The sequence below is a fragment of the Chaetodon trifascialis genome, chromosome 2, assembly GCF_039877785.1.
Source record: "Chaetodon trifascialis isolate fChaTrf1 chromosome 2, fChaTrf1.hap1, whole genome shotgun sequence".
Lineage (NCBI taxonomy): Eukaryota > Metazoa > Chordata > Actinopteri > Chaetodontiformes > Chaetodontidae > Chaetodon > Chaetodon trifascialis.
The window spans coordinates 18,449,628-18,673,743 of record NC_092057.1 but is presented as its reverse complement, the minus strand read 5'-3'; the positions used below and the strand labels follow the sequence as shown (position 1 = coordinate 18,673,743).

The following is a 224,116-nucleotide window of genomic DNA, read 5'->3' as shown; positions in this document are numbered from 1 at the left end:
CATCGATACAGCTCTGATACTCCTCAGCTGCACTTTTAGAGGCCACTTCACTAAGTGAAGATAGGTTTGTCAGTATATATACTCAGCTGGTAGACAGGTGGCCATTTACTGAGTGCAGCAGGCCCTTGATTAGCTGATACTTTGGGAAATCAACGACTTTGTCATATTACACATCCTCAGCTTGTATCACCACTTCAAAAGTCAACATATCGAGGTGTTTACAGAGATGTGTGGTGGTATAAGATACTATATGCATATCTCAAAATCAGATCAAAGTACAGTACAGTTGTAGTTTTGAAGTCCTAACACATTATACCTATCTTGTATAAATTTAGGAATTAGTTATAAAAAGAATGATTTGAATTAAAATGCTGTTTTTCCTTAAATCCCCACAGCATAACCTAAGTTTTATAAAATGAAAACATTTAAACAATACTTGTTCACCCAAAAAGTTTATCATTTCTATTCTGACAGTGCAGGCGAATTGTAAACTGAGTCTGTATGGATTCATTATGATCATTACCATCTGCATTCAGCGTTAGGACAAAATGTGACTGCACATGACCCCAGTTGGCTTGCAGCACAATGTGGTTTAGAAATGAGACCACAGACAGCTTGATGGTATGGTGACAAATTTATTATGAGTCAATATTTTTAAGAGCCGCTCTTCTAACCCAGATGCGCAGATCTGCTCTCATGCTATTTCACACAGTGTAATAAATACTTCTAGTTACGTAAAGAATGACTGCCTTCTGAAGTCTGTCTTGGCGTTGGCTCTAAATTGAATGCAGAAAAACTTTCCACTCTATTTTTTTCGGTCGTTGCCCTTTAATTTTAGGTCACACGATACCCGAGCACGGATTGGTCAAAAATCATATTTTACACGCCCTCTTTTGTTTCTATGTAGTATGTGATTGGTTTTCCGTAACGTCACTCCGTCTCTTCATCCATCCAATGAACGTTTGCTCGTGGCGTTTTTTTTAACCCTACAGGGGCCGCATTGCTGCGAAGTTTACAGCAGCTTCATTTGAATACAGACGGCGGAGTTTTGAAGTTAGCACGTTGTAGCGGCGTCCAAGAAGTTTGTGTTACCCTTCAGCTCGTCTTCATGGTAACATGAACCGCTGAGTGCGTGCTCTGGACACGGTAAACACTCTGTGACCCGCGTGGAAACACAGAGCTCCGCTTTCCGTCTGCTGTCGGTTCATTGGTTCACCGGGTTTTTGTGGTGCTGGTCGATGTGAAGAAGGTGGTTGTTGACTCACTGTCGCCAGTGTTGCTCCCCACGTTGCATGTGGAGCACATGCTCTTTGTTATTTTAGTTTATATACAGCATTGCGTTCGGCAGCTTCCGTCACTTTTGTACGCACCATGGAAGTCTGAACCACGCAGAGTTTAGGTTTCAGCGTGGAAACTGCTCCTCTATTCGGCGTATAAACGAGCGCTTTTGAGGGTAAACGTCATCAAATAATCACGTTGACTTCAAAGAAACATGCCGATTAGGCGCTTTGGGGGTCACAGGTCTCTGGTCTCGCACTCTCCAAAGCTGTCGTATGGTTACAGGAAAATGAATATTTCAAGAAGTGGCTACCGTGTTTTCTCTGCAAACTCCACCAGCGCCAGCACCGAGCTGGCCAAGAAGATCACAGAGTAAGTGTGCTTCAATTACACAATGCCGGCATGATTAATGCTGTTTAATGTGTCTGATGAGGAGTACTGGCTGTGTTGGGGAGTCATGCCCATGCATTGTTTTGAATTTAATGCAGCTCAGTTAAGCTACACACACACACACACACACACACACACACACACACACACACACACACACACACACACACACTGTACACATTGTGGATCTAGGGTAACTCATGACACCACATGTTGTCCTCCAGATACGATGTGATGTTACATGGATCCCATAATCTAAGTTGAAGGAAACACAATTCATAAAAATAATTTCCATCATGCAAAGTCTTAACTACTGAAACAACAACAGTGTCTGTAGTAAAAGAAGAATAAACTTGTATTTCAGCATCACAGGAAAACTTATTCCCATCTGGGAGGTTGTGTGTCTAATAGAGTTTGGTTACCTTCAGCTTGTTGTTACAAAGTTTAGCATCAGTGAGTCCCTTGGTGTTCAAACTGCAGGTTCAGCGGCTTCTTCCAACCTGATAGTATACCAAATTTGCCTAATTGTCAGCGTGAAAATGATCCAATGTTGGCACAATATACTTGGAAAATGTTGGAAATTTAAGTTAATAAGCCTTCGAGGAGTTGATTGATTGATTAAAACCTTGTTCTAGCGCTCATTATAAGGTCGCTTTGATTAAGTCAAAAGCTTTTCTTCCCTTAATCATCATTTCTCTTAAAAGTCTAATGGCAGATTAACAGCACACTTTGCACATAGAAGGTACAGCGTAGATGAAAGATTAGTTGTATTAGATTATGACTGGGAGATTCAGAGGACCTGTCAGTGAGAATAGTTGCGATCAAAGGAACATAATGTGCAGACACAGCTCTGTCAAGAGTACACAGGGAAGCCAGGTATTATTTAATATACAGTGAGCCTTAGGGCATTTAAATGGGTTTCGGAAGCAGAAAAATACATGAAACCAGGTAAGATGCATTAAAATCAATAGGAAGGATCTGTTTGCGACCCTCAGGATGGATAACACTGATGACTCGGATCCCTGCTAACACCAGTACCTTCCCTTGTTGTTGGCCCTCTGGTATCAGGAAGCCGCCATGTTTTTCCCAGGCCTGCAGACTTGTCAGACAGCCAAGCAAAAGTTGCATTGCTCACACAGTGAAAAACCGCTTTGCTTTGTCAGTTTTCACTGTTTGGCAACATTTCAGCACATTTTCAGGGAGATTATGTTGCCATTCTGGAGCCACGTAGGGTTTTCTTGTGGAGCAAAGGTCAAATAAGCACAAAGAAAATGTTAATAAGTACAGTACTAAATGTTTACTTTGAGGTGCCTGTGCTGACTGGGCTGTGTTTAAGAACCCTGGACCTGCAGTCATCTTTTTATAGCCATGTGATTCTTCACTGAATGTGACTAATAGAAAGCAGTTTAGGATGCTGCAAGCTGGGTTTTCCCCTTTGTAGAAAAAAGGATATATGATTAGAAATAACACTCGAGCACATGCCGGGCACGTGTGCTCTAAAGCTGTTTGCTTTTTTTATCTGTTGGCTTGAGCTACGGCAGTCAGTTGATGCCATTATACGAAATATTGAAACGAGGTTGAGGGTTGTAAACAGGGCGAGGCTGCAGAGGCTGCTGGATTGATCCCTGCTGACTGTAATGACGGAACCACCCGTTGTCACTGAGCCAAGTCTTCACTCATCTGCGGTGTGATGCAAAGAGCCATCAAGTTCATTTATCACAGGCAATGTCAGATTTCAAATTAACTGCATAATTTTGTGCCCAAGGCGCTGCTGTACTCACAATGCCTGGGCTTGTTTGATTGTAATGTGATGAAACTGGAGCTTTGTCTGTATTTGTTCCAAGTGCTTTTTGCGGATGTTCTGACATTTTTGCTCTTTAAAGCTTGCAGCAGATTTACAGTCTTGTCATAATTACACGACTGAACATAAGTCTTAAAATCATATGCTTTCATTATGGCTGCCACATTTTTCCCCAAATCTCTCCTACAAGCAAATTATCTTCACAGTCACTTGAGATCACTGCTTTTTCTAACTCTGTGTTCCCAGGCGTTTGGGTGTGGATTTGGGCAAGTCGGTGGTTTATCAAGAGTCAAATCGTGGTAAGGCTGATGAATGTCCTCAAGTGTCTCATGAACCCATTACTCATCTCACATCACATCTCACATCATCTCACGCGACTTTGCGCTTTGACCCACAACGATCCGGCTTTTCTTTTTGTTTTGTTTTCAGAGACGAGAGTTGACGTGAAAGAGTCGGTCCGCGGACAAGACATCTTCATCATTCAGACCATTCCCAGGTGAGACAGGAGGAAGCTCTTGATGCTTTAATGTTATGAAGAATCATATCACGCTGTAATGTGATGAACCCCCATAAGTGTCCTTCAACTCTGCAACTGTCTGAGCTTTTCAGCCTCTTTTGCCTTTTTGTTTTTTTACAACCCATAGATTTAATGTTTGGTTCACTCTCATCAGCCTGGTTTCCAGAAGCAGCAGGCGGCGTTTGTCACCCATCAGACACACGGTCTGTGTCTGATGGGTAACAGCTTAGCCACAACAACTTTACATGGTAACTAAATGACAGGCCTGTGTCTTCCACCAGTCACGTACGAGGATTATTCTGTTACCAAACTCTGCATCCCTTCATCGTTTCACAAAGCAAAAGAACAAATTTGCTTTATATGACAAGTGACTTTAAGAGACTGACTGTTTTATCCAGGTTGTTAGTATCTTCTTACGAGCACATTCACATGACTAAGAGCCTGTGACCCAATAACATTAGCACAATTTATGTCTTTCCATTCTCCTTTCATTACTCTACAATTAACTGAAACAAGTCAAAACATGTCTACTTTTTGTGTACCATGACTCGTAAGTTCGTGTCTTTACTGGGAGGTTTGAGACCAAGTGAAGTTTAGCTTTGCAGCAGGTGACGCAGGCCAGGCAACATGAACTGCAGCCGTTTGACTTGAACCAGCTGAGTTTTCTGTTTTGCCTTGTTAATCAGTTATTTGCTCCGATGAAGAGACACGCTCTGAAAGATAAGCAGAGTTCACAGGAGGAGATGTCACATTTTTGCAGCTTCCTGTATTGAGTGTGTGCACATCCAGCCGGCCACTGTCTGGCCTGTCTGGGATCTCTGGTTTCAACAAGCTGTCAAGGCCAAAATGGCTACATACAGTATCCTGTTACACAAACAGCTCGTCAGCTATCTAAAGCAGCGAAACTCTCTCAGTCAAAAGACCAACCATCATGGCAGTGTATCAAGATCTCACCACAGTAACAAAGTTTGGCTTTCTAGCCAGTGGGAACAGTGATTTCCTGTCATCAAACCCTGTCTTACTTTAAAGTGTTTTTCCTGAACAGAGCTTCATATTTAGGTCATGTGTGGTTATGCAGTTAGCTTTGCATCTCTTGTGTTGCAGCTTGATCAGTTATGTAACAACAGGCAGTAACTTTTGAAGTTATTTTGGGCTCGGGCCTCAAACGAAAAGCCGGTTAAGGTGGAGCCCAATTACAGGCCATGTGAAAACAACGGGAATAAAGAGGCACTTTGTTTACAATCGTTTATGAGATGATGATGCTGTGAACAAACATTATGCTGCTGACTCATCGATCCCACCAACATGTCCTCCTGCGCATCGTCTTGTAGAGGACCGTAGGCTCAGACTAGCTGTGCAGTCCTTTTGCAGGCTGTGATGTCTGATATAATCTCTTTAATTGAATGTGTTGTTTCTCAGAGATGTCAACACGGCCATCATGGAGCTGCTGGTTATGGCTTACGCCCTGAAGACGTCCTGTGCCAAGAACATCATCGGAGTCATTCCCTACTTTCCTTACAGCAAGCAGTGCAAGATGAGGAAGAGAGGATCCATCGTCTGCAAGCTGCTAGCTTCCATGTTAGCTAAAGCTGGTATGGACTGCGTGCTGTAATTTCCTTTGTCATTAATGATTTGTTATTTATACTCACTGAGTGAAAGCACAGGTTAAAGTCAGAAAAAGACACTAATATAACAAGTGTCCTGACAGCTGAGCGGACCAAGTTTGGCCGGATCTCTTCCAGTCTGGGTCTCTTGGTGTCAGTCAGCAGACTCTTATGGGGTCATCTGCCACCTACCACCTGTTACTATAATGCTAATCATAATAATCTGTTAGTCACAATGATGATGATGATGATGATGATAATACTAGCACAGCTCAAAGTGTTCAACATAAGCATAGATGAACATAAAAAACAGGACTTGTTTGATAATAATAGTAAAAATCAGGATGAAAGTAGACTGTAGAGAATGCACAACATCAAATGGAAAGTAAACCCACTGTCTAATAGTAATAAAGTTAAAATCGATTACATAGAATGCTTAAAATCAAGTAAAATCCAGCTTTTTAAAAGAAGCGCAGCAGTGTGTAAGTGTGAGGCAAAGCGCAGACGTTTCAGATCTGTATCAGGAAGTCAGAGCTAGTGAAGAGATAAGTTTTTAGCTTTCTTTTGAAAATATTCAGCGAGCTGCTTCCCTCATATCTGTAGGTAGCGTGTTACAGAGCTTAGGGGCTCATTGGACAAAGGCTGCATCCCTGATTTTCTTTCGACTGTTGCTGGAAAACTCCAGTCAACCAGCAGCAGATGATCACAGTGTTCTTGAAGGCAAAAAATAAAGGAGGGAGTTAGCGACGTAGCTTGGTCTGAGACAACGAAGGTCTTTGAACACAAGGAGGAGGACCTTAAAATCAACCCTGAATGTTCCAGGAAGCCAGTGCAGAGCAGCTAAAACTGGACTGATGTGCTCTCTCCTCTTGGTTCTGCTTAATAGCTGAGCTGCAGAGTTTTCAATGAGCTGAAGTGGTTTTTCCGAGGCCCATAAATAATGCATTACAGTAATTAAATCGGCTTGAAGTAAAGCCGTGAATCAGTTTTTTAGCATCTTTTTGGTTTAAAAATGGTTGTAATTTAGCTGTGTTGTAAGTTTTAGTCACCTTGTTGATGTGGGACAGCACCAAGACTTGAAACCTGAGATTTGTTCTTATTGCAAATTACAGTGTGCAAGTCTGGTAGCATGAATTATTTGATTGCATAATTGGGCACCACATGTTTTGTTTCATGTTTTCATACTCTTAATGTACTGCTTTTATACTGAATACCAGGTGAAAACACAGAATTTTGTGCTCCAAACACTGCAGAAATTTGTTGAGCAGCCATGCCAACTCATGTCTTTGGTGTTGCAGGGCTAACCCACATCATCACCATGGACCTCCACCAGAAAGAAATCCAGGGCTTCTTCAGCTTCCCTGTCGACAACCTGAGAGCGTCCCCCTTCCTCATCCAGTACATCCAGGAGGAGGTGAGTCTACATTGGGCTGTGCCACAGTTACACAACAATGATGGCGTTCGACTGTACATACAGATGAGTGGTGGAACTGAAGTATAGTTCAATAAATTTATTCCTATAAAAGATCAAAGGTCAGTTTCATATTCCAGCATTCAAAGTAGTATTTCTCTTTCCTCAGATCCCTGATTACAGGAATGCCATCATTGTTGCAAAGTCCCCCTCAGCTGCCAAGAGGTAACAGCGGCGCCTCCGACACTTCCAGCTCTGTTTCCCATGAGCGCATCACCTCCGCTGTCATAGCTCCACTCTTAAGCGTTCTCCTCTTCTTGTGCTTTTGTCTTTTCACATCATCGCTTTATGTGGTTGTAGGTATATTCAAGCTTACATGCAAAGCTTCTTTCTTTCTTTGTTGCTTGTGCTATGTTAATTTATGTTGACTCTTGTGTGTCTGCATGTCGTCTGTCTCAGAGCTCAGTCCTACGCTGAGAGGATGCGACTTGGGCTGGCAGTGATGCACGGGGAGGCCCATCACTCGGAGCTGGACATGGCTGACGGTCGACACTCTCCCCCTTTGTCCCGCACCAGCACAGGACACACCGGCCTGGAGCTGCCATGTAAGACACACAAGGCGGCAACATGCCTGCTCACAAGTTTCTATGTCCTGTTTTTCTGTGACCTCTGACAGGCATTGACAGATATTGGTTAGATGAGATGTACAACAAACTGTGATATGTAAGAAGTGGAAGAAGACTGTAACAACAAAAGGGGACAATACAACAAACTTATTTCACCAAGCACAAGCACCCAATTGAGTAAGAGGAGAGCTCAACAGCTTTTGTGAGTTCTGAACCAAGCAGACAAACTGCGCTGGCTCATTATTATTATTATTATATCTGTATTATTTTAGAACCATATCACCCCTGCTGTTAACTTATGACTACAAGAAGACTAAAAACAGGATAATAGTTGAAAATTTCATTGCAGACAAGTGTCAAGCAAGCCATGAAGACAGCTGAGGACTGGAATAGATCTGCAGGAATGTTATGAATTGTTAATGGATTTGAAGTGATGGAGGTTTCCTCTGCAGGAAGGAAACTTTCCTTTGAAATAACCTGCATGATGTCAAGTTCTTGAAACCGTAACTGCTAGCCAATTCATCTCTTTTTGTTGGGTGATGTGGAGAGCTCAGTTTCCAACAGGGACATCGGAGTGCTTGAGACTCGAGCTGTGCGGTCACCAGACTGCGAGAAGAATGAATGCCGTCTTCTCCTCATGTGACTGTAGCCACATAGAAACCATAAACCAAAGTTTTGTTCCCTAAATTGTTAAACATTAGAACTCATCAGCGTCTTGGTATCTTTTTCTGTACTTACTGCTTTGTTCTTTCTAAGAGTATAATACCTCTGTGCTGGACCAGCAGCAGGGCTGACCCTCGCTCGCTTTCAGCCTGCTCTTAAAGCTGCCTAAAATGGTCAGCTTAAGACAAGAGTAATGACCACGCTGACCCTGCAGAGACGCACACACCAGGTCTTCTCAGCATGTTTCAGGTCAGCCCTGGCGCAGGCGTTGTTGTAGCCAGCTGTGAAATACTGCAGGCAGTGACTGACATTGCCTCCTTTTCTCTTCTTCCTCAGCCAGATTTATTTCCTTCTTCATCTCATCTTGTCCCATCTGCTCTCTTTTCAGCTGAATTTACCGTCCTCCTCTTTTTCCTCCTCAGCTTAGAAAGTCGGAAATGTACTTTATGTCAGCTCTCTCTCTCCCCCCCCCCCCGCCTTTACACATGCATTGATTATGTGAAAAGTCAATTCATGGTACAGAAAGGCGTCTTCAGACCCAGCACAGCTGCACTGGGATTTAGATCCTACCCAGAAAAATGATGGAAGAATTGGTGTTTGATGTGATCAAGTGTTTTCTGTTTGCTGTGTGTCTTCATTCGTGCATTAATATTTTCTGTGCCATCCTATCTTTTGCCAACGCAGGCAGCAGACCTCATGTCCCATTCCCTGGGATAGAGCTCCCAAGTATGATCATAATGCTCGTGCTACCTGTCCATTGTTTATGCTTGACTGCATGGAATGACAGAGCTACTGAGGGCTTCCACTTCATTTCACATCTGGAAGTTTAGCAACTGAAGTGACATTTATCCTATCATAAGTGTTAATTATACGCTACAAACTCCCTGAGACACTTGCCTCATGTTAATCAGCAGTGATGGATCAGACAGTGGAAACTTGCATCATTATCTGGCCTCATCTTCACTTTGTTGATCGCTGTGTATGAAACCAGTTGGTGCAGCAGAAGAGGTTGTTTCCCCACACCTCGTACCACCTGAATACTGGATGCAAGCCTATCAGTATGTCACTGCACCACAACTTCAGGTCTGTGTATGTCTCCTCCCAATGCAGCAAAACAGTTATTTTTGGCTTCTGCCTGGAGATAAATCAAAGCTCCTTGAATATTGATGATTCTTATTGACATTTCACACACTGAGCCCAGCTTACCACGGAGATTATGACTGCGTCCACTCGACCAGCAGAGCAGAAAAACAAAGAAATTCAAATTAATGAGGAAATCATTGTAAAGGTCTGACCCAGCTTTGTCCACCTTACATATGAGCATACGGGCACAGCAGACCTGACCAGTCGTTTTTATGACCCGCAGCGTCTGTCTGCAGGTTGATTTTGGCAAAGGAAAATACTGTACATTGTTTTAGGGGGAGCTGCACTGTCCTGATACGCTGAAGCACACTTAGATACCATGAAAATTGTTTTCCCAGATGTGTCGGTGATATCTGTTGGAAGCCCTCAGTCTCACGTCCTCTTATTTGAAATGAATTTGGTTCCTGTGAAAGAGAGAATTGTTTCTGGAGTGAGAAACGGTGACGTGACCCACATGACTTACGTTATCTCAGTCACTACAGATATGAAATGCTGAGGTTGTTAAATATTAAGATTTAAAGGGTGAAAAGAAGAGCGTACCGACCCAGCAGAGACAAGAAACTGTAATTGAATAGCATTACTTACAAGAAGTCTTACTCATTAGCCCTCCTACTAGCTTTAGGTTATAAAATTGCAGATTTTAACGATGAACTAGAGATTGTAGTTCATTAATTACTTAACGTGAACATAATCATGCCGTGATAACAGTCTTGCCTGACTTTCTTGATGTTTTTTCAAAATTCTGCTTGTTGCATCTTTTTGCCTGATTTTTTTTTTTTTTTTTTTGAGAAAACTGTGTTTAGTGTGTAGTTTCTTGGCATCCTTTCTGACCCAGAAATCCTTGACCATTCAAACGTTTTGCACAGAGGCCTTGCTGGATGGTCTTGTGATGGATTTGGGGACTGACCTCTGAACGTGCCTTGCTGTTGTTTGGAAGAAGGTTACTGGTATGGTCAGGGCCTCAGTGTGGGGGGACAGATGTGGTGGGTTCTAGACCTGGATCGATTATTACTTGAAATCCCTTGAAGTACTTTAGACATTTTCATGTGCACGTGGGAGTTCAGAGACTTTAATTTGGGAAAAGCTCCAAGATGAGTTTTAAGTTGCAATCTATTAGAAATAGTGTTTGATTGGGTTACAAATAATGATCGATCCTGGTCTGCGGTTTTTACAAGAGGCTCAGTTCTACACCCACTTGTCCATCTACCACTAAACCAGAAGTCGTCACATGCAGTCACACCATGTAAACCCAACTTCAGTTCAGTCCCTTTTCATTTAGCAGCAGTACAAATGTGTCCCACATTTAGCCTTCAGTAGCCAGCACTTATCTGACTGGTGCTGTGGTAGCTGGAAGCTTGTTGGGGTAGAGCTGTCTTGCATGATGTATTTAACCAAATCCCTTCTCACCAAATCCCCCTTCACTTTACCTCACCTCAAGAATCCGTTCCTGATTGGGGTTGCAGGATAGACCTTGATTATTTTCCGAAAGTAATGTTCCCTCATCTGTGTCTCGTAGTGATGATGGCAAAGGAGAAGCCACCTATCACTGTTGTTGGAGATGTCGGAGGCAGAATCGCCATCATTGTTGTAAGACCTCAAGCTTCTATGTGTTTTTTACTATTAATTAGCTTTTACTTTTCAAGTAATCCTGTGTTGTTTTCAGACATCAAGCATTGAGTTCACTGAGCTGGGGGGTTGCTTCTATGCAAATGTATGTGACAAATTCTTTTCCATGTAGCTTGTGTCAGTTCGTTGGGGGTGTTTGTGTGATTGAGTAAATTCATCGTTGATGTTTCTCAGACGGGCGAGATTACCTCAAAATTTCACAGCAAGGCCAAGTTTCTCTGCTGATTTTTGTGTTTTTCTCAGCACAAATAATTTTGCCGTTCTGCCATGTGACGCCTAACCCTGTGGCCACTTTCTCAGGATGACATCATAGATGATGTGGAGGACTTTGTTGCAGCAGCAGAAATCCTGAAGGAGAGGGGAGCGTACAAGATCTACATCATGGCCACACATGGCCTGCTGTCTGCAGACGCACCGAGACTAATAGAGGAGTCTGCTATTGATGAGGTGAAGTCATGTGGGGATGACAGAATGTCCCGAGGAGGTTTAGTAAGACATTAAAAAAAAAAAAAAAATCAAAACAACAAACAACACGTTTTAAGATGTTGGTAAGATACAGTGTGAGGAATGGCTTTAATTACTGGCGAATCCTGGCGTGACAGTGAGGTTTTGACATTACATAAATAATTACACTTACATAGCTGTGGTTTTTATTTACATACAATTATGTGCTCAGATCATTTCCATGTGGCGTTTGTCATGTGTCAGCCTCACCTAGCTCCACCAATCACATGCTCATATTAGGCGTGACAGATTTGTAATGTTGCAGATGGTCAAATTCAGAAGTTTGTCAGTTAATTTGCCAGGTTTAGCTTGAGAAGAAGTTATGTTGCTACCTGACAGCCTTGGCTCAGGGCAGCAGAGTGCCTGTAGTCTGTAGGCTGAAACACATTCACTAAAGCTGCTTTGTCGAACCTCCAGGTGGTGGTGACCAACACTGTGCCTCATGAGGTGCAGAAGCTGCAGTGTCCAAAAATCAAAACTGTGGACGTCAGTATGATCCTGGCTGAGGCCATCCGGCGCACCCACAACGGAGAGTCCATGGCCTATCTGTTCCGCAACATCGCTGTGGATGACTGAGGCAACACACGCTTACATTCCTGCACGCACAAAGCAAACATTACCGAGCACACACACAACGATGACCAAAAATCAAGTTTACTGCAGCCTCTGCTTTAACCTGTTGGTCCTGTTTGTTTTGCTGTTAATGCTGACAGAAATTGGCTTTAATTACTGTATGTTACATATGATGCAACCCAAACTGCTGTATTCCTCTGATGTTACATATGGGACTGTACAAACAATGAAAACTGTTTCCCTGAACTAGTATGTGCTTCCTACAATCTGAAAACACTAAAAAGCACAACAAAATGTATCATGTGCAGCATGTCTGTACGCTGCAGAATTTGACAAATAAAAAATCTATTTGGGTGAGTGAAGTTCTGTAATCTTCTTTGAACCTCGTAAAAGTGACAAAGGCTTGGATGTGCTTGAACAACGGGATGGATGTAGCACAGTGTCACAGCTGGCATGAGGAAGTACACATATGTTTTGCATTTTAAGTGTGATTTCTGGAACTGTGCTGTCCAGTGGCTTCACCTGAACCTGCTTTTTCAGTTGCAGTTTCAGTCATAGCTGAGGCTGCTTGCCTCATGAAGCATGGAAAAGTATGAAATGTCAAACTGCAGTGTTCAGTTACTTTGTGCCAAGTAGCTCTGCATTACATGAGGTGTCATTTTCTAGTTGCAGTATATCATGCAGTTCAGCACTTATCAGGCCATACAGTTCAGTGTAGGAGAAGGATTTGGCGTAATGCAGGCAGGCTGCAGGGATTTAATTGTTACAATGTGTTCCTTGATTTCTTTATTTCTTTCAATATGTGTGATATATCTAATACAGAAGGCAAGCTGAAGATAAAATGATAAAACGGTGGATAAAATGTCAAGTTTTGTGACTAGTTATGGTTTCTGCCACTCTAAGTATACAGTTAAGAATCACTGATGATTAGCCTTGAAATGACATTTTGGATTTAAATTCAATTGTGAACTTATTAGTCAGTCATAAATATATGCATATGACACATTCTACAGTTTTTTTTTAACTTTTCTACAGAGGAAGGGAAAAGAAGCATCAAACCAGCATTGTAGTGATTTGACTAGACTGAAATACAACACAAACTCCTGACATTTCATTGCTCTCTATTTAACAACGTTGCTGTGTTCTGCCCAGGACCCTGAACTTGTTCTAAACGCCTCAGAGTCACTTTAATCTGCTGAGGAGCTTTGACCAAGTCCAGGGGCGAAGACATCTGACAAATGAATGGTCTCCCTCCCTACACTAAAATCTGACCATCGCATGCTAATAGAAGTAATACTGAAGTAAAGGTAGTGTACGTAAAACAACTATCTGGAAATCAAATACCTCCAAATAAATAAATATATATCTACATCTCCGATGTAAATCAAAGTAGAACTCTGTGTTACGAGATGACAAATCCACACACCTGCTTGACTGTGAAGCTGCAAGGCCTCCTCCCCTTCGCAAATGAACAAGAGCGGAGTGCGGAACAATGTTTAAATGTGGACTGAAAGAGGAACTGCCAGCAAACGTTTACCCAGCCACTTCCTCAAATTAAAACAGGAAACTTGGTTCAGTCTAATCTGATGGAGTGGAGTGTGTGTGTGGGGTAAGGTGGGGGTTGGGGGGGGGGTGTTAGTGGCTTGGACCTGAGCACTTCAACTGTCTCTGCTCGACAGGTTGCAGTTAGGGGAACCGTGCACAGTTATTTCAGGAACAGCACAATGATCTCGTTTTCTATTTCGCGCTGCTGTTCAGCTCATTTTGCTTGACTTTGACTGCCGTCCCCTCAGGTGTGGAGCCACTTAGCAGAGTTTACGCTGCCCTGTTAACTGGGATGTCGCTCTCATCTTCACTTAGTCATTTCCCAGAGATGTGAAAAGAGTTGTTTCAGTTGTTTATTGTTTGCTGAGATCTTTTTTTTAGGTTTCATGAAAACCAGCTCTGATAGATGGTCGATGACCTCATTGCGTACTTGCTGCCCACACCAATGATGGTCAAAAACCTGATCACACATCATTTCTTTGCTTATCAGAGCCTGCTGACACTGAAAGTGGAGCGAGTCATTGTGGAGAAACGTTGATAATATTTAACAAACTATGATGAGATATTCTCTGAGCCTGCCAGCTGTCTGTTGTGTGTGCTAAAAAAAAACTGGTTTTACACATTTTATGCCTCTGTAAATGGGAAACATTGTGACTTTTTCTTTGGGCTATGTTACCCCACCTTTAAGAGGATAGAAACACAATGCACTGAACTTTTTGTGGGGACACTTGGATATTAAAGTGACAAACCAAAGCATTTAAAATCTGTATGTAATTTCAAAGTTGTAGGTTGAAGCCACACTTGGTAGTTTCAGTGAGTGTAATGAGTGTTTTTCATCAACAGATGGCGACATAGATCTTAAAATACTGCAGGATAGCAACAGAAACTAGAACAACAACACTTGACACTTGTTGGTTTATTTTGTCACACTTTGGATAAAATGGAGCAGTAGCTGTAAAGAAGAAAGTGAACACGCTGGGACCCCACCCAAAATGATCTGTGCACACCGTTCTATAACACATACATTGCATCTTTACGCTTCTGTATTTCATAGTTTTATTGTCCTATATCTGCCTGGAACAAGAGTATCAGTGACCTGAAAAAAAATCTGTTTGCCTTGACGTGTATTAAACTGGCAGATCTGAGTGCTGCGCTCTCGAAACGTTATGTTAGACAGTGATATTAATTAGAACTTTCAGCTTCAAAAATATGTGAAATTAATCAAATCATAGTCAAAATGACAGCAGTCATATAACACAGTGCTTTAATACTGTAAGTATAAAATGCTTTTGCAACATCTTCCATGTATTTTATCTACGTAGTGTTTGTTCATGTATTTCTATATACTGTCATTCATGGCTGCACTGACATGGTTTCCTTCAGCGAATTATTTAAATGTTCATGTGATGAATGAGTGATTCATTATTTGCTTTTAATAAGTTTCCTCCTTTACATAATTACTTCCATAAAAATGATTCTCATCCAGCTAGAGTAACAGTTTCACACAACAAATTTGTTTTGTGCTTCTTTTATTCGACATTTAGATCCACATTCCACTTACATTTGTCAAACAGCAACATGATAACATTTGTGAGAATATGCCATGATAAAAAAAAGTCTTACTTATAAAAAAAACTAAAACATAATGTTGAACGATAATTTGACAATAAAAAGTGCATTTATAGTTTACATTTGCATTTCACTGCTTCTTTTAAAACAAGAATAACGTCATGCTCAATGGCAAAATTCGAACTGAATACAAAAAACTGTAAACATTATGTGCTACAGATGAATTATTCAATTAAAACGACTTACAGAAGACATACAACTTTTGCACATACTACAGCATATATACACACTTTCTCTCAGTTGGCAACAGTCTTAATATCTTGATGCAAAGCTATACATTGATCTAAACACCAGCAGCGTGTCACCAAAGAAGCAGCAACATTACATCAAGTAAACAACCGAGTGATTAATGCATCTTTCTTCTGTCCACCAGCAGCCTGCTGAGGTTCAGTCTCAATACTTTTCACCTTTTTGTGAACTCTGAAGTCTTTGTGGGTCCAGAATCAGCTCTTCACTTTACACCAAACGGGTGGTCTTTCCTCTTTCTGTGTGTCCGGCAGCACTGAGTTGCACAACACACCCTCCACGCTCTCACCTCTTGTCGCCTCATGAAACAAAAAAACAACACTCTTCCGCTCATTATGACAGAATACAGCTGTTGGTCTTGTTCATGGGCGGCCGGATGCTGGTGTCTTTCGGAAAGGTCTCCCTGCGTCTGCGCAGTGCTGGGCTGAGCCGGCTGGGAAGGTTCGCCTGCTGCAGGAGCTCCTTGAACACCTCCACCACGTTGGCGTTCTCCTTCGCCGAAGCTTCCAGGTAGCTGTTGTTCCAGTCCATCTCTACAGTTGACAGCACGTCCTCGTTGGACACCTGTCGCTCCTGCTCCCGGTCCACCTTGTTCCCCACCACCACGATTGGAGTATACTTGTCCTCCTTGATCTCCAGGATCTCATCTCGGAGGCTCTTGACCGCCTCCAGTGATTCTGGGTCATCCACGGCGTACACCAGTGCGAAGGCGTCGCTGTTTTGGATGGAGAGCTTTCGCATGGCCGGGAAGGAGTAGCTGCCACTGGTGTCCAGGATCTCTACTGTGATCTTGACCCCACCGATGTCATACTCCTTGCTGTGCAGCTCCTCCACTGTACGGCGGTGTTTGGGCTCAAATGTGTCCTGGAGGAAGCGTTGGATCAGGGCGGTCTTGCCCACTCCTGCTGCCCCCAGAAACACTAGACGCACCTGGGTCTTCTCCTTCACCTCCAGAGACATGCTGTTCTTTTTATTTCAATGCCAAAATGAGAAGAAAATCTCCCTAAAACTGTCTCACTTACTGTAAAGCTGACTGTCACTGACTTCTTCAGCTTCTTTCCTCGCTTTTTTTTAACACCTCCCAGTTTTATTTAAGCTGGCAGCGGCTCTCTGTCAAAGATGCTCAGAGTTGCTCATTGGATGCTGCTCTGTGTCTGATCCCACACACACTGCCTTTTATGCCTGTTTTGGTGAGACAGCTTCCATGCCCTCCTGCAGTAGCAGCCAATCAGCTGAAGGCAGCCTGTTGAAGTGTAAAATCCAGGCAACCAGTGATGGCAGAGCATGTAAATCAGTGTATGGGGAGAAAGGAGGTGATCTCAGAAAGTGAATAAACATCAAGCAGAGCGTGGAGAATGTGTGAGCAGGGACATGATTAGAATGTCAGGCGGTCACAGGGTACCTTAGAGGAAACACATAATTTCCCTGTCATTGTTTTGACAATATAAGGAAGCGAGGACGTAGTGACAGATATCAGGAAATCTCTTTGAACAACCAGTTCTCTTTAGATTCTCTGGCAGCAAACAGTTGAGTACAAAGAGTGGTGTTAGTGGTGTTTTCTGTTGTAACAGCAAACAGTCAAATCCATCCTTTTTTGTCAATATGTTTGGCATGTTCTTTAACCTGATATTAGACTGCAGTTAAGGATGTGATGGTGACAGGAATGCTAACTAGCATATCAGGTGATGCAATTTACATTTATTTCCTGGATCCCATTTTCTTTTGTGCCATAAATGAGAACATTGAATGATGGAAATTTACATAATACTCTCGTCACAGATGGAATTATATTCCATTAAATAAACAGTGAGCTTGTTGGTTGATTATAATCATGTTTGGATTATTTTGAAGGTCAGTTTCCTGTTTTGAATAACAAAACAAACCGGCGACAATGTTTGTTTTGATCTCTGCCACAAACCTTTGGGCAATGCAGTGGGAAAGATTTGGTGCTGCGTGGGCTGCTACCTTTGATTATATCTGTTTTGAAAAACACATTACAGATTTCTATAATCCTGTTCACATTTATATATTCAATGTGCACAACATGAGACAATTCCAACAGAACTACAATGGACTATATTTTGAAAGGACAAAGAAAGGCCCATTTATTTACATAAAGCACCTTTCAAAGGCAATTCCAAAGTACCTTACATAAAACATACAAAAGTATAAAAACATTATATATAAGAAACACAATGTAATAATAAAATGAGAAAAAGACTACCTAATAGATTTATAGTAATAGAGGATAAAAGGCAGTGGCAAACACTGAGTTGGTGCAGACCTTAAGTTTTGTTCCACATATGTCGCCCATAAACGTGATCTGAGAGGTTTGGATGCTGAACATAGTGCCTGATCAGAAAAGTGTTTGACCCCTAAACCGTTCATCACTAAACCAATAGTCGGGATTTTGAAATGAATTCTCTGACACACATGTAGCTGGTGTGAAGATCTAAGACCTCCAGTAATTTATTTACAGTTAACTTTTGGCAACCAAAAGCCTTCAGTGCATGCAGCAGCATAGATGTCAACACTGTGACAATCAGCAAGATATTACCTTTGACTCTTTTGCCTCAATCTTGCCAGGGGCACAACTCTATACAGTCACACCAGTGTTTCTCCACCATCAATTTGTTATTTGTCAAGCAATGAAGGGAAAGGCACAAAAGATCAAAGGTCTGAGACCATGTGATGTGTTTCCTGTGGTGTTCATTCTGAATACATTAAAAATGCTCATCTGTCCTTAAGCTTATGACATTTTCCTTATGCAAATTTTAGAGACAGCTTATAGATCAGTTCAGTCAGGCAACGCCTGACTGCGTGAATCACCTTCAGCTGTCCTTGGTGTCCAATTAGATGTGATGCATTGCCTGTAACTGTCTGAGAATGAATCCTGCCTGCCTTTAGTTTGCCAGAGTTTGTTCTAGAGGAGTGAGCCTGGCTCGTGATCCTCCTAAATTTCCCCAGAGACTACCATCATCTCACCAACTGCTACTCTCCTTGCCCTGTTAGGTTAGGCAACAGGGTGGAACTACAAAAACCTGCAGGGAACACTGTAACCCCTGTCCCACCGACACACACTTTGAATATGTACCCATATGCTGTCTCCCCAGGGGAGTATGGTACCTGAGACAATGGAGCAGTGCTATGCATTGTGGGAATTTTAGCTGCAGACTCTCACTGTCCTGACACACAGTGGGAGGATTGCTAATGGCTGCATTCACTGCTGTGAAATTTGAATCAGAGTTTCTGAACTGTTTGGATTGTCCTGACTGCCAAGACTGATATTGGTAAAGAAGCACATCGTCACAGCTCAAGGCTTTTAGGGAGGGGTGGGAATCATTTGGCTTCCTGGGACATAAGTGGCTTGTTTATCTGGCTGATGTTGACAATTCAGAAATACATTTAAAAAAAAATACTTTAGCACTCACTTTTTTCTGCAATGAAAGAAGACAAGCAGCAGATCAGTAGTCCTTCCAGGTAGCCCTGAACACAACGCATACATAGCTGTGTTGATGTTACATCAATGCATCATGGCAACTGTCAAGAAAAGTAAAGAAGATGTTTTCTCTAGTGCTTTCCAAGAGACATGGACAAACAGTTATTTTTTGCTTGTGGGAACGCAGCCGCGGTGATGAAAAAGCCAAGCATCGTTACAGCTGCAAACATGCTAAACTGGACGAGCTGCAAGGACAAATGCACTTGAATAAAGTTAACGCTCTTCGGTGGTGTTCAGAGAGCAGCTTTCAGAAGTATACACTCTGACAGAGGCGGTGTTATGCAGGCAAGTTTTATCGTGAGTAGGATAATAGGTAAGGAGCTGAAACCTCGTTCAGATGGGGAATTTGTGGAGGAGTGCTGCAGAGGTGAAGGGAAAACCTGTGGGTGAACTCAGTGACAGGTTTTTGCCTCTTTTGAAAGGTAGCACTCAACTTTTATTCCCAGCAGTCAGAATTGAGAGAGAACTACAAGTGGCAAGTTCAATAAATAATGATAAAAATACCACAAAAACTGGACCATTGTGGATGTTACCAGCCTGTTTTTGTCAGAATGTAATCAACCTGTGGTTCACTGAGAGACGTTATCAGTGAGTTTCCTCAATGTTGCATCAATTTTGAGAATGGCTGTTTGTCAGCTGTTGGTGTGTGTTGTGCATCCTGTTGTGTTTGCATCAGTTGATTCATGAGAATCTTAGCTTTCTAATGTTGTATGATATGAGTATAATTATGAACGTAGTGTTTCTGTCTATAGATGGGGGGGGGGGGGTGAACAGCAATGAATTATCCAGTGGCCTGAGGGTGGCCATTGGCACGTTAAGGGGTTCTAGTTTTACAGTTATTTAAAGCAGGCAAGCAAACTTAAATGGATGTATCACTGTGTCTTTCACTGAATATGCCTGTAAAAGGACTACGTGATTTAAACTGAGTGGGAAAAGTGTTCAGCTTTGCTACATTGAATTGCTTTGAGCCATTGGCTGACAGAACTTACTATGGCTGATAGGTTACCTTGTTATCAATGAATAAAATTACATCTATTCCTTTTAGCTTACTGAGGAATCCAGAATCTATGAATATGCAAATATTCATAGATTCTACATAGATTGTCCTACAGCACTGAAAAGTCCATTCTCACTGTAAATGCACCTTTTCGTCTTGTTGAGAGGTTTTAAGGAAATGTGTGACTAACTGAAGGCAAGACAATGACAGTACTTCAATAAAACTCTTTGAATGCAATGAATATTACAGATATATTGTTATGAAGGAGCTGAAGCCGAGGGCCTTTTACACTGAAGACATTTTGACATGTCACGGCAGGAAAAACCCAGGTGTAAATGATAAAAGTGAATGATGGCTGAATTCCATTCAGCTGCTTCAGTTTCTGAGTGGTGTGGTACGCTGTAACATGGCTCAGTGGCATTGTGCATGCTGGCTTTTTCTTGTATTTCTATTTACGGTCATGCTGCCTTGTGGTGATGATAATGACCAGATGGCACTGTTTGTTTGACTGAAACAAATGTTCAGCTCTTACTTGTGTTAAGAAAAGACACTGTTCTACACCATCGCACATTATAAGACTGTCATGGCCGTTCATTTTAATGCACTCCTTAACACGTACAGATCTTTATTCGTTGGCTTTGTTTATTTCTGGTTAAAGCTTGCATGACTCTTATTTTGTCCTCCCTTTATTTAGCTGCATGCTATAGTTAGTTCATCTGTTCAGTTTTTAATGCCTATTCAGCAGGTTGCTCTGTATGCATGACCTGTGTTGTAACACTATTGTACTTAATCTCTGTATTGTCTTCCTCTCTGTATCACTATATTGACATGGATGATTGCAGTGAATAATGTCCAGTGAGAAACGTGCTGTCTTTACTTAGAGACTGTTTTTACAGAGTAGTTCAGAGGACTGATAGAGAGCTTCATCACATGGTGCAGCAACAATCACTTGAAACTCAATATCAGCAGAAACCACAATGTTTCAAATATGGATGTTGCTGCAAAGACGCAACAAACTGTAAAACGTGGATGCTTCACACACATCTTCATCCCGGCAACACAGAAAATCTGTACAATCAGCACAGTTACAAGGTGGACAACAAAATTAGTGTCACCAATTCAGCATCTGACCGAATGTGAAATATGGTCACAATCTGCCCTTCTGTTCCTGAGTTATGTGATGGCCTGAAAAACGTACTGGCAAACCATTACGCTGTCACAGATGACCTTTGATCTTTCGGATATCAAATGTCATCACTTCATCATTTGGATGCAATTTTGTCATAATTAAAAATTTTGTGTGAGGTCACAGGGACCTTTGACCACCAAAATCTAATCAGTTCATCCTTGAGTCCAAGACAATGTTAAGTTTGAAGAAATTCCCTGCAGGCGTTCCTGAGACGTCATGTTCATGAGAATGCTACAGAGGCAGAACTCAGAAATCTCTGTCAAGAAATGATTTTTTTTTCATACAGAAATCCCAGATCCATCTTTCGAACGGAGAAAGTCGAATGTTATTAGGTTTCTGTGAGTCTTTATTTGAAATAGATTTCCTTCTGGCTATGAGCCCCTTGTGTTTTATGGAAGAGGAATGGCCTTTGCACTGTATATTGATGGAAAGGGGCCTGTGTCTTGGCCCCTAGGCCTGAATGTGTGGATCTACACTCCTGTGCGCTGCACTGTCATCCTGTCAAGATGATGCTACAAGATGATGCTGCTGAAATCTGACAGGTACCAAATATAAATGTTCCCCTACATGTGAATTAACCTTCACTGATACTGAAATATTCCTGCTTTCTTACAAGAAGTGGCAGAGAAGAGCTGTTGATGGTTTTAATTTGAGTACAAAGGGAAGATTGTAATATAATGAGACGTAAACCCGACAAACTTTGTCTGATTGGTTTGGTTTGGCTGGCTTATGATCTAAGTTTGATGTCAAACATGCACAAGTGGATCCACTATGTATATAATTAGTTACAGTGAGAAGATATAACCATAATGTTCTCATGATAAAGAGTACGAGACACTGGACTTGAACATAAAAAGCACATTCATTTACAGTGACCTCGCCACTGTCGCCAAGTGCTTGCTCATGGGGGAATTGTTGGTTTCTTTGTAGATAAAAGAGCTTGGTCTGTACCAGCTCTATATGGAAAGTGTCCTGAGACAACTTCTGTTGTGATTTGGCGCTATACAAATAAAATTGAATTGAATTGAATTGAATTGATAAAAGTGTTGACAGTGTTCTCAAATATACATACATATATGAAGTCACATGCTGTATATACCACAGCATGTGATGTTCAGTGGGGTTATGGGTTAAAACATGCAGAGTCAGAGGCCATTTGTTCCAATGAAAGACTGCCTTAAGAAAAAAAAAAAAAAAGTATTTTCCAGCAAATGTTACTCACCCAGGAGTAAAAAGTGCATTTTGTGGGAACTGTTTTCAGCTGTGAAATATAGAAACTGACAGCCTTTTCCTTAAACTGCAGATAAACATTTCAGACAGTCCACATGTTAGACAGCCCACACGGTCTAACACCAGAGAGAGTTCAGTCCTGCACTCACTGACTTCATGAATTGTCCTTTGTTCTCTGGCTGTTAATGTAGCGCAGGCGCCAGCTACCAGCTGGTGTGGAGTATAGCTCGATGCTTATGCTGTCTGGTAGTCATTGTGCAATATTACAGTGCAAGTTATGTATATATAACAACCCCAGGCATTTCTTTTTAGGATTGAGATTGAGAAACTAACACATGGTTGGGTTTCATGTTTTCGTGGGTTTTGTTGACAACTGATGGACAACAAAAATATGAAATTTCACTGTAGAGAAATATTGTAGTTCATGTCACAAAGATCTATCACCTGCCTGACAATAGTATTTGACTAATGTCAGGACTAATATCAGTTGTTTAGTGCAGTTGTGTTGAAGTGTAACTGATATTCTTCCCTCAGTGGCTCATTATCTGCCTGCTAACTGAAATGTTCCACAAGCTAAACTGCTGAGAGAACATTTCACCTCAGGTCAGACACCACCGATGCTTCCCCATCTGCTTATTCCCTCCTCGTGTGAGTGAATCAAATCAATTCAAGATGTGCAAAAGACCGGAGAAGACAAGTCTTTCTATCCTTGTTCATCCCGCCTCCTGCAGGTCACACAGATGCTATTTCCTCTGTGCTCCATTTTTGCCGGTTTCTTAACAGCATTGTTATTTGGGGTAGTGAAGCTCAATATCACCTGATCTTTCAGAGCACTCTTCCTTGAACGGGTTGTTTCCTGAGGCCACATCTTTCAACCTCAGTTGCTCTGTTGGACATTCAAACGTTGCATTCTGAAATTGTTTTCTCTCCAGCGCACACCTGTCATGGTCTGGTCAAGGTTTTGTGGCATTCATTCTCAACAATCCTTGCTTCAGTGAGCATTTGCGAGATGGAAAAATTCCATGTATGCAATACGATAATATAACAATCTAAAAATTCAATGGCAAATTCTCAAACCAAAACCATCTTAAGAAATGACGTTCAAACTAATTTTCTGTGCATTTTCAACATCACTCACAGGGATCTTTCGGACCACAGGGATCCTTCATCTGCTTTCAAAAATCTGCACAAGTCATGCAGAGATATTCATGGCGCCATAATTAACTGGCTCTTGTGGATTAGCATCTCAGCAGAAGGGTTAAGGAGGCTGACAACAAATCACTGAAGGGTTTTATTAGACAAACATTCCTCTGTCCTGCAAACATGTCAGCCGCCTCTCTGCATTACACATCTCTCTTGGGTGTAATAACCAACGTGCAGCACCATCACACAGTAATTGCATTCTCTCAATCAACAACGAAATCCCCAAATAAATGTGCCTGAATTATGCATTCTGGTGCTGGGTGTGAGCTGTACATGCAAAAAATGACTCACAGGCATTATGTTAATGTTTCTTTTTCACAAGGTACAACTTCAGAATATGGATCACCAGTGAAACGTGCTCAGGTGATAAATAGATGTATGTTATTGTGGAAGATGGGGGTCCGGACAAAAAATGGAAACACTGGGGGCATCGCTGAAAGAAGCTGTTGAATTATTCAAAGCATCCATAACCCTCCCATAACTGATGGTGCTGGAATGTTTCTGTTGAAGTGAGAATCGTGGAAAGCTATTGAACGCTTTGAGTGACACTATCTTGGAAGCATTGAGTATTAATATCTTAATTAAATTTAAAAAAAAAAAAAAAACTCAAGTGGGTGAGGGCTGATTAAGGCATTGCTGATGAGGAACATCTATTTAGTGAGTAAATCATTTAAAACTTCACAGGGCAAATGAGGTTTCACAGGAGTTAAAATGGATCACAGCAATGCATCCATAATTAAGCAATTTACATCCCAAGGGTGAAAATAGGATCATTTTGCATTTGCGGTGAAATACACCTTTAATCATGTTTTTACAAATAAGATTAAGTTTCTTGTCCTTATTTATCCTGAAAGTTGATCATCATTTTTTAGTCACTGTAACGTTTGGGTGAACAGTCAACTGTGCAACTGCTGTCAGCTCCTGTTACTGTGAAATGAAGCTGTATTTCACTAAAACGACACAGTCATTATCTGTCAAACGACATTAGCATGTCTCAGTTAAAAACAGAGATGCCTGAAAAAGTGGGCCGTAATCAAATATTTAATGAAATGATATGTCTAATCGTCATTTAAAATATGTGGACACACTGGAAAGGAGAGTCAACAGGAATTAAGCAAGTGTAAAGCACTCGAGCAGACAGCTCAACCTCATGACTCACTTCCAAAAGCGTGGATTGATGTATCCTGCTCTATAATCAGTCTGCTGGTAGAAGTGTGACTCAGTGTCAAGATGTTTCTATAAACACGATGAGCTGAGACCCGCCAATGTCAGGGCACGTTTGCTTCGTGAATGTATGCCTGCTGGAAAGAAAAGGTGAAAGCAGGCAAAGAATAGCACAGCTACACTGTAGTTTCACACTTTAGTGTAGGCCAGGAGCAGTGAAAGAGATGAAGCTGAAGAAAACAGATGAAGGACCGAATGTGATGCAATGTTTTTTTGTGTTCAAATTTATTATTATTTTATCTTTTTTTAAAGATATTTCTTTCTATAGTGATTTGTAGTGCTGTCAAAAATATCGCGTTATTAACGCATTAACGCAAATAAATTTTAACAGCGTCATTATCGCGAGATTAACCTTCTTTGTGATCTAGTGAACTTGTAGTTTTTTATAAGCTGCGGCCACTGCTAGTAACATAAGAAAAACTACAGGATCCAATTGTAAACCAGAAACAAACCAATCGGCACGCCCCACACACGTGTTTGTTCTTGTCTGCTTGCTAGCTGTGAAAGAGTAGGCTACCGGTTTGTGTGGATGTCAAGCGCGAAATGCCGAAATGGATGCGAACGAGATTCTGAATGGAAAGTTTAGTTTCAAAAAGTTGCCAGATGGGTCGACACACAGCTAATGCGAATTCTCCGCCGCCTCCTTGTCAAAACCAGGCGACAATGGATGGCTTTCGACAGAGGCATATGGATGCTATTATGTTCAAAGGAAACTTAAGAAAGGAAAGTTTAAGCCATGGTAAATTCAAGGGACATTTATATTAGATAAATCGCGATTAAATATTTTAATCGATTGACAGCACTAGTGATTTGGTAACACCTTACACCTTACAACACAGTAGTAAGGTGTAAGGTGCTGTCACAGGTGGTGATAGCAAGTGTGGTTTCATACTACAGGTCCTAGAATTGTGGGGGACACAAAACAAACTGTTGTCTTATTAATAAAGGAAAGGACAATCAGGAAATAATACTAATAATAAGCTTTGTTTTCATGTGTGAACAACAGTGATCTGATTTTATGCTGCGCACTATAAGAGGCTGCAAACAGCAGTGAAACTCAGAGGAGTTGGTTCTATGTCATACGTGATCCGCCCTCCACTCTGCTATTGGTTTATGTTGCTCATCTCCCTTTTTCACTAAGCCACCTCAATATAAGTCTGTACCTTGAACTGTCAAGTCTTGGGGTTTTTCCCATTTCCACCAGTGTCCTTCCTCTGCTCTGCCTGGTGCTGAGGATGGATGCAGTGGACCACGGGAAAGATGACCGGCACGTGTGTGAAGGAGTTCATGTATTCCTGCTGCCTCTTCAACGACTTACTGTGCACACTTCTGCTACTGCTAGTGTCACTCAGACTGCATCACTATAGCCACTGGTTGGCTAGCTTGGCCTACAAGATAACTTGCTAGCTTCCTTTTCTTGCTCCTCCGAAAAGGAGCCATGTCAGCAGTTCCCTGCAGACTTGGACAAGCTTCTTCGTGTTTCCCCAAGAAATCGGGAAGCATAGGAGCCATTCTCTGTGTTTTATTATTAACACTGAATGTGTCGCATGTCATGTATATAGTATATACATACAGACAGACGGAGTCACCGAGAGCTCTTGCTTAACAGTTGGATTGAACTCCATCAATCTTTCACATCAAAGTCTGAAAGTCAGTCTCAACCACTGAACTGTCAGTGGTTGAGTTGCATTGTGTGCATGGTCAGCAGCAGGTTTTGATAAACAAGAATGTGTGGAATAAGAAATAACATCTCTGATTCTGCTGCATCATTATGTTTTTTAACTGAGTCCAGTAATGTTAAGGAGTGCAATGCTGTGTATGCGTATTTCTGTCTCGCCGTACACAGGATTTTAGCCTTGAATCCTTACAGTTTTATGCGTGGAATCCACATAAACTTCAGAATCTCTGACCTAAATACTTTTTATGATATTGGTTGAGGAGCTTTTGGACCACAGTGGGTTCAGCTTTTTACCACTTTCTGTGTGAGAGTTTACATACATGTGTCCACGTGTGAGTCAGCGGCAGTCAGATGGCTTGTCAGTCTGCATTTGGCTCAACAGTGTGACAGTTGGGTGATCAGTCATGCCACATCCTGTCCGATTCATCACTGCGGCGTTTCCAAGGATCCGAGGTTCCGCATGATGAAAATGAAAATGCGGAGGAAAGAGATGTTTTTAAAACTTCTAAATATAATTCAAGTCATTCTTGCTGCATAAATGTACTGTACACATCTGTGAGTGTATGTGTGTGTGCTTGTATGCATTTGTAGTCTTGTGTGTTGTATAGTTCCATCTACAGGTATAAACTTAGTCACAGCTCCTTTATATCTGATGATTAACCTTAAATATGACTCTTAATCTGAAAGTCTGTCATGCTTTCGTGGATTCAACAGAGTGCAGACAACTAGTGCCAAATCCACCCATCTGGCTCATGTGACACTGATACGTGGAGAGACCAAGATTAAGACAGAGAAGAAGAATCCTATTTCCAACTCTAAGTGATACAGAAGTTTTTTACCCTGTGCCAAGTTGGCTGAGGCTCACAATGAGTTCAGCGGGAGAAATGATGGATATAGTGTCATCGATTAAATTAAAATTAGATTTTGGCATACATGTTTGGATTAGTCAGGGGGGATGAAACACAGGAAAGGACAGAAATGTTCAGTCACTCCCATCGGCCATCATGACTCTGACTGCGGATGGAGCAGCTAATTGGATTAATAAAGGGCATGCTGATTAGTAATTCGCTCCCATGAGGGTAAGCAAGAGGAAGTTTAATTTAATTGGACGGAGGGAACAAGTTAGCAGTTGTCTTTCAAATTTTAAAACTCATCGGATAACAGAGGGAAGCAGGAAGATGTAAAAATGGATATGAGCCGAGAGGCGTTGTTTGGGTAAAACTGAATGAAGGAGTGGAGGAGATTTTCTGACCTGATCCAAAGCTCCAGCTAAAAATCTGACTTCAGTGTGAACCCGACATGCATCCAGAAGTCAGTCACTCACCTCCCACCACAGTTAACCTCTCTGACCCTAGTGGCCCTCAAGAGACACGGCAGTATCACCAGGCTTCTTCATCCGCTGCCTTGTGGCTGTACTGTTGACCTCAGACTGATGAAACTGTGTGTCCTTGTTTGGCAGTTTGATCCATCTGTGGCACAGAGCTGGAATAATCCCTCCTCATTAAAACCGAGTAGAGTATAATTACTCACATCCAGAGAATTATATCTCAAAGCTTCATATATTTTAGCAAAAACAAAGGGCCGTCCACATGAAATGCTGAGAAGGGTCCTCTTGTAGGTGTGAGTGTGTGGGGAGTGACGCTGATAGTCACTGATTAGGAACACATTGTGTAACTTGCCCCAAATCATTGCCCTACATATTATGCCTCCTACTCTTTTTCAGATTTCACACCTGGCTAAACTGAAGCACATGCAAACCATGTTGCTTTAAATGTATAGCAGTAACTGTTGAAATAATAATATCATGACTGTTTTATACTATTTCTCACTATACATTCAGTTCCTCCTGTAAATGATATTTAACATGTGCACTGAAAGGGAGGCATGTTGAATATGGAAGAGAGGAGCTGGTGGCTTGTTTGCCACTGGCATACAGCCAACGAGCCACTCACCATAGCATCTTGGTGGCATATATTAGAGAAAGAAATGTACTCCCAGATTCGAGGTGTAGCTATACAGACGAGTATAGTATAACAGCTATAAACCTTGCACTGCGTAGACCAGTGCTAAGCTACAGCCCTGAAGTCTGCAAATGAGACCAATAATTTATAGTCTTTTAGGGCTTTTCCATTGGCAATTTTGGCTGTGCTGATTTGTGTTACCAATTTAAACACATCGAGTTGTGCCTGGACCATCTCTGTAGTCGGGTCAAAGGACACCCAGCCACCTCCAAGTGAGTTGCAGTGATATGAGATTAGATTTGTTATTATTCAAGGACAATTGTTTAAATAGCCTCTGCTGCTATTGCCAGACATATATGGGATGCAGACAAAACTCAAAACTCTGAAAGAAGGGAACAGTAACCTCACTCCTTTGCAGTAAACTCTCTTTAAGTGGACCCAATTTTACACCTGCTGATCACTCGCTCTGAAAACTGGGTCAGCCCAGCCACTAAACCCAACAGCCGTGAGAACAAGAAAAGTACCAAATCTCTTAAATAAATATATTTGTGGAACTCAATAACTGCTTACTGTACAAAAAGAATCATCTGCTTCGGTGTTTTTTTACATACGCTACACTATGTTAAAGGCAAGGATACATCATTCAGATCATAGTGTGGCTCTACAGATGATCACACCACGTGGAGTTATCAGCATTATTGGTCAATGCAGAAGGCTCTTTCTGGATTTCAGAGATTATAACTTATGTACTATTAATAATGCTTGATCACCTGGATTATCTGTGGTAATCACGTCAAGCCATTTACTAATTAAGAGTTATTGTTTACTATATATAATACTATAATTTGAAGAGACAATATATGATTAGGCATTAGAAATATAATTTGTTCATTAGTCAGTATTTTGTTTATATATGTAAATATTTATATATAGCCTAATCATATATTGTCTCTTCAAATTATTAAAATAGTTGACTTCCGCCACTATCTGCTTCTCCATCATATATTATTGTGTGCGTGCGTGTGTGTGTGTGTTTGTGTGTGTGTGTGTTTACAGTCTAAACTACATCAGAATATTCTATTACTGTTAATCTCATATGAATATTAAAATACGCCGAACGATTTGTCCTGTATCATAGCTACATGTATGACGTTTGCAGCAAAAAAAACTCGTGAAAATCAGTTAAGTGTTCTTCATATCTCTATGGTTTGGTCCTACAGGACCGGTCCATCCCTCAGGTCGAGTCCACCTGTGGCCTGGCGCACTGCAGCGTTTGTCTCTTACAGTTGTTTTGAGGTTGTGTGTGTTTTGATATTTGCAGCATTTTTCTTTTGCATTTGTTTTGTGTGTTTGTAAGTTTTTTGTTTCTGCTTCGTTTCTGTGATTGCAGCATTTTTCTCTTGCAGCGTTTTTCTGTTGCATTTGTTTTATGTCTTTGTGTGTTTTTGGCTTTGCATCATTCCTGTGTTTGCAGCGTTTTGCCGTTTTCGGCGCGTTTGCCCTTGTCGGCCACCGTAGTATCTGGATGTGTAGTGGCATTTAATTGACTATAGGCTACATTAAGGAACAGCATAAAAAGAAAGGGCAATATTCATCTGTGCCCTTTCAAAAAAAAATTTTGAATTGAAGAATATTGAAAAAGTAAATCTGATAATATTTTACCCAATGACTGATTGGTGGGAAATCTCCTTCTCATAAACCAACCCTGCATAAACTACAATGAAATGCTTGAATATCTGTGAATGAAAACGAACCCCCCTGGAAACGCCATGGAAACCAATCACTACGTAGTGGAGCTCATTATTTGCCTCGGTGAAGAGATGGGGAAGGTGGTGTGGGGAATAAGAGGTAGGAGAAAATAATGGGGGGGGGGGTGTGTGACAAACATTCACTTTGCTGCTCACAACGGGGAAATGACCAGGCACAGATGTGGAGGGTTTTTTTTTTACCGGGAGAAATGATTCATCCTGTATGTAGTGTACACATACACAAGCCACTTTATCACAGTGTGTTGAGGCATCCTGTATGGAGAGTGGGGTCCAGCTGTGGCAGGAGAGACAGCCTTATCATTTCTGAAAAGAGAATTATTCATGGGGTCGAGGCTGGATTAGTGATTCAGGAACCTGCAGCGCAGTGTACTCTGCGTTGTGCTTGGCAAAAACATTGCACTCAACACTCACTCGAAATCCTCTGCTTTCCCTTATCACTACGCATACACTGCTTCGTATTGCATGATGAAAATGATCATAGAATTCTACTGGATGCATATATAAGCAATTTTTATTACTCTAGGCACTTTCACATTTTGGGATTTTAGGCCTTCCCAGACTTAAACTGACAATTGCGAGAGAAATGTGGAACTCAAAAATGGCAGCTTTTGATCATACTGTAGGACAAGTCCACTGATGGTCCAACATCACACTGTGTCTACACACTGACAGTGTCAGATATTTAGGACCCATAATGCGACAGTCTGTCTGCTGCCACCACCCACAAAACACACTGGCAAGCTGCATAAAGCTGCCGCTAAAAAAAAAAAAAAAAGAAAAATGCTCACGCTGCTGGCAAAATCAGCATTGTTTTTGATGCATGGAAATGGCAGCACTATGGCCATCCATCCATTAATGGCACCACCTGACATGCCTCAAATTTGTATCAAACATTCTGATGCAGGTTGCAACCAACGCACATGTGGCACCGTGTGGTGTGTATGCACTTGAAAAACTGTTGCACCTTCAGGTGTTAGTGTAGTGGCTAAAAATCCATTAATGTAGCTTTAAAATGAGTTTGCAAAGAGTGTTAAAAGAGAGAACCGCTGTTATCATTGAGAGAAACTTGAAACTAACTGGACTGGTCATTTCTTGCAGCTGCTATCCTCATTGACATAAAAGTGACATTGATGAAATTTTTCCCACAGTATCACTATTTCCTACATAAATTACATTTACTATTATTTACCCTTGAAATGAAACTCCTCATTTCCAGGGCAAAGCTGTGGAAGGCTATAGAAATTAAATGAATGTAGAAGGTTTCGTTAGTTCCCTCCTCGCACCACAATGACCTCAATTTCCAACAAAGACCTCCGTCTCCATTCCACACTGAGGCGGAAAAAGGCAATTCCGGAGCCAGCATCACACCAAGAGGAGTGGACCATTCATCTTAAGACGAGTGAGAGCCATCCATATCCAGTGAGCTGTTCTCGAATGCTTCTTTTTACCTTTGGGGCCAATTGAAGGGCTTGGACTTGCACAGTAATATGCTGGGGCTTTTACCCAATCACTGAGGCACTGTGGGGAAGCTTTTCATCACACAGTTCAGGTGGCAGACTCCAGATTGCATGGTGCAATTCAACTCTGGGTTTGCTGCTTTGCTGTGTTGCTCCAAGGTCTGTAGACGACTGACTAACAACACACTTCAGCAGAGTGCGATAACCTTAGAGATGGAGCATAGAGGGCAGGAAAGAGCTGTCAACTGCTTCCTTCCTGCGCCTTCATATCTTTTGAAAGTGTTCAGGGTATTATGCATGAGATGGATGGAGCCTCAATGGGTCCAATGAGAGAGAGGAAGCAGGAACAAAGGGTCTGCAAAGTGAGGAAAGGCTGAAGGTGAAAGGAGAGGAAGAGGTGGAGGCAGGGTGGAGGAAGGAGCAGTGATCAGGATTAAGGTGGACGAGGGGTGCGCTGGTCTGCGTGATAACACTGTGTGTGTTATGTGTGTGTGTGTGTGTGTGTGTGTGTGTGTGTGTGTGTGTGTGTGTGTGTGTGTGTGTGTGTGTGTGTTTATCAGGAGCAGATTTCTTCAGATATTTAGCAACATGCTGCTCAGCCGATGAGGGTTTTCAGTATCACTGAGGATCCGTAATCTTCCAGTGAGGTGTCCTTGTTGTCAAGGGCAACATCATGCTCTGCCATCAAGTCTGAGGGGAAGCTCAGTGTGGTAAAATTGTTGAAACAGGCCCAGTATTTAAGGGATTTACCTCCATCTGGTGTGATTCAATACATCGTTGTCTTATCTGCTGCAACATTTTGAGTGCTGCTGTGCATGTAAACACACACGATGGAGCATCCAGGCTTTCTCTCTGAGCTTCACAGGTTTTCGCTGCACCTAAAATCCCTGAGCCTGGATTAAGAGTGTTCAGAGGAGCCTTTTTTTCCTTTTTTTGTAATAGGTGTTACTTATAGATGCATGACACTGTTGTCAGAATTGTTACCAAAGCACATGTCCAAAGATCATTTCAATGTAATACACCATAAAACAATGTTTACTTCATTTCTCACCTTCATTTTATGTGACTATAAAACATATTATATGAAGGATGTCATTTGTTTGCAATGTCCCATTGAAAGTATTCACTTTGAAGCAGTACTGATTCGTTGCTTGTTAAAAGTAAGATAAGTTTAAAAGGTCAAAAACCCAAAGTAAAAAAATGCTCTTTTTTATTTTCCTGTTTCAGAATCCGTTGATTGATGAAAGGCTTCCTCTTCCTAGTGTAACGTCTTCTGTATAAAACACTACATTTCAATTTCTCATGACATGAACATAAAGAATACACTGTCTTTCCAGATGATTTAGCACCACAATGCAGTCAGGACCCCAGACTGCGCAGCCCATTTGTTTTCTTTAGCGATTGTGTTTCCCATGAAAGTTCAAAATATACATTTATTTTATATTATAATGAAAAAAATAACTCGACATAACAGACAGAAAATTTAAACAAAGATGATCTCCCATTTCTTCTGTAATTTATCAGCCACAGGGCAAAGTGAATTATTTTTTCTTACAGTATTTAAAGGTTGTATCTGAGTATGAGCACAAAAGTACATGCAGTCAGCATCGAGTTCTTATTAGCATTTATTACTAAGATTAGACCAGCGCTCCTTCGCCTCTCCATGCATGAACTGATATGACTGTAACACACTTCAGCAAAGTAAGTGACAGCAAGCTTGATCTGATTAGTTTGTACTGAGTCTTCTGAAAATATCACATCTGAATAAACCATAACGATCTCCTCTCCAGGCTCTATAGCTACCTTTCTCAAACCTCGACAGGACTGTATGTATCAAGAAACCCTGTGTGACATCCATTCCTCTCTGAGGGCTTAATAGTTGGCCAGGATTAACCAGCATTAGGCAACACAGCAGCCAAAAACACAAAGAAGAACAAAACAAAAGAAATACAACTTGATTGACCCAGCGGTCCAAAATTCCCATCCTCTCATTTCACTAATGAAACGTTACAGAGTGAATGCACTGAGGATAATGGGCAGCGCTCTCCCTGAGCCTCAGAACCCACAGCCAGCAATGTTAACTTCACTCCCTTGTGCTTCATACATCAAAGCACTTCGTTAAAATAGTTTTAACAGACTCTCACTAACATAGTTGGCCTCTATCTGTTGCCAAACGATGACTCACTTAGTTTGCCTGGGCATAGATTTTAAATGCATTTCAAAGCTCCCGTGGGGCATCTATTACAGATGGAAATTGTACATTTTTGAGACATGACCTCAAAATATTCTGAGAAATTGAGACTATGAGGGCAGTTGTGTCAGTTCCAACCTGTTTTCCAAGGAATGTTCTGAACTACTGGGAGCAGAACAAAAGTTTTTCTTGGAGAAATGTAAGTCCGATGTTCACTTTCAGCTCTGGTTTTGCTCTCTGCCAACGAGTAAAGCCAAAACCATGAGGTGAAAGATGCTCCAGAGCGCTGACGGCAGAGGCCCCTCTTATATTATACATAGATATTTAATCCATTTTCCATTGAAAAATATTGATTATAGCAGTGTGAAGTTGTCAAAATGCAGAATGAATTCTGAATATTCACTTTTTTGTGTGTGATAATAAAAAGTACATCTATTTTCATTTACAAATAACACTAAAGTAGAAATCTTTGGTATAATTTAGAAAGAAGCCCAGAATATATTCCAGATCCCATCAAACATGCACACACAACTTAAATGCAGTTAGTGGTCTAATGGAATATTATATAGTTCAGTTGTGCATCATTGCAGTCAGGAAGATGTATTGAACATTTTTGACACATGCTGCCCGTCTTCTTTTGCCTGTGAGTGTCTCCGGGCAGCCTGCAGCTGTAAAAGAGAGATGGAGAGAGACTTCAGTTCAGACCTCAGATAGCTGACAGTGTTACACAACCAAATGTGACTTGTTAGCACATGGATGCCCAGCAGGCTGTTTCCTCCTGCTGCCTCTGACAGCTTACCTGTCAGCAACGCTGTGCCATGTAAAGGGACTAATAAAAGATGAAACCACCACTCACATTATGCTCATACACATACTGTACAATATGTGTGCACACACATTAGCTCTGTCTGTCTGTCTGTCTCTCTCTCTCTCTCTCTCTATCTATCTCTCTCTCTCTCTCTCTCTCAGCCTGATTTCTTCGAGAAAAAGAACATGGTCAGAGGGCATATACATTCTGGAAGATACAGTAAGAGCTTTTCATTAAGTGACTGATTAGCATGAATTTGTCTAACACTGATCATCTGTTCTCAGCCTACTGACCCCATTCTGTCACTGTCAGCAATGCTGAGTGGGTCTTGATGAGCTGGAAAGGTGGAAATTGAACAATAAAAAAGTGACCAAGTCCATAGATAACTGATAACTGAGTTGATGTTTCACTTTTCAACACTTCTAGGTAAGAAATGTGATTTAAGAATATCCATCCATCCATCCATCCATCCATCCATCCATCCATCCATCCATCCATCCATCCATCCATCCATCCATCCATCCATCCATCCATCCATCCATCCATTTTCTATGACGCTTATCCCTTTTGGGGTCGCGGGGGTGGCCGGAGCCTATCTCAGCTGTCAACGGACAAGCAACGCCCGGTCGCCAGCCGATCGCAGGGCACAAACACTCAACCATTCACACTCACACTCACACCTAGGGGCAATTTAGAGTCACCAATCAATCTAATGAGCATGTTTTTGGTCTGTGGGAGGAAGCACGCATGCACGGGAAGAACACGCAATCGAACTGGCGACCTTCTTGCTGTGAGGCACGCGCACTACCTGCTGCGCCACCGTGCAGCCCGATTTAAGAATATTTTGAATGAAAATAATTACTTTAGCTTTGAAACTCAAGCACAATAGTTGGTGCCACGTCATCAGGAAGTTGGTGTTTCCTGTCATCATTTTCATGGCCCAGTTTGAAAAGCAAACTTCAGACTGAAGAGCTTTCTCTTTTTTGTATAGCTGCCTACACTCAACAATTCTACATGAAGAAATCCATCACGGAAGAGATGCAACTCTTTCACTGACAGATGCCTCAGCAGAGCAGAATACAGTGCAGTCAGTGCTGTGAGGGATGCAAATCCCTTTAATCACAGACACATCAGTTGCCTGTCTCGCTGTACTCACTTCCATTGAAACAAAAAAAAAAACAAAAACATTCATTCTGTTTCTGGGGTTCACTTGTGGGGACATAACATAGACTTACATTCATTTCCTGGAGCCTTACCCTAACCATAACCATAACCATAACCATAACCACTATTTGCCTGTTCCTAACCCTGTACCTAAGCTAACCTTACCTAACCCGTAACTCTATCCTGAGTCTTCACCCTAAAATTTAATGATTTACATTAAGGGGACCTGCATTTTGTCCCCATAAGGCAGGTGAGTCCCCACAATGTGACTGTGTAAACACATTTTTGTCCCCACAACGTGATAAATACCTGGTCACACAGACAGACAGACAGACAGACAGACAGACAGACAGACAGACAGACACACACACACACACACACACACACACACACACACACACACACACACACACACACACACACACACACACACACACACACACACACACACAGGAGCTACAATATGTGTACTGTCACATCTGTCTTTGTGTGATTAATTAGTCTTTCTTTGTCAGGGCTTTAGCCTCACTACATTCAGCCAAACAAACAAAATCAGCACATTAACACTCCCATATGCTGTGATTGACGTTGCTATCCAACAGAGGCATTTTAATTAAACAAAGTGGACTTTCCCAATAGGGATGAAGGGAATTCCAATTTGTGGAAACAGCTTTTCAGGAAAGGCCGACTATAACGCAGCACATCGTGACAATTAGGAGAAACACTCAGTGTACCTGGTTAGTGATTAAATCTCTCACCTCTTTGCTCCACACAGTCATTAGAGCTCCATAGATCAGTGGTGAACTCTCACTACACCACAGACCTCCATTCAAACAAGACGCTCCTGCCGACTGACACACACACGTGTGACTTCATGCACAGCTGTTATATTGATCTGTCACATAATGAGACAAGAAGAAGCGTGACGAGAGGAGGTGGGAGAGTTCCTTGATCACGCTGATTAAAATGAGCTATTCCCTGCTCTCAGTGTGCTCGCTTATTATTATCTTTCAGTCATAATGAGCTTGGTTAAATACATGTGACAAGCATGTAGAGGCGGCTCCGTGTACGCAGGAGTCCTGCTGAGTCTGGGTCGCAAGCACAAAAAGGGCTAAGGGGCTAAATGAAGGACAGCAAGACAGACAGAGGAAAAGTAAACCCTCTGAATCATGCAGTGAGCATGAAAATCAAGCCTGCGAGCCACAAGATGATGCACTTTTGGAGGAAGTTGTCATCTGCAGTATTTTTACTTCCACTGAACTGTATGAGCGGAGCTGACGCCTCATGCATAAAAAAACAAGGGACGCGCCTGTTGGAATATCTGAAATTCTGTAGTTTCAACAGAATTATTTATCAAAGCTCAGCCATGAGTCATCTGGGTTGTCCTATCCTACTAGACAATCTGGTAAAAGTACATTATTACACATGATTAAAAAAACACACAAAACTAAAATACATTTCACCTTTACGTTGCGCATTTCTTTCATGTGCATTTTTTAGGGCCACTGAAGTAAAAGGGTTTCAGCCTCAGGGGACAATGAATGTGTTTAGAAGATTTTATGGATCCATCCAGTAGTTGTTGAGATATTTGAGTCTGAACAGCAGCAGATGTCTTATGAAATGTAACACATCCACCAGCATTTGAACCTACTGCAGCATTCAAAACAATTAGAAAAAAGTGAGAGTCAGAGGCTTGAGTTGATCCAATAACACCAACCGCAAACATTCTTTGAGGTCGCTGGTTGTGTCATGGTGTGGAAGGAGTGTAAGTAACAAGTAAACACACTGTAAAAATGGAAATAGGACAAATTATCACGCTTGGCATGAAGTGATGTGAAGCTGAGTCATTTTGTCTGTTTCCTAAATAAAAAGGAGGAGGAGATGACTGACAGTGAGAGGACTTTGATATTCTCCTCTCTAATGTCAAATCAGAGAAATGGGTCACTGACTGACTCACGGAGGATTCAGACAGGTGGTGGTAAACTCGACAGCTGCAGTCTGTGATGTTCACCTTATTGTGATGCATGGATGGTGGCAGTATGTGTGCTTGGGTGTGTTTGTATAGTTGATGATGATGAATGATGATGAATCCCAAAAAAAAGTTCATTTGTAGAATCCTTATATCTGCGCGTAGGTTTGGCCATCATTGCAGTCAACAGCAGTGCAACTGCTGCGTGTCTCCAGCTATACAAATATCCACTGTAATAACACTATGCACTAGTTATGTCTCCATTAGATACTCCACTATATGACAACATATACCAGCAATCACACACAATTAACACCATAACAGCATGACATGGAGTCAGTGAACTCCAGTGCCTTTATAATTGGCTGTGAAAAATAAGACTAATTACATGTGGAAAGTGGAGTCTGATAAGGACATAAATGTTTCAGGGTCAGAGCTTCAGAACTGTGGGTATAATATTAACGACATGATCTACTAGAGCGTGGAAATATGCTCATAATCTAACACTAACTGTTGTCACTGAAAATACATACATAAGCAAATAAATACATAGGCATGAGCCACAATCTTTTTCAGTGGAGGAGGTAGTAAGATGTAAGATTTATAGCATGACTGATGTACCGCAACTGCATTAGCTTTAGCTAGGTACCGTTATTAAACTGGTAACTCAATGTATTTTCTCCCCACAGTAGTATTTAGATACAGAAATTAGCTTGTAATATTCCCACCATGTGTAAGTTTCAACCGTTGAATACAAACTCCCCCAGTGCAGTGCTGGGTTTCCGAGCAGCCTGTGTCAGTCAGACTTCCTCTCGCCGATGAACTAATGCTATAGCTAGAGTTACAGCTAATGCCATAGGAAAAAAAGATGAATGTTGATCTCATATCAACAGGCGTTCTTGTACCAGTGCAGAGTAATTGTGATTGTGTGCATGTGTGGATACATGGGCAAAGAGAGGAAGAGAGACAGCTAAATGCCTGACTGTCTGTGTGGCTGACAGGTGGGATGTTAAGGGCAGGTGTGAGAGACCAAGCAGACAGGCATGAGGAGTCCCAGGTGGACTTTCACACACAAGAAATTATTTATTTTCAAAAAAAAAAAAAAAAAACTTGGCCCAGTCTTTCTCTGGGAGGCAGACACTGTCTCTACATTTAAGAGTAGGCTTAAAACTTTCCTTTTTGATAAAGCTTATAGTTAGGGCTGGCTCAGGCTGGTCCTGGACCAGCCCCTAGTTATGCTGCTATAGGATTAGACTGTCGGGGGACATCCAAAGATACACCGAGCTCCTCTGTCCTTCTGTCCCTCTCCATCTGCACGCTTTCATGTCCTACCACAGCGTGTTACTAACTTAGCTCCTTCCCCGGAGTCTCTGTGCTTTGTCGTCTTGCAGGTTCCCATGGACAGTGGCTGAATCTGGATTGTGGATTGCAGCTGCGTCTCCTGCCATGACCCTGCCTGACATCCACTGCAACTGCTACTACTGTTATTACATCCACTGTCACTGTCACTGTGACTGCATGTCTGTCTCTCTGTCTCAAATAAAAAAAATAAAATTGAATTGAATTGAATTGAATTGAATAAAAGAGGTCAACTAAAGAGAACTTTACTCAGGCTATTATAACTTAAACACAAGTTGAACAGAATGTAACTGAAACTAAACATTCTAAATTCCCCCTGATACTGCAGACACTTGGTACAGTCCAATTGGCCACTTCCTGTATTTAGCAGCTCTGCTCCAGCAGCCACATCTTTTGCTCAGGCCTGGCCAGATGTCCCTCCAGCAGCTCGACACTGGTAACTCAAAAGACAAACAATTAGAGCTCAAGGCAGACAAACTGCAGTGTGACTGTACAGAAGATACAAATAGAGACTAGTGTACTCTTAACTTAAAATAAATAAATATATTATTATGTTGTATGAAAACAAAAGTTATGTGTCATCCTTTATGTGTTTGCTGTCTGCATGTGCAATGTGGATGTCATGAGGTCAAAAGGCTAACTAAAAGAAAGGTTAAATATAAAGAAAACTAAGGTGAGTGTAGGCGGCATTCATGCAAGCTGTGTGGCAGCAGTTGCAGCCATCACAGCAGGACAACAGAGACAGTGTTGCTCTTTTTCATGACCACAGTGGAATGACCTTAATGGCCTCTAAGAGGTTCTCACGACTCCAGCCCACTCAACATTGCATTAGGAACACAAACGCTCAGATGTGTGGCACACACACACACACACACACACACACACACACACACACACACACACACACACACACACACACACACACACACACTCACATGAACCTAGCTTCACACACAAAACATTGGAACTACCACTTTTATACAACTTGTACACCCCATGTTGCAACGTTACTTATTAATTTAGTCAGCGTACTGATCTGTTGTAGTAGAACATCCAGGGGATTGTGTGTGCATCCTTGGCTCTGGTGAAAATCGCCATTCTCACGACAGTGAAGAACACTTGAAGTACCATTTCAGAGTTAGCTGGATTGATAGAGTATATTATGCAGCAGATGAGAAGCAATGTGTTTGAGACTCACTGCAAAATAACATGGAAGCAGAAAATGGAGGCTGCTTTCAAACTCATTGGCTGAACGCAGAATGCAAATGCATATAGACAGACACAGTATCTGGCTCCTGTGTGCATGGCATGCATTCATACTCTTCAGTGAACATGATTATCATGCGTTGTGCAGGTCGCCACAGCTGCATAATGCATGTAAAACACACTTTCACAGTTGCTCAGATGCACACGTGCAGGTGGCTGGAATGATTACTACTTCAGTTACAGCAGTGATGAGTTTTGATAATGTAATTCCCAACAGATGACTGAGAGCTCCTTCAGCTAAAAGCCACATGTGACATGTTTTACAGACGAAGGTGTGAAGAAATCGTCTTCTCTGAAGAGTCCACGTGATTCAAAGCCGCACGCAGTGGAGACCTCATGAGAGGGGCGCGAGTGCCGTGGGGGAAGGACATCCACTCAGATAAGGAACACAGCACGACCGCATATTAATGCTAATATCCTTTATTAGCATACATCTCGCACGGTTTCTCCACCAAGATGTGAACTGCTGATTTCACAGAAGCGGAGACACTGGGACAAACAAACTCATCACAGGTCTCTTGTACATTGGAACAGTCGTCTGCATGGCTCTTTATTTAGAATTACAAGGTCATACAATTTCATCTACAAGCACCTGACTGACAGTATCAGGCTTGCAAGACACATCTACTGAACACAGAATTTCATTATGTTTCTCCAAACTGACCTGGAACAGCGGTCTTATATCTTTATTCACCTCATTTCTTCCATGTTTTTGTGCAGAATATACAAAACTGTTGTTCGCTCTCTCTCTCTCTCTCTCTCTCTCCCTCATGTCTGCACCTTCGTTGACTATCTGTTAGTTGTCACTCGCTATGGAAACCTCTTGTCTTGAAACTGTGAAAGTGAACCTTAATTGCCTTTTTTCTCTGAGTCAGACAAGGCTTTTAGCACAGAATGTACAGCACTGGCAGTTATTATTTCAGTCATGGTAAACTGGACATAATAGGCTCTGTAGCATAATAGGGTTACAGTGAATCAAAACTGAGGTATAGGATTAAATGGATGGCACGTCAGCTTAAATTGTTGGGGACTATTTGAGACTGTATATGCTCTGATGGCACTGGTGAAGGCAGTAGGCGAATTGAGGGGGGGTGAGAGGTGATGCCACCCCCTTCTCTCCATCCCCTGGTAGCAGAGAGTGTGTGCAGGGGCCGTTGAATCTTATTCTAGCCTGCCTGACTCATTGATCCTTTACCTCACTGATGTTTGTATTGATCAATCCCACCCTCCTGTCAATTTCTTCTTGGATCTGCGATATTTTCAGAACTGTTTATGAGATGTTATATTACAGCCTGTATGCTCTACAGGATAGAGCCACTTTCATGATCCAAATGGCAGGTACACATGACACACTGCTGCCTGTAGTTTCTACAATATTCCTGTATTATTTGATCATTCAGTAGCGTCTGTACTGTTGAAACTACATCCCTAGACCACCTCTGTAACAGATAACAGACATAGTTTTCACACTCGGGTTAGAGGTTATGGTCGGGGACAGCCTCCCTGTTGCTAGTGCCACCAGCAGGTTGACTTTTTTTTCATGAATACTGTAATTCATGGTTTCCAGATGATGTATCCTCAGGACTATGGTGATCTGCTGACTTTTCATATAGCGCCATCAGCAGGTCATAATTTCAAACTATTCAATACTTTGGTTTATGACATTGCCATCAGCCTCAGCTGCACTTTGTGGCTAGTGCTAAATGTTGGCATGTTAGCACATTATACTAAGATGATGAACATGGTAAACATTATACCTGCCACACGTCAGCATGTCACACTTGTCTTTATAAGCACGTTAGCATGCTGACATTTCGCTCAGTACACCCTCAGAGAGCTACTAGCATTGCTGTGGGCTCTTAGTTTTGCGTGCTTCATCCAGACTTGTTGGTTTTTTGCTTGTTTGTTTATTTGGGAGTTTTTGTAAGCTGTCATCCTGCCAGTTTGGCAGTCAGGGAGATGAGGGCTTCAAAGTAAATCTAATTCTCTGTCACTTCGTCTAAGCATGATTGACTTCTCTGCTTTTCCTTGCCCAAGGTGATCCTCTCTACTGCCACGACAGTTAACATAACATAAAGAAATATGAAAATCAATAGAGGCAGCAGTTTAGCACCACTCCATTTGGTTCTGGTGTACAAGCAAAAACATCAGTTCACAAACAGATGACTGCATATACCTTGTATATGAATCCACCACCTTTGCAGCCATAGCATCATCAAATGGATCTGAGTTGGCAGCAAGCCTAAACAAAGACCTGGAAAAGAACTTCCATCTGCTCAGGGAGCAGATAGTGCTATCCACTGACAAATGTGCTGGAGAATGTCTTGTCCAACAAGCTTGATCCTAGAGGTAGAGCCAATGTCTACAAACCCCAGGTGAAGAGCTGAATGTACTCCTGCCTTGTGCTCCTGGATGGCACATTCTGTTCATGCGATTCAGGAGCTGATAGCAGATTCTCACGTGTAACTTTAATGTGTGAGCTCAGCAGCAACAACACACAACACTCTCTCCAGCTATTGTCATGACAACAATGCCAATAGGAAAATAAGCCACATTCATCTGAGCACAGGATCACTGTGAATGATCTCCAGCTACACTATATGCTGTTCGGTCCGGACTTTGAGAGCCTTGAAGGATTATGCCATCACCGAGCTGAGCCATCCCAGAACAGTTGCTGCTATTTTCAAGATGCATATCCCCAACTGTGCATCAGACCTGAAAGCACCGTTACCCTCAGCTCATGTCCCAGTACGAAGCAGCCAGAGGTCACCACCTAGCCATGCCTTGTTACTTCACCTCACACCAAATGTCTTGACAGGCGCTTCCTCTTCTCTGCCTTAACGGCATGGAACAGCTTCCCCCATGCTGTCGTCACACACATCAGATCAAGTAGTGTTTATACCAGTGTTTATGCAAGAAGAGATTGAATAAACACCTCCTAAGCATGAGACGGCAATCCTCAAACTCAAGGACTTCAAATACACTCAAATCTGCTTTACATATATTCCAGAGTAGCTACAGATCAGTGATAGGCTCTCTGCATGGTATTTATAAAGCTTAAACCTGCAAAAGCATTTATTTCTAAATAAAACAGTGGGATCTTTCCTCTTTCTATAAGATTTCCTTGGACTTGTGTCCAAGTGCGATGCATGTTTTTCCTCTGCCAGGGGTGCACAGAACAGTACATTATGTACGAGTGTTCCCACTCTTCTTAAGAGAGGATGTATACATCCAACCATTAACTCAATCAAATGGCACCAAGGTTATGAAATCATTAACAGGAACTGTAGCAGTTTGGAAAAATACAACACATTCACGTTTGCAGTGGTAAAGGAGATAAGATCACACTGCTTCCCATTACTTTCTTTGTATTTCTTTTTACCAGTAATAAAAAAGTCATTAGAGTAATATACAAAACTGGACTGTTTTTTGGAACACTCACCCATCCTCTTCCTCTATCAGTCTGTGTGTCCTTAAACATCAATCAAACACAAATTTCAAATGTCAAACAAACAGAAAACCTCTTGTGACCGTGGGTTCAAAAGAAAAAATGAAAACCGTGACGACTTTGGGTTTTGACAGCAGCACGTCCTCATCGGCTGTGTGTGTGTGTGTGTGTGTGTGTGTGTGTGTGTGTGTGTCTGCTTACGTGTGTGTGCATCCATGTGTGTGAGATGATGACCTATAGTTCTGAGGTCTCAGTCCATTTGGACAGCTCTGCAGGGACTTCGCTGATTGTCTCAGAAATTTCTCTTTGAAGGGAGGTCAGAATAACCTCGATGGGTCTCTTTAGACCTCTTCAGCCTCATTTACCCGACTGACGCACAGCCTCCAGCTGGGCAGTTACTTTAGGTTTGTTGTGTTTGTGTTGTTTTGAAGGGTTACAGTGACATTGGGCTTTTTTTCTGTGCCTAAGTACGTATTTATGCAGCCGTGGCTCTTAACTATAACTGCATTTTGACCTAATGTTTAATTCAGAGCAATGAATCTGCATCTAATCTAAAGTCAGACGAAGGCTTTGTTTATTGATATGGAGACATGAAGAATAATGAAACATGTGCATCTTGAAATACTATTACACTCTCGTATGATCTTGTGTATCTGTGCTTGGACACAATGCTTCTTTTCTGGGAGCTTCATTAAGAATATATTATTTTCAGAAATATTTACAGTGGTGCAAAAGTTCTTTCAGTATAAAATATTCCGACAGTGAAATGCATTTCCTTTCCTTGTCAAGGTCAACTTTCCAATCTTATTTTATTCTTTCAGTTTTCTTTCACAGGTAGGTAAACAGGTAAGTATATTGTCTTTTTCTGAGAAACGTAAAATCAAATGTGACAGGTAGGTATTTATGAAAATGGTCTCTTAATCCATAAACATAAACTTGAATGTACTGGAAATAAACTAAAATATTGTGTAAAAAGCATCATCTCAAAGCCCCAAACCTAACCAGAACAAAGAGATCAAAGAAATTAACTTTTTCCTTCGGTTCTGCTGCTGCTAATCTCACACTGTGGGTCCCTTGTTGCCAGTGCAGTATTGTTGACATTGTGTCTCTGCCCTATTGGCTTAGAGGCAAAAAGGTCTGAGGAATAACAAAACAGCATTGAGAATAACTTTGAAAATCACTTTTACATTATTTATGTGCATGATTTTTTTTGACTTTTGTAACCTTTGTTGAACTTTGGAGGAGTTCAAGTTCAAGGTTTTGTTTGTCAAATGCACAACATTTTACACGCCTGGCAGTCATTGCTGATTCTTCAGTCTCTCCCAATACGTGTCTTCGTAAATCTGTAACTGATATTGGCTATAATGTGCGCATTTGTTTTGTACATAGTGTTTGTCCAAAAACCAGACCAAATGTGTGGACACAACAGACATTTTCACACAATGCTACACATATTGCCAAAACCACAAGAGAAGCAGATTAATATGTAAATTCTGTTGTGAATTCTTACCCAAAGAGACCACAGCTTGCTTGAGTGTGTCTGTGTCTTGCTCTCTCTGTATATGGGTGTCGAGCTGTGACTCATGAACTGCCACAGGATGTGAATGTGATCCAAAAGCATCACTCTGCTCAATGACCTATTTCATTACATGTGGAGCTTTTGAAAAAAAAAACAAAAAAAAAACATGGGGTGGATCTTGTGTCATGATAAATTTGAGCAATTCACTGGCCAGATGATATTATGCAAGGATATCCAGTGACAGATTTGGTGCATAAAACGACTGCCACAAATCAATACTTGTGTGCATGTTTGCAGGTGTGCGTTTGCATTCTGTCTGTGTTTGTGTGTGTTTTTTCTTTGTGTGTGTGTGTGTGTGTGTGGTATCTGTGCAAAAATGTGTGGTGTGTATTGTATTGCGTAAACATTTATCCAAAAACATGATGTATGAATGAAATCAGACTGTTTGCCGATCATGAAAAGACTTCACAGATGAAGTGTGTGTGTGTGTGCATTTGCACTTTAACGAGTGTCTGTCTGCTTGTATGCTTGTGCTGTGCGTGTGTGTGTGTTCGCCTCGTGTCTGTGTTTGCAAAAAATATTTTGGCTGACCAGCTGTCTTCGCTCTCTTGCATCAGATGGTTTTCTGTTGACTTCTCCAGAAAACTAAGTTAGTCTCTATTTCACAGGCAGTGAGGAAGGTGTGATGTGTATAATCACCTGCAGTATCACTGTTTACATCAATGTCTGTAGTGTGACTGTAGAGTATTGTAGAAATGAGGAAGGAATTCAGTTGAATGTACTGAAAGAAATTACATTTATTAGTTCGTTCAAGCATATTTCTTTTGGTGTTTCATCAGATTCATGTGCCACATATGAAATATATTCACAAGTTGATCGCTTAGAAGAAAGATCAGGGGTCAAAAGTCAATCCTTGGATCAACTCCACTTGGATGTTTAGACCGATTGGAATTAATTTCAATCCTATGTATTGAAAATGTAAATCAATAATTCTACATTCTTCTTCTTAAATGGCTCTGATGTCATTTGTCACTCAAAGTAATACTATGCAGAAATAGCAGTCTCCTTTATGTGTCTTACTACAGGCTCTTTTAAAGACAGAAAGAATGGCTCTGTTAGAAAAAATGACATTTTACCAGTTTTTACCTTTGAATAAATACAGTTCAATGATGAATTAAAGTAATTTTATCACAGATGTTAAGACTGTGAAATGAAATAGCATCTGTGAAAGATCAGCCCAGATGGCATTTGATTTCTGTCATGTCACATCTTTATTATCTTACATTAATTGGGTGGTTTTCATTTGCAGAAATTAAATGATGAGATGAGAACACACCATAAGAGCTAATTACAGTAAGATCTTCATTGTGCACAAAATATGGCAGTACAAGAGATAATCATGTGGGAAACTGAGATGAAATGGAAGAAAATCCCAGTCCCTGCTTGACCTTTATGAATTTGTTTCCCATATGAGCTTTTGAACTTTTACGGTCAGAGTGAGTTATCTATGGAGAGTGAAAATAAAGTTTGATTACAGTTGCTCTTAAGAAATTTCATCTCTCCTGCAAATTAGAGAATAATTTCAGAATGGCCTTAAAATTGGCTCAGCCATCATGGGAGGATGATCCTCTTTGAAGAGTAAGCCACCTCCATTAAAGGGTCATTACTCTTCAAAAGACACCCTCCAATTGTCCTTAATTATTTTACCATAATTGGAAACCACATAGACCCAGTCACCAAACAACTTCACCTCTCCGTCCTCTCACGCCCTCGGCCACTTCAAAGTCATCTCTTATACTTGGAAATCACAAGTATACATCACTCAGATCTAATGGACATGGAACTCTCCTTATTAATAGAAAAGAGGCAGGTATGCTCTCCTAGCTTTCAAGAAATTATTAGAATAAGTGGAGATGCGGAGCATGATTTGCCTGCATGGTGGTCAGGGTTGCCAGGTGTTACATAAATCCAGGCTTACATAACTACACAGACACACAAACAGTGGCAGGAAACTGAAGCGGTGCGACATATTGTAAAACTGTCAGGGTCTTATAGTTACGAGACCAGTTTTGCCTCTACTGCATAGATCCATCTACTCGTGCAAAGAATGGATGATGGGTGGCGAGATGTAGACTGAAGGGAAACGCCGTGAAACAATATGACAAAATCTCCCCATTCTTCATGGAGCTTGAAAGTGAGATAAATGGGAAGTTACATGGAGAAAAGACAGATGACTGTTTGACATGAGCTAATCAACATCGCATTCATGGAACACCTGGGGGGGACTGCAGATCTCCAGAGATGAGGTGTTATGTAACAAGTACTGTAGATGAAGCTGTATTGATCCATCTTCTGTATGATTCAAAAGGACTTGATTTAAGTCTGGCCCTGCCTGTTATCTTACAGTCCACCGCCTTAAACTTGGTACTGCTATCAATATATGGTAAGACATTCTCCATCAGTTAGCTTTGTTTTATATGTTTAGATGCAATTACACAGAAAGATAGATGACATATTGATTCCGTATTACTGAGAATGGTTCAATACAATATGCGCATTTCTTAGATGGGATTCCGGAAATACCGATACCCGCTCCACATGAGGGTAAAGTTGAGGACACACAATCAATTTTGAGACTAATAATTGGTTTACACATGCTAATGAAATGTGGTAGGCAAAGCAATATCTAGACAGTCATGTGATATTGCTACTTTATTGGGACATTGATGGAAAAGTATGGAACCGTTTTCCTTCGATGATGTTAGCCTTAGTGGAACAGAGAATTACTGAGCCCATGCAGTCAGATGCTAGAGCAATGTCCTGTCACAGCTGTCAATTTTGTAGTGTGACTGTGAGTTCTTTCAGGAACACTAGCAAATGTAACCGCTATCTGCTGGTTTTATGATCGTGTTCCTCCATTTATAATGTATTGTTGTGGTCATTAATAGAACCATTAGTTGTACATCCGTGGTTCTAACAATCTCTATTGCATTATTGAAAACACTTGCCTCATAAATTGCTGTGAAATGCATTTTCAAATCACTCCAAATCAGTTGTTACGGCCAGTGCCTCAAAACAGCATATCGTTGTGCTTGTGCATCTGAGGAAACAAGGGAGTGGCAAGGCAGCTTTCTTTCCACCAAGACATGTCACCAACTAGACATCTTCTCTGGAGTCTTTGGGCTTTGTGATCTCGCAGGTTGCCATGTAATAGTTGAACCTGGATTGTGGATTATAGCTACATGTCCTGTCATGGCCCTGCCTGACATTCACTGCAACTGCTGCTACTACTAGTCATACTTCTGTCTACTCCCGTTATTATTAGAATGAGCTTAATGAGGCTATGCACTTTGTGCGTAATACAAAGTGCTGTATTATTCAATTCAATTAATTCAATTTTATTTGTATAGCGCCAAATCACAACAGAAGTTGTCTCAGGACACTTTCCATATAGAGCTGGTACAGACCAAGCTCTTTTATCTACAAAGAAACCAACAATTCCCCCATGAGCAAGCACTTGGCGACAGTGGCGAGGAAAAACTTCCTTTTAACAGGCAGAAACCTCGAGCAGAACCAGACTCTGGGTGGGCGGCCATCTGCCTCAACCGGTTGGGTGAGAGAGGAAGAGCAAGAGAGGGAGAGTGAGACAGACAGACAGACAGACAGACAGACAGACAGACAGAAAAGCAGTCAGAGAGAGAGAGAGAGAGAGAGAGAGACAGAGACAGAGAGACAGACATGCAGTCACAGTAACAGTGACAGTGGATGTAATAACAGTAGTAGCAGTTGCAGTGGATGTCAGGCAGGGCCAAGGCAGGAGATGCAGCTGAAATCCACAATCCAGATTCAGCCACTGTCCATGGGAACCTGCAAGACGACAAAGCACAGAGACTCCGGGGAAGGAGCTAAGTTAGTAACACGCCGTGGTAGGACATGAGAGCGTGCGGATGGAGAGGGACAGAAGGACGGAGGAGCTCGGTGTATCTTTGGATGTCCCCCGACAGTCTAATCCTATAGCAGCATAACTAGGGGCTGGTCCAGGACAAGCCTGAGCCAGCCCTAACTATAAGCTTTATCAAAAAGGAAAGTTTTAAGCCTACTCTTAAATGTAGAGACAGTATCTGCCTCCCGGACAAAGACTGGAAGATGGTTCCACAGGAGAGGAGCTTGATAGCTAAATGCTCTGACTCCTGTTCTGCTTTTTGAGACTTTAGGAACCATAAGTAGACCTGCATTCTGGGAACGCAGTGTTCGAGTAGGGCAATAAGGTACTATGAGCTCTTTAAGATAAGAAGGTGCCTGGCCATTTATGGCTTTGTAAGTAAGGAGGAGAATTTTAAACTCTATTCTAAACTTTACAGGGAGCCAGTGCAAAGTGGCGAGTATTGGAGAAATATGATCTCGCTTCCTGGTTTTTGTCAGAACACGTGCTGCAGCGTTCTGGAGCAACTGGAGAATATTCAGCAGCGAATTTGGGCAGCCTGATAGTAAAGAATTGCAATAATCCAGCCTGGAAGTTACAAATGCATGGACTAGTTTTTCTGCGTCATCTTGAGACAAAATATGCCTGATTTTTGCGATATTACGTAGGTGAAAAAAGGCAGTCCTTGAAATTTGTTTTACATGGGAGTGAAAGGACATGTCTTGGTCAAAGATAACTCCCAGATTCTTTACAGTGGTGCTGGAGGCCAGCGCAATGCCATCCATAACTGCTATGTCATCAGAAAGTGACTTTCTAAGATGTTTAGGGCCTACTACTATAACTTCAGTTTTGTCCGAGTTTAGCATCAGAAAATTGCAGGTCATCCAGGTCTTTATGTCATGAAGACATGCTTGTAGTCTAGTTAACTGACTGGTTTCTTCCGGTTTCATTGATAAATATAGCTGAGTATCATCTGCATAGCAATGAAAATTTATTGAGTGCTTCCTGATAATCTTACCTAAAGGAAGCATATATAAGGTGAATAGAATTGGTCCAAGCACAGAACCCTGCGGAACTCCATAGCTGACTTTAGTGAGCACAGAGGAGTCGTCATTAACGCGTACAAACTGAGAGCGATCTGACAAGTAGGATTTAAACCAGCTTAGCGCAGTTCCCTTAATGCCAATGAAATGTTCCAGTGTCTGCAATAGGATGCCATGGTCAATGGTGTCAAATGCAGCACTAAGATCCAGTAAGACGAGTACAGAGACAAATCCTTTATCAGATGCAATTAGAAGGTCATTTGTAACTTCAACCAGTGCTGTCTCTGTGCTATGATGCACTCTAAATCCTGACTGGAAATCCTCGAATAAACTATTCTTGTTTAGAAAGTCGCACAGCTGATTGGCAACTGCTTTCTCAAGAGTTTTTGAGAGAAAGGGAAGGTTGGATATCGGTCTATAGTTGGCTAAAACCCCTGGATCAAGAGTAGGCTTTTTCAGTAGCGGTTTTATCACAGCTACTTTAAAGGACTGTGGTACGTAGCCTGTTGATGAAGAGAGATTGATCATGTCTAAAACTGAAGAGTCAATTAGAGGTAATACTTCTTTAAACAGCTTAGTCGGGATAGGATCTAACATACAGGTAGATGATTTTGATGATGACATTATTGAAATTAGTTGGTGAAGGTCAACAGGAGTAAAACAGTCTAAAACTGCGACAGACTGAGTAACAGTTTCTACGATTTCTGCGTTTGAAGACAAAACAGTACCTGTTAACGGCAGGAGTCGATGAATTCTGTCTCTAATAGTTAGAATTTTATCATTTAAGAAGCTCATGAAGTCATTACTGTTCAGAGCTAAAGGAATACATGGTTCAACAGAATTATGGCTCTCTGTCAGCCTGGCTACAGTGCTGAAGAGAAACCTGGGATTGTTCTTATTTTCCTCTATTAGTGCAGAGTAATAGGCTGCCCTGGCACTGCGGAGGGCTTTCCTGTATATTTTAAGACTGTCTTGCCAGGCGGACCGAAATTCTTCCAAATTAGTAGAACGCCATTTCCTTTCTATTTTCCGTGAAGTTTGCTTTAATTTGCGGGTTTGAGGAGTATACCATGGAGCTAACCTCCTATGTTTAATTTTCTTCTTTTTTAGGGGAGCAACAGAGTCAAGTGTCATACGCAACGATCCTGTAGCACTATCAACCAGGAAGTCAATCTGGGAGGGACTAACGTTAGCATAAGACTCCTCTGTTGTATTGAGACATGGCATTGAATTAAATACTGATGGGATCATATCCTTAAATTTAGCTACAGCACTATCAGACAGGAGTCTGGTATAAGAATTTTTGCCTACTGGCTGGTAGTCTGGTAATATGAATTCGAAAGTTATTAAATGATGGTCTGATAAAAGAGGATTCTGTGAGGAGACTATTAAGTCTTCGATTTCAATGCCATATGTCAGAACAAGGTCGAGGGTGTGGTTAAAACAGTGAGTCGGTTCATGTACATTCTGGCGGAAGCCAACTGAGTCTAATACTGAGATAAACGCAGTGCTAAGGCTGTCATTATCAACGTCGACATGTACATTAAAGTCACCTACAATAATTACTTTATCTGCTTCAAGAACTAAACTTGATAGAAACTCCGAGAACTCAGCTATAAATTCGGAGTAAGGACCAGGAGAGCGGTATACTACAACAAATAAAAGTGGCTGCACTGTTTTCCATTTCTCATGAGAAAGAGTGAGAACAAGGCTTTCAAATGAGTTATAGTCGAGTTTAGGTTTAGGGTTGATCAAAAGGCTTGAGTCAAAAAAATTGCACAAATGCACAAATACTGTTCCCACAAATACTGTTCCCAATATGTACATATATCACATACATAAATATATCACATATGTATATTCTATATATACTGGTTGTCTATCATTAGAGCTGTTACTGTGATGGCATTTCTCTCTCTCTCTCTCTCTCTCTCTCTCTCTCTCTCTCTCTCTCTCTCTCTCTCTCTCTCTCTCTCTCTCTCTTTCTTTCTTGTTGACCGGAGGTGTTGGCTCACCTGTGTTGTGCCATGCACTTATGAAGCAGATGTTTTGTGTCTCCAGTGTACAAGTCTGTGCATTCCTCACTGCACTGGACTGCGTACACTACATTGCTCCTGTGCCTGAGTGTTTTGTCCTTGGGGTGGACACACTTCTGCCTCAGAGTGTCACTGGACTTGAAGTGAACAAGGATGTGGTGTTGAGTGTTGTTGAATGTTTCAGATACTCCTGCAATGAATGACAGTATTATTCCATTTATCATCCTTTTCTTTTTTTTTTCATGGTCTTGATGAATGCCCAATATAGGTAACCAGGTGTGTTAAGTGCTGCCCTGATGTTTTTCTGCTCCCTCTCCTTGCCTTGTCCATGTCCTGTCCTTGTGGCCACATTCTGATAACCTCCAGCTTACTCTCCAGTTGTGTTATGTTGAGACATCCACGTCTTAAGATCAGATTTAAGGTGAGCACACAGAAACCCTTCAGCAAATGAAAACAGCCTCAAGTGTCAAACTCTGCACATACTTTACTCTGCACAGTGAAGCTCAAACATCCAACTGAATTTACAATATGCAAAACACATTGTTGAGCAGAGGCGTAGGAAAAGTAAGTACAAATAAGTATGTAAGTAAAGTACAAATTAAAGTGCAAGTCTATTTAATGTGGAATCACACCTTAGGCATATTACTACCATAACACTACTGGAAACCAGGAAAAACGAACTATTTATTGTCTTTTCTTTTCTTATTAAGCCAATTAAATGTGAAAGACAAGCTAGACAAGTTGTCATGTTTCAAAGTAAGGGGAAGAAAATAGGGTCACATCAGCCCATACAGTAAGACCACACACTGCAGGATGAATGACAAACAGGCTTGACTTACGACCCACTGTGACACAGGAATAGCACTCCCCACTTTTAAATTACTCTGCTCACCATTTCTAAAATACCCTCACAGAAAATGTCACATCACATCAGGTTACAGTGATAGTTGAGACAGTTTTTATGCTTTGAGACTTGGATGTCATTTTACAAAATGAGCTTTGACTCAACATCGGGAAGACGGCTGTAATATTTTGTTCATTCAGTGCACTTGTGCCTGAGTAACAAAAGCGCTGCCATCTGACTCCAGTTTTAGATATGAAGCACAGCAGGAAGTGAACTCTGATGCAGTCTATGAACATGCAATTAACAACTTCTAAATCCTTGCAGCAGACCTATGTGCATAGCAAGAAAGCACAGGTGTAGCTAATGACATTAAATATGCCTCCGTTCCGCTTCCAGTGGTTTTGCTCATCAGCCTGCATGCAGAGCTCTGAGCTGTGCCCAAATCCACACTGCGTGCTACTTCAAAGCAGATTCTGTCTGTAGCATGTTCACGTGGTACATGTGCACAGATGCTTTCACGTATCTTGGCTGATTATACCTGTTTACACACTCATCTTGACTGACATCTCTTTTAGGACCCATTACACCTGGTAGTAATAAGCGTTCATGTTGTCTCCATTCTACAGCAGGGAAAAATGGTTTGAGTTGCATCACTTTTTACATTGACTAGTAGAATTTAACTTGCATTAAATTCACATTGGGGCATCACCCTACGTAAAGGGAAAACTGGAGCGCTGGTCAGTCATACTAACTCTTTTTTTGTACGGGTGTATTTACTAGTTTCTGCTTCTACTTGTAGCTTTTTCTGGGCAGCAGAATCATGTGACCTTTCAATTTGTTGGGTTGGATTTGTAGTCTCGCTGTATGCATTTACATCCGGCCGCGATGGCGATCACAGAGCAAGCTAGACTACCATCTGATGTGGACCAACCAATCCAATCATCTCCTCATCACAATGCGTTCTGCGTGTCTGGAGGGGATAACTCGACACAGATCACAAGTTAATGCTCCCCTAACTGCTCTCTTAGATTTGGTGATGAACTGAAAACACCTGTGTGGCTGTGCAGGACCTGTCCAGTAAGTACTTCCATATCACAATGCACAAAAGAAAAGGAGGAGCTACAAAACATGCAAAACATTGCAGGAGGTTATAAGACAAAAGTTCACAGTAACTGACAATGCCTGATGCTGCTCATATTGAATAATTTTCTGTTGGCACAAAAGAGGACATTTTAGATTTTTTTGCATACAAACTGCAAAAACAGGATACTACGACAATGTGATGGTAGATGCAGTAACTTGGACACAGACCGCGTATTGCCAGACCTAAATCATAAATCATTGTTATTGATTACACCTGTGCTTTTCCAGTTATGACAAGTCAAAGTGTCCACTCTGCAGAATACCTATTAAACTGAATGTTACAAGCACGGATTACCAACAAAACCATGCCGTCTGACCCAAGACCCTCAGCAGCCCCCACAGCATACGTCAGTTGGCTTGTGGTAATTTCATTCATTGCAAATTTCTTGGGAATGTGCACCACTAAAGCACAATATCAACAAAAAAGGAAGCAGCTTAATAACAGATATTGATCTCATATCATTTAGATTGTAATCTTGTAATCTACTGCAATAGCATAAATCAATGCTAATCACACATGAGAAGATATTAAGTGTCACGTACATGCTAGACAACCAGTTCAATTTTGCATGACAGCAAGAAAAAAAAAACAACAAGACGGGTGGCATGTGGCTTCAAAGCCACCACCACTAGCTGTTACATCAGATAAAATCCAATATTAATTCCAACTGAGTAAGTTGTTAATTAGACCAAATGACAAATAGAAAAAAAGACACTTAAAAAAAATAAAATCACTGTTTGTTTGTATTTCACTTATTAACACAGCACTACAAATATCACATAACACACTAACAAGTATCCTGAGTTTGAATAACATTTGCTGCATTGGGCTGGTTCTACTTTGTTACCTGCGTTGGATGGATTTGTGTTTGACTAAACTATTGAAAACAGAAGATCAATGAAGCCACACAGCTAATTTCTTCACTGGGACCCTCTAGTAGATTAATCTGGATGAAGTCTTTTAAGTATTCAAAGATAAGTCATTTTAGTCTCGTTGTCGTACACCAACATAGTCACATACAATCTTAATTCTTCTGCATATTGCAAATCTGCTTAGTTGCATCACTTGTGCAAAGCCTCATTTTAATGAGAGCTAGATTTAAGAGGTGATGTTTATAATTGTGTGCGGTCTCCCAGGGCAACGAAGACTAGGAGTGCATGCAGTTGCACAAAATACTCCCTTTACGACACACACACACACAACTAAACAAACATGCCTTGCTGCTATCTGCGAGCTGCACAAATGCAGCAGCTCGGCATAGAATGTCCTTGTGAGAACAAAGCCTGAGAGGTTGCATGTACGGTGCAGAGGAACACAGAAGCTTTATGATGTCTGTTATCTGCAGCGTCTTGGCTCATTCGTGCGCTGTTGGGACATTCTCGTCCTTTTAGGTTAGCTTTCACTCAGTGGTCCCCTTTACCATACAGCCACACAGACTACTGGCAGGAACATGGACATGTGTACTGTCACATAAGGGTGCTAGGCCCTGGGCATTGAATGACTTAGGTGCCATATGCCATCTTCATTTGTACCGTAATAATTTTGGAGGGATCCAAAATGATGCAGAAGGTGAGAAAAAGTGAACACTGTCTTAGACAAAGATCAAATGAGGACACATTCCAACAACTTTCAAACTTCTAGGTGCATTCAAGCAGTCTGCATCCCAGCATTAGCTGGAATATTTGGTATCGTGCATTTAGAAACTCATCACACTGTCTGTTGTGAGGCTTTCTGCAGACAGACAGGTTTATCTTTCTTTCACACAGCAGTCTTTGTTGCTGGCCTCCAGCTGCTGTGAATAACTGAGGCATCAGCACTGGCTAATATCTTAAGAGCGTGTATTGATGTTTATTCTCATTTATACCTTTCAACACTTCTACTTATGCTGCTATATCCTGCCTTGAAGACACCGTATCCTCTCAGCGTAGACGTGAAAGCAGTCGAGGCACGGCTCAGTCCTCCCGCTGGGTTATTCATGTATTGATCTCCATAAAGCACCAGCTGTTATATAAAGCAGCTTCTCAGGATTCTGGATCACCACTAAATGTACACAACATGAATACGTTTGGTTTAACTGTGGTTTGGTTAAAGTTTAAATGGAGGAAATTCATCTGTAGTGGTAATGTAGTGTTTCTTTATAGTGTGGCATTGCTGCTTTTACTTCAGTAAGTGACCTGACTTTGCTGTTGTACTGAATTTAATGAAAACATACAGTACTGCAAGCTGTGGACAAATATAAGTCTTAGGATTTTAAAGTATGCATTTTTGTGCATAAGACAGAAAGAAAACACACAGGAGTCTATAGAAACTGTGCCACCACTGTCACCAACAACAGTGATCCTTGTGTACATCAGTTCTTGGATCAGTTAATCTCAGGCTGGTTCCCATTTACCGTAATGTTAGGTAACAAGCCATAAGTACTTCATATAAAGCTCCCCTGTATGTTGACAGAAAGTGGCTTTTATCTCCTCTTTCCATCCCTCCATCCATCTGTCTTCTCTCCTTCTCTGCTTCATCTACACACCCTGTCTTGCTTTTTGTCAGTGTCTTATCTTGTCTGCATTGATCTGTCCACCTCCCCCCTCCCTCTGCTCTTGTGAATGATATAACCATCTGTGGCCGCTCACCTGACCAATGGCCACAAGGCCGGCAGAGCGATAATGTAAACCTGTCTGAGAGGAGATAACGCAGCCCACCAGGACGATTAGCCAGACACACCAAAAATTAAAACTGAATTATTCAAATCAGAGGGACTTGCGTTTTGTCCCCACAAGGAAGGTGAGTCCCCACAGCGTGAGTAATACATGTAGACACACACAAGCACCCCCCCCCCCCCCCCCACACACACACACACACACGCACGCACGCACGCACGCACGCACGCACGCACACACACACACACAGCTGAAGCCAGGGGCACGCAGTGAGACGCCTCTCTGTTACCATGGGAACTCAACCTGTGGCCCCTGTATACACTCTCTCACACACACACACACACATCTCGGTGAACACCACCCCCTCCACTGTGTACTTTGCGCAGATGAGGTGCTTGCAGGAGAAGCAAACTTCAAACATTGAGAGGTGATGTAACAAGGCAGCAGGGCCACTTGCAGGAACAAGGCTAATGTTTCCTGAGGTAACATGGGTCACTTTCAAAGACCTCAAAGATCTTATTGCCCCAGTTATGCGCAGGAAACAAGAATTCCAAACATACAACATTTTGGAATTGAGAAATACAGGCTATATTAGTGAATTTTAGGACAAATTAGTCTTTCTGCATGACTTACTGAAACATATTGAACTCTTTTGGCACCGGCTTTCATCATGCAGCAAGTTATCACAGTGAAAAGGTTCTTTGAGTTCACTCATTAGTAACCCTGCAGCCTCGAATCAATACGAAGAGCAGTGTGGAATCATCGTTTGTGCGGATGACGACTGTTCAGTGTGCAGCTTGTTCCCTCTGGTGGCATGGAGTGCATGTTACAAGTACAGAGAGAGAGAGAGAGAGAGAGAGAGAGAGACGCTGAAGCAGTTTGTTGTTTTAGTGAGAACTGAAAACTAACACAGAAGGAGAAGAAGAAAAATATTCTATTACTGGAATATTGCAGCTATGATCTGAAGCCCAGCTGACATGGCAGCCTCATGTCAAGGTCCATGCAGTAGCATGGTCTTCATCGGCACATGGAGTTTGTGCATCTTTTGTTTTTCTGAGCACTTCAAGGACCTCTTGTCCATATAGCTTTGATTAAAGACAACAAAGTAGGAAAAAAACAAAACAAAACCTGATCATCTGCAGTCCCATGAAAACTGAGTAAACACCAGCTGCATGAAGACCATGTGAAATCACCAAATCACAAAGAGAAGTGCAGCTTCATTTTGACTTCCTAAATGACAGCAATGCTGCTATGATCTATGATCAAGCAGTAACATTTGGATTTGGAAAATATCGGTTGAAGTCAATCCCTGATTTATAGGAGGTTTGTTTGCTCACTTATTCCCTCTAAGATGCATCACTTCTTGCATCGTACCTATAATTCAGTTGTCTTATTTCAAGTTCTAAAGACTGATGTTGTAGCACGCTGCCTTCTGTGGGATGCACAGTCATTTACGTTACATTTTCATTTATTCATTTGGCAGATTTGTGACTGTGATCCATTTAAAGTTCCTCTGTTGTGCACCCAACAGGAAAGAGACATAACTACTAGTAAAACAAATCAAAAATAACATTAGTGTCATAATCAAACATGCTAATTTAAACCACATCCCTCTGATTATTCTGCTCTGAATTAAACGGCTAATTAACGATACAGCCAGTTTGAATACTTAAGTCAAGCATTCACCTCATGGTCTCATTAGTCCGTCCTAATACAAAATGATGCTTTTAAGAGATAATTCTTCCACAAGACACGTTAAAGACAACAACAAAAATATTCACCTTCTCAGCATATTTGGTTTGTATGTATGTGTGTGTGTGTGTGTGTGTGTGTGTGTGTGTGTGTGTGTGTGTGTGTGTGTGTGTGTGTGTGTGTGTGTGTGTGTTTGTGTGTGTGTGTGTGTGTGTGTGTGTGTGTGTGTGTGTGTGTGTGTGTGTGTCTGTCTCATGCCTGCCTCTGGATGCATCCATGTGCACTGGAATGGTCAAGGTGACCTTGTATTTGTTTAGCTCAGCTGCAGTCACGTCTTGCTGAAAGCTCGAGCTGCCCCTGCCTGGCACCCATTTAGTGACAGCATTAACAGGGAGTCATTCTGACTTGAAAAGGCTCTCAAATGTCTGTGAAGAAGGTGCACTGAGGCATTAAAAAGGCAGAGTTTTAGCCTCGGAGCTGGTTTTTGTTCTCCAGCTTTGAGCTATACCTGCAAAGACTTTAGTGGGCTGAGACGGGGGGCACATACAGTAATTATGACTTTGATTAATTTTGATTTTGGTCTTTTGCACATCGAACAATGAAATAAAAAATAAATTCAACAGCACTCTGGATAACCCACAGGCCTCAGTGCTGGCAGGTTTCAGTGGAACTACTTTATACAGGAAAATAGGTCCTACCTTTTTTTGTTATGTTCATCTCCAGTGTACTGGAGCTAATCGGAAATGTCAAAAAAAAACAAAAAAAAAACAAAGCTGTAGGTATGACCACACACCATTGGGTTAGTGAACATTTTTGTTTTTTTTATTTTAAGTAAACCAACCCTTTAAATGCACCCATGCTGCCCTTCATACAGTCCACTTGCCCCAGAAACAGTTTTCCATCAGCCACATGTCTTACACAGCTTGTCCATCAGAGGGCAGCATCCACCCACCCACCTGTCGACACATTTTCATCTCACTCTGTTGGTTGTTGTTGAGCATTGAACTAGTAGCCTAAAGGACTCTTTGGACATTTGCAGTTAAATGAGAGTGTTTTCCTGTGTGTGTGTGTGTGTGTGTGTGTGTGTGTGTGTGTGTGTGTGTGTGTGTGTGTGTGTGTGTGTGTGTGTGTGTGTGTGTGTGTGTGTTTCTATGTGTGTATTTGTTGGTTTCTGAAAGAGCATGTATATGCTCTATTCCTCATCCATGATTCCTACCGAAACAAAACAACAAAGTAATTTAATACAGTTTAATAATTATCAGACACTTGATCGTTCAGCCAGAGTTAAAAAGAAACAGACACAGGTTAAACCTTTGGAACTTGCACAGTGACTCACTCTATTTGAAGAGCTGGAATTTGAGGGAACAAAAAACCCAAAAAATCCCAGAAATCTCATTTCCTCATTCTTTCTGTGTTAATCACTGGTCCAGCCTGATATGTTATCACACTTAATGACGTGCCTTGGTTTTACTTCAGCAAATCCATTATTTCAACGTGACAGCAACTAAGATTAAAATACACAAGTATGTCCTCATAGGTCCCTGCGATCCAGCTCCGTTCCAGACCTGGTGTGTAGGTCCCTGTGTTCCAGCTCTACCTCTGCCCCGAAAGTTCTGAACCAAAGTGCTCGCAATGGATCTACCAGTTCGGGTGCTTGTTAAGGAACAGTTGTAGGGCTCATGTGAACCTTTCCTCTCCAGGTAGCTACGGATAGTCAGCCAACCGTCTTTGTCCACTTGTTTCGTAGTGTTGTGTGGAGCCTCGGCTGAAAGGTTGCGGGAGCCGTGAAACCAGTGCACATTTCCGTCTGGGTAGACATGTTTGAAGGTGCAGATGTGACTGTTGCTGGTCAAAACACCCTCAACGATCCCACAACACTCTGAGGGGGAAGACCATGAAGAGGTTCGACGTTAACTTCAATAATGAACATCATGTACATCATGATCTTATTTACCATGTGAGGCCATCAAAACCCCCCAAAATACCTTAATTTCCACTGTCAAATCTGTACCAATCCCAATGGAGCAATAGTGTAAAGTAACTATGTACATTTACTCAAATACTGTTCTACTCACTACATCTTTAGCATCTGCCAAATGCTAATTGTAATTGTAATTGTTTGATTTATCAGGAGTGATACTCCAATGGACCAGACTGGTCTGGAGAAAGTAGTGGGTGGACTGGTCCGACCAGTCCACCCACTACTTTCTCCAAAAGAGCTGCAGACCAAAATGAGTTCAGGAGCAGCTTATGCAGACCTAGCGGCCCATTGTCTAATAAGCCATCAGGTCTGAGTCATGAATAAACCACACAATAATCCACCAAAGTGAGTATATCGTTTTAAAAAGGGCTTGAGGATTTCTCATTTTGTAATATGCCATTAGTGAGCAGTTGTCAATAATAAAGTAATAATTAACAAACAATTAACTTTGGTTCAGATGCTCTGCCGTTGTTTTCCAGAAGGATAATCGTCCTGAAGATCTAAAATTGTCAGGAGGAGGATAAACTTTTTACAACCTGACATCTCAAAGGTTGTTCTCACAAAATGATTTTTATTGATGTGTAAAACATCAATAAGTCACTTATTAACCAACAATAAAGCCTGTAGTCATAATTCATAACAAAAAAGTTTGAGCTGTGGCAAATGATTCTCACACTCTATGACTCTATGTCAGTGCATTACAAATAATAATCCAGCATTGCATGTATGTGAAAAACTAGCACGGTGGTCATTCTGTGTAACGGGAGCTTTCAGTTTTGAAATTAAAGCACATTTTACTGTGAATAATTCTCAGATACGCGTCATGTCCGGCTGAGTAACACTGAATGTAAACAGAATGTGTTTTTCAGTAGAAAACACCACAGAGCACCTGAAAGCAAAGAATCTGTATACTTATGCCGCCTCTATAATTGAAGAAAAGCTAACTAAAGAGGAGTAGACCTCTCTAGTCTTTTTCTATTCTGCACATTCATTTCACAGCTGTCACGAGGCTTACATGTGGACTCTGACCTTGTAACTCCACTGTTGTAGATTTATGCCCCACTCCCCGGTTGGATTGTAGTTTGCACATGTAGGAATTTGAGGTCCCGCTCTCCGGTGGCGTCACGTTTTGAAAGATGAGCGACAACTGTCCATGGTTATACTCACAATCGAAAGCACTTGGAGTGTGCCTGTGGTATAGGCTAATTTTTCCTTCGCTGTCCACAGAACATAAAGTTTTTTCGTTTAGAAGCCACTGCATACGTTTGATTGACAGCCCATTTCGAGATGAGGACACGCTGCAGTTTAGGATAACCTGTTTTCCATACTCTGCAATAATCTGGGGACTCACATTTAGTCTCACCATCTCTGTTGACAAAGAGACAGATATATACTGAGGTTTAATGGCCGGTTCCTTTATTATTTAAAGACAGCATTATTATCGACACAGTCACACAGTTACACCTTACATTCCTATACATATACATTAATACTGCTACAGATAATGCTGAAGAATTGTTTTTACAACATATTTGTGACAAACCTTAAATTTCTGCTGAACAAATGAGCTCAAAATCGTTGCACATACCTTGTGTTGTAAGGGAGCAAAGTGCAGTTAGAAGCATGAAGAGAGACACATGCAATGCTGTGTGCGCCATCGTCACCTCTTTTGCATTTCACTGGAACATGGAGAACAATTAAATTGAAACAAATCTCAGTATATACACACTCCAAGTTTTTGAGCAGGCAGGTTGAAACTTTGATGTCAGCAGGCTGCTTTACTCCCGTATTTTCTTATCTTAAGTTTTATGTCCAAGTGGAACTAACCTCAGTAGGATACTGCTCCTCAGCTCTTCAGCAGCGCTTGAATTCACTGATTCCCTCCGGTGCTGTTGTGTGTATGCGCTATACCGTCCTTCACACTCGTCCCTAAGTGCAAACGTTAATGATTAAAGAATTATAAAGAACTGGAGGAAGACCGTAGGCTTATCACAGTGGTGGGTGTGAGCTTGAAGAGGAAGAATACGTGCGTGCGGGAGAAAGTGAAAGGAACAGCAGACAGACAGAGGGCGACGGCCTATTCATAAGCTGTAAAAGCTGCCACAAGTAGAGACTTGTATGACTGCCTTTTGATGTGTTCTTCATTTCACTGCCTTCAACTTTCATGTAGATTTTTCCCATGGGGTCATTATGAATATTTGATATTGTTCAAAATCCTTGGCAACAGCCACAGGGGAAACCCATCATGTATTATGCTCTAAAGAGTCCATTTATTGTACGCTCATTAGTCATTTCGTCAGAAGCCATCATGGAAGAGAAATGTCAGTAACAGTCACAAGCTGGTCAAAACCGATTTGTTTCTCAAGATACACATGTGGCCGGTACGTGACCTAAAGGCTGACTTTTATTGATTTAGAGTTCTTCTTCATTGATTCTCTGGACAAAGTGCAGCTGTTTAGGTGAGTGATATCAGTACATGACAGCAGAGTTCAATTTTGGAAAATAGGAAGAATGCGCAGTGTGTCCCAGGTGATGGGAAAGATGCCGAAAAGTCTTTCTAAATACAGCTTTAACATCCACTAACCGGTCACCTACTTACACGTTTATCAATGGATAGTGCTTTTATCATTTCTTATTTTATTATTGTCTGCAAATACCAGGAAGAAATTGAGGGCAACAGTGAATTTATCCTATTAAATTACTGACAGTTGCTGACTGTATGGCGCAGAGCTGCAACATTGTCCTAAAACTGCTGAAAACATACAAGAGCTATGCCATTGTATTTGATGACTGATTCCTTCAGTGCATGACCAAACTCTCTGGATGGCAACTCTTTTTTTTTCTTTTCTTTTTTATTATAAATTGATGCCAGCTTCATCCTTTATAAACGACTCCTATGCATCCACACAACACATTTTCCAGTCATAATAAGCACTGATTTCAAGGGCACTTGTTCGGATGCTTACAGTGTGAGTGTGAATTAGACAGCTGCTTGTCCACAGTGTGACAGAGGCAAAGTAACTGGTAGTCATTTACTTAATTGAGCACTGGGAGACAGGGAGCAGAGCACTGCCTGCCAAAGAAACCTCAGACACTTAAGACAGGAGAAATTTGAGCACCCTTCATCTGTGAAAGTGAGAATCAATGTTGTGTATCAAGGAGTCATTTAAGCATAGATCTGTTTACCTGGTTCTTCTTCTGGTTAAACCTCACTTTAGTCTGCTCCAATCACACAATGATGGAAAGACTTTTCTTGGATTGCACATGGCTATGGTAATTTACAACAAGAACTAAGTGTGAGGGAAGATTGCACGGGACCCCTGCACAGGGTTAATTGCAAAAACTGCTCAGTATGTACAACACATGCAAATGGGATGCACCACCATGCAGAGATCCTATACATACAGCCCAAGGGCGCTGGATGTGAATACAAAACTAGAGTTTCCATGTGTAATTTTCTTTTCCTCTTGTTGTCCCTACTCAGACAGACAACAGTCCTGGATGAAAAAGACAGCATCCTCATTTATTTCAGTGAAGCCACTGCACCGGCACAGCAGGGCTACTGAGACCCGTCAGCATAGCACATCTGTACCTCCAACTGAACTGTTGGCCCTCACGTTGACTTGTCAGTAATGAAGGTGACAGGTCTTGACAGGGAAGAAGAATAAAAAAAGATAATATCTCTGGATTGGATGGCAAACATTTTTTTTAAACTGTCCATTGTGAGTCCAAATATGGTATAGAAATGCACCGCCAATCTCTGAACACTATTGTCTGATGACCATTTAGTATGGAATCAGATTTGTGTCAAAATAATCAAACAAAACTTCTTCAGTATCAAACAAAAATAAAAGTTTGAGAGAGAATAAAACTCACTGAGGCAAAAAAAAAAATGTCATCACAAAAGAAAACTTGTAACTTGCAAAAAAAATATTTGTGCTATTGAGTAAACTATTGGTCTTTTACTTTTCGTCATATCCTCTGTTTCTTTCTCACTGCTCAGACTTTTGCTCTCACCGTCAGCTTTGCAGTCTCGCTGCCAGCTCTCTCGTTTGCGCTCCCTGACTTTTTGTTTGCGATTCTGACACAAACCTCTCACGTGGACGGGCTTTTTCAGGGGTGCGTCGCCATTGGCTAGTGAATTTTTGAGTGACAGCTCAGTGCCCGGAAGTTGTAAGAAAGAAAGAAAGGGTTTGTTTTTTTTTTTTTGGTTTTTTTTTTTGGTCACAGGAGAAAGTAATCGATCGACGATTCCTCCAACTGCGCATGCGCTTGCCCCAGACGCAAACATGCAGGGCAACGCTGCCAGCCCCGGAGAGACTTCACAGGTAGCGTCAATAATAACGTGCTTAGCTATTATTGATTTCATAAAATCGAACCATTTTATACAATATACATATCTTGGACTTACATACTTATTGCTTTAGCTTACAAGCTAAAGATAGGCTTTACTCGGTGTTGCAGCCCTGCAGACCTCAAATCTGCCTTGAACTGTCAGTGGATCTCTATCGCTGTTTGAACCCTTCCCCTCAGGGAGAAGACAGCGGTTATTTAACACCAGAGACCGAATTACTAAATCTGTTGAGCACTTTGGCAAAGCTCCAGTTTCTTTACTGTAATGTGAGTTACACTCTGTCCATGGGCTGCTGCTTTGTGTTGTATGTTTTCTTAAAGTGATGTCACCGCTCCTGTAATCTGAATTCTGTGGTATTACCCTTTGTCCTGGCTGTTGACCACACCTTTTATTTATTTTTTTTTTTTTTTCCACTTGCTAATGTTGAGGTCAAGGCCATAGACACTATTTCCGTATTTCATCTTGATTTCATCAGTCTGGCATTCATTGTACTCAACACCACTTTGTTTTATTCTCCTCAAGAAAATGAACGTCATGAGTTCCCTCTTGACCACCCTTGGCCTGATTATGGCTTATGGCTTCCAGTAACTGATTTCCCTAAATTTGCTTTGCTGACTTTACTGCTACCGACCACATCCCTATGCCACTGTGCTTGTGCTGTATGTAAACTGCTTGTAATTTGGAGTTTAATTGCTCTTTTATAGTTTCTATCATTCTGTATTAAGCTGAACTTATTGCTGACCTTGTTCTATTGCAACACCTAAATTTCCCCTCAGTAAAGGCTTATCTCTCAGCTGTACCATTGTAAGGTTTAACAAATACACATATCTTCCACTCTGTTCATTAAGAGTATTTGAACAGCAGGCCCGGGGACAAAGGTGACCTGTTGATGTTCTGCTCTCACCTGTGCCTGTGCTTATTGTATGTACCCTGACCTATATCAACCTGTGCTCCTAGGCTGGAATGCTACCCGCCCCAGGTGCGTATCAATGTAAGTGCTCTGTCTTGAGTCCGGGACAGGCGGGTTGAATTAAAACAAGTCGTAATTCAAAACACTGCACTTCAACAAGCAAAACAGGAAGGCTGGCGGCCAAGGCAATATTAGTCTAGCAAAGAGCGTGAGGGAATAGTGGCCAATATATGTACCGAAGAGCTGATAAGAGGATTGGGAACAGGTGCGCAGGTGGGTGTTGGAGTGAGATGATGACGGAAGGCAGGAGAGAGTGAGGATTAGTGCTGTATGGTGAGGGAATGGCAGCATCTGTAATCGCTTTTTTTCATAGACGACATTTGACATGTCACAGTAGGAAAAGGACAGGTGTAAATAACATAATGCCTCAATTTCAGGGTTGTAATATGGTCCAGTCTGGCTCACTGTTACATGTCATGACTTACTGGGACACTTGAATTCCACTGTGCCATCACTGATGTTAACACCTGTGTTTTTCCAACTATGGCCGGTCAGAGTTAGATGGCTGGCTGACTAACAAAAGAAGAGTGATATTAAGAACTGGCTAAAGTCATGACACTCAGTTTGTTTGTAGTAATGTGATTAACCACATATAGTTGGGAGTTTTGGCAAGATCAGTAACGGTATTAAAAATAATGTTATTACAAATCACCTGATGACGATAATACATGCACAATTTCAAAGGATCATCTCTTGTTTTGGTGATTATCTTCCAGATAACGTTGCACTCAGTGGAAGGCAGTGATTGCTGAGATCTGGACACCGACAATGTTGTTTCAGTAGAGTCCTACAAGGAAAGAGACACGAGGAGTCAAATGAACAGTCAGGTTGTAAACAAGCCAACAGTTCATCCCGATTATCTGAACCACGTTATTTGACAGAAACAGAGACGTTATTCTCTCTTTGCACTGGAAAACTGTGTCACTACAGTGAGCAGGTTTACAGCATGTTAAAGTTTAACTACAGTGTGATAACAGTTTGACTAATAACTGTCATGTTTGTTTTCAGTTTCTCTCTCACCTACGTTTGGTTAACCAAACAGCTTTATGTTGCAAGTCTGTGATTTCTGAATAATTCTAAATCATTCTAATTTGATACTGACTGTATGGAAATAATATGAATGAATTAATACGCTTCCATTAAATACATCCTAATTGACTGATTGTTTAACCTAGACAGTGTTTAGCAGGTCAGATTCTACATATGGAAAATAAAATTTGTAATAATAATGAGGAATAGATAATATTTACTTGGGTTTAAATCAAAAACATTTTTCAGAGAAATTCTTATTTTTCCTATAATCAGAACAAAGTGGTGAAGTTAAGCAAATTTTCAGGAAATGATTCTGAAATTACAGACCCATTAAAAGAAACATTTAGGACATGTATGATACTCTAATCTGACTTCTTTTGAGTTTTACATTCCCAGATCTCAGGGCACAACGTTACTATTACCAATATACCCTTTTTTTATATTAATCAGAGTTGCAATTTACCAGAATTATAAATAAAGGCCCCTATCAATCTCTGCTGAGATCATATTATGCTTTAGTGGTGCATAATCCCTCAGCAGTGATTAAACATACTAATGACACCAACCTGGGGCTTTGGGGCCAAGTGGAGATCTGCAGCCCTGGAACAGGTTCATGTTTTGCCCTGTCTGTAATCCTTCTTTGGCTATGTGTGCACGCAAACACACACGCATGCAATACACACACACAAAAATATTATACTTCAATTCACTGTCTCATATTACTGAGAAAAACATGGTGTCAGACTTTCAGGCCTTTCCTGTCCTGCATTACAGCAGCACTGCGGCTTAGTTACACGAGTTGAGTATTATCCCGTGCTGCTTAATTGCTGTGGGGACCAGATTACCCATAATGCTGAGTTTTATCTGTGGCTTTAACATGATTTGCAGTAAGTCTGGTAAACCACTGAAGTAGTTTAGAATCTGTTAAATAAAGTTTAACTATAACCCTCCACTCAAAAGAGTTTGATTGTTCGATAGGTTTGATTTGCAGTAAGGCAAAAAAAAAAAAAAATCTTTCTGATTGGTGAAATTGAAGGATTGGATACATGATTTAGAGACTGAGAAACTGCCATAGAAACTTCTTCCACAGAGCCTGGACAATGTCAAAGTGTCACCAAGCTCAAGACAAAGAATGATTTATGTGGCCTTTCCTGGATGTCACTTTAGATCACTTGTGGCTTCAAAAGTGAATGTTTCAATGGTTAGAAATATTGCCGAATGTTGTAGTTGCAACCAATACAAAATCATTTCAACAGGCTTAATGTTCGACAGGAATTATGGAGCTCAGTGATGATTTTTATAGACTAGAATACCAGAGGTTGTGGGGTTGACAGAAATGGAAACTTGTTTAAGATTACTGCATCACATGAGCTGTTGATCTTCCATTGCATCAGAGTCTTGAAGATGCTGCTACAAGTAGCACTCATAATTCCTGTGTAGCTAATTCCTGCTGAAGACTTTAGCTGTTAAAACCCCCCAGAGTCCCACTAAAGCTCAGCCTCAACCAGATTTAAAGAATCTAAGCCGTGCTGGCACTTAACTCTGAAAGTTCAATACGACTCTAAGTTACAACATCCTGCTGCAAGTTTCCATTTCAAATGCAACTTGCTGCATTAGTGGTAACTGAACTGAAGTCTTCGTGTTTTATGTTGGAACAGAAATATTTCTTTTTAAATCAGTCTGAAAAGTTATGCAAAAATTGCCCAGTTTAAAATGCTCATAAACTACACACAGACAGCTATGGCTAACAACTCAGTTTTACATCCTGAGAAATATAGTTGTCAATTGATGCATATAGCAAAAGAATCTTGTATTTGATACAGGTTACTTATTGGTATTACTTACATAAAAATATCATACCTGCACAATAGTAACTTGCTTGAAACCTCCAAAGAGTGAGCACATGAAGTAGCTTCCTGAGCTTTTTCCAGGTGAAACAGGTGAATCACCCGAGCAAACAAAGAGGAATGCATTAACAATAAACAGACACGTTGTGAGAAACGAAACTTTGCCTCAAGTGACCATACTGTAATTTGAGAGCCAGAGAGCCGATAATGTTTTGTATGTCTTAACAGTCACTTTCACTTTCACAAGAGCTAAGGCGAGATTTAACTTACTCCCCCTTTTTAGATATTCATAGATTTCTTATCTGGGTCAGCTGTACAGTATTGACTCTGTACAAATGGCTCTTGCTTACTAATGAGCAGTGTCAGACCAGTCGCAGGACTAAAACTATTTTGTTTTCTAATATGAGAAACTGAGATTTATGAGCACTTTATGAAGCAATACCATCTCGTCATGACCTCAGCAGCTCTTTAGGCATTCCAATTCTTTCAATAGATAAAAGCAGTTGTAACGTGTGTAGAGAGAGAAAAGTGTCCGGAGCGGGTTTGTTGAATACACTCTCAACAAAGTATTAATTCACATTCACATCGCAAATGTTCTATGACTGGAGGGCAGTCCCAGAGATACCAAGACATTTTCTCAACCTTTCAATAATAATGGTGTTATCAACTGTCAAAAATGTTTCTAAGATCAGAACCAACAGTGAGCATTCACCTGTATCAGCCTTCATCAAAGTATGAGTGGCTTCTCTTACCAGGGCAGTCTCACTGCTCTGCTGATGTTTGTAGAGACTGGAAGCAAACAACATTCTTATTCCTGTCACACTGACTTTGCATATGCTGTGAAACTTTCCTGCTTACTTTATGCAAGTTGAATTTTGAACTGGGCGGCATGTGTTCGGGACTTTCCCTCTACACAACTCAGTTGTGTTTACCTGTGTCATGAGCATGCAGTGACATGCATCATTATGTGCTCAAGCTAAACCAGGAAATTCTCCTCTGGTTTTCACCATGAACATGACATGACCATTCACTGTGGTGCATACTTTCATTTGTTATGTTCTAGTCCAAGTTACAGTATGGGCATGCTATGCTTGAACCAATCACAACCTTATTTGGCTTCCTGTGAGATTTTCTTCAGGTAATGATAGACATATCAGAACAAGACAAAAACTTCAAATACAGTTAGAAAGGTGCATCTTTGAGGTCAGAGTAGAGAAGAAACATCCATTTGTAGATAATTATCACACGCTCTAAATTCTTATGAAAAAATATCAACTTCAGATTTGTTTTTCCTGCCATTTTCACAGTTAAATCTCTGCAAATCACAGCGCCTCATTTCTTCTTTGCTTGCTATTTGGTAGTAAAAGAGACATCACATTAAAAGAACTAGTGAATGAGCTCAGAAACAGGGTGTTTATCAAATGCAAAAACCAATGCATTTAAAATGCACCAATGCAGTCTTTCTCTTCAGCTCGATCATTTCAACACCATTTGCCAGTCAGTGTACATATGTGTTTTTTCAGAGATTTCTGAAATACCTTAAAGCAGTTACATTTGTGCTGTTATTTTTTCCAAGTACTTAGGCATAGTTTTTAAAAGTTAGTAGTTGATCACCACATGAACTGTACTGCATGTTGTACACAATTGCGTCGAAAGCTGGTTCACTATTAACAATTGGTGAACACATTGTGCTACAGTTTCTGAAAATGTGCATGAAGATTTACAGTACCAGCAGGGAAACACCTGTCAACAGGGGCGGACTGGGACAAGAAATCGGCCCTGGCATTTTGGACCAGACTGACCCACCACATTTGACAACACACACCTTTTCGGTCCTTTCGGTCTCTTGAATGTGTATGCCAACTGTGCAACTCTTTAAAACCACGTACCTTAAGCCATGCAATGGGTTAACAGGAATCAGTGAGAGTGGACACATTAAATACTTCCAAAAAGTCTAATTTATTAACACTACAAAAAAGTATACTCCACCACTCCATCGCAGTAATGGATCTTTAAGCAGAATTCATCCTATTGGGTGTACCTATGTGTTTCAGGGGGGAAGAAAAGAGAAAGAGAAAGAATAGAGATGAGAAATGATGGATCAGATGCTGACTCTTCCAAGAGTAGTACTCAACAAATTGTGAAGTGACCCAGTCCAAAAGGATGAAAGTAGCTGAACTCCTGAATGAACTTTGAATTCTGTGTATGTATATTTGAGAGAGAAAGAGAGAGAGAGATTTAATTATTGGTCAATGTCTCATAAATACCTGTGTATACAGGTATTACAAACTAACTGGAATACAAACTAACCTGGCCATAGAACATTAGCCAAAAATATGTTATTGATGTTTTATCATTGTCAGATTTACCAAGGCGTTGGGTTGCTTTACTCATTACAAGTGTTCTGAAAGCAGTCCAGCTTACCGCAGGTTTTACTGCTATCCCTGTTCAATGTCGCCGCCACCACCACTGTCATCGGCCACAGGAGCTGATGAAGGCCCTGCCGTGGCAGAGCTTCTTCTTGTCTCGCAATTTCTCTACACTTCCTTTTCCTTTTCTGTCCATTTTCAAAGATCCTAACAGATTACATTACCGACGCAAAAGGGGAAGTGTTTCATGATATGATTGGGCGAGATGAGACCCGTCACGTGTCAGTGAAGAAAATAACCTATGGGCCGCAGATCAGCATGTGTCGAGGGCCGGTCGGTGGTTATGAACAAACTCCCGGCAGGACCAAAGCGAAAGGGGATGGTGTTTAACGATGTGATTGGGCCAGCCCAATGTCAATCGGGCTGCTGGTCAACTGTCTGGTATTATGGGCCGGTCAGACCAATCTTTAAAATGAAAAAAAAAAAGTGGCCGAGTGTCGGCCCAAATAGCACGTCGGCCCACCGGGAAAATGCCCGGTATGCCAGATGGTCAGTCTGTCCCTGCCCGTCAGATATTTAGACATTTATGGGTCCAAACTGATTTTCTCAGAGGTTAAGCTGCAGCATACTTTAGTACAAATGTCCTGACAATATTACAATATCAACTGGCTGTTACTGAAACAAGCTCAAGCATGAAACACTTAAACATATGATCAGATACTCAAAGAAGAGACCATTATCCTCTGTGAACACTGACAGGCCAAACGACAGACATGCGCACACATCCAGCATGCACAGGTCAGTGGTGTCTGTTTAACCATGAGCCTGAACTCCAGACTGCTCTCTGCCAACAGCCTTGCACAGACCAACACATGATATGTCCCTCTCCACCTGTCCCTCTCTCTGTGTGCGTCCTCTGCTTGAGCCTTTAAACTTCGAGGACATCCCCATCACACACAACATGAATCACATTTATGAGCAGATCTGGAAGCTTCGCCGCACTCATAAACAGCACCCGACCCAGTCTCCACCCATAAAGACTGCTATCACACTGTTAATGTCTATTGGAATATTTGTTGGGGACACCAGGATGAGGGTACGCAGGAATGGGATCAACCGCTCTGATGGGTTCAAGGGAAGTTGTGCGCAGTTGACTGAACAGAAATCAGGACCCCGTTGAGTCTGGCTGAGAGGCTGCGCTCAGTCTGCTGTAATGTAATGAGATGCAAGAGGAAAAAATCACTTTAATGCCTGTCCTCTGAAATGAGTTTTCAGTTAAGTTCAGTACAATAGAACTCCCACATCCAACATCTGGTAATGTAGTGGGAAGAATGTCAAAGATGTTTAGCGGCTGTCAGCATTTTGAGCTGGCACAGGCCCTGACAAACCCCGCCGGGTCCTGTTGTGTCTCGCATCCCAAAAACTCAACAGTTCAAAAGCAAATTCAAAATTAAACAAATACGAGAGGGTGTCTTTTTGCTTTGTTTCACTCCAGGTTTTGCAGTTTTGCAGTCTTTGCAGAAATGTCAAATATCTGAACACAATCAGGATCAATTAGGAATTAAAGACTAACATTTTAGTCTTATGCACATGTAGTGATGACCAAACTCTATAATAGAGGACAGACCATTTAAGTTCATATAACCCTATTTTATACTTACTCTGATAGAGCTCTCACGTCAGAGAGCCATCTGGCAGATAAACTTGATCTTTTCTTTTCCTTTTTTTGGGGGGGGGGGGGGGTATTTTTAAATGTATTTTGTGTGCAAACTGTATCTGCGTGATAGAAAGATGAAATGATATCATGAATGATTCATTATGCTGTTGCTTTTATTCCTGGCAGTCATAAATGACCTTTTCAATGAAAGGAAGCAAAAACTTAAAAGTGCAGACAAGTGACAGACCAGAAAGAACATGCAGACAGGAAAGGTTAATAGCAAATTGTTGATAAGCTCCACAGCCTTTTTCCCCCTTTTGACACACCACTTTAACGTGCAGTTCATCAACATTATATCATGTCTCAGAGGGAAGATCCACAAAGCCAATCTGATTAGTGAAAAATTTCTTGGCATATCTTGAGCCAAAATGCAGATATTTGGTTCAATCTCTGGGATCACATCATCCTAAAGGTCATTCCTTTTAACATGTCTGAAAGGTCTCAACTTGGCCTGTCATTATGCTGGAGTACATGAAGCTACACTGCACTCTAACAGAAATTACCCTCATGTGGTTAGAAAGCTACAGCTACTACATTAACATTGAGACATTAGGGAGCATTGTGCTTTGCCATCTGTGGCCTGATGATACATCAGTCTCACCATAATCTACAGGCTGTTACAGGCTTCCAAAGGATCCAATTGAATAATCTTGATTGTAGTGCAGCTGCCTGCTGCAGCTGGCTGGAGCAGAAATTTGAGGGATTTGAGACTGATGAGAAAGCCATTATGTCGGTAATGAGATATCTTATGTTTTTGTTTTGTTACTGACATGAAAGACGAGCGATACCTCCAGTACAGCAGAGGGATTTTATCATTTCATTTACAAATAAACCAAACCCATTTCCAGACAAGAGCACTGATAGTGGACAAGACTGTCTGTTTGTTCAACAGCATGGTTAAAGAGGCACTGAAGCTACTGAAGTACTGCTTCATCTGTGACAAAAGTTATATGTTTTGTGGCTCCAGAGGAGGCTGTCCCAAATCTGATACATTAACTTGATGCCGCTTGAGGCCTTTTTAATGACAACAAACTTGAAGGTACTAGTTTAACAAATAAAGAATCAGTGGATGTTGATTAAGAAGTGAGCTGCTTATCACGTGCACATCTGCAACTTCGCAGCGTTGTTTCTATCAATACAGCCTGTAATAGAAAGTAGCAAAGTACATTTACTCAGTTTTGAACTGCTTGTACTTTCTTGGGTGTTTCCATTTTCTGCTTCTTTATACCTCTTCTCCACTACAATTCAGGGAAATTCACAACCAATCACCTTTATCAGCTAGAAAGTGAAGTGATTAACACACAATCTGTCAGGACAAGAACAGACCAACTGCAGACCCACAGAGCAGACCGGAGACAGGCGGGTGATGAGGTTAACAGTTCGAGGTCGGTACACGGGAAACAATGGGGTAATGCAGCAGTACACAGTCACTAGGCAGATCAGGAGTCACAAAACCAGGCTAGAGTTCAAAACCAGATAAACCGTAAGGAAGGCAAAGGTACAAAAGACGCTGGGCAAAAAGGCAACAAGAGACAAAACAGATCGAAACACGAGGAGATCAAAAACACGAGGAACGCTGGAAAGCTAAAGACACAAGGAGGCAGACAATCTGACAAAGACCCCGTTTACACTTAGGGAAAACGTATATGTTTTCATGCGGTTTGGCCTCTCGTTTACACGCAAACAGAGTTTTTTGTTTTTTTTGTTTTTCCCACGGAAAACGATCATTTTTAAAAACTCCGGACAAAGTGGAGATTTCTGAAAACGGCGGTTATTTGACGGCATGTAAACTGGCTTAAATGGCGTTTTAGGTTCCGAAACGTCACAACATGCAACTGAATACTTAACGTCATGTGAGCGACGATGTTGTGTGCACGATGTTATTTTTGAAAACGGAGGGGCCAAAATATCCGTTTTCCAAAATACCCTGCTACGTTTAAACGTAGGGAAACTGGGAAGGGCAGGTGTATATACACACGAGGGGTGGAACAATTAGACACAAGTGTAGACAATGAACAATCACACACCTGGGGAAGTCAAGACACCTAACAAGACAGTACAAAACAGGAAACTGAAGTGACACAGACTAGGACCTGACACAATCATAATGATAATATACATTATTGTGCATATTTTCTTTCACTTGTGATACTTTAAATATATTTTGATGCTATTACTTTTGTACTTTTACTTATGTACAAAATCTGGCTACTTCTTCCGCGTGTGATGGAAACTAAGCAAACTGCATTTTGTTGTAATGACAAAAACTTGTCAAGTTGGCAAATTGTTCTGCATTATTGATATAGGCCAATTAGTAATAAGATGCATCATTATCAGTGACATACAGTAATGGGCCTCCAACTTCCGAAACCTGAGTGCAAGACCAAAATCACATGCACTTGTATTTGATGAAAATGGCACCGTGACTGCATTAGCACCACTTTGCACTGGCACATGCTCACAGCCTTTAAAGCATAAAATATGTGACACTAAGGCATACTCTCGCCATCAAAATGACAATCGATCTCCTAAACTGAATGTATGATTGTCTAGTTCCTGAATCTGTGCATTAAATTATAACAACTAAGCCAAAAAGTGAAAGGTAAAAAATGAGGTCACTGCATTTTCAATTTGTTACCCACCCACCCTCCTAAAGTCTGCAGAATACTGTGCATGTGTGAAGGATCAGTCAGACATAACGGCCCTGAAAAACATTTCATTCACAGCCTGTAAAAAACTGAAATGAATGGCTGTGTGACATCCTCCTCCATCACCTATCTATGAACTCTTTCTTATACATAACTCTGTTTTTACACATTAGGTTTAATAAGATGTTTACGTGCTGTGCTGTTAATTAGCATTGTCACTGTTTTTGCATGTGATTCATGGATTCATCAGTTTTAGGCTGTTGCACTTGACCAGCTCAACATCATTGTGTCCATGCATAGTCAGATTTATCCAAGCCATAATTCTCTCTAATCTCTGAAGGAGCAACCATCTCATGGATCCTGGTTATCTTTTGTTTGGACTGTAAATGAGTAAAAATACAATGTTTGGATTCATTTCCCATGCCTCCCGTAAGCCCGTTGGTGTTGTCAGCAGCTTTGAGGCAGGACAAATTTCTGTTTGAGGGAGAGTTTATCACTCTGAAACCAGCTCTGAGGAGATCAGAGGCATGTTTCTGCAGAATCAGGAAGCTAATCTGGCTCACAGCACACAGGGTAGCTGGCCTACCTTCTTAGCAAATGGAGCCATGCTCAAACTTGACGCCAATGTTTGCTAACGCAGAGGATTAGCCCTTTCTGTTTGCCTGCACTTTGAAGTTGCTGATGTGTTATTGCTGCATTACTGAGCATAAACATATCCCTTTTTTTCTTCATTTTTTTTTAGTTTATCTCCCAGACGAGATTCTTCTAAAGGTGTTTTATGATAGAATGATTAAATGTGATTCAACCTGCCTCAGAGAAAAAGATGACCCTCTGTGTGATTAACAACACTCAGAGAACCACTTCACACTGAAGTGAGTGCTTTCACTGCCAGAGATTTAAAGTGGGTATATTTTTCTCAATTAGAAAAAGGAAATAATTATGGTAATAACAGCGTGGAGGCCCACAGTTGATCTCAAAACTTTTCACTCACTCCTGAGCTGTCTATGTCGGATGATGAAATTATATTTTATTCAATAATAAGACTGTACATACATCCACATGCTACTGCTTACAATGTCGCTCCCTTGATGAAACTTTTGTGCTTCACCTTGAATTGGACAAGTTGAGTGTGCATCCCAGTTGCAACATAATCACAAAGAAAGGATAAACCAGGAAGAGGAGGAACCACATAGAAACAAGAGTCTACAGCCACACCAGTGAGGCTGTGAGGCTGTAAAATCTGTATTTGATCTGAAGCAGTCAGTGGTGGATGAAGTGCTCAGATCGTAAGACCACACTGTAGAATTACGAGTAAAAGTCATACATTCAAAATTAGTCCAAAGGTATTAGCGTCACAAGATACTTAGAAGTACAAGGTCATAAATTGGAATCTGCAGTCACCATCTACAACTCCACTAAATGTAGTGGAGCAAAAAGTACTGGAATTGTAATATTTGCCTCTGAAATATATGGTAATAGCAGTATAAAGTAGCAGAAAATGGAAATACTCAAGTTAAGTACAAGTGGCTCAAAAATGTGCAGTATTTGAGTTAATGTACATAGTTTAATTCCACCCCTGCTAACAGTCATAGTGGGGCGAGTAAGAAGAAGAAGAAGAAGAAGAAGAAACTGGTGTTCGCTTCTTAGCCAGCTACCTTCCTCCTTGACCCCCCTATTGACCAGCCATTAATCTTCTATTCGTTTATACTAGAAACTTTCTCTGAAGTACTAAAAAGTGTTTTGGCCCACACATTTAACAGTGCTCATTTTCAACCTTTCAGGGCTGCTCACACCACTGAAACTATACTTAGTAAATGGGTTAATGATCCTCTGCTGACATGCAAAATTGTGAACTCATACCTGTCTGATCTCCTTATTTTATATCCTGTGCTCTAAGCTCTCAGAATATGAGTTCCTGTCTGTGCCCTGAGGTAAAAAGTCAGCAGGGCCTTTTCCTCTGGAATAACCATCCTGCTGACACGAGACAATCTGACTTTGCTGAGGCCTTTAAACTTCAAACTGACAAATGTTCTGTTTGCCGCTTATTCTTTGCTCACTTCATGCTCACTCCTGTTACTGTTATCCACCCAGGGGGTTGGTCTCAGTCTCAAAGAGTCTATTAAACCTAGTGGTCGTAGTCCATGTTTGTTCTACCAACTAAAATACTGTAAACTTTCTGAAAACTGCATCTCTCTAACAGTCTGTTTGTTTGTGTCCCACAAGCACATGAGCATCCGAGCTGTGTGCTTATCTCTTTCTTTCTGTCTCTCTCCCTGTCTCTGTTCTGGACCATTGGCCAACACAGCTTTTCCCTGTCTTTCTGTCCTGGGGAAGGGATCCCTCCTCTGTTGCTCCTCTTGAGGCTTCTTCCATTTTTTACCCTTAAGAGATCTTTTCTGGGGAAGTTTTTCCATATCTGAACTGAGGGTACAAGGATGGGGGTGCTATATGCTGTACAGACGGTATAGCCCCTTGAGGCAAATTTGTGATATTGCGCTATATAGATGAAATTGGCTTGACTTGACTCCACTTATCAAACACTCTGCAGCCTTATATGTGTTCTCACCTCCCCTATGGCTGCTCAGCTTAGGCCCATCCATCTCTGAATTGACTATGTTTAGACATATAGGACTGGCCTTGCTGCCGATGGTATTCATGGACACTGTGTATTAGCCTTCTAGGCTTTCCTGGGGACTCATCCACTGTGATTTAGTGAAGCTGAGAACCACAAATTTCAGTCAGGCAATTGAGGAGAAATGTAAGTGATTTATGCTTTTGTTTACAGGGTGCTGTAGGGACCTTAATCTGGCAGTGATGAGAGAGAGAGGGTACGTCTACAGTAAACATATGTGCGTGTGGGACAGTGCTTGCCAGCCTGTATGCATGTGTGTCTGATTTCTGATAAATAATGAAGTGCATAAGGAAAAGGAGAAACAATTGGAGGGGGAAAGCGCCGCGTATGGTGCAACGGCTACAGTGGGAAAATAGAGAATTCACATGGGAGAAGATCTTCCCAGGTGCATTCAAGATGTATTTCTATTTCTAAGGAGAGCTGAGAGAACTGTGAGAACTGTGCTCTGTGCCGTAAGACAGAAAGGTGTTGCCGTAAGCAGAGGAAAGTTAGGGATCAAACCCCAAAAGGAAAATACAGTATTTTTACTCTCCTCCAGGATGTGCATCTCCATTGTAAATGAACCAGTTATAATAAGAGTTCTTGACAATATTCATCCATCAACATAACTTTGATAAGCTCGGCATTCATCACAGAAAGCACCCCATAAAGATATGAGTCTAAATATCATCCAAAAAAGGATTGCTTCAAACAGAGTGCCGGTCAGATCATTAGCCTCCAATGATGTCCCCTTTAAAATCATTACCCTTCATAAATGATAGCCCTGTCCATTAGTGATAGTGCATAAAATGAGCTGTTTGACTGCTGATGAAAATGGCCTCTATCAATGCTCCTCTATGACCCTGTGACTGAGGATCATTCCCCTAGTGGGAGAAGGCACTAAGGAAGTGTCATCCATTATCTTTGCCTCTTAGGTCACCAACAAGAAAAAACACCAGGACAAACATCAATAATATATTGCAGCGACAAGTCTTACGGATTTAAAGTGTTAATGGTGTCCTTGTTGGAGATGAGAATGGCTTCCACCTGAGAGTGGGTGGTCGAAGGGATGGGGGAGTGGAGAGTACATATGAAGGATGCAACCAGGTGACAGAGAAAAAACCTCTCTGCATTAGAAAGGAAATGCTCCCTTGCAACCCCTTCAAAATATAAATGGGGTGGGGTGAGGTTGGGGATGGTAGATCACACACACAACTTTCACACGGAAAAGCAGAGTCTGATTTCAACACAAAACCAATGATTAGTCAACCATGATCTTTTCCTAAATCTAATTAAGTAGTTTTGGAGCTTAAACATAATTGAAACTGTGACCGTCATCTGAAACATTCAGATGACGAACTCAGCAAGCTTTATTTTGAAAGTGTAATGACATTGTATATATATTTTGTATATTTATGATCACTAACTTGACCACAGAAAGAGATCTTGTTATTTTCACACCTCGCCATGCAAAACATGATACAGACAGGATGGACTAGCATTGGTGTGATACAGGGTTGGAAAGAGGTGTGGGATTCCCGGTCATAACATTTACATCATAGAAGGAAGCCTGCAACATGCAATGCAGAATGTTTTACCCACTTGACAATTGCTAGAAGTACATGCACTCTTTATGTGACCACTCATGTCAAACATCACAGCATGTCTGAAAATTAATCGAATAGTTATGCTTCTCACTGACTTTTACACGTTCATCTGACAGCAGCAGCAATCTCGATGATAAAAGTCAACAAGAGTCTGAGAAGCGAGATCGCCGAAGGCTAGATGGTCAAATCAGTCACCTTAAATTGCGAAGGCAAAACAAGGGATGGCTGCAGGGTTGTCTTCGTAAATGCCATGTATTACGTAATATGTAGTACATTACTGACCCTTATCGGGGGAAGCAGAAGAAATAGTTGGCGGTTGTACAGTTGATGTGTTCTTCGCGTATGAGTCAACACAGAAACACAGCTGACAGATCTTTAAGTCCTGGATAAAGGAAATTTTCCTCCGTTTGTTCTTTGCTTTCATACAGCTTTAAAGTGGCTATAATCAATGTTGTTATATTAACAATACGTAAAAGACGTCCCATGTAGCGCTGAAGCCCAGAGAATTATCACCTGTGTGTTTCCCCTCAGCTATAATTAGCATTATAGCACCGTCTAACTGTACACTCCACAAAAAAAAAAGACAAAATCACATTAGGCCTATAAAAACTCATCACGTATCAGTAATTGACCACCTGATACTCCTCCTCCATCAAACATGCGCATTCCCTGAATTTGTTTGTCTTTCTGTGGAGCACTGCAGTATGTTCTATTGTCTGAATGAGGAACAATCATGTTGACATTTAACAGGGGGGAGAGGAGGGAAGCTCATAACAAAGCGAGGTGAGCGAGGTGTCACATTCCAAGTTCACACTGCTGGTTCCTGTTTTCCTACAGCACCAATATGTTAGCCATTGTAGTCTTGCTAGAGAGAACTTCTAGCAGCTTCTTTCATTAAAATTTCTCTTGTTGATTACCCTTTGGAGAGTGTTGGACCAAGTTTGGACCACATACTACTTTAAAATTACACTTGTATAAAGCTGGAAAGTGTGCCATGCTGAGGCAGTCAATTTAGGACAAGTCGGCTATATTACTTCAGTGTCAAGAGAGTGGCACTATTGCCATTTTGGCCAAAACAAATTCATGAAAAATGCTATTCTAATCCCCTTGGAAAGTTCTCTCACAGTGCTTCAGGGCTTGATAATTGTTTGCCAACAAAAGTTATGAGCAAAGCTTATCTTCTACTCTTGAAAGATTTTAGCCCATAGCCCATAACAACACTGATTAGTTTTTATTAGACGGGGGAAGATTAAGTTGTTGTACAATTGTCATTACTGTTGTTTTGCAGTAATTAAGTCCAGTAATTTTAAGTCTTTTCTTCTTCCTAATCCTTTCCTGCATTTTGTATATGCTGAGCAGTCAGTCAGCAGTCATGCTACCACTGTCTGTGGTTATATCAGCATGCACTTCAAAACATAACAGCATCACAATCAAATCCTCTTCTTAAGGTTTATCTACTGTTCCAACACCAGCTAGTTATAAAAGAAATTTTGCTCTCACCTCTTGCCTTTGTCTCTGATGGCTGTTGAATGATTTGCAATGCATTTATCTCGTCTGGACTGTTTGTCTTGCAGTCTCTGTTCCATCACTTACATCTGCAACATAACATCAATGAAGTGCGCTGCTGACTCCCTTCCTTCTGTAAAGCTATTGTCTCTGTGATATTCTGGCTTCCTGTGTTAAGCATAATAAGATCACTTGTGTCAAATGTGGCGTTCCCCCTTCCTTCCTCTATGTCCAGTAAATGTCTGTAGCCGTCTGTTTTCCTCACAATAAACAAACCAAAAACTACACACTTAAACACAGAATTCAAAGTTCAAAATGTCACTATATTAACAGTTGTTGAATAATCCAATAAATGATACTAATGATTCACATTTTTCTGTGTGTCTGTGTATTGAACAGGGTATATTGATGATTTGATGGACATGATCATGGGGAAGATCTTTGTCGACCCATCATAGTACAGAGCTGAGATTCTGAAGATAAACATCCTGCTGGACGTGTCTTCACAATATTAGCATCCAGACAAGGAGGTCATCACCAGCTACGAGTCAAGATTCAGTCGGGGAGGCTCTATAAAGGTTCTATAATGTCAACATCTGTATTCACATTTTTCTAATATGGATTCAGTGATTCCTTCACTTGTACTGTATTTCCATGTACAAATATTCATGACTGCGGTCAATAAATATTTATTGTATATCTATAAAATGTTTCATGTGAATAAATGTGTAATATACAGTATTTACTAAGGAAAAACTTGGCTATATGTTCAAGAAAAGATATGACTGACTTTATTTAGTTTATTATGGCGTATGAACAATGAAGCTGGTTAAGATGAAACTCACTGCTCTGTCCCCCATAGCTGTAAAGGACCGTAGTCAACCCTGTAGGTGTTGCATGCACATTTAGACAAACAGGTTCTAAACCTGGATGCTCGATCATGCCTGGAAGCCTTTCATCCAGTTGCTGCAGCCGTCTTGTAACCTGTTATGCATAACATAAGGTGAGTATCTGCAGTGGCATGTTATCTGCAATCATACACTGCGATCATACTGTAAGTGCAGGTAAAGATACTGTGACCTGTGGCACCTCCTGGCAGCGTATGTTCTCAGGCTCTGACTGCATTGTTGCACAATTTCCACATGTGCACTGATACAATCAAAAAAAAAAAAAAAAAAAGACAATTCATGCATGTATAAAGCTAAAGAAATAAGAAACGTTGCATACCAGCATTTTCAGCCAATAACAGCACCCCTTTTTTTTTTTTTACATTTGAATGTGTGTGCTCTAGCTAGCTGGAGTTCCTCATCCTCAGCTGAATGGTCAGTAGTGCTGCTCAGCAGTGTCGTCTGTGTGCTCTGCCCCTGCATGTGTAAATGAGACGGAGCGCTGAAACTAACAGCGCAGTTAGACTGGTCAATGTCTCAGCAACCCAGTGACTACTAGAAACCCCCTCCTCTTTATGTAAACAACCAGGACCTTCAGACTCTCTGCTTTCATATGTTACCAGGCTTGTGTGGTTTGTGTGCTAAAGTGGACATACGCTATTTCCGTGTTTTAGTCACATGCCCCTATGATTTATTGCTTTCCGTATGAATTATGTTTCGTTTGGGTGCAAATGTTTGGTAGAGGCTTTTAGCTGAGTTTCTCCCCGTCATTCTGGTAAGCTACAAGTTAGGATTGGTGCTTCCTAGCGTGAGCATTGACCGTCTGAACTGCGGGCCTCTCACGCTGCCTCCTGTACAGGCGGTGCTCATACTGAAGAGAAAAAAATGAAAGATGTTTTTAGACTAACCTTTCAGAAGCGTCTTGCTGAATTCTCTGAGGTTCTGTAGGAGCCTCCCCTCCTTCAGGATCCGATTCAGGTTCGAACACGTAAGGTTCAACTACTGACGAACTCCGTCTGTTTACTGCCGCCCTGTCCGCTACTGTCCGCTACTGTCCGCTACCCTGTCCGTTCACATTAACTCATCCCAAATCTGGCTTGATTGTTAATGCTCTGGTCGAAAATTATGAGGACAGTGCATTTTTTGAGGGGTAACATTATATGTTTCATAGCTGTTTAGTGCTAACTAATTAGCATTGGCCCACTTCTAATCCCAGTAACGATAGCACTAAACTAGCTTCATCGGCATGTAAATATCTTTATCTTGCAAGCTAAAGCAATAAGTATGTGAGTTCAAGAAATGTATATTATATAAAATGGTTCGATTTTATGAAATAAATAATGGCTATGCACATTACATTGCCGTTACCTGTGCAGGGCTCTCAAGTTTTGAACTGAGTTCAGAGTGAGATTTGGCGGCGGCAGTGAGGGGTGGGGACGGGGGTCTGATCTGATAAATGGCACATAAATTGGTACAAATAAAAATATTTATTCAATTCAGCATTTCTTAGTGCAAGTGTGTGTGTGTGTGTGTGTGTGTGTGTGTGTGTGTGCGTGTGTGTGTGTGCGTGTGTGTGTGTGTGTGTGTGTTTGTGTGTGTGTGTGTGTGTGTAACCCCCGCCCTTCCCCATCCTGCTCCGTGCGTAAAAAAACAAAGCGGCTCCCGCTCCGGCTCCCAGGCAGGAGACTGCTCCGATCGTTCACTTCAAAGAGCGGCTCTATGAGCCGTTTCGTCCGCGACCGACACATCACCACTTCCTTTACCTGTTCCACTGTTTTATAAAATAGTGGCGCAACTTGGTGGGCGTTATCCTTGTAATTTCTTTGTGTGAAAAATACAAGATATGGCGTGTGAGCATATTTCAGTAGAAGTTTTATTCCACCAACACCATTAAAGACGTGCTTAGGAAATGTGTTCCAGATGTTGAGCTCCTTTAACACACTCTATACCGCCAACTTTGTCATTCTTTGAATGGTCTGTCCTGGTTTAAAGGCTTCAGTCAAATGAAAATATGATAGTGTGAATATATATTTTAACCCTTGATGCTTACTTGTTAAACCTTAAGCTTTTAATTGTTCTTATTTATTGAACCAAGAAAAGGGAAAAAGGAAATGATTTTATGGTATTTATTCAAGAAATATTTAAGATATTTCACCCGTTTAGTGGTCCTTAGAGTTCCACTCCACAAAATATATACATATGTACTTACCTGCCCTTTACTTTAAGGTTACTGGAAAATAAAATGCCAGACAAACCTGTTAGACCTGTTGGTTTGTAAAAGTCAGACACATTTTCAACACAAAAAAAATGTGGCAAATATCAGCTCGTTCACTTCTCGGTGTTATGATCTACTAATCAGCAATTATAAATTAACAGCAAGACCCAAGAGGCAGACAATGAGCACGGAAACAAAGGCAGCCATCGGAACACAAACGGTTTATATACAAGAACAAAAACAAAACAAAAAAAATATTGATATTGACCCTGTGCCGCATTCACGTGTTTGCATTTTACTGCTAGCTGTACTTTCATCTACAGCAATGCATCATATTCTATAAGATCATATGTTTGTACAGTCACTGTCCTGTGAGAAATATGCTTTTCAAAAATGTCATCTTAGCCCTGTTTTCAGCTTTGCAACAGTACTAGTAGGATGGAGGATTTCTAAACAGTTTATTTAGATGAAGGAAAGAAAAAACACCAAATTTTTTGAGATTTCACTGAACAGAAAGGGTAATGTATGCTGGCTGGCAGGCTCAGCAGTGCTTAGCAGAGATTTTGCGGACTGGCACATCCAGGAGTAGGCAGGCAGGCAGCTGGGGACTTGCTTCATTACTGATGATCACACTGGATTGTTTAAGGACATGGTCATTTTTGTGCTGGTTTATGGTGGTGGTTATGGTTTGAGCTGTGAGTTAGGTGGCTGGTATTGGTTTCTTGACTCCAGCTGTATTGAACAAAGTGTTTGGGTTCTTGTTCCCTCTGCTGAATGTTTTAAAAGGGATGACATTGTTGTAAGTGACATTTTAAATGACTTTGTTACTGGGGAAAGGTAATCCATGACTGTAACAGGCCACTTTTGTAAAGCGTTACCCTGAATGCTGCTCATCAATCAGTCTGAGATTAAAAACCTGTTTAGAATGTTGTCAGTGGGGCAGTCCTTCTGTTTACTTTTGAAGAAAAGAATTCAATTTAGAATGTAGACATGAAGAAAAAAAAAAAACCTGATCAAAGCAAAGACCAAAGCCAAATAAAATGGCTTTGGTCTTTGGTCATCAGGCCTATATATAGGGCAGCAGCTATTAGATCAGGTAGATCATTTCTAATCTTTCAACGCATGGTAAACCTGTGATCGAAAGGAGAGAAAAAATCTGAGATAAAGCGACTGACACAGAGATCTGTTCATTGGAGGAAACCTTCAGCTGCGCACAATAGCATTTTTTTTTTTGGGACTGATTCTACCAGCCAAAGAAAATGAGTTTCACTAAGACAGCAAGAGATACCGAGAGGGTGCCTGTGAAGAACATCCTGAGGAAGCATCACGATCATCTTAAAGATGGTTGCAAACTCAGTGAACAGCTGGGCGCAGAACCAAAGGCAAAAAGGTTCATCAGGACAGCTAATGGTATCGAAAGAGTGCCTGTCGCACACGAGTCTCCGAAGGACATCTTAAAGGAGTGCCATGATCTGCGCGAAGATGTTCGTGAACTCAGCGAACAGTTGGGCACAGAGATGGCCAAGTCTTTCAGCGAGCAGAGTGCAAGAGTGGTTCTAACTGAACAGCTGGATAGGACCACAAACCAGTGGCAAAGACAGAAAACCCTGAAAGAAATGTACATCAACAGGGGGAAAGAAACAAAGAGGGAACTGGAGAGGCTGGTAAAATACAGCAATCCAGAAACTCTTGACATCGCTAAGATTGCCACTCAGGCGAGAAATACCGCCAAGAGAAAGAAGAAGAGGGATCTTCAAGTCGATTACGAGGAGCTTCAGGTGGCTCACATCATTAGTGAGGAAAAGTTTGCTGCTGAGCTTCAGGCGGAGAGGGAGAAGAACAAGACACTCCAAGAAGAACTGGAGAGAATGGTTTCACACCAAGAGGTCAGCCCAACTTATGACACTGACGTCATCAGTGTCAGACAGCAGGTTGAGACCCTTCAGTGTGAGCTCGGGAGGCAAGTCGAAGAAAAGAATCTCCTCCTGAAAAATTACCAAGAGCTCCAGGAGGCACATGCAGCGATCCAGCAGAAGCTCACGACTGAGCTCCAGCAGGAACGGGAGAAGAACAAGCTTCTCCAAGGAGAACTGGAGAAGATCACTGTTTCACACCGTGAGGTCAGCCAAAGGTACGAAGCTGATGTCATGACTGCGAGACAGAAAGTCGACACCATTCAGCGTGAGCTCGAGAATGAACTCCAGCACAAGACACGCCTTCAAAAACACAGTAAGGAGCTGCAAGAGGCAAGTGCCCTCAGCCAGGAGAAGTTGACAAGTGCTCTCCAAGAGGAGAGAGTGAATAACAAGCTTCTCCAAGAGGAACTGGAAAGGACCAGAGATTCCTACCAGGAGATCAGCCAAAGATATGAGACTGATCTGATCACTGCACGACAGCAGGCTGACAAACTTCAGTGTGAGCTTGAAAAAGAAATCAAGTCTTACACGGACATGGTGTCAGAAGGCTTGGGCATGATCAACACCTTGAGGGCTGAGCAGGACACCCTTCGTCAAAAGATGGCGGAGGAGATGAGTACCTTGCAGCAAAATTTCGGGAGAGAACTGGAGGAGCTGAAAACTCAGCTCAACGATCAGATCTCACTCAACCTTCAGCTTTCCACCGAGCTTGAGGCTGAGAGAGAGGACGGTCGACCTTCCCGAACGAAGGCCAGGAATGAAGAAACAGGTGAGGATGAGCCATTGAAGATGGAAGGGCTCCTCCTATTCCCTCCTCTGGATACAGCTATCATCACACCCCTGAAAGAGGTTCAAGTTGCCCTTGAGTCCACGGAGGAGGCAGAATCTACTGATGAGAAGCCCCCAGAGAAAACACACACTGCTTCTATGTGGAGACGCATGTGCAAATTTTTGGGAATCAAGAAACGTAGAGGACATAAAATCAGAAAAGAAGGGCTCAGAAACATCGGGACAGAAGTCAACTAAGCTCCCAGAGACAACATGCACTACTTCTATGTGGAGACGCACAAGCCAATTTTTGGGAATCAAGAAACGTAGAGGACTTCAAATCAGAAAAGAAGGGCTCAGAAACATCGGGACAGAAATCAAATAAGCTCCCAGAGACAACATGCACTACTTCTATGTGGAGACGCACAAGCCAATTTTTGGGAATCAAGAAATGTAGAGGACTTCAAATCAGAAAAGAAGCACTCAGAAACATCGGGACAGAAATAAAATACATAAAATAAATTTGAAAAAAAAAAAAAAAAATCTAATTCCTGCATCTATTGTTGTATTTTGCACTTTTAGTTGTCGAATAGTCACTCTTTTAAGAACTGGCTGTAAAATGTAAGACCGTGTCTCTCTTATGGTGAGGGCACACATTATGACTGCTGAGCCGATTACACACATGACTTGGGCCTGACGACTGATCAGACCAAGGTGGACTGTTCCAGTTTGGGTCAGACGGTGTTCAAAATCACACAGCATGTGATTTGTAGTGATTCTAGTCTTCAGATCCAGTCACTGCCATTTGTTCTATTCAGCATTTTTAAAAACGTGTTTTAAATTTATGACTGTCGTTAGTTTTTCAGGGGTTGAATAATAACAACCACACTGGAAAAATGAGAGCAAAAATTTTTTCAGAGTTACCATTATTTTCCTTCAAAAGAGTTTTTTTTTTATTATTATTATTAATTTTGGAGTATAATTATTTCCAGTGGCCACTGGAGTAGGAGGAAAAAAATAGAGAAAATCCCACTGGAGTAATATCAAGAACACGCCCACTAATGTTTCGTTTCTACCGTCATCTTTTATTCCCGCAGTGGAAGGTCGAGGTGAAGTGGTGGACGGCGGTAAACCAGGTAAATCAGCAAAGTAGCTTACTAAAATCGGTTTTATTTAAGATAAAATATCAGCAGAATTTTTGTTGGCTTGCTTGAAAGGTGATGCTTGTGAGTAACATTGCAGCTGGCGAGTTTGTGGGTGTCACACACTGCATAACTGCCAATGTCGCTGCTAACGTTAGCTTCAGTACAGATTATAATGTTAGATGTGAATTTAAACCGAGCCTCACTCACGTTAGCTTAATTTACCACATGTGTTTTTACTGAGCTTACTGTTTACTGACCATTTTATCGAAGAAGGTTTTAGTTGTGCCCTCGGTTAGTAAGTGTGTTTAAATTTAATTTTTTATGGGCCAGTCTTGTATGTGTGGACTGTTTTCTCTGCTGTTTGTTTAGCAAGCACGTGTGTTTTACTCTGAGTTGAGTCATGACGTTTTACCGGACTTGTTCTTCGGTTAGTAAGTGGGGTTTTTTGTGTGGACAGTTAGCAAGCACGTGTATCTTACTGTGAGTTGAGGCATTTACACCGACCGTTTTAAATGCTCTTCGGTCAATTAGCTACGGTAACCTACATGTGGACCGCTAGCAAGCACGTGTATTTTACTCTGAATTGAGGCATTTACACCGACCGTTTTAATTGCTCTTCGGTTAGCTAACCTACATATGGACCGTTAGCAAGCACGTGTATTTCACTCTGAATTGAGGCATGTAACTTTAACCTAACGTTACGGGTTTACCTGCTCCTCGGTTAGCAAGTGTGTGTGTGTGTGTGTGTGTGTGTGTGTGTGTGTGTGTGTGTGTGTGTGTGTGTGTGTGTGTGTGTGTGTAAGACACAAATGGAGACACTGGCTGTGAGGTACACTCATCCGTTACACAAATAAGTTGTGGATTTCCCCGCGTAGCATTGAGTGGAATGGAATTATGCGAGGTTTACGTGGTGAACTCAAATGAAACTGGTTCCGCCACCATTTATTCAATAGCAGCTCAGAGATGGGGTGTTGTGGTGTGGTGAGGTGTGTGCTGGCGCAGCAGCACTAAAGGCCCCTACACATGATCAGCGGTAAAAACGCTTTGCGCCGGCTGTCCCATTGTTTTCCTATGGAGAGAGCGCTCCATAGCGGCACCGCTAGGATCTGCCGCTTACCAATGAGATAACAGCTCTGTGTGACATATCCAAAAGCGACACATACAAACAGAGGAGGGAGAGAAATTGAGGAAAAACTTATTCTGTGTGTTTCTGAGTTCCCTGAACTATACAATACAGCTTAAAAAACATATCACGATCTCGGCAGGAAGAGTCTTGCATGGCGAAATGTCAGTAGTCAGATCGGGCTACCAGATTTGTGAATAGGCAGCGTTTATGAACTACTGTTAAGTGGTCTGCGTTTGTACTTGTAAACCTGCCCCTGTGTAGAACATTTGCCATTTCCTTTTTCATAAATGTGAAAGGGCAGCTGGTTTTGAAGCAACCATCCAGCCAAATACTTTATGGTGATTGAAATGCATACTTCAGATAAATGCTGTGGTTTTCACCAAATGGTCGCAAGAGGAATCCCAAGGGTGACAAAGCATTCATCCCACACAAAAATATACTCATATCAAAAGTTTCTCTAATCTTTGCTTTTTTAAAATCTATAATTATATAACCAACAAATACATAGACATTGCTGTAGTTTAAGGAGCAAAAACCATTTGATTTACCTATTTCAAGTAGGACTAGGCGACATGGCTGAAAACTCTATTGCGATATAAGTGTTTTATATTGGTCGATATCGATAATTATTGATATTTTTTATGACCTATTTAAAATAAAGATCAGGAGAAAAATACATTCAATTTAAACATTTTTACTTTAAATTTAACCTTCCTCTGATTATAATCCCCTCAGCTATCAAGGCAGAAAGGAAATGTCAACACAACCATGGAAAACACTCAAATAATAAATGTAAATAAAAGTGTAAAAATGTAAACAGAGAGAAAACTGAGAACTTTTTTTCTGCAGGTTTAGTGCAGAAAGTTCACAAGCTGATTCACCCTCTGGTGAATAAAATGTTTTAAAATATGTGCAGTGTTTTAGAAACATAGCAGAAACTGAGGTAGACATGACATCTGTAACATACAAACAAACATGATAGACAGTACAGTAACACTGACTGAACTATAAAACCAGCCTAGACATATGAAAAACTTTAGTCACTCTTCTTACTCTAAACATACATGAACTATTCAATTATATTTTTATTGCAAGTGTGTTTAAGAAAAAAAAAAAGCACGCATAAGAGATGTTTATAACCTGGCTTCTCCTCAGTGCTCAGTGAAGCATGTCTTTAGCTATATGATATGCCGCTGCCTCCGTTACGTCTTCGTGCCTTTTAGATGATTTGTCATCAGGCACTGAAGCAGATACCTCTGCATGGTGGTCTGCTGCTTGTGCGGTGGTGCTGCGGTTGGCGGACGTTGGCGAATACGGCTGCACTTCAAAGACTGAGCGCGGCTAAGGTGGTTAAATAAGTTTGTGGTGTTACCGGTCTTGGTGGGGACGAAAGTCTTGCATACAGTAAGTTACAGACCACATTGGTCTGACTACGGTCTGACTTATAAAATCCAAAATACTGGTGAGCTGACTTTCCCTGTTCTATCGACGATTTCTTTGCTTGCTGCAGGACTCACTTTCTATTTCTCATCTCACTCTTCGCGGAGCAACAAACACGTGACAACGACACGGCGCAACCGAAAAGATAATGTTACATGATTGGCGTGTTAGCGTGTCTCTCTCACTGATCAGCGGTTACTCCCTACGTTGCTCGGTTACCTGAGAGCGAGTGCCTTTGTTCATGCAACCAACCTCGTTTCGCAACTTCAGGTTTCTTCCGACGAAGAAAAAAAAAGTTATCGAATGCTTTATTGAACGCATTTTATATTGATATTGATGGCGTGTCTATCGCGAGACATATCACTATTGTTCTATCGGCCCAGCCCTAATTTCAAGTAAGGTTTACTAAAGTAACACCAAAAAGACAGTGTGGTGTGCTGCTGCAACTTAAAACCAGTCACTCTGCTACAGTTAGATGAAATACTGCAGGGCACTTCCTGTGTGCAAACTCATGAATCCGAGGATAAAATGTAAAATCATTCAGACAAAGAGAAAATCAGAGACCTTGCAGACTGGCAAAATAAAATGCCATTTACAATGCAGAGCAACAGCAGAGTGGTCAAACAGGCTGAGGGCAGGATAGCAAAGAGAACAACATATTCAACACCACAGCTAGTCACAGTTTCCTCATTCAACCCAAATATTAACATACCCTTTGAGGCAAAAGCATATGTGTAGCCTACATTTCCAGCACCGGCTGAATTTAGAAGAGATGTGTCATGAACTAGTTGCACCATGGAGTCATTCCAGCTGCGGGCTGGCACATGAAGAGCGGGGAAGGCTGTTCAAATTCATGTAATTTTGGATTGAAACCCTATTTCACTTACCCTAGGCATGCTAATCCTTAACCACAGAGGGGTCTTCATTCAAGTTATTTGCACAGCAGTGAGCGCCTGTTGCTCAGGATTCTCCTTTAGAGAACAGCCGGTCTTTGGGGGAGGCCTGTCTGTAACCGTGAGATATGAATCAAACGCTAAGAAAGAGAGTTTTTACTTATTTATATTTCTCTGAGAAGCATAAGTGAGAGACTCTCCAGACCACCTTTCTTTCTCCAGTGAAAAAACTAAGCTGAACTGAATTATTAATTATTAAATCACAAACTGGAGTTTGTTGGCCCATTTTAACACCACTTGAACAAACTTAGAGAATCAATTGGTGCATTGAGAGGCACATTAGCGCGCTTTACTGTATAGATTGAGAACATAGACCACATATCGGCTCAAATCAATAATGAGCCCACATGAGCTGTCATGTATCAGATAAGTAATTAAAACCAGGGTTTATTATATATACTACTGCCACCAGGGGGCAACTGAGATGTTTTGGCTTCCCTTTTGGGGAGTTGTCATGTTGTCCTTTTTTATATACAGTCAATGTTTGAGACATATAGATTGAGATGAAGCCACACTGACCATAATTTTAATTTCCTCTCAGTACCGAAAGAATTTGAGATTTTCCATTAAGCCTGCAACCACACCAGCAAACTGCAGCGGTTTACTCGGCCCGAGAATGTTAGAGGTTTTAATGGGCTTCTGTCAATAACATTTTGCCATGTTGTTACATGTGCTAATGAAGAGTGTTACACTGATGCAGAACAACAGCTGCTCTAAAATGTTAAGGAACAGCAAGTGTAGATCAACATTTTGTCGGTATGTTTTAGTTTGGCAGGCACAAAAATGATTTGATCCCAAACAGATTTGTTTCTCCTTCATTTTTTTTTGTCATTAATTTCTTCTGTCTGCCATTTTTTTGAAAGAACTTTGCATGGGAAGCATCTGAGTGTTGCAACAGGCTTGTGTTGTCTTCTTTACATCTCAGTGTTGTATTTATTTAGTTGTGTATTTTTTTCTGGGATGAGAAGTGGATTGAAATTAATTTGTGTGGCGGCTAATAATTAATTTGTGTGCCAGGTCTGTGATCTGTTTTGATTTTGTGTGTTTTGAAGTGTGAAGGAAGATGTGTGACATACTTACAATAATGCGAAAAACAAGGCAGGGGAAAATAGACCTGAATGCCTGAATATTTTCATTAAGAAGTGGACAAAGTAACAACTATAACAATAAAACTGCAGGATGTCTTGAGATTGCTGTATTTGCAGGCTAAAAGGTTTGGGTGTACACTGACAATAATTGTCACACATTAGATAATACTCTCCACAGAGGCCAATTAACTGCAGATTCAAATATTTAAGCATGCTATAGCACAGGTATTATTATCTTAATATAGTGCTTTGTGAGAAATATAATTGTTTGAACATGGTAGGTGGCTGCAGAAAATGTGAGCAGTTACCATATGTGGCTGTGGTCATTACACACACTGAATGACATGACTTTATGGATGGAGAGAGGACAGAAGGAGTTTTACTGCCACCCTTGTTCAGCATTCCTCTCTCCTCTCTCCTCCAGGTCCTCAGACTTTGGGCTGCTTTCCCCAGTTGCCCACAGGAGGCCTCCTGGCAACAATGAAGGGATTCCTATGCTAGTGGAATTTTCTGTCATCAGTTCTGTTCGCCATGCTTCAGTCCCTGCCTGTCTCTCCCCACATCCCTTTATCCATCCATCCATCCATCCATCCTTCAGCCCACCCTTTCACATCCATCTCTCCCTTCCCCAGATTGGCAAATTGATTGTGTTGTGCTCATGGAAAAAGGCAGCCTCTGGGGACATATGCTGAAGCGTCAGCCTGCCAGGCCTTCTGTTTTAATAAAAAGCTAAAGTCTAAGCTATTAAACCCACACCCACACCCACACACACAAACACACACACACACACACACACACACACACACACACACACACACACACACACACACACACACACACACACACACACACACACACACACACACACACTGTAGCTATCTCATGGACAGATCTGGCTCCATAATTACTTATGCCGTGCAGAGTCCCACTGGCGTTTAACAACTGGATTTATCACCTTGTTTGTGTGCTGGATGGGAGATTTGTGGCGGAATGTCAATCCCTCCTTACGTTGGAAGTAGGTGTTTATGTGTGTCCATACATGGGAGTTCAATTGTGTGTTAATGGTAGGCTGTTGTTTTCAATGTCACATCCTCCTGCCTTGCTAACGAGGAGATGCTCTAACACGGCGAGGTCAGAGGAACTGGGGAACTGGAGAAAATCCTAATGTCTTACAAGCTGTCTCAGAGGGAATCAATTGCATGTATCGATCGCTGCTGAGGATGAAGGGCGATGGGTCAAGATAATGTATGTTATGTGCACAGTATAATGTATGTGGTGTGTGTGCAGCATGGGTTTGTGCATGTGTGTGTTCACTTCAGCCTTGGCTATCCAACAGTATCGTAACTATTGACTAAATCCATAAACGTGTCACGCTTTAGTGTTTTCTGATTCTTTCCGATAAAATGACCTTGTTTCGTCTGCTGTATCATTTTTAAAACTCTAACAAGCAGTGGTATCCGCAGAGGGAAGTCTGCAGTTATGGTCAACAGTAAGTACAGTTCAACTTTGTTATGAAGTATGTGCAGGAGTACAGTGTGTCCTCACAGGAAATTGCTGCTCAGGGCAGTAGCTCTGAGCATGGCAGTCTGATTGAATGCAATAGTTTGAACGCCACACGGTGCAGAATTAAACCAGCTGTACAGTATTTGATGAGAATTAATTGTTTCCGGAATATATTTTTCGTTTGAGTCATACTTAGAGAATGCACACTGACATTAAACTGGGCTTCCAGCTGCAGCACATATTTCCCTGCTCATTGTGGCTGTTTGGCTCACTACACACTCACTGCAGATGCAGACCTGTAGATGTTCCCTGCCGAGGTAAGTTGCTCAGCTGGAGTGTGTTTGTGTTTTGTGTGTGCACATACCCACTCTCCACTCACCTGTGTGCCTCATTGCTCAGCCTTGATTGGAAGCCCGACAGACGAGCTGTTTATTTTAGGAGTTGATTTTTCTCCCTTCACCATTTTTGCATCCCTCCCCGGTCTGTCATGCTGCAGCATCTGGCCAATCAATAATGTAATTCTTACCCAGTGGCTGCTGCATGCTGGAGTAATTACCTCCTCCATTATCTGACCACATCTCTCATTATACTGTAAGCAGCCTTCATTAGGGCCACAGGCTGAAAGGCATAGGGGGGCAAAGAACACACACACACACACACACACATGCACCAAAGACTGATAAGCATGAATGAGCATGCTTCATATAGTTTTATACTTGAGTACTCTGGACGACAAACAAACAGCCTTGTCACCTTCCTGCTCTCCCCATCTTCACTACCCCGCCTCTCTTCCTCTCTTTGCCCAGTCACTCAGATGGCCATTAGCCAGTATTGGTCCCAGGGGCTAGTCTCTCACATATTGCACATCTATGGGAGCATTTCCATTCAGCAAGATGGCTCACCTCCTCGCCTCACTGTGATAGCCATGCAGCCCGGGGGAAATAAAGACAGTTGCAGCCAAATCAAATCCACAGCACAGTGGGGGAGACAGTGGCACAGATCAGCATGTTACTGGCCTGTTTAGGCTCCTTCTGTGATGCTTCTTGAGCCAGGCAGGGAGGTACTTTAATGGTTTAATATTGTTGACTCCGCCAAGGCTGCAGGCTTGATTTCCACTGTGGGTAACTGCCAGAGATGGAGCTGGAAGATACTTTGAAAAAATCATCAACCAAACATAATGCATATTTACACATTGTATTTGCAACACACCTGCTTACAAGGAGAAGGCTTACAAGGCTAAATAACCCACTCAAACACCATCTCATTCTCCTCTCTTTGAGTCTCCACTACAAAGCCCCTTTTTAGCAGTAGTACACTTGTTAGTCCTTTCAGCAAAGGCAGCAGTCACGGTGCATTAGCATGGGCCACAGAGATAAAGGCCAGTGCGTGACAGAAGCTGGCAGGTCACTGTATTCAGTGACCTTTGTAGATACAGACTGATATAGCTTTGTTTCCTGTTTGTAGCAGAGTACTGGACCAGCATTAAGTGCTGCTTCGCAATAGTTGAGAGGTGCTGGGATTATACGGCATTAGACATTTTGAAAATGTTTGTAAGTTCGCATGAGAAAGAGATATCAGTCTATAAGCCTTTGAAAATACACCACTCAGCTGTATGTGTGTCAATATTCCCTTGTTTCCGCCCTCTCTCTTTTGGCTTGTTAAGCGAGACGTGGTCTGACCTGTGAGAAAGAAATCACTATTGTGTTGTTCATCATCAGCTGTCGCTCTGTCTCTCTTCCTCGGCCCTCAGCCTCTTGTTATACGACTGGCTATCAGGCTGATGGCAGTTTGCTAATGGTGTCAGTGGACTTCAATTAGCTATCCGCCACGCTCGATCGCGCCGTCCTTTCCGCTGGAGTGGGGCCTTAAATCGTCTGAAATACCAGAGCCATTAAGTGTGAATGGTTAATGGGAGTTTAAACAGAGAGGGAGAGAGGAGCAGGCAGACAGGGGCACTGCAACATCATGCAAGTGGACAGTTTGGCCTTTGTTTTCCAATCTTCCCCTCTGCTAACTGGCTGAAGGTGATAAACATGTCTGTAGAGGTGGGTGGTGACTTTTTCTGGCAGCATACTGCATCTTATTTTCAGTTCATCTGGAACGTAAGCACATTTTATTCAAGTTCACTTTAGAAAGAAAGACAGACAGACAGACAGACAGAAAGATGAAATATGCAGTAGACAGGTATTTACAAATTTAAGTCATTCTGATGTGCACAATTTTGATGTAGTGTATATTTCATGCAACTTTTGGTAATGGCTTTTATTATAGTGCAAGCCCAAGATTGTAGCCAAGATTTAGCTTATACAGTATCTGTCCTGTTTAAAATATAGATTATGACAGGTAATAGCTGGGCATTTGAATACTTAGTCAAGTCAGACAGTTAAGAAAGAGAGAAAAATGCCCTTGTTCACAGTTGAGGTTTATTGATTTCATGCAGAATTCAATTTGGCCTCAAAAAGATAAATGGAAAGATGTCAAAACGTTTTCAGTCCTGCCTCCAGTGATGCCATGCTGCACATTCAAAGGCTAAATTTTTCCTTTATGTTTAACTTTTTTTTTTTTCAGCATCTGTAATTGTAGACATTCCTCACTTCTCATGTTGAGTTTAGTTTCAGAACTAATCATTCACACATTTTTTAGTTGACTTTCTTAGTAATGACAGTTCAATTGATCAGCATGTCAGACATTGACTCCAGGATTTTTTAGAGTATTTCAGACAGAATAATGTGTCAGTATGAAGATTTTTTTTATTTCTTTGTGCCAATATAACAGTGCCAATTCAGGCCTAGTCCTCCCCCATGCTGTAAGAGAAACTTCTACCAGCCAAAGCAAAGAGGAGAACTGTGAGCCAAGAGACATGCAAAAGCTTTATAAGGCAGCATGTGGTATTTTCCACACTTTTGAATGTTCACACAAAAAGGCAAAGCCTATTGTGTGAGTGGGGATAGCTACAGTGTGTGGATATTGAGTATTACTGGACCAGAACTAGGAGCAGAAGGGGAAACTTTGCGTGACGACACCCCCTCTGGGCCCAGACAGAGTGGGCAATTCTCTTCTTAAGCATGTGAGACTTATAAAAGCTGAGAGGAGAGCATTTCTTTTCATCTCATCAAACGGCCCAGAGGCACAAAACATCTACCCACGTGTGCTCAAGTACAATCTTTCTTGGCCAGGAGAGAAATTTAGGCAGTGACAGTGTGCCAGATCAAGTATTGGCATATCTAGGTTGTCTAGACACAGCAGGTGTCTCGAAATAGAATCCATTTATTTCTGTCTGCCAGCTCCTCAAATGTTACAGCTGCACAGCTAACCGACACTGACTGCCAGACAAAGCTGAATGGTGCTGTCTCCTACAACAAAGCCTACCTTGTAAAAATAGAACGTTCTCCTGTAATGTTTACAGTCTGGTTCTTAATATGTTGCATAATCAAATAAAAATACTTTGATTCAAACCCTCCTCAAAATATATATTTGATTGCTTGTCCATAACAAAATAAGATTAGTAGAACTGATGGAGGCAACGACTTTCCTCATTGACTCGAGGACACTGATTGTATGTCCGTCGAGTTTGGAGATTACAGCCGAGCATCAAGAAACTCAAACTTCCATTCATCTCAGAGAAAATCTAAAAAGCTGTTTCAACTTGTCAGTGTAACCTTTTGATGGGTGGCCCCACAGTGATCGATCACTGCTGACAGGGGTCCTCCCTCAGAAGCGAGCTTCAGGGTGGTGCTTCAACTGCAAACCAGAGATGAAGTGACTGAATGCATTGTGTCAAATGTGGTATTCATACGGTACCTATGGTGCATTGATTATGTTGTCTAGAAAGACGGAAAATGTATAAGGAATTTTAAATTGCATACGCTTACAAGCTACCCCATGTTGCACCCTTAAAATGTACTGTCAAAAACACATCCATCTTCTGTTTTGAAACTTTTATTAACAAAAATCCCTCAATTCAGTACAAGCATATTTTAAATACAACAACTTTTCTCTCTTCATTGGAGGCAAGTATACAAGTAAGTAATATTTTTAAGCATTCAGCAAGATAATAATTGAAATAATATGTTTTCAGGGCGCTACACCTACTGACACTGACACATATGCACAAAGTATTCAATGATTAAAGTCAATGAAATTGATAAAGTGACAATGAATGTCTTTTGAAGGAGAATGAAGACAATATAGAATGAATACCTTACATGGTGATTATACAACAGTAGCTTAGCAACCATAACTAGGCACTGCAAACTGCCAAAACAGAATGTATGAGACTATAATGAGAAAAATCTAATGTTGACATTAATGTTAGCATTCCTAGCTAACTAGTCATCTACAGTAGCAACTTAGCGTTTCCAAGGCCATAAGTTAGCATATCACAAGCTGACTATTATTGGGTTACATGTTTTGTTACAAAAAGCTGCATTCAGAACAGATCGATGCACTGCATTGAGACAGCCATGGCTGCTATTAACATTATCGATGTTAAAGGTAATGTTAGTGATTCTGCTGTGTATCGTATTTAAAATAAAATTTGATCACTTCCTCATCTTCAAGTCATTTTCTCATGTCAAGTATTAAATTGTTTAAATGATACTAACTTGTGTCATCTGTCCAAGTAGCATATTATGTACGTTTATTGGAAAGATCTGAATGACATGTTAGAAAGAAATTGTCTAATCTTACATTTTTTAATGATACTGCTCTAACGATAATCCTACAGCTCGCTAGCGAACATTTAATACAAGAACAATGTTGTCATCAGATGGATTTTTAAGATGTAGGCTTTGATTGAGCTGGAGACATTAAAAAGTCAGGCAAAGGTGTGATTTTAACCAGCTAACACAAATAAGTTAGCTACAGGTAATAAACTCTGGGACAGGTGTCATTTTACAGAGCAAGATCAATGGATGGTGATTAATCAGAATCAGAAAAAGCTTTATTGCCAAGTATGATTTTACACATGAGGAATTTGCTTTGGTGAGGTTGGTGCATGACACATCTATTAAAAAAGTAAAAATATAACAATATAAATATATATACACAAGTCTGTTTTTTTTTCTTTTTTTTCCCCAGAAGCACAGTCAGTTTGCAGTCTGCCCTTGTCCTTGGCGGTGGCAGCAACGTACCAGATGGTGATGGAGGAGGTGAGGATGGACTCAATGATGGCTTTGTAGAAGTGCACCATCATTGTCTTTGGCACATTGAATTTCTTCAGCTGCCATAGGAAGTACATCCTCTGCTGTCTTTCTTGATGAGGGAGCTGATGTTCGACTCCCGCTTGAGGTCCAGGGAGATGATAGTTCCCAGGAAGCGGAAAGACTCCACAGTGTCAATAGTGGAGTCACGAAGGGTGATGGGGGCAGGTGAGGCTGAGTTCTTCCTGTAGTCCACAACCATCCCCACTGTCTTTAGAGCGTTGATCTCTAGGTTGTTCTGGTTGCACCAGGTCACCAGATGGTCAACCTCCCACCTGTAGGCGGACTTGTCGCCATCAGAGATGAGTCTGATGAGGGTGGTGTCGTCCGCAAACTTCAGGAGCTTGACAGACTGGTGACTGGAGGTGCAGCTGTTCGTGTACAGGGATCCGGTGCTGATGGACTTTGCGTTGGAGACGTGTTTCCCCAGCTTCACACACTGTTTCCTGTCAGACAAGAAGTCTGTAATCCACCTGCAGGTGGAGTCAGGCACGCTCAGCTGGGAGAGCTTCTCCTGAAGCAGGGTTGGGATGATGGTGTTAAAGGCAGAGTTGAAATCCACAAACAGGATCCTGGCGTAGGTTTCTGCGGAATCCAGGTGCTGGAGGATGAAGTGGAGGGCCAAGTTGACTGCATCGTCTACAGACCTGTTGGCTCTATGGGCAAACTGCAGGGGGTCCAGGAGAGGGTCTGTGATGTCTTTGAGGTGTGAGAGCACAAGGCGCTCAAAGGACTTGATGACCACAGAGGTCAGGGCGACGGGTCTGAAGTCGTTAAGTCCTGTGGTCCTTGGCTTCTTTACTTTTGTATGAAGTCAAGGACCCATTGTTTCAAAAATTACCCTGAATTTCACGTTATTTCTTTAACTGTTTGAAGAATGTTTAGTGTTAGCTTGACAGGACATAGCCACAAACTTACAGGGTGCCCTGATAAACTAAAAGAAGCTAAGCAACTTTACAACAGCCTAATGTAGCGCTGACATAGTATATATACGCACACACACACACACACACACACACACAGAGGTGCACTGTCCAAGGTGAATCCATCAACCTCTCAGTTTTTATGAGGAAAATGAGGGGTGTGAATCTGTCATTTCAAGACTTGACTTATCAGCTTTGGTTGCTGTCCATCCATCAGTTATTCATCCTCTCTATCACTGCTATGGCTCCTTTCCAGAAGAATACACACACACACACACACACACACACACACACACACACACACACACACACACACACACACACACACACACACACACACACACACACACACACACACTGGCCTGATGGGAGACATATTAGTTGAGAAAGTTTTTCCCAGATATCCTCCAGTATCTTCATCACAGTCTAATTTGCTGTTTGACTGTATGTGTGATGCTCATAAAAAGTTATCAAACCAGTTTCTCACTTGTCCTCACAGGCCCTGTGTATTTCCATGCCGCCTCACAGAGTTCCTTGACTCTGACTTTGAGCATCATAAATACTAAGATGTGCTGCTAAAACGAAATGGACTTGGCTTCAGTTCACAGCTTTCCTACTTTCTGATCCTCTCCCCTCATCACAAATAACTCATGAACTCATCATCACAAATAAACCGAAATCCTGCCAACCGACTGATGCCTTCGGCCCAATAAAGACCGAACGTGAAATGATACTTGAATGCCATTTGCATTTCATCACAATGGCTTTAAGGTGATGATTTCATCCCTCTCCACTGAGTCACTTAAAAAGTCAAAGGGTATAATAATGAAACACCCACACCAGATGTCTTAATAATAAACTGTGTCTTGGCCTTGGTAAGATGATATCAACTAATGAATAAGACTTTGTTAATTCAGTCTGAGATCGCCCGCTGCTCACAGACCTGTGATCAAGGACTCTTGCAGCTTGTTGTAGGTGGCCATCTCCAAGATCAAGCACTGGGCTGACCTTGCATGGAATCAGATATTATCTGTAGGTGGCCAGGAGCATCATTTCCTTTTCATTTTTAACAAGGACATCAAAAAAAACTTGTCTGTTCCATATTCTGATGCTGTCCTGAGGCAAAAACACAAGAAGCATTGCATTTGAATTGAATTTTGATGCTGCTGGCCCGTCATCTTTCCTGTTAGTTTTGCAGGTGTCGCAGAACAGAAGCTGGGTGGCTGTGTTTCTGTTCTGTCAATTAAAATGGACGTAAGTATCCTGTTGTTGTGGAGAGGATAGTTACTGCTGCAGACTGTGGGTGTCATCATCAATCACAGTTCATCTTGCTAAATATTGGCATTGATGCCTGACTTGAACAGGATAAACGATGCTGGCAGAGGCGTGAAATGAAGAACGAGGATGGATTGGCTAAGTCTGTCAGTGTGGCCAGCAGGGCCACAGTTAGTCGAGCTGCCTTTCTATCTAATATCTAGTCTTTTTTCTGTCTCTGCTACATTCTCTCTGTCTGAATCAATGGTCTAAAGATAGAGGGTGTCTTTGTAAGGCCTCCTTGAGGCACATTTGTGATATTAGGCTGTACAAATAAAGTTGACTTGACCTGATCCAAAGTTGCAGTTGCTAGTTTGGGATTTATTTTATAATCTCACTTTTAAAGTTTTAAATTTTGTTTTGGTCGTTGTTTTTTTTTTTTTTTTTTAAATGACTTTAATTTTACGTAGTAAGCTAGCAGCATGGTTCTAGGGATGGCTTTTCCAAACTAATGTTCACACCCAACAATAATGTATACGTCATAACAGCAAGGTGACAACTTCAACCTCTGGAATAATTACAGCACAAGGTTTAGTTTTGCTTCAGTCTGCAGCAATGTTATTTCTAGTTTAACTTTAGGATAATCAAATCTTGATTCTGTCTTGCTGTGTATAAACACAGTCGAGTCTTTCTGCACTCCAGTGCACACCTGCAGGTAACACCTGAACTCATTTGCTCATGGCATTACAAAGTGATTGCGGCCCTCGTTCACATCTACTATCTAGATTGATGAGTCTTGTTTCAGCTGGCAAAGAATGAGAATGAAATTGAAAACATTTATACAGTGTCGTATAAACAATGGAGTGAAAAACAATGCGTCTGCACCGGAACATCTCTTTCTCTGAGACACAAACACACACACACACACACACACACACACACACACTGAGTTGTTCAGTTTTACTGAAGAATTGCTGTTGCTGCTTATGGGCGCCCCTGAATTGCCAGCTTGTGTGTGAGATGACGCCAGCAGCTGAGGCCTCCCCACTAGTGATTCATTGCTTTAATCACTCTGGCTCTCCAACCTCTTACCAACCATGACAGGGTTTGACACATCACTGCCTTCTCACAGCACTCGCACCATTTGTTCTATTTAGGACACTGTCTTCACCCTTGTAGACAATTACATATTGGGGGTCCTGCGTTGCGTAGAGCTGATAAAATACAGCGCAGTCGGTGCAGGTTGAATTGCTGTGAAGATTGGTACGTGGTCATCCCCAATTCACCTGAGAGAAAGGCGGGTTTCTTGTACTCCCCCAACATCATAGACGCTAACTGAAACTGAACCTTTACATTTCTGTATGTTGCAATTATCAATTTTATTTTGTGGCAATGCTGCAGTTTCAGTCTGGTTAGGTTTTGGCACCAAAATCACTTGTTGAGGCTTAGGAAAAGATTGCGTTTGACCCACGGTCTGTCAATCCTCTGTGGCAGTTTTGTTTTTAGTGGGGGTTATTTAAGGAGGAAACCCCGGGTGAACACGGGAAGAACATGCAAACTCCACACAGAAAGGCCCCCCTTTTTTCCTCGAGCAGCAGGCACCGAAGGCATGGTGGAGGACACGCCACCAGCGCCCACAGCGGGATTCAAACTGGGGACCTTTTAGCTGTGAGGCGACAGTGTTACCACTTGTTCCACCGTGCTACCCTCTTTCACTCTGCCTCCACCTCACTCTGTTTAATTCACAGTGGTAATAACATTATCCATAGCGCAACAGCAACTTTTATAAACCACTATTGATTTTTAATTGCCCCCTCCTGTCTTTTTATTGCAACATAAGGTGGAAATTGGATACGATCAATGACTCCCCTTTCTCCATTTGAGACCTCAGTAGCTGTACAGACACCAGTGGAAAGAGAAGTACTATGGCAGGCCAGTAATGTTTGCTGTGAGGGAACTGTGGTGGTGATGTTTTCTCATTTCTGTGAGGTTTTGAGTTGTATGTCGAATCAAGGACGGTGTATAGCTGCTGTGTCACTATTTGGTGAAACCTGTAAGACATTAAAGGGAGAGAAACCTCACAGATGGCAATGATTCACTGTCAGAGGACATGAGAACTCCAGCATGTACTGTATGTGGCAAGTGGGCTGGTGATTGGCTGACAAAGTGGGTCCTGGGACTCAACTCTCACACAGAGATAAGAGGTTCATCTGAAGTCGGCTCCAAACGAGTGTGACTTCTCAGTCACTCCCACTCCTTCGGCTTCTGGCTTGCTTTCTTCGCTTCATTTGTTGCCTGAACGAATTTCCATGACTTAAGGCCTCTTCTGCACTGTCTTTCCCAACAAAAGCAGTGCAGCAAATTGCACACAGATGTCACGGTGGCTCATAGCGAGTCGGTGTGGAACTGCTGATGTGTCGCCCCAGAGGAGATGAGAGCAGCTAGAAGGGCAAGCAGTGCAGAGGCGTCAGGGTTTACACACTGCTTTTTTCATTATGCCTATTATGTTTATATATGACAGACAGGAAACCAGTGTAAATATTTTAAGATTGGAGTAATGCAGACTCTCTGTCTGGTTTTTGTCATTTGCTGCTGCTTTCTGTGAGAGCTGTAAGTGACCAATAGCTTTCTTCAACACACCTGACAAAAGATTGTTACAGTTGTCCAGCCTGCTGCAGATAAAAGCGTGTATTCATTTTTCTGTGTGTCGCTGGAAAAGAACGGTCTGACTCTAACAATACTCCTTAAATGATAGATCGACACTTTAGACACATGTCTAATGTGATTTTCAAACATTAGGTCTGAGTCAATGATAACACCTAGGTTTTTGACCTGTTCCTTGGTGTTTAGTGTCAACAGATTTGTAGTCACCTGAGTTGACATATATAGCTGGTATCATCTGCATAACTATGGAAATGAATGTTACGATTTCTAATAATATTGCCAAGTGGTAACATAGACTGAAATGAACTGGGCCTAAGATTGAGCCCTGCAGGACACCACATGTCTTTTTCATTAGAGGACTGATCACCCATGGCCACAGAACTGTCAACCAGAGAGACCATATCTATAAGAAATATGCTTATAATGTCGCTATAACAGCTTTGTCTTCTCCTTGTGGAAGGCTTTCCTCAAGATTTGGAATGTGGCTGCTCCCATTCAGCCACAAGTGCATTAATGAGATCAACCACTGAAGTTGGGCTATAAGGCCCAGCAGGGAGTTAGTGTTCCAGTTCATCCTAAAGGTGTTTGATGAGGTTGAGGTCGGGGCCGTGTGCAGGACAGTCAAATTCTTTCACAACAACATGGGAAACTCTATGAACATGTGTGTGAACGCACATGTATAACATCTGATTTTAACTTTTTATGAGCAGCAGTTTCTTCTGCCAGGAGAGAATGTGTGTGTGTTGAGGCTGTAGCCCGCTCATGGTGTTTTGTGTGAGACAGTGAGCCACAGGGAGAATTTCTGTTTGGATCACATTGCAGAGATCTGCTCCGGGAAGATACTTTCGGGAGCTTGTCAACTCTGTATATTGCATCCTTGGCCTGCTGTCACAGAACGGGACTGTAGGTCTGTCAGTCACATTGTCAGTATTTCAGTGTTTGGGTCCACAGTGGCCCCCGCAGGCCTTTCCCCTTTGGCATTTCTTAGTAATGCCACACTCAGATCACTTCTCCTTTCAGTCTGAGGGCTGCTCGCTGTCAAAACAGTCTGGTTGACAAAAGTGCTTGTCTAAAGGAACTACAGCGTGTGTGTGTGTGTGTGTGTGTGTGTGTGTGTGTGTGTGTGTGTGTGTGTGTGTGTGTGTGTGTGTGTGTGTGTGTGTGTGTGTGTGTGTGTGTGTGTGTGTGTGTGTGTCTGACATAGCATACATTTGAGGACTAATTTCAGATTAAAGATGAGTTCATTGGAGCGGCTTGGAGACAAAAGCCATGTCCCCAACTGGAAAACAGGTGGTGAGTAGTTTAAGTTAGAGTTAGGGTAAATCTCAGAGAAATTAATGTAACTCTATCTAATATACCCAAAAATGAACAAAATCAGTGTGTGTGTGTGTGTGTGTGTGTGTGTGTGTGTGTGAGTGCCTGTATGAACGTCAAATCCCATCACAATAAACTATTGCAATATTGTTGCTTCATGCTTCGCCATTATTTCTAAATATCTGTGCCACGTGCACACAACCAGAGGCTTGGTGTCGGTGTCAGACACACCAGAAGCTGCTCGTCCACCTGTGCTGCTCATGGCTGCAGGATCTGCAGTGAATATCCAATCTAATCATTTCAAACAAAATTTTGGGATAAGCAGCATTGCTGTGTAAGTAAAACGTGGGTTGATGCATGCCATGTGAACACCACATAAACATGTCGCTTCACCAGAGTATTTTTACATCTGTGGCCATTGTTTGAGACTTCTGAGCATCTAAGATCAACCCTAAACCAAATAAGTAGATTTACACTAATGTGAATTCCACCTTAAATGAACATTGTAGTAGACGCAGCTGTAGTGTATGAGCATTGGTCACATCAAGTTAAACCTTGCTTATTTCTTATTTCTTATTTCTTAGGTCAGTGTTTTACTAAATATTTTAAGCACTGACACACTTTGGATATACTTTTTGTTCCAGCTGCTGGAGACAAAAGTACACAGTTTATTCATTTAATTGCTCTCTCTGCACACTCACACTGCTGGTCAATGTATCATAAATGCAGAGATGCAGAGAAAAATACTAATACTCTGTACTTAAAGATGAAAGTAGACTCCAAAACTGCTCACTAGAACAAGCCGTAATGCACGTTATCACCTCGTCAGGTTACCACAGTCTCTATGAGTTAGCAAACAAACTTCGTCCACCAACTCATTTTAAATGTCACAACAAAGACAGATGAAAGAAGTAAAGCAGAAAACTCACTATTATATGTTTCCTTTAAATGTTTGCATTTATTGTGTCATAACTAAAGGAAAATGTGTGTTAAAAAGACAAAAGAAAGCTTTTGTGCTATACCAGGTTTTCCTTGTGACATGACTTTTCCATGCCACATTAACAACAAATCACAATACAGACAATAAACGTGACGAGGTGTATCACATTAAAGTGTCTGTGCCACTTTAAATACAGGCAGTCAATGAAAAACTAACCACATGTGCGGTCAGTGGCAGCGTCCCTCCAGCTGGATGGCCCATGGGAAATTGTTTTAATGTGAAAGGATGTCTGTCATGACTGCAACTCAACATCAACTCATTTACAGTTTCATTAAACCAATGACAGTGCTTTGCCTCTAGTATTTAAGCTGTTCTCTGCTGGGCAATACTGAAAGCAGTACACCTCCTCAACTTGTTTCCTGTGTTGTGACTTGAGATTAATTAATGTCACAATAGCCAACATATGTTCATAAACCTCATGAACCATAAACGCATTTTGTAGTATTGCGTTAGAAAAGGTTGATGGAAAAAAGTTTAGACACTCGTCTGAGTTTTTTTTGTTTTTTTTTTTGCCTTTTTTGCTAAAGATGTTAATGCACTTAACATCAGCTGGAAAAACATTTAACTCACATGATCAGCGGTGTCTGCTCTGAGACAAGACAACATTTCCACAGATTAAAACGTCATCGTTCCACACGGATCTGATGCGTCCTCACATCAATACATGCAACGTTATATCAAAAATAAGTCATTGATGATCATAGCAAATATCCTCTGCAATCTGAAGTGCAATGAAATCAAAGTCCAACACACAATTTAATGTTGAAATAATACCTTGTTTCCAATATTACAGTTTGTTTACAGCAAATAATTTCACTGCACTTGGTCTATTTTCAGAGAGATTATTGTGCTGCTTTTCCCAAATCACACACAGACTCACTGTGTAGCTGTCAGTCAGACACTGCAGAGATGCTGAGGGTCGGGCTCTGCAAGGAGACAGCAGGGGTGTGTGTGCGTGCGTGCGTGCGTGCGTGCGTGCGTGCGTGCGTGCGTGCGTGCGTGCGTGTGCGCGCGCGCGCACATTACTCACAACCACACATTCCTCATTGCAGGGACACATACTTGTATCTTTGTGAGGACCCTCATTGACAGAATGCATCAAATAGCCCCATACTGACCCCAACCCTAACCCTTAAAACCAAATCTGAACCTTCAAACGGCATTTTGAAGTTATGAGGACTGGCCAAAATGGCCTCTTTCCAAGAGAGAGAGAGAGAGCTGCATTTCCATCATTTTGTCGACATTACATATAGGCTTGCATTCATTCACCCTTACATTTTATAATTTATGTTATGTAAAGGTGAGTCCCCACAATGTGACTGCGTAAACAGATTCGTGTGTGTGTGTGTGTGTGTGTGTGTGTGTGTGTGTGTGTGTGTGTGTGTGTGTGTGTGTGTGTGTGTGTGTGTGTGAAAGAGAGAGAGAGAGTCAAACCACACAGGAGAAGGAAGTCAATCTCAAATGTAATGAAAATGCAAATTGTCTTCCTCGTGTCAACCTGAACTGTCAATCAGCATCACAATACTCCATCGCCTTTCAACCTCTCACAAAACGGCTCACAATCAACCTGGACGTGACTGGGACAAATCACTCCACCAGGCCATTTCCCTCATTCATTACAGATAAATCAATCTCCCTTATTGTTATGTTCTCTCCTCATGTCTGTTCTCTATTCGTCCATCGATTTCTGTCATTCTACCATTGGTCTGCACTGTTTTGTCTTCATCTCTCCTTTCAACGCTTTGACTCCATCCCATCCAGAGGGACTTTTTGTAATCGGTATAAAAAAACTTGGTTGAATGAAAAACGATAAAGCAAACAGGTAGCCGGAGGGGAAAGGCATGACTCATGATTAGTAATTAAGCCCGGGCTCTGTTTTCAATTACAGTTCAGAGGTAATGGATTGTTTTTTGTTTGATTCTCTCTGACTAACTCGACTCCCAATTAGCCCGTCTTTGTTTTGGAGTTCAGGGAGGGCGGGATGGAAGGAGCGAGTCTCAGACAACAACTGAGTGGATCTGAATTAACAAAGAGGGGCTTAGTTCAATGCCTGTTCTAATTTCCCCTTCTTTTAAGGTCAGTCCTGTGGCAGAAATGTAACCTGTGATAGCACGGGCGTCTATCCCGCTGAAAGGTAAAGGATTTGTGTTGTAGGCAGACCAGAAGAAAGGCTTTGAGCAAGGGAAGCCTGGAGAACAAAATGTAGCCTGATGTGTATTTAGAAACATCTGGAAAATGTTCAATTCATGGTCTTTAAACCTGCAATAGCTGATTTTCTTCTTTGACTTGAGTGGAAACAAGCTGCAAATACCACTCATGTATTATCACCTTTAAATATAATCTGATCTGACAAAGCAAACTTGCCTGTTTACTCATTCAGTCATGTTTGCAATCACCTGATGATTTTAAGTCCAATATGCAGCCTCCTTTAAGCTCTGTTTTTGGTCTTTTCCTGAGTCAAATATCTGTGTCTGCTAAGTGTCTGCACTGTGTCCAGCAGCTAGTTGCTGACTTTACTGTGCCCTGTGTGCTGGGCAGGTAGTGTACAGCTGGGGTTTAGGAGCCTTTTCACGCAAAAGAGCAGCCTGCTGCAGCTGAAAAGGATGAGAGTGAACTAACAGTATAGCTGAAGGAGTAAAACTGAGCTAAGACAAGAAATTCCCTGCAAAAGCGCATTCCAAAGATCAGATGAAAATGTTTTAGTTCATTGTAAATAAGTATTCCAGCTGCCTCATGTCACCGCACTGAGTCAGCGTCTTGGACGCATTCTTCCCGCCACAGCTCAGCAGGGAAACACAAAGAGGGTATTTCATACTGAAAAGAAACTGTGGAAGATATCCACTCAATTTGGCTCACTAATTCAAATTTTTACTCAGAACAAGGACTTCACCTTGTCAGCCAAGGTGTCACTTCAGGGTATCACCAGCATGGAGAGGAGAAACAGCACGCATGACTACTCAGAATACCTGTGGCAAGTGAAAAAGCTCAGAAACACTGAGCAGTAAGTAACATGTATTATAAATATGCTACCAGTTTAAAGTCTAAAGTGATAAACTGAGGGCAGAAACCTGCTGCTGCAGTGCTCTGCTGCTGATTCTTTAAGGGATTTTGGTCTTTGGTCTCGCAGCAGTCACTTGACTGTTACTTATTTGGTTATGGCCAGAAGTCTAATAGGCTTGGAAATGTAAACCCATATCTTCCTTTCATGGGATTCAGTGGATTTTCTCCTTCAGACTGGGGACCGTCCCCTATACTTGCATTAATTGTTAAAGTCCCTTAATGTCTTCTCTTGATGTATCTTCCTGTCTGGGTGTTGTCCGATTTTAGCATATCTTAAGAAGTGCAACAGTAACGTCAGTTTTCTCCTCACTGCCAGGAGAAATTAAATTAGATAGGCTGCCACGGTTGCGTGACGCTGATATGCGGTTTGTCTACGTGATCAGAGTTTGGAGTTTGATCTCAGTCTGTTGTCCTCATCTCAACTCCTCTGTGACAGCAACTTACCTTTATAATGACTTGCATAAATCACTCGATTAGAATCGCGTTGTGTTTAGCTGCCTCATCGTACACTTTGTTCTGATGAGATGAGTTCAGAAAGGGGGAAGTGGCTTTGACTTTTGCTGGCCTCAGAAACAGAAAATCAATTTATGCTGCCGTCCCAATAAATCGCTTTTCCGTGGGCTCAAAAACAGGATTATCAGACACATGCAGTCTGTTACGCCACCATTTAGAGATAGCCAGCATTACAGAAAAGATGCTTTTTAGACACATTCTCAATTAGTGGGATCAATTTGTCATTCATATTTGACCAGCACAAGTAACATCCAAGAAAATGTTATTATTTTTCCGGAGGAAGCATTTAAATTAATCTATTTCTTTCCGAGCCGAAAGCGCTTTTGCAAATGACACCAGTAGACTGATTGAGATTAACTGAGTGCGACTTCATCACACATAAGTCCGTTAGGCGTTGATTAGTTCTATAATCGCCCATCAAATTGTTATGATTTGTTTCCCCGCTCATTGTGATGTGCCATTATCTAATTCTCAGCTCTGAGTTGCTCCCTCTATTCAGATCTGTTTAGATAACTTAACATATGAAAATCAAACATGCTTGGGATAATCCTGTGGGCTGCGCATTGACATTTGCAAGCGAAAGGGCTCCTTAACCCTCACACACCATGAGATTTGTGCATGTTTGTTCAGCCTGTGTCCCCTCTTGAGAACAGTCTTGAGGAATGAGGGTGCCAGATGTGTCGTTGACCCGCAGCATTAATCAGTCTATGTGTGTGTGCGTGCAAACAAGCGAACAAAAAAGTGAATAGATGATCGGTAATTGGATGCAGGATGCATAGAATGATGATGATCCAGTCTGAAGATTTATGTTCACACCACATGCGCATAACGTCTAACGTCAAAGCATTTCCATCTACTACGTTTGCCCTGACTCAATTGCCGCTCGCCCATACAGTTAACTGTGAGCAGCTGTGTGTGATCCTGTTATTTTCAAGGTCATTATTCACCCTTGGTAACAGACTTTGTTGCAGCTGAAATCTGATAACAACTCTGCGGGGCAGATAAAAGAAGTTCTTGTGAAACAGTCGAAACAAATGTCCGCATTTGCTCTCCTCCCTTTGTCCCTGTCCGTTAGATCGATGGGCAGTGCTCCCCTTCTCATTTAGTCATCCTTCCTATGAGGAAATGTGTCAAGCACACCATAAGAAGCATCGTGTCTTCATCTTTATGCCTCTTGCTGTGTGTCTCTTTGTGAGTGTTTGTCTTAGTGTCTTAGAGATTTGTTGGTTATCTTGAATGTTTTTTATTTAATTCCATTATTATATGTCTGAATGATTTAATTTTCACACTTTAAATTGATGATGATGAAATGATTGCTCCAGTATTTTTGGCTGGATATCACTTGATTACAGTTGGAAAACACTGTGACACAGACACAGGATAGAGAAACTGTGACCGTTCATAGGTTCCTACCATCTGGTGTGGTCAGAAGGGTCATTATATCCCATGTTGGATTCCTCCTGAAAGACATATTGATGGGTCTTTTTTTAAGACAACAGATCGCAAAGCATCCATACAAAAATTGATTTGTTTAGTTACAATCATCACAAATCTGAAACTTTCTTTGACGCACGACTTTGTTGTAAAGCTACAATATGAAAGGTTTGTAAGAAAATATAATATATATATAATATAAAATAATATATAATATATAAACAGGATAAATGACACATGGTAGTTATGCATTAATCCCCTAGCAAACTGGCTTCGATCAGGAGTACATTTTAGGGTATTTATCATTTGCTGAGGCTAATGAGCTAGATGGGAACTACATATAGAAACATCAACAACAACAACAAAGCAAAACAAAAATAGAATAGAATAATACCAAATGTGCAGCAACAATAAACACTGAGCATCAGGCCTGTCTTTAGTTTTTTATTACAGATCGCCTGCTTCCTCTGTGCCTGTGGTTGCTTTCCAGATGCTGGTTAGCTCAGCCGAGGGCGAGATGCTCTTTCAGGTAGACAGCTCATTAAGAATAGGGACAAGTGCTGTGGAGGGAACGTAACCAGCTGAAGGGAAGGAGGACTAGACCAGGAAAAGCAAAAAGCTGCATATCATAGCTGTGACAGGGCCTGTGACACTTTCTCCACCCTTAAAACCTCTTCAGTTCTTCCACTGAAAGAATACCACTCACTGCTGCAGTGTGCAGCTCTTGCCATTTTTAAAATGCACCTTTCCTACATATAGTGCAACATTTCTAAATGGTCCAATAAAAGCGAGTCAGGGATAATGTCTTTATTTATATATGAAGCAAAGTGAAGCCTCGTGCCTTCGGGTATGCTTCTCTGTGTTTGACAGAGTGCTTTTTAAACTTCTGTTATTTCTACTACAGTATGCACATGTGCATGACTATTCCTGTGTGTGTGTGTGTGTGTGTGTGTGTGTGTGTGTGTGTGTGTGTGTGTGTGTGTGTGTGTGTGTGTGTGTGTGTGTGTGTGTGTGCGTGTTTATGCTTTTGTGTGAACTAAAATGCATGCCACACACACACAAACACACACACACAAATAAAAGGTGTAAAAATCCTGTGTTTGCCCAGTGGATTCCCGCTGATAGAGCAGAACTATTCCCACAACCCGCAGAGAGGGACAGCCTGCGTGGGCGGTGGGCTGTCAGTCAAATCCACATGTACCAGGGCAAGTGATGCATGAAGAGAGTGTGAGATTTCACTGTCATCTTCGTCTGGTCCCCTGCAGATCTTCCCCTTCTGCCTCCATTTCTGCTCCAATGCTCCACCGACCACATAGACTGTATAATCTGTGCCACGACTACAACTGACTGCAAATCACTGAAATGAACAAATAAGACTTGAAGTTGTAGCTCAAGTCCGTCCACATTTGTTTGAGCTAATTCTGTGCAGTGCTGTAAGTTCCATGGGTGTAATTATACTAAGAAAGAAGTGCTTATTATCTTCACTGTTATAATGTAGGTATCAGTACTACACCCTTACCTGTAAATTTAGTTTTATGCCACAGTACTACTCCTACTACTTCTACCACCGTACAACTGGCGCTGCTGCTGTAACGCTGCTTGCCGCTGGGTGCCGCTGTTGCATCCTGCTCATATTCGCTGTCCGTGGTCCTGAAACCACCATGCTTAACACGGGGCATCCTATATTTTCCCACTGTTTGTCACCACTAAATTTACCCGTAGCTCCTTATGTGCCAAAGCAAGTGTCTCAAAAATATGAAACACTCTACTTCCACAGACGTAGTGGAACCAAACCAAAGGCTCCTCGCCGTCAAAGGAGACGGTGACAACAGTTCAGAGCCTCATGAAGAGATGGTCCTTTGTTAGGCTGCAAAGAAGAAAAATAGGCTATAGTTAACTGGTAAATGCTTCTCTCGTGCTGAGGCAGGGTCAGGGAAAGTTGAGGTTTTGAATGACACTTTAGTGCTTCTAGTGTCACTACTTAAAAGCCGTAGATGGCGCCATACAGAGATGAATGCGGGTGCGGCGGCCCTAGACCATCTAAATCTGTCCTTCACTATGCCGCTGGACCAGCGTCAAGTCAGCCAGAGGAAGCTACAACGAGACAGGAAATAATGAGAATTTATCCCCCAAATAATAGCGCAAAATGTATCCACGCTAAAGAGTGGTTTCAGTGCTTTAGCCTATAGCCTCTGGGGTGAATCGATTAAAAACCTTAAAAAATATAAATGGACTCCTTTTAGATCTGCTTTACAGAATGATTTGTTTATAAGCCTGTTTTCAGCACAACAACAAAGGGTCACTGGGCTGCAGAGACGGTGAGTATTTACACGCTTTTTAGCTCACAACTGCATGTTTTGGACTCGTCACAATTGAACACTGTCCTTATATTATGAATAATTATAAGATTAAAATAGTCCTATGTGTTTCATGTAATGATTTATGAAACGTCACAAAACAAACAACTGCAAAAAATGTCTTCATTTAGGAACTTCCTTGTAGGATTTTCCACTTTATTAAAGTAGCATTTCTTTATTTCTTATTTTATTTCTTTTTCTGAACATTTTCCTCATCTGATTCTGGGGTAGGGTGTTAGCAGGCGGAACATATTGTTTATAAAGTCCTCTGAGGTAGAATTATTAATTTTTGAATTTAGAGACAAAATTTTGAGATTAATTCTTCTTCTTCTTCTTCTTCTTCTTCTTCTTCTTCTTCTTCTTCTTCTTCTTCTTCTTCTTCTTCTTTAACGTTTGCCGTTATGAGAACAGGCGCTCATCAGCAGTGCTATTATTTTGAAAAGGTCGACCGGACGTTCAATACTCCGCTGATGATAACTTGCCCGTCGAGAAGTGAACGAGTACGAGTCAACACGGCCGACTTGCCACACTCGCGCTGGCTTCGCTGCGAAGTTAAAACCGTCCATGAAGCTCGCTCTCCTCTCCCCGAGAAAACGCAGGTTTCAAACGACACACACTTTAACCCACACGTTTGACAACAACGCCATTTTTTTTAAAGAACTCACATCGGATATGACTCCAACGGTCGACACGACCTGCGGCGACTTCACCCCAGATTCAGAGTGTTTGCCTGACGACGGAATAACGCGTTAAATTGCATTTTCCCACACAGGGAAGGAGACTTGCTGAATGAAACTTTGTCCCATTTCATCCGGAGGGATAAAGCAGCACTTATGGGTGCCGTGTTCTTTTAAAATAACCGACCGCAGCGCTGCTGGATGGGACGCAGATAAAATGTTTGGTCACCTCAAGTTCCAGGTTGGGAGGTTAGCAACGATGTCAGGGGTCGCTCGTTTTGGAAAATGATTGCTGGCAGCACCGACGGTAAAATAATGGTCAGAAGATGTCTAGTGACGTTCAAACCGTTCAGGTAAGAGACAAGAAGCTGGCGACGCTTTTCTGTCCCCAGTTTCCCTTTAGCCTCCAGCATTGTGGGTGTTAGCATCCATTCAAATGTGTCTGTTATGTCTCTCAGCTACATGTTTAGCGAGTATCTTATCACACAGATGTCCCAAAACTGAGCATAAAGATCTGTTTCTGAGTTATAAAAACCTGACAAATATCCACTCTATGGCTCTGTGTGTATTACGCGGAGCCGAGGAGTGTGTATGTGTGTCACTACTCACCTCAACACACACACACACACACACACACACACACACACACACACGGGGCAGATGTTTCTCTACTATGTGAATTCGATTTAGATCCACATGGATGAAGGGACAACATGCAGTGATAAATCATGGAAGAGCCTTCTGTAAATCAGCCTGTACTACCAGCCAGCCGGGCGCTAACTTAGTTTCTTACTGCATGGATGGCTCCATTATCACTGTGTGGCTGGGCTGTTTGTGGAGATACGAGGGGAAAACATGTTAACCACTTAAACGGATGATACTTTACAGTCCATTTAGCCATGCTGCTCCAGTCTGCTTTATCTGATTTGCCCCCATCGGTATAGAATAACGGCAGGTTTTAAGTCCTTCCATGAATTTCTCTCCTCTTAATTCTGAGAGTTCAGTGGTGCAGAAAGCCAGTGGGTCTCCTCCAGTGGATGCCACATTTGCTCTTCATTCCCTGCTTTCCACCTTCTAGTCCTGTTCGATTTTCCAAAACAAATGAATAAATAAAAAGATTTATTCAAACACACTTGATTAATGACCTTTGTGACAATGCTACGCCGGCCTCCTCAGCGCAGACAGTGGTGACGGGTGATGCAGGTGTTGAAAATCAAAACAGGTCTCTAGCCTGGATCTTGGTTTTAACTCGGGATTAGTTTCTTTATCGAGTAATCTGTCCGTTGTTTTCTCAGTAAAATGTCAGAAAATGGTGAAAAATGTCAATCAAGCCTAGGATGACGTCCTTAAATGTCTTGTTTTGTCCTCAACCCGAAGATACTGAGTTTACTGTCATAAAGGAGTTAAAAACCAGGAAATGTTCACATTTAAGAAGCCGGAATCAGAGAATTTGGACTTTTGAAATTAAAAAATGACTTGAAGTGTTTAATCAATTGTCAAAATAGTTGCTACTTAATTTAATAGTTGACAACTAATCAACTGTAAATAGCAGAAAAAAGACTTTTAACCTTTATTGGATTGTTTTGACATGAAAGATAGAAAGTGTCCCAGCCAGACTTAAACTCGAGCAGCTGTGAATGCTTATCTTGGACGGCCCCAGCAGACAGATTTTTGGGCTACGACGATAGCAATTACACCCTCACTATTGGGCAACAGGAATATTAATTGGCATGTCTGATCTGTCGCCCAGAACTAAAGCAGAAAAGTGTTGATAACCAAAATTGCTGCTTGTCACACTGTAGTCAATGTGAAATTTCAGTACCATCATCTGTGCGTGAAGCGCCACAAGATCTGAACGCTTTCCAGAATTCAGGCCAGCGCAGGTGCCAGGAAAAGTTTCTTGAAAAACACAACAGCGAGCATCTACAGCACAGCTCCTCCATGTCTGGCAGAGCTCCTCTCACTTCAAAATCGTCTACCTAGAGGCAAAATCTGATAAGTCTATATGTGTGAGGAAGCCAATTAGCTGATAGCAGATCTCTCCTTCTGATCCAATTATAGGGAGCAGAGCATTTAGTTTAAGCCTGTTAATTAAAGACTCGTCAGGCAAGACTGAGGCCTAATCCTCTCATATCACCCACCTAACGCCACTTTGGAAAACGGCTCAATGATAAGAGAAAACGATCACCCTAGGACAGCATCAGGCCAACCTCCACTCACCCACGCCAGCTGAATATTTTCTTTATTTCCCTCTCTTCTTTTTCCATCAGTTTCGGTGTTGCTTACGAGCGTTGACACCTTCTCCCCCATCTTGCGCGCACATAAACGCACACAGGATTATTAATCCTTTGGTCACAGAGAGAAGAATAGATAAAGTGGATTAGAAAACATATTGGTTAACTGTAAAATCAGCTAATTTTGCTTCATGTCCTCTGTGTAACCCTTTTCTTTCTCATCTTTGGGCCTCTTTATTTTTCCTTACTCTGATAATGTGGCGCACTGAGGATGAGGCCTGAGTTCAGCTATTCTGATTTTCACTTTCCACCTAGTTACTTGGCTTGCTGGCCAGATGATAGCATGATGAGTGCATAATCCAAGCAGGCATAAGTACCTCTGGATCATGGCGCCATATTCATGACGAATAATCCCATGATCACGATGATTGTGTGGGACTGGGATTCATATCAATCAACGTATTGCTGCTCTGTGGTTCTCTGACAATGATTGAGCAATTCTAATTAATTCTTCAATATGCCTGGAACAGATGGGGGTAATATTTTATTATTTAATAATATTACAGTATCCTGGGAGAGACAGATAGGTAAATGAGGAATGATCGCGAGCGAGCATGTGTCAGCTGCTGAGAAGCTCAGACTTTAATTTAAATGCAGCATGATGATAATTTCCTCATGCTTTCAGCATAAATCAGTGAAGAAATGCGACATGCAGGAGTGCCCGTTGATAGGCTGACTCTAACCCTGCTGATCACAGTGATCATCGCATTAAAGTGTTGTCTAATAATCTGCTTCCACCACCAGCAAATGAAGTTGATAATCAGAATTGGGGAGTCTAATTTCAGCACGTATTCATACACAAATTGCAGTTTGCCTTGTTACGAGTGTAATCAGTACAGTAATTCATTAGACCCAACTCCGAATGGCATCTCACCACTTTGCTCACAAAATGTATGGAAAATGCGGATAAATGACCAATTTAACTGTAATGATGGCATAGATGCTTCACTTTTTGACGCAACCCATTAGATCAGAGCCTCGATGTTGATTATTCACCAATATGTTCTTGTATTGTACTCCTTAAGAGCCACATCCCACCGCCTGTCCTTGAAGCCAGCGTATTACGACTCAGGACAAGACACATTGGCTCTGTCTTGGCTCTATAGTCACCCTGGGAGCTTGCCAAACCACCAAGCTCTATACTTAACAGATTATTCGACATCATCTTGATCCCTTTGGGTCAATCAGATCACTTCAACAAATGTCCTTTTAAGTGGCCATTCTTACTCGCTGTTGATAGGAACTCATTTCTTACAGCCTCATCCATATTAAGAGGTTTGGTTCAGACCTTTGCGTGACCGGAGCTCCTTACTGTACCGTTCCAGGAAGTGCTGTCAGATTTCACAGTGGGCCATGCATTCAAGCAAACAGCTCTTGCCTGGCTTTGAAGAGAAAGCAATAGTCATGAATAATTCATCCCTTTGTTATGTTAACATTCAGTTTTTCAACCTCTGATGCAGAAGTTAAAAGTTTAAAGGTTCCCTGTGCAAGGTTAGCCAGGCCATAAATTTCATGTGAATTATGATAATTATTCCACAAAAGCCCCTTTTCTTCATGCCGTTTTATGATATTACGATCACCGCTTTTGATGCATTCCTCATCTGCTGTATATGATTGTTAGAGCCCTATATATTTGTGAAAAATGACGTGCGTTTAGCCGTACAAATGCACAAGAAGAGGGCATTTGGGAAAATGGCATCAGCTCTTAAAATATGTAGCATAAGTACTGGAGTGTTAGCCATTCATTGTCACATAAATCTGTCTTTGTACTGCACTTCTTCGAAGAATTTTCTCTCGTTGGGGTTTAGCAGCCGAGCAGCACGCATTTTTAAAGTGGGACTCGACTTGTTAGTCATGTAGGCTGACTGGTATTTTGTCCAGCGGATGAGATTCACAGACAGCTTTTCCTCCCTGGTGTAAGCCTTGGCATCATAAGATAACCTTTGATCCATACACTGAAGAGAATAGCTTAACTAGGGCAGGATTTACACAGATACAAAAGACCTGATTTTCAACTCTTTTAAGTCAAAGATCTGACTCTCTCATGGCTGTCGAACAAGAGGGAACCCACACGGAGTCTCATTTTATTCTCCCTTCTGAGGTGCGGTGATGTTTCAAATATCAGATCTGCTGCACAAAGCGGGGTATAGCAGAAGTTTACGTTTCAAAGCTCAGCTCTGCGCCACAGATTATTTTACAATATAAGCGCTGGTTTAAAGACTTAGGTCCACATTTATCCAAGTCTATCTTAAAACAATACTCATATCCTGGTATGTACATAGAAAGAGTGATTTTTGGCTGAAATCATTCCTCCTGTCCTGCCTGGCCGTGAATATACCCACTTGACTTGGCCGCTGAAGTTGGGCCGCTGAAGTTAAAGAGACACACACTTTATGAACTGCATTAGTAAAGGATCTCTTCGGGGTCAGTATGGAGAGGAGAAACTACTGCAGCAACCAATAATCCATCCTTTAATGACATGTTATATATGACAAAGCAGTGACCAGAGAACAGGCCTTTGAATTCATACAGATTTGATAACTGAGGGAGACACAGTGTAGAGTAAGTCACTCAACTGTGACTGTGTTGCAGAGCTTATTGTTGTTGACCTAATTCAGAGTGGCTCGGAGAGGGGCAAGAGACTGGAAGTTTTAGCTATCTTTCCACTCTTCTTCTCACCTTAAAAGCCTGAATGTTTTGGTTGTCTGTCCTCTTCTTGCCTTTTTCTTTCTATCCCCTCTGCATGCCTTTGATATTACATAAATCATCACATCCATTTTGCCTGCACTTAGGGACAAACTGCTCACCCTTATTTTGTCAGTCGTCCTAGATGCATGCTGGCCGATAACATCGAAACACTAAAATGTTTCAGGTGCCCTTTGGCTTCAAGTTTCTACTTTTCTGCGAGTGGCCGTTGTTTTATTTATGCTCTGCCTCCTGGAAGTGCTCTCTGCTGTTACTTCACTGTCCCTTTGTTTCTCCTCTCCTCTGCCCTCCTCCACATTTTGCCTTGCTCTCTCCTCTCCCGCTTTTTTCTCCTCACTGTCGATCATTCTGACGCACAATCCTGTCGCCCGTAATTGTCAACCTGTTCGTCTTCTGACATTCTTCCTCTTTGTTTTTCAAGCCTCTCCCTCTTCATCCACTCAACTACCTCACCATCCACCCTCCTCATCTTCATATTTCCCAGCTACTCACCCAAAACATCTCTTTACCTGCCCTTCCCTATAAATATGTCTATTTGTCTCAACTGCTGTTTCATCTGTTCCCTCTCTCCTCCCTCTGTGTTGCAGGATATTCGTGGTGGGAATAGGCTTCTTCAGCCTGTGCTTTCTAATGACCTCTCTGGGGGGGCAGTTCTCAGCCAAGAGACTGGGGGACTCCCCCTTCACCATCCGCACAGAAGGTACTGACATGTGCAGAGCGTGTGTCTGAGTGCATGTGTGCGCGTGTGTTTGTGTGTAAACAGTTCCCTCAGTGAGTCGAAATGCCGTGATGTCACTGCATATTGCTGTGCTATAACTCTCCACGGTCCTGCCGGTGCTTCACTGCCATGTGGCACTTCGTCAAAGCCGCACCACCTGCCACTGGGAACATAAAATGTCCTGCTATATTGCTATGAGGCAAAGAAATCATAAAGTAAATGTAAATTCCATTGCAGAACCAGCGTGACCAGTGAATTTCATTCATATAACCTTCAGTAGAAAAGCTGCTTTTTCTTTATTTGCTCTCAAGTGGCGAGAGATAAATCAACATGCTTGTACAAGAGGTCTGATGTGTGGGGGTGGGTTTGGACGTGAGGTAGAGAGGCCAACCAGCGGCTTAGAAGTTATTGGTCTGATCCGAGGCAGTGACAGCAGAGTAGGTGGCTAATATTACATCTGTGATGCACCGCACTGATGGGCAGTCTTCTCTCCTCTCTCTCTCTCTCTCTCTCTCTCTCTCTCTCTCTCTCTCTCTCTCTCTCTCTCTCTCTCTCTCTCTCTCTCTCTCTCTCTCTCTATATATATATATATATATAGTGTGTGTGTGTGTGTGTGTGTGTGTAAGAGAGAGAGAGACATGCAGGTATATGAAAATACATGTGAATATATATATTTGCTGAAATGTTATTTACTTAGCTGACAGTACTTTACAGCTATACATAATTTATGACAGAATTAATCCACTTAATGTTTATAGACTGACAGCAAAAATCGCTCTTGTTTTTTTCATGCACTACCTCTGATGACTTACCTCTGATAAGCAATCCAGCCTAAAATGCTTTTTACAGCTCCCCCGAACCCCCCCAGGATTCGCTGTAAGACTCACCACTATAGGGAAGTCCATTAAAGCAAGTCTATTTAACTTTCATTGTAACCACAAGTGGGAAGTATCATACGATGACGCACTGAATTTAAGTTGTGAGTCAGCGGTTGAGTTGAGTGCAGACGACTAACATTAGCTACAGATGAGCACAACACAAATCTTCACAAACCAAAACAAAAGAAATGAATACACTGACTTTTTTTTTTTTTTTTGGAAATGGCAGGTAGGCTCATGAAGGGTTGAACAAGGATCAGGTGTAAAGGGATGAACGGAGGGTCAAATGGAGATCAATGAGGAAGTTAAGAATTTCCTAAAAATTTTCGGCTTGTGGTCTTTTCACAGAATCCAGCAAAGCAGAGCTACTTTATTCTTTGGTTACTTTATCTGTGCTTTTTTTTATTTGTCTAGACATCTCATTTTGCTAATAAACTGTGATCTCTGAACATTTTCCACAGCCAAAATTAGGCTTTATCATAACCACGTTCGGTGGGGACTCGGCTTCAGCATACCTCTGTGGTTCCTGTGCTGAGAGCGAAAAAGGGACAGGCTGTGGGAGAGAGAGCTGAGAGAACTGAGACAAACAGGAGGGAATGGGGTTAGACACACCTACCTATATAGGTAGACACAGAAGAGTGAAGTAGGGCGAGGTGGGGTTTTGCTTAAGTTACAATGACTGCATTTAGTGCTAGTCTATCAAAATATGTCAGATTTGTAAGAGCATGTGAAGAGTGTCACATCTCAGTTTGTTTGTCTACAAACAAATACTGTAAATAATGACCCTAACATCCATGAATTTCCATAAGACTGCACATTGCTTGCCAGTGTTGCTTGCACACAGAGGCCTGCATCCGGCAAAGCCGCATCTCACCGGTGAAATATCCTTAACACGTCTGTTGACTGGCGCTATCACGTGACCTGCAGTGAAAGCTGACCGCCAGGGGCAAGGCAGAAAAAGAAAAAAAAGAACGCCATTGTAATCTCCTGCCGTACGGGGTGCGGAGATTGAAAGTCAGAGGTCATTTTGTGGAGGCCAACCACTTCTCACTACTGCCAGAGTTAAAATCAGCAATCCTGCGTTCCGAGGGCTGCTTCCACATGTGTGTGGGCACAACAGTAGTTGAAGCATGCCATGTGTCAGTTTACGTGGGTGTGCGAGCAACTGAAAGACGGAGCAAGCGCTACTTTAAGTGTGAATGAGTCAGGTGTTGGTGAATATACGGTTTATGCTGTAATCTGTCAGAGAAAACGAGGAAGCAGGGGAACAGAAGCAGAATATTGTGGACTTAATTGATGGATAGATGCAGAGGCATGAAATCAAGTGCTCTGTGTGTGTGTTTGTGTGTGTGTGAGAGAGAGATAATGGGGCAGGGTGGTGGTCATTTGAGATTTACTGTGTTTGTAATAAATTGAGATTACTGTCTTTGTGTGATAAATTAAGATTAGTGTGTATGCGTCAGTGTTTCTTAGTAAAATGCACTTGATTAATCAGCTGCTCGTGTGTTGCTGCCTGGGACATCTGGAGCAAGCTCATTAAAAACTGTATAGTGTCCAACTGTGGTTCCCCATCGGAGTTCACTTTGTGTGTGTGCGTCTCTAAATGCGTTTGTGTGTGTGTGTGTGTGTGTGTGTGTGTGTGTGTGTGTGTGTGTGTGTGTGTGTCCCTCTTTATGTACAGTAGGTAAATACTTTTGTGCTCGTCCATGCATTCACAGTGCGCCTGCCTGGGTACATTTGTTTATGTGTATGCCGCACTGTTTCACCCTCTTTTCTCCCTTTATGTGTGGATCCGCGGTCTCCCACCTCACACTGTTTGTGCTGCCTTCTCCATTTGTGTCTGTACGTGCGTGTTTATGTGTGTTTGTGATGAGCTGGCAGGAAATCGGCTGTTAAATGGGGCGACAGCAGCAATGTGGGACAAGATTGAGACCAGAGAGACTGAGAGACCGATCCATCTGCTCTCTGCAAATCAGCCCCGCAAAAAACAACTGGCCCTTTCATTAAGCCTCCACTCACCACCTGCAGAGCAGCACACATGCATGCACACGCGTGCACTCGCACGGACACACACCGCTCCCGTGTCTCATTAAATACATGTCAATTCTGGCAGACCTTCCATGTGAAACTATGCATTGTTGCCAAATTAAGAATTTTCTCCAAATTCTCCGGCTCTGGTCTTTTCGCACAGACCAGCGAAGCAGGGCTACTTTATTTTGTGGTTACTTTATTTTTATATGGCCAGAAGACATGTTTTCTATAACCAGAATTAGGCTTTATCATAACCATGTTTGTGATCATTTGACAGCTACCAAGAAATTTTGGATTTCTGGTTCGGGAGCAGGTTGGCCCGAACAATTCATTGTTTTTGTATCGAAATCATTTTTGAAAGAGTACAATTTTAAAATCCAAGAGCCATCATTTTAATTCCAATTTACATAATCAAGTAAAAGTTTAAGCGGGGGAATAGATGATTTCACTGCCTCCAATGGCATCTGCTGCTGGTATATTCATTAAGCTGGAGAAAATGAATGTTAGTTCTGTGAGTTGGGCAAACAACAAATTCTTGGCTGTGTGTGCTTTCTCTCCCAGCATGCCAGTGTGGGTACAATTAACACTTTGCCAAAGATGGTTTTGCACAAGCAGAAACACCACTGAAAGAAATGAGGAGAGGGCTGCGTGTTTTTTTTTTTCTGTTCACCAACAGTGTCCGTCTCTCCATGACGGATACAGGTGATGGCTTGATGTCCGTTTCAGAGCAGCAGCCAGCAGGCAGCTTGAGAGGCGGCTTGATTTGCGAGATCACGCGAGACGGGAAGCCATTTAGCCATGCTTTAAGTTGGGCATGTGTGGCTGAACCACAGTGGTTTGGACCAATGAGTGTCATATGAGGAACTACTGGCAGCTACGTGCGGGCATGGCATTTAGGTGTAAAGCGTCAGGTTAAGCAGGTTGCTTGGCAGTAGTTTATTACAAATGACAGCTGAGTTGTCTGAATATCCTGGTTACATTTTCAGCACATCATATTATTGTTGTGAGCTTATCACTTTAAGCTCTGAATTGAAACCTGTAAGATTTGGGGCTGTGAAGCAGCCTGCTCTGTCAGTCTATGAGGCTAACATCGTTAGCTGAAGCAGCTGCAGTGCAGTGCAGTGCTGTCAACAGGTGTATTTAAGTCCACCAGTTCAATATCAAAATACTGCTTAACCAGCGTGATCCATTTTGCAGTGTCAATCAAAATAATACCATTTTTGAGCATTAAGATTAAATCTGGATTTTATTTGCATGTGTCAAATACACTCCTGCAGAAGTTCATTCAATGTGAGATTAAATTAGTCAGATGTTCACTGTGCAACTTTATTTAAAAGTTGGGCTTTTCTTCAAGTGACGGGTTTAAAAAACTAAAATTGTTATTAAATCTTGTAGCTGACTTTCTAGTAAATAATCACAACTTAAATAGCATCACAATATTGATCAGAACAGTCTCAATTAGATGTTTTCCTAAAATTCTGCAGCCCCAGGAGCAGTTTCATTTGTGGTCCAGTGTAGAAGATTTTTATACATTACGCTGCGTGAGCTTATTTCTCTCCTAGAAAAGCTTTTTTCCCAAGTTAAAACAGAGCAATTTTACTCAGAGTTTTGCTTGACACAACAAACTGTCAAAAGCTGTTTTGTCTTGTCCATTGCCTTTAGCTCTCTCTCAAACATGACCTCTAAAAAGGAAATACTTCATCGCAAAAATGGGCCAGATGCCTTTCTTAAAAAGACTGGCGTCATAACGATGACTGAATTTAGGGATTTAAACATACAGATGGCATTCTGACCTAAAGAAGACAGCTGACAGTCACTGCTGTCCAATTGCATTCTCTCAAAATGTGCATGTTTCACTGTGTTTAGATGTCATTGTCTAACAAGGCTTTGAGTTGAGGATGACTGACTCAGCAGCTGTCATGTAAGGCTAATCCATGCTGCGTTGACAGCGAGGCCATCAGGAACACAAGTAGACAAGTTGCTTTTCTGTATTTAAATCAAATTCATAGGCTTTCATCTTGCATTGTGTCTCAGCCATTTTTACACAGCTATCAGCTTGCTGTTTGCACACAATAACAGCCAAATTTGTGTAGAGCTTTGTCACCTTAGTGGGAGTTGCGCTGATAGCAATTGTTTGGGTATTAGCTGAATTTCATCGCCACCTCTCGCTTCTGTGGATTATCAGCTTCCATTGGAGGTTCAGAGCGCTGGGTTTTCTCTGAAATCCCCTTCTCTCCTCAGTGACTCACAAACTCATCAAGAGCTGTGAGCCAGAGATGGAGAGGTAGGGGCTCAATAGTGAAAATTAGAGAGTAGAGGAGGAGGAGGAAAGAGGTGGAAATGGAGTGGAGCTTGTATGTGTTTGTGTGTGTATCTGTGATTAAGAAAGAGAATGAGATTTCTAGAGGTTGCATTGCTCACAGCATCCTCGGATGAAAAACAGGGATAAAAAGGTACACACGCAGATTTCTTTTCACTCGATTAAAATACATCAGACGTGAGAAAGATGTTAGCTTGATCAAAGGCCCTCCCTATGGACCTTGTTCATACTCTGCAGTTTATTACATTAACAAGGACCCATGACAGTCCCCTCACCCTGTTTGTTCTAGCAGAAAGACTCAAGGCTTTCTCCATCTAGGTTGGTCCCAGCTGGGAGAGAGAAAAGGATTTTAAATGTGTACCTCCGTTTGAAACTCTGCATTTCTCTGATAACTGTAGGTTTAATTGCGAACTGATTGAGAATGCCGCCAATAGAAGACTACATAGATTTATAGAAAGGAAGACTTGTAGTCGCCATGTCTTGCATTGAACTCTGTTCTGTGATGTACATCTGGAAGTTTCAATGCCATCAGTCAGAAAGAGAATCACAAGCATTGTGTCACATTCAAATAAGATATTTTTACTCATGTCCGAAGAGGATCTCAGCAGAGAGTTTCCACGTGTTACAGTTCTTTGGTCATTATAAAGTAAAGTGCTTATAAAGTGTTTAGTTATTTAGCACATGCACTGTGTATTTCAGTATGTCAGTGTGCGGTAGCTGGTACCAGTTGAGTGCACCAGACATCCCCGCTCTGTGGTCCCCTTTCATATTTTTTTCACACTGGATGTTCATCTCTATCGCACGTTCCCTGCAGTTATGTTGCTTTCCCGTCGCTTCATGTCTAACAAATCTGGCATGACAATCTTCTGCATGTCGCAGGCTCTAGGTGCAGCAGGGGAGTCACTCGGAGAGTACACTTTATTACTGCACTCATAGCCTGGGGAGTTTGAATGGACGCTGTGTGTGTGTGTGTGTGTGTGTGTGTGTGTGTGTGTGTGTGTGTGTGTGTGTGTGTGTGTGTGTGTGTGTGTGTGTGTGTGTGTGTGTGTGTGTGTGTGTGTGTGTGTGTGTGTGTGTGTGTGTGTGTGTGTGTGTGTCAACTGAGTGCCAAAAATATTAAATGTTTGGGAGTGAATCAGTGTGTGTGTGACTGTGTGTGTGTCTGTCTCTTTTGAGTAAGTGTGTTTGTGCTTTCCTGTCTTCACAAGTTTAGAGAGTATAAAATTCTAAATCAAGGCAGTTTAGCCAATTTTTGCTTTTATAGTTTAGTTATTATATATTATAGTATAATATTGCACGTCCATCGCCTCAGAGAGCTGGAAACTTTTATTGGGCTTCAGTGTAGAATATGTGATACAAAGATCAGGTAACTCTGTCTAGTGGAAACTCCAGATCACCTGATTAGGTCACCTAACTCAGACAAACAATTAAATGTAATTTAGAATATTGTTTAGCAACGGCATGATTACAGCATGCTTCTGGTGAATTTTGCTATTTCCCACACAAAAACTCAAGATTGCCTCTTTTAGCTCTGTGTGTAGAGTATGAATGAATGACTGAATGTCAATCTTAGCTAATTTAGTCACTGGTTTTACCATGCTTTGAGTTGTGTGCACATGATTTTGTGCATGCAGTGGATCAGAGGGTTGACATCAGCTAGTTTTTTTGTACTCAAATGACTGATTTTACAAATGTGTAAATTGCAGCTTGAAAGCTGCTTAATGCCAGCCTTCTGGATTTGGAGATTTGTTGGTTTATTTCTCTTTAGAGAGGAGCTGCAATTTGATCCCTATCCATAAAGCAAAGCAAAGCAAAGCAAAGCCAAGCACCGTTCAATCAGATTGCACCCAGAGACGTAAAAAAAGGACATCCTCAAGTTTGTGGGTAAGTAGGAAAAACTACCGCACGGGGTTTAAATTAGGATGAGGGTAAGATTAGGGTTTGGTTAGATGAGTGGTAACATGAGTGTGTCGTGGTACCTGTAATGATTAGTTTCAGGTATGAAGAGATGTATGAGGTTAAAGGAAGCTGGTGAGTCATGTTATGCTGTATTAGTCATGAGAGTGATGGGAAGCTTTCGTCGTAGAAAACACACTTACTGAACAAACAGGTTAAAATACTCAGAAAAAGGTAGTGCAGATTTTTACCTTTTGTTGTACAAAAGCTTGTCAGAGGGTAGTACATGCGCAATTGTACATAAGGGTAATCTCTCTGACAGATCTATTTTTCCACCACTACTTCTCCTTCAGAAGTGCAGTTGTAGCACGTATCCAGAAGACCATATTGTGATAATGCCAAGTCCTCTGTTTGCTGCTGCTTTGCTGTTTACCTTCACTCTTGGCCTGGGCAGAGGGGGAATACAGACAGAGATACTTCACATAGACCAACCAGTAGGAGACACTATTGTTGTGACATGATGATCCTTCACCAGCTTCCAATGCATACTGCCAATTGCATTTAAAGGCCAAACCAAAAACACCTCAAAAACACCTCGAACAGGGACTGAACACAGTCTTCCAGTGCAGAAGTTATGATCTAAATTCTTCATCTATAAATCCCCTGACAGGTAAAATAAAATGCTAAATGGATTAAAAACTTTAGACTGGACATTACTATAATATTGACCACCCTCTTCAGTGTGTCTTTGAGAGAGGAACACAACCTCAGCTGCTCTTTTGGAGCTGCACAGTGGGGAGAAATAGATGTTTGTGCTTTGCACTTAAACAGCTTTGAGGGTTGAACGTGAAGTATTACTATACTTGCTGAAAAGGGAGCAAAGGTGCTCAGTCAATACACCATGGGATGTTGATTTTAAAAGGAGAGCATTTGTTGGCAGTTTCAGTGCAGTGCGGGTACACCGAAATGACCAAATGGCTGCCATATTATTTGTCTAAAACGTTGAGCTCAGAGTGTCAGAGACATTTGCATTAAGGGGTTGACTATGCGTAGCAAATTGTTATAGAGTAAACTATTGTGGAAAAGGCTCTGCTCTTTGAAGGAGGCTCTGGAAGAATCAGTGCAGCAATGAGGATTCTACTGGTAGAACTAATCCCACCGTAACAAACACATTAATAAACATTAAATCTTACTTAAAACAACAATAGCAAAAAGCTAGCAGTGTGGAGGAGGTCGGGGTGGTGGAGGGAGCTGCAGCAAGGAAATGGTACAGTATCAGCACAGAACAGAGACAAGTGTCAGGTTATACAACTTGTAATTGCTGCAGCTGAATGAATATGATTGGATGTCAGTAGTCAGCTGGTAGCCAAGCAGCTGCTGAATGAGCCACTGATGGTTAAGTATGAATGAAACATCTGATGAGACAACTCATGCAAGTGCAAGTTCTGTGTTCTGCATGAACTAACGCTGTGCTCCATGTTCCTTTGTCACTGGTACGAGCACTGAGCAGCATCTTACATTCCTCTGCTGTGTCCTTTTATCAAATGTGCACTTTACCTCACGTGCCCTATATCTTTACAAGTGCCGTAAATTTGTACCTGTGCTACATCTATTTAACACACCTGTACTATCCATATTTTTATCTCTCCGACCCAACTTTGTTCTGACTGTGTGCAAACTTCAGACCATTCACCGTATTATTCCATCCTGATCTGATTCCTAACACAATACATATTAATGAGAAAGCCTATCCACTTTCCAAGTATAGAGTGCCATTGTTCTGACCTAAGTGCTATTACCCGGCCGTAAATGAGAAATTTCTCCACAGCACATTATGTTATGGTTATGTCTCTGGGAAGGTTACTCTGCAGCAATATGCTGTCTCAATTACCCAGCCTGCATCAAGCTTTGTCTACAGGTCGCTAGCTCATCGTTTCCTCGGCCATAAGCTGGTAATTTTCTCGAGCCCTGATAGTGTCATACTCGAGCGTGCTTGTGCTTTCTTTCTCTAGATATACACTAATGGTGTTTAGGAAGCCATGGCCTCTGTTGCCTGACAGTTTTGGGAAGACTACTGACTGTATTACGTCTGTTTTGACAGAAATGACAGCTGTATTTGTCTGGTTTCTTTACTGGTGTGGGCTGATAAAGTCGTGAAAGCACACCAAGCATGACTTGAGATTATTTCTTTCCTGAAGCCACCTCTTTTCCCACATCTTTCCCCTTCTCCTCCTGTTTCTCATTCCCTCTCATTTCTTTCCCTCAGAGATGAATATATTAAGAGCCTGGTGTGAGACTGAATAATTGCAGGGTAGCTGTAGCTTTTTCTTTGTTTCTTCTTCTGCGCCCCTTTTTTTCTGCTCTGTGCCTGTGTTGAACACTGTTGGACAACCCCCCCCAACACACACACACACACACACACACACACACACACACACACACACACACACACACACACACACACACACACACTCAACCATTTTACTACCTTCAAAGTGACAGATTCGACTCTAAATAATGAAGCTTAGTTTCAGATGGTTAACAGACAGTTTGAGGCAATATCAGAAAGTCAGTCTTATAAGCCTTTTCTTCATGTGCAGCAGACCCTGCCTCTTGTTGTGTTTTGTTGAAAAAGATCTAAAATGATCTTCCTTGAGGTGGTTTAAAAGACGGATATGGTATGTGCAAAGGAACTGACAAGATGCAAAGCAAATGACAGTAATGTAGTGTAGCGAAGGAGTTCCTCAAAATATGAAGTAATGTTGGGCGCCAGACAGGAGAATACTCAAAAAATCAACCTGCCAATATTTTAAAACAGATACTACCAGAAATAACCCAGAAAACCCCAGCAGCTGGTCTCCTCGCCACAAAATCACACAATAAAAACACAACAGAGTGATCCAGTTAATAAGTTTTCTTATTAACAACCAATTATTAATCAAAACATATCAGATCAATAATCAACTCAAATGTCTCTCAGCTTATAAAGGTTCGTTCATAAAACAGAAACCAAATTCAAAGGAAATATTTCAAGAGTAATCACAAAACCAAAAGTTCTTTAAAGAAATAAAAACAGTTCCTATCAGTTAATGAAAAACAAATTGTGGGTTTGTGGATGTGAGTGTGAGTGTGTATAGTTTGGGTGTAATTCAGTTCAGTTCAGGAGGTATTTCTGTTGGGGGGGGGGGGGGGGGGTAATTCAGTCCAGAGGGATATATGTAACAGCGTAGTTTGAGGTCTGACGTTGGGAGAAGCCAGAAGAGTTTCAGGGAAAAAAAGGGACTTATCTGACACTCTTCACCCAACTTGGACAGAGATCGTTGCCACTGCATCCAAACAGGCCAAGGACCATAGACTCGGCTTCTTTCCGCCTGCTCCAGGGATCAGCTTCTTCCTCCAGTGTCCAGTTGAACATCATTAATACTTGGTTTAATTTACTTGCTTCTTGAAATTAAGCTGGCAACTTAAGTGAAATTTGACTTATCTCCTTTTTCTTTCTTTCTCACCTATCACTTCCTTTTCAGTCCTCCCTCAAGCCTCCTTTGTCTGATTTCCCTCCTTTTTTGAGCTCTCAGGTGTGTGATTTATCATCTCCCTCCCCCTTCATTTCCTGCTCAGGTGGAAAAGGCTGTGTTGTCATTTCCTTTTTTCCCTTCCTGCTACAGTAGCATCACTGTTTTGTGATATTAGCTCATATAGTGTAAACAAATGAGACTGTGACATTGCAAAGCTTTCAGGGCCTCCGCACTGCACCTTGTTGTATATTAAGTGTCTGTATTTTTGTACAATGTATCATCTGTTGGCAGAGAATTTGTGATTGGTTCCTGGCATGTGACATTGCGTTCTCTTACTGTATTGCAAAATGAAACTGCCCCTGGTAGAAATGGGTAGAGAGCAGAACTAAGCTGAGAAGTGCATGCATAAGCTGCCAAAGATAAATAATGTTGCCAACACTGATTTTAGATTAGTGTGGCACAGTAAATCCCATACACTGTATGTACTGTATCTGAAGTGCTTTGTTGGATATGGTGCTAGAGGCGCAACACCTGCGAGAGCACTGGTGCTATTTCAGGAAATGCTGCAAGGAGGAAGTGACACGTCTCTTAGGGCAGCAGAGATGCAGTATAGATAGACAGATGAGGCGAAAACAAAGGATGAGAGAGGTTGCTCTAATAAGAGTTAACTCTGCTGTGCTTGTCTGTTTCACAGTGTAATTCACTCCTGTTTGATTTGCATTGTTTGCTGCATTGACACTGCAGCTCTCTTTTCATCTTTGTCTTTCTGTCTCTCTGTCCCGTTTTTGTCTTTTGCAGTGGTTAATTGAGGATAATTAGCTGCATGTACCAACTGACAACTGCTGCTGATATGAGCTGTGGCATTTCAAATCAAACCCATTGACTTATTAAGATCCAACAGCCAAATCAGTTTTAATGAACCTCGCTCCTTCCCTGTTTAGAAAACATTATAACTGAACTGAAAGCATAAGGCATAATCTGTTTTATAAGATTCACACTCACCTTTTGTGTGAAACAGTCATGTATGATACACAAGGCTACCAAATTGATGACATTGTCAGTGTTTGACATGATGTCAGTCTCTTACTATTTGTTTGCATAGCTGATTTGTGCTTTCTTATGATGCTAATGATAAAATGCCAAACCTAAGTGACTGGAATCCATCAATGTTCAGACATAAAAATGATCAAGATGACTATACTTCCATACACACAGCGTGACGTTTTACACGCAGGCGTTTTTTAAAGTTTTACCAACACGAATGAAACAAACCAAGTGACAGACAATAGTGACTGCCTTGATTGCAAAACAACTAGGTGTAAAGATGGAGACACTCTCTCCCTCTCTGTTCCTCGAAGCTATACTCAAACACTCAAGACAGTTTCTTAAATATTTTCTCTACTACCCTTACAGTACATCACCCCTCCATTCCTACAAGATGAACAGAGAAAACAGCTCCTCCTGACAGGTAATGGCAGAGAAGGAGAGAGAGAGAGAGAGAGATAGAGAGAGAGAGAGAGAGATAGAGAGAGAGAGAGAGAGAGAGAGAGAGAGAGAGAGAGAGAGAGAGAGAGAGAGAGCCAGCCAGCCAGCCAGCCAGCCAGCCAGCCAGCCAGCCAGCCAGCCCTATTTGTGGCACCTGGGGAGATGCTGTGTCCGGGCTGGGCTGAGCTGAAAGTACTGTAGCCTGTAGTGGGGAGTGAATGCTGAGAGTTTAAGAAAGGAGGAGAAAGCTCAGCTGAGGGCAGCTGAAATGTTTTTATTTTAAAACTGGGGATACACATAGGTGCAAAGCTAAATTAAGACGCACGTGGGCCGAAAAGACAAATGCATAAACATTGTCTTTTTGCACGCTCGTCACGCAGTCATTTGAAATTACATTCAACCTGTCGGCATCGCTCTTATCTTCTCTTCACTTCTCTCTATCTGCCACGTGACTTCCACACAAACATGCGCACACACTTACAAAGATACGTCACGCTCTCCTTCCCTTCCAATAATCATGTGGCGGCAGTAATCACACCGGCAGCGTTGATTTGAGCTGTTATGTTACACACCTGCAGCCATGCATGATAATGTCACAAAGCTGTCGATGTTTGTCACACATAAACACTCACACGAGCTCTCTCTAATGCATACCTCCTCAGCATCAGCGTCCAATAAGCGATTTTTTTACCCCTGTCAGGTGTAGCTGTTTGGACACCTTTTTTTTTTTTTAAGAAATGTTAGAAATTGAAGGAGGAGAACAGACTTAATTTTACAGTTAAATTGTTCTCTTTCATTGGTGCGGTTTACACGCAGGTGGATAATCTGAGCTCTCACTTTACTGTGTCTCACAGACAGAAGAACTAAGTGTATCGAACCACTGTCAACTAAATGTTTGTAGGGCATCTTCATCGTAGATAATGTCATGCAGAGGTCATATGCAACCATGATTCCTATTGCTGACAAGAAGGCTAGTTTTGTGAAGATGACTTGCTATCTTACATGAAAACTGAACTGAATTTGTTAAAAAAAATCTCAAATATCATAAGAAAAAAACATTTGTAGCAATATCTCAGGCCAGTACAACAAACATGTGCTAATGCATGGAGATTTGTAATGTATGCACTCTGAGTAAGTGCAATGGCGTATGAAAACCAGGCCAGGAGCAAGTCATGGCAACCTGCCACAGGCAGAAAAAAAGAAAGCAAAACATTTCACTTCTGATGATCTGATCCTGGTCGCTGCACAACATGTTTTGTTCGTCTGCGAGACCCGATCCACCCCCCTCTCCCCCAAAGAGAGAAAGATGGAGTGAGAGGCTGCCTGGACGAGGGCAGGACACCCACGACCAGGTTATCAGTTTAAAAAATGCAGCATAGTGAGGATGTAGCCATTTCCTGTATGAGACGTTTATAGCGTGGATCTATCCAACTCGTGTTGGACCAGTTCCCTGTTTTTTATCAATTGATGGTTTTCATAATACACCTGTCTCTGGCTTCAGGAGGTGCTGCTAATGACTTTCTCTTAAAGCACGACTTCCCTTTGTGACTTTTCCCTTTTAAAATAAAACAGCTCATTGTTATTTCTGTAAATTGTCTATTTATTACCAAGGCATTTATTAGTAATGCAGTGAAGATGGAAGAAAATATGTGTTGCGTCGCTTGTTGATTTAAGGGCTGTTTCTGACTGAAAATTTTCAGAGCACCACTGGGACCAGTGCTACTAGTGGAAAAAGAATTAGTCTGGAGCCCTGCTTACCACTGTGTTACATCACTTTTTCTCTTAACAACACTCATGCATTTGGAATTGAGGATACTAATAGTTGAACTTTTGAAAGTGAAATTCTTTCCCCTTCTTGCTTGATTATGACTTTAGTTGCTCAACAGTCGGCATCTGTTGTAGTATTTTTTGCTTCATAATTTGGAGCACATTTTCAAGAGGAGACAGGACTGCAGACAGGCCAGTCTAGCCATACTCTTTTACGACAAAGCAATAATCCTGTAAAATATGCACGAAGTGGCTTGGTCTTCTCTCGCAGGGACGTGCCTGAAAAAGACAATCTGGATGGCAGCATGTTGCTCAAAGTAAGATATTTTCCTGTCAGGATTAATGGTGCATTCACAGATGTGCAAGTTACCACAAACACACCCTAAAATTTTCACAGATGCTGGCCTCATCAGACCACAGCACGCTTCTTTACTTTGTGTCCGTCCATCTCAGAGGACCTCAGGCTCAGAGAAGTCGGTGGCATTTCTGGATGTTGCTGATTTATGACTTTCGCTTTGCCCGGAAGAGTCTTCACGTGTATTTGTAAATGCAGCGATGAATTGTGTTTACAGACAGTGGTTTTCCAGTGTTCCAGAGCCCATGCAGTGATATCCTTTATACAGTTAGGTCAGGTTTTCATGCAGTGCTGCCTGAGGGATCGGAGGCCACATGCATTCAGTGTTTGTTTTCAGCCTTGCCCCTTGCGAGATTTCTCTGAATCCTTTGATCATACTGGACTAATTGCCCGCACAGTTTTTCACAAAGTGGTGAACCTCCCTCCATTCTTGCTTGTGAATGACTGAGCCTTTTTGAGGATGCCCCTTGCATACCCAATCATGATGCTGTCACCTGTCACCAAACCAAGAATCTTATAGTTTTTCACTTACTGAGTTTTTAATAGGCATTGTTTTAATTTTACATGCTCAGTCTGAAAAATACATTTCCATTGCTGCATATCACCTTCTTGATAATAAGGCAGTGGGTGTTCATGATTGTGATTAATGAATGTGTTCATAGAAATCTACAAAAACATATATATCTATTCAGTATCCATAAAGAAAAACATTTGCTAAGGCCATATACTGAATTGTAACAAGCACTTCAATGCTTTACATTGACATACTTGCCGCCTGCTGACGGCTCTCCTCTTCTCAAGCATCTGTTTAGAAGCTTACTGAACTGATCTGGTTGCGTGTGTGTGTGTAGGTGTGTGTGTGTGCGCGCGCTATACTGCCAAGCCTTGGGCTCTTCTTCTCCCTGGGAAAGTTTAAATGGCATTACCTGTCAGCTTGGATGATAGCGCCCATCCGTTTCTCAGTAAATAACAGACGTGCCGAAGCGCAACAGAAAAAGCAATTTCTAAAAGGTTTTCCCAAATCTCTCATACTTTGTTTCTGTCATGTAACGTTCAGTAGATTTGTCTGCTGAGAAATGTATCCCGTTTGAATGGGAACAGATTTAACAAGCGCTACTTTTCCCTGTCAGAAACACTCACCTAACAATCGGTGTGGTGGAGTACAGTTGCTTTCCTGGGATTTACAAATCATTGTATGTTTAAAGCTTTTCATTTCGAGCACAAGTTTGGTTTCAAAGTCGCAGAGGCGATGCGTGAAACACAGTGTTGTACAGTTGCTAATTATGGCTTTTGGCTTATATTAGCAGTCTCGAAATGACTTCATCTTGGTCTGTATGGCTGTAGGTTTAAATATTAGTGTCAGTGAGTGCATATGCGGGCATGCATGCCACCGTGTTGGCATACATATGGACATGTTGGGTCAGATTAAAATTTCTCGACCTGCCTTTGGGAGATCAAGTTGGGTTAATCTGTTTTGATCGATCACTTTCATTTCCTTAATGGCTCCGCTCAAGGCGGCGTCAGTCTCTGTGGCTCCCACCAGGCTATTGGTCTGAGAAAAATGAAATGTGTCTAACTAACTGCATCCTATGGTTGTGGAAGCATCCAAATACATCTTACATGTATTTAACACATAGAAACCTGAAGTTCATGCTGTAGATTTTTAGCACATACACACCAGTGGTCTTGTTGTTTCTAAACATATATGTAGCTCGTTGCATGCATATGCACCAGTCCCCACTGTCTATCACACACTTGCAGCTAAATGTATCCACAAGCTTTCAGAGTAGCTGGCCTCAGTTTAGCAAATCGATGGAGAAAGCTGCCTCAAGCACCTCAGCACAGCTTTGTACAAATACAACCAATGCTACATGTATTTCAAGAGAAAAAAAAAGTAGTTTAATGTGTTTTACATCGACATTCAAATGCACACAGTTGAGAGCACTTAGTATACTTCCTCTATGACAGCGTGTTTGGTGTGTGAATTATGCATCTGTTTATGTGTAACGCAACCCCTGTGCATGGTGTCCATTGTTTCATTCCTGCAAGTACACACGAGTTCCCCTCGTCTATCTACACTGACCCTTAAATTATAAATGTATGTAGTTCTGTCTCTGCTGTTCATGCTCTGCATGTCTTGCAGTGTCGCTGTCATGTTTCAGCATGGCTTCTCTAACACAAATTGTGATATCCAGTTATAACGGCATGCTTCAAACACATGTCTTCAACCTCTAGTTAGTCACATGTGTCTCCCTCACTTAGGCCTTATTTCTTGTGTCCCCATGAAGGACAAAATGCTGGCAAAAAGTGAACTATGCCTCTACCTTTACGCTAAATGTCTGCTGTCTGCAGCTGAATGAATCAATACCATACCACCATTACCAGGACAATCAGTGTCACTGCTGTCAATGACCAGACAAAATATGTTGAGGTTAAGCTGTGTTGTGCGTGTCTTAGTGACCACGCATCATCATTTGCTCGACAAAGGTGGAGCGTTGGGGGAATAAGTTGCCTCTATGCACTGCCAATATATTGATATTTTTCTGTGACACTTGAGCTACAGCCATTTCTCCAGTGCACAGTTTGGATGTTATAAAGTATACAGCATTGAACCAAAGCCTGCCTGCTGAAAAGGAATCAGGGAATCTGCTGGCCAAGAAGTAACAAGAAATTGCAGCACAGAGATGCCAAACTCAGTTTGAGGCAATTTTGAACGAGTGTCACCGGAGAGCACTGACAAGGTGATTTTTCAACCATAAAATACCTCACTCGTAATTCTGGAAACAAAAAAAAGAAAAGAAATCCATGTCAAGATTTTTTGGTGACATTATTTGTTTCTTCTTTTGAAAGTTACCAGCCCATAAAAAATATTGTTATCTGAAAATTCACTATATCAGCATCCACCTCAGAAAGTTTATATTGGCTAGGCTGTAGTGGATATATATGAAAGAAAATAGTCAATAGTCTAATGAACCACTTAAAGACTTAATACCATTGCTGAAAAGACGTGTGTTGCACCTGTGACCACACCAACAACTGATGTCACAGCATTCTAGCACACCTACAGTACACATCTGCAGCAAAGCAAGTTAATCTTCTGGAGGTCAGCACAAGCAAGACCACCCAGGTAAGGGGTTTGATAATGTGTTTTGGTAAAGTGTTGAAATTGCAATCTAAAAAAGTAACACGTTTTTTTCTGATATAAAATAATATCACACTGATTTAGGTTTCTATCACTTTGTGTGTGTCAGCTCTTCTGCAAAGAGACTTTATTTGCATACTGAAATGGAAAGGTGGCAGGCTACTGTGCTGCAATGAGACTGAATGGTAGCACAAGAAGTCCTAAGTCCTATCTTGTAAAAGGAATAAGTTACAGATTTCACTTTTCAGATACACAAGCTATACACGGCACATATTAAACATACAGTACACACAATCTTATTCAACGTGTCACACACAAGGAACTGGTAGGACAGTTGTATGTTAATTTGGTTCACATTTTTTTCACGTAGGAACAACACAAACACACTGTCTAGTCCGTGTCATCACTATTTCAAAAGAACATCACTCTCAGCACGGGGGAATGAATAAATAATTGATTAGCCATCCTGTGGGACTTAATAAGTGTGTTATTTGCATGCAGTGTGTTATTATTTGCGTGTTGGACCTCTGTATGAATGTGAGCGTGTTGTGCACGTTTCTACTGGGCCAACAATAATCATCGCACACTATTGCCTTTAAGTGGCTTGCAGTGCTGTCAACAAAGCACCCACTTTGTTCCCAGTCTCCCTCTACAATAGCTAACGTCTCCTCTCTGCATCAGCATCAGCAGAATAAAGCACAGTGGTGTCTCAGGTAGCGGAAAGATAACGCAATTAGGCAGAGACTGCCGGGCCTCAGCTGCAAACAGAGGCTTATCGAGGCTGACATAGCTGTCAGATTAAGCTGGGAGGGAGACAGATCAGAGCCTGAGCTTTAGTATATATATTTGTTGATTTGCGTGTGAGTGTTTGGATGTGTATGAGACAGAGACAGAGCAGGCAGATGCAGCAGGCTGCTCCAGATTACACATCAGAGTGTCAATTGGAAATGGAGGTCACTCTTGTCTTGGTCCACTTGAACACAAACGTGTTAGGGCCTCTGTCATTTGGCCCAGTTGCGGCTTTATAATTTCCCTCTGTTGGTTTCTTCTCATCTGTTTCTTCCGTTCTTATACTCGGCTACAGAGTTGAAAAGCAATGAAAGACTTTAAATATAACTCAGTTGGTCTCTCAGTTAACTGTGCCAGCTGGAGGTCGTAACAGATGTGTGTAATGGATCAAAATATTTCTTTCTTTCGTGCTTTCATTTGGAGCCTCAACTCAATGACCCTGCTTCATATTACATTCCAGTAATATGTATCACTTCACATTCATCCACTAAAGTTCATGGGAAATATGCAGCAGTAAATGTGATCGATTATTCAGAGGGCTCATTGGTTTTGTTTAATTGCTTCCATAATTATCATAATGAAAGCTACAACATCATACTTACCTGAACCTTACACAGATGATTTGAATGTTCCCTATACTTAAATCACTTATCGAAATGAACACCAATGTTCAGAGTATTCTTATTCAAACAGAGAATGTTTAACCTTTATTGGATGTGTACCATCGTCGTGATGAGGTGGAAAATATACAGAGATGAGCGCTGTATCAGTCACCCATAAAATCAGAATAAAAGTTGTTCATTATTTAGTGCAGCGTTGAGATTAGCTAGCTGCTGCTAGCGATGTGTCCTGAAAATTTAAACAGTGTCCTCTGTTTTCTGATTTACATCATCTTGGGGGGAAAAAAACAACTTTTGCTGCTTTAAAATTCCGTCAGCAACTGAAAGTTTGGAAAGTTTGCACAAAAAGCATTAATGGCTTTTCCTGCAAAATCCAGTTTATCTTTTTTTTTTTTTAAGGAGCTACATAGAAGCTGGTTGCATGCTAACAATATGTTTGCTAGCCACAAAACATTTCCTGGGATGTTGTGAAAACCTATTTGCCCAGTCTGAATACACTGAACTCAAGATGAACAACTGAAAAATGAAATATGTGCAATCAACTAGTGTTTCCCAAGTTAGAGGCAACAACTGTGTTGTTTATCTGTAGCAGAGGTTCTCACACTTACACACAATGGTCCTCATCTGTTTTTTTTTTTCAAGGTCAGAGGTCCATTTAATCATTTCAGTCATTTGAAATCATTTAATCAGTGAATTATTGTCACAGCTCTTGTGATTGGGCCAGCGTGAAACAGAGGCAGACAGGGCTCAATACATAACCCACAGTACAACTACAAATGAATGAGTCCTTATCTCAACTCTTCTGGATCCCAGGAATTGAAGAACACTCAGCTTGAGACTTAACCATGTCTTGTGTCTAATAGATAAGCTTAGTGATTCAATGACATCTACAGAGTTACCTCCTGTAGTCTGGCCAATCCATTACTAACGGCTCTGGGGAATGGCCAGCCTGGGCGCTGAGTGGTTTGATGTTGGGTCCTCAGAGAAGAGAGGATGGAGTTGGAGAATAACCCCATGTTGTAGAATGGGTGAACTATGAATTGTGGACTCCTTGGCTTGTTTCCAGGCGTTGGCAGGCTAATCAATGATCACTCTGGGGACAGACTGGCCTTCTTCCACTGGTGAGAAATGTTAGATGTGCACATTCTTTGCATTCATTTATATCTGCAGTATGGATGTGGCACATGGACTGCCAGTCGATGATCACTGAGTTATTTGCTGGGTCCGAATTGAGCTGCCATGCGGTTCGGGTGTGAATCGCGGTCCAGACTTTGAGATGCCCTAATCTAAAACGTGTTTTTCATTTTCTTCTTTGGCTCTGTATAACACATGGCACAGTTGTTGGCATTGGCGTAAACGCGTAAACACCCTTTTCACTGTACATGTAAACTGCCCCCAACCCAGCTGTTCATTTCAACTGTAAACATTTGTATATTCCTAGTTTGCAACTCAGCCTCCTAGTATCACAAGGCCAGATGTCCATTCTGGCTCCAAGAGTGGTATGTCTTCCCTCTCTCACGCACGGTTTCACCAGTCCTTTGCTTCATTACCTGTGAGTCAGAGTAAATAACGGAATGAGTGAAAGTGCCAGGGTGCTGAAGTGTGCCACTGAGCAAAAAAGAAAAAGAGAGCAGCTTTTGCCAAAGCTCTCAGCACAGAGCAAAGCCTTGACAGATGCTAATGTATCTGCTGAGGGCTGAATTATGGAGACAAACACTTATAGGTCCAGAGAGACAAAGAGGGAAAGACTATTGGATAAGACTTAAGGGGAATAGGGAGCGAGAGACTCCAGGAGGGAAAGTATGAAGAAAGAATCTGTAAGCACATGAACGAGAGGGGGAGGAAAATGGAGACAAAGGACACAAAGATTATTGAGAGGTCACAGAATAGATTGATTCCAGGAGAGTGAATGTACTCATAGCCCAAATAGCGAGTGAAGTAACCGTATTTTACTTAATGGGATGAATGTGCAGTGAAAGAGTTGAAGGAGAGGCAAAACATGATGAGAAACCCTTTTTTTTGTTCCACATTACACATAATCGCCATAGACACTGCCCCCTGGCATATTAACAGATTTACACAACACTTTCCAAAAAATCTAATTTAAAATGTTTGCACATACAATACAAGGTAGGTAGAAAGTTTCAGATACAGTTGAGAATGAATCACCATCTTCTTAGTCATCACAAAGCCTGGTAGCAGAAGTTACGTGTTCTCAGATCAGCACATCTGAAAACAAGTGGCTTATGTGCAGTATTACAAGTGGAAGGCAAGGAGGAGAAACGAAAGCCTAGCATTTGAATAGTACCCATTAATTAATTTTACCATTCAGATTGTGTGCCTTTTCTTATCGGATGCTTTCAGGAGGATCCTTCCTATTTTTCTGTCTATATTTTGGTATATTTTCTGACCTATGTCATGTATCTTATTTCTCAATGATCCAGTGGGTGACGGTAGAAATCCACCTGTCTTAAATCAGTTTTACTGCTGTCCACCTCATCTTGCTCTTTCATCTTTCCCTTCTGTCAAGGCTGCCGTGTTTCATTGTAATGTTGATTGATAGGAGGCCTTCAGGTGATGTAGTGAAAGATAATGGAGAGGCAAAGAAGATACAGAACATCCAATTACTGCCGAGGGCTTGGCTATGCTTGTCCAAAAATGGGAGCATCTTTTCAGTGTTTGAACATTAAAAACTTACTGAACCACCTTAATATGGTGCATCTCTTTATTCCGTACTAAGACTTTGTTTTGTTTTTTTTGGTCTCAATGTGAAACTCATTGATTTTAAAGGCAGCCAAAAGCAAAGCGATCTAATCTGCCTAATGGAAGTTTCATTCTTAAGTGACATCTATTGCTTTGTGCATGTCTGATGGACAGCTGTTAGCAGATTTATGCAGCAGTTTTCAGATGCACAATGCAGCCATATCAACAAAACTGAAAAGCTGGGGTTTGTTTCAAGAGATTATTTGTCATTCGTTTCTGTCTAGATTATGTAATAGCTAGATAAACATATATAAAAATGTATGGTATTAGAGGCTAGGGTTGAAGGAAAATAGATGAAGATGAATACAGCTAAAATTTGTTGTTTCACTTATTTCACCTGCTTATAGATAGCATTCGTGTCGTGCCAAAGTTTGATAACTTTGATAGCTCGACCTACATCACGTAACTAAACCCTACCTTAAAAACAGCTTCAAAATCATTTTGATGGTACACTGACTTGTAATAGAGAGAATGGTGCCTCTTTCTCTCCCACTGTGCGCTATGTAACTTGGTATGATCTCCCGTGAGAAGTGTGCAACACTACATCAAGTACCAACTATCAGTGACTTTTGTGAAACGGGATCATTTTTCCCTCTGATGTCTTCCAGCGAGGGATTTTCCTGATGGATAGATACTTTTACTTGTTGCTAAAGTATCCGCTTACTGCTGCCCTACTGTACCTGCTGTCAACTAGTACCTGTAGTGGACTCTGAGCTTGGTGTGCCAGGGGAGCGTTGGTCTTTACATCGCTAACAGAGGAGCCTTGGACTGCCAAAGGTTGAGAGAGAGGAAGCTAAGGAGGGAAAAAAAAAGGACGTAATAATAGCTAGCTTGCTAATTTCTGTCTTGTGTTACTGCACTTGCTTGATGTTTGGCTGCATTCGCAAAGCCGTCGACTCACAAATTTTTGATCATAAATCATGTAGCCATGACAAATGCACATGTACAGCTGTCCATTTTTGCGCCCCTGATGTGTAAAATGTACGGTGTATCCATTGACTGTAATCATACAACGCTCACAAACTGTACATATGGGATATATTTTCTTTCCTGTGCCTCATCTTTCCAGGAAATTCTTCTATGAGACTAAACATCATCTAGGGCAAACTCACACGCACATACACACACATTTGTGGACATACCGCAGCCAGATATGCACACTCAGACACACAGAACAGTGAAAAGGTCACGTCACACACATTTCCCATCTAAATTCTTGTATTCCCCCCCATCTACCATGATGGGTGTACATGCATGCATACACACTCACACACTTTCTGCATTCTGAACTCAACCTCCTCATCTCTGCCAATCTCGGCGTAGAACACAACGCTCTGTCACACTAACACACATTGACGTGCTCGTGGTGAAAAGAGCCCCTGCGGCTGTGTGTCTGTCTGAGCCGTGCTGAAGGAGTGAAAGTCAACAGAGAAATGTTTTCTGAGAGACAGAGATTTGAGAAGGTGGTGGATATGGTAATAAAGGCCATGGCTTGTGTCTGTCAGACTTCTCAGGATGGTGCATGAAGGTGAGTGTGACCTCCATGTTCTCATGTGTGGCGTGTGTGTGTGTGTGTGTGTGTGTGTGTTAGAAATCGAAAGGGAGGTCATCACTCAAATAATAAATGTCACCCTTAAGCTCTGCACATGAAATGCTGCATTGTTTATGTGTAATTCAAAGAAGAACAATTCAATCTGATGAAGATATCCATTGTTTCGTATTCCATTTGAAATTGTGCTTTTGAAACAGCCGTTGCTATCGGTCCATTTCATCACAGTTTCATCAAGAAACGAACACGCCCACACTTGGAGACACGACGCACTTGTCAACAGATTAGCCTTTCATGCTGCATATGTGTATATGCAATTTGGTCTCTGTTCAAATATTGTTTTATTTGTGAATCTCAAGTGCTTTGTGTGGGGTTGTGTTGATGCCAGCTTTTCATCCTCTGTCATCATCGTAAGATAAACTATGACAAATCAAGATGACAGAGAGGGAAACAGTCAAAATTAAAGAGTGATAGAGGATAAAAGATAAGAGGGAGGGTGAGAGAAGATATTGCAAGTGGACGAATGTGACAGCTTCAAAACAAAATGTGCAAATCAAATGAAACAGCAGCTTACAACGGCCCTATGAGTGAAACACAGTTTGGGAACGGAGGGGAAAGACGATGGGGGTTGAACTGAGGCTCAACTGTGGAGACACAGCGCGCTAGATTAGAGTCACACACAAAGTCTTTCTTCATCCCATCCTCGATCACTTTGAAACAGAGAAGCTGTCTCTCTTTCTTTGTGTTTTTTAATATCCTCTCATCTGTCTCGTCTCCCCTCATGAAATCCAATTCGCCTTGACATCAATGGATGAATGGAGAGAAAATGTGAAAATCAGATGAACAATAAATATTTAAAAAACTCATACAAGAGAGAGAATTAAGATTGAGCAAAGTATGTTTAGTCCACCATCGGTAGAGGATTCTATTCTATTCTATTCTATTCTATTCTATTCTATTCTATTCTATTCTATCATGTCGTGCACAAAATAGCTTATTGATCATCCCTCTGTATGCGGTCTTACATCTTTTTAAATTGTCTTTTAGATCATCGCCATTCATTGTGTTTACTTTCTTGCCAGCATGATATTTCACTTCCTTCATGCTTCATTTGCTGCATTTTCATTTGCCAAAACCCTCCTCCCACCGTACATTTCCATTCCCATCGTGAAGCTTAAAAAAACTTCATCCCACTCTTTTCTGTCTGCACTCAGTCCTGTCGTTCCTTAGCTAATGAACAGCAGAGCTCCTGCACCATAATAATTAAACTGCTTGTAATTTGTAGTAATTGAATGTGGGTGTGGAAATGAAGAAAGGAGATGTACTAGGGATTGGAGTGGTAGCATGAGCGTGGTAGCATTAAGCACCAGTCTGTCTGTCTGTCTGTCTGTCTGTCTGTCTGTCTGTCTGTCTGTCTGTCTGTCTGTCTGTCTGTCTGTCTATCTGTCTGTCTGTCTGTCTGTCTGTCTGTCTGTCTGTCTGTCTGTCTGTCTGTCTGTCTGTCTTCCTGCCCACTGAGGACGGAGGGAGGAGTTTTACTAGTGATGGTGTTGTTTCTTTTACTGCAGAGGAGAAGGAGGGGGAAGTTGACCAGGGAGGACAAAGAATTGGGTGAAGGAGTAAAATAGGGTATGAAGAAGATGACAAGAGAAAAGCACAGTGGTGAGGGAGAGGAAGGAAGAGGTTTAGGGAAAAGTAGAGGCTGAAGATGAAGTGGCCTAAAAGTGAGGTAAAAGAACAACGGGGGGGGTATGCACAGGTAAACATGCATTATGTATGAATTAATATGTGTGTGTCTCAGCTGGAGGGCATTGTGTGTGCAGTTTGTTGGTATTGTACAGCCAAGTCCGACTGCAGTGACGGTGTCTCGACAAATCCTGGAGATGATGGTGAATAATGGGAAACAGCAGGCAGGACACCATGACAGCACCCATGGTGGTTTACTAAGGTTTGTGGCTGCATTTTCTCAGGCACAGATGGAAGCAGCACATTCAAATCATACTCACTGGGATGGAATATCTCAAACAAAACATTCATGAGCTCACAGAGTTATTACGCACTGATGAAACATCTCCATTGTGTATCATGTGACATCTTAATTCAAGGCTCAACTCACACTTAAAGTGTAAAATAATATCACACTTTTGTTTTTCGGGTGTATTTTCCTGTTTAAGTAGCTTTCAGTTTGGTTTGCACTTTCTCTCTCTCTCTCTCTCTCTCTCTCTCTCTCTCTCTCTCTCTCTCTCTCTCTCTCTCTCTCTGTCTCTCTCTCTGTTTGTGTGTGTGTATGTGTGTGTGTGCTCCTGTGACAAAATGACATCAGTCTCCAGTTAATTTAGCTGTGTCAACTCCTATCCAGCAGGCCCTTCTGTCAGCATTCATCAAACCACAAATGGTTTTCCTCTCATGAATATTCAAACCCCCCCCCCCAGCCAATCAAAATACCATCCTGTTCTGGCACATATAATACCTCATGTACGCAGACGTGTCCCTGTTTGAGCGTGTTTGTGTGCACTCGCATATGCGTAAGTCACGCATCGTATGTTCTTTGCTGCTGCAGTCATGCTTAAAGAGACGATTGTAGAGACGCTCGCATCGTGTTGGCCTGTAAATACCATGCACACACACACACACACACACACACACACACACACACACACACACACACACACGATTGGCACGCTTGCCATAGGAGGGATTATAGTGCAGTGCTGTCTTACAAACCCACCACATATCAAATGATTGAGAGGTCTCTTCAAGACAGTTTGATTTTCAAAGACAGAGCTCGATCATGCTTGACAGGGAAACGCTTTCAAAGTGCCATAGCCCCGCTGCAGGTGAACATTGAGTTTTTCCATATCGGATTTCATCATCTTCAAAATGATATATTTTTTTATGGGATCGTGCCATTTGTATTTCTAGACTGTCAGTGTTAATTGTTCAGTACACTCTAAACCCCTCTGCTATACACTGAATTGGAGCACAGACATGCTGTCAGGTTATGGTGGATATTTTTTTATTTATTGTTTTACCTTCATAATATGTGCAGTTATTCAGTTTAATTGAATTAGACATTCGAAAAAGCAGGGCAAAAACTCACATATTCATCCTGCTGCTCTGCGCCCCCTCCATGGCCTATGTCCTTTATACAAAGATAAACACACATACTCACACAGGCTGCCAGACCACCTCGGGGCACAATCACACTCTTTTAATGTCTTTTAATGGAAGGAACCCTGCCGCTCTAAACCCCTTTCTTTTCTTTTTTTTTCCTTTTCCTTAACATTCAACCGTAATGGATGGAGCCATTATGAATTCAACCCTGCACATATTATATGCTTTAGTCATAGGTCTGCTTATAGACTGTATTATACAAACACACCCATGCGGCTGTGCTGAGATGTGAAAAGTCATTTTTTTGATGGGGAAGTTGACACAGACAAACACTGTTCCCAGCCTGGGTGAAATATGAATTTTTAAAGTTAGTGGCATAAAAGGAATTTGATGGAGGGAAGTCATAGCTATTTTGTATCGCGTGACCCTTTTTGTCATTCCCATTACTGAAAAGTCAGGCAGACGGACATGCTGTGGCTATTTCACAGACTCACACTCGGACACATTAGATTGAGTATTCTGTATGGATTTCTCGCGAAGCTGCATCTGGCTGCCGATTTAATTTCTGTTCGCTAATGTTAATTGTTCCCACTGTCAAAATTCTGTTGCTCAGATGCTTAAATTGGATGAGGGAAAACTGCCAACTTTCTGTGTAGGCCACAGTACTTGCATACACACACACGCAGTACATATGCACAAAAATTCTCCCTCTCAGTTTTCAGTAGTCCGTTTAGAGACGCTAACAAGGATTCTGTTCACGCTTCACGCATTTCAGTCCTCAGGAGAAATATGATGTGTCCTGACACTAAATATGCAGTCCAATATGGTGGCTAAAGCAGGGCACTGTGTATGTGTGCATGTGTGCGTGTGCTGATTTATTCCACCTTGTGCCAGTGGGGGAAGCCAAACACGGCATGAAATAGTATGCCAGCAGCTTGGCCCTGTTAGCCCACTGCCTTTACTCTCATTGAATCTTAAGTCTGCATTTATCTTTCACAAACACAAACAGGTAGTCACTCAGACAGCACGGTGCTCGATTCATGACCAAAGGCCCAAACAGCTTTTGTTTGATCTCTTGGGACAAGTTACTCCTTCATGCATAGTAAATAACTTGCAGCACAAGTCTAATTAAAGTACAGATTTGGTTATTTGCCAGTTTAGAAGTCTTCACTTTTCTACCATTTTTTTTTTAATCTTCCATTTTGTAATTTTCTTGGGATCAAAGGTGCAGTTGCAACATGATTGCAGCTGCATGGCAGTTAAATCAATCAGCGTTTACCAAATGAATGCATCCATTGATCAAGATACGCAATTTCACTGGAAAGTTTTTCATTAATAAAATAATTCGCCCATATTGTAATTCGAAAATATGACTTCACCTTTTCCATCATTCTGTTTCATGATCCCTCTGGCTTTATTGTTTCATCAAACCTGTTAAATGTAATATTTTAGTCATTGAGTCCATCACTATTATATGATGATCCAGACTTCACAATAACTGAAACCTTAGTGTGTCATAGTGCGAGTGAAACAGCCACCTTGCTCACAAGTAGTGGTGTATTCATCATGCATGTTTATGATGGCCTGTGCAGTGCTTATTTATCAAATATCTTTACTGTCCAAACTGTTCAGATCAGATTGGAATTTGCATGTCCAGACATCACCAGCCTATCTATGTGAGTCGTAGTTATGACTTAGGCTTTGGTAACTATGTCTGCTGTCGATGTGGCTTTCAAATCTGGATGTAATCCCAATATGCCATCAAATGGATTAAGGTCTAAATTTTTCCTGATGTCAGAGCTATTATTGTTTTGAGCAGCCAGAACACACAATGGGCTGATGGTAAGGGGCCTATAAGACCTCTGGTGTTAATGCCCGTAAATGTCTGTCATCAGTAATAGACTGATCACAAGGAACTTACAAACAATACCCAGTATAGGGTATTTAATCTTGATTGTTGTCCATGTTCCTTGTTCATCTTTCACACATTACTTCTTTTCTTTTATGTCTTGACTTGCATTTTTTTTTTTTCACACACGCACACACACACACGCACACAGTTCCCTGGTTTTGACTCCACTGCCCTTTGAGCTTGAGCAAGTCAAACCATCTTTATCTCTGCAGTAATGTTGCTGCTGTTTATCATCTTTCAGCTTCTGTCCTTTAGACACAGCAGGGGTGAGGAACGCCTGGCCTCTGGGCAGCATGCAGCCTACAAGACCGTTTGTTAAAATGACTTACTGCTAATACCGGACAAAGTAAAATTGTTTCAAAATACCAGTTTGTCTTGATGAATTCATGGCGATGAAGAGAAAGCCTGCTGTGAAGGTAACACTCAGAGCTGAACCTCAAGCTCCATCCAGCTTCTCAGCTCTCTACTTTCAAGGGTGAAACAATTTGAAGCAAAATTAATGCGGCAGCAAGTGTGACTGGAAAGAGGTAATGCTGTGCATTTTCCCACTCTGCAAAAATAAAAAAAGCCAGCTGTAACATCTGAATATTCTGCTGAGTGTGGAAACTCCATCATGCCTTTGGCGACAGGTTTCAGGACATGAAAAATAAAAAGGAACTGAAAGTATTTGCCACATCAGTATGTTCAGTGGTACCCACGACAAAATCATTGAACTGCAAAGCAGAGACGAGCTCAAAGCTAATTACAGCAATCTGCTTTTGCTCGACTTCAAACTGTGTGTTTGTACATCTTAAGGATTTTCCCATTCTGAGGAGACATGCACGCGTCTCTGTTTGGGACGACCCACTACTGGGAGCCCTGCAGTGTTGACATTCAGGTTTGTATCAGCTGTGCAGTCTCTGTTACTGTTTGTATTATCCCAAAAACTAAATATGCAACCCCAACCCTGACATACTGTATCTGAAGTGTCCTTCACTAGCAAATATCTTACACCAGTGTGATCTGAATGAGGTTTCATCTGATGAGGGAAGACAAGGACAGCCATTTTCTTTATGATCATTTAAACAAGCTTTTGGAGTATTGACACTTGTCCTTTACATTGGCATTTGGTCGCCTCAGTCAAATAAAATAAAAAGATTTCGATGCGTTTGTCATCTCAGTACACAATGAATCCTCAACAAGGATCAGCTTTTGAAAGCAGACCTCATTTCTAACAGCCGCTCTGCTCATTTGTCAGCCATGGGAGTGCAGCTTCTGTGACGAGATTTTGACACGCAGATTCATCAAGAAACAAAGACTCACAGGGAACAATTAGCCCCCTGCATTAGACCATGGGGACATATGAAAGACCTATTCATGAGCTTTTTTGTATCTTGTACCTTGACAATTTTTAATATTGCTTTGGTGTTTATTGTAATTTTATGTCATATTGTCATTCAAAGGGATCACCCATATTACACTAAGACTGCCAAGACTGAGAGAAACACTAAACATTAGACAAGCCCATATGTGTTCAACCTAATAATAAACTATCATAATCTGTATTTTTCATGCCCGTTCCTTCAATTTGCTTGACCCTTAACGTGGACATTATTCATTTTCAGCCAATCACAAAGATGTAACCAGAGCGACCCACCAGCGCACTCTGACAGGGTGATCCATCACAGGCAAAGGACATGACACTGCCAGTCTGAGACGAATACATCTGTCGCAGAGGAGATAACTCACTGAACTTAGGATTCCTTCTGCTGTTGGTAGAGATCGAGGCAGACAATGACCTTGCACCAGAGCTGTTAGGCACCGGAGCCCATTGGCTGTAATTGCCTGTCAAGCAGCAGACATGGGGTTTGACAGAGTGGTCGGCAAGCGTATTCCAGGTGTTTGCAGTGTCAATATGGGCCTTGCCAAGTCCTCTGATGGGAGGCTAGAAGAATACACTCTGACCTATGTGTCCCTTATGTCCCAAGCTGTATCTTATTAGGCTGTTTACTCCATCGTGTGTGGGTACTGAAGATTTAATGATTTAAGTGGACAGACTGCCTTAAGAATTCTTTGCTTGTTTAATGTGTGCCAGTTTATGGATTAAGTTAATGTATATACCTGAGGCTGAATTAGAATGTAGCCTTTAAAATTGTCACTTTCAGTGTGAACGCCCCGTTTGGCTTGTTTTGCATCTGCCAGCCACCCTGTGTTTCCTGACTATTTTGTGTACACCTGCTAATTGGATTTGCACTCGATAGTTCATTAACATGTTAGAGAGGCTTGCTGGAAGTCGTTCTGACCAGTGGTTTTAATATTTTTTTCTGAACATCCAGGACATGTACTGTTTCCAGGTGTTAAAGCCAATGAGAACTTGGTTTCAAGTTTTTCTTAATAATGTTAGATACACAATACATTCCCCATGATAACAATGCTATCACGATGCAGTGAATCACGATATCTGTGTAATTGAAGAACAAAAAAAATACCCATAAAATGGCAGAGATCACAGAATTTTACAACTGAGGTGGAACAATGTACAAAAAAGTACAAGAGTCTGAGCTTAGTGCCTCTTTAAAACAAAAGATATTGTGTTCACAGAGGACCCCTCCACTCAGAGTAAATGTGTTTTCAGGGTCTTCAAGGGTGTCGATAAAGTTGGTGATGTAACAGTCAAGTATGTTCTCAATGATGTTTTTCCTTCCATTTTCATGTGAGCATGTCCAGCAGAAAGCAGCCTTTCTGTGTAAAGACTGATGATACATACACCTCTGGCTACATCCGCTTTGTGTCTTTATACAGTGTGTGTGCTAAAAGTGGAAAAAAATGATCGAGGATCTCTTCTTAAAAACGAGTCTTGCTCAGAGGAAGAAGCTCTTAACCACTTCTTGGTTCACAGCTGTCTGTTCTTCTCATTCTCATGTGCGCTTGTTATATCATAGGTTACGGATGAAATACTGTACATGGGGCATGTTCTGCAATGATTAGGAAGCTTTTCTGTTTCTCTACCTTTCAGTCACCTTCCTCACTCTAGACTGTTATAAGTGGAATTCACAGTAGGTCAGTTGTGATTGATTTTGCTTTGCTGTTAACTGGTGACTAACTGGTTCAGTCGTGACCTGGAACGTTTTAATAACCTGGACAAATGGGAGAAATTTCGGTCAAATATTATCTATGTTTATGGACCTTATTGTCTCATGCTTTGTGTCTCAGTGACTAATGGGGACAACAATTTTTGAAACCAAGTATTGAGTCATCGTGCTACAGCTGACAACTGAGAAATGGACTGCAGTGTCATGCGTTTATACACCGTCAATGTACATTTCTCTAAAGGTGTTTGCTTTTACCACCGACAGGCTCAGTCTGACAACATTATGGGAAGTATCTCTACGGACAGAGCTTCTTGTGAAAGAGCCACTATATCGCTCTTGCTGAAGCCACCAGACTCCATTTACAGAAAGTCATTTTTTTTACTGTAAATCAAACTTCATTCAAACTAGACAGAAACAAAATAACACTCACCAAATCCTTCTTGGTTCGTGCTTATACTGTTCCAACAATCACCACCATCTCCGGTTTGGTCAAAATAAACCCTTAATTCACAGAAATGGGGGAGAAAGAGAGCAAGAGAGAGGGCGGACATCAGAGAAACAGCGGGGGGGAAACAGCATGTAGAGCCAAAATGTTTTCACATCTAACTGAGCAACCCGACGTTATGACTGGAGAGACTTGAAAATATGTGACTTTCAGAGACTTTCCCAGCATAAAACAACCAATTACCAGATAAAGGAAACCCTGCTCCCAGTCAGCACTGACAAAGTGACGGAGCTGTGATGTAGCTTGTGTGTGTGGGAGCTGTCCAGCAGTTGTTGGTCAGAGCTAGCTTAGCTATTACCTCATCCAGTGTTCAGTCACTGTAGCTCTCAATGCCAAAGTGTAGTCAGCCTCAAGGCACCCACACATGAACAATATTCTCAGTGGTTAATCGATTAAGGGTTAATTCACTATCACTAATTCATTGCTAACTCACATGCACGCACTCTGACCCTGGCGGTGTTGGTGTAATTAGCCTAATGAGGGCTTGTACACCTTCTAACCAGTCAGAGTATATTCTGCCTCTCTCCCTCACTGTGTCTGGAACTACTATCTGTGTGTGCATGCTTATGTGTTAATCCTCACTTTTCACCTCTGATGGCCAAAGATGTGTTCATCTCTCCACACACACAGCTACGTATGCCGCCACTCCTTTATGTCCACGGAGAGCCCTCTGTGCCATGCTAGGTGGAAGAAATAAATTGGCCATCACACAGACACAGACACAGACACAGACAAGAAAGAAGAGTGCCCCAGCGTAATTAGTTCCTGGCTTTTCATAACTCAGAGTCTTGGTGGAAGTCTCTTTTTCATATCAAAGGGTATCAAAGGATGTAAAAGTAAGCCCATATTCAGACATCAGACTCCAGAGTGTCTGGGTGTCTGGCCTTAACAAAAGCCAGTTTATGACAAGAGATCAGAATACAGCGCTGAGTGATGTGCACTGCTGCTGGCAGAGGAAATGAGAGATCAGGCTGAAGATATACAGGTTAAAGACTGAGAAAATCAAACTGTTGGCTTTTATATTTAAGGGTGAGGATTAACACTCATGATCAAGTGGAGAGGACCTGCTCTATTGAGGTCAAAGGGGTATTATTATGGGGGGGGGGGGGTCTTTCTCTCATGGAAAAAGAAGGGGAGTAAATGGAAAGCTTGACAAACAAAAAGCAGCTTTTGTACCAATTGATTCATACTTGAAAGTCATCCTTGAAAATAAATTGCTTTTTTTTTATGTCTGCCACAGCACATATCTGCTCCGTAAATCATTTGTCCTGCATTGCCATTTGAGGAGAGATGCCGTAAATTTGCATTAATGTGATGGAATACTGTCAGTGATCCGTCCGTGTGGATGGAAACCTTATTTGGATACAGCCAATCAAATCACACTGAGCCAGGCAGCAGCGAGACGACACAAGAGCGGCAGACTCTGAACAATAACACACAGTGACTTTCCAGCTAAAGTCTGCTTCTTGTCTAACTTTCAAACACACATCCCATCCTGAACATGTGCTTGTTGAGCGAGTAAGCAAACAAACATTCAAGGGGACAGGCAAGATGCCTAATGTGACTTCACAGGCTAGATAGCTAATTCGCTGCTCAGCCGCAACACATTAAACGGTACCATTTAAACATACCTGAGAATGTCTCTTAAGTCAGTTAGATGCTCGTTTGGTCTTTATTCTTTAATGCTACTAACAACACGCTGTTTGTCCACGACATATAAATTACACCGCAAGTTTGTTTACTTTGTCTCTCAGTCCCTCCGGAGTAATGCCGGCACTCTGGCAGCCTGCCAGCTGCTGTCAATCACACACACGACGAGACAAACACCTTTTCTCTTCCATACAACAATGAAGTAAAACCTTTAAATAATGACTAAATGGGATTTAATTTGGACTGTAATAGCAAGCACAAGCACACAAATTGAAAGGCTGTATAAAGCTTCAGTTCATAAAACTGTCATCTCTATTATGAACAAGGACACGTTTACTTCTGTTTGAAAACATGTCTTGTGCAATCACTGTTTTGTAATTACATGAATTAGGGAACATTGCACATTGGCTGCCCCAAATGTTAATTAATGGCGACAGTCTGAAAACTGATTTAATCAGTGAGGTGGCATCTGTGAACTGAACCACGGAGGCAAAAGATCGAACTTTTTTCTGGCATATACCATTTTCTTACTGCTGTTTGACAGAGTGTGATTTCACCCTTAAATTTTCATGCACCTCATGCTTTTCTTTATTTTGTAGTGAGTGCTGGCTCTATTGCAGCCCAACTTTGTTGTTTAGGGTTATAAGCTAAAGGTATTATTACATAAAAAATGCCCAGTAGTGAGCAATGGGGGCTTTTTAAACAGATATTTAATTTCAAAGGAGCTATCAATTTTTTAGTCATAAAACACTGGTAAGCAATACAGACAGAAGGTAGATAGTGAATGCTTTTCTGCAAATCTCATTAAGGGGACACTTTCTTGGCATACTGAAGACAGGAATTTGCTTTTGATCTGCATTGCAGTGAAGTGCATAGAGACAGTTGTCCAAAGCAAGAGCACAGCCAAAACCAGCTACAGTGCATTGAGCCAGAAGAGCTGCAGGCTTTGTGATTAATGTTCATGCTGTTCTACAAGTTTGTTATGTGCTCTGCTGTCCAGCTTTTCATTCATCTCCTGCCTCTCCTTCTATGTCTGTTTCTACACTCAGTGCTGGGAGGTGTGGAGTCACGTGGTGTGCTGAGGAAGATCAGTGACATGCTGGAGGTGATTCTGAAGAGGATGGATAGCCTGTCCAAACTCGACAACACCTCCACCACCGACGCACGGCGCCTGGATGAGCTCAGCTCTGCTATCAACAGGTATGCTGAAGTTTTTTCGGTCTGATTTTGCATCAGTGCTAACTGGTTTTGGTAATCAGCAAAGGGCTTATTAAATTAGTCAGTACTCCCTAGATGTAACTGGTTATAGGGAGATTCACACATAAGATGAGGAAGTCATGTCATTTACTTTCAAAGTAAGAGTCAAAGATTGATACCTCTAATTTCTTTCAGGAAAACACATTTTCCGAGAACAAATCTGTGAATTTCATGAGTGTGGGTTGGTCTTCATCTGTTAAAAACACATTTTTTTTTTTGTTTTGTTTTGTTTTGTTTTTTTCAAAATTGCAATTATCTAAAGTGAAGTTATTGGGCAATATTATACATCAGGGCTTCTCAAATCTCAGGCCTCGTTCTTCTCTACCCAGACCCAGCCCATATCAGCAACTGGCAGCCTGCCGGCCATGTTCAGCCTGAAGAATATTAATGAATTCAGAAAATGTGCGTGTTTAACGTTTCTCAACCAGTGGATGGAGCCCAGCCCATCCTGAGAGTGATCATCGATCAGCTTGCCAAGACCTGGCAACGAGCAAAAAAGTTCAAGATTCATAGTTCACCAGTTCTGCAGAAACAGATACTCATGGAGAATCACTAAGCTTGTCTATTAGATGCAAGAGGCATCTGGTGTTTCTTTTTGTTGGCCTACTGTTGTATTTTTTGAGGAGCTTTTTAATGAGATAAAGACTTATTCACTGACTGCCTTCTTGGTGGAGGTCTGAGAGCATTTTCCAGTTAAGTATCTAGTTATCATTGTGGATTTTGGATTCTGTTCACACTGACATAGGTTCAATAAGTTTGAGCAAAGGTGGTGGTATTAAGCAGTAATAGCCTAATTAGACCCAAATATTTTATTTTTCTTTTTTTGAAAGTCCTCACAGTGTCTGCTTAGAAAAATTCTGGTCCTTGGACAAATGTACTTGAGGTCCCCTGCCACCGCATCTCATGAATAGGCTATATAACGTGAAGTGTGATGTTTTCTATTTTGAAATTAATTTTCTGTTTATCAGTATATTGTTAGTGACTTTAACTATACAGTGTAGCTGGAGACCACTCAGAGCGATCCTGTCCCCAGATCAATGTGGTTTTAATGTGGCTGATTTCTATATCATTGACCTTATTGTCATGGGGATGTTAACTGCTGGAGAGTGTTGTGTGTTGTTGCTACCAAGGATGTCAAGGATACAATCTCTACAACTAGTGTAAATGTAATTTTAAGTATATGTGTGAATCAGAAATATGGACTAACTGTCTGAGCCTTGTCTGCCTCAGTTTCATGCTGTCACGTCAAATGTGATGTTAATTCATTGACTAAATGTTATTTTGTTATCGCCAATCGTTCTGGACCTCTGACCATGAATGAAAATCAGATGTGAACCTTTGAGTGATAAGTATGAGAACCTCTGTTTTACATTATTGGTTAGGCTTGTATATGGGCACAATTCAGCAAGTTTGCATTGACAACAGGAAGAGTGTTAAAAGACACTTTCCGCTTGAACTATTTCATCTTAATGTTCATAATGCAACCATATGTTACATGCTTAGTTATTCTTCCTGTGAAAACACCAGATACTTTTTCAGACCTGAAACAAAACTGTAATATTTAGTATTACATCAATGCCATAATTTAATACAAAATTGATAATATGGCAGTACCAGAGAAGGATTGTTCTTTCCTCTTATAAGTGGAAATTAATTACACAAATAGTGCATTTCTAACACAGAGATAATGCACGCTATTCAGCTCTTGTATGATACAGTGTCACGAGTGCTTTGCTAAGCTCAGGTGTGTGTAAACAGAGAGCAGCCGGTAGAGCTTTGTAAGATGAATTGTCCTTAATGGCAGATAAACATGAAATTCTATAATTACACCATCAAATTTAAGATGTATTCCTCATTGTCATTCATGCCGTACATCACCTCTCTCCCTCCACTGTAGTCATGCCTTCTGTTTTCTCCCCTCTTCACTCCTCGCCTTATTGTATTTCACTCTCATCTTCACTCTCGTTTTTTTCCCTTCACGATCACTTGTGGAAATTGCTGCCTATTACCTCAAAATCACTGCTGCAAACAGATGAGTCTTGTATGACCTTGCTGCCACTGCTTTTATCAAACCGCTCCTCTTTTTGCCCCGTTAATACCAAAACATCCAATTTGTCTTTCCTATCAAAGGTTCTCTTCATTCTGACTCCTTTCATTTTCAAACAGCCTGACTAAACTCAGGAGTGATGTGATACACACTGACAGAAATCCCCTCACTTCCTCGAACCTTGTTAAATGATCCCGGATAAGCGCCCAGGTTCAGATCTGCGCCGAGGCACTAGAGCGGATGGATGGAGCGATTAATATGGTCTAGCGTAGGTGTTAACTGCAATCAATGTCTAGTAATGGGCTGTTTAATGTCGGGGAAGCCATTCTACTCTTAGGCCACGACTGGGGAAAAGTGCCCTGCTACGGATGTAACTCTGTCTATTGTCAGGGATTCTAAGTAGGACAGTACGTGCGTGTGTTACTGTAACAGAAATCAATTTCTAGTTATTGCCTCAAAGCGGGTAGTTTGGGTGGATAAAGGGTTATGGTCAGGGTTTAATTAGGGTCAAACAGAAGAGCTGAAATCGATGATGTGTGACTATCCTGTTTTAAATATGGCTAATGAACAGCTTGCCCTTTGCCACTAGACTTAGATACAGCTAGCTAGATGCATTGCAGTGCCTTTAAATTAGTTGAAAATGAAGTAACAAATTACAGGACTATACTGTTACATGCAGTGATTCTGATAATTACATCATAAGGAACATGATATTAGTTATTGTTTACCAAACCTTAATTGGTAATTATCCTTTTTCTATTACTGTCTGAAAATACCAGCACATGTCATTTGGAGTTCAGTGTGTGGGATGGAGGATAGAGATGGGAAGGATCCCAGTGGAGGCGTTCACGCCTTTGCATTATTCAAGACGTCGATTGGCAGTGTTTGTATTAGTCGATCCAGTTTAATTTTCACATTCAGTGAATCGCTCTGCATGTTTTATTAGCAGAGTTGGTCTTTGGTGGGTAAAGTATAGTTGGCATGATCAAAATAGTGTTTTGTAAAAGTTTAGTTGTGGTGGCTTAAACCACAGCAGCACTGCCTTCAGCTTGGATCATTACATCTACATTAAACCTGTTACCCACATTTGTAGCAGAGGTTGCGATGCTGATGAGGTTACTTTAAAGTTAAGGTCCATTTTCACAGAATATTTATGTTTATTTGTCTGCCCTCTGTAAGCATTACCCCTAATGAGCTGTAAATCATAAAAGTGATAATGCGCAGTGAAAGGGGCATTTTGCATTTTTAAACATGATTTCCTTATCCGGGAAATATAACATTTCCATAAGCTGCAACTGTAAAAATTCCTAAATGAAAGCACGGCTAGTTTTGGTTCGAACAGAATCTGCGATCACACCGACAAAGTGAACATGAACCCCATGGCCTCAGTCCACCACTGGTTTGCTTTGTTGAATGAAGAATTATTTAGCTGCTACTTAATTTAAAATGCGTGACTTGTAAACATGAATTACATATCCAGGCTGGTCTAAAATTCATGTTTGTACAAATTGATGCAAGCCATAAAATATTTTGATGATTTCTAAGCAGTAAACATCAAACTCCCCACAGAAACCAAACATCATCCAACAAGAAGAAGAAAACTTCCTCCAAGCTCAGAGACAGGCACAGAAATATAACATACATATACATCATCATACAACTTCTTCTACGAGGAGTTCACCTTTCTTTGTTTAATCCTTAAATGAGTTCTCCTTGAAAGTTGGTCTGTTCGACAGCGGTGCTCTGTGAACAATACGAAATCAAAGTCAGAACACACTGCAAATGGAAGAAGAAAAATAAAAAAATCCATTTATTTTGCGAGTACAGTATTGTTTGGTTAGGACTGAATGGACCCTCAGAGAAAAGCTGCTGTAAAAGCTGGAGTGAAAGTTTTGATTCAGGAAGCAAAATAAAAGGATATTGACTAAAGAAACTCGTGGGCACATACAAACACACACATATACACACTTGTTGTCTTGATCAGGTCCCTTTGAAGGCTCTCAACTGAAAAAGGACAATAAAGTGTGCGTGCGTGCGTGCGTGCGTGCGTGCGTGCGTGCGTGCGTGCGTGCGTGCGTGCGTGTGTGTAACTGCATCATGCATGTGTGTGTCTCTGTATTAGTTCATTTGAGGTAACACTTGTTAAAACCAGTCTGGGCGTGAGACCAGGGCACAGACCCCTGGCCGAGGACATAGCCTGCAGGATTAATGGCCACACACACACACACACACACACACACACACACACACACACACACACACACACACACACACACACACACACACACACACACACACAGATGACCTAAGTCTCTCTTTAGTCCAATGATTTTCATCCCATCACTCAGTTCCGCTCTCCTCCCGCCTCAATCTCTCTGTCTCTCTGCCTTCCCTCTCTCTTTTAGCTGCATTTCTTACTACTCTTCGTCTTTGTTTTGCTCTCACACATATACACAGGGTGAGAGAGTGTGTGAGAAAGGTACTGTAGTTGGGTATGAGTGACGTGGTAAAGTGTGATTTTTGCCAGCGGGGAGAGGAGCAAATGGGAAGAGAGAGCTTTATAAAAACATATCCCAAATCCGGGCCAGTCTGCCACACATTCACAGAAACACACACACGCACACACACACACACACACACACTGGGCGGGAGTCTCATTTCCATGTGAGCTTCATTGGTGCTGACACACTCCCGTGTAGCGGCGAATGGGACTTGATGTCTGAGGCCCCAGCCTGCGATTCACCCACGGGGCAGCCACTCGTTAGAGCAGAAAACTGAGGGAAAATAACAAGGGAGGAAGGGAGGGAGGGAGAGGGACAGCAAAGAGCCTGAGAAAATGAGAGAGGGAGATGAGGGAGGGGAAAAGGATGTGCAGTTGATTCACTCCGTTTTACTGTGCAACGGATGAGAGGGGAGATTGGTAAGTCTCCCCTTAGGCGTACTCTCTCTGAAGATCACTGCTTTGGCTCGGCTTTACCTATTTCTTCTCCCTTAAGCACCCATCTAAGCTCCGTCAGTAACAACCTTTATCCCAGGAGGCCTTCTTTTCCACAGCACTCAAGTCAATGTCATACTGCAGCTTTGCTCAAAGTAGCCTGCAAAGGAGACACTTAAATTCTTCTTTCATTTGAGTTTTTTTTTTTCTCAGATCCTCTGTGCATAGATCAGTGGGAGAAATAAATAATGCTGTTGAAACCTAATTTTCTTTGCCACTCTATGTGAAAAAACAGTGAGTGTGTGTGCATGTGTGTGTGTGTGTGTGTGCATTTGCGAAAAAGCGGCAGAGTAAGAGCTGTGCAGTGTGATGTTTTCACAGCTCGACGTGGGGGTGGAGTAAGTTGGGACAAATGGACATCAGCCAAACGCACAAGCCCCACATGCTGACACCTTGTCACATGCATCTCTCGCCCTGAACAGCTTTGGTTGATGGGATGCTGCCAGAACTGTCCTCTTCCCTTAAGAAGATGAGTTCATTAGATGGAGGGGTAGGCTGGGAGAAATGAGGAGAACATGAGAACATATTGTATCCTTAGAAACACTCCCTGTAGTTCCCATTGATTTTCTCCTCCCACTGCTCTTTCAGTTTCTTCTTTTCAGAGCGTTCTACTTGTGCTCGGCATCCGTCAGTGGATTTCCTCTTGTCATATCTTCTCCCCTCATACTTTCCTCCCATTTTGTCGTCTCTTTGCTCTTCCTCGTTTCTGTTTTGTTTCCCTCATTTGTAAAAGAGCCAACTGTCTACATTCATCAAACGGGAGGAATTTTCATTGCGAGTAGCGCACAACAGTGGGCCATCAAATATGCATATCCCTGTATTCTTTGATCATAATCATTGCTTAATGTTCCAGTGAAGCTATTTGTTGGCTTCCGCACGAAGGCACAGAGGATCTCTTCATTTTATCATCTCTCTTTCTTAATACAAAGAGACCCCTGGTACTCAGTCTGCTTGCTGTGGATTGTTGATCTCCTTCTCTTCATTTTCCCCCTGCTTTTATTCCAGTTTTTTCTCCACTCTCCCACTGTATGTTTCTCTGTCTGTCTTTGTGTCTTGCCCTCTTTTTGTCTCATTGTGCAGTACTCTTTCTCTGCCCCACTCTCTCCTTCTATGACTCTTTTCTTTTCTCCTTCTCTGTGTGTTCATCTCTTGGCATGAGTTCACATTGTAGCCGACATAAGAGGTAAGATTAGAAGGTCAAGTCTTATAGCCTTGAACAGTCACAGTCAAGCCCCCCCGAAGAGAGTTTTACACTAACAGGGGTAACCCACCTTACCAAGCAAAGGTTTTGTCCTTCAGGCCAAATATATTGCATCTTTTGTCGGATGTGTACCATGGCAGCTGTAATCCCTGTACAGCTGGGAACTTTTGTGCAATGCTCCATGTAATAATATTAATGTTTTAACATAGCTTTATAGCCTAATATTGGTTCTCATTATAAAACAGTATAAAGGTAATGACTTTTCCTAATGCATTCACTGTATTTGCCTCACGCACAGAATGAAAGAGTGAAATTGGAATTAGTTCTGTCGTATTCTTTTTATTTAGATAACTCTGTTTCAGGGTGCTTTCACGGCATTCATCTCACCTGCCTCTACTTTAAGCAGGTGAGATGAATGCCATTTGTCGCACTAAATAACCAAACTGACAAAATGAAAATGTTCCAGCACAGCTGTTTTTTTTCCAGCATGGGTGGTGCAGAATGCAAGTCAAGTCCTGAGAAAACTATGATCCCACAATGCGAGAGTCAAAAGGCGCAACTCATATATTCCTACCTAGCAATATTCCTGGGATGAGGTCACTTACAGAAAACACTAAATGGGGTGCGAACAAGTGGGAAGTGACGGGGTGATGATCAGCGCCTCCAAGTCTACTCGTCAGGAAAACAGTGCACTGCCCCCTTCAGTGTTTGGAGAGGGTCATTGCACCAAGTGAAAGAGTTCATGTGTCTTGTAGTCTCGTTCACAAGTGCGGGTAAGATTTACAGGCGGATTGATGATGCATCAGCAGCAATGCGTGGTGAAGAGGAAGGCAAAGCTCTTACTGGTCAATCTACATTCCCTCACCAATGATCATGAGCTTTGGGTAATGGCCAAAAGAATAAGATCACAGATACATGCTACCAAATGAATTTCCTTCAGAGGATGGCTGGGCTCCCCCTAACTGGGAAGGAACTTGGAGTGGCCCCGCTGGTCCTTCACATTGAATGAGGGTCAATTCATTTAGTTTTGGCATGTAGTTCAGATGAAACCTGGAGGCTCCTCTGCAGAGGTATTCTTGGCTCATCCAACTGGGAGGAGACCATGCAGCAGACAGAACATGCTGGAAGGATAATGTATCCCATTTGGCCTGGAAAATGACATTCACCAAATTAAAATGAATTTGGTGAATGTACACCAGGAAGGCAAAGATACAGAAATAATGTGTGTTTATGTAAAAGCAACAGAAATACTGAACATTATCTTAGAACTTCACATTTCTTTAAATTTGTAGAATGTTTTGGGGATGGCTGTTGTCCCTGAAATACACTACTATGGAATAATGGCTTTTCTATTGTAGTAAGCGTATTAAACAGGGCGCAAACACATTTAGTAATGTTTACAAATGACATTTACAAGGCTGTTAATGGTGTTGAAACTTTCTGTGACTTTTATGGCTGCCTCCTGTTTTATTTTAGTTCATTTTCATGCAGCTGCTGTTGCTGTTGTATTAGTCAAGCAGCCTTGCATTCTATCCTGTACACACACACACACACACACACACACACACACACACACACAATCAATAATTCTGATCATCTTCTCTGATGTGTTATTATGCCGCATTTAAGTCTCTGGCTTTAATGAGGGTTAATACCATCTGCTGATTTGACAATACAGAGAGACAGGAAGGCACGTACACATAAACACACACACACACACACCCGCAATCTACACTGAAATCAAGTCATTTAAATGGACATAATGGGCACAGCAGTATGAGTGTGTGTGGTTACACAGGCTTGGCTGTGTGTGATGTGCAATCATGCAGCGAGATGCTTTGGAAATATGCAGAACTACAATGAGCGCACAAATCGATGCAAATGCATTCACACAACAAACACACACACATTCCCCACACATCTTATTATGTGAATGAGAAGTCTCTCACCCCACAGAGGAAGTGGTATTAACAGCACAGGTCTTTTTCTATTTCACGCTCCAACCAAGTGTCTAACAATTTGCATCTCCCGCGAACACTTTTACATCTGTTGAGATGTAAAAATGGAGGGAGGGGAAGCAGAGAAAGACAGGCAAGGGAGAGGAGTGGGAGAAAGATAGGAAAAACGCAGAAACAAGAATGAAACACAAAAGTTTGGAATAACCTAAGAGGAGAGAGACCAGTCTGTGATTGAAATGAGAGAGGAAGCAGCAGAGAAAGGACTGAAGAGGAGCTGATTCCATCGTAACAGAAAGACTCTGTGGTGAGAGATATTTATAGCTGTTTGTAGAAGCTCTGGGTGCCAGTGCAGGATTAGAGGCTGTACTTGATGCAGAGGTACATGCTTTTTGTCCAAGGCACTTTATTTTTAATTAACTTTACATTGTGTGGCATGTGTGAGGGTAACGCTCATTTCCATGTGCCTGCAGCCCTTCTTTACTCTATGTTTGTGTGTTGTTGTTTGTGTGCAGGTTTCAACCAGCCGGCCTGGTGGAGAAGATCCAAGCTATAGCCCAGAATGTGTCCAACATGGCCATCAGGGTGGAACAGATATTGCAAAACAGTATAGTGCAAGGAAGAGGTACAGTAGCAATCATCATCATCATCATCATCATCCTCATCATCATCATCACCATTACCATCATCGATGTGAAACGTCTTTACCCTCCTGTTTTACTTTCCCTTATGTTTAGATAAGATATAGATAGGTTTATGTACAACACAATTAAGTTAAAAGTATATAAGCATACAAGCCTACGTATGCACGCACACACACACACACACACACACACACACGCACACACACACACACACACATGTTGTGTTTATATCACTTGTGGGGACATTACATAGACTTACATTCAATTCCTGAGCCTTACCCTAACCCTAACCATGACCACTATCTGCCTATTCCTAACCCTGTACCTAACCTAAACTTACCTAACCCGTAACCCTATCCTCAGTCTGCACCCTGAAATTTAATGATTTACTTTAAGGGGACCTGCATTTTGTCCCCATAAGGGAGGTCAGTCCCCACAATGTGACTGTGTAAACAGATTTTTGTCCCCACAACATGATAAACATGATAAATACACACACACACACACACACACACACACACACACACACACACACACACACACGCACACGCACACATCTACACAACACTAAACAATCCCATCCAGTCCACTCACCTCAAACATGTGTACATTCACAATTGACGTGGTGAGTCCCATTGCACTCCTCTGCAGCCTCTTTGTTACATTACACTGCATTTATATGACAGATAACTTTATTAACTTAAGGGGAATTGTTTTTGCATCGAGGTCACAAAATCAAACATACACAATAAAAACATGCACAGTAAAAACAATCAAAGGCATAGTGCACACATGGCAGACACCCAATACCAATGACTGTACATATGGTGTCATACATAATAGTACACACCACCAACCAGAAGTTCTTCAACACAAATCTGATATAAAATTTTAACATATGAGCAAAAGACTAGAGCGTAATGCACAATACCTACTATTACTTTAGTGATAAGTACAATTAGGACAAAAGCTTCACATTGTCAAAGTACTGGTTTCTATCCGTTCTCTCGTGGGTTGAAGGGCGCTGGTAAACAGAAGAGGGAAAAAAAGCTCCAGTAAGAGTAATTCTTCAGTAATGTTAAACTTGAAGCACAGCTGGGCTCAGGCACAGCTGTCAACTTGTGTTGGAGTGAAAGCTCAGTTGCTGCTGTTACAATAGAACAGAGGGCAGACACAACAAACAGATCTTCAGACACACACATGCAGAGTAAGAGAGAGAGAGACAAACATGTCAAACACACTCACAGACTTGTTTAAGTGAGGCAATCTAGCTGATTTTTCCTCTGACACAAATCACGTCTAGACGTCTTACCAAAATACACAGGTGACTCTTTCAGTTCTCCACAGAAAAGCACTAAACTGAAGGAAAGGCAGTACTGAGGCTCAGTACAATTACAGCAAATCTGAAAAAAAGTAAGCACAGCATCTCCCATAAAATTTACATCATATCTTCAGGCCCTGTCTTAACCTTGCAGTCACAACCAGGAATAATTTGGAGTTGGATAGATGATTGATTTGACATTATTTTTAGGTTGGTAAGAAGATAAATGTGAGTAATCGAGTCGTCTGGGAAGAAAGCTGTGGTCATCTCTGTGTATCTCATCTTCGCTTTATTGCTTCCGGCCAACTCTGCTGTTTTCTGTTGTGTGACTCTTGCGCATTTTTAATCAAAACCTAAATAAAACCGAGCTTGTGACAGTTCTATACATGCGCGCGCGCGCACACACACACACACACACACGCACACACACATACGCACTATAACCACCATTGTGATCATTTTTTCCTCCTTATTCTCCTCTCTCACTTTTTCTCTTGAGGGTAATTGCCCAATTCTTTACAAGAGAATAAATGAGCATTACATCTCCTTTTTTCATCTGTTTTTCCCTGCTGCATCTGCAGGGACGACGGCACACGGCAAAATGAAAACACTGCTGTTTTCTCTAATCACAGATGAATTGAAACACTGCCGGCAGACTTTATTATCATACGGCTCAGTGGCGGTTTATTTATCTCGTGGTCAGGCGTGTGCAAGAGGGAACGACAGCAGAGAGACAGAACGAGGACGTGATCAGAATTTCCTTCCCCTCAAGCACTGACGACGCTTTTATGTGCTGTCTTGCAGGGACAGGAGTCAAGTTTTTATCAAGCTAGTTGACCACATTTCCAATTGTTGCTACAGTGGCTGCTATTGTAATCATATTTGTAAGCGGTGTGTTTCTCATTGTGTGTGTTTTCAGACGTAGAAAGAAGCCCCGGGGAAGACTTATGTGGAGAAATGTCTCTTTTTCATTAGGCAAGTGGAAACAGACGCAGCCTAGAGAGAAGGCAAATTTGTTGGTCCAGAGAGAGAGAAAGGAGGGGGGTTGAGAAATTGAAATTAAAGCTGCATTTCTTCTCTTCTCAGACGATTTCATTCCAGTTCTCTCTCTCTCTCTCCCTCTGTCACTCTCTTTGGTGCTTTTCCTCACATCGGCAGCAGAGAGGCAGTTAACTAAGTCAGTGGAGCAATTAATGCAGTGAGTGTAGCCTAAGTGAGCAGACGTGCTTGCTAGCATAACCCTGGGATGGTTTGGCAGCAGGGGCAGAGAGGCTGTGCTGCTTTGTCAGAGCCCAGTGAATAGCGTGCACTGCAGTAGAGCCGATATGATGTGATGTTGCAAAGGGGAAGCCACAGAAATTTATGGCCACCGATGGCACACACACACACACACGGCATACGCTGCAAGTGATGATGCTAATGGTGATGGAGAAAGCGCCATCAACTGTCGAGTGGAGAGAAGCCATTGATGTGAGCGACGCTGTGACCTGGAGGCTCTGAGGGGTGAGCCTGTGGGTCAAAGACGTTCATGTCTGCAGTCATTTTGTACAAATGCTTTGGTTTAAGAAATAAAACCTGACTTTTAAGGAGACTTTGACATGCACCATATGCTGCTCAATGACCTGATAGATATTATTACACTGGCTGATTGCAGTTGGAATAGTTTTCTTCATTGGAAGATAAATATTCATATTAAAGCAATCTGAATGAAGTGAGCAAGGCCAGCGAGCCTATAGACTAATGAAGCAGTGACTGTGGGTAAAGCAAAAGCTTGTAAAATCACTTCCAAGAGGAAAATATTGGTTTAGCTTAATATTTGAAAATGGGAGTGGATCCTTGTTTGTTGCTGGCCTTTTACAAGAAATATACTGATGCTTTCTTACTGAAGATAATTCACTGTACCTTTTCAGCAGTGAGAGACGGGACGTCAAACCAGTGTGAAGTACCAAGAGACCCCCGCTTTCCAGAGTGTCCAGGGAAAGTAGACGTGAGTGTTTCAATCAATCTGTTATTTTCATTTTGAATATGCTGGTACAGCAGGTGAGGACGAGGTGGTGGGAGAGTTAACAGGGGTGTGACATCCAAAGTAAGCATCAAGTAGAAAATAATTCATCATCCCTTCTGACCTGCTGTTTTTCAATTTTACCCTTTGCTGATGTCATTTTTGTTGGTGTGGGAATGTAAATTGCACTTAATGCACATGTTCTCTGTGTGCCATCCAGTGGATGCGTGCACGCTGGACGTCAGACCCTTGCTACGCCTTCTACGGCGTCGACGGTTCGGACTGCTCTTTCCTCATCTACCTGAGTGAGGTGGAGTGGTTCTGCCCCCCACTGCCCTGGAGGAACCACAGCAGCGCCCCCACCCAGCATGCACAGCAGCCGAAGGCCCCAAAGAGACAGGTGAGGGGAGTACTCGCAGACATGCACAGCGAAAACAGACACCAGCTAAATGAGATGTTCCCGTGGACATACATACAGATGTACTCAGAAACACATGCACAGCTGGTGAAAGCAAATTGATGGATGTGCAGTAAACACACATGTGATTATGCTTGGCTCAGTGTAGCAACTAATGATGCAGCTCACATGCACCATGAAAGCAGGAACTGATATTGCACCTTACTGTACTGTACATAAACACAACAATGCCTACACATAGTGTTATGACCTCTCGAAAGTACTAAGATTGCTCATTTAATTCAACCCTGAGTTAATTATTTAAACATACGCAGGTCACTAAGTATTTTGAAATAATAAATGGCTTAAGGTTGAAACAAGCATCTAAACAGTACAGTATGCAACCCAAATGGTACATTAGAGGTAAAGCACTTCTGTCTGTGATTAGAAAGAGCAGATGCAGTGTGTAGGAGTATCGTCTACACGGCTGAGTCTGAGTAACCAAGAGACATGTTGTTCAACCTTTCTGGCCTGGAAAAATAGTTTAAATTGCTCTGAATGTTGTATTCAGCAAGCTGCATACCATAAGAATGTATCAATGTAGCAGTGTGTGTTGCAGATCTGCTCTATCTCCTGTATATTTGCTTAAAAAAAGCCAAGAAAATAAAAATAAATAAGTAACTAGGCTATTAGCTCAGACAGTCCAGGCGCGCTCAGTTCACCGAGGTTATGTGGAAATACTACAGTGGTACAAATTAATGGGAAATCAGGGCAACCATTCCCTTGGAAATTCATAAAATACTGTCAGGGTAGACGTGAGGGCCGAAGAGTTCAGCTTGTTATTAGGAGCAGCCTTTACTGTATTTCACCCTCTTCACATTTGTTTCATTTAGCTGTCATATATCCAAGTAAGCATGTAGATGAGCTGTGAAAGCTGTAGTGCAGTCCTGGTAAGAAAATGTACAGGTTGTTAATTGTTGACCACTGCGTAGTGTGAAGTAGAATAGAATCCTGGTTCTTTTCTCAGTACATGAATAAAACATGTTAACAACATGCGCATACTTGTCCTTCTTATGAACCCATTATTGGTAAGCTTTTCTTTGCTGGTGACGCCTAAATAAACACAGTGACCTTAATGGTTAGTTTGCTAGTTTGTTAGTAGCTTGTTTTTGTGGAAAATGAAAACTTCAATCCTGTAATGGATAGAGAGTCGAGTCAAGGGAGTGAAAAAGAGAATGTTAAGAGTGAGGGGTAAAAAAAAGACCGCAGACAAGCAATATTGTTTTCAGTCATCTGCTGGAACTGACAGATAAGATGTGGTTCAGTTATAATTATGGTTTTTACAGAACAAATGCATTTGTCCCACCGTGTTATTTCTTCCAAATTGTTGCATTTTATATTTTCAGTTTTAGACAGGCTTTAATAACAACAGAGACAGAAAATTAAAACTGAAGAGAGTGATTAATGGTGGTTGTCAAGTTTTCAGTCACATGTCCACAGCACTAATCAAAACAGAGGAAAGAAGAGGGCTCACAGTCCTTTTGCTCAAAACATGTTGTTCAGTCACTGGGGTGTGAAAAGTCTTCCCTCATTACTTCATAATAGATAACCTCCATCTTACCGTCTTCACTCTCCACTAATTGAAACAGGCCTGACCCCCTGCTTCATCGTCCCCTACCCTCAAGTTTTGACTATGAGCGGCGTCAGTTTGCAGGGTCACACCCACAACAACATACACACACAGTGTCCAGCTCTCTGTTTTTCTTCTAACAGCACCGTCATTTGTAACTTTCACAAATTGAGTAGTGAAAGTCCGCCGTTGTTCCTCTTGCTGACTTTTATGAAGGAACACTAAAATCCTCCACGCTTAAGTTTACGGTTAATAGTGACCGCGTTTTATCACAGGTCGATGTAATTGCCTTTATTTCAAGATTAACTGCTTTCTTCTTCACATCGGCGGCACAACACAGGTGAAGGTGCCCTCTTGGGCAAACCTGTGCAGTGATAACAAGTCTTCACTGCACACACTCTTTGTCAGCCTTTTAAGGTGTGTGTTTGGGAACACAGAGCAATCATGACTTGAGTGAAGTAGTTATTAAAGTGACGTATGTGCGTTATGTCTTTGTGTGTTTGGTTTCACTATGTTTTTTACTCTATTTGTGGCAGCAGTGTCATTTTCAGGAGGTAAAGCAGAATGTCAGTGTAAATGAAGACAGATATCTCCATCTTACCTTGTGAGGCAAATTACTGAAGGATTACAGTCTTCCTGTATCTTGCACACAAACAGGGCTGAGCCAAGGTTGCTCTCAGAAGAGCAAAGCCATGATTGTTTAGAGTATTAGAAAATGCATGCTTTTCTAAACTCTCTTCATACTTTCCTTTGACAGGGGAACTAAAAGCAGCCTCGAAATAGTAAAACAAACAGCACGGTGAACGAAGCTCTCTTTGAGACGCTTGTCTAAAACATTAGCCTTGACAAGGCAAATATTGCATCATGTTGCAAAATGGTTTAGTCTTTTAAAAATCTACCCGTCAATGTTTTCCTGCATTTGCATAGAAAACAGAATTACCATGACACTCAAGAAAAACATATTCATGCACAAGTTACGTCAGCTGATGTTCTTAAATCAATTCTGTGGATGGCACACTCCTCTTACTTCTTACTTAAGAGAGTCTCCAGCCATGTTAACGGCTGTATGAGAAACCCAAACCGTTTAAAAGATAAGACACAGTATTGGACAGATTGAGGTTCCAGGCTGATGAAGACGCTGGATGAGAAGTCAGAGGATCACCAAAGCTAAAGAAGACCATGATAGTCTACACCAAATCACACTGAAATCTTGGTGTATTATTGGTAGCACTTGAGTCAGGAGAGAGTAGTATTTTATCCACTGGGCAGAGTTAAGATCTGCACCGAAATTCACAAAAATCCATCAAATAGTTGTTGAGATATTTCTGTCTGCATCAAAGTGGCTGACCCACTGACACTGGCACCCACGTAGCTGGTCAAAATGTCAAATTTAAAACATCTTTTATACTTGTCCACCTTCTCATTCTTTGACCTCACTTCTTTCCATCTCTCCTTCTACTTTCTCTCCATCGCCCTCCCAGGCCGCCTTCCGCACTGACCTCTCTGTCCTGCTGGACCAGGTCGGGACGGGAAAGGAGTCCCTCAGTTTCATGAAGCGCCGAATCCGCCGCCTCGCACAGCAGTGGGCGACGGCCGCCAACCGCCTGGATGCCAAGCTGGAGCAACGGTGGAGGGACCAGAAGAAGGTGAGAGAGGGAGGGGAGGGATGGAAAGGAAAGGCTGATGCAGGATGTTTGGTAAGAACAAAGTGGGTGAAGTCTTCATTCTCTCGACTGGTGATGAGGTACTGCAATAACCTTAAATGTTACAATGCACACCGATGCACAACGGTGATAGTGTACATGACATATGTGCAGGAGGGAGGGGGGTAGAGGCGGAGTACAACAACACAACTGAACAGTACAGCCTGAAACACATGAACACACGCAGTTCAGCTTATAGACTCCACAAATGAAGTAATGGATGTCTCAAGTTTAGCTAAAAGTCTTAAAATTCAGAGGAACGGCAAAGATTGTTTTCCACTTTGGTAGTTAGGCTTGAAAAGCCTTTTTCAGATGCCTCTTGAGGCTTCTCAGTTTGAAGGACGGTTGGAGAAAAATTATAGACGAGGTAATGAGAGGCTGCCATCCATCACTAACGTCTACATTCTTCTCCTGTAATTGGTGTGTAAATGTCTATGTACCTGTTGAAAAATGCTCATCAACGCTGTACACCACAGACTAAGAATTTAGTGCTGTATTATAGTGTTAAACCTCATTTTGGTTGCCCCTGAAGCGACGCAGTATGGACTTAGCTACTTCCTGCTTCTAGCCATATACTACAGAATGTGAGAAAGGAAGAAAGACATGTGAGGACAGATGAGGGAGAAGAAATGAAAGGGAGAAAGGAGGTGAGAAATGATGATGACAAATGCTAGGATTATGATGAAATGCCAAGCGTGTGCCAGTGCCAGAGGGAAAAGAATGAGATGAGAAAGGAGGAACAAGAGGGGGGTGGACGGTGGTGGGGAAGGTACAGTAGAATATGGATTAGGAAAGGATTGATGGAGGTGGAGAGGGGAGTCGTGAAGCACCGCTGAGATGTGCAAAGAGTGGAAGACCAAGGTGGGTATTTCATTAAAAATTGGTTAATATAAAACCAAGGGTATAATTCAAAGGCTTACTTTTGCAAATGTCAACGAAAGCGATATGTAATTAAAACTTTGGGACTCTTGGAAACTTTTCTTCGCTGCATGTAACCTTTCACCACACCACCTTTTAGCTCTGTCAAGCCTCCTCGCTTTTAGCATTTCTCACCCTGCTCTGAGTCGACTCATAATCTTTTTGTTCAGAAAATAGTGATAAATTAACGAGTTAACGTGAGAAGGCAGATTGAGCACACAGTCTGCTTCTTCTCCCAAAATGTTTCTCTCTGCCCCCGTCTCTCTCTAAAATAAGTTAACAAGGGTGGAAATAGTCCTCTGTCACCAAGATTGATGTTCTCCTTTCTTGTAGTGCACGGAAGGATTTGTTATCCTCCATCATGGCTCCGCGGCTGCTTGAGCAGCGTATATGCTTTACAACGCGCTGCTGCTGCTGTTGCAACAGCAGATGTCCTGGTATTTATAAGAGCTCGCCTTGGCTGTCAGAAGCTGTTTATCATAATAATTAGAGATGGACATAAAAATGTGTGCCTTTCTGTGCTCTGCATCTGTCACTGTGGGTCTGTGCGTGTGTGCGTGGCTGCTAATTGGACATTAATCTCATACGTTTTATTTTAAAATGAAATCTCTTTCTCTGCCAGGCTAATTTGCCATTTTTGACTGTCAACGTCCTCCCTCCCTAGGAAGATTCATTTTCATTTAAACTTTAACATAAGCGCTCACTTTGAGAGGGAAAGCACTGTTTGATTTTAATTAACTCTGACTTGAAAAAAAAAAAAAACATTGTCGGATGTGAATTGACTGTGGCCTTGCACTCGCCTAACCTTTGTCTCTGACAAAATCCCTGTTTGCAGTAGCAATGTTAGCATTCTGCTTGAGTGTGCGGTCTTTACAATTTCCAACGGGGCTCTGTTGATTCAGTCCTTTTTTCCTTGTTTGGCCTTCTCTTTGATTGTAAGCATAGTGGATGTCTACTCAGAAAAAGAATGAATTAGCAGAGCACAGAGGCAAGTATGGAGGGAGAAAGGTTGGAGAGGAAATTGAGAGAAAAAAGAAAGATGATCCTTTTTAACTGTGTGTGTGTGTGTGTGTGTGTGTGTGTGTGTGTGTGTGTGTGTGTGTGTGTGTGTGTGTGTGTGTGTGTGTGTGTGTGTGTGTGTGTGTGTGTGTGTGTGTGTGTGTGTGTGTGTGTGTGTGTGTGTGTGTGTGTGAGAGAGAGTCACAGCAGAGGAGATTTTCTACAGTCAAATATATTTGAGAGATAGACCTTTGAGAGATTTAGTGTGCAGAGTGCCGCGCTCAGTGATGAGGTAGAAACCTGCCTTAGATATTCTAGGAAATCTTTTTTTTTTATTTTGCGGCTAATCTGCCCATTTCCTCAGTGGTTGTGGAGTTCAGAAAGAATACAATCAACCTTTTGCCGTGCTTCCCTTTCAAAGCAATTAGACATTTGCGAGAACTCTTTTTTTTTTTTTTTTTTGAAGTGCCATTATTAAACTAAATGAAAAGCATGGGTCAACCCATTCAGCCATTATAACGTAGCTGATGGAATATTTAGGTGTAAGAAATTGCTGTCTTTTTACCCAACATCAAAAGAGACTAATTCAGCTCAGCCGGGTCATAATGGAAAGAGACAATAATACAGATCCAAAGACACTGACCTCATCCTGTTAACCTTCTGCGGTGAATTCACTGCGTGTCTGTTGTTCGTTTAAGTGCCTCAAAAAGTGACCGTGTGCATCTGTGCCTGCTTCGTGTGTGTTGAGCATGCACATTTAATGTTTTTCAGCATATGTCTGCCCTCTTTAGAGTGTATTGACCTCTGAGTGATGAAGTGCAGACAGTGTAGGAGACTAATGGGATATTGAAGGTGACGTGAGGAGTGTACTGTATGTGTGCATGTGTGTACGTGTGGGGCTTAGGGTGAGTAAAAGTTAGGAGGAAAGAGGAGGCGGGGGGGCAGGTCGGAGGAATATGACAACAAGGAGGAAAGACGTGAGGAGAAAGAAAGAGGGGAATGTAGTCTGTAGAGGCGTGAAAGGATGACGGAGAAGGTGAAAGTAAGGGTAGAGGAATGGTGGTTGGCAGTGCCAGCTTGTGTTGCGACCCGTAGCTCTCCATTGGACAGCTGCGACCTTCAGAAGTGCATGAGCAAAATGGGTCTCAAGCACACACACACGCACGCACGCACGCACGCACACACGCATACATGCAAGATCTTGCAACAAGCATTAGCATTCTTCTGTCATTGGCCTGTTAGTGATGAGTGGGGCAGAGCAAGGCAATGGAGAACCACTTCAGCTCCCCTGCTCTCATACAGTATGTGCGCACCAAGGGCTTTCCAAGGATTTTACTAAGACACAGACTTATATTACATAAAACATGAAAGACAATAGATTTCCTTTTCCACAGCTTATCCCAGTTATATAATCACAGACGCACACTCATACACACAAAACATTCAGAACAGGGATGTTGTGAAAAGACCTTGATTTGAGGGGTGGTGGTGAATACGCACACTGGCAGACGGGGCGTTGCAAAGGTGAGCAAGAGATTTGAGCTGGAGTTCGTCCTTCTCGCACCTCTCCGTCTGTCTGAGCAGGTTTGAGAGGGCTTTGTGTTCGATCCCCATGGGATTTTAACAGTAGAGAGCAGCTTCACATCCTTTCCAGAATCCCCCGATCTCATGGGGAACGAGCAAGCATCCACACCGAATACACACAAACATCCACACACACTGGGTTCATTGATGTATGTCAGTGGGAAACAAATGCGCGCAAACAAAAACAAATAAAATTCAAAATCCATTAGCGTGCACACACACACACACACACGCACTCAGACACACACACCATCTGGGAGTACCATAAGTCCACTGTATAAAGAGCTCCACTCTCTTGTGTGTGATTAGATTCCTGGGGGAGGCAGCTGGCCGTGATACAGGAGTTTATTAGAAAGCACAGCTTTAGCTCGAGAGTTACTCCCTCTGTTGTTGACTTCCCATTGTGTGGCTTTTCCACCCGTCCAGCTTCGTTTTCAAGTGAGCGCGTGAGCAAATATGCGACAGTGTGTTGGCGATGATCTGCACAGTAAAACAGTGCAAACCACCCACCCGTGTTCCTCTCTCCAGTCTAGCTATTGATTGCTGTTCTGCGATATACAGATTTCTTCTCCAGTGTTCTCCTGATATGTTTCATTGAACTCCACTCTAATTCTGTTACTGCCTATTAGAGAAGGTGAAATCTCTCCTCAGCATTCTAGATTATGGGAGCAAGTTGCCTGGTTTTGGAAAGCACTCTTACCTCTCTCCCTATTAACTTGTGTCTGTGTGGATGCCAATTTTATAGAATCCAATCCACAGTTAATCAGCTCTGCTGCTTCTGCGTGATATTTCTCATATTTATTTAGCAGCGCTCCTGAGCTGCTGCCAGTATGTGAAATTCGTCTCCTTCTGTCTCCATTTCTGCTTTGTTGCCAGTGTTTGTGTGATACGCCCTCACCAGCACCACAACCGCCACCAAGCCAAAAGAGTGAATAGTATTGGCGCCATGAATTCTCACTCTTGCCATCTGCCACCCAAACTGTAATTAAATTTCACTTATCTTTTTTATGAAGCAGAAGTTAATAGAGCAGGCTTATTAAATCAGGGGATTTTTCACGCCAGCTGGAGTGTCACTGGAGCTTGACTCTGCTGCATACACACCATTGTCCAGTGTTTTACATACATTTTGGACATCAGTGGAATGACTTAAGCAGTTGTACCACTATATATAATAATAAATATTTAAAAGCATTAAATATCAGATATCCAGACTAGTGTTTTTTTTCCACTTTCTTTCCATACAGACAATTCAGAATTTTAAAAAACTTGAGGCTTTCCTGCATCATAAAATGTGTAATATGTTATAGCAGTATGTATACATTAGTGCATTGTAGCTAATGTGATGGAGAGAGCAAAGGAGTGCATTGTGGGACACATCTAAAAACTCTGACTCTTTTTTAATGATTATCTCTACAGTTCAAAGCTGTGAAGATCCAGATACAGGATGCACATGCATGTACACGCAAGCAGCAAAACATCATGAGCAATCACTGTCAGAACCTTCTACCAAACTCCACACAGCCGGCCTTAAGCTCATTATGTATGTTGCATGGAGGTGTTCATGCTGCGTTAGTTAATCAGGATTACTCAGCGGAGCATCGTTTGGACATGGGTGCGTCTAATCCGCTGTGAAAGGCAACATGTTGCTCATTTCTTAGTGGGTTGCACTGATTGTGCAGTGGCTAGGTGGACATGCATGACAGGACTGTATCCTGAAAGTGCAAAGTTGTACAGTAGTGCAACATAAACTGTGAAAATGCCTTCACGTGTTATATGATGTTTTAAAACAAAGGGGGATTTTGCCATCAGGCGCTGAGGAATTAGGTGCAGCAGTTATCTGAATAGGCATACTGTGCATGTGAAATGAGTTGGACCGTAAAGTCCATAATGATGGATTTCTGCTTGTGCATGCTATTCCATTGGAGCATGAGGGGATAATTCATCAGGGATTTCAAAGAATTACTTTTCAGTTTCCATAATTTTCTTTTGGAAGAGTCTGAAATTCTAATGATTCTAATCCTCAAACTCATTAAAACAGTTTGCACTGCGAAAGCTTAACTTTCAAGGAGCTTAACTTTGTACAGTACACACACACATATTAGTAATGTAATGTAAATCAGATTAAGTAAAATGTGCTTTATAATATACACATTATCCATTATGTGTGCATCACCAGCGAGAAGTGTTGTCTGTAAAATGTGTTGTGTTAATAGATGGACTGGATGTTTTCGGGCTTATTATCCAACAGGAAAAATAACTTTTTCATAGAGTTATTGTTGAGTTGTTGAAATTGTGAAATAGAGTAACAGAGTAAGGCCTGATTAGCAGCATAACATCATTCACAATGAGTAAATTGTATTGCGAGATATTTAGTTCATGTTAGTAAATGATTTATTAAATCAAAAACAAGTTATTTAGAAACTTATTCATGCTTTTTTGAACCTTACCTTTGAACTTAACCACTTTAAGGGATAATTCCAGAGTTTATTACAGCTCATCATGATAGTTAGAGACTGATACAGATAAAAAAGTAGTCATTTATGGAATGTAAAGTCTCTACAAGTGGCTGAATATTGAGGACCGTGGTAATTCTTGCAGTTGATATACTTCTCAGGTTGAGCCTCGTGGCGGAGCTTCAGCGCAGACTTTTCTTTTAACTCTGTGCCACAATGCGTCTCTGTCCTCCTTCAGATCCTGGTCCATGTGGGCTTCCTGACAGAGGAGTCTGGAGATGTTTTCAGCCCCAAAGTGCTGAAGGGGGGTCCTCTGGGAGAGATGGTCCAGTGGGCTGACATCCTCACCGCCCTCCATGTTTTGGGACATAACCTCAAGATCTCCATGTCTGTCAAGGAGCTGCAGGGGTGAGTCACTGTATGCTGCCGAATGCTGAAGTGTTCTTTGGCTTGTTACTGGCACTTGGTTTTGAACAGGGGATGATGCACATGTTGACCATATTTCTTACACATCAAATCGGCTCAGCTGTCATCATTCTCATGATATCTCCCCTTCAATGAACCAGTGCGTAGATGAAACAATGTGCAGATGAACATAGTTTGATTGTGAAAGAGGCAGATTCCGGCATTGTTAAGAGGTCAGGCAGTTAGTGCCACTGCTGATAACCAGAACAAACTGGTATCAAGAGTAGCCAGTAGGTGACATTTACCAGTTGACTGACTTTACATCATTACATTGATGTAGGAATTATCCAGACAAGGAAACATGTTTGCTTTGAAAAGAGAAAGGTTATTGATTGGCAGGGTCACAGCTGTAAGGAAACAATCTCGGCCTTTTTAACATCTGAATGGTTTGTTTACTGTGTAAAAATACTTTATCCGATGACATCCTGTCACAGTCGTATTTAACATCTTTATTAGGAGGGATACAAAATGACCCCTGATGACAGCTGTGACAACAAACCAATGACCTTTAGCAGTCTTCCTGTTATGCTAATGTGCTCTTGTTCTCCTGCATATTGGATTCAAAATGTGTAAGAGAGCATCCTGCTCTAATTACACCCATTTCCCACTTAACCTAAAGATCAGGTATGAGGGCCCTAAGGTCCTGTTGATTTATTTGTCATTGTATTGATCTCACATCGACGCACTCCACAGCTTCCTGTCAGCGTGACTGTGTTGGTGTGTGCCTTTTTATCCCCTGCATCAGCACGCTTACATGTTTCTGCTGACGGATACAGCTGTTGAGCCAAGACACACACACACACTCACTCACTCACACACACACACACACACACAAACACACACACACACACACACGGGTGGATGGATGTAAATCTACCCTGTTGGGAGAGATCCCTCAGGCTTGTTCTGTCCAGACTGTGCAATATCTACTTCATGGCTGAGACTGAATAAATCACACAGGTTGTCAAGCTCCCCGATGATGGATGGCTAATGTTGAACAGTAGAATTATGAATAGGTATGAGTGTGAGGAGACAACTGAATCATAGTGCAGATGGGGGACGTCTTTGTTCAGCCTTGATTGGGCCAATAGTCTTTGTCTTACTGCCATCGTTGATCACTGCGATGACACATGTATAGAGTATAGATCAATATAATGATGTCTGCAGAGACCCCGCTGTACTCTTTTACACTGTGCACTGCCTGCGACAACTCCCACAAATCATAGAAGAAGTATTGTATTGACCCCCAGCCTTTGGCAGTCATTTTGTAGACATATAACACCTCTGCAGGGAGCAGGGGAGAGTGGGAAAATCTAGAGGCATTTTCTACTTAAAAAATGAGTTCAGAGATGGCAGGGACATCCACAAGGCTGAGTTCAGTTGTCAGACTTGAAATGGATGGCGAGATTGTTTTTACTGTGTGCGTGTCACTGTAGAGTTTCGGGACCCCCATTTGAAAATTGGTCCTCCTCACAATGCAGGATAACTGTGCGGTATAATCTAACATACCAGCATGAAGAATAACTCACCTTGCCCACATGAAATGGCTCTGGAAAAATAGCTTTTAGCTTTGGATAGGAGGTCTAATCTTTCTTCAAACTGCATTTGAATCCTGACTGAGTTCCATTGAAAACACTGATGTGAGGAATAGCACATCAGCTTTGCCCCCTGATGTCAGTCTTTCCACATGGTTTGCAGCAGGAAAGTGGAGCAGAGAAGGGTTATGCAGTGTGTCCAATCTTTTTTGTCAATGTGTCACTTTTTTTTTGTTCGCACAACTTTCATTTCCCTTGGTCCCTGCCTTCAGTAAGACAAAAAAAATTGAAAGTTGATGTTGAACAAACAAAAAATAAAAATACTGTATTTTCCTTTCCTTTGTCTCAACACAAATCCAACAATGTCTTTATGGATCTCTGGCTCTTCAAACATGTAGAAAAGCTCCCTAACATGTTATAGATGATGGTATAATAATGTGTCCTTTCAGTTAAACCATCAATGATAAAATTAACTCTGGGCAAACAGGTGCTGCTTAAAGGATGATACACTGTTTTTAGCTATTAGTGGTATGTCTGTCCTGTGACCTGTGTGGGTCTGACATAGTTCAGCATAATTCATACTTGCTATTTTTGTCTATTACAGCTATGGTAGTTACAGCTAGTTACAACTGTGATTTCTTTTCTGACCTACTTTCTCTCACTTGTTTACAATATTGTCCATTTTCACACACAGACTGCACTCCATTTGTCCATGTGTCCAATGCGAGTCCTTCTAAAGACAGCAGGTGACGCATTTTGAACAACAGACAAAGAGGTAGATACTGCAGATGAACAGACCAGACAGACAGGCAGGAACACAAAGATGTAACCAGACAAACAGATAACAATGCAGATAAACAGTCTGACAATCTGGACAGGCAGGCTGACCGAGATGTAATGGAGAATCAGACAGACAGGTGACAATTGTCATGCCTTGACAACTGAAAGTTTTCTTCGCCTTCTTTGGGCAACATTGAACAAGTCGGAACAAACCTGAACAAGTGCCCTGGGTCCATCCACCTCCACAACTCCACAATAATGTGTGTGTGTGCGTGTGTGCATGCATAGTCTGTGATACATTGTTCCCATAGCCACATCTGAGAGTTGTAATTGGTTGAGGAGGAAGTGGAGAGTAGCAGTAATTGGTCACTGAGGGGATGTATGGTCTTGCTGTATACTGTTTACAACAAATACCCTGATTTGTAGTTCAGCACTACGATCAGATGGCTGGACCAGAGATGCATGGTCAGATCACTTTTTTTTTCTTTTTTTTTTGATTGTGTTGTCTCGCGGCCTGCAGTTCCTAATGATAGGAGGGAATCAATCAGCTGTCACTGTGTGGGTGGATGGACACATGAGAAAATGTGTATGGAAAAGCCTGTAGGGGAGGGAAGAAAGGGGATTTGGCAGCAAAGTGCTGAGTTGACATCTGTGGAGTCCTGGCGAGGACTGTTGTTATTCAAATGTGCAAATAATGGTTTTTTGCATTGCATTTTTTTTTTCTTTTTTGAAGGCTCAGTGATGAATGCCACCCCTTTGTTTTCAGATATTTGACTGTCCCTCATTTCTGCACTGAGACAAAATTTTACTCCACTTACTTGCTCACACACAGCAGCACACAAACCCGACTTAATTCAATACAGTTTTTTTTTTTTTTTTGCATCTCCTCGTTTCTGCTGAGCCTGCACTCCTCACAATGTGGGCTAACTGAGTCGCTTGATGGAAATGAAGCTGAATTTGGTGCCAATTAGATTGGCAAGACACCTGAGATGTATGAGAGGGAGAGGGAGAAGAGACAGGGCTCCGCCTGCTCTACATTACAGACTCCAGGGTCCAGATCACTGAGAACTGTGAAGGTGGGTGGTCAGCACCTTTGTGCCTGATCCTTTCACTGCTCTAAAGAGGTGAATAGAAAGTCCAGTAATGCTCAAAGATAAAAGATCAAGAGAGCAAATGTGTATGTTGGCCTTTTGTGTAATGGCTACCCAGAGTAACCAAAAGGCATTACGGCAATAGATGGGACAGTTGACAAAGGAGACAAAAAAGGCAAATTAGAAACTGGACTGAATTAAGGTGCCTGAGTACTGCCGGATGGTTGAATAGCTTCAGAAACCGCCTTCTCCCACACCTTTGAGAAAGTAACTGTAACAGTGAACTGAATAGTTTTTCAGGGGATAATAGCAAACAAGCATTAATCTATGTGAGCCAACAATATTGGCAAATCCACTTTGGACATTATAATTTTATTTTCCAAGTGCATCGTGTCCTGATCACCAATTTAAACCCCACCCATGCGCTCTGTGACTCACTCCTGCCGTCTCACGTGGTCTCTCTGCCTCTCCTCTGCTAACTTGAGGTGTCAAGTTTCACCATCTCATCCCAACTGCAGGTTATGTCTCAGTTGCCATGGAGATCAGACTCTGGGCCTTTTTGCGGTTGGAGATGGAGAGACACAGAGTAACAGTCAATCAACACCTCCAGTACAGTAGAGGAGGAAGGGTGGAGGGAAACCAGAGGCTGAGATGTGCTGATAATTGGATAGTTTGTCCGTGGACAGATACAAGGCCTGCAGCAGGGATGCATATTCAGTCTAACCCTCCAACCCACACGTCTGAAGAGGTTTTTAGTTTTGAGAACATAGAACTGTTTCCCAAGACTCAAACTCTATATGATTTTTTTAAGGTAAAGTTTTTGTTTCCTGTATTTCCTGCCTACTCCTATCATGCAGTATTTACAGTGTGTACGTGTACAAAAATAAGAAATACCCTACAGTACTATGAGTATCACTGGAAAAGGACTCACAGGTTAGAATAGTGGCAGAGCTGTATTTTGTGTTTCAGCTCTGCTTTCACAAGTATCCACATTTCAGAAAAAGCGCATGATAGCAGCACATAAGCAAAGACCACAAGGATTGGTGCACTTTGCATAACAGTCACAATAAAATGACAAAGCCATAGTTTTCACTGCTCATGCATATGATCAGTTGAACTTGCCCTTTCCTTTCTATTATTTCGCCTCAAGCTTTATGAGCTCATTTACACCTGAAATGAACATGCTGCTGCGGTGATTAGAGAGAAAAGCTGCATAAAATCTACATTTGAGGGCTGAGGAAGGGCGCTTCATGCTTTTGCAAGCAGGGTACGTCCGCCTTTATCAGGCAATTCAATGTTTCTTTTTTGACCCTGATGTCAACACTACAAGGGCATTTGAGAGCTAATATATTTGCTGCAAGTGGCCCCTTCTGTGGGCACTAGATGTGCACTTGCAGCACTCATGTGCCCCTTTGGTCCACAAAACTTCATCTCTGGTCAGTCCCCCTCTGGCTCAGCTGATTTGCTGCTTTGGTGTGACACTGGAGCAAAAATTAACCCTAACTTTAAACCCAAGCCTGTGCTCAGTCGTAGCACCACTGGTTGCTGTTATTAGTTAACGCAGCTATTATGATTATGTTACAGTAATGCTGCTGCAAGTTCCACTAGTAGCATTGCAATGAGTCATTGTTACTGTTATGGGTTAATGCTGATGTTTCTAATCATTAATTTCACCACAAAAGTTGATGTGTCGGACATTTCTGGGTCACCAAGAAATAAGACAATGGTTCACTTCTCTGTAGTGGCCAAGATCATTTTTTACACCACCCTCAGTAACAGTTAACAGTTGCTCTAACGACCATCTGTTCACAAATCTTTTGCACTTTAAGTTACATCAGTGCCATAAAACCTTTTTTTAAGTTTTTTATGTGTCCCTCTACATCGTCCGCTGGTTCTGCTTCCACAGTGGTATTTCATGCCTCTCCTCCCCGTCTTGCCAGTCATCTATTAACAAGAGGAATCTCAGTCAGTGTCTGTTCTTCCCAGAGTTAAATCCCCTGGTTACTCTACGCTCTTTGTCACAGTCAGGGTCAGCAGGTGAACGGGCATCTGATTTATCTAGCACAATGTGTGGGTTTTTTGTTGGCATTTTTTTTCTTCAGCTTCATACATGCTCGCACCACCACAGAAATATCAGTCTTCAGACAGGCCGAATCTGCTGGTAAGGGAAGTTTGATGTATGATATAAGTTTGCATCTTATATCATACATCTTTTGGACAGTTCGTCAATATCAAAGGTCTAAAGAGCCTCTGGTGTCTCGCTGTAAAACAGGGCAAGAATGAGTATTACCTTTGAGCCTTGAGCCAGTAGATCTGTTCAAATGTAATATGTCACATTTCACTAGTTACTTTTGTTTGACAGTAAGAAGTTATATGACAATAGTACTGGAGTAATGTGTTACTGATGACATTACTTTTGCATTGCTTTCGCAAAATAACTGCAAAAGTACGATAACCGTTATATATTACAGTTATATAACTGGTTGTAGTAGTAATACTACAAACAAATGTTACTTACTAACAGTAGTGTTTGTACAATAGTGTGTGTAATTTGTCTGTCGCAGAACATGGTGGTTTATGTTGGTAATTGTCATGTTTGCTGTGGTTTATGGTTTTAACTATTAGTGGGGTGGCTGTTACACTTCTTGACCCCGGTTACATTTCTTAAACAACAGAGTTCTTTCGGCCTGTGCTGACCATCGGCCAATGACTGACCACTGGGAGCTGCTGAGCGCTTAATAGAAGGTGGTAACGTGTTACATAATATAGAGACTGTACTAATAGTTCTGAACTCTTATTAGTAATGCATTATTTTGCTTTGTGTGACAAGTAATATATTGCTATAACCTTTATGAGAAAAGTGACCTGTTATTGCGATGTGTGTGAGACGTATCATTTCATAGGGAGAGAAAAGCTCCATATGTGCTTGTGAATCTGTGTGTGCGTGTAGTTTCTCAGCAATGCTGTAAAAGAACTAAAGCTAGTTTGCATCATAAGCTCATTGCTATAAATCTAGTGCTTTGGCCCAGAAATGGCTTGCATAACCCAAGAGATTAATGCAAAAAGAGCTCACTGAGGTTATGTAATGCCTTGTAAAATTGGATTGGTCTTCAGAATCTCTCAGTTGCACACTTGTTTTTCTCTGTATTTCACTCTGTCTTGTGTGCGCTCTGTCTTGGCCGTCACTGCATCTCAGCTCTCTTTGTGGACACTTTCGTCCTTCTCTCTTCTGTTTGTTACCGTGTCTCCAGCAGCTTTTGGTTCCGATTGCGTCTCTCGCTTTCCTCCATTTCTCATCATCAGAACACTAAATGTGTCCTGACCTTGTTAAATGAGTGTGTGTGGCTGAAAGCCTGAAAGTCCAAGGTCAAAGACATTATAGATAGAGGTGTGGGCTGCTCTCTGCACACCTTCAACTAGGAAAACACTCAGAATAAGCAAGTGGATGTGAGTATGTGGGTGTTTATGGGAGTAGCTGTTTTACTACCTTTTCCTCCTTTTGCTGTTTTTCTGTAAAATCAAAGTCTCACTCACTTTGACTCTTTGCCTCATAAACCATCCTTCTCTCTATTTCTTTCTTTCTCTCCGTGTTCCTTCTCCCTTCATCACCTCCCATCAACTTGACTCCCTCATGTTCCACCATCATTAAAGTGAAGCCTGTAGGGGGACTGGAGTCAGTGACCTCAGTTCTCCTCCTGCTCTCCCATAGGCTGGCTACGAGCTGCCTTATTTTACCTACCCCGAAGCAGATTAAAATACACACACACAGACACACACACGTACAGTACACACCTGTACACGCATCCTCTTTAAAACCCTGATCTTGCTTTCCTTCCTTCTCCTTGGCAATTAGGCTGGTCTGACTTTCCTTACGTCGCTGTTTTGTCTCATTTTTTTCACAACATAAATACTTTTCTCTTGCTTCTAACTTTGTTGTACAAGTGTAAAACATCACAGTTTTAGGGGGAAACAACTTGTTAGGCAGCTGACTCGAAACATTATTATACACTTGGCTGTAAGTATGGGGGAGAAGTGTCTCCCATTAAAAATATCCAAACTTTAAGTCATGAAGGGAGTGTGTGTCTGATCTCTTTATTCAAGAGAACCTGCTGAGGTGTGTGAAACTCCCAAAAAGGGAGCTCCCTCTTGAAGAGAAAAGCTAGCACATTAACATTAATCATTTGTGTGTGTGTGTGTGTGTGTGTGTGTGTGTGTGTGTGTGTGTGTGGTGCTGGGTATGTGAGATAGAGCATCAGCTTGTTTCTTTGCTATAAACTAGAGCGTGCAAATGAGAAGTATGCTCAGTCTGCATCATTTTGTCTGCCTGAAGTGTCTGTGTTAGCAGGAACAAACCACAAGCAAACTCCCCTCCTCTCCTCCAGTGGAGAAATGTAACTAAGTATAGCCATTAGCCAATTAATCAATTAGTCGATTGACATAAAATTAACAGAAAAGTATTTTGATCGTTGAAGTCGTCGTTCCTGAAAAATTGATTGTTATTACAATTTGTTCATTATTAGTTCTAGTCCCATAAAAAAACACTTCAAAATTAGCTCCACCTCAACCAACTACAAAAGTAAAATCTTGCTCTTACATTAATACATGAGTAATAATCTAATGACATAATATATAACAGTATCTGAATACTTCCTCCTCTGTTGCCTTCCTCTTCTCCTGACTCCTCTCCTCCTCTCTCGCCCTCTGCCTCCTCACCTTTCTTGTCTCTCTGTCTCCATCAGTCCTGCTCTCTCTTTGTCTCTGTGTCTTTCTCTTTCTCCCTTCAGTTGTTCCCCTCTGAGCTCGAATCAATGTGCTTGTTAGCAGCTTCCCAGATTTGTACAGCATTTCATCACCCTTACCCTTACTTGTAACCCCTTCCTGACACACACACACACACACACACACACACACACACACACACACACACACACACACACACACACACACACACACACACACACACACACCACACACACACACCACAGCAGCAGCACACACTTAGTAATGACTTCGGTTATCCCTTGTCTCAGATTTGAAGAACTGACGGAAAAAACAGTTGCGGCCCACGGGTGATTTCATCTTTCGTTACTGGTGTTGCTTCGGCTCACTTCTCTGCATGACATTACCTCTAACCGGTCTGCATGACACAACTGGGATTTGGAAATGCAAATGGGACAAGCTGCTGCTTTAGCTGATTTAGCACAATCCTTGTTAGAATTGTTTGAGTGTGTCTGGAAAACATTTTGCCAGCTGAAATCCAAGCACACACCTCCTCCTATGACTCTGCTAGCTGCCTAGTTACTAACGATCATGTGTGGTTTTCTGTGATGAGCATATAAGAAGAGATACATTAACAGTATATATAGGGACAACAGAGAGAGCGTGGGGAGTGTATTTTTCATTTCAGGTGTAACTAATAATATTAACAATGCTCAAGTCAATTTTAATGATCCCAGTCAGTCAAGTCGGTAAACCAGCGTGTCGACAGTGTCTGTCTACACGCAGCCACTCCATGTGTCTTGGACAGATCGGATACCAATCCCAGAAGCATTTGATTGAAGCTGCTCACATTTAAGCCAGATGCTAAAAAGATGTAAATGCATCCAATGTATGCAGTCTTTACTATTCCCGTGTTTCACTACATCAGTAAGCAATCGGTGGAAAGTGGAAACTAGCCTCTGTGAGGTCTGTCCCCTGTGACAATGGCAGCTGAAGTTGCACTGGAATTAGCTGTCACTCCTCCTGTCACCTGGGAAAGGATTCTTGGTTCTTGCAATTTCAAGACAGACAAGCATACAGAATCTGCCTGACGTGCACCCATATGTGTTGCAAGATGTAAATGACAGCATGTTAAATCATATCTGTATTTTATGCAGATAAAAGACAAACATAATAAATAAATTTAGCCTGATGATCCCAAAAATAATGCCATCAGTACGATGGCAGTCGTAGCAGTTATTAAGCACACCTGTCTTTTTCCAGCTGTAACTGTCAACATGTCTGCCACGAAGACATCAATTGTCCTGGGGGAGAAACAAGTTTCTCTGTAAGACATGTTGGTCCATTAAGGCATTTTGTCCAGTGAGTACAATAAAGATAGAGATTGACAGAGGGGTGGAGTGGAAAGTAAAGGCAGTAAAGGCGGATTCAGTTGTCTGACTTCATGACGAAAGGCTAAAGGATGTCAGCCTCCACCGGCTGCAGGGCCAAAACATTTGGCTCTGGCTGAATAAAGTGAAGAAAAAAAAAAAATAAAGCTAGACAGACAGGTACAGCAACGGCATGTGTGAGAGAGAGGGTGTGTGTGTGTGTGTGTTGCATGGTAGCGTACATGTTTCATCATTCCTGACCTAGACGCTTTTCAATCTCATCTTACCGTGAAACAGAAGCAAGGGAGGTGAGTTCTACTGTGAATAGACTACAAGGCCTGGGACACATTGAGCCAAGCTCCAGTTAAACCAATGCTATCAGCCATTCATCAGCCTCCTTTCCCTCACCAAGCTTTATTTCTCATGAGAAGTTGCCTAAGGCAGACAGGAAAGGAAATAAGGAGAATGACAGAATGGTGAAGCTGGAGGAAGTGTGTTGTGGATTGTCTCATGTAGTAATACACCTACCTTTTCCAAAAAAGTCTGTGTGACTGACCTGTTACAGCTCTCCCCCTCAGTGCGCTGGGCTTTTGTTTTCTTGGCTGGAAAAAACACATGCAAACATTACCAAACAGATAATAATGACACCAAACCATCTGAGAAGTGATGTGTAGAAAATCGATGGACAGAGCTGTGTGCTGACTCTTCAATCCCATTTACACCTGGTATTAAAATGCAATCTATACTCGGACACGTTATTGGAATAAGGAAAACACGTTAATGGAAGGTGTAAATGTGCGGTGATCAGAAAGACCAAGCAAGGAGGCTGAAAGTGACACGCCTCTGATTACTGATATCCAAAAGATGCAACTGCACTACATGAAAAATGAAAGCAATACAGGAGGTAAATGAATAATATACTGTAAGAAATGGCTGTGTGCATCTGTGCATCAGATCTGCTCTTAACAAAGCACGAGTTATCAAGTCAGAGAGTAGCTAACAAACTAACACTCTGGGGCAAACTGACAGAAAACTTTAAATACAAAAAAATCAGAAAGGAATAACTTGATCCTTTCACATCTACCAAATCTACAACAAGGGACAAATAATTAAGAATGCTTCAAAAATGTTTCAAGTTCAATCTAACATCTAAAATTACTCACGTGCAGGTTTAACTCTGGAGGACAGAGATCTGATCTCAGTGAAGATGATGAGAATCCATTAAAAATACCAGATCGTTTATTATCCAGAAAACGTATCTAGATACAGATCCTATTCTAATATAAGGTGTAACGGGGGTACAAGAGTGTTCAACTCATCACTCCAGGGAGTCTCGAGGGAGACTGCAAAAAGAAGTACACATTCAGTAGAAGTTTGTTCAGTGTTTGTTTGATGTAACTAAAGGGCATGTTTGTTAGCTTTAAATATACTCAGCAAAGGTGTTTTTTGTTTGTTTTGTGGTTCTTTTACTCAGGTAAATAAAACAGCAAACCACAGCACCACATTAAAAACAAACCCCTGCAATTTGTGAGCATAACGAAAGGTCTGCACTACATCAGTATATGAAGGAAAATCATTTGAAACAAAAAAAAATATATATATATATATTTTTTTTTTTTTTTTTGTGCACTCAAACTGGTATGTGTTTACTCATTTTAAAAATGCTGTTCAACGCATGTACATGAAATGTATAATTAAAACATGAACGTAATACAACTACAGGATGTGCCACAATAACTGCTTACTTTGATAGCATCCAGTCAATCTGATCAAACAAGTATTTTATGTCGGCACAGTTATTATGTAGCTCAGTTAGATGGCAAAAAAGGTGGAGTTAGTGAAAGATGTGACACAGCATCATAGTTACTGTAGGGTGAGGCACTAAATTCCTTCTTGGGCCAAGAGAAATAATGAGCCCTTCCTTGGAAGATCGTGAACCTCATAATGGTTCTTAATTGGTGCTCAGTGCAATAGTGCGTGACCGTTAGTGACAAATTAGTGTGCAGCACCTGCAGAGCAAGCACAAAGTCATCAATTTTGATATTGGGAAAGTATGCAGCCATGAATTCAAGGAAAATATTAATAGTTGCGTCAATTATGTGCGTCGTAAAACTGAACAGTCGGTAGAAGATCACACACAGTGTGCTGTTCTCAAATTCTGGTTTCTTACCCTTGTTTTGCCCACAAGTTCTTTTATTTATCACTAAATCTTTCTAAGCATCAACTCTCTATTCTTTATCTACTCATGAGAATATTTGATTTTATCTTTTAGACCTATAGTAAGTTAAAATAGCACTCAAAACCACAGAGAGCAATTTATCATGCCTGTGCAGAGCACTGTTAGAAATGGAGTCAGAAACCTCTTATTATCCACATTTTCCTTTAGCAACGACAGTGCTTGCTAGTTATATCAGAGCCCTTGTTATCTCCACTTTCACTGAAAAAGGAGTGCAGCTGATGTGAGCAAAGTCAAGCATAATTAGGTTTGGTACCTACATACTCTACCTCACGAGGTGTCCTCAGGGCTGTTAAGAGTTAACACAAAAACCCAAAACATTTTGCTTAATAATGCTGTCAGTGTCTCCTCTTCCTAATGGCTTAAAAAGCGATGGGCTCAAACTGCTGTCAGTACACCTGATGTTTCTGTGCTTTCTCCAAGGAGAAAATTGGACCATTTTAGGGCAGCCAACCTTGAAATTAGGCTCAGCGCAGAAAGGTGTTGATTTCACTAAATCTAAATAGATTGCTGTCTTTTCTCGCACCTTTACTTTTTTTGTTTGATTCCCCACTTTGTCTCACTTTAGCCTTTTCCTCTCACTCTCCCTCTGGTTTGTGCAGCAAATTCTGGGTAATAACTGAACTTAAGCAGCTGAAGGCAGTTATAAAACGCACTGGCGGTTCTTTTTGTGGATGCCTGCCGTATCAGTGTAGACAGCCACTGCTCTAACGGCTTCTTTACAACTCCATCACCGACAAACCGACATTGTGTTTCTGCTCCATTTGTCTGATAGAGAGATGTGAGCAGAGTCCCTAACGTCTATGTCCTACAGAAACCACATTCCAACACTTTAGTTTTTATTTCTCAGTATCTTTTGTTGATTTAAAATCAATAATACGGTGGATTAACCCTGCCTGAGACCTGAGCTGAGTCATATGGTGAGTTTGAACATACAGTGCAGCTCTCCCATTTCACAGCCCTCTCTCTGTGGACCACAGATGTGTCGCAGCAATACACTTCCTCTTTTCCTACTTCTGTTGTGCTGTCGTTTCATCCTGAAAAATAATTTATTTGGAAAATTTCCAGCGAGCCCTCCCAATTCGCCAACTGAATACAAGGTTTTTAATTGCCCTGAAAGCGAATTCAGATTTGAGACTCCTATCAATAGGACAACATTGACGGGCAGTGCCTTCCAAAACTGGCTTAAATCACTGTTGCAAAAATCACACTGTTTTCTGATCACGGCTACAGTCAAGGTTAGCTCGGTTTAGGTTCAAAAACAAGTTTGTTCGGATATGGGAAAGATTGTGGTTTTTCTACAGGTCTACAGCAACGCTAGCTGCTCTTGCTGTGCTTAGGCACAGCAGAGCTGTGAACAAATTGCTAATGTTAGCATGCTAACATGTACACAATGACAACGCTAACATGCTGACATTAAAGTAGACATACGCATGTTAACCATGGCCACCATTTTAGTTTAGCATGTTAGCTTGATATCATTTGCTAATTTGCACACAAAGTGCTTGATTCAAATTAAGGGAATGACCAAACATCCTTCTGCAGACTTCTTGGCTTTATTACAACAGCACGCATATTTCCTGCGTTACTCCCAATAGACAAGAGCCTTAATTCCAATAACAACTAGAGCGCTTTGTCACTTGAATGTAAACAAATGCTATGTTGGTGCATTTTCTGTTAATCTGACAGCTTCCAAAATCCTCAACGTGCAACAAAATCGACGGTGTCACTTTTATTCTGTGCCACTGTTTCTTTCCACCCCATCAGATTTAAGACTTTTGATGCTTTGCATGGCTGCCCCACTGTCATATCAGCTCTATGTGTGAGCGAACAACTTGCTTATTAACACTCATCACATTGGAATAATTGTTAGTGAAGAAATACAACAACTTTTTCAGCACGTTACTGAGGCATGAATGAGAGGTGGGTTTACTCTCTGCCATTTGACAGCCTCTGGAAAACTCTTCTCTCCAGTGCCAGTGGGGCTTTGAAAGTCTAATTTCAGGTGTGAGCAAGAACTCAGTTCAGGCAGCTGAGTGCAACTTCAGAGGGTCAATGGTCTGCAGCACACATCGATAAAAATTAGTTCAGTAGGTTCTGCGCCCTGTTAGCTTGGTAATACTAATCAGTTCACTTGAGTGTGTGTGTGTGTGTGTGTGTGTGTGTGTGTGTGTGTGTGTGTGTGTGTGTGTGTGTGTGTGTGTGTATAGTGGGATGTGAGATGGCATTTGCATCCACTTGACTGGAGATCATTTCTGAGTTTGAGTTTGAGTTTTTCCTACACATTCATCCATATGTGTGTGTTCGCTCCACTCTTGAGTGAAAGGCATCTGCCTGCAGTGTCACAGAGCAGCACTCTGCTTCTGTTTCATTCCTTCCTGAGTCCTGGTGGCAGGTTGCAAAGTGGATTTATTTGATCTGCACCATATGTGAGAGCATAATGATATGTAGAACTGCCAAATTCTCTATTTACACATGTACTTTTGTGCGTGCGCGTGTGCGTGCGTGCGTGCACGTGTGTGTGCATGCATGCATGCATGTGAGCATGCGCCTTGTGGTCTCGTGTGCGTATCCATTGGTGTGTGTGCGTTTTCTGTTCCCTCGACTTCCTCCGTCACAAGTAATGCAGACTCTTATTCTTCTTGATTTAGTGGGATTAGATCAAAAGTTGCTGACAAAGAGAAAAGAGCAGAGAGCCTGACGTCTTGGGAGACAAAGCAGGAGCTGGCTTTATTAGCAATGCGTGCGTGCGTGCGTGCGTGCGTGCGTGCGTGCGTGCGTGCGTGCGTGCGTGCGTGCGTGCGTGCGTGCGTGTGTGTGTGTGTGTGTGTGTGTATGTGTGTCTGTAAATACATTTATCCATAAATTTGCATTTTTCCAGATACCAAAGTCAGACCTTGGAGGTTATAGAGGTGTATTTTCCGTCTATCATCACACTATCTCGTCCTTGCATAGCGGCCTCCCTGTCTCTTCCTAACCCACACACACACACACACACACACACACACACACACACAAACACAAACACAGATACTTCCTGAAATTGATATCCCTGTTCCTGATACCTTTTTTTTCTATTTTCAGCACCTTAATCTTTCTAATATTACCTGCCCTCTCTTAGTTCATCTTTACCTTTGCTATTCTTTTTCCTCTCTCTCACTCCTACTTTGTTCTCTCTCTCTCTGTCTCTCTCTCTCTGACTAGCCGCCTCCTCTTGACTAACTTGTCATCGCTCCTTTCACCTTACTCCCTCATCTTTCTCTCTATCTTTCTCCCCCTGTGTCTCTAATTCTCCCTCTCTGCACTGGAGCTCTTCATCTGAGAATTTTATTATCTCTGACAGGAGTGTTGAATTTTTTCCTCTTCCTTCTTTCATCTCTGAATCATTCCTCCCTCTGCTGCTCTCTCTCTCGCTCTCAGTGTGTGTATTGGTGTTTATGATGCCTTGCGGCTCCCTTATCTAGTGCACCCTGCCTTGGCTGATAACTGGAGCCTGTCAGCTGCTTCTAGAACTGCCGTATATGTACGTGTGTGTCGGTGCATGTGATTGCTTGTGTGTAAAAGATTTTGTTGAATGGTATGTGCTTGTGTGTGTGTGTGTGTGTGTGTGTGTGTGTGTGTGTGTGTGTGTGTGTGTGTGTGTGTGTGCGTGTGTGTGCGTGCGTGTGTGTGTGTGTGTGTGTGTTTCAAGTAAGAGAAACTTTGCCAACATGCACACAGATTGCCATCCCCTGAGTGCAATCACAGGCGGATATGGAAACTGATGATTACATGGATGTTTGAGTGTTTGATTACGCTGTGTGTGTGTGTGTGTGTGTGTGTGTGTGTGTGTGTGTGTGTGTGTGTGTGTGTGTGTGTGTGTGTGTGTGTGTGTGTGTGTGTGTGTGTGTGTGTGCGCGCGCACGCGCCCAGCTATCATTTGATTGAGCAGAGAATTAAGAACATGTTGACTTGCAACAGTATTTATTTTTTGAGGCAGCTATTTTTAATATTCCAGCTATCTGTGCTACCACACATGCACACAGACATACTCACCTACACGAGAGCACACACACGCAAACTCGTGTCACTGAGGAAACTTCTTGACATGTAAAGTAGTCTTGTCTTCCTAAAGTGGGAGTATTTTCTAGAGCCTACAGCTGCCTCCAGGGTCCACACATAAGAGGATCAAGCTGGTGTTGCACAATTTTGTCATCATGTCATGGTGATAAACTTTTTAACCAAATTCAGCTCTACAAGTTTTAAGGCAGGAACTTTTTTGATGTTACCTTATGCAACAGCAAGGCAACATTTTAATGACATTCCGTACTGAGTTTTCGCTTTGACTTTTTGATTTTTGCCTGGCCGTGCTTTGAATTGTCACTGAGGCTTGTAAACATGTAGACATTTTGCATACCAAGTGAAACATTTCCCTCAAAGAGAAATCTTCAAAACAATCCTGATGAAAGTTTTAGGCATTCTATTTCACACTATATTTGCTCTCTAAATGTGCTCCGTTGACTTGACCACTCTCACATATGGAAATAGAGCTGATTACCATATTGTCTTCTTTGCTTGTTTTCTTTGCTGGCAGAGTGAGGACTACTTCAGTTTGCATGCATAATGTTTGTCTAGATAAATCTTGGTTGCACAGGTAAGACATCAAAACAAAAAATTAAGAGAATTGAAGTTGAAAATGCGTCATTTACTTGTTTTCGCTTCTGAAAAACTTCAATTTGCTTTGAATCGCTTGAATGATAAAGGGAAAATGTAAAAACCAAAATGTGCTTAAAGTGATATACTTAGCTTTGAATGTCAAAACATTTTCATCACACTGATGTGCAAAGAGGAGATCATTCAGGCAGTGCCATTTTTTTCCTTTGATACTAGAAGTTGAAATGAAGAATGTGAATAGACACACATTTAACACAAAGCTCAAGGTGCCAGAATACACTGAACATTTTAACAACTTCTTGGGATGAAAATATGGGTTTGATTCCAAAGCTAAACAATGGTCTATTTTGTCATGTTGGGGATGCGTTTTTTTTAGGGAAGAATACACACACACACACACACACACACACACACACACACACACACACACACACACACACACACACACACACACTCCTTGCAGTGCTTGTCACAGTCTCAGTTGCTTCCATTCTCGTCTCACTGCCGACCCCGTCCTGCCCTCTGTCAGGCGGGACAGTGGGGACGACATTAGCTGACAGCACTGATTGGAATGCCCTTCAACTTTTGTGTCATACAAACACGCCCACACACACACACACACACACACACACACACACACACACACACACACACACACACACACACACGCACACACACACACAAATCACAGAATACAGTGCAAATGCATGGAACCTCTTCACCTCACCGTGACATGTGGCCAGCTGGTTGGTTATTGATACACACACACACACACACACACACACACACACACACGCCTACAAATGCACACAGAACTAGACAGGGAGGCATAACAGACCTGTGCATGAACTCATACAGCGAGTACAGACCAAAGAGCAGGAGTGAGTAAGAATAAAACATCTTCTGTACCACTTGACCAAGACACACACACACACACACACACACACACACACACACACACACACACACACTGATATACAGTGATAGACCTATGAGCAAAATGTCAGATATTAGCTCTCCACAAGCATTGTGTGTTATTGCTCATTTTGTTAAATTGCTCATCAGGAGATCAATACAGGCATTTGGTATCGAATGGAATAGCTATGTGCACCATGCTCAGGAAAACATAACTAGGAAAACACACACACATGCACACACACATTGCAAACACATACATAAAACATTTGACTGAGATTCTATTGATTGTTCGTATACTGAAGCAGCAAGGAGTTGGAGCTCAGAGGGTTGATAGCATGAGATGAGGAGGAAGAAATGTCATGTCTGAAGAGTGTGTGACTGCAGGATTTAATAAACTGTGTCCTGAATGTTAGGGCTGTTCAGTGCCTCACTTCACATAATATGCTGTTACATTACATTATTCTGTCAAGTATTCATTTGGAAGACACCATTTTGTGAAAGATAACACAATTTTTATGAGCATTGGGCCACGCCATGTTACTTTCAGACTGTGGTGCAGCATCAAGAAATGCATTAGCAACACTGCTGGTTCATTATATGAACAGTGGCTTATTTAAGCAGCCTGTATCTAGACTTTGAATACTCTTTACAGTAAATAGATATTAGTGGGGAAACATTAATTGACACGCTGCTTTCCTGCCTTGCCTTACTTGCATACTCTCATACTTTATGCCATCGCTTTGCCTATATGTGTGTGTACGTGTGTGTGTGTGTGTTCACTCTGAGGGATCGTTGACTGCATGCCAGCCAGGAGACAAGAGAACCTTGGGTAATTGGACTCCTGTGTGGCCCTGCATGGCATTGGAATTGTGTCTGGGATGTCTGCCATCCCAAGTGTATGTGTGTGTGTGCGTGCGTGCGTGCGTGCGTGCGTGCGTGCGTGCGTGCGTGCGTGCGTGCGTGCGTGCGTGTGTGAATTACTGATGCCTATGTTGGATCTCTGAACAGTCTTCTCTGCATGTCAGCATCTATGGCTCTCTTCTGTATATTATATTTAAGTTCTATGTGCTGATTTTATAATGGATTTGTCCAAAAAATGTAATTTTGATGATCAGTTTTTCAAGCATTTTGAAAATAGACATTTGCAAACTGTCCTTTAAAATTGTGCCTGCACGTGGTTACATGGCAAACAGAAGGCTCAGTATAACTTACCTTTATCACCTTATCATAGCCATAAAGCATGTTTTATGTGTTTGTAACAAGCCCACCTTTGTCACAGAGACTGTGTGTCCTATTAGCAGTACATCCAACTTTAGTTGAATGCCATTGAATTGTCCTACACAAGGTGTTGGCATGGTGTTAATACTGTACCAACCTCTATCAAAGGGGATTTTAATAGACAGCTGGTTAAGTTGACTTTGTAAAAGTATATACAATTCAGAGGTCAGCTGTTCAAGGTAGCTTCATCAGCAAAATTGTCCTTCACAGCTCCTTAATAAAGGAGAGAAAAAATGAGACTGTTTGAAGAACAAACAAATTATTTTCACTCTTGGCCAATGTTGCTTAATAGCTGCCAAAAGAGAGGGACGAGAGGAAAAGAGTTAGAGACGGGCTGCTGATTGAAAATGAAGAACCAAGAAGCTGCTTGTGCTCTGCCATGCTGCTGTTTCCTCAGCTGTCCATACAGTCTGTTTTTCTTTCTTCACTTTCTTCACTTTCTTAGTTTCTGTTTGTCTTTTGAATCTCAATTAGCAGTCCTGTAAAAGCCTTTCTCTTTGGCCTCATTGCCCCTCGTCTTTGTGTTGCGTCAGACAGACAGACAGGCATACAGGCAGGCCGACAGACATCTGCAGGCAAACAAAAGGTCTGACTGAGCTCCAGCGCCGCGTATGAAATGAAAATGGATTGTACATATTGTGTTACTGCGTCCTCCATAACCAGAGATGGTATGATGGTGTAGTGATAATCATCAGTTACAGCTTTTTCTGCTTTTGATGGAACACTGTGTGTCTGTGTGAGTGAGTGTGTGCGTTTACTCATGTGCATGTGTGTATGTGTGTGTCTTTGTGCCCATGTATTACTCACATTGTGAGGACATAAATCTCCGCAGTCACATTGTGGGGGCTCGCCTTGCTTGTGGGGACAAAATGAAGGTCCCCATAACGTATATTATGAAATGTTGGTGTGAAGCTTTAGGTTAAGTCTTGGATAGTGCTTATGGTTAGGCTAAGTCTCCAGCATAGTCGATGTAATGACCTGAAACAACGATGAATACATGACTGTATGTGGGTGTATGTGTGTTCGCTCGATTGGGTTTGATGAAAGTACATATGAACTTAAATGAGCAGCCTGTTAATGGACTATTTTTCCATCCAGGGGAATTAACAGACAGTATGTGTAAAAGTATTTCGTTAAGACAATGATGCTGGTGTTCATTAAAACTGAGCACCTATGGACTTTCAGGATGTGGCTCTGCACTAAAGCAGTTTGTTTGAGCTCATTCTTTTAGAATGATGTTATCATCCTTTGTGTGAAAGTAATTTAAATACTGCAATAGCATAATACACTCCAGTAAACAGACTTCTCTTAAATCAGAAGTACTCATACTTGGAACATATTCACTTTTCTGAAATAAAACCACACATTGAATACCTTGCTACAGTACATTAAAAAACAAAGCATGTCCACAGTTTGATTGTTCTCATTTTGAAAGTGCCGACAATGGAAACTGCAGTGTGTGACTCAGGCTGTTCCAATGCTTTTGTCAGCGTCATACTTCCAAACCTTCCAGTCTTTAGTGAGGAGGTTTGCACAGGAGGAGAGACCACAAGGGAACGTGCAAATGTGACTGAAGGTGTTCTATTATGGAAGAAAAAATGTGAAGATATCCTGCATGGAAGGACAACAGGTGCCGGAATGAAAATCTGTAAACTTGAGGTGAGACTGGGAGGGTTAGCAAACACACAGTATGTTCAACAAATATCACCCAGACACTCTCAGGCCTCCTCCAAGACATTCAGACTTCTTTCTATCCCTCCTCCTCCTCATTTTAACCTCTTCTCCCTTTAATACTCTATTTTACCCTCTCTTCATGTCCACACCAAAGAGAGCTCATGTTTTACCTGCTTTTATTTTGACGCATAGATGTTTTGAGCTCGGGGCCAGAGAGGGCGGCAGTGTTTCAATTAAATATGGTGTTTCAATGTTTTGCAAATCATCTCATTCTGTTTCTTCTTTTTTTTTGACACAGCAGCTTTTTTGGAAATGGTCTTGTAACTTCCCTCATTCTTCAGTTAAAGAGTGTATGACCTATATTGGCATATTTTTGTATAAAACTTCTGTAACAAGTTTAAATAGTGCTGTCGGAAGCTTGCTTTTTCCTGTCATCTCTGACATGTGATTGTTCTCACTGAGTGGCTCTTTGAGTAGGCCTCTTTAAATATGAGAGTTATCCATTATCTACATATGAAGATGGGGGGAGACATTGTATCGCTAATGGAAGCAAGAATAATGAGGGGCACCACACTCCAAGCAGAGTGCACACTTGAAATCCCATCATACTGTTCCATAATTTGTTCCAGGGCTTCAAACCGCAGATGGTAAGCAGCTTCTAAAATGCTTGATTGCAGGAAACATTACAGTTGTGACCCACTGAGGGTTGCAAGAGGCATGGACATGTTAAACTATTTGTCAGTATATTGAAAGCATGGATATATAATTTTTATGTTTTTATTAGTGCTGTCAATCAATTAAAGTATTTAATCGCGAATGTCATGAATGTTGTAGTTAACTCGCGATTAATCGCAAATTAATCGCACATTTTTATCTATTCTAAATGTCCCTTGGATTATCATTTTAATACTGTTATGAACATGGAAAAGTGGATAGGCTTTCTTTGTGCAAATGTTTTTTAGTTGAAAACAACGTGTAGTATTATTTCACACTAACATTCTCACTTTGAGCAGTCATTCACATTTGAATGAATCAAATCCTACACAATTTAACACTGTCAATAAACAGATGACAAAAAAAAAAAATACTTACAAAAAAGCCCCTTCAACAACCCTTTCTAAGGGATCAAAACAGGGTGATACAAGATAAAGTTACAAAGTGCACATCATTGTAAACTAGGACTCAGCCTATAGTGCAGTTAAACCATGGCTTAAACTTTCCTTTCTTAAGTTTCCTTTGAACATAATAGCATCCATATGCCTCTGTTGAAAGCCATCCATCGTCGTCTGGTTTTGACAAGGAGGCAGCGGAGAATTCGCATTCACTGTGTGTTTGGCCATCAAGTGGTATTTCAGACTGGATGTGCTACGGTGATAATTCAGTTCACACCGACACAGATAACTTTGGTCTTGTCAGTCAACCCACCTGGCAACTTTTGGAAACTAAACCTTCCATTCAGAATCTTGTTCGCATCCATTTTGGCGTTTTGCCAACGTTTTTACAGCTAGCGAGCAGGCAAGACCAAACACGTGCGTGGGGCGTGCCTATTGTTTTGTTTCCGGTGTATAGCCGGATCCTGTAGCTTTTCTTGCGTTACTAGCAGTGGCCACAGCTTATAAAAAACTACAAGTTCACTAGGTCACAAAGAGCATTAATCTCGCGATAAAAACAATGACACCATTAAAATTGATTTGCGTTAACGAGTTAATAACGCAATATTTTTGACAGCACTAGTTTTTATACATCCAGAGAAACATGCCTGGATAACTCGCTGGATAACTAATATATTCATCGGCCTACTACTGATCATGAAAGTTCATAATTGACAATGGGAATAATTTTAATTTAACAAACTCAGGAACTGCTTACCAGCTTTCAGCCGCATTTCTCAATCTTCAGCAGTCAAGACGAAGACAGCTAGTAAGCTAGTAAACTGACTTAGAGTTAAGATTATTATTTTGTCACATTATTACAAGTTACAGTCGTCATTATATTCGTACACCGCCCATACTCATGCACTGATGTTGGTTTACAGTAGTACCGCATTTTGCATTTGTCACATCAAACTTGGTTATCTGTTTGTTTTCACTGCTGTCTGATGGTGGTTAGCAGCTGCCAGCAGAGCTCCTGTAAGTGCTGCTCTACAAACACTATCGAATGACCCTTTGCATAGGCAGTGCAGCCAAAAAGACTCCAATGTGAAACTAGCATAGTGAGATGAAACTCACTGGGGATATGAATTGCATTTCAGTCTCCATTAGCCTTTGGCCTCATCTGTCACAGAAATAAGAGCTAAGTAAGAGCTAGCAGACCACTCACAGGTCAGGTATCCAATAGCAGGTCTGTCAGCATGGCAATGGAGAGGCCCTCAGTCAATCAATGAGTCAAACAAGGATGTGCAACTGGACGCAGTACACCCATAATTAGAAATGATATCTCTTCTCTCCTTTGGTTTGTACCTGTGTGTGTTTGTGTCTTCAAGGTTTTCTTGTAATCAAAGACTTTTGGGAAGTGGTAGGAGTGCAGGTATCAGATAGGCAGACATTTGGATCTCACAACACAGCAAGTGTTACATACACACATAAGCACTTATACAGTTGGTAACCTGACACACACACCCACCAACACACAATAAATCAGTTTACCTCTTTCTACTTTCTCTCTCTCTCTCCCTCTGTCCATTGACCATCTGCTGCTGTTGTTGTTGCTGTAAGGTACAACAGCCAGGTCATTACACATTCAGCTCTTTTCATCCTGTTTGTTTGAATTATTTTTCACCAAAGGCCCCCCCGGTGCCCCTTGGCTTGACTTTGATTGAATTCTGTATTACCCATATGATGTTATCTGATCAACAAACACACTTTTAATTCAGCTTTCAGGCTAAACACAGTTTTAGTTTTAATAGGTTTTTCTTTTTTTCTTTTCACTCCAGGGATTTCAACTCTTAACTTTGATATGAGAGAGACTTTCTCAAAGGAAGGGGAGGTGTAAACAGTGATGGGCATTTTATTGTAACAAGTTAACTCTGTCACCCAAATTCTTTGAAGGACATGCTGGTGGTCATTTTCATTTTGGCACATAGTGCGAGGAGTTCACTCAACTATGACTACTGCAGTTTTTAGTCAAATTCCTCTTCATGCTGTTCTCCACCTCTGGCTTCATACTGCCATCTACTCATACAGTCTGTTTCTCTCGCTTGTGTTGCTGAGTGCCTCAGCAGGCAGGTAGAATGTAACAGCTCCAGGGTGAGGGGCTTTGATTTCATCAAGGTGCATGCATTTAAAAGATATATCCTTCTGGTGTTTTTAAGTGCCACAATTCTTTAAAATATAAGTTTTGTACAAAGTCTGTGGCGTCTGCACGTCTCACAGATCAACTGCCAATCAAACAGCATTTGGTGATGACGTTCAGTCTCTGTAGCTGGTGCTCTTGTCTGTTCAGCTATCACTGCTCACGCCAGCCGCTTACTTTTTCTGCAGATGGAAATGTGCATCTTTGCACCCATTTCCAGATGATTCCAACTGTAATCAAGTATCATTTTAGCCCTTACATTTCAAATAGGGAATGCACACTTCTTGAAACCACTATATAACAAGGCTAAGAGTCTGCAGCTACACTGGCAGCTCTATTAGGCTAGCACCTTGAGCAAAAAGCTAACATCTGCATGCTAACATGCTGACAATGACACGTGCTGCTGTTTCAGAAGGACAGTGTAATGTTTAGAATGATACATACTAAATGCTGCATGAATTCACTTGGTAAACAAAGCAGACTTTACATCCCTTTAATACTACTCTATTACTGTAACACCAGAGAACTTTTAACAAACGGTAAGCAGCAGTACACATTTTTCAAAGCAGCACAGTGTAATAATTGCAAGAGCGACAGAAAAAGAGAACAGGTTCATTATGAGATTATTATAGTCAATAAAAATGCAGTGATTTCTTTCATTTTTGACCTGCTGAAAGTACCTCTGCCGCTTTAACAGACTCTGCCTGGTGTTTCCTTTGTCTGCTGTGGGTCAAAAAGACAAACTGTCATTTCCATGTGTGTGTGTTTGTTTGTGTGTGTGCAGCCTACTTGTTACAATAGCATTTCTCCAGAAACCTTCAGACTTAAGAGAAAATAGCCTTTGCATGTATGTGATTGCAGCACAGGAGCAGTAGTTATTGACAGTGTGGACTGCAGGCTTCCACTCTGGCTGATTAGCTGCTGCCTGTGGCTGAACTGAACTCAGCTCTCTTTTATTCTGGTTGTTCTGGTTGACAGATGACCCAAGATGAAGCATAGGTAGATAGAAGCTTACTCATGTCCTCTCTGGGCATGTCGATTCAGGGACTCTAGAAAACTCTAGAACACCTGGAGCATCAGTAAAAAAAACACTTCTGTACTGCATGTACTCTTTGCTTTTACCGTTCCTTTTTATAACAAAACCAGAATGTTTTTGTCCAAGTTAATAATACATGCTTGGATGCTCTGGTGGCTCGGCAGGCTGAAGTTCAGATTCACTCCAAAAATACTGTCTGTCACGTTCCTCTGCTTGTCTAAACTCTGTGTTTGTATTGTTGTGTGTTTGTGTGTGTTGCAGGTTCCTTGGTGTGCCCCCAGGCAGAGGCAGTTGCCCACTGACTGGCCCGCTGCCCTTTGACCTCATCTACACCGACTACCATGGCCTGCAGCAGATGAAGCAGCACATGGGGCTCTCGCTCAAGAAACACAAGTTAGTGGATGTATTTTTGTTTGTGGCTCCGATTTCTCACTGTATGTGTGTGTGTGTGTGTGTGTGTGTGTGTGTGTGTGTGTGTGTGTGTGTGTGTGTGTGTGTGTGTGTGTGTGTGTGTGTGTGTGTGTGTGTGTGTGTGTGTAAGTTTATTGGCTGTGTTTATGGATCAATTATTGCAGGTAATAAGGTGTATATGTCTCTGTCCAGATGTCTGACTGTAACTTATTCAGCTTGTTAAATTCACACACCCCTTCAGACACAGGATATATCAAACGCGTGATTTCTCATGTTCGGATATGATGGAACAAATTCACAACATGCTACACACACAAACTAGTCATGCACCACCTGTCATACACCATTACTCTGCACAGCAAAAGTAAGATAAATAGCACATGTAGTAGCTTACTGGAGGTATATGAGATATTGACAAGCCATCATGCTTGTACAGCAGCACACATGTACCAATCAACCCCCGGACACACGCGCACACACACACACACACACACACACACACACACCAATCCACCCATAAACACCAGTTCATATGTTGCACCACTTTCCAGTCAAACCCTGTTTGCACGGTTTATTTTTGCACTCACAGGCGTACTGTCCACAGGAGGGTGGTGAAAAAACAGAGGACATCTGCCTCCCGAGAAAGAAGGAACATTAGTGAGACATTAAAAAGAAACAGGCTGAAAGTGTTTTTTTGTGCTGTTACAAAAGTGTGTTTAATTGCTTTTGGCATAGCTACAAATATATGGAACAACTTGGAAAGTAGGCCATGACAGCCATGAGACAGAGGCAACAAAACAATAAAGAGACGTACAAAACAAGAATTTAAAGGGCCACAGTGCATTTGGAAAGAAAAATAAGCTGCACGACCCTGCAGAGCACAGCAATGCAAGCCCATATTATCTTCAGAGGCCTTCCATGTTGTTGCCTCAGAAAAACAGAAAATTGAATATCTTGTTTGAGCCTTCTCCTCGGCAGCCCCTTAAAAACAGCTTGCAGCCACCCCCCTCGGTCCCACTCTCATATTTCCTGGTCCAATAAATTGGCATCTTTGTGTACCCCCCTGAATGTGACAGCCATTTTGCTTTCCTTGTTCCTTTTCCCTGCGTAAAGAAGTAACAATGAAACATGAAAGAGGAAAGGGCAAATGTCAGTAGGAGGCCAAGTGACAGAGAGAGGAAAGAGGAAGAGATAAAACAAAAAGTTGTGCGGAGAGATGGGGACAAAGGAGAAACAAGAGAACAGAGAAAGAGAGATCCCACAAAGGAGGAGTGGAAAGTGTCTGGAGTCAACCTGACACCACATAAAAAGGGCCGCTCCATGTATTTTTAAAATCCAATTATGAGAGAGAGAGAAATGCATTACGGGTGGGCTGGGGAGCTATTTTCCCAGCACAAAACCTGTTTTGCTACCTCCCCCTTTCTCACGATTTGTCTCCCTCTCTCACACACACACCAAATCCCACAATTCCACCCAGACAAGATGCCACTCAGCCAGCAGTCTGAACCTAATTGCATGCTTAGGTCAGCGGTTCTCCGCTCCGTCATTATCGCTCAGTGTCATGATTTCTGCTTTCCCTAACAGAATGTGACTTTCAGTGCGAGTAAGAGACGGTCTTTTGTTCACCCGCAGAAGCTCACCGTGAAGGAATTATCTGAATGTTTCAGCCTGTGAGATATCAAATATATGAAGAGGAATGCCCAGGATGTTCAGTTCTTAAGAGCTGAGGTGCATATTTACTGCAAGCTTTAAAAAAAGTCACTCAAACTTACAATCAGGTGTATAATATATATAAGGCACACCAGTCATTTGTATCGATGTAAACTACATTTCTTCCCCCTTCGCTGTTTCCCCTTTAGGCAGCCTCTTCATCCATTTATCTTAACCCAACCATTGCACTTTCCCCCAGAGGTTAGGCCAGGTCAATGACATACCCATGCACCTGCCTCTCCCCCCCTCCCTCTCCCTCTCTCTCGAGCCTCATCAGGCGTTAGACCAGTCTAGCTGAGCCCTGTGCACTGAAAGACATCATTAATCAACTGCTCTGAGCTTTGGGGCCCTTCAGCTCCCTTTAATTACTTTTGTTTTATGTTCCCACCGACATCCACATTCATTTATTATGCCTGGACAACACAGCGCTGTCCTGTCAGGTGTGTTGCATTTGTGTGTTTGTGTGTTGGTGTGTGTCTACAAGGGTGTGTTAGTGCATGCGTGCCCACTCATCAGATAACAGGACCGGCATATTGATTTCTTCTGCATGCTGAATTTACTGCTCTGATAGAGGCAGTTTGGGTAAGATATCCGGGGGAAGGCCTGCAAAAAAAAAAAAAGAAAAACTCCTTACTAAGATGCAAGACGAACTAAGAGCTGCACTTCCCTGGAGCCCGCTCGCTCCTGGGGAAACATCACCAACAATTTAGGTTAATAAAAGAGCAGGTTTCATAGAGACATCAATAGCTGGTTGTTTGTTTTGATTATCGTAGAGTTGTCATCTTCCTCAAACTCACTTTAAGTCTTTAAGAATATGTCTATATGGTAGCCCGAGGCACTCAACAGAGGGGTGAAGCTCCATTAGCTCCGTTAGCTAGTTCAATTCTGTTTAAGCAAGGAACGAAACCGATCGCACACTCATTACAAAGCCTGTAGCATGTCAACAATTACGCACTCGAAGTTCCACCCTTTTTTTCCCCCCTATGTCGAATTTGACCGAAACTCGCATGGCACGTGAGTTTAATCAGGATTGCTCAGTATCTTTAGTTATGAGTAAGTACGTGATAGGCCACACCCACTTGCACCAATCAATATGGCACTTCAGATTTCGGTTAATACTCGCCCCCAGAGCGTGTACACCTAAGCTGGTGAGATTCTGTCCACGTGTTTCTGAGGTACAGGTTTTGGTATTTGTGGTTACCAGGAAATCTGTACCCAATTTCAAGTCATTCAGATTTACACTGTGAGGGGCGTAGCCTTTTCAAAACGGAGTATGTGGTCCTTAATTACAGCACCACCATCTGGCCGATTGGGTCTTATTTCTTGGGAAACACATGCACATCATCTCCAGTTTCAGGCTTAGTTTTGTGTTTCTACCTCATTTCTGCTCACAGCAATTTGAGCTGTTGCGACAGAAAAAATAATAATAGCAATAATATATTAAAATATACAAACACAGTAGGAGTCTGCCCTTTAGGACTTGAACTGTACCTGAAGTTTAAAGTGTCATTGTCCAGTTTTTCTTACTCCCCATAGCTAAAGCTGAAACCGTGGATGACAGAACACCACCCTGCCATATTCCCCTCGCCTGGAGGACTGTTGAGCCTTGCTGAGCAGCCGTTTAACCCAGATTAGCCCCATGCTCTGATCTGCCGATAGATATTCAGCTCAGCTACTCCTCCGCTTATCCCCTCTTCTTCCACTCCTTCTTTTTTCCTCCCTTCGGGAACTCTTATCTGTGGGCAGAAACATTTTCACCGTTTCAGAGCTGGCGATATGTGATAGCACAGGTTGGAGAGAGGGAGGAAGGGAGACAGGGCAGAAACAAGTGAAACTCACATTTGGTATTAATAATTCATCATCATCTTTCCATGACCCTTCCAGACAGACACACAACTGCAGAGTATCATCCTTAGCGCCTCAAAACAAGGCTACACAGATAAAAGCATGTTTTTTGACTCTTGCAGATAAGCCTGTTTTTATAAGCTCCTTTCCCAGTTATATCACTGCAGTCGATGACAGAAATATCTGAGGGGTGAAAATACGTAAGCAATCACCAAAAGACTCTGTCTTTAATCAAACTGTGAACACTGAACATAGCAATTTTGATCTTGTTTGTAAGCAGCTGATGGATACACATGATGATACAGGAAAACTGCTACAACAGCTCAGGTATAGAAAACATGACACCTTGTTCCAGCTGTAACAGGAATGTAAGAATAGATTTTTTTTTCTATAGCCGCCAGTTTAAAAGAATCAACTCTCTCATTGAACCAGTATCTGACAAGAATACAGTAAGAAGTCCATCATTGCACAGAAAGAGAAACCAATTTCTGCACTGTGAGCAGCTTCAGTAGAGCTTAAAACAGAAGCAGGAAGAATTTCATAATGGAATCGAACCATTTTACCAGTGTACCAGTTCAATGTAAAGGCCTCTCACGTGTACTGACTGTACTATTGTTGTACCTACCTCTAATTTCATGTTTATTAACCAGACCATTTTCATTTACATATTTATTTGAAAACAACCACTTCATGGTCGGTTATTGCAGTTTCTGAACAGTGATTCCAGGAAATATTGGAATTAACTAACTAAAATACAAGAAGACACGCATGGTTGAGGGAAACAGAGAATGTCATTTATTCAATATACACGAATGTTAGTGTGTGAAAATAGATACCTGTTTGCATCTGCAAGGCCAGTGGTGTGCCAGCGTTAAGTGACTTTTTTTAATGAAGAATGTTATTCTCACTCAATCTCACTCTTTCTCCTTCACACACACACACACACACACACACACACACACACACACACACACACACACAGAGTTATCTGCCAAGAAAGAGTCTCAGAGCTGAGGAAGTGGACTCTGCCACCTTTAGCTCTTGTTAATCCCCCTGAGCTCACAGACTGGTCAGATTGGACACATTCACTGCTACAGACAAAGTGAGCTCAGTGTGTGTGTGTGTGTGTGTGTGTGTGTGTGTGTGTGTGTGTGTGTGTGTGTGTGTGTGTGTGTGTGTGTGTCTGTGTCTGTGTGTGTGTGTGTGTGTGTGTCTGTGTCTGTGTGTGTGTGTGTGTGTGTGTGTGTGTGTCTGTGTCTGTGTGTGTGCCAGCTGCGTTAGAGAGCACATGCATGTGATGTGTGTCTGTTTGATTGTGTTCTGTGTGCTGATATACAGCCTCTGTGCTTCAGTGTTGTGCCACTAAGCATTCACCTGGAAACCCTCTCAGTGCCTCAGCACGGCCCCAGCCTCTAAACCTCTGCGATTTTTTTATTTTCCTGTCAAACCTCCCACACTGCACTTGGCAAGTTGCAGGCAAAACTGCTGGTTGCTGTTCTTGGTTTTTGGCTTCTATTACTTTTGTTTGTTTGTTTTTCTCTTTTTCACTTTTGACAATCCTGCAGAGATGTGCTATAATTTGAGTTATTGTGCTAAGTATTTTGTGTGACAGGTATGAATGATTTTCTACCTTCTGTCAAGGGAGAAAACAGAATTATTTATACCACACAAGGCCAGATTTACTAAGGTGAAAGTGCAAGGCTGATTTGAATTGTGCCTTGCATTCAGTTTGTGCTCATAATCAGCATAAACCCAGCATGTAACTGGGTAAGCACCTGGGACGAAGTAAGGCAGGCCTTGGATTTGGCTGAATCATTGTCAGGCTCAGAAAAGAAATGATAATATTGTGATTCACAATTGCAGAGTTGAGAAAAAATTTTCTCAGCTGCAATACAACAGGAAATGTGTGTATTACTCATGAAATTACACACTGTAGACTTAATGTTATGTAGTTAGAGCCTAAATATTCTTTCCATACATATTGTAAGTACACACAGTATAAGTACTCATGATGAAAATGCACCATTTTCATGTATGTAGTGTTTGTTGATATTTTGTTTTATTTTAACCAAACCCTATTTAGGTTTTATTAATTATCATAATTGTAACACATTTTTTACAATTACATGTCATTACATATGAAAAAAGTCCTTTACATTGTTTTATAAAGCATTTATTAACTGTATTTAAAACTGTATATGGTTGTGTTCAAAAGTCATAATGAGAGGTGATTAGAAATGATTTTAGCTATGTTACATCATCAGTGTCATGAATTAAGGCGTACTTGGTGACAAACACATTTGTTATTTTCTGTTACAAACCTTTGTCAAGTGTTTATATACAGCTCATCCATAGGGATGTTAAAGCAGTGTGTTCCTGATATATTCTGTACATGGGAGGCAACAGGAATGTTGTGTTTTAAAGTGGCTGTTTTGTGTCTTACAGATGTCACATTCGAGTGATCGACACGTTTGGGACGGAGCCAGCTTACAATCATGAGGAGTATGCAACGTTGCACGGCTACCGGACCAACTGGGGCTACTGGAACCTCAACTCCCGGCAGTACATGACCATGTTTCGTAAGAACCAAAACCACTTCCCTCATCTTAAAACATCTTAATTCCATATTTTTTTGATCTTTTGTAACACACTGTACACACTGTCGGTATACTGATATTACAGAACTGATAATATTGATTTACACATTATAAATAGGATTTTTTAAGCATTCATATCCTTCATATCGTACAACATCTGTTGTATTTTAGAACTTCAAAAGATTAAATTTAAAACTCTTATTGGTCTCTCTCTCTCTCTCTCTCTCTCTCTCTCTCTCTCTCTCTCTCTCTCTCTCTCTCTCTCTCTCTCTCTCTCACACACACACACACACACACGCACACACACAGATCTGTCATCAGCTTTGACAGTGATTCTAAAAATGATAAAATGACTCCAATTCAGTGTTTTCACTTTCTTTGACAGGTGTGGCTGCTTGTTCATTCGGAATAATGTGTTTAATGCAGCTATTTTCAGCACCACCACAGCTTCTAGTGTCCTTTCAAGCTGTTATCTGTTCTTTATTTCTTTGCTTTTTCTTCTTCTGTTTCATGCTGCACAATATGTCTGATCTGCTGTTTGCAAGCCCTTGTCACTGTCTGTCTTCTGACTGAAACATTGTCAGCTTAACTCTCTGCTGCTCTCATATTCAGCTAAGGAGCTTCAGTTTCAATGACCTTTCAGCTATAGTTGGCACTCCGCAGCAGGATCATCATAATGCCTATATGTGGCCTACTGTAGATGCCCACTGTCCTAAGCTAGTATGACTGACTGAGGAGGAACAGCCGTGATTTATTACTTTTATTCAATATATGAGAATCTGTATGGCAAAAAAATCTAAAACAGAACTTGTTGGTTGGGAAAAGTAATTCCGCAAGAGGAAGTACAGTACTGTAGGTGTAAAATCCTGAGCTTGATTATGCAAACCTAAAGTCAGTACTTGAAAAATCATTTCATCACACTTCAGCACTTTCAAAACCATCAGACGTAGCCAACAGCAGCTGGCTTTATGACACTCACTATTTGTAATATTTAGGGAACCCATAATCACTCACTCACTTAGCCATTGAAGTGAAACAAACAAGGATGCATTGCTCCTTTTCTGTCTTTCCTCTCTGTCTCTTACTCACAGTAAACTTTCTCTCTCTGTGTGTGCATTGTTCTCCCTGTCTTTACTACCATCCTGCCTTTCCTCACTATTTACACAAACACGTACACACCTGCAGCTCACACACCGGACAACTCATTCATGGGTTTTGTTTCGGAGGAGCTGAATGAGACAGAGAAGAGGAGCATCCAGCAGAACAAAGTGAACAACATGGCTGTCGTGTACGGGAAAGAGGCCAGCATGTGGAAGGTAATTACTCATATATACAGCAAATACACACACAAATGTGCATTTAGAATCATTTGTACGCATGGTGCACATATGTTCACGCACACATCCTTGTACTGTATGTAGTCAACATAGAGCAGTATGATAAATCTAATGCATGGAAAAACACACATACATCGAAATGTTGTATGTTGCTCAGTTAAATTCAAAAAATGAGATGAATTCAGATTGAAATCTGAGTCCGTCATGCAGTCTCTTTCAATGTTGACACATGCGGACTCAAACACAGACACACAACACCCCTGAACAATGTGCTGCAGTATTAACAGAAGAATCCAATGGCAGCATTTTGCACACTCCGCTGCTTGCTCCATTACAGCGCTGCTTCTTGTAGCTCTATATACACAATTGCAAGGCTTTAATTTACAGGCAATTTTCCTCTCAAAAGCTGTCTGCTTGTTCCTCTGCACACTGCAGAGGAGCACAGTTGTGCCTCCATTGTTAAAGTGATTATAAAGATGTTGCTTGCTGCCATTGCTTTCCACCGTCTGTCTATACAATTCCCTGGATTTCTTTACAGCCGCAGCTTGTGAGAGTGACGCGCACAGAACAGAGATGAATGGTTCTAAAAGCACAATACTATAACGTGCAAAAGCCTGGTGAAAAGGCAGGAAATGCCTCTTCCCACCATTGTTCTTCCTGTTCTTGTCTATCCACATTTTTATCTGATTTTATCTTCTCCCCTCTCTTTCTCTTTCCCTCCCTCCCTCACTCTCTCTCTCTCTCTCTGTTGCGGCGTATCCGGCTGCATGCTCATTAGCTTCAGGTAAGAGCCTGGCACTTTCACCACATATTCCTGTTCTGTCCATCTCACAACCTATAATGTATGCAAAAAAGTTACTCTGAGCTTTTGCCATGTCAAAGAATACACACAAGCATGCACGCAAACACACATATTGTCAGGGTTTTATCCCGAAAATGGATTTATGAGAAGCTACTTGTCACAAATTCATAAGTACACTCAAATGCATTTCAGGCTTCACAGGACAGCTATCACTCCTCGAGTTTTATCGACAACAGTCATTATCGTTTTATCCTCTTGTCAGAAGGCACAATGACTAGTCAGGCAGCCAGTCATTTGAAGGATGTAAGTTTTGTGCTGTAACACAGCAGGTCAGTTTCTTCCAACTGAAACATTTGAGAACACAGCTTTGCTAATGTGGCTAATGCAGCGCTAATGATGATGTTGGTCTTCTCAAGTTGCTCCTACCTTGTTTATGTATACTGTTTGATCATTTTAAGCTTAAATGAAAAGTCTGCTTTGTCTGTCTGTCTGAAATCAATGACCCATTTTGTTTTGTTTTTTTAATTAGCAAAAATCTAATGTCCGTCTGCCATTTTCTTTGTAAACAACACATGTGTCATGCGAGAGCAGAAAGCTTGACAGCTGCAAAGCAACTGTAGGGAGAGTGAGGCTCAGCAAACCTTTTTTTCCTGTACTCATCGTACCCTTCCAACATAACATGCAAATGTCCTGCAAACAGTTTTCTACATTAGAAGAATTGAGGTGAGGGACCAAAACCAGCACAGCCGGTCATACTTATTACCAGTGTTACTAATCCAATGTTGAGAGAGTTCGCTCGACATACAGAGAGAGAGAGAGAGAGAGAGAGAGAGAGAGAGAGAGAGAGAGAGAGAGAGAGAGAGCTGCTCATGCAGTTTATGGAATCTGCACTCTTCCACGCCTGTGTTTCTCCTTCTGCTAATTCATGTTGTCTGCTGCACTTAGCGCTTCAGCTAATCTCCTAATTGGCTGGGAAAATCCTCGCAGAGGAAGCTATCGATCGCAACAGCCTCCAATTACAGCTGGGGAGGGGGGCGACACCGCAGCACGGGGATACAGTAAGCTGCTTAACACCAGACGGCCAGTCAATACTCTGGCCCAGGGTTACGCTCCATTCACATGATTCAGTTTTGGCTGCTCACTGATGCTGTTTGGTTTTTGTTCTCCCAGAGATCACGCTCAACCTTGACTTTAAAAGTGTGTCCCTCTGGCTCTCTCACAGTGGAGTTTAATGCTATTATTCCTTAGAAATATAAGCAGAGATGAATGCATAGCTATGAGTAAGTGCAAGTATTGCTTTATTGGATTTGGCTATTCTCTGCCCATACATCATCATACCACCATGGAGACAAAGCAGAATTTTTCACCTTCCTCTAATGATCTAGAAGAGGTGATACAGTCGTTAAGCTCCTCCAGCTGCTCCCTTGACCCAATTCCCACAACATTTTTCAAATGTGTATTTGCTATCTGTCACATGATGTTCTGAATATCATCAGCAGTTTACAATCAAAGTCTTCCCCTTTTTCATTAAGCATGCAGTTATTAAATAGATTAAGTTAAACGCTACAGCCAGATTACTCACTGGGACAAGAAAAAACAAACATATTACTCCTGCACTTAGTTCACTTCACTGGTTTCTGATGAAATACAGCATTGATTTCTGACATGCTCAGTGTTTACAAACCCTCCAGAACCCTCAGATCATCAGACACTGGTCCTCTAACTGTACCCATGATTAGAAGTAAATCTGGTGAATGTGCATTCAGTTACTATGGTCCCACTCTCTGAAACAAACTGCCCGATCATATAAGATGTACCACAAGTGTTTGTGTGTATGTGAAGTTTGAGAATGTGCTGGTAGTGGGTGTATGGTATGGGATTCATGTATCAAGTTTGATGTATTCGGTTTGGTTTTATGTATTCGTGTACTCTGAGGTTGTACGGAAGGTGGGAACAGTTTTCCTTGCAGAAGGACAGATAAATCTAATCTCTAAGGGATGATCATTTTTATGAAACTGTTCCTTTATACGGGTTTCAATATGTCTTCATGTTCTGTGAAATCTGCTAAATAAATCCGTTTGACTTGACTTAATCTCATCTCTCACACTCACCAGCACAATCATTTTGCTATGGGTACCTACCTGCTGAAAGAGTTTAATGATCAAAAAATCTTGTTTTTCTTCTTTTAGCGCTGTGCTGTACAAACATACTGACACTAAAAGGTTGCCGTTTACACACACAGAGAGCGGACAGCTCACACAAAGAGACAAAACAAGCACAACATGGCATTCTTTAATCATACTCTTCTCTATGCTGTTCTTTTCTGACAGACTCCCTCCTCACTTTGCCCTTTGCCCTCAATCTCACCAACCCATCTTTTTCCCCTCCTCTCCCAGCAGGGTAAGGAGGGTTTCCTGCAGATTCTCCACAGGTACATGGAGGTCCACGGCACAGTGTATTATGAGACCCAGAGACCTCCAGAAGTCCCAGCCTTTGTGAAGAACCATGGCCTGCTGCCCCAGCATGAGCTGCAGCAACTACTGCGGAAGGCCAAGGCAAGAAAATATCGCCTACACACATCCTTTATCCGCTGAATTCTCACTGCTGGTGTCATTCTGAATGTACACACACTCTTCATCTGCAGCTTCTATTCTGTCTTTCTCTTCTTACACTACCTACTTGTCCAGAAACACGCACAACAAATAACAGTAACTCATCTAAAGACATGTTGAAGTTGATTACCATAATTACAAAATAACATCCTGATTATTTTTCTAGCTCTTCATTGGCTTTGGTTTCCCCTATGAAGGCCCAGCCCCCCTGGAGGCGATAGCCAATGGCTGCATCTTCCTGCAGCCCAAGTTCCACCCACCTCACAGCTCACTCAATCACGAGTTCTTCAGAGGCAAACCCACGTCGAGAGAGGTACGCTCATTATTGCTCATTGCTCCCCACCATCAGTCACTGATGAGAATATTTTGGCCCCGCACTTCTAGCTGTGCTGCCAAGTAACTTAATTCACTCACCCTTTAAAAGAACTGGCACAAACTGTAGGCACAGACAACACGTTAGTGCTTGATAAGAGGCGAGAACAAAGTGTTCCTAGAACACCGAGATATGTTGTTACTAATGATTGCATATGTAAGTCTTGCAGTCCATTCTTCTGGCCCAGGAAGTTCTTTATAGCCCTCAGAGGAACATTTTTTAAATACTACAAATAGTTGATATGCTAGCTCTGCTCTAAATGCATTGCACTAGAGACATTTTCCATTTTTTTATTATAAAATATTTGTATTTTTCAACATGTAAAATGATAACTGGTGATATGCATTTAATCCAATTAAATAGCCATCATTGTAAGGAAAAATTAAGAATAAGCAAGAACCTTTTAAGGCCATTTAAGACATTTTAGACATATAGAACTCTTACTGTATGCCTTGCATGTGTTTTCTGAAGGTGTCCTCCCAGCACCCGTATGCAGAGCAGTACATCGGCAGACCTCATGTCATGACGGTGGATTACAACAACTCCCTGGAGTTTGACTCTGCCATCAGGGAAATCGTGAGGACCAAGGTACTCATACACACTGTAAATCACAAAGGACAGAATAGAGATTGTACATTGTGTAACAGTACTTAAAATTCCCTCTGATGCAGCTAAGCTGTCAGGCTATGACATTAAATTGAAAAAGAAAAGCCTTCACTATCCATTCAACTTCTCCTGCAGTCAAATCAGTCATCAACATCTTAATGTGTGACGTGTTGAGATAAAGGGTTTTTAAACTTTGATACAACAGCACAGCAGCTTTATCCACAGTGCAGCTTTGCCAGCATGTAAGTAGCCATCTGATATTACAAAGTGCTGAACTTTTCCATGTAGGGAATGTGGGCTGATGGAGAATATGAGGACGCCAAGAGTGGGAGAGAGGTTAATTAAGGAGTCAACCGAGGATATTAAATCTTTCTGGAAAGAACGACAAAGGGGGAGAAAATGGGAAAAGAATAGAGAGATGAACGTACAGACAGAGAAAGAAGCAGATTGAGAGGGAGAGTGAGGCCCAGATCGACTAAATGTCTGCATAGTCTGTTCTCATTAAAAAGGAAGACTGATGTGCCAACCGGGCAAAACTTGCACTCTAAAATAACCACAGCACAAGCTGTCTGTACCTCAATCTAAGTAATGTTTAAAATGTTAAAATTACAGGTGCACCAAGTGCACGGAATGGAGAGTTTGAGAGTTTGAGCAGTGGACCTCTATTCTGCACACAGCTTTAATAGTCAACCCACTCATAGAAATTGCAGAAAAATAAATTCTTTGTCATTACAAGCATAAAAATAATACGGGTCTGTTGCAACTTGATTGTTCAGTAGCTATTTTTAGATCTGACAAAGTGATACTTACTGCTGAAGAAATCATGCTCATAGCATAAGATACTGTTTGCATATGTCAGCGCGAGTCAAGACATGGCTTTGACATTATTTCTTTCCATTTCAGCCATCCAGCTAATTCCATATTGTATTTCATAGAGGGAGTCAGCCACAGTAATGCTCCAACAAAGCGTCAACCTCAACGGCATGAAGGGCACTGAGGGATCATGTGCAGCAGGAAGACAGCTGTCTGCATGATCCTTTAAACACTCTAATAGTTTGTGCCTTTAGCAGATTAGAAAGTAGTGTGCATGGAGATTAGAGAGAAGGTGATATCTGTAGTGATGTGTGTGCGTGCGTGCGTGTGTGCACACGTGCGTGTGTGTGTGTGCGCGCATGCGTGCATGTGTGTGTGTCTGCTCTCTGCATCTTGTCTGTGTTGTCAGACAAGCTACAGTTCAACAGCACTTGCTGACTACTGTGTCTGTCTGCAAAGTCAGACCACTGAGAGAGAGCTGATGGACCCCTTCACCCTTCACTGGAGGCACAATGTCCCAGCAAACACACACAGACACACACGCAGTCAGATAATATTCTTCTTTTGCATCTATTCAAACAAAAACACATAACCACCATTGGAGAGACACAGGAATTGCACAGCACACAGAGCCTTACCTGCACATTGTGCACTGTGTGTGTGTGTGTGTGTGTGTGTGTGTGTGTGTGTGTGTGTGTGTGTGTGTGTGTGTGTGTGTGTGTGTGTGTGTGTGTGTGTGTAGTAGAGGCTCATGTTCAGTCATGCAGGACAAAGCAATCTCTGGCTGGGTAACAAATCCTCATGTTCCAATAAATCCTTTCTTCATCTCTTCCTTTCTCTCTTTCTTTGTTTCTCTCTTTCTTTCTTTATTTCTCATCCTTGGTTTTGTCGTCCCCTGTCCCTCCTTTCTGTCTCTGTTTCATTCAGTCTCTGTCCTTCAGTCCTTCTCCCTCCGTCCCTCCGACCTGTTGTTGTTTGCAGTAGGAGACCTTTGCACGATCTGTGGCAAAATGGTTCAGTTTTCCCTGCTGCAGTTGATTAAATTGGTATTTGCTCTCATATAATAGAGGATGAAGCTTATTTTCATTTTCATTTTGAGAAAAGTGCAATATTTTTGGTTTGTGGCTTATACTTTGTCAACCATCTTTATTTGCAAAACAATCTATTCTTTTTAGCCCAGAGGTGGCTCCTATAAATGAGACTATGCCTCAGTCAGCCTTCCTGGCTAAATAAAGCTAAATGAGAGAAGTGACAGAAAGAATAGGAGGAACCATCTTATATACAGTAGATTGTTGTTGCAGGAAGCTCGTTTGTCCATGTGTTACTTTCTGCTCCAGCTGACAGAGTCGATTAACATAAGGCCTTATTCAGAACTTTCTAAATTGCATCATCCCTGTGTACTTGCTTCTCAGTGGTTTTCATTTGAAAAGGGCCAAGTTTGATTTCACACATGGTTTAGCATTAGACCGCTTTGATTTCAGATCAGAAGTGCAATTTAATGAGTCGAGTATCATTGACAAAGGCAGGTCTTTTGCATTAGGGTGTAAAGACAAGCTGCTTCGATCTCTCTGATGTGTGGCGTTAGCCTTTAAACACGGAGAAGTCTCTTCATTTGTTACACTTTGGTGACAAAGTATTCTAAGTCAGTCATGAAGCTTTCACATTTTTGTATCTGATTATCTGGCTGATTTCCAATGAGGATAAATCAACAAAAAAAAAAAAGCAGTTTTTAAAATCCCCTAATTCAATTTGTAGTAATCCTGCTGTTGCGGTTGCAGCTGCTTTACATTCATCCAGTTTGTGTCACACAGTTTGTTAGCCTGCGTTGAACATGTTGGTATCAGCCAGAAACACAAAAGAATACATATATAGTGAATCCAGCTCATCTGTAATTAGGCCAATCAAAAGTGTGCTTTAGTTATAAAACCGGCACATCACAGCGAGGGATGATCTATTGGTATGCAAATAAAGCCTAATGAGTTTCCAAGCAGTGACACACTGTGATTAGGCCTCGCAGAAATGCAACAATAGAAACATCTATGTGTTGAAATTAACAAGCAGCAGAGACAATTTATTGCAATTAGTGTGAACAATGAGGTGACAGCAAAAAAAAAAAAAAAAACTAAACTTGAACATGTGCAAAATAACATGGAAAAAACATTGGGCTGAGAAATGTTTGTGTTTCAGGTTGAGCCATATCTGCCTTATGAGTACACCTGTGAGGGGATGCTGGAGAGAGTCCATTCCTACATCCAGCATCAGGTGAGGTCCATGTGAAGAGAAACACAGAGCGCAGCACAAAACACACACCTGCAGAGATTCTCAATCGCTCCCTTCCTTCTCTCTCAAACCAGCTCTCAAACTCCCCACTCTGCTCAATATTTCATCGTTGTGTGCATGTGCATTCAACACCTAGAACATTGTGTATCTCTGCTTGTGTGTGTGTGCGTCAGTGTCTCTGTGCTCCATGTATGTAGACTCATGATTAATCTACATGCTAACTCTCATTACGAACCACATATCTGCCCTCCGGCTCTAAAGCAGAAGGTCTACTGACACTAATGAGGAAGGATGAGTAAGGAGGAAGAGCAGAAGTGTGGGCATGATGGTGATGGAGGACTGGGATGAGGGATAGGGTTTTTTTTTTTATAAATAATCCCACACTAGATGTCAGACAAACTGCTGAGGGTTTCTCAACAGCTTTCAACAGCTCCTGACTGTCAGCTGGCGTGGACACACAAACCTCGACTAAAGCATTTGTACTGTCGAAGGACAAACAGGAGATTTAACATAGAGACCAGTGCTTACAGCTGGTCAACGTTTGTGATTTCTATAGTCTTCCTGTGTCATCCTGTACTGAAGACACACTGGCCTGCTGTAGCAGTTAAGGCTAAATGAGCACCTTCTTTTAATGCTAATGCTGCTGCATGTGCAATAAAAAGGAGGTTGTTATTGAAAGGTGTTATACAAATCAACTTGCCTTGTGATGCTTTTAAATGTCATGTAGAGATAAATTACACCCCCACACCAGCAGCGAACAAATGTATTAACTACCAAAAACTGTCTTCAGGTAACATACAACACACTTTACATCAGTTAGCTTAACTTGCAATATTAATTAGATATTATTTCCTCAGTTTGAAGCGACAGTTTGCTCTATTTTGAATGAATTAGAGTAGGTGGGTAGCAGCATTCTGCAGCACATGATACATGGAGGTGGAGACGCAGAGAGAGAACCATCGCTGTTAAAGGAGAGGTTCACATTTTCTCAAGTCTATCTTGAAACAATAGTCAGGTGCTCATATGAACACTGAAACAGTTTCTACTTGTTCTGCCGCTCCCTATTCATACTGTCCACAAAGAGATATAAACATAGATATAAAACTGTATTTTAATGTTCCTTCTGTTTCAGCCAATCACTACAGTTGATCTGAGGGTATACAGTAAGGGACCCAAAAAGAGGATTTGGTGCTAAAAAGACTGTAACTTTGAAGGATCTCTGCTTGATTTGACTAACTCAGACTGTGAAGCCTCATAGTAGCTTCGGATAAACTCCATGATATATATGTTGCACAAACCGACGACTGTGGATTTTGCCTCCCATCACTTGGATTGAATTCCTGTTAGGAAGGGATGCATGAACAAGAGGAATGATTATTTCAGTGTCCATACAGGCATGAGAGTAATGTTTTAAGACAGACTTGTGAACCTCTCTTTTAATATACCTGTTCACTGCATCACTGTTCTGCCTATAAACACAGTAAAAGACACATTGTCCAACAGTCTACCACAATTCTATGACTGCCAAACTAATGCCACCATATCTTCCACCTCCAGGACTTTTGTGCCCCAGAGCCTCCCTTCATCCCAGCCAACCTCTCCAGACAGGGGTCTGCTGGTGGGAGCAGGATTACAGGGCCTCTGTTTGTGCCCCTGCCCAATTCCACAGCCCTTGGCTGGGCGTCCAATGTGACGGCTCCCCCTGCCTGGCCTCCTCTCAGCTCCCTCAGGCTACTTGTATCTCAAGAGGGCCAGTCCTGTGTGGAGGCGTGCCATTCAGCTGGTTTCATCTGTGAGCCTGCTCACTTCCGCTTCATCAACAACAAAGAGGCCCTCCACGGGTAAGTCAGGCGGGAGTAATGTCCATCTGAGTTAGGTGGGCATACCTGGCTGAAAGCTAAGTACAAAACTTGCAGTCTGTCAACCAAACCTGGAAACTTTGTCGTTCTTTCCAGCAAGCACGTGCACCACTCCTTCACTTTACCCAGAGAGATATTCCTGAGGCATGAAGACGGTCGATTTCACCCATTAAATACATCATGTCTTCATACTTTTTGATACAGTAACATTCCTCAGTCACAGTGTTTGGGCTTTTTTCGTTCCCACAAAAATGGGATGATGGGATGAAAGGATGATTATGACTGCGATGGTTTGACGCTTCATCACAAATTTTCCCTGCTTACGAGTGCTCTCTCTCTCTCAGCTAGACCATCTGTTGTCTGTCACAACACTGTCAGTCATGTCTAAATGGAATACAGAGACAAGTTGAAAACAAACAAGCAGTTTTGGAGGGTATTTGGTTCATCTATCAACACAAAAATCCAAATCCCCTCAAAGAATAACAACAGCTCTGTATCTTAAAGGCTCCAGGTGGTTTCACTGCCTGGCTGGTAAACCTCTTTAATGTAAGGACAGTTGAGGCTGATTCTCACCAGTTTATTCAGTTTACTGCACCAGCTCCAGGTGAACAAGAAACTTAACTTTCAGATCTGACACAAGAAAGTCTGCTGCTGTTTGAGTCTCTCCTCCAAACATTTCATCGTTCTCTTTTTAAATTGGATCTGAGGTCTGAGTCCGTCCCTACTTTCCATTTATTTTGAGGTTATTCCAATTCCACTTTCCTGTTACTTGTCTGAAATAAAATAACTTTGATTACTTGTATTTTCTAAGTTTCTTATCCTGTCAACACAGTGAACTGCTTTTTTAGGGTGTATTCAGACCTCTGCTCCCCTGTTTCTCCTCAGGTTGGAGGTGCAGTGCGAGGTGGTGGACTCCGAGATCAACCACATCCTCCCAGCCTTCTCGGTGGTGCGGCAGGAGTGCGGCCTACAGCGGGAGCCCCTCCTCTTCAGCTGTTCAGGACACTCCCCCAAATACAGACGCCTTTGCCCCTGCAGGGACTTCCGCCGTGGCCAGGTGGCACTGTGCAGAGACTGTCTATAATGATGGGACACGTGAAGGACAGATGCAGAGGAATTGGACACAGATTGAGGGTGGGGAAGGGAACCCACGGGTATAGAGCTGCAGCAAAATGACCTGATGGTGCACAGAGGTATGTAGGATGATGAGGAACATGCATGGATTTGAAGTGCTGGAAGCAGGCACGACATGTCTGGTTGACTGTAATTGTTGTAACAGCTGTTAGACCCTACCTGGAGATAAAAAGCAGTAAGACTTCAGGGCAGGGCTCCAATGATACCAGTTGTCATTACAACCAGGGGCAAAGGCCTTTATTACTGACAAAATTTCACATTAACCCTCCAACCACAGAATAATAGTTTCTGCAAGATGTTCACCGGCGATGTGATACACAACATTTAATTTTTGGAACTGTGCCTCACCAAAAATAATGGGTTCAAGTTGGAAAATATACACTTTAAGAAGTGTGTGATTGCAGAGAAAGTCAGTATTGGGGCTGTAGTGTCATTCCATGACAGAGACTTCAAATATCTTGGCTTGGAGAAGGCAACCTCGGGTCAATATCCAATCTCCTCTCTGCTCTTGGACAAAGGATGATGGACAACCAGGTTATCTCCCTCGCTTTTTCTCCCCTCCTCCAGTGATGGGCAGAGTCATTTATCAGACTGAACCCCAAGTCTGAGGCAACATCGGTCAATGCAATCATCTCTGGTCATGAAAAAGAAAGGAGGAGGAGGAGGACAGGGGCAAAGATAAAGGGTACAAGATTATTTTTCAATAAATACGCCTTTAGAGCTCTCGCCTGGATTTTTAAAGAGTCCTCTGGGCTTTATGATGGAAAAACAAATCATGAAATAAAAACAAAATTAGAACGGATCCAAGTGTTGAGGTGGTTTTTATGTAACACGTCACCTTCACTCAGTTCCTTTTGTTCTTTTCAGGTTGGAGTGTTTCTTCTCTTCTTGCTCACTACACTCATCTCTAACAGTCCTCCCACCATTCACATTCATCTGGATTTCAATCAATCCGTTCAACTGCAGGCAGAATTGTTTGGTCTTTTAAACATGGAGTCGACAGTCGGCTCTGGTCGAAGCTGTCGATAAGAAGTGAGGCAGCAAGTGACAGAGGGGAGGGAATCAGATTTCAGATTACGGACACTCAGTATTTTCTAAAATGGAAAACAATATCCGATATCTGCAGTAATGTCCGGTGTTAGGTTGTCTTGACTCTGGTCATGTACACAGGCACTGCAGTTGCTGCTAAGTGCAAAAGTGAATGTCCATTATTCTGGAGGATACCCAGTGGCATTCTGGGAAACACGGGAAATCACTAGGAAAGCCAAACATTGCCCTCAGCAGGGCATTGTGGTTGTTTCAGGTGTGCAACCTGTTGCCTGCAGCTCCTCATCCAACAGCTCAATGCGACTGCTCCTTCTTGTTCATTCCTCACTGCAATATTTAATATGTGTCCTCTATGCAAGAATGAAAACTTGTTTTGATGAACGGTCAAAGTCAGCTTCATCCTCCAACAACACATGAAATGACAAAATGACTTGTTTATGACCTGTAGATAACTGACAGCCACATCAGCAGAACAACACTGGACAAAGCTTTGAAGTGTGAGAGCTGGTTACACTCTGCCTCACTCCACCACCCTTAACCTCCTCTTTATGTGGTATTTAATGTGGCTGATTTTACTAAGCATTATGTCCTCTGTCATGTGTATGGCTACCAATGAACTTAACGTAACTCTTCATTCTGCTGCAGTTATTTTGACGTGTTGAGCTGTGAATGCTGTTAACAGATGTAAGAAAAGATCCAGCGATTCCTTCTTTTTATGAGAGTGATGACAACCTGGTAGGTTAGCTGTGCTCCCTCCAAACAATACTTTCACACTATTTTTATCATTTATAGGCACTTTTGATGATTCATTATTTCACATCTACTCAAAATGCTCAGTTCTTGTGGAGGCAAACTGCCATCAGGAGGAGTCAATTCAGTGTTAAAACCCTCCAAAAGTCTTTTCAGTTCAGTATTTGTTGCGAAAAGTTTGTTTGTAACTGAGTTTATTTCTCATTTGTTTATTGTTTTTTTCTAGACAGATTAGATTAATCACAACTGTAGTGAAGGCCATCTGTATAATCAATATACAGCTCTTTGATTAACTATTAAATGATGACCTTTGTGTCATATATACCGTGTGTGTGTGTGTGTGTGTGTGTGTGTGTGTGTGTGTGTGTGTGTGTGTGTGTGTGTGTGTGTGTGTGTGTTAGAGAAACAGCCCCTCTCAGTCTCACTAAAGCAGAATTCAATGAATAATAAATCACACGCGTGAATGCCAAAGTAGATTCATCAAATCCTCATTGACCCGCACCAGCATGGGAAAAAAAAATGTCACCCGACTCGCCAGCGCACTGTGATTTCAATTTAACACCAGAGGCAATTCAAATGGCAATGAATACTTTTCATCTCCGCAATTCATCCGTCTTCTCAAGTGAAATATTTACAGTGGTCATAAAAAAGCGCTTAGGCCGCGTGCAGAAAATCAGTTCTTTCTCTCCATAACGTCAGCACATCAGAAAGGCCAGCAGCCAATAGAACGGCTCCGATGTCAAATCTGTGAGCGTAATGAGTGATGACATCGCATCATAATTTCTTCACTCGTATGAATTAAAGGCAGAGCACATACTGCAACAGATGAATGTGTTTGAGGAAACACGCCATCACCTACATCACATTTTATGTGAAGATGTTAAGCGTTCATTTCTGTGTCTCTCTTTTTGTTTTGTTTTTGTTGATTCCTTCAGCTTCACCCTGTGGAAAATGAAGTGTGGTTAAGTTTAGGTAACTAAGATTTTCTGATTGAAGGAACAGGTCAACCCTTTGAGAAATACACTGCAGTGTTTCTCAATTCTGGTCCTCGGGCTCCCCTGCCCTGCGTGTTTTAGATGTTTCCTGCTCCAACACACCTGATTCAAATGATCGGCTCATTATCAAGCAACTGCAGAGCTTGATGACGAGCTGAAAATGACAAAGTGTGGTTTTACGCGCGCCAGACTGTTTCCTGGTTGCGTGCTGGGAGTCACTGCAAGAATGGAAATAAACGTATTTCCCAAAATGTCAAAGTATCCCTTTAAGGTTGAGGAAAGATTGTGGCCATGGTTAAACGGTTAAATGTTGACACTAGTTTTCAGTATGATGCAGAACTTCACAGGCCTCCACTGAGGAAATGAAAAGCTTCCTCTGCACCTCCCTGTCCTTGTAGCTGCACTGTGTAAACCTCACAGTGCTTCCTGCTTGGCAATGGACATAAATTACTCAGGCTAAACAGGAATGTAAATTAAAGGAGATGAGGTTTATGGTCTTGGTTTTGGTATCTGCAGGTCATGTCTGCGTGAGAGACCACGTACTTTAGACAAGAGCACATGAAACTGAACCACTGAAGGCTGAACATGGTTTTATTACAACCATCAGATATTAATTTGAGCCTATAAACTCAGAGCTTTCCATCTCTCTGAAAGTCTTTATCAGCTCTCAGGGTGACTTTCAAACTTTATGCATGGCTGCCTCAGAACCAGATGGGGAGTTTCTCCAACAGATGCATTTCCTGTTTTTGTTGAACCCCCCCAAAAAACCTCTTGACTTGCCTTTTAAGGACACAGACTGTGTGTGTGTGTG

At 41.7% G+C, this 224,116-nt stretch overlaps 3 protein-coding genes and 1 long non-coding RNA gene across 5 annotated transcripts; 2 read left to right on the top strand and 2 right to left on the bottom strand.

Annotated features, from left to right (window-relative positions):
- Window positions 1-960: 960 nt before the first annotated feature.
- LOC139348549 (phosphoribosyl pyrophosphate synthase-associated protein 1-like) lies at window positions 961-12,496 on the top strand. Of its 2 annotated transcripts, XM_070988769.1 has the most exons (11): window positions 971-1,650; window positions 3,716-3,768; window positions 3,899-3,965; window positions 5,406-5,578; window positions 6,889-7,004; window positions 7,171-7,226; window positions 7,461-7,606; window positions 8,975-9,016; window positions 10,950-11,020; window positions 11,360-11,506; window positions 11,981-12,496. In XM_070988769.1, exons 1-11 carry the CDS (start codon window positions 1,493-1,495, stop codon window positions 12,137-12,139), a joined length of 1,188 nt encoding a protein of 395 aa, XP_070844870.1. In that variant the 5' UTR covers window positions 971-1,492; the 3' UTR covers window positions 12,140-12,496. The 2 variants fall into 2 exon arrangements, with proteins under 2 accessions (XP_070844879.1, XP_070844870.1); XM_070988778.1 differs by lacking the exon at window positions 8,975-9,016 and having other exon boundaries at window positions 961-1,650.
- Window positions 12,497-15,206: 2,710 nt separating this feature from the next.
- Window positions 15,207-16,602, bottom strand: LOC139343794 (GTP-binding protein Rhes-like). Its single transcript, XM_070981601.1, has one exon. The coding sequence runs from the start codon at window positions 16,514-16,516 to the stop codon at window positions 15,890-15,892; it is 627 nt and encodes a 208-aa protein (XP_070837702.1). The 5' UTR covers window positions 16,517-16,602; the 3' UTR covers window positions 15,207-15,889.
- Window positions 16,603-60,267: 43,665 nt separating this feature from the next.
- Window positions 60,268-62,484, bottom strand: LOC139348498 (uncharacterized). Its single transcript, XR_011603407.1, has 3 exons — window positions 62,392-62,484; window positions 61,833-62,171; window positions 60,268-60,701 (listed from the first exon to the last, which is right to left on the bottom strand). It is a non-coding gene; the product is annotated as an uncharacterized lncRNA (long non-coding RNA).
- Window positions 62,485-114,723: 52,239 nt separating this feature from the next.
- LOC139346467 (alpha-1,6-mannosylglycoprotein 6-beta-N-acetylglucosaminyltransferase B-like) lies at window positions 114,724-221,315 on the top strand. The gene is made up of 18 exons (XM_070985498.1): window positions 114,724-115,255; window positions 120,490-120,602; window positions 155,032-155,182; window positions 163,953-164,062; window positions 167,313-167,389; window positions 167,625-167,804; window positions 170,913-171,077; window positions 177,327-177,496; window positions 202,396-202,527; window positions 208,546-208,679; window positions 209,883-210,013; window positions 210,813-210,818; window positions 213,233-213,391; window positions 213,615-213,761; window positions 214,293-214,409; window positions 217,428-217,502; window positions 219,078-219,361; window positions 220,265-221,315. Exons 1-18 carry the CDS (start codon window positions 115,188-115,190, stop codon window positions 220,461-220,463), a joined length of 2,418 nt encoding a protein of 805 aa, XP_070841599.1. The 5' UTR covers window positions 114,724-115,187; the 3' UTR covers window positions 220,464-221,315.
- Window positions 221,316-224,116: the final 2,801 nt, after the last annotated feature.

What these genes read in the sequence shown, in the direction of transcription:
- LOC139348549 (XM_070988769.1), top strand. Translation starts at nt 1,493, where the DNA reads ATGCCGATTAGGCGCTTTGGGGGTCACAGGTCTCTGGTCTCGCACTCT. An exon ending in TTATCAAGAGTCAAATCGTG is followed by an intron (nt 3,769 to 3,898) that starts GTAAGGCTGATG and finishes TTTTGTTTTCAG; the next exon opens with AGACGAGAGTTGACGTGAAA. An exon ending in TCCCCCTCAGCTGCCAAGAG is followed by an intron (nt 7,227 to 7,460) that starts GTAACAGCGGCG and finishes CGTCTGTCTCAG; the next exon opens with AGCTCAGTCCTACGCTGAGA.
- LOC139346467 (XM_070985498.1), top strand. Translation starts at nt 115,188, where the DNA reads ATGATTGCTGGCAGCACCGACGGTAAAATAATGGTCAGAAGATGTCTA. An exon ending in CTCAGCTCTGCTATCAACAG is followed by an intron (nt 155,183 to 163,952) that starts GTATGCTGAAGT and finishes GTTTGTGTGCAG; the next exon opens with GTTTCAACCAGCCGGCCTGG. An exon ending in TCTGTCAAGGAGCTGCAGGG is followed by an intron (nt 177,497 to 202,395) that starts GTGAGTCACTGT and finishes TGTGTGTTGCAG; the next exon opens with GTTCCTTGGTGTGCCCCCAG.
- LOC139343794 (XM_070981601.1), bottom strand. Translation starts at nt 16,516, where the DNA reads ATGTCTCTGGAGGTGAAGGAGAAGACCCAGGTGCGTCTAGTGTTTCTG.